Genomic DNA, 288,358 nt, shown 5'->3' with positions numbered 1-288,358 from the left:
CACGACCACAGGATGTCCCAAAGCGCTTAACAACCAATTAAGTACTTTTGGAGTGTAGTCACTGTTGTAATGTGGGGTACGAAATATTGGTCACCGAGGCATACGAAAGCATGGGCCTTACACTAAACATCTGTAAGACAAAGGTCTTCTACCAATCTGACCCCGCCACACAGCACTGCCCCCTCAGTCATCAAGATCCATGGCGCGACCCTGGACAATGTGGACCACTTTCCATACCTCGGGAGCCTATTATCAGCAAGGGCAGACATCAACGATGAGGTTCAACACTGCCTCCAGTACCCCAGCGCAGCCTTCGGTCGCCTGAGGAAGCGAGTGTTCGAAGATCAGGTCCTCAAATCTAGCACCAAGTTTATAGTCTACAGGGCTGTAGTGTTACCCGCCCTCCTGTATGGCTCAGAGATGTGGACCATATACAGTAGTCACCTCAAATCGCTGGAGAAATACCACCAGCACTGCCTCCGCAAGATCCTGCAAATCCCCTGAGAGGACAAACGCACCAACATCAGTGTTCTTGATCAGGCTAACATCCCAAGCATCGACATACTGACCACACTCGACCAGCTCCATTGGGCTGGCCACATTTTTCGCATGCCCGACACGAGACTCCCAAAGCAAGCACTCTACTCAGAACTCCTACATGGCAAGCGAGCCCCAGGTTGACAGAGGAAACGTTTCAAGGACACCCTCAAAGCCTCCTTGATAAAGTGCAACATGCCCACTGACACCTGGGAGTCCCTGGCCAAAGACCGCCCTAAGTGGAGGAAGAGCATCCGGGAGGGCGCTGAGCACCTCGAGTCTCATCGCTGAGAGCATGCAGAAACCAAGCGCAGACAGCGGAAGGAGCGCCCAGCAAACCAGATTCCCCATCCACTCTTTCCTCAAACGACTGTCTGTCCCATCTGCAACAGAGACTGTAATTCCTGTATTGGACTGTACAGTCACCTGAGAACTCACTTTTGGAGTGGAAGCAAGTCTTCCTCAATTTCGAGGGACTGCCTGTAGGAAACACGCAGCTAATTTGTGCACAAGCAAGCTCCCACAAACAACAATGTGATAATGACCAGATAATCTGTTTTTGTTATGTTGATTGAAAGATAAATATTGGCCAGGACACCGGGGAAAACACTCCTACTCTTCTTCAAAATAATGCCATGGGATCTTTTACATCCACTTGAGAGAGCAGACGGGGCCTCGGTTTAACATCTCATCCAAAAGACTGCACCTCCGACAGTGCAGCACTCCCTCAGCACTGCACGGGAGTAAATGCATGTAAACTAGTGTGCAAGGGCAGTAGTGCAAAGTGGGCGAGCAGTAACCTGTTTTACACCCGGCCTGATTTCCTTTCATTAGGCTGCCGATTCACTATCGCCCAGTTTTGAACTACTCTCCGAGACCAATTTCTACCTCCTGTGGCTTTTTAAAGAATGGGATGCATGTACATTCGGGGTTTTCACCACATTTAATCATCATTTTTGGTACATAGTTCAATGATGCAAGGCTGTCGTGTATTAACACATTTGTATTACATTACAGCAGGATGCAGGATAGCGAGCACCATCTCCCCAATCGGTGAATCCTTCATCAGTCATGAGCAGCTCCTTTTCCTGCACTAAGCGGGGGTGGGATGGGGGTGGGGAGAGGGCGGCGGGGGGGACAGAGAAAATGTGAGAGAGTGAGTTGCCCTCAGACACCTCGCAATCATCTTGGGCTGGAAAGTATCGAATGGTATTAACAGAGGCCTAGGGGCAGAACAGACCATGCCTAAGAGCAAGGGCCCTTTAAGACAAGAGTGCCGATTAGAATGAGGTCTCAGTTACTGCATCAGCCCTCCTTGTGTAAGTGACACTGTTGGTTTAAAGTCGGTCATGCTAAGCTATTTAAAGTTCCACATTGTATATTAAAAAAACGTCCTAATAATTCCCGGCAATACCTTGATTCGCTGCTTAGTCAAGGTCTTCTGAGGTGGGACTCTCTCTCATTAAGACAGGTTTCTTGTTACTGAAACATTTGTAATTTATTTCGCAAACAGAAGAGAGATCTGAGCTGTCGTGTGTTTAACGAGACTCGCCATTACTTCGATAGACTTTTTTATTTATGGGGAGGGCAGGGGATTTTGTGATCGTCAGAGGTGAGGGAAGTTTGTGTGCAGTGGAATGGAATACTTTCAATTTCATGCACCCAGTGTCAACACTGAGCCCTTCCATGTCATGTACAGCAGGAGTACGTCTGTAACAACATGCCTGAGACCCAACCTCACAAAGCACTGTCTTACTGTGGCATTTTCATTTTCCCACACCAACCATTCTGTGGCATTCTTGAGTGGTGTGGCCAATTTAATTCCAAATTTGAAATGTTGGATGCATGCGCACGAGCGACTGGATTGAGATGGCCCAAACTCATTGCACATTGGATCACAGAAGACCTTCATTGTATCAGCACGGGTTGGATATGAACGCACGTCTCAGAAGTTAAAGACTAATGTGTAGCACACTGCACCATCCAGTCTCCCATACATGCTGGTACCAATAATTGGTTTAATAAGCCAAACACACTGACTTCTGAGCAATATGTCACTGCGTGCCCCTCCCCACCCCCAAAACCAGCTATAGGCTTTAGACTGGACATCAGGAATCGCTAATTTGGGCATATTTCAATGGACCTGTAAAGGGTGACACTAAATAAATGCAAGATTGCTATCAATAAATCCAATAGGGAAATAAAGGGAAATTTCTTTACTCAGAGAGTGGTTAGAATGTGGAACTCGCTACCACAGGAAACAGTTGGGGCAAAAAGCTTAGATGCTGGCAAAAGGAAACTTGATCAGTACACGAGAGAGAAGGGAATAGAAAGATATGCTGAAAGGCTGAGATGAGGTAGATGGAATGGGAGGAGACTCGTGTGAAGTATAAACACCAGCAGACTAGTTGGGCTGAATGGCCTACTTCTGAGCTATATATTCAATGTAATTCTATGTAATTTGCATTTATATATAATGCCTTTCACGACTTCAGGACATCCCAAAGCACTTTACAGCCAGTGAAGTACTTTTGAAGTGTAAGAGCTGTTGTAATGCAGGCAAATATGGCAGCCAATTTCCACAAGGCAAACTTCCCATAAGCAGGAATGTGATAATGACCAGATCAACTTTTTAAGATCAATATTGACAAGGATACTGGAAAAAACGTCCCTGTTCTTCTTTGAATAGTACCATGGGATCTGTTGCATCCACCTGAGAGAGCAGACAGTTCTCGGTTTAACATCTCCCTTGTATGTCCAGATTCCCCCTATTAGCCATTTAGGTTTCACATCGCCACACTCCATTGTTTAATCTTTGACCATGTTTGCAGAATGGCAGGATTGCTCGGGGTTCTGGGTCACCTGGTTTGATGCATTCCCTTTTATGAATCATCCTCACACCAGTCCAGGGCCAAAACAAGGACAGGAATAAGCCAGCTCTCAAAGCCTGCAATTCCTAAGTGCGTGCTTATTTCTTAAGGACATTTTGGCTCCCTTGCAGGCCATTCTGTACTAGGCCTTGCCATCTGGTAACAAACTGAAGCTGTTAGCTCTCTGCTGTTTGGCAACCTCACGAGCTTAACTCTGAATAGACATTTTTTACTTTCTATGTGAGAACCCAGTGCAAACAATACCAGCTAATTACCACACCGATTCTACACGACCTCTGAGCCGAAGAAGGAATTTATTTTATCTTGGAGAAACTTAGATGAAGGGTTAAGGCTCAAAGTGCAGGACACCACGATGGTGTTAGTCGTGGCTCTTGGTTTTGATTCAAAAGGTCATGCCTTCACTTGAGCACATATTGAGGCTGTCACGTCAGTACAGTACTGAGGGACAATTTTCCCTTATTTTTTCCTGGGTATGTGGCCCATTCAAATTACCAAGCATACATGGTTTTTCCTGTTGAAACGCCAGTGAGTCACCTGTGCGGAAGGCCCAAAGAGCTGCGTGGCTGCACAGCCGAGCAGCTTAAAGAAAACATTGCCGAGGGAGTGCTGCACTGTCTGAGGTGCCATCTTTTGGACATGATGTTAAACTAAGGCCCTGACTACCGGCTCAGGTGGACATGAACTATTTTGATGAGTTATCCTGTTATCTGCCCAACATTTATCCCACAACAAACACCACTAACGACAAAAAACTAAAGATTGTCTGGTCATTGCTGATTGAGGGAGCTTGCTGTGTGCAGATTGCCACATTTCCTACATTACAATAGTGGCTACACTTCAAAAGCATTTAATTGTGGATTGAATGAAGATGATGAAACACTGCACAAGCCACATTGATATGGATGCATCCATGGCTGCTCCCTCTCCCTCTTGATTGCTGCACATTCCTGCTACACCCCAGATTATCATTGAGGAACACCATGCGAGATGTACTAACATCTGTAGCCTTGAAATGACTGTAATATTAGTATGTTTGGTTGGCATTTCTCTATTAGCTGCTTAAACTGGGACGTTGGCCTATTTATTCTAAATGAGTTGACGCCCCCTATTAAGTCATCATCATAGGCAGTCCCTCAAAGTGAGGATGACTTGCTTCCACGCCAAAAAAGGATGAGTTTACAGGTGTTTCAATGAAGGACCCAATATTCCAGATCCCGAACTACATCCAGAAGGGTGGAAGATGCCTGTGCGTGGATTTTTTTAACATGTGGTGGCCGTTGCACACCAGCCACCACACGGGCTTAACAGAGCTAGGTCTTGGTCCAGTGGCAAGGGTTATCCAAGACGACTGGAGATCAGCTCTGCTGCACGGACCTAGTGCGCACACATATCGCAGTGTGGGCTGGCCCGTGCTGCCCCTGGCCCCGAACTCACGCCTCTCCTGTGTCCCGATTACGTCCCTCTACATTCTCTCGCCGCTCCTTCACCCCGACCTTGCCGCTCCTGCTGTGTCTGCCCACGCTCCAATCACTGATCTGGACCTTGATGACGTCACTCTTCGCCACCGTTGCCCTCCTGCACCAGCTCGCACTGCTCCCTGAAGTAGTTTGCCTCCACGTTGCTCCTTTTATGGCTCTGACCTGCCGCTGGTGTTCTCACGCAGGTCGGGGCCTCCACGTCGCTATTAAGAATGGACAGAGGAACATCACAGAGAAGTGTTTGCCCATTAATACTGCACATCACTGACATTTATTTTGGGAACTTTCAGTACAGACAGTACAGACTGCAGAAAATGCTGGAAATCTCACCAGGTCAGACAAAGGGTCATCGGCCTGAAATGTTAACCCTGTTTCTCTCCACAGATGCTGCCTGACCCACTGAGATTTCCAGCATTCTCTGTTTTTATTTCAGATTCCCAGCATCCGCAGTATTTTGATTTAGTACAGACAGCATGCCATTTTAAGCACAAGGCAGCTCTGTAAGCTGGGACCGGCACCTGAAGTAGAGATATAGATGAAGAAGGTCATTTGTGATGTTATAACATTATGTGAAGCCTGCCCAAATTAAGAAGGACAAAGCTATCTCTAGTGGGCTCTCAACCCTAAGCACGTGCAACCGCTGGAAACATTCACTGAGGAAACAGTAACTATTAATATTAATGACAGCTTGGATATGGGCCTAAAGGAAGGTTATTTATGTCACCCTCGCCATTTCTGAAGAAATTGTCCTTTGTTAAATTATACATCGCAGTCACCTTTAGTTTTACGAGTCTAACATATTTTCACTTTGCTCTGTGCAATTTTTATGCCAATAGCTTTCACAAGGAACATTTCAGACTGTGGAGTCTTTTCAACTCTGCATTAATTATTAATATTAAAAATCATTGCACTCAAATGCAATTGATTTTGAATTGTCAATGATCTGGCATCTTTGAGGAGATTACTGACAGACTCAAGGGCGACATTTTCAACTTTATCGGATTCGGGAGTCAGCCTTCCCTCATCCCAGGTTAATCTAGGGAAAATGAATTAGTTCAGCGGCATCAATCAATTTCATCATGTTGTGGGGTTATTGAACGCTACAGCCCAGGAGGTCCCCAGTTTGATCTTTGGTTCTATGCTGGGCAGTGATGGGGCACTACATTAGGAGTCAGTGGTCCCAGGCTGGGGAGTGGGATAAAAAGGTCCACTGCAGTTCCTGTTTCTGCTCACTGTGTGCAAAATGCTTCCTGTGTGTGGAAAACAGGTGAAGAAAAGATCAAGCTATACTGGTTGACTACTCTGCTGAGATTCATTTTCTCAGCTCAGGCATGAGGAATAGCCACTTTGAAAAATCACGAAAGGGCTGTGGACGCCCATGGCTGCCCATCCCTAGTTGTCCCTGGGAAGATGGTGGTGAGCCGCCATCTTTCGGATGAGACGTTAAACCGAAGTCCCGTCTGCTTCTCAGGTGGACGTAAAAGATCCCATGGCATTATATTGAAGAAGAGCAGGGGACTTATCCCCGGTGTCCTGGCTAATATTTATCTCTCAATCAGCAAAACAAAAAAAAAAATTATCTGGTCATTATCACATTACTGTTTGTGGGAGCTTGCTGTGCACAAATTGGCTGCCGCGTTTCCCACATTACAACAGTGACTACACTCCAAAAAGTACTTCATTGGCTGTGAAGCGTGTCTGGTGGTCATGAAAGGTGCTATATAAATGCAAGTCTTTCTTTCTTCAACCGCTGCAGTCCATGTGGTGAAGGGAGTTCAAAGACTTTGAACCAGTGATGATGAAGGAATGACGTAATATGTCCAAGTCAGGATGGTGTGTGACTTGAGAGGGGAATATGGATCTGATGGTGTTCCCATGCACCTGTTACACTTGTCCTTCTATTTGGTGGAGGTCGCAGGAGTGGGTGGGATGTCAAAGCAGCTTCAGAGACATGGACCATATACAGTAGACACCTCAAAGTGCTGGAGAAATACCACCAGTGCTGCCTCCACAAGATCCTGAAAATCCACTGGGAGGATAGACGCACCAACGTCAGTGATCTTGATCAGGCCAACATCCCCATCATCGAAGCACTGACCACACTCAACCAACTCCGTTGGGCGGGCCACATCGTCCGCATGCCCGACATGAGAATCCCAAAGCAAGCGCTCTACTCGGAACTCCTACAGGCAAGCGAGCTCCAGGTGGGCAGAGGAAACAGTTCAAGGACACCCTCAAAGCCTCCTTGATAAAGTGCAATATCCCCACCCACACCTGGGAGTCCCTGGCCTAAGACCGCCCTAAGTGGAGGAAGAGCATCCGGGGAGGGCACTGAGCACCTTGAGTGTCGTTGGCAAGAGCATGCAGAAACCAAACGCAGACAGCGGAAAGAGCGTGCGGAAAACCAGTTCCCCCACCCACCCTTTCCTTCAACCACTGTCTGTCCCACTGTCTGTGACAGAGACTGTAATTCCCATATTGGACTGTACATTCACCTGAGAACTCACTATTAGAGCAAGTCTTTCTCGATTTCCAGGGACTGCCTATGATGATGATGCTGGTAGGGGTGTCAAAGAAGCCTTGGTAGATAGTACACACTACAGACACGGTGCGCCAGTGGTGGTGTGAGTTTAAGCTGTGGATGGAGCCGATCAAGCGGATTGCTTTGTCCTGCATAAGTCACTGCCTTGCAGAGAAGTACGGCAAGGAGAAGAAATTGAATTGAGGGAGAGAAGAATTAGTCAATAGATAGAAACTAGCCTTTAGATTTGAAGTTTTAATTCACTTCATAGAAATAGTTGTACGTTAGTGAGATTGGTGAAGTTGACTCAATATTATGAGTGAACACAGGTTCAGTGTGTCACCCGAGAGGACCAACTTTGATGAATGAGGTTACTCATTGTATCTGCATATCTGGCACAGGCTGCTTTTTTAGGCTCTCTTGAACCGACGTCATTCTCTTCCTTAGAACGATGATTGATGCTGTTAGCACTGATTCATGGACAGATAAAGACGGATCGCTTTTGAAAGTTTCAATCAATAATACAGTAACAAATTACTCCTGTTCAGAAGACAATTTCTATCAATCACTTCATGTTGTCTATTAAACTCAGTTACAGGAGGTACTGCGTCAAATATTTACGGATGTTTGGTTGTTGCCTAATTTTGTTATAGAAACAGGTCATTAGCTGTTGACAGACTGTAGGACGGACAGGAGAATCGAAGCTCACTTTTGTTTGTATGATAGCGAGTGGGGGAGCGGGGGGGAGCGGGTGAGGGGGGGGTGGCGGTGGGATTTGTTGGAACTTAAGTTTGTTAATGGTGCCAGCAGAATGGCCACAGATATAGTTAATGGAAGCAATAATCACCTCATTAGAACAAGACAGCTACATGTACATCTTGATGTGGGCACATAGGCCATTGACGTGATCTCATGAGCACTCCAACACACTAACGCGTTACTCCAACACACCCTCACTCCTGCCCACACACCTTTTCAAAGCAGCTTCCATTGTGAAGCAGCCAGCAACAGGGTAGATGTCAAGTTGCATTGAAAATGAAATTCAAGCACTGACAATGCAGAGCAGGCATGTGTAAGTAACAACAACAACAACTTGTATTTATATAGCGCCTTTAACATAGTGACACATCCCAAGGCGCTTCACTGGAGTATTATGCGATAGAAATTTGACACCGAGCTGAATAAGTAAAAATTATGGCAGGAAAGAGGTATGTTTTAAGGAGCGTCTTGAAGGAGGAAAGAATGGTAGAGAGGCGGAGAGGTTTAGGCAGGGAGTTCCAGAGCTTGGGGCCGAGGCAACAGAAGGCACGGCCACCAATTGTTGAGTGATTATAATCAGGGATGTTCAAGAGGGTAGAATTAGAGGAGCGCAGAGATCTTGGGGGGGATTGTGAGGCTGGAGGAGATTACAGAAATAGGGAGGGATGAGGCCATGGAGTGATTTGAAAATAAGGATGAGAATTTTGAAATCAAGTTGACGGGACTTGGTGCGAGTTAGAATACGGGCAGCCGAATTTTGGATCACCTCTAGCTTACGTACGGTAGCATAGTCATAGTAAGCTTTTAAAATATATATCCACGTGTTAATACTCATTCTGCAATGGCTATATGAGACTTCAAGTGCTACAGAGAACTGATGAGCTTGTGTGGAATGTCCGAAATGTAATAAACAATCAACAAATGTTACAAGCTAAACGAGCTTACGTGTCAACAGGATGTACACAGAATGTGATGCCATATGTGGAAATGTATTTTCATCTAAGCTGATACCATACGGTATTTGTGTGCCCTTTGCAATATATATATAACAAAATGGAGTCCTGGTCCTTCCAGAACTTTCTGCATTTTAGCAGTCAGCTTGCATAAACAGCTAAACCTGGTTTGAGATGGCTGATGGCCATCAGACAGCTAGGAGACAAGTCATGCTGAGACAAGTACCCCCCCCCCATGGTGCTCTCCTATTGTCTACATGACAAGAGTTCCATGTCACCCCACCCTTTTCTTCTAGACTCAAACCACCAGCCATTATCTCTTGTAGTGACCTCATCCATTTGATGCAAACAGATAAACTGACTAGGAAACTGAACAATCCTGACACAATGCAAGACAGGTAATAGCTCATTACCACACTCTCATGGAGTAATGGCCGGCTGGCCAACTAATAACCCTGACAAAAGGAAATATCTGGAAACCATGTCAGGACAAGGATGTAGTAATTAACTCTTTATCTGTATTCACTGACTGCGAGACAGAGCCAATACACAGGGAGAGGCCATAACTTGGGTTTTACTGTATAAATATCTCGTGAAAATGTACCATGGAGGTGTCCACTTAACCCTTGACTGAGTGTGACATGCCCCTTGCTAACAAGTAAATTAAAGAAACTTCTGCCGGAGCTGTAAGTGTCGGAGTCATTCTTTTCGGAGGTCGAGATTTCGACGTTACTTCTTGGAGGTTCCACCGAGATGCATACTCTGTCCTGTGAGTAAAACGGATACAGGCATAGTGCCTCTCCAGTGAAAGGCTTCAGTGGCCAAAACAAGGTGAGCCTTTTGCTCACAAAAAGGTTTCTTCACTGTTGAATCGCATATGTAATCTGTTGTCCACAGGGGAGGTACTGCAATCTACAAGACTCGACATTTAAAAGCTAAAGTTATTTTTTTTCAACCATTTCTTTCTCAGCTTGCAAGCAAAAGAGAACGGGTTCTGGAAAAATCTCGAAACAGCCCGGGGAAGGTTTCAGTAGGTAAGGTAGAAACAGCGCTAGTCGATCGAAAAAGGTTCCTGAAGGTTCTTATGTGATAAGATTAGGAAAAAAAAAGCGCGAATCGATCGAAGGTTCTTATGTGATAAGAGTTTTATTGTTTTTAATTAGGAAAGGTTGTTATGTGATAAGAGTAGGAAAAAAAAGAGAAGCGCAATCGATCAAAGGTTCTTATGTGATAAGAGTTAGGGTATGGAACCATAAGTTTTATCAGTTTTATAAGTTTTATTAGGATAAGTTAAGGACTCGGTCTGTACTGGCGTACAAAGCAGACTGACAATTGATTATTTGTTTAGATATAGTGTCAGGTTATGATTTGTGTACTCGCGTGAATATTGTTTGTCCTAGTTGTCCTTGTTATACTGTTGTGTGCAATACCTTTGTGCGACATTGCCATTAGAGAAACGGGAAGAGTCACTAGGGAAAATTGTGATCCGAAAAAAACCCACAAGGATTGATTAAGAAAAGAAACAGTAACTGATTGATCAACTACGGTTGGTTCGTGCCAACATATCTCACACACCCAGACTGAGCCCAAATTAAGAGCCTTTTCAGGCCACGTAACGGCCAGGAGAAGTGGGCGTAGAGAACTCGGTTGGCCGAAAGGATTGTGAGATCAGAAACTGTGGAAAATCTTAATCATCCAGAATGGGGGCTGGAGCAAGTAAACCACCACCAAAAGGGACCCCAGCCCATTTTATGCTCCAGAATTGTGGTCAGTCTTCAATTGACCACCTAAGAGAATGGGTAAAATGGACTAAGGGTGAAAACAGGCCATTTCCACCCGATGGTTCATTTAATTTAGAGAGAACAACATGTCTAGAGGAGTGTCTTATAAACAGAGATCCAGGTAGAAGAGGAAAAAAAAAAGGAAAGTAATAGAAAAGGTGTGGGTTCCGATTCATCAAGCCCATGTAAAATTAACAGAGGAAGTAAATCAAATGTAAAAAAAAAGAGAACCTGATAGTGACTTATGGATTAAAAAAAAATAAAGCTAGCCAAAAAAAAAAGCTTTATTGAATGGAGAGAGACTTTTCTGAATGTCTTGTCTTTGAATGAGAGTGCGTGAATGTCTTGTCTTTGAATGAGAGTGCTTCTGTGTTTTTTCTTGTGTCTGGAAACCTGTTTGGAAAGGTTGTGGAGCTGCCTGTTTGTTTTAGCTCCATCCACTTTTTCAAACAAAGTGAAGTTTTTTAACTCTTCATAGTGTTGTCCTGTATGTGGGAAGTTTAAGACATTTTAAGTTAGAAGCGCAGGTGTGGATTTATTCGGATGAGAAGTTACGGAGCTAGGAAATGCACAAAGGATAGGTTTGTTGAGACATGGTCCCGATGATTGAAAGTTGTAATGCCTTGGGAAGTTGTAGTGCCTTTTTTTTAAAAAAAAAGCCTTTGTGGGTCTCTCATGGTGCAGGCTGGGGGAGTACACTCTCATTGTCCTTGGTGTAAAATCTTGACGCGAAAGCATCTAGCTCAGTAAGAGGATTTGTTTTTTTTGATAAAGAGTGGCAGTACAATAGTTGAATTGGGATTTTGAGATATTTCAGGTGATCTCCTTGATCAACATTTTGGGTGTATTGGAAAAATCTTGGGTTTGGAAGCATTTTAATAAAATTATAAAACAAGTACTTTACATTCTGTGATCTGTGAATCACTATAAGCATAAATGAGAAGTCCGTGTAACACACCGATTCTTCCGGTTCAGAAGCCCAATAGTGACAAATGCAAGTTTGTCCAAGACCTACGAGCTGTGAATGAATCTACTATATTCTCACAATGCTTAAAGAAGGATTTGGAATGAAGTATCCTGGAATGCTTTCCAGAGTCTTAAACAGTCCCTCACTTCAGCACCCGCCTTGGGATTACCAGATTACACTAAGCTATTCAACTTATTTGTGCATCACAAGTCGGGTTTTGCACAATTTGTTTTGACTCAGTTACATGGGGACAGGCAGCGACCGGTAGCGTATTTCAGTACCCAACTAGACCCAGTGGCACGCGGACTACCAGGATGTCTTCCTTCGCTGGCAGCAGCTTATTATGCTATGCAACAGGCTCAGACAATAACTCTAAATCATCAGACCATTTTGTACATCCCACACTCTGTCGAGATTTTACTTACTAAATGTGCCACCCAACACCTAACCTCCACAAGAACCACTAAATATGAAGTTGAACTGTTTTCAAATCCGAACCTTATAATTGCTCAGACCCGCCACCTACTATTAATGACGTGCTGACTTTTCAGACACAGGCTAGTACAGAGGAGGTTGACCTGGACGAAGGATCAATGTTATAAAAATCCAGAAGGAATATGGGTTCACCACGACGGTCGCGTGGTGGCGCCCAAATCCTTACTTCCATGGATAGACCGATGTGTTCATACATTCACACGTGCAGGCAAAGGGGGATTGGCAGATTATATTTTGGCAACTTGGTATGCACCAGGTATTTCGTCAATTGCAAAACAAATCTGTGAAAATTGTGTTACCTGTCAGACAATGAATCCAGGTAAGACGGAAAAAGTAGAATCTGCCTCCCACCCAAATCCAGTCGGGCCTTTTGTACATTTACAAATGGATTTTATTGAATTATCTATGTGTATGGGATTCAAGTATATATTAGTTATTGTAGATGTGTTCTCTAGATGGATTGAAGCCTTTCCATGTAAAAAGGCCGATGCCACTACTGTTGCTAAATGTTTGTTAAAGGAAATCGTACCGCGCTTTGGAATCCCTGCTAAGCTTTCTAGTGATAACGGGTCACATTTCACGGGAACTGTTATAAGAGAAATGTGTAAAGCTTTGCAGATTAATCAACGTTTTCATTGCAGTTATCATCCACAATCAGCTGGACTTGTTGAAAGATATAATGGAATGCTTAAAAATAAGCTGGCAAAACTATGCAATGACACTGGACTGAAATGGACAGAACTGCTGCCCTTAGCTTTGATGGTAATGCGATCTGCAACCAACAGAACAACAGGCCTGTTACCGCATGAGATAGTTATGGGACATCCCCAACGACTACCTTTTACAGCACCATTTACTGCAAAACAAATGGATATCCACAAAATGGAGGAAAATATGTTGAATTATTGTATTGCACTAACCAAATGTATTTCCAGCTTTCATTCACAGGTAAAGGAAGCTTAAGTCAAACCAGCGGAAGGGAAGTGTCATAACCTGGAGCCAGGGGAATTCGTTTACGTCAAGATTTTTAAAAGAAAAAGCAGTCTACAGCCAAGATTTGAAGGACCATACCAGGTCTTGCTGGCGACCAATACTGCAATCAAGGTAAAGGAAAGACCAACATGGATCCATGCATCCCATTTCAAATGGGCACCCGACCAGGAGGAAGGGAAGAAGGAACCAGAGGAATAGAAAAAGGAAGACTGAATAAGGAACTATGGACTATGGGGACTGATGGTGCTGGGCTTGACAGGGTTTTACTTTGCATTATTGATTACACCAGGGGTACAGACCCACCACCGAAGGGAACTGCAAGTAAATGTATTTATGGCACTGAGTCATAAGTATGCTTAAGAAAGAAACTTGTCGAGTTGTTGGATATGTTCCCATGTACCTGTCCACTCCGAAGGGGGTATTCCCCTGAGATATGTCCCCTGTAACGAATCAGAAATGGTAGAATGGTTGACAGTGCAAAATAGGACAAACCTAACTAAGGGGCCAGAAACGAAGGAGCAAACAGAATGGAGGGCGGCAGGGTATAAACTTACAGCCTTCCAGGGATGGTACCAGCCCAATTATGATAATAACCATCAGCCTCCCTTCCTAAGCATTACTCCCAGAATAGAAAATCCTGAAGGTATAATATGCCTTGTGAGTAATGAGACTAAAGGACCAGAAATGGGACGCAGCAAGTGTTCCCAAATGACTAAATTACAAGCCACAACTAATCCCACTGATGGGAGAAAGATAGCAACCGTTGGCTGGACAATGGTCCATAACAAAGCCCCAGGTGAAGGGTGGGAAGATGAGACCACTCGAGTAGGGATGGCGCGAAAGGACCAGGAGCTGACGTCCTATAATTGCACCTACTTTATTTGTGGCCATGAAGCCTACCCAAGGTTACCAGCCAACTGGACAGGGTCGTGTTACTTAGGATATGTGGTACCCTTTATCAGATCAATAAAGACTCTAAGGGATGCCTATGGAAGTCATAGATTTAAACGGGTATGACATGGCTAAACGGAATATTCAAGGTAATGGTGCCACCCTATGGAATAGCATCAACTGAATGGCAGTTACGGGAACTGGCTAACTTAGTCAAATCAGTAGCCAACGCAACTTCCCAAGCCTTTGAAGGGGTAAATGATGAAATGGTAGTTATTCGAACAGTGGCTCTCCAAAATCGTATGGCCTTAGATTATCTCCTAGCCAAGGAGGGAGGGACATGCGCATTAATAGGTGAAGAATGCTGTACGTATATCCCAAATAAATCAGAAGAAATCGGCAGTCTAGCTGAATACATCAGGAAAAAGGTAATAGAGTATAAACAGACAGTTGGCCAGGATGGTATCACCTTGTGGGGTTGGGCATCGGGATGGTTGGGATCCCTAGGGAAATCTGTGGTACAGGGTTTGATCATATTCCTGCTGATAGTCTTCGCCCTGTATCTATTATTTGTCGTCGTTAAGTGTTGCTGTGCCAGGGTGGGAGAAACTATGTTACCTACCGAGACCACGGCTAGAGTTATGGTAGCAACAACTGCTGAAGGCTCTTGTGTGGAAATGGAAATGGAGAGACTGTACAAGATCAGAATGGATTGAGTTGTCCTTGTGAAGGACAAAATGGGGGAATGTGGAAATGTATTTTTATCTCAGCTGATACCATACGGTATTTGTGTGCCCTTTGCAATATATATATCAAAATGGAGTCCTGGTCCTTCCAGAACTTTCTGCATTTTAGCAGTCAGCTTGCATAAACAGCTAAACCTACATAAGAACATAAGAACATAAGAACATAACCTGGTTTGAGATGGCTGATAGGCATCAGACAGCTAGGAGACAAGTCATGCTGAGACAAGTACCCCCCCCCCCCCCATGGTGCTCTCCTATTGTCTACACGACAAGAGTTCCATGTCACCCCACCCTTTTCTTCTAGACTCAAACCACCAGCCATTATCTCTTGTAGAGACCTCATCCATTTGATGCAAACAGATAAACTGACTAGGAAACTGAACAATCCTGACACAATGCAAGACAGGTAATAGCTCATTACCACACTCTCATGGAGTAATGGCCGGCTGGCCAACTAATAACCCTGACAAAAGGAAATATCTGGAAACCATGTCAGGACAAGGATGTAGTAATTAACTCTTTATCTGTATTCACTGACTGCGAGACAGAGCCAATACACAGGGAGAGGCCATAACTTGGGTTTTACTGTATAAATATCTTGTGAAACTGTACCATTTTGGAGGTGTTCACTTAGCCCTTGACTGAGTGTGACCTGCCCATTGCTAGCAAGTAAATTAAGGAAACTTCTGCCGGAGCTGTAAGTGTCGGAGTCATTCTTTTCGGAGGTCGAGATTTCGACACATATGACACCCATATTTGTCCTACATAATTAAACCTATAAGAGATACAACACAATGGAGATCCTGAGGAACATCAGTCTAGTTTTGCTATTGCTACTGTAAGCAGTCAAGACGACACGCTCACGATGCCCTGATGAATCTTTTGCGCGTGAGTTACAATCGATACCGATCTCATGCACTGTGTATAAGGGTTTGTGTTTTATTGTATCATTATTAACCAGATGTTTCAGTGTTTCCTAGTCCTCAAACTTGTATTCGAGGTAAAGGATGTATAACAATATTCTATAATGTCTTCACATAAGAGCAATAGGATGTCTTACTACAGTTATACAGAGCCTTGGTGAGACCGCACCTGGAGTATTGTGTGCAGTTTTGGTCTCCTTACCTAAGAAAGGATAAAGTTGCCATAGAGGGAGTGCAGCGAAGGTTCACCAGACTGATTCCTGGGATGGCAGGACTGTCGTATGAGGAGAGATTGGGTTGACTAGGCCTGTATTCACTAGAGTTTTAGAAGAATGAGAGGGGATCTCATTGAAATGTATAACATTTTGACTGGGCTGGACAGACTGGATGCGGGAAGGATGTTTCCCCTGGCTGGGAAGTCTAGAACAAGGGATTACAGTTGCAGGATAGAGGGTAAGAAATTTAGGACTGAGATGAGAAGAAAGTTCTTCATTCAGAGGGTGGTGAACCTGTGGAATTCTCTACCACCGAAGGCTGTGAAGGCCAAGTCACTGAATATATTAAAGAAGGAGATAGATAGATTTCTAGATACAAAAGGCATCAGTGGGGTTTGGAGAGAAAGCGGGAATATGGTGTTGAGAAAGAGGATCAGCCATGATCATAGTGAATGGCGGTGCAGACTCGAAGGGCCAAATGGCCTACTACTGCTCCTATTTTCTATGGGCTCAATTTTGAGTTTTTTTTTGAGTAACCTGCTTTTTCTGGCGCAACTTAAAAATCCCCAGTTTACCCAATCAATTTGCACCAGCGTAACTCACTTAGTTACGTTTTTTTTAGGTTCGTTTTTTTTCTCAAAAGGGGGCATTACCAGCCAACTACGCCAGTTCTGGCCATTTAGGCAACTTTGGCCAGCTAATAGTTACTCCATTTCTACTTAGGCCAGCGTATGTGGCCACTTGAGAAAACCCTTGCAGAGATTTAAAGAAATCAGCGCAGATAAGTACACCGGAGGCCATTCGGCCTGGGATAGGGGCGGGAAGCGGAAAGGACCTGCACCTGAACCAACCAAGCCTTACCTGTAGCAATGTTTGCAAACAAAAAGTACTGATAATTCAATAAGAAATAAAAATTGAAGTCCTACCTTCATCTTTAAACTCGACCTGGGAAGGCAGCAGGAGTGCGGGAGGCCACTCGGCCTGGGCTAGGGGAAGGACAATGCACCGGGAGGCCACTCGGCCTGGGCTAGGGGAAGGACAATGCACCGGGAGGCCACTCGGCCTGGGCTAGGGGAAGGACAATGCACCGGGAGGCCACTCGGCCTGGGCTAGGGGAAGGACAATGCACCGGAGGTCACTCGGCCTGGGCTAGGGGAAGGACAATGCACCGGGAGGCCACTCGGCCTGGGCTAGGGACAGGACAACGCACCGGGAGGTCACTCGGCCTGGGCTAGGGGCGGGACAATGCACTGGGAGGCCACTCGGCCTGGGCTAGGGGCAGGACAATGCACCGGGAGGCCACTCGGCCTGGGCTAGGGGCGGGACAATGCACCGGGAGGCCACTCGGCCTGGGCTAGGGGCGGGACAATGCACTGGGAGGTCACTTGGCCTGGGCTAGGGACAGGACAATGCACCGGGAGGCCACTCGGCCTGGGCTAGGGACAGGACAATGCACCGGGAGGCCACTCGGCCTGGGCTAGGGGTGGGACAATGCACCGGGAGGTCACTCGGCCTGGGCTAGGAACAGGACAATGCACCGGGAGGTCACTCGGCCTGGGCTAGGGACGGGCAGGAGAACTGATAGTGCTCCTGCCTGCCAGTGATTTCTATCAGTTCTCCTGCCTGCCCCTAGCCCCTGTACTTTGCCTCTAATTAACATAAGTTCTGCAATCTCATTCAGCCAGCCTCGAATGATAGGCTACGTAAAAATAGAAACTCGACACTGCAAAAAACATTTGCTCAACCTGACGGTAGTAAGTGCAAACAGTTGCATAAAGGAAAAAGATATTCCATTCCTCAGCCTTTATCTTAATGCACAAACAAATTCACCAAGATACTCTGTCATAATACTATAGGGTAAACTCAGCAGTCCCAGACTCTCAGTGAGGAGCCATGCTCAAAGCATTTCCTTTGGGTTTTCTTTGAGTACAGCCTGGAGGCCACTCGGCCAGGGCTAGGGGCGGGCAGGAGGACTGACAGTGCTCCTGCCTGTCGGTGATTTCTATCAGTTCTCCTGCCCGACCCTAGCCCAACAAAGGAGGCAGAATAAATGCAGAGAATTTTACCTAAAGGAGCCCAGCAACACATGAAGGAAGTATATCGCCATGCTCTGAAACAGACAGAGAGACCTACATCAATTGGGACTGTTGTTGCAGACTCGCAGTGCTACTACTCATACGCGGACATCACCAGCGGACACCTCTGCGCATGTGCAGATGCCCCAGCACATTTTCCAGTGCAGGCTCTGTAAAGTCCTAACACAATACCACAAATCCACACGAGGCACATTCTATGGACAAGGTCACTCCATGACCTGAACTTTTATTCACAGGACCAAGAAGTGATGACCCTGCGTGGGACCTCCCTTTATATACCTGGATGACCAGGTGAGGAGTGTCTCCCACAAGTTGACCCCCTGTGGTCAAGGTGTGCATTTCTTACGTATATACAGTATTGCAGTGTTGTTACATAAAGGTTACATACATGACAGGCTCCACCCCCGAAGCGACTGGCCACGCTGCGCGACTGCAGTGAAGACGCTGGACAGCGGCCAAAGTTGCAACATTTTTTTTCGGCGCACCTCGGAATGTAGATAAGCACCACAACTCCGGTAAGTGCACCGAAAAAAGGGCTCGGCCAAAATTGAGGCCAATGTTTCTATGTGACAATATCCAAAATAAACTTAACAGTCAGTCAGCATCTGAAAGAGAAAAATAGGTTAACATATGTGGCAGGACCCTTCATTAACCAATGTTTTGTATCCGCTTTGCGAACCGACTTTGAGTCTGTAGGATGAAATCCAGATGAAAATTAACGGTACACTCAGACAGAGCAGAGATCAGTTCTGTTGGATTTTGTAACTGTAGTTCCCCTGAATCAGAATGGTTTTGTCCATACCAGCAGTTGGTTAGTAAGGGTTTGTGCAAGGTGAGTTTAGAAGGCGTCCAGCTTGGGCTCTTTAGGGTGACAGGTTAGATGCAGGAAGAATGTTCCCAATGTTGGGGAAGTCCAGAACCAGGGGTCACTGTCTAAGGATAAGGGGGAAGCCATTTAGGACCGAGATGAGGAGGAATTTCTTCACCCAGAGAGTGGTGAACCTGTGGAATTCTCTACCACAGAAAGTTGTTGAGGCCAATTCACTAAATATATTCAAAAAGGAGTTAGATGAAGTCCTTACTACTAGGGGAATCAAGGGGTATGGTGAGAAAGCAGGAATGGGGTACTGAAGTTGCATGTTCAGCCATGAACTCATTGAATGGCGGTGCAGGCTAGAAGGGCCGAATGGCCTACTCCTGCACCTATTTTCTATGTTTCTATGTTTCTATGACACTACAGGGGTGATTTTCCTGGCTTGTGCCTGAAGCAGGAGACTCCATCTGCTGCCTGCTCATATTGTAAAATCGAGGCCATGTTGCTCGAGATTTACCATCTTTTGATTCTAATGATTTCAAAGGTTCCCAATCTCCAACATTTACTTGGAGAAATGTCCCCATTGTGTATAATTGGCCCAAGTAGTTGTCCTGGTAATACTCTACCTGTTTACCAAAATCCTAATCGATTTTGCAAAGACTCATTGTACTTAGATTCACACAACTGAACATCAGTCTATTGCTTTTGCTAAATTCGTCCTCTCAACAAATACTTCCATTAGCAAGGAGTCCACTAACTGTTGAAGTACTGTAAATCTGTTACATAAGTACATAAGAAATAGGAGCAGGAGTAGGCCATTTGCCCTCTCGAGCCTGCTCTGCCATTCAATAAGTTCATGGCTGATCTGATCTTGGCCTCAGCTTCACCTCCCTGCCTGCTCCCCATAACCCTTGACTCCCTTATCGTTCAAAAAAGTTACTGAAGTGAGCAGGGTGGGGGCACATTTTGGGACTACAGTACTGCATTACTTCCTATAGCCAATATCATTGATTCTGGGAAGGGGTCAAAGAGCAAAAAACGCAGAAAAGACAGTGCGGTAGAAATTCATCTTGGGCGGTATTGCGTTAACAGTCCATAATATGTCCCTCAGTGGAACTAATATCAGGTAGGGCGTATAACAGACGCCCAATGCATTACAGCCTGTTTGGCAGCAATAACATGTATTTGTACCCCAGTACATCTCTCTCTCTCTCTCTCTCTCTCTCTCTCTCTCAGCGCTTCCCAAGCCAGGAAGGTGTTAAACTGCTCACCTAATTTTTCTGCTGAATTTTCTTATTCACGCCCCGCTGCTCTCCCAGCATTTTGGATCCATGTCTGAATCATTCTTTCGGCATATTTCTTTGCAAATCCATATTGGTCATCGTACAACAATTTCCAGCATTTTAAATGTCATTTTCAGGCTTTCAAATCAATTAAAAACAAAGAGAAGTGCCTCAGCACCTGTAAAGAACTGACAAAGCGTCTTTCGCCAAGAAAGAATGCAATAGGTTAACGTATGATGCAGGACTTTTCATTGACCAGTGTTTTGATTCTGCTTTGCTAAATGGCTTTGAATCTGTGAGATAAAATCCTGCACTTATCATATCATCATCATCATAGGCAGTCCCTTGAAATCGAGGAAGACTTGCTTCCACTCTAAAAGTGAGTTCTCAGATGACTGTACAGTCCAATACGGGAATTACAGTCTCTGTCACAGGTGGGACAGACAGTGGTTGAAGGAAAGGGTGGGTGGGGAGTCTGGTTTGCCGTGCCTGTGCTTGCTTTCTGCATGCTCTCAACGATGAGACTCGAGGTGCTCAGCGCCCTCCCGGATGCTCTTCCTCCACTTCGGCCTACCTTTGACCAGGGACTCCCAGGTGTCGGTGGGGAAGTTGCACTTTATCAAGGAAGCTGTGAGGATGTCCTTGAAATGTTCCCTCTGCCCACCTGGGGATCGCCTGCCGTGTCGGAGTTCCGAGTAGAGCGCTTGCTTTGGGAGTCTTGTGTCAGACATGCGGACAATGTGGCCCACCCAGTGGAGCTGGTCGACTGTGGTCAGTGCTTCGATGCTGGAGATGTTGGCCTGATTGAGAACACTGACAGTGCGTCTAGCCTCCCAGCGTATTTGCAGGATCTTGCGGAGACATCGTTGGTGGTGTTTCTCGATTTGAGGTGTATACTATATATGGTCCATGTCTCTGAGCCATGCAGGAGGGCGGGTATCACAACATTGCTGAAGACCATAAGCTTGGTGCCAGATTTGAGGGCCTGATCTTCGAACACTCTCTTCCTCAGGCGACCGAAGGCTGAGCTGGCGCACTGGAGGCAATGTTGGACCTTGTCATCGACGTCTGCCCTTGCTGATAATAGGCTCCAGAGGTATGGAAAGTTGTTCACGTTGTCCAAGGCCGAGCCATGGTTATTGATGACCGAGGGGCAGTGCTGTTTGGAAGGGTTCGGTTGGTGGAGGACCTTTGTCTTACGGATGTTTAGTGTAAGGCCCATGCTTTCATACGCCTCAGCAAAGATGTTAACGATGGCTTGGAATTCAGCCTCTGAATGTGCGTAGGCGCAAGTGTCGTCTGCGTACTGTACTTCAATGACAGAGGATGGGTCGGTCTTGGATCGAGCCTGGAGGTGACGAAGGTTGAACAGGTTCCCACTGGTTCTATAGTTTCGTTCCACTTCAGCGGGGAGCTTGTTGAGCATGAGGTAGAGCATTGCAGTGAGGAAGATTGAGAAGAGGGTTGGCGCAGTGACACAGCCCTGCTTGACCCCAATCCAGAAGTGGATTGGGTCTGTGGTGGATCTGTTGGTTAGGATCACGGCTTGCATGTCGTCATGGAGCAGGTGGAGGATGGTGACAAACTTCTGGAGGCAGCCAAAACGAAGGAGGATGCTCCATAGTCCCTTGCAGTTAACAGTGTCAAAGGCCTTTGTGAGTTCAAAGAAGGCCATCTACAAGGGTTGGTGCTGTTCCCTGCATTTCTTTTGCAGTTGTCGCACCGTAAAGATCATGTCAGTTGTACCTCGTAGTGGACAGAATCTGCACTGTGACTCCGGGGGGAGCTCCTCAGCCACAGGGAGAAGACGGTTGAGGAGGATTCTTGCAATGACTTTCCCAGTGGCCGACAACAGAGAGGTTCCTCTGTAGTTGTCTCAGTCGGACTTGTCTCCGTTTTAAAAGATGGTCACGATTACGGCATCTCTGAGCTCTCCAGGCATGCACTCCTCCTTCCAAATGAGAGAGATGAGGTCATGTATTTGTGTCAATAGTGCCTCTCCGCCATACTTTAGTGCCTCAGCGGGGACTCCATCTGCTCCTGATGGCTTGCTGTTCTTGAGCTGACGGATGGCCTTTTCTACCTTGTGTAGGGCTGGGGTTTTGCTGAGATGGTGGCGGGTAGTATGCTGCGTGATGGAGTTGAGGACACTCGTGTCAAAGGCAGAGTCTCGATTAAGGAGATCTTCGAAGTGCTCTTTCCAGTGGGTCCTGATTGCCTCGGTGTCCTTGATGAGTGTCTCCCCATTCTTGGCCAGCAGTAGGGTAGGGCCTTGCACTTATATAACACACATTACACCCTCAGGATGTCCCAAAGTACTTAACAGACAATAAATTGTTTTGAAAAGTGTGGTAAACGTTGTTTTGTAGGGAAACATGACAACCAATTTATGCACAGCAAGGTCCCTCAAGCAGTAATGAGATAAGTTACTAAATGATCTGTTTTCATAGTGTTGGTTGAGGGATAGATTTTGGCCAGGGCACATAGAGAACTCACATGCTCATCTTCGAAGGTAATTATTCCGCCATTCACACCCTATCTTGACTCATCTTTTTCTAACTTCTGCCATTACCAACTTAAGTTGGCCCATCACCCCTTGTGTCTCTCAAATATCGCCTGTCTTCCACCCTATCATAGACCTTCCCTTTTGCTCTTTCCTCCCCTCCCCCTTTCAGTGTTCCTTAAGAATCTGTTAATTTCGAACTTTCGCCAGTTCTGACGAAGGGTCATCGACCTGAAACGTTAACTCTGTCTATCTCCACAGATGCTGCCCGACCCGCTGAGATTTCCAGCATTTTCTAACATCATCATAGGCAGTCCCTCGGAATCAAGGAAGACTTGCTTCCACTCCTGAAGTGAGTTCTTTGGTGGCTGAACAGTCCAATACAAGAGCCACAGACTCTGTCACAGGTGGGACAGATAGTCATTGAGGGAAGGGATGGGTGGGACTGGTTTGCTGCACGCTCTTTCCACTGTCTGCGCTTTATTTCTGCATGCTCTCAGCGTTGAGACTCGAAGTGCTCAGCACCCTCCCGGATGCACTTCCTCCACTTAGGGCGATCTTTGGCCAGGGACTCCAAGGTGTCAGTGGGGATGTTGCACTTTATCAGGGAGGCTTTGAGGGTGTCCTTGTAGCGTTTCCGCTGCCCACCTTTAGCTCATTTGCCTTGAAGGAACTCTGAGTAGAGCACTTGCTTTGTGAGTTTCGTGTCCAAGATGCGGACTATGTGGCCTGCCCAACGGAGCTGATCGAGTGTGGTCAGTGCTTCAATGTTGGGGATGTTGGCCTGAATGAGGATGCTGATGTTGGTGCGGTTGTCCTCCCAGGGGATTTGTAGAATCTTGCAGAGACATCTGCTTCAGCACCATGCAATATGTCAGGGATAGCAAGCAGGCTCTTGCCTATACCGTTATACGCTCCCTACACTGTTGTTTTTTCATGTCACTGCTTTAAAAGTTGTTAGTTGTTGTTAATTATTTTTCACTTCCTCACTCCCCTTGTCTCTGATCTCATGATTTACTGTATTTGCTCAGGTGATGCATGCTCCAATATCCAACCCTGTTCTCTAAAAAAAAATTGTCTTCAGTGTACAAGTGGAAAACGCAGGTATTTATCAGCAGTAGATCCTCTACCCTTCCCCCTCCATGTCCTCTTCCCATCTTCCTTTCCCTCCCCCAACATCCTTGCTGGCTGCCATCATCAGCATTCAGAATCAGAGCAGCTTTTTTTTAATATATAAGCTTTTTTCCCTTCTTTGTTTTCACTCCTGATTCCTTTGGGTTTTATTAGATTATGGCCCAGCTGTGAGATTATTCACAACTGCTTGTACCTGGTACATTTGCAAACACAGTGTTGCAAGGGAATAGTTCCTGACTCGATGAAGCTATCATCAGCTGCTAAAGGTGGCAGAGATTGGCGTGAAATCAAAACGGTCTTAACAGGCCGGTATCTACATCAGACCAGTGCAGCTTACACCAGGATTCAGAAAGGTCTGACTGAAGAACTTTTCATGGAATGTTTTGAAATTGTTTTTGTTGGAAGCCTATTATCTCTTTTACACTGTACAACATGAAAGAGAAAGTGTGCCTTTGATGAGGCTGAAACCTCTTTTATCATGATCCAGCTTAAATTGCCTCAGAATTTTCCTCCGTTTCGGATAATATACTCTCCTTTTTTCCCGACTTATTCACACAAGATCCCCAACACAGCCCGTGTCCCTTGTTCAATTACCAAGATTACAAGTGAGTTAGCTTTATAGGTTTGAGAGCATATTATTATGTTTTGAGCATGGAGTATTGCAGTGATCGTAAAGTCGCAAAATACCGTCTTTGTGAACAGTTTAGGAGATGCGATTTAAGGTTTCCAGGGTGGCTGGCTTGGTAACTATATGACATGGTGTGGCACTGAGCTATACAGACTAGGTAAGTGTTAAGTTCAATCTCTGGTCTGTTCTGCAAACCCTGATTAAATCACCCTGAAGTCACCGCTTCTCTGAAGTGTAATGTCCCAGCTCTTTAAATCTCTCTTGATAACTGAGGCTGAGGGGTGACCTGATAGAGGTATTTAAGATAATGAAAGGGTTTGCTCGGGTAGACATGGAGAAAATGCTTCCAATTGAAGGGCAGACCAAAACTCGAGACCATAAATAGTCACTAATAAAGCCAATAGGGAATTCAGGAGAAACCTCTTTACCCAGGGAGCAGCAAGAATGTAGAGCACGCTATCACAAGGTGTAATTGAGGCAAATGGCATAGATGCATTTAAGAGGAAGCTAGATAAACGCATGAGGAAGAAAGGAATAAATGGGTATGTTGATAGGGTTTGATGAAGAGGGGTGGGAGGAGGCTCGTGTGGATCATAACCGCCAGCATAGACCAGTTGGGTTGAATGGCCTATTCCTGTGCTATAGACTCAGTGTAACTCGATGTAAGTTGCTTTAAACTGGGAATTAATCTACATTGTTCTATACTATAGTGTAAATACACCCTAGCAAATGGAATGTTACCATCGGCCTGATGTATAGATCTCTGAAGGTTCATGGCCAATGACATGAAGCAAAGGTTAGCGTGAATGGAGTGCTAGGGTGTAATTAAAGGACAATTCACCATTAAACAAAACATACTATTTACAAGACCTTAGTTAGGCCCCAGTTAGTACACTGAGTCCAGTTTTGATCTTGTCACTTAGTGGGCAATATTGAGGCTTTTTGAAAGAGGGCGCCAAGACTAATTCCCAGTTTAAAGCCTTAGTTACCCAGTTAGGCTCAAAGAGCTGTGACTCTGAACTTTAGAGGAGCTTAGATTTAGAGGGTGATTTGATCAGGGTTTATAAGATGATGAGGGGAGTAGGTTGTGTTTGTGTTGTTCCAATTAAATAGGTTAGGGAGGGCCAATGTTCCCTATAGATTTTTTAAGGGGGGCCGCACAGCCCGTTCAAAATACCGCACATGTCTGGTTTTTCTATTTAAAAGCTGGCTGGGCGGGACCTTCAGGGAACATTGAGGAGGTTGAGGGTCACAATCTCAAGTCCATCATTTTTCATACGCTCGTTATTCTTGGAATAGAAATGTGTATGTATGTTAGATGAGGAAGAGCACTGGGGTTGTTGTCCTGCAACACTTCCCCCCCCACCCCCACTCTCCCCCACCCCTCACCGCACTGTTAGCCCACCAACACATCACTGCCACATAAAAACGGATTGAGCTCTGTAAGTGGACAAGGGAGTGTGTCACAACATGAGCCAGGGGAGGAGGGAAGATTTAACTTGTTAAGCTGCCTCGTGTAGTAATTGGCTAAAATGAAGAAATATCAAATGGGTTCATTTTTTTATTCTTCGTGGTTAGATAACAAGCCAACAGTGAAAGCTGCCAAAGAATGTTCTGATTCCATTATTGTCACAAGGGAGCAACGTACAAATTTAATGTATTCTGTCATTAAGAATAAAAATGAAAAATAAAGTCCATTCTAGCCTCTGGTAAAATTCTAACTGAGTTTCATATACATTAGACTGAATGCTCATTGAACTAATGTTTATTAATTAGATTGGTAGCTTGACATTTTCAGCTTTTGTAAAAAAAGATTATGAGAGGGAGCTGTATTCAAATGAATCAGGACATAACAATAAATGATCTAAAGGGAGGGACCATGGGCCCAATTTTGGCCAACCCGTTTTTTTGGCGTACTTACCCTTTATGCGTCATTTTTGTGCGCTGGAAATGGTGCAGGAAAAATTGACCCCATCCTGGCCGTTCTATAGAGTCTGGAGTGCCCTGGCACGGTGCAGATTAAACAGTGGGGGGAGGGGGGGAGCTACGGCCCTGTACCAAAATCAGTGCCGGCAGTGTCGCGCATGCACAGTGGCGTCAGGTCCGGTGTTCGCGCATGAGCAGTAGCGCAGAAACTTGCAGCAGTGTCCTGCCTGTGTCGCTGTTTGTATGCAAATTAAGATGCCGCATTCGGTCGTTTCCCACCCCACCTCCCCCCCCACCTCCGTGATATGAAGGCCAGCCAGCAGCTCTTTCCCTCTCTCTCCCCCCACCCCCCCACCAATGCTGCGTTCAGTCGCCCCCCCCCCACCTCCGTGATATGAAGGTCAGCCAGCAGCTCTTTCCCTCTCTCTCCCCCCACCCCCCCACCAATGCTGCGTTCAGTCGCCCCCCCCCCCACCTCCGTGATATGAAGGCCAGCTAGCAGCTCTCTCCCCCTCTCTCCCTCCTCCCCCCCCCCCCCACCACGCCGCCCAACACCGAGTGTACAAAACAGACTTTATTTGTATAGTGTAGATGATCAATCCATACAATACAAAGGATAGCAATTTGGATTTCTCTCACCTCTGCTACCTGATTTAGCCTTGCAACATCACCATGTTTACCAGAGGTTGATCAAGACTATCATAATTCTGCCCATCTTCCATTAGATTCTTTGTTGACTTGCTCACCATATTATTTCTGTTCTAGTTAAATGCATATTTTCTGCAATTGTCGTGCGGTTTTCCTTTTGGGTAGCTAAGCTTGTCTTTTGGAAGTGAGAGCAGGGTGCCCCTGAAGAGTTAATACTTTCAATAGGTGTGCTACACAGAGAACCATTCCTGTGGACTTAAGTCTAAAAACAATAACTTGCATTTATATAGCACTTTTCTCAACCTCAGGATGTCCTAAAGTGCTTTACAGCCAATTAATTACTTTTGAAGAGTAGGCACTGTTGTAATGTTGGAAATGAGGGGTGGGTGGGGGGTGGGGTGTGTGTGGCAGGGGTGTGGAGGGGTTGGGGTGGGGTGAGGTGGGGGGAGAAGAGGGGGTGGGGGAACGAGGGGGGGAGAGTACTGTTGGGGGTGTGGGAGACAGTGGTGTGTTAGGGTGGGTTACACCACATTACTCTAACAGTCAGTTCCTGACAGGGGCACGTTAATGTCAAACAGTTAGTTCTTACAAATGAGAGATAATCTAGTCCGAGGTGAGTTATTCAAGTAATAGGTTGGGCTAATGGGGTATGATGTTTTCCGAAGGATCAACTTAGTCACAATTAGGTGTTGATGTGTCTGCCTCAGCCGGGAGCCTACACTTGCTTATTTATAAAAAGAGAAACAACTGTCCTCACTCAGCAGATATAAGGCAAAATATCATCGCAAGAGGTTTTAGGCCATTCTAAGTGATGTGTTTAATGCTTTAGTCCTTTGTGTTTAAAGCTTCCCACCCCCTGTCTCTGAGTGTGCCTGCACTGAACTTAACTCGAGGTAAGGTTTTTCAGAACTTACAAAAGTGGACACTTACTCCGTTCTAAGTTAGTTTGGAGTAACTTTTCGCAGTTCAAACTTGCAAAACAGGCCTAAGTGGCTGGAGAATCCCCTTTTGAAAAAAAAAACGGAACTAAAACAAAACTAAACTAACTCATTAGAACTGGAGCAAACTAAATGCCGAGAATTGCGATTTCTAAGATATTCTAAACTAAACTGGTTGCTCAAAAAAAATAGGAGCAACTCCTGCTGAAACTTGGTCCCAGGGGACAACCAATTCAAAACCACTCCCCCTTTGTAATATTATTGCAGTAGACCTGATATTGGGAAATAAAATTACAAAGAATTTTACAGCACGTACACAGGCTATATGGCCCAACAGGTCTATGTCAGTGTTTAGGATCCACATGGGCCTCCTCCCTACTTAATTCATTTCACCCTATCAACATATCCTTCTATTCCTTTCTCCCCCATGTACTTATCTCACTCTTCCTTAAATGCATCTATGCTATTCACCTCAACAACCCCATGTGGTAGCGAGTTCCACATTCTAACCATTCTTTGAGTAAAGAAGTTTCTCCTGAATACCTTATTTGATTAATGGGTGACCATCTTCTATTTATGGCCCCTAGTTTTGGTCTCCCCCACAAGTGAAAACATCTTCCCTCTGTCTATCCTAAGGAACCCCTTCATAATTTAAAAAACTTCTATCAAGTCACCTCTTTGTCTAAAAAAAAGAGCCCCAGCCTATTCAGGCTTTCCGAATAGTTGTACCCTCTCAGTTCTGGTATCATCCTTATAAATCCGTTTTGCACCTGCTCCAGTGCCTTTGTATCCTTTTTGTAATATATAGACCAGAACAGTGTACTCGAAGTATGGTCTAACCAAGGTTCTGTATAAGTTTAACATAGCTTCCCTGCTTTTCAATTTTATTCCTCTAGAAATGAATCCTAATGCTTTATTTGCACTTTTTATCGATGAGGGTATTTCTGAGCAAATGTCTGCTTGCAGGCTGCCTCATCTGAACAATTTAAAAGCATAAAATAGTTAAACGAAGAGGAGCGAAATGCACTGGGAAATATGCAGATTTATTTTGAGCAATGAGATTGTATAATAATTCGGATATATATGGTTCCCGTTTAATGAGTGAGTCACTCTGTGCTCCTTGAGAGGAGATTGATGTGGCTGCAGTGTGCTATCTGAAAAAAATCTGCCTTTGCAGCTCAAAGCAGAAAAGACTAATTCTGACAAATCAGACCTTTGGGCTTTATTAACCACATTCTCATTGACAAAACCTTCGGAAGGGATGGATCACAGAACAAACAGTTGTCTCTTTTGGTCCTGGTACAATGTTAGTATGTTAGAACTGATCAAGAAGGGATTGCAAGATGGCTATCAGTTTCCAGGAACACTTATCTTCAATGTATTCACTAATGAAATAAAACTTATGCTACTGGAGTCATGCTTTTAATTACAGGGTGAATACAAAGACAGTGTGATTGTTACACGTGGAATATTAGGCCCGAGTCTCTCAACAACAACTTACATTTATATAGCGCCTTTAACTTAGTAAAATATCTCGAGGCACTTCAACATCTTTCATATCAAATGATTCCAACACACCTTGGCTGTTTATCTGATGCCTGTAGTTTAAAACTAACTTTGACAGCTCTTTGTTGTGATTTACATTTACTCAATGAGAGACTTATTTTAGAAGGTTGCTCTCTGGTGTAGATTTGCCGGCTATGCTTGGACGAATTCATGGAGGATTCCTCACATAATCTCCAACCGCCCTGCCCCACACTCACACCATTGGTTGCCCCACACCGATAGGGATGAGTAACAAATGTTGGCCTCACCAGCGATGTCCAAATCCTGTGAATTAATAAATTAAATAAAACATATCCATCCTCGTTGTGCACCACCTTGCCACAGTGTCAGCTGTGGCTCAGTGGATAGCACACTCGCCTCTCGGTCAGAAGGTTGTGGGTTCAGGTCCCACTCCAGGGACTTGAGCACATAACTCTGTGCTGCATTGTCGGAGGTGCTGTCTTTTGGATAAGATGTTAAACTGAGGCCCCTTCTGCTCTCTGAGGTGGGCATAAAAGATCCCATGGCACTTTGAGAAAGAGTAGGGCCCGGTGTCCTGGCCAACATTTATCTTTCAATCAACATAACAAAAACCATCATCATCATAGGCAGTCCCTCGGAATCGAGGAAGACTTGCTTCCACTCTTAAAATGAGTCCTTAGGTGGCTGAACAGTCCAATACGAGAGCCACAGCCGCTGTCACAGGTGGGACAGATGGTAAGGGAGGGTGGGACTGGGTTGCCGCACGCTCTTTCCGCTTCTTGCGCTTGATTTCTGCACGCTCTCGGCGATGGGACTCGAGGTGCTCAGCGCTCTCCCAGATGCACTTCCTCCACTTAGGGTGGTCTTTTGCCAAAACAAAAACAGATGATGTGGTCATTATCACATTGCTGCTTGTGGGGGCTTGCAGTGTGCAATGTGGCTGCTGTGTTTTCCACATTACTACAGTGACTACATTCCAAAAGTATTTCATTGACTGTGAAGCGTTTTGAGACGTCAGTAGATATGGAAGGTGCTATACAAATGCAAATCTTTCTTTCATAGCACTTGGAAAATGAAAAAACAATTCATTACCAATTGGATGCCCTCGGCCAGCATTGGCCTGCAGTAACGTTGTGGAGCTAGAAGCAGAGTCGTTAGGCCACAGTAGACCTAAAAAAAGATAAAAAGGCATGTTCTGCCTAGTTTATGCTGAATTTGAGAGCGTGGTTCTTTTGTTAATTTTTGGTTACTAAAGAATATGCTTATTTTTATTTTTAATGGAATTTCTTGTAATCCTCCTCTGAGTTTTTTCCCCCCTTTTCTAAAGGTAGAGAATATTGCTGGTGTACAGTTCCACGGGAGCTTGGAACTCTCTGGTATCATGTCCATTCCTCATGTGTGAACCTAGACAGTGAAGGGGCTCAAGGGGCTGAATGGCCAACTCATCTTCCTTTTGTTACATAAGAACATAAGAACATAAGAATTAGGAACAGGAGTAGGCCATCTAGCCCCTCGAGCCTGCTCCGCCATTCAACAAGATCATGGCTGATCTGGTCGTGGACTCAGCTCCACTTACCCGCCCGCTCCCCGTAACCCTTAATTCCCTTATTGGTTAAAAATCTATCTATCTGTGACTTGAATACATTCAATGAGCTAGCCTCAACTGCTTCCTTGGCCAGAGAATTCCACATTCACAAACCTCTGGGAGAAGAAATTCCTTCTCAACTCGGTTTTAAATTGGTTCCCCCGTATTTTGAGGCTGTGCCACCTAGTTCTAGTTTCCCCCACCAGTGGAAACAACCTCTCTGCCTCTATCTTGTCTATCCCTTTCATTATTTTAAATGTTTTTATAAGATCACCCCTCATCCTTCTGAACTCCAACAAGTAAAGACCCAGTCTACTCAATCTATCCTCATAAGGTAACCCCCTCATCTCCGGAATCAGCCTAGTGAATCGTCTCTGTACCCCCTCCAAAGCTAGTATATCCTTCCTTAAGAGAGGTGACCAAAACTGCATGCAGTACTCCAGGTGCGGCCTCACCAATACCCTATACAATTGCAGCAGGACCTCCCTGCTTTTGTACTCCATCCCTCTCGCAATGAAGGCCAACATTCCATTCGCCTTCCTGATTACCTGCTGCACCTGCAAACGAACTTTTTGGGATTCATGCACAAGGACCCTCAGGTCCCTCTGCACCGCAGCATGTTGTAATTTCTCCCCATTCAAATAATATTCCCATTTACTGTTTTTTTTCCCAAGGTGGATGACCTCACATTTTCCGACATTGTATTCAATCTGCCAAACCTTAGCCCATTCGCTTAACCTATCTAAATCTCTTTGCAGCCTCTCTGTGTCCTCTATACAACCCACTTTCCCACTAATCTTTATGTCATCTGCAAATTTTGTTACACTACACTCTGTCCCCTCTTCCAAGTCATCTATGTATATTGTAAACAGTTGTGGTCCCAGCACCGATCCCTGTGGCACACCACTAACCACCGATTTCCAACCCGAAAAGGACCCATTTATCTCGACTCTCTGCTTTCTGTTAGCTAGCCAATTCTCTATCCGAATTGTTGCTATGCGAGTATTAGTGATCTGCTCTACCATATGTGGGGGTGGGGGAGGTTTCAGAGTCAAGCCCCATTCTGTTTTCAGCTGAATGCCACAACTACAATAATAAGCATCTATATAGTGCCTTTAATGTAGTAAATCATCCGAAGGCACTGTACAATCAGACAAAAATTGACACTGAGCCAAAGAAGGAGAAATTGGACAAGTGACCAAATGCTTGGTCAAAGAGATAGAGAGGCAAAAAGGTTTGGAGAGAGAATTCCAGAGCTTAGGACCGTGACTGCTGAAGACATGGCCGCCAATGGTGGATGAATGAAGTGGTGGTTGCACAAGAGGCCAGAGTTGGAGGAATGCAGAGTTCTTGGAGGGTTGTAGAGCTAGAAGAGGTGATAGAGATAAGGAGGAGTGAGGCCAAGGAGGGAATTGAACACGAGGATGAGAATTTTAAAATGGAGATTTTGGTAGATTGGGAACCAATGTAGATCAGCAAGCAGTGGCGTGATGGGTGAACGGGCCTTGGTGCCAGTTAGAACATGGGCAGCAGTGTTTTGGATGAGCTCAAGTTTACAGAGGGTGGAAGATGGGAGGCTGTTTAGGAAGATCAGCCTCAATTCTCGATTTTGCTTTCGCATTGACAGGAGTTGAAGGGTGGCGGGGCTGGTGGGAGAATCTCACTCATTGGCCGCGATTTTTCATACCGGGTCGGGAATGAGGCGGGCGACTTCGGGTGCGTGCTCAAACCTTGCTCCTGATTGCAGCCCGCTCTGTCCAAGTGATTTTACATGGCTGGGACTTGTTAAGCCTGCCCTGCGAGGTTCCCGGCCAATTGAAAGGAAGAGGGTCTGATGACACAATCTGATGACGCGTCATCAGCCGGTTTACTTAAAGGGATCACGCGCGCATTCATTTTGACAGTTGTGCTGTCAGTGTTCTGCAGCTTTGAGGTGCTGCCAACACTGTCAGGCACTGCACCCAGGCTCTCCCATCACACCCTCGATGCTAATGGAGGGAGTCACAGCACACAGAGAGGTTCTCTTCCCTTTCAATGGGTGGAAGAATCCTCCCCAGGACACCGCACAGCCTGGTTGCACATTGTACAGGAGGGCACAAGCAGGGATATGGTCAGGAGGAGCTGGCTGCAGTGACACAAACCTTTCAATGATCTCAGTAGATCATGATACGTTACTGGAAAGCCACACTCAACCTGATTCTGCTGTGCCTCTCATCACATCCCCATCACTCTGCCTTCCCTACTCTACCCCTATGCATCCTTACTCACACCAACTTACCTTGCACCTCCACCCATCCCTCTATCTACATTATCACATCCCCCTCACACTCACCCTTGTCCAATCATACCAAGTAACAACACACAAGGGTAGACACTTGGGTGTTATCGCCAATGCTGATGTAAAGTTTATGCTAATGTGTTGTCAAACATTGAAATATTTATTTTCAACACTTTGCCTTCTTGGACAGATGTGGGTGCACCTTTGGAAGTGGCTTAGTGAGTTGCAGTGAATGGTGAGACATAAAGGTACTCCCCACAATGGTGATGAGTGTGAATGCAATGGCTTGGGCATTGTAGGGATGATTTATGGTGTTGGTGTGGGGTGGTGCCAACCTGGCGCATCATGTGGCTTCCAAGGTGTACAACGTCAAGTGAAGTAAATCTGGCCATATTGAGGGCATTCCTGGCATCCCTGGCAGCAATGTGGTTCAGTGCTGATGCCCTGTCTCCTGTGCAGCATCAGGTGATTGCGGAGAAGGTTGGTGCTATTGTTGCTGATGCTGGTGTGTTTAGTGATGTAGGTGTTGGGGCTGATCATGATGAGATTCTGAGGATCAAGGTGAGAATTTTTCAAGGGCACCGATGCTGATGGAATCGATAGCAGCTGAAGTTGAGAAGACAGAAGCGATCTGTCAATGGTGAGCGAGGTTGCTCCAAGGAAGTGGCACTGGATAGAGAGTTAGCTTCAAACCTCCATAAAGCTGCAAAGTGTATTCCAAATCCTGAAGGCTTCAGTTTCTAAGATTGTAAAGTGAACAGCTGTGAAATGGTAGCTTTTATACCACTTCTGCAGCTGCCAACTAGTCAAACCAATGCAGAGTTTGAGAACCCGACACATTTACCTGACATGATCCCCGAGGGACGAGAACCTCATAAAAAACTTGGTAAAATGGTTAGGACCTGGTACGATGCTGCTTAAATAGCTTTAAGCAGTTTCTTAACTACAGTTGAGCGTCCCGAATTTGGCAACCTCAGAGCTGAGGCCGAGACGGTTTTCACGTTTTTACGGACTTCGGAACATGTTTCTGACGTCTGAAATCCGGAAGCACCCGGGCCCAGGTTTGGGTATTTCTGGATTTCTGAACGTCAGAAAGGGGGAGATTGCTTGACGAGGGGCTGTTCGGGTCGCCGGCCCCCTCCAGGAGGTCGTCGGGCGGGGCCCAGCTGCCGAGGAGTTGTTCGGGCGGGCCCCACTGAGGTCGTCGTCGGGCAGGGCCCAGCCGCCGAGGTCGTCGTCTGGCAGACCCCGCCAAGGAGGTGTTCGATTGAGCCAGCGAGGAGGCCCGGAGGTAAGGCAGCGGCGAGGCCACGAGGTCGGCAGGGTCGTTCGCTCCGGACTCTGGAACATTTTACAGATTCCAGACGACCCTGCCACGGATCGTCCCGGATTCCAGATTCCGGAACTCTGGAGTTTGGACGCTCAACCTGTATCTCAATTGCCTGACACGCCGCTTAGTGCCGGCAGACTACAGGCAGAACCGGCATTTGGGAAATTCACACGGAGACGGGTTCAGCGCGGACTGTCAATCACGGCCATTTTGATAGTGGGCCCGCCTCCAAACTTGCACTCGCGCGCCGGTAAGAATCTGGCCATTGTAGCCCTGAAGGCAGATCCCACGCAGTGTGATGGGTTTATTTCAGTCAACTGACGTGAGGCTTGAGAAATGTACACGTGAACAGATCCCACGCGTGTCATCAGCCCTGCCAAGTCTCACTGCCACTCGCTGATTTGTTGTATGAAACAGCGACTTCATTTTTCTCCATCTCTCACTGTCACAAATTACTCTTGGCTCCATCCATTTTAGTGACATTAGAATCTGTCTCAATGCATTTTTATAGAATATCACTGTCAGAGGTGGGCCGATATAGACAATTATGTGCATGAATATAATAGGAGATGACTTTACTTTCAGGTAAGGTACCTTCTCCACTTTGTACAGGAAAATGTATTTACAGTCTGACCTCTGCCGAAAATTTAGCTAATGGCCACTCCAGCTGAGAAGAGATCTGGATTGAATCTGAACCAGACAGATATATAGTGACGTAGAGTCTGTATTTGTTCATTGTTCTTATGATGTGGGCGACACTAGCATGCAGAATTTATTGCCTAAGCCTTGTTGCTCTAGGGCCATTAAGAATCAGCCATGCAGTGTGGGACTGGATTCACATGTAGGTCAGAGTGGGTGGGTTTCCTACCCTAAAGGACATGAGTGAACCAATTGGTATTTAAAAAGAAAATCCAGCTGCTTTCATGATAATTTTTCCTGATGCCACAAATTACCAATTTATTGAATTTGTTTTCTGAACTTGCCATGGAACTCATGACTTCTAGTTTTCTAGTCCAGTGCCACAACCATGAGACTACCATACCCAAGCTCGCATCCGATTTTTAACTTGCTCTGTAAACTTAAACTCATCCAAAACTCTGCTGCCCATATCCTAACTCGCACCAGGTTCCGTTTACCCATCTCCTCTCTGCTCCTTGACTTACATTAGCTCCCGGTCCGGCAATACTTGGCATTTTAAAATTCTCATCCTTGTTTTCAAATTCCTTCATGGCCTCACCCCTCCCTATCTCTATAACTTCCTCCAGCCCGCCGAGATCTCTGCGCTCTTCCAAATCTGCCTCTTGCGCACCCCTGATTTTAATCACTCCATCATTGGCGAACATGCCTTCAGCTACCAAGGCCCTAAGCTCTGGAATTCATTTCCTAAACCTCTCTGCCTTTCTACCTCACTTTCCTCCTTTAAGGCGCTTCTTAAAATCTACGCATTGGAGCAAGTTTTTGGTCTTCTGCCCTAATATTTCCTTATGTGGCTTGGTGTCAAATTTTGTTTGTTAATGCTCCTGTGATATACCTTTGAACATTTTGCTACTTTAAAGACGCAAGTTGTTGTTGTTGCACTGCTCTGGTCTTTATCCTCCCTGATCTCCAAAGGCCGTGAACCAAATGTGCCTGTCCAAGGAGTGGAGTTGAATGGACAACCAGATTTCTATTTCACTGCACACTGTTTTGAAAGGCAGCTTTGTTTCTAAGCAACATGAATATCACAGGAGATTGTTAATATCAAGTCTACATTTCCAGCATTAATCTTAACCCGGAGTATGGGCAATTCTGTGCTGCATGTGTTTGAACAGAATTGTGAGTGGACAAACAGAGTGAACACTGAACTCTTTCACCCCAACAGTCAAGCCTGGCTTCCAATTCAGTTCCAAGACACAATGGCCTGTAATTTGCTGTCAGTGACAATGCAATGGCGATCACCACTGACCTCAAGGAAAGCCGCCCACAGAGATTTCACACTCTCTGTGGCAAAAACTTTAGGTTTCTCGATGTGTAGTTGATTGTGGCACTGTCAATAGGAGATTCCGAGTGCGATGCAGCAGTGATGTCTAAGCTGCCAATCACAGTGAAGAAAAGTCACAGGGAGCAAACCAGGAAATAAAAAGCTGCCTTTATCATGGCTTTAAACATTTTTTACAGATAGCAAACTAAAGATTGGGACATATATATGGAGTTAAGGTAGAAGTTAAAATATCAAGAACAAACTTAAAAAGACATTTAAATAATATTTTTTATCTCAACAGAGAAATTTGAGACTCCACAAATATAAAAAGTAGTTTTTCAGGGCGAGAATGGTTGTTTAGCAGACAATACGATGTGAAACCCCCCAGTTACACCTATTTCAACAAAGCTTAACATTTAAAATGGTGTTTAACAGCAATATTAGTGTGAAAAAGCTTACTTTTTCATCGGTTCCACTGATTGCCGGTGATGGGGGCGGGGAGGGGGAGTGGGGAGGCACCAGAGTGCAGCCTGTTTCGGAGCAGAATGACTGACCGTAACTTCAGGATTTCTGCGTTTAGATGCTCAGGTGCTAAATCCTGAAGTTGCGGCCAGTTTCAGAGGGGAAATGATGGCGAACGCCGACAGTTCACCGTCATTAACCACCGCAAAATCCGGGCCAATGTTCTGACCCAACCTTCTAGGGGGTAAGCTGCATAAACAAGGCAGCTCCAGAAGCAAATCCAGAAGTAAGGTGAAGAGCTGTTTTAGAAAAGTTTGTGAATGCAGCAATTTAGAAGTAATGAAAATGTGAATGGAAATTCATGGTGATTGTATGCTTCTGATTGGCAGTTTAATATCCACAACAAGCACACATTTCAGAGAAACGTCGGCATATGGAGCTAATTTAATTTACATGTTACTGCCATTCCTTGATTCATGTGCTACATAGTAAAGACATTCGAATGATTGGTTTTCAATGAGAAGGGAACTGTCAGACCATCTCCTGTAATCTGACAGCAAGTATAAATTGTTTAATTTTTCCACTTATTCCTTGCCCTTCTTTGAAGTTCCTAAATATGTGGCATTAAATGCAGTGATGAGGCAAAAGTAAGCTTTAGTCAGAAAGACTGAATATGGACATATGTGCATTTAACCCTATCAGTACTGAATCTACTTGGGACCTATCATGCACATATGTTTAATCGGCTGTGCCTGAATTTGTTTTCCTTACAATAAAGAATGTGCATTTATATCCTGTCTTGGAAATATCCCATTATAATTGATGGAATACATTTGAAGTGGAAAACTGTTGTTCTGCAGGCAAACTGAGAAATCCTATCTCTGGAGTCAAAACTCTGCTTTCACCCTCTCAACATCTTCCTTTGGGTTGCTGGCACTGTTTTGTTTTGAAGTTTTAAGACAGGAGACAATATGAGGGTATCAGTATTCACAGGGAATCCCCTCCCACACTGAAAACGTTGAACAGCACTCATGTTGGCGTTCTCTCTCTCTCACCTATGACCTTTCAGCAAAGCTCACCCAATGGTGATCATAGAGACTTTTACATAACATTAGTGATGTTGACCCCTGACCCAGCATCAACAACTATAAATCTTCACTCCCCCTTCCCCCCTCACTCCACCCCCCCCCCCCACCCCCTGTTTTGGCCCAGAAACAGTGGAGCTGGTTGGCCAAAAAAGTTGCTGTCAAGATAACGGTGAGGTTAATGGCGTGTGCAGTTATTTATGCGTAAATGGTACAGGATTAGATGCACGGTTAGACGGGAATATCCAGGAGTTGCTGTCCATGTTGTACCGCTCCATCTTTAGTTTCACAAAAAGACAACTCACCACTGACATGCATTGAATGGTGCGGTGGCTGTATTTGTGCGGTAGATACGAAGTAAACTCACCACAGGAAGTTAAGTCTTGTCATTTCAATCTAGGTACACTTTTAATGATGTGATATGTGTTCATTACTGCCAATCAACCTCTCTAACACTGAAAATTAACAATTACAAGTCTGGAGTCTCATTCCTTGAGGTTTTAATTGTTGTTAGAGATTTTTATTTAAGTAAAATTTTAAATAATTAACCATCTTTTTATCTTTTTCTTTGTCTTGTTTTTTTCTCTCTCTCTTAATCCAATCTTTCTTTCCCTCTCTTTCTATACCTGATGTGACATTGAATTTACCCACTCTAATTTACACTTCCATCTCAATCCTCGTGCTGTTTATTTCTCAATCCTTCAATCCGATTGGTTAAAGGGGATACCCAGTTGCTTTTCCGACTCACTCAGGTCAGGGGCCCTGTTCCCCTCGCTGCACTGTGATCAGCCCGCACTTTCAGCAACTTGCCACATAAAAAATATAAAAACAGTAAAGTGTCAGCTGTGGCTCAGTGGGTAGCACACTCCCTGCTGCGTCAGAATGGTTGTGGGTTCAAGTCCCACTCCAGGGATTTGAGCATATAAATCTAGGCTGACACTACAGTGCTGAGGGAGTGTTGCACTGTTGGAGATACTGTCTTTCAGATGAGATGTTAAACCAAGGCCCTGACTGCTCTCTCAGGTGGATGTAAACGATCCCATAGCACTATTTTGAAGAGTTATTCCTCAATCAACATAACAAAAACAGATTGTCTGGTCATTATCATATTGCTGTTTGTGGGAGCTTGCTGTGCGCATATTGGCTGCCACGTTTCCCATAGTGACAATACTTCAAAAAGTACTTCATTGGCTGTAAAGCGCTTTGAGACATTTGGAAGTTGTGAAGGGCGCTATATAAATGTATGTCTTTCTTTCTTTAACACCTAAACGTGCAAGTCTAACTAATGCCATTAGTTGCACTGCTACAGCAATATCTAGCCCCAAGTTGTTACTGTTCTCCCGTGCTGCTACTGATATGGGGAACTCCATAGTGGGCCCAGCAAAGGTACTGAGCAATTCAGTGCAGCAGCATGCTGATACTATGATGCAACCTCTAGGGTTGCCACCTTTTGCCAAATCCAGCACGAAACAGGAGGTAGAATGGAGGTGTGTACAAGGAGTAGGACCACGGTCAGAGTTATGATGCGTGTTTTAATGATGAAAATCTATTGGAAACCTTAATAATTTTAATAAATGAATGGCACCATATCATAAGACACAAAAAGAAGTGGAAAATAAGATTCTGTTTAAAAACCAAGTCCTCTGAGTTTCAGTTTTCTGATTGAAAACACACACTGTGACACCCAGGACACACAGTGACACCCGGGAACCTCACACAGTGACACCTGGGAACCTCACACAGTGACACCCAGAAACTCACACAGTGACACCCAGAAACTCACACAGTGACACCCAGGACACACAGTGACACCCAGAAACTCACACAGTGGCACCCAGGACACACAGTGACACCCAGAAACTCACACAGTGACACCCAGGACACACAGTGACACCCAGAAACTCACACAGTGACACCCAGGACACACAGTGACACCCGGGAACCTCACACAGTGACACCTGGGAACCTCACACAGTGACACCCAGAAACTCACACAGTGACACCCAGGACACACAGTGACACCCAGAAACTCACACAGTGATACCCAGGACACACAGTGACACCCAGAAACTCACACAGTGACACCCAGGACACACAGTGACACCCAGAAACTCACACAGTGACACCCAGGACACACAGTGTCACCCAGAAACTCACACAGTGACACCCAGGACACAGAGTGACACCCAGAAACTCACACAGTGACACCCAGGACACACAGTGACACCCGGGAACCTCACACAGTGACTCCCAGGACACACAGTGACACCCGGGAACCTCACACAGTGACACCCAGGACACACAGTGACACCCAGGAACCTCACACAGTGACACCCAGGATACACAGTGACACCCAGGAACCTCACACAGTTACACCCAGGAACCTCACACAGTGATACCCGGGGCACACAGTGACACTCAGGACACACAGTGACACCCGGGAACCTCACACAGTGACACCCGGGGCACACAGTGACACCCGGAAACCTCACACAGTGACACCCAGGACACACAGTGACACCCAGGAACCTCACACAGTGACACCCGGGAACCTCACACAGTGACACCCGGGAAACTCACACAGTGACACCCAGGGCACACAGTGACACCCAGAAACTCACACAGTGACACCCAGGACACACAGTGACACCCAGAAACTCACACAGTGACACCCAGGACACACAGTGTCACCCAGAAACTCACACAGTGACACCCAGGACACAGAGTGACACCCAGAAACTCACACAGTGACACCCAGGACACACAGTGACACCCGGGAACCTCACACAGTGACTCCCAGGACACACAGTGACACCCGGGAACCTCACACAGTGACACCCAGGACACACAGTGACACCCAGGATACACAGTGACACCCAGGAACCTCACACAGTTACACCCAGGAACCTCACACAGTGACACCCGGGGCACACAGTGACACTCAGGACACACAGTGACACCCGGGAACCTCACACAGTGACACCCGGGGCACACAGTGACACCCGGAAACCTCACACAGTGACACCCGGGGCACACAGTGACACCCAGGAACCTCACACAGTGACACCCAGGACACACAGTGACACCCAGGAACCTCACACAGTGACACCCGGGAACCTCACACAGTGACACCCGGGAAACTCACACAGTGACACCCAGGGCACACAGTGACACCCATGGTACACAGTGACACCCGGGACACACAGTGACACCCGAGATACACAGTGACACCCGGGAACCCCACACAGTGACACCCAGGGCACACAGTGACACCCGGGACACACAGTGACACCCGAGATACACAGTGACACCCGGGACACACAGTGACACCCGGGAACCTCACACAGTGACACCCAGGACACACAGTGACACCCAGAGCACACAGTGACACCTGGGACACACAGTGACACCCGGGAACCTCACACAGTGACACCCAGGACACACAGTGACACCCAGGACACACAGTGACACCCGGGGCACACAGTGACACACGGGAACCTCACACAGTGACACCCAGGACACGCAGTGACACCCAGGAACCTCACACAGTGACACCCGAGATACACAGTGACACCAGGACACACAGTGACACCCGGGAACCTCACACAGTGACACACAGTGACACCCAGGACACACAGTGACACCCGGGAACCTCACACAGTGACACCCAGGAACCTCACAATGTGACACCCGGGAACCTCACACAGTGACACCCGGGACACACAGTGACACCCGTGAACCTCACACAGTGACACCCAGGAACCTCATGCAATGACCCGGGACACACAGTGACACCCAGGACACACAGTGACACCCGGGACACCACACACACGGGTACAGTAGCGCAGTGGTAATCTTACTGGATTAGTAATCCAGAGGCTTGGACTAATGATCCAGAGACATGAGTTCAAATTCCACCAAGGCAACGGGGGAATTAAATCTGGAATAAAAAGTAATGGTGACCATGAAACTATCGGATTGTCATAAAAACTCATCTGGTTCACTAATGTCCTGTAGGGAAGGAAATCTTCTATCCTTACCAGGCTGGCCTCTATATGACTCCAGACCCACAACAATATGGTTGACTCTTAACTCGCTCTTTACCTAGTAAGCCACTGAGTTGTAACAAAACCGCTACGAGAAACAATAGGAAGAATAAAACCAGACGGACCACCCGGCATTGACCTCGGCACCGGCACGGCACACCCAGCCCAGTCGACCCTGCAAAGTCCTCCTCCCCAACATCTGGGGACTTGTGCCAAAATTGGGAGAGCTGTCCCACAGACTAGTCAAGTAACAGCTTGACATAGTCGTACTCACATAGTTATACCTTTCAATCAATGTCCCAGACTACTCCATCATCATTCCTGGGTATGTCTGTCCCACTGGTGGTGGTGGTACAGTGGTATACAATCGGGAGGGAGTGGCCCTGGGAGTCCTCAACATTGACTCCAGACACCATGAAATCTCATGGCTTCAAGTCAAGCATGGAAACCTCCTGCTGATTACCACCTATCGCCCTCGCTCAACTGATGAATCAGTACTCCTTCATTTTGAACACCTCTGTCCTTCTTCCAAGTGTAGCAAAGGCACAGAATGTACTCTGGGTGGGGGACTTCAATGTCAATCACCAAGAGTGGCTCGGTAGCACCACTACTGACTGAGCTGGCCAAGTTCTGAAGGACACAGCTGCCAGACTGGGCCTGTGGCAGGTGGTGAGAGAACCAACGCGAGGGAAAAGCATACTTGACCTCATCCACACCAAATTAACTGTTGCAGACACATCTGTCCATTACAGCATTGGTAGCAGTGATCACTGCACAGTCATTGTGGAGACGAAATCCTGTCTTCACTCTCCATCATGTTGTGTGACACTACCACCTGCTAAATGAGATAGATTCAGAACAGATCTAGCAGCTCAAAACTAGGCATCTGTGAGGCACTGTGGGTCATCAGCACAATCTGTAACCTCAAGGCCTGACAAACCCCTCACTTGACCAGTACCCCAGCCCTGGTTCAATAAGGAGTGTAGAAGAGCATGCCAGGAGCAGCACCAGGCGTACTTAATAATGAGATGCCAACCCCTGCGGAGGCTGCAACACAGGACTACATGCATGCTAAAAAGCGGAGACAGCATGCTATAGACAGGGCTAAGCGATCCCACAATCAACGGATCAGATCAAAGCTCTGCAGTCCAGTCGTGAATGGTGGTGGACCATTAAACAACTAACAGAAGGAGGAGGCTCCATGAATATCCCCATCCACAATGATGATGGAGCCCAGTACATGAGTGCAAAAGTCAAGGCTGAAGCGCTTACAACCATCTTTAGCCAGAAGTGCCGAGTGGATGATCCATATTGGTCTCCTCCTGAGTTCCCCACCATCACAGGTCAGTCTTCAGCCAATTCGATTCACTCCACGTGATATCAAGAAATGCTGAGCGCACTGGATGCAGCAAAGGCTATGGGCCCCGACAACATTCTGGCTGTCGTGCTGAAGATTTGTGCTCCAGAACTAGCTGCATCTCTAGCCAAGCTGTTCCGATATAGCGGCATCTATCCAACAATGTCAAACTGTCAAGGTATGTCCTGTCCACAAAAAGCAAGACAGATCCAATCTGGCCAATTACCGCCCCATCAGTCTACTCTCACTCAGCAGCAAAGTGATGGAAGGTGTCATCAGCAGTGCTATCAAGCTGCATTTACTCACCAATAACCTGCTCACCAATGCCCAGTTTGGGTTCTGCCAGAACTACTTGGTTCCAGACCTCATTACTGCTTTGGTCCAGACATGGACAAAAGAGCTGAATTCCACAGGTGAGGTGAGAGTGACTGCCCTTGATATCAAGTCAGCATTTGACCGAGTGTGATATCAAGGAGCCCTAGTAAAACTGAAGTCAGTGGGAATCAGGGGTAAAACTTTCCACTGGCTGGAGTCATACCTAGCACAAGGAAGATGGTTGTGGTGGTTGGAGGTCAATCATCACAGTCTCAGGACATCGCTGCAGGAGTTCTTCAGGGCAATGTCCTAGACCCAACCATCTTCAGCTGGTTCATCAAAGACCTTCCCTCCATCATAAGGATGTTCGCTGATGATTGCATAGTGTTCAGTTCCATTCGCAATTCCTCAGAAAATGAAGCAAGCCATTCCCGCATGCAGCAAGACCTGGACAACATTTAGGCTTGGGCTGATAAATGGTAAGTAACATTTGCGCCACACAAGTGCCAGGCAATGACTATCTCCAATACGCGAGAGTCCAACTGCCACCCCTTGACATTCAACGGCAATACCATCGCCCAATCCCCCACCATCAACATCCTGGGGTCACCATTGATCAGAAACTTAACTGGACCAGCCACATAAATACTGTGGCAACAAGAGCAGGTCAGAGCTCAGAGGCTGGGTATTCTGCGGCGAGTGTCTCACCTCCTGTTTCCAGCATCTACAAGGCACATGTCAGGAGTGTGATGGAATACTCCCCACTTGCCTGGATGAATGTAGCTCCAACAACACTCAAGAAGCTCGACACCATCCAGGACAAAGCAGCCCACTTGATTGGCACCCCCCATCCACCACCTTCAACATTCACTCCCCCCATCACCAGCACACCATGGCTGCAGTGTGTACCATCTACAAGATGCACTGCAGCAACTCGCCATTGCTTCTTCGGCAGCACCTCCCAAACCCACGACGTCTACCACCTAGAAAGACAAGGGCAGCAGGGACGTGAGAACACCATCACCCCCATGTTCCCCTCCAAGTCACACACCATCCTGACTTGGAGGTATATCCTTCATTCATCGCCGTTCCTTCATCGTCGCTGGGTCAAAATCCTGGAACTCCTTCCCTAACCGCACTGTGGGCGCACCTTCACCACACAGACTGCAGCGGTTGAAGGTGTCGGCTCACCACCACCTTCTCAAGGGCAATTAGGGATGGGCAATAAATGTTGGCCTTGCCAGCGACACTCACATCAGGAACACACACAGTAGAACTTCCATATCCACTACATTGAAAGAGATCTCCATAAATGGAAATTGGTGGATAATTAAGAGTCCTGAAATTTTGGAATTACTCATGGGTAATTTACCAAGTCTGCACTACATTGAACAGTGCAATTTATAAATCCAGCTGGGCACGTCCCACAGTGTGCCAACCATTCATTTCAGTGGCCATAAAATAAGGGCCCATCCTGCCGGAATTTTGATATGCCCAGCCAGCAGCATGGGCTTGTAAAATGACCCTTTTATGGGATTGAAGGCAGGTACAGTGCAAATAACAAAGGAACATCAGTAGGCTGTTCAGTGGCACTGCACCTTGTGCAAGGCTTTGTTTGTGAAAATTCTGGGGAATAGCATTTACAAGGCTTCTGCCACATGAATGGGTCAGATGCCAATGAATAGGGAGGGAAAGTCAATCAAGCCCTGAAACATTAATGTACTAAGTAAATATCATCCTAGCTATTTAGTAAGATAAGCAAACGCAATATTGACATTTAATGCTTAGCCAGTCTAATTTTCTGAGGGCAGCAATCAGTAAATTAAATTTCTGCCCGACAAATACGAAGTGCTGTTTGTCGTCAATTAACCTCTGCTGCCAGCCCTCTAGAAAATCCTCTAGACCGATTACCAAGTTGATTCATGTCACAAAATGGTATCCATACAGGCACTATCAATTTTGATCGATGGAGTCCAAATTCAATCCTTTTAGTAGTGTTACGTTTATAATAACTCCACAAGACTGTACATCTTCAGCTCAAACTGTTGTGACCTTGGTCTCTTTATTGTAACTCCAGAGTGAGGAGGCAGCGTGGTAGTCCGCCTTTTAAACTTGCTTGCCCAGGGTGTGCAGGTGACCTTTGGGTCTCCCACAGGTGCGCCCCCTGATGGCAAGTCTTACACTTTGGTAGTGTTTACATACATAACAAGTAGTATAGTATAAAACATTACCTCTGAGTGCTTATCAGTTCTCTAGTTCGCTGAGCAGGCTCGAGGGGCCGAATGGCCTCCTCCTGCTCCTATTTCTTAAGTTCTTAAGTGGCATTGCTATAGGAAATGGAATATTTTATGACACTGCACAGCTGGTGCTCTGGCACTAGATTGTCGCTTAAAGGAGCTCTTAACTGCATCAATCTGGCATAAGAAAATCCAAGTGTAACAGAGGTGTCCAATTACCTGTAGATCATTCCTTCAGTGATTCCAAGTGATTGCCCGGGTAAAAGCCTGAGTGGATTCAGTACCTCACAGCATACATTAAAAATGTTTCTCGATATCCAATCATCATTGGGAAGGGAGAGAAACTTTGCAACATTTTAGACATGACCAGTATGAGTTCCAGCATTGGTGTATTACCAATTTATATTTTTATATTATATGTGAATGAGTTAGAAAGCTGACACTTTCAGCTGGAAGTTTTGGGTACTTTTGGGGGAGATGACTCATCAGGGGAAGGCAGCAGCAGCCAAGTTCATGGCACCATGGGTGGCTCTGCTGCACAGGAGGGCAGGAAAAAGAGTGGGAGAGCTATAGTGATAGGGGATTCTATTGTAAGGGGAATAGATAGGCATTTCTGCGGCCGCAAATGAGACTTCAGGATGGTATGTTGCCTCCCTGGTGCAAGGGTTAAGGATGTCTCGGAGCGACTGCAGCGCATTCTGGAGGGGGAGGGTGAACAGCCAGTTGTCGTGGTACATACAGGTACCAACAATATAGGAAAAAACGTGATGAGGTCCTACAAGCTGAGTTTAGGAAGCTAGGGGTTAAATTAAAAAGTAGGACCTCAAAGGTAGTAATCTCAGGATTGCTACCAGTGCCACGTGCAAGTCAGCGTATGAATGGCAGGATAGCTAAGATGAATACCTGGCTTGAGGAGTGGTGCAGGAGGGGGGGATTCAAATTCCTGGGACATTGGAACCGGTTCTGAGGGAGATGGGACCAGTACAAACCGGACAGTCTGCACCTGGGCAGGACCGGGAACCAATGTCCTAGGGGGAGTGTTTGCTAGTTTGTTGGGGAGGAGTTAAACTAATATGGCAGGGGGATGGGAACCTATGCAGGGAGACAGAGGGAAGTAAAAGGGGCAGAAGCAAAAGATAGACTGCAAAAGCTTCTATAGTTAAATGAAGAGAAAAAGATTAGTGAAGATAAACGCAGGTCCCTTGCAGTCAGAATCAGGTGAATTTATAATGGAGAACAAAGAAATGGCAGACCAATTGAACAAATACTTTGGTTCTGTCTTCATGAAGGAAGACACATATAACTTTCCGGAAATACTAGAGGACCGAGGGTCTAACGAGAAGGAGGAACTGAAAGAAATCCTTATTAGTTAGGAAATTGTGTTAGGCTAATTGATGGAATTGAAGACCGATAAATCCCCAGGGCCTGATAAGCTGCATCCCAGAGTATTTAAGGAAGTGGCCCTAGAAATAGTGGATGCATTGGTGATCATTTTCCAATAGTCTATCGACTCTGGATCAGTTCCTATGAACTGGAGGGTAGCTAATGTAACACCACTTTTTAAAAAAGGAGAGAGAGAGAAAATGGGGAATTATAGACCGGTTAGCCTGACATCAGTAGTGGGGAAAATGTTGGAATCAATTATTAAACATGAAATAGCAGAGCATTTGGAAAGCAGTGACAGGATCGGTCCAAGTCAGCATGGATTTATGAAAGGGAAATCATGCTTGACAAATCTTCTAGAATTTTTTGAGGATGTAACTAGTAGAGTGGACAAGGGAGAACCAGTGGATGTGGTGTATTTGGACTTTCAAAAGGTTTTTGACAAGGTCCCACACAAGAGATTGGTGTGCAAAATTAAAGCACATGGTATTGGGGTTAATGTATTGACATGGATAGAGAACTGGTTGGCAGACAGGAAGCAGAGAATCGGGCTAAACGGATCTTTCTCAGAATGGCAGGCAGTGACTAGTGGGGTGCCGCAGGGCTCAGTGCTGGGACCCCAGCTATTTACAATATACATCAATGATTTAGATGAAGGAATTGAGTGTAATATCTTCAAGTTTGGAGATGACGCTAAGCTGGGTGGCGGTGTGAGCTGTGAGGACAATGTTAAGAGGCTGCAGGATGACTTGGACAGGTTAGGTGAGTGGACAAATGCATGGCAGATGCATTATAATGTGGATTAGTGTGAGGTTATCCACTTTGGTGGCAAAAACATGAAGGCAGAATATTATCTGAATGGCGGCAGATTAGGAAAAGGGGAGGTGCAACGATACCTGGGTGTCATGGTACATCAGTCATTGAAAGTTAGCATGCAGGTACAGCAGGTGGTGAAGAAGGCAAATGGCATGTTGGCCTTCATAGCGAGGGGATTTGAGTATAGCAGCAGAGAGATCTTAATGCAGTTGTACAGGGCCTTCGTGAGGTCTCACCGGGAATATCGTGTTCAGTTTTGGTCTCCTAATCTGAGGAAGGACATTCTTGCTATTGAGCGAGTGCAGCGAAGGTTCACCAGACTGCTTCCCGGCATGGCAGGACTGACATATGAGGAGAGACAGGATCGATTGGGCCTGTATTCACTGAAGTTTAGAAGAATGAGGGGGATCTCATAGAAACATATAAAATTCTGACAGGACTGGACAGGTGAGATGCAGGAAGAATGTTCCCGATGTTGGGGAAGTCAAGAACCAGGGGTCACAGTATAAGCATAAGGGGTAAGCCAAGATGAGGAAAAACTTCTTCACTCAGAAGTTGATGCCAGTTCGTTAGATATATTCAAGAAGGAGTTAGATATGGCCCTGATGGCTAAAGGGATCAAGGGGTATAGAGAGAAAGCAGGAAAGGGGTTCTGAGGTGAATGATCAGCCATGATCTTATTGAATGGTGGTGCAGGCTCAAAGGGCCGAATGGCCTAGTCCTGCACCTATTTTCTATGTTTCTATGTTTCATCTCCTTTGATACTATAGTTTCTCAGTTATGATAGACAGTGTCTTTATAACACAGCAGAGTTTTCCGAACTGGCATCACAAACAACATAGTCATAACGAAAGGATATATCTATCGGCTCAATATCAAAGAAACTTAGAATCATAGAAATTTACAGCACGGAAGGAGGCCATTTCGGCCGATCGTGTCTGCGCCGGCCGACAGAGCCATCCAGCTTAATCCCACCTTCCAGCTCTTTGTCCATAGCCTTGTAGGTTACGTGCATATCCAAGTACTTTTTAAATGTGATGAGGGTTTCTATCTCAACCACCATTTCAGGCAGAGAGTTCCAGACCCACCACCTTCTGGGTGAAAACATTTCCCCTCAAATCCTCTCTAAATCGCTTATCAATTACTTTAAATCGATGCTCCCTGGTTATTGAACCCCCTGCTAAGGGGAATAGGTCCTTCCGATCTACTCTATCCAGGCCCCACATAATTTTATGGAGGGGTCTATTTGTATTGCCCTTGTCTTTGATTGGCTCTCCAATTTCATTGCACCTTTTGCTGATTGGTTCCCTTTAGAGGATAAGCCACACCCTGAATTTTCTGAGGAGTGTGTGCTTGGAACCGCCCAGACATTTTCTGACAGACTTCTCAAATTGTAATTCAATCCATTTTGACTTCAGAAGCCACAGAGGACAGATTGCCCCAAAAACCACCAATTGCCAGCTGAAGTCCATTACCCCAGCGCAAGTGCATTCCTCCTCCAGCCGAAGTCCCTTACACCAGAGCAAATTTGCATGAACTTACTCCCCCCTTACCCCTTACCCCACCCCCCGCCCCCCGCCATAGATGGGGCATTGTGTGCAGATTGCTAACAGGTTTATTGGATATGTAGTGAATAGTAACAGTGTTGTGACTTCGGAATTGGAAGAATCTCTCTTCCCTCCGACACACCCCCCCCCTCCCCCCGTGTCTCTCTTTCTTCTCCCCCCCTCCCCTGTCCCTCCCCCCCCCACCCTCCCCCGTCTCTCTCTACTCACCCCCCCCCCCCCCCGCCCGCCAAAGCTCTCTCTCTCTCCCCTCCAGGCTCTCTTCCCGCGCCCCCCCCCCCCAGGCTCTCTCTCTCCCCACCCCTCCCCCCGAGGCTCTCTCTCCCCCATCCTCTCCCAGGCTCTCTCTCTCTCCTCCCCGCCCCCCAGGCTCTCTCTCTCCCCCCTCCTCCCCCCAGGCTCTCTCTCTCTCTCCTCCCCTCCCCCCCAGGCTCTCTCCCCGCCCCCCTAGGTTCTCCCCCCACCCCAGGCTCTTTCCCCCCTCCCCCCCCGGCTCTCTCTCTCGCCCATCCCCCTCAGGCTTTCTCTCCCCCCACCCCCCGCGACGGTTCTCTCGCTCTCTCCTCTCCCCTCACCTCATGCTCTCTCTAAACCCCCCACCCCCCCCCGGCCTCAGGCTCTCTCTCCCCCTCCCCCTCCCCAGGCTCTCTCTCTCTCCCCCCCTCCCCTCAGGCTCTCTTCCCTCCCACCCCCGCCCCCGCCCTCAGGCTCTCTCTCTCTCTCTCTCTGTCTCTCCCCTCCCCACCTCCCCCTCAGGATCTCTCTCTCTCTCTCCCCCACCACCCCCACGCCCCCGCTCACCCCAGGCTCTCTTTCTCTCTCCCACCCCCTCGGGCTCTCTCTGTCTTCCCCTCCCCCCCCAGGCTCTCTCCCCCCGCCCCACAGGCTCTCTCTCTCTCTCCCCCCCCCCCCCCCACCCCGGTTGCTCAGGGGCCCGGGCTGGATCAGGAGGCCCGGTCAGCAGTTGCTCGGACACTCGCAGGACGTGGTCGGACTGATTGTAGGGCCCCACTTCCGTTTCCGGTTTTGGGCGGGAAGCAGCGGGAGCAGAGTCTCGAGGGGATCAAGGGGACACAGGCGCAGAAGAACCAAAAAAGGACAATACAAATAGTCACATCGTAATTTTACACACCTCAATAAGGTCTCCCCTCAGCCTCCTCTGTTGCAAAGAAAACAACCCCAGCCTATCCAATCTTTCCTCATAGCTAAAATTCTGCAGTCCAGACAACATCCTGATAAATCTCCTCTGTACCTCTCCCGTGCAACCACATATTTCCTGTAATGTGGTGACCAGAACTGCGCGCAGTACTCTAGTTGTGGTCTAACTAATGTTTTATTCAGTTCAAGCATAACCTCCCTGCTCTTGTATTCTATGCTTTGGCTAATAAAGGCAAGTATTCTGTATGCCTCCTTAACCACCTTATCTATCTGGCCTGCTACCTTCAGGGATCTGTGGACATGCACTCCAAGGTCCCTTTGTTCCTCTACACTTCTCAGTGTCTTGACATTTATTGTTATTCCCTTTCCTAGTTGGTCCTCCCCAAATGCATTACCTCACACTTCTCCAGATTGAATTCCATTGGCCACTGTTCTGCCACCTGACCAGTTCAAAGAAATCTGAAAACAGAATTTAGTCTTGTGGGTGTTTGGAGAATGCTCCTTGGTGATTAAGTAAACCCTAACTTTACCTGCATTTTCAGTTTTTCTTTCCAATTTCAGCAAAGGAGCATTATAACTTCAATTATTCTTGCTAGATAGTCATCATTTGTAATTATGTTCTTTGTCTCCCTACAAAACATGTTGCAATCTTTACTGAGCAGAAACTGCATTCTGCAGGATGTAAAGTTAACAACTTAGAGCATAATAAGAACAACCTACAACGGATTTGCAATTATATTCCTTTTATGTTAGTGGAGAGGCAAATGGTTTATTGCAAGTTGGTGGCACTTCTGAGGCAGAGATTATGGGTTCAAGTTCCATTACAGCCTTGAGCACATAATCTTGGCTGACTTTCCAGTGCAGTATAGAGGGAGTTACTGAATTATTGAAGGTACATCTTTCAGATAAATCATATCCATCTGCATGTTAGATGGATATACCACATTCCACTGCACTATTTGAAGAGGAAGGATTTGTCAGTGTCCTGGTTAACATTTCTTCCTCAAACAACACTACCAAAAACAGAATAACTGGTCTTTCAAACTCATTTGCAGTTTTATTGGACCTTTCTGTGTGCAGATTGGCTGATGTGTTTGCCCACATAACAGTGACTACACTTCAAAAGTAATTCATTGACTGTGAAGTACTGTCAGAACATCTTGAGGTCCTGAAAGGCAATATAAGCATGCAAGGTTATTTTGTCACTACAACAAATTTATCGGTGCTGGCACAAGATTGTCCAGTTCAATCAATCAAGACTAGGATTCTAGCTTGTCTCTCCTGGTTCGGAGTCCAATACCGCAGCCTTGCTGCTGTTCTTCATTGGAAAATTGATTGTCCAAGCGCATCAGTTTTTTTAAGCAGCTTAATCAGCTTCTATTTCTGCTGAATTCCAGGAACACAGAATGCCGCTTGCAATTATTCAATCTTATTGTGAGAGGAACTAGCTTGTTCTTAACAAAAAATATATTGGCTTGTAACTGATTATTACATGAGTTTTGCTGAGTGTAATGGTTGATTATGTTTTCAGTCCTCAGGAGACATGTCAGTTTGAGTAAGAATAGTTTTGGAACACTTCATCTCTTTTGCTTTGAAGTACAAGGCCAGAGTTGGCAACAGCCGAGAAGATCAGCATAGCAATGGGAACAACCAATATTTCCACTGAGACCAAATGTGAATTACATTACCACAATAAAAAAAAGGCCTGGCAGATTTTTCCCTCAATGGTGTTAGGTTATTGGAACAAATTCTGGAGTACTATATGGTTCCAATTAGTTCAAATGATCGTCATTCTGTTGCGCATTCATGAGCTAGAACTTATCTCTGTCCATGGTATAATTTCTGAAAAATGGGAAATGACCACTGTAAGAAGTATGCTGTTCATAGTAACGTATCTGAATTTGAAGTACCAGCATGCTTTGAGAAGCTAAGAAGCCGTGTTGCTGGGAAAACGCTGTAAAGATAGAACTGTCTGCGGTTTACCAATCTATGGTTGGGGACAATCTGCATGACCTCGAGAGTTCCGCAAAACAAACCTTTGAGTTGTTGTAAAATGATGGAACAATAGTCAATGTGGTCTGAGACAGAAGAGATACCAGTGATTGGGCAATAGTCAACGTGGTCTGAGGCAGAAGAGATACCAGTGATTGAACAATAGCCAATCTGGTCTGAGACACGTATGCATTGGGAGTTCGGCTAAGTTTTGTGTATAAAGGACACGTTTAGAAAAACGCTTGGGACTGCTGCAGTGAGTCGGGCAACTTGAACGGTCACACAGGAAGAAAGGCCGACTAGTCACCATCGAACTGGCCACTTGCTGGTGTTTGTACATATGTACGCTTGTATTTGCTTGTAATCATAGATTGATTTTAAGTAAAGAAAAGTTACTCTGAAGTCTTTTGTCTCGAATTATCTGTTCCACTACAGGTCCGAACTCTATATACTATATACTGTTAGATGGAGGGAAGGTAGACAGGTCTTACACCATCTTAAACCTGAGTGTGGTGGAGCTACGTTCTACAGGTATCAAAGTTTTAAGGGACCTCACAAGACCAGAATGGTGGATCCTGGCTTAGAAAGTAGCCATGGATAAACCCTAGCTTTTGTTACTCAATCCAACTGGAGGCAGAATAGATGAAGCCTTACACTGCGTCTAACATGTATAGTCCTTGATCTGGGAATGTTTGACACAAGTGCAATCCTAAAAGCAGAACATTATTCTAGTCCCAGGTGCCACACAGCAGAATTAGAAACATATTCATAAAATGTGTCAAATGTTACAGAATAAAATCTACTAGGACTGAATTGGTCAGTATTCAGCTATTTTGATTGTCCATTGCAAATCTACCCATTATTTAGTATTTGACTAGGTCTATTCAGTGTTGCTCAATAGGAGCAACAGTCACTCATTTTGTTTTAAAATGTGACCTATTTTGAAGGATGTTACTCTTAACAAACAAGTTCACATGTTTCACAAGATTTATGTCTATATCAGTCTCGCTGATAACTATCACTCCTAACATTCCCCTAATGTTGACAGCTCTGTTGGGTAGCACAGTAACCAGGCACGACAATAGGGTCTCAGTTTAACAGCTCATATGAAAGATGGCACCTCCAACAATGCAGCACTGCCTTGATACTGCACTGGAGGTGGTGTTCGATGAGGGACAAAAATTGATCAGGATATTTAGAGAATTCTCTGCTCTTCTTGGTATAGTGCCATGGAATCTTTTATATCCACCCAAACAGCCAAACAGCACCTCGCTTAACATTTGGTCTGAAAGACACATATAACACTTGAATCAGTAATCTTCTCTCATTGTCTTGTATCAGTATGTTACATTCCCAACAAGGAAGGTTGCAGTGCTTGATCTAACTCTGAGTTGAAAAGCAGGAAAATTAAGCAATTTGAAGACAGAACACTTGGAAAATAATGACCATAACTGAAGTAGGTCCAGACTGATATAGATAACCAATAGGAAGAGTCCATGATATAGGTATTGGACCTGAAATATTCTAATCAGTGGGATGAAAGGGGACTTAACCCAGGCTAATTCATTGAACAGAAACGCAGATCGAGCAGAGGCCCAGCAATCGGAGATGTTTAAATTTGGATAAGGTATGGGTTAAATACATTCGTCAAAGAGACATTTTTCGCACATGTCATTCGGACATGAAATGATTAATCGCAAGCAGCTACTGAGGCAGGGACCATACCATTAATAGAAAGAGAATCGGATAAGTATTTGAAACAGGAGACTTTAAGTGATATGGGGAAAGGAGAGGGAACGGCGACTATAGATAACTCCATTTGAAGAGTTCTGAGGAAAGGCCATCAACCTGAAACACTAACTCTGTTTCTCGCGCCACAACTGCTGCCTGACCTGCTGGGTATTTCCAGCATTTTCTGTTTTTAATTCCATTTGGAGAGTTGACGATGGATAGCATTCTGTGCTGTAATTTCTATAATTTGGGGACTCTTTAAACCTTGGCACCAGCCCGGTGGACCTGCAACCGTTCCTTCAGTCCTGTACGTTCTTCTGTTCCAATCACACCTTCCTGATTTAAATCACCTTGTCGCCTACCCTCTTTCATTTTCGTGATGACCTAAACAATGGCCGTGGCCCCTGCACCTATTTTTCTCAATTTAAAAATAGCTGGCCTTGGGAAAGGAATCTCGACAATGAACATGTCGCAATGCGTTGAGATTGCCTTATCGTGCACTTTCCCTATTTCTATGGTAAAGGGCCATTTTTTAACGTTATTGATTCCGAATACTTTTGCTTTAACATGTCCGATGTACTGGCCAACTCGAGGGATGGTGATAGGTTGACACTGAGGCAGCAATTACCCCTGCAGGTGATGTGCAGGCTGTTCAGCTGATCAAGCATGATTTGGGATTGTATAAGGCATTGTTCGCTTTGGGAGTCACCGAGCAGAGTTTAATAAGCTTCTGTCAGCAAAAAAAAAGGAAGAGAGTGAATGTTTTTAAAGAATAGCTCACATGGCAGTTATTATCTCTATCCAGCTCCAGGTGCTGACACACCATAAACTGCAGGTGCCTTTTACACTTGTGCTTCTGTCATGGCAGCAGATGTGATATTAAAAAAAGCCCTGAATGTGCTTTGAAATGATTTTTGTTTATCATTGTACGTGAATTAGGAATTAATATCTCATCCCAGCCAGCTATTCCTAACACTGCTTAACATCAGCATAATTGCAAGGTACGAGAGCAATTAACTTCTTAAATTTCCCATTAAGCTGTGTGAAGGAAAACTCTTTAATCGGCAAACCTGTCTTTCCTGTCGTTTGTAGCAGCACCCATTTTATTCTCTGTACACTCAGTGTTCTCTCCTCTTGTCCGGAAGGCATGGCTTTTTGTTGTGTTCATACTCTACTTATTTGTTACAGCTCACTGGACGGGGGGCATTAGTGTTATGTATGTAAACTTTACTAGTGTGTATGACTTGCCACCAGGGGGTGCACCTGTGGGAGACCCAAGGGTCACCTGCACACCCCGGGCAAGCAGGTATAAAAGGCAGTCCACCATGCTGCTTCCTCACTCTGGAGTTACATTAAAGAGACCAAGGTCACAACAGTTTGAGCTTACAGTATACAGTCTTGTGGCATTATTCTGAACACAACAATTGGCGATGAATAACAGATCACGAACTTTCACGTGGTCATGGCTGCCGTTGATATCTTTGAGAGATTTGTTGAGGGTGATGATTGGGAAGCCTTCGTTGAGCGCCTTGACCAGTACTTCGTGGCCAACGAGCTGGATACAGAAGAGACCGCGGTCAAGCGCAGGGCGATACTCCACACCGTTTGTGGGTCCACGATATATGGTATCATCAAAAATCTGCTAGCACCGACGAAACCAATGGAGAAGACATATGCAGAGTTGTGCATGCTGGTTCAGGAACACCTCAAGCCGAAGGAGAGCATCTTAATGGCCAGGTATCGCTTTTACACGCACCATCACTCTGAGAGCCAGAACATGGTGAGCTATGTCGCCGACCTAAGGCAGCTTGCTGGATTTTTGGGGGAAATATTGCAGGACATTTTCGTGCTTGGAATCGACCACGAGGCCATTCTTCGCAAACTGTTGTCTGCCGAATCCTTAGATCTGAGCAAGGCCATCACGATAGCCCAGGCTTTCATGTCCACAAACGATAACACTAAACAGATATCTTTGCAGCATCGAAGCTCACCGACAAGTACTGTGCATAAAATAACGCCTTCAGCAGGCAGAACTGTACATGGCAGGGCCTACATGCCTGTAGAGGCCAGACCTAGGATGACTCAGAGTCCGCTGTGGGGCGTGAATGCGAATCCATTAACACCATGTTGGCGCTATGGGAGTAATCATCGGGCCCATTCAAGCACTATGTGTGCAAAGGCTGCGGAACAATGGGGCACTTCCAGCAAATGTGCAAACATGCTGCGACTCACCACGTAGCAGAGCCGGCAGAAGATGACCGATCCGACGCGGATCACGCTGAATGAGTAAGAGAGACAACTCAACCCGAGGCTGAAGAGGAAGTGTATGGGGTACACACCTTCACCACCAAAAGCCCTCCGATAATGTTAAAAGTAAAATTAAACGACATTCCAGTTTCCATGGAATTGGACATGGGGGCGAGTCAGTCAATTATGAGCCAAAAGCCAGAAGGCTTTTGAGAAACTGTGGGGCAACAAGGCACAAAGGCTGAAACTAAGCCCGGTTCACAACAAGCTGCACACTTACACCAAGGAGCTCATACCAGACATTGGCAGTGCGGCAGTGAAGTTATCGTACAATAGAACCGTGCATGATTTATCACTGTGGATTGTACCAGGCGATGGCCCAACGCTGTTCGACAGAAGCTGGCTAGGAAAGATCCGATGGAACTGGGACGACATCAAAGCACTGTCTTCGGTGGATGACGCCTCGTGCGCCAAAGTGCTAAACAAATTCCGTCGTTATTCGAGCCAGGCATTGGCAACTTCACAGGTGCCAAAGTGCAGATCCATCTAGTCCCTGATGCGCGACCCGTTCATCACAAGGCCCGAGTGGTTCCATACATGATGCAAGAGAAAGTCGAGATTGAGTTGGACAGACTTCAATGAGTGCGGATCATATCGCCTGTCGAGTTCAACAAGTGGGCCAGTCCAATTGTTCCGGCATTGAAAAGCGATGGGATGGTCAGAATCTGCAGGGACTCAAGGTAACGATCAACTGAGTCTCGTTACAGGACCAGTACCCGCTACCCAAAGCGGATGATCTGTTCGCAACACTAGCAGGGGGGAAGTCGTTCACCAAGCTGGATCTACCCTTTGCTTACATGACACAGGAGCTGGCTGAACCTTTGAAAAAATTGACGTGCATCAACACACACAAAGGACCGTTCATATACCACCGATGGCCTTTTGGGATTCGCTCGGCCGCGGCCATCTTCCAGAGGAACATGGAGAGTCTGCTGAAATCGGTTCCGCGCACCTTGGTGTTTCAAGACGATATCTTGATCACTGGTCGCAACACCACCGAACACTTGCACAACCTGGAAGAGGTTTTCTAAAGCAACTGGACAGAGTGGGACTCAGGCTGAAATGCTCCAAGTGTGTTTTTCTGGCACCAGAGGTCAAATTTCTGAGGAGACAGATTGCAGCGGACGACATCAGAAGACAGAGGCCATCAAGAATACACCCAGACCACAGAATGTGATGGAGCTGCGTTCGTTCCTGGGACTCCTCAATTATTTTGGTAACTTTCTACCGGGTGAGTACTTTGCTGGAGCCCTTGCATTTATTGCTACGCAAGGGTGACAACTGGGTTTATGGTAAATCTCAAGAGACAGCCTTTAATAAGGCCAGAAATCTGCTATGTTCTAACAAGTTACTTGTATTGTATGACCCATGTAAACGTTTAGTACTAGCTTGTGATGCATCTTCATATGCGGTCGGTTATGTGTTACAGCAAGCCAATATGTCAGGCAAACTGTAACCAGTTGCATATGTGTCCAGAAGTTTACCTAAGGCTGAAAGAGCCAACAGTATTATTAACTCCTGTCCCCTCAGTACAGATTCACACGAGGCATGTAGTGAAGTCAAGGTCACTCTGGACCTGCACCTTTATTTCACAGCTCTGGAATGCTGCACTTGCCTGAAACCTGTCCTTATATACCTGTCTCTTGCAAGTGCACCCCTGGTGGTAAGGTATGCTGGTGGTTACAGGTCATATCTTATTACAGTCATGTATAGCATGTTAGGATACAGTTATATATAATAATGTAAGATACATGACATCACCCTCCCCCAAGGTCTTATTGTCTTCATAGGTTCAGTCTCTCAGGTGGTCTACGCTCTCGCGTGGAGCGTCTGAGTTGTGGTTCAGTTGTTTGCCTTGGTGTCTGTTTTTCTTTGGGTGTGGTTGCTGGTATCTCGCCTGGGCTGTCTGTTTCGATTGGTGTGATTGTTGTTGACTCGCCTGGGCTGTCTGTTGGGATTGCCCTTTCCTCAGGTTGTTCCCTCTGTCTGTCCACCAGGTGTGGTGCGAGTTCCACATTGTAGACTGCCTCTGGTTCAACAGTGTTGTTGGTAAATCTGCTTTTGACTTGGTCTACATACCTTCGTCAGGTTTTGCCATTATCCATTTGTACTACCAGTTGTTTCCTTCCTTGCCCGTTACTGACCCTGCAAGCCATTTGGGACCCCTGCCATAGTTTAGTACAAACACTTTGTCCCCTATCTCATTCCATCTCCCCCTCGAATTTCTGTCATGGTACTCAGTCAGCTTACGGCGCTTTGCCTCAACAATTTCGTGCATGTCTGGGAGGATTAATGAGAGCCTTGTTTTTAAAGTCCTTTTCATCAACAGTTGCACGGGGGGGATCCCAGTCAGTGTATGCCAGCAGCAGTCGTGACAGGCGACCCTGCAGCGTGGGACCTTGGATTTTAAGCATGCCTTGTTTAATGATTTGCACTGCTCTCTCTGCCTGGCCGTTAGAGGCCGGCTTGAACGGTGCCGTCTTGACGTGATTTATGCCGTGGTCAATTATAAAGTCTTGGAATTCTGCGCTGGTGAAGCACGGACCATTGTCACTGACCAATATGTCAGGGATTCCGTGTGTTGCAAACATGGTTGCGAGGCTCTCCACAGTGGTGGAGTTTGTGCGCGAGTTTAAAATGGTGCATTCAATCCACTTTGAAAATGCATCGACAACTACGAGGAACATTTTGCCCATGAATGGGCCCGCATAGTCTACGTGCACCCGGGACCACGGTTTGGTAGGCCAGGGCCAGGGGCTCAGTGGAGCCTCCCTGGGGGCATTGCTGAGTTAGGCACAAATGGTGCACCTTCGGATGCAGGGCTCCAAGTCCGCATCAATACCAGGCCACCAGACGTGGGATCTGGCTATGGCCTTCATGAGAACGCGGTGGAGTTCCCGGACAAATGCCTCTCTGTCTCACAGAGGCATGACTACTCGGCTGCCCCACATCAGGCAGTCTGCTTGTAGTGATAGCTCATGCATGCGCCTGTGAAAGGGTTTTAATTCCTCGGGGCAGGCATCGCGAGCCTCTGCCCAGTCACCGGTTTTTTACACACATCTTTTTACTAAGGATAACGTGGGGTCGCTAGCCGTCTAGGCTCTGATTTGGCGAGCCGTCATGGGCGAACCTGTGGACTCAAAGGCATTGATTGCCATGACTATCTCACAGTCCTGTTCGTCAGACCCTTCCGTGGTCGCCAGGGGTAGCCTGCTGAGCGCGTCGACACAGTTGTCTGTGCCTGGTCTGTGCCTTATTGTGTAGTCGTAGGACGCCAGCATGAGTGCCCACCGTTGAATTCGCGCCGAGGCGTTGGCGTTTATTGCCTTGCTCTCGGATAGGAGGGACTTGAGGGGCTTGTGGTCGGTTTCTAACGCGAACTTGGCCCCGAAAATGTATTGGTGCATCTTTTTGACACTGTACACGCACGCGAGCGTCTCCTTCTCTACCATTCCGTACCCACGCTCCGCCCACGAAATTGACCTGGAGACATAAGCTATGGGTTGTAATTTGCCCGCACTATTGACATGTTGCAAAACGCACCCGACCCCATACGCTGGCGCATCGCATGTGAGAACTAGCTTTTTACCTGGGTCAAAGAAAGTCAAAACACTGTTGGAACACAGAAGGTTGAAGGCACGTTCCTGGGTGTCCCCCCAAAACCAATCGCACCCCTTCCTGAGTAGCACATGGAGAGGCTCCAGCAGCGTGCTTAAGTTCCGCATAAAGTTCCCAAAGTAATTGAGTAGCCCGAGAAAGGCGCGCAGTTCTGAGACATTCCGGGGCCTGGGTGCCAGGTGAATTGCTTCTGTTTTGGACTCTGTTGGACGGATTCCATCAGCGGCAATCCTTCTGCCCAAAAATTCAACCTCGTGTGCGAGAAACAGGCACTTGGATTTCTTGACTCGTAGGCCTACTCGATCCAACCGCTTTAGTACTTCCTCCAAATTACGGAGATGGGAGTTGGTGTCCCTGCCCGTGATAAGTATGTCGTCTTGAAATATAACCATCCCCGGGATGGACTTGAGCAGACTCTCCATGTTGCGCTGGAATATGGCAGCTGTCAACCTGATGTCGAATGGGCATCGATTGTACATGAAAAGCCCTCGATGTATGTTGACGGTGGTGAGTAGCTTGGATTCCTCGGTCAATTCTTGCGTCATATACGCAGATGTGAGGTCTAATTTTGAGAAAAGTTTACCTCCAGCCAATGTGGCAAATAAGTCCTCCGCTCTGGGCAGTGGGTACTGGTCCTGTAGGGAGACTCTGTTTATGGTAGATTTGTAGTCCCCACAGATTCGTATGGATCCATCAGGCTTCATGACTGGGAAGATGGGACTTGCCCAGTCGCTAAATTCCACAGGTGATATAATGCCTTCCCGCAGAAGCCTGTCTAGTTCGTGTTCAATCTTTTCCCTCATCACATAGGGTACAGCTCTGGCCTTGTGATGGATCGGTCTAGCATCCTGTGTGATGTAGATTTTGACTTTGGCCCCTTTGAAAGTGCCCACACCTGGCTGAAAGAGATGTTCAAATCGCTTTGTAACTGTTGAGCAGGAGGTCCTTTTCGCTAATGACATGGCATGGACATCATCCCATTTCCAGTTTAGTTTTGCCAGCCAGCTTCTCCCCAGCAGTGCTGGGGGACTCCGGGGACAATCCACAGGGGAAGTCGGTTCACTGTCCCTTTGTGTGTGGCAGAGAGCATGGCGCTGCCGAGGACTGGTATGATTTCTTTGGTATAGGTCCTTAGTGTGGTGGCGACCCTTGTGAGTTTTGGTCTGTCTCTTTTATGCGGCCACAGTTGTTCAAATTGTTGAGCGCCCATGAGAGATTGACTCGCTCCTGTATGCAGCTCCATGTTGACAGATATCCCATTGAGTAGGACCCTCATCATTATAGGAGGCGTCCTGTTGTAGGAGCAGCGGCCATTGATCATGTTGACCTGCTGTACATCGGTGTCCCGGTACTGTACCCACCATCTTCTGGTCCGCTTTCCGACCCATCCGATTCGTATACCAGCCGAGCTGCCGTTTTTTTTGCACATTCGGGCCAAATGCCCTGTATGTTCACAATTTCTGCAAACAGCCTGTTGAAATCGACATCCCCTTGACAAGTGCCCACCCCCACACCTCCAGCACAGACCTGTTCTATTGTTTAAAGTGTTCCCAAAGAATGAGCTGCGACTGGCTGATCTCTCTTGAGCTTCTCTCAGTTTGTAATTGATTGCTCACATTGTGGGTTGATGATGTGTGAATGGCCGTTCCTGTGGCCCTTGATGGCTTCTGCCTGCTGTCGAGAGCCTGTTCTCCCGGTTTTGTCTGTATGTGGGGGTAGCAGCTTGTTTAGTGCTGTGAACTTCTTGTTCCGATATTTCGTTAGTTGTCGTACCTACATTATAAATCAACCTCGTTTCTTCTTCCCCTACCAAGAATGTCTGTGCAACCAGTGCTGCTGCCTCTAAGGTCAGGTTCTTGGTCTCTATGAGCTTTCGGAATATGCCTGCGTGGCCTATTCCTTCAATGAAAAAGTCTCTCAGCATTTCTCTCCTCAGTTCATCGGAGAACTCACATAAACTAGCCAACCTCCGAAGTTCCGCCATGAAGTCGGGTATGCTCTGGCCCACACAGCGTCTATAGTTGTAGAACCTGTGTCTGGCTATGTGTAGGCTGCTCGCTGGCTTCAGGTGGTCTCTTACCAGTGTGCTCAATTCTTCAAACGACTTGATTGCTAGTTTCTCGGGTGCCAACAGATCCTTCATGAAAGCGTATGTTTTCGAGCCACAGCTGGTCAAGAGATGGGCTCTTCTCTTGTCTGCCTTATCGTCGCCTAACCAGTCTTTGGTTACAAAGCTTTGCTGGAGCCTTTCTATAAAGTCCTCCCAATTGTCTCCAGCATTGTACTTTTCATCTGATCCGTTGTTCGCCATTCTGTGGATTCTGTAATTCCGTAACTCGTCGCCACGAGTAAAGTCCTGTCCCCTCAGTACAGATTCACACGAGGCATGTAGTGAAGTCAAGGTCACTCTGGACCTGCACCTTTATTTCACAGCTCTGCAATGCTGCACTTGCCTGAGACCTGTCCTTATATACCTGTCTCTTGCAAGTGCACCCTTGGTGGTAAGGTATGCTGGAGGCTACAGGTCATATCTTATTACAGTCATGTATAGCATGTTAGGGTACAGTTATATATAATAATGTAAGATACATGACAAGTATGGTTGAAAAAGAAGCATTAGCATGCGTATACGGGGTTCAGAAAATGCACCAATACCTATTTGGACTCAAGTTCGAGCTTGAAACCGACCACAAACCGCTCATTTCGCTGTTCTCAGAAAGCAAAGATATTAACACCAATGCTTCATCCTGCACACAAAGATGGGCACTAACAGTATCTGCGCATGGCTATGTAATCCGCCACAGACCCGGCACTGAGAACTGTGCTGATGCCCTCAGTCGGCTACCATTGCCCATCATCGGGGTGGAAATGTCGCAACCTGTAGACTTGCTTCTTGTAATGGATGCTTTTGAGAGCGAGGGGTCACACGTCACAGCTTGCCAGATCAGGACCTGGACTAGCCAGGACCCTGTACTATCACTAGTAAAAAGTTGCGGCCTTAATGGGAGCTGGTTGGCGGTTCCCGGGGAAATGCAAGTCGAAATTAAGCCATTTTACCGACGCAAGGATGAAATGTCCATCCATTCGGATTGTCTCCTCTGGGGGAATCGCATAGTTTTGCCAAAAAAAGGCAGGGAAATATTTATACACAACCTACACAGTATCCACCTAGGCATAATCATGATGAAGGCTATCGCCAGATCGCACGTTTGGTGGCCCGGCATTGAAGTCATGCATACACCAATGTAACACTTGCTCAGAATTGGGCAATGCACCAAGGGAGGCCCCACTGAGTCTGTGGTCATGGCCCTCCAAACTGTGGTCCAGGGTCCACGTAGATTTTGCTGGGCCCTTTCTAGGAAAGATGTTCCTAGTAGCAGTGGACGCTTACTCTAAATGGATTGAATGTATAATAATGTCATCATGTACGTCCACTCCCACCATTGAAAGCTTCCGGACCATGTTCGCCACCCATGGTTTGCCAGATGTCCTCATTCGTGACAATGGACCATGTTTCACCAGCTCGGAATTCAACGAGTTCATGACCCACAATGGCATCAAGCAAGGTCTGCCCAGTTTAAGCCTGCATCCAATGGTCAAGCGGAACTGGCAGTCCAAACTATCAAGCAGAGCTTGAAACACGTGATGGAGAGTTCCTTGCAGACCGGTTATCTCAGATTCTGCTCAGCTACCGGACGCGACCACACTCGCTTACTGGTGTTCCCCCTGCAGAATTGTTAATGAAGAGAGCACTCAAAACCAGGCTCTCCTTAGTCCATCCGGATCTCAATGATCATGTAGAAACCCGGTGTCACCGGCATAACATGTACCACGAACGCGCGGCTGTATCACGTGACATTGAGGTTAATGACCCTGTGTTATTTTTTAATTACGTTCATGGTCCCAAATGGGTTGCTGGAATTGTTTTAGCCAAGGAGGGGAATAGAGTGTTTGTTGTCAAACTTTTGAATGGACAAACATGCAGAAAGCACTTGGATCAGACCAAACTGCGATTCACTGACAACCAGGAACGGTTTGAAGAGGACATTACCATCATTGATCCACCAACACACACCCAACCAGCAATCGACCAGCAACCACCAATGAGGATGAACCCACCATGCCCGACAGTCCGATTAGACCAGCCGCGCGGCCGTGCAGCAAAGATCCAACCAACTCACCCATGCCAGGACTTCAACTCAGGCGATCAACCCGGGAACACAGAGCCCCGGATCGCCTCAACTTGTAAATAACTTGTATCTAAGACTTTGGGCGGGGAGGGGGTGGTGATGTTATGTATGTAAACTTTACTAGTGTGTAAAACTTGCCACCAGGGGGGCGCACCTGTGGGAGACCTGCACACCCCGGGCAAGCAGGTATAAAAGGCAATCCACCATGCTGCTTCCTCTCTCTGGAGTTACATTAAAGCACCTAGGTCACAACAGTTTGAGCTTACAGTATCCAGTCTTATGGAGTTATTCTAAACACAACAATTAGGACCCTGCAGGAGCTATTCACAGTTGCTGTACTCATGCTGGTTCATGCCAGTATGGGGACTTCATTTTGGGTTGTAAAAAGCACATGGTTTAAGTTACTTTTCTCCCGGCTCAGTGTGTCAGTTATTTATGCGTACACAACATAACTGTTGAAATGTGGTCCTGTCTGCCTTATAGAAACATAGAAAATAGGTGCAGGAGTAGGTCATTTGGCCCTTCGAGCCTGCACCACCATTCAATAAGATCATGGCTGATCATTCACCTCAGTACCATCTTCCTGCCTTCTCTTCATAGCCCTTGATCCCTTTAGCCGTAAGGGCCACATCTAACTCCCTCTTGAATATATCCAATGAACTGGCAACAACAACTCTCTGCGGTAGGGAATTCCACAGGTTAACAACTCTCTGAGTGAAGAAGTTTCTCCTCATCTCAGTCCTAAATGGCGCACCCTTATCCTTAGACTATGTCCATTGGTTCTGGACTTCCCTAACATCGGGAACATTCTTCCCGCATCTAACCTAGTCACTCCCGTCAGAATTTTATATGTTTCTATGAGATCCCCTCTCATCCTTCTAAGCTCCAGTGAATACAGGCCCAGTTGATCAGGTCTCTTCTCATATGTCAGTCCTGCCATCCTGGGAATCAATCTGGTGAATCTTCGCTGCACTCCCTCAATCGCAAGAACATCCTTCCTCAGATTAGGAGACCAAAACTGAACACAATATTCCAGGTGAGGCCTCACTAAGGCCCTGTACAACTGCAGTAAGACCTCCCTGCTCCTATACTCAAATCCCCTAGCTATGAAGGCCAACATACCATTTGCCTTTTTCACCGTCTGCTGTACCTGCATGCCAACTTTCAATGACTGATGTACCATGACACCCAGGTCTCGTTGCATCTCCCCTTTTCCTAATCTGCCGCCATTCAGATAATATTCTGTCTTTGTGTTTTTGCCACCAAAGTGGATTATACTGCATCTGCCATGCATTTGCCCACTCACCTAACCTGTCCAAGTCACCTTGCAGCCTCTTATTGCCCTCCTCACAGCTCACACCGCCACCCAGCTTAGTGTCATCTGCAAACTTGAAGATATTATACTCAATTCCTTCATCTAAATCATTGATGTATATTGTAAAGAGCTGAGGTCCCAGCACTGAGCCAAGCGGCACCCAACTAGTCACTGCCTGCCATTCTGAAAAGGACCCGTTTATCCCGACTCTCTGCTTCCTGTCTGCCAACCAGTTCTCTATCCACATCAGTATATTACCCCCAATACCATGTGCTTTAATTTTGCACACCAATCTCTTGTGTGGGACCTTGTCAAAATCCTTTTGAAAGTCCAAATACACCACATCCACTGGTTCTCCCTTGTCCACTCTACCAGTTGCATCCTCAAAAATTCTAGAAGATTTGTCAAGCATGATTTCCCTTTCATAAATCCATGCTGACTTGGACCAATCCTATCACTGCTTTCCAAATGCGCTGCTATTTCATGTTTAATAGTTGATTCCAAAATTTTCCCCACTACTAATGTCAGGCTAACCGGTCTATAATTATCTGTGTTCTCTCTTCCTCCTTTCTTAAAAAGTGGTGTTACGTTAGCTACCCTCCAGTCCATAGGAACTGATCCAGAGTCGATAGTCTGTTGGAAAATAATCACCAATGCATCCACTCTTTCTATGGCCACTTCCTTATGTACTCTGGGATGCAGACTACCAGGCCTCGGGGATTAATCGGCCTTCAATCCCATCAATTTCCCTAACATCATTTCCCGCCTAATAAGGATTTCCTTCAGTTCCTCCTTCTCACTAGACTCTTGGTCCCCTAGTATTTCCGGAAGGTTATTTGTGTCTTCCTTTGTGAAGACCCAACCAAAGTACTTGTTCAACTGGTCCGCCATTTCTTTGTTCCCTATTATAAATTCACCTGAATCTGACTGCAAGGGACCTACATTTGTTTTCACTAATCTTTTTATCTTCACATATCTATAGACGCTTTTGCAGTCTGTTTTTATGTTCCCAGCAAGCTTCCTCTCATACTCTATTTCCCCCCTCCTAATTAAGCCCTTTGTCCTCCTCTGCTGAATTATAAAATTCTCCCAGTCCTCAGGGTTGCTGCTTTTTCTGGTCAATTTATATGCCTCTTCCTTGGATTTAACATTATCCTTAATTTCCCTTGTTAGTCACGGTTGAGCCACCTTTCTCGTTTTATTTTTACTCCAGACAGGGTTGTACAATTGTTGAAGTTCATCCATGTGATCTTTAAATGTTTGCCATTGCCTATCCACCGTCAACCCTTTAAGTGTTATTCGTCAGTCTTTTCTAGCCAATTCACGTCTCATACCATCGAAGTTACCTTTCTTTAAGTTCAGGACCCTCGTCTCTGAATTAACTGTGTTTCTCCATCTTAATTAAGAATTCTACCATATTATAGTCACTCTTTCCCAAGGGGCCTCGCACAACAAGATTGCTAATTAGTCCTTTCTCATTACACAACACCCAGTCGAGGCCTGCCCTCTAGTTGGTTCCTCGACATATTGGTCGAGAAAATCATCCCTAATACACTCCAGGAAATCCTCCTCCACCGCATTGCTACCAGTTTGGATAGCCCAATCAATATGTAGATTAAAGTCGCCCATGATAACTGCTGTACCTTTATTGCATGCATTCCTAATTTCTTGTTTGATGCTGTCCCCAACCTCACACCAACTGTTTGGTGGTTTGTACACAACTCCCGCTAGCGTTTTGTGCCCTTTGATATTCCGTAGCTCCACCCATACCAATTCCACATCATCCAAGCAAATGCCCTTCCTTACTATTGCGTTAATTTCCTCTTTAACCAGCAACGCCACCCCACCTCCTTTACCTTTCTGTCTATCCTTTCTGAATGTTGAATACCCCTGGATGTTGAGTTCCCAGCCTTGGTCACCCTGGAGCCATGTCTCCATGATGTCAATTACATCATATCCATGAACAGCTATCGGTGCAGTTAATTCGTCCATCTTATTACGGATACTTCTCACATTGAAGCACAGAGCCTTCAGGGTTGTCTTTTTAACACATTTTGTCCCTTTAGAATTTTGCTGTACTGTGGCCCTTTTTGTTCTTTGCCTTGGGTTTCTCTGCGCTTCACTTTTACTTTTCTTCTTTCTATCTTTTGCTTCTGCCCGCATTCTACTTCCCTCTGTCTCCCTGCATAGGTTCCCATCCCCCTGCCATATTAGTTTAACCTCTCCCCAACAGCACTAGCAAATACTCCCCCTAGGAAATTGGTTCCGGTCCTGCTCAGGTTTGTATTGGTCCCACCTCCCCCAGAACCGGTTCCAATGTCCCAGGAATTTGAATCTCTCCCTTCTGCACCACTCCTCAAGCCATGTATTCATCTGAGCTATCCTGCGATTCCTACTCTGATTAGCATGTGGCACTGATAGCAATCCTGAGATTACTACCTTTAAGGTCCTACTTTTTAATTTAGCTCCTAGCTCCCTAAATTCATCTTGCAGGACCTCACCCGGTTTTTACCTATATCATTGTATTATTGTATTCCGCTCCCCCCCCTCACCCCGCACCGCCTAAGGGGTTGTGATTTATGTGTAAACCTTTGAGAGCGAGTGACAGCACACTATTTGAACATGTGACCACAGAATGTTAGCCATCACCAACTCTTCAAATGGAATAAAAACAGAAAATGCTGCAAACACTCACTTGTGGTTTCCAGCAGACATTGCTGGATGCTGATCAGGAGCAGAGACCTTGGCGTTTTTTCCCCCACCCTTCTTCCCTTGCCCTAGGTTGTTGAGGCCCGACGGTCTGGTCACTTAGCTCAGATGGTTGGAGAGTGGTTCCAATCAACGTCATGTTGTGGGTTCAATCCCTGTCCTGACGAGCTCTGCTGTTGGCCGCTGCTTTGCCTGAAGGGCTGTGAATGTTTTAAGTGTCAGCTGTGGCTCAGTGGGTAGCATACTCTACCTCTGAGTCATAAGGTTGTGGGTTCAAGTCCCACTCCAGGGACTTGAGCACATAAATCTAGGCTGACACTCCAGTGCAGTGCTGAGGGAGTGCTGCACTGTCGGAAGTGCAGTCTTTCGGATGAGACGTTAAACCGAGGCCCCGTCTGTCCTCTCAGGTGGAAGTAACAAATCCCATGGCAATATTTTGAAGAAGAGCAGGGGAGTTCTTCCCGGTGTCCTAGCCAATCAACATAACAAAAACAGATTATCTGGTCATGATCACATTGCTGTTTGTGGGAGTTTGCTGTGCACAAATTGGCTGCCATGTTTCCCACATTACAACAGTGACTACACTCCAAAAGTAACTAATTGGTTGTAAAGCACTATGAGACGTCCGGTGGTCCTGAAAGGTGCCAAATGCAAGTCCTATCTTTCAGATGTGCAACTCCAGATGCCCTGCTCAAATCATAAGAACATAAGAATTAGGAACAGGAGTAGGCCATCGAGCCCGTCGAGCCTGCTCCGCCATTCAACAAGATCATGGCTGATCTGGCCGTGGACTCAGCTCCACTTACCCGCCCACTCTCCATAATCCTTAATTCCCTTATTGGTTAAAAATCTATCTATCTGTGATTTGAATACATTCAATGAGCTAGCCTCAACTGCTTCCTTGGGCAGAGAATTCCACAGATTCACAACCCTCTGGGAGAAGAAATTCCTTCTCAACTCAGTTTTAAATTGGCTCCCACGTATTTTAGTCTAGTTCTAGTCTCCCCGACCAGTGGAAACAACCTCTCTGCCTCGATCTTGTCTATCCCTTTCATTATTTTAAATGTTTCTATAAGATCACCCCTCATCCTTCTGAACTCCAACGAGTAAAGACCCAGTCTGCTCAATCTATCATCATAAGGTAACCCTCTCATCTCCGGAATCAGCCTAGTGAATCGTCTCTGTACCCCTTCCAAAGCCTTCCTTAAGTAAGGTGACCAAAACTGCACACAGTACTCCAGGTGCGGCCTCACTAATACCCTATACAGTTGCAGCAGGACATCCCTGTTTTTGTACTCCATCCCTCTCGCAATGAAGGCCAACATTCCATTCCCCTTCCTGATTACCTGCTGCACCTGCAAACTAACTTTTTGGGGTTCATACACAAGGACCCCCAGGTCCCTCTGCACCGCAGCATGTTGTAATTTCTCCCCATTCAAATAATATTCCCTTTTACTGTTTTTTTTCCCAAGATGGATGACCTCTCATTTTCCGACATTGTATTCCACATGCCAAACCTTAGCCCATTCGCTTAACCTATCTAAATCTCTTTGCAGCCTCTCTGTGTCCTCTACACAACCTGCTTTCCCACTAATCTTTGTGTCATCTGCAAATTTTGTTACACTACACTCTGTCCCCTCTTCCAGGTCATCTATGTATATTGTAAACAGTTGTGGTCCCAGCACCGATCCCTGTGGCACACCACTAACCACCGATTTCCAACCCCAAATGGACCCATTTATCCCGACTCTCTGCTTTATGTTAGCCAGCCAATTCTCTATCCATGCTAATACATTTCCTCTGACTCCGTGTACATTTATCTTCTGCAGTAACCTTTTGTGTGGCACCTTATCAAATGCCTTTTGGAAATCTAAATACACCACATTCATCGGTACACCTCTATCCACCATGCTCATTATATGCTCAAAGAATTCCAGTAAATTAGTTAAACATGATTTCCCCTTCATGAATCCATGTTGCGTCTGCTTGATTGCACTATTCCTATCTAGATGTCCCGCTATTTCTTCCTTAATGATAGCTTCAAGCATTTTCCCCACTACAGATGTCAAACTAACCGGCCTATAGTTACCTGCCTTTTGTCTGCCCCCTTTTTTAAACAGAGGCGTTACATTAGCTGCTTTCTAATCCATTGGTACCTCCCCAGAGTCCAGAGAATTTTGGTAGATTATAACGAATGCATCTGCTATAACTTCCACCATCTCTTTTAATACCCTGGGATGCATTTCATCCGGACCAGAGGACTTGTCTACCTTGAGATCCATTAGCCTATCCAGCACTACCCCCCGAGTGATAGTGATTATCTCAAGGTCCTCCCTTCCCACATTCCCATGACCAGCAATTTTTGGCATGGTTTTTGTGTCTTCCACTGTGTGCAGCATAGAGCGATCACGCCTGGATCCATTCCTGCCCAGTTGGCTCCAGTAATCACACTGGGAGCAGCATCCATCACCCGAGCTATCAGGCCACTCCGATTGGCTTTTATTGTTTTGCTCACCAGTTTCGGAATGAAATTCTCTACTCGACAAGAAGCAATAACTTCTCCACAGAAAGCAACGATCTTTTGTCGACAAACAATGATATTGCAGCGCTGGCTAAAACACACTGGGAAGTTGCTGGTGATTTACAGTGATTGAAGGAACCATTCCAGGCACTGCTGAACGTGAGCTTGAGGCAGAAGTTAGACGTCACGACTGGTCGAGGGCCAATTGCTGGGGAGAGCAGACCTCAGCGAGCATAACCCGCATTATACTGCGGGCTGCGTGTTTTGAACACCTCTAACAAATTTCCTCTTAATCTCCTTCACACAAAGGCTAGTCAAAATCTGGAAGACCCCCCTGCCCCCCAATAAAGGGCGGTGGAGGCTGGGCATCAATTGAACATTTTGAAACAAAGGACGATAGATTTTTATTCGGTAAGAGTATTAAGGCATATGGAACTAATGTGGGTAAATGGAGTTGAGATATAGATCGGCCATGATCTAATTGAATGGTGCAACAGGCTCAAGGGGCTGCATGGCCTACTCCTATTCCTATGTTCTTATGATAAGACTGTCGTAGGTTTATAAATTGGCTAAAGTTTCAACAGACCACCTGAGCATTTTGGAAGGCAAAACTAATTATTCCAGGAAATAACCAATGGGTCTGTAGCTTCCTGGGATTTATCTGATTGCATGAGCGGAGTTAGACAGGAACTTTGGACAGAGGACCGCTGAATTGGCTACAGTCCTCTTTCAGTTGGCTCTCCCAGAAGATGAGGAAGTGGGGGTCGGGGGGGGGGGGGGGCAGTAGGGGAAGGAGTATTGGATCATGATAAAAATGGGGTGGTTGTGGATGGGCCTGAAGGCTTTTTCACATTGTAGGTACAGAACACAACATACACCTTGCTTCACACTTCAAAAGGAAAGACTTGCACTGATATAGTACCTTTCACGACCTCAGGACATCTCAAAGCACTTTACAGCCAATGAAATACTTTGGAAGTGTAGTCACTGTTGTAATGTAAGAAATGTAGCAGCCAATTTGCACACAGCAAGGTCCCACAGCAGCAATTTGATAATGACCAGGTAATCTGTTTTAGTGATAATTTAGTGAATTCCCTTGCTTTTCTTCAAAACAGTGACATGGGATCTTTTAGGTCCACCAGGGAAGGCCGATGGGGCCTTGGTTTGACGTCTCATTTGAGAGACGGTACATCCGACAGTGCAGCGCTCCCTCAGTGCTGCACTGGGAGAGTCAGCCTAGATTTTGTGCTCGCGTCTCTGGAGTAGGACTTTGAACCCACAGTGGCCGGACTCAAAGGCGAGAGTGCCACCCACTGAGCCATAGCTGACACTAGAGTTATACTGTACACAGTGCTAAGTTTAAGTTGTGAGATGGCTTCCCCGATGAAACTTCACACTGCTTGGTTCTAATAGAGATTGGAGTCAATCTGCTTTACATTGATGCAAATTCCAAACTGCTTCAAATTGATGCGAAAGTAGAACTACATAATTAACACTCGCAACTGCTGGATTTCCCTGTCGGTTCAACAAATGTAAAATGCAGTGGCAAGAAGCAACCAACAGCCATTGAAGCGGGCAAAGGTCACTGTTGTTAAAATAAATTGATTTGGTGCTCGGAAATAAATATATTAAGAGACATCTTTGTTATTAAATATAAATGGTTGACGGGTGTTTTTGTAATTGGAAGGCTGTTTCCAGTGGGGTTCCGCAGGGCTCAGTACTGGGTCCCTGGTTTTTGCCTCTCTCAGGAGATCACATGGCTCCAGTTGGGTGGAGTGTAGAATGTTTCAGTATAAGGGGTGAGGCAGACTCACACAACTGTATGAGGTGCTCTTTGCCTTTCCGTCATTGTGCATAGGTTCATATGTAACCTTCAGGACTGCTGAGCAAGGGCCGAGCGGCTCTTTGTCGGCCGGCATGGACACGATGGACAGAAATGGCCTCCTTCTGCGCTGTAAATTTCTAAGTGTGCGGTAATGCATTTGGAGAAGGCTAACAAGGCAAGGGAATACACAATAAATGTGTTATGTATTGATGCCTGGGGTCACCAGACACCAGAGGGCGCTACTGTCGGAGGTCATCGGGCTGTATGTGCGTGTACGCGGTCATGAGTGTATATAAGCGTGGGTACTATATCACAACAGAGGTTTGGGTGGTGTTGGAACTGGTCTTGAGGCGGCATAGGTTAAACAGCTTCCCACTAGTTCTGTCGTTTAGCTCCACTCCGGCATGCAGCTTGTTGACAGTGAAGTGGAGCATGGCAGCGAGGAAGATTGAGAAGAGGGTTGGAGCGATGACGCAGCCTTGTTTGACCCCGGTTCGGATGTGGAATGGGTCTGTAATGGATCCAGTGGTAAGGATCACAACCTGCATGTCGTCGTGAAGCAGGCGAAGGATGTTGACAAACTTTTGGGGGCACCCAAAACGGAGGAGGATGCTCCATAAGCCCTCACGGTCGGCAGTGTCAAAGGCCTTTATAAGATCGAAAAAGGCCATGTATAAGGACTGGTGCTGCTCCCTGCATTTTTCCTGCAGTTGTCATGCTGCAAAGATCATGTCCGTTGTTCCCCGTAGGGGACGAAATACGCACTGTGACTCCGGGAGGAGCTCCTCAGCCACAGGGAGAAGATGGTTGAGGAGGACTCTAGCAACAACCTTCCCAGTGGTTGATAGCAGGGCGATTCCCCTGTAGTTGCCACAGTCGGATTTGTTCCTTTTTTAAAAATGGAATTTGAATCTCTCCCTTCTGCACCACTCCTCAAGCCATGTATTCATCTGAGCTATCCTGCGATTCCTACTCTGATTAGCATGTGGCACTGATAGCAATCCTGAGATTACTACCTTTAAGGTCCTACTTTTTAATTTAGCTCCTAGCTCCCTAAATTCATCTTGCAGGACCTCACCCGGTTTTTACCTATATCATTGTATTATTGTATTCCGCTCCCCCCCCTCACCCCGCACCGCCTAAGGGGTTGTGATTTATGTGTAAACCTTTGAGAGCGAGTGACAGCACACTATTTGAACATGTGACCACAGAATGTTAGCCATCACCAACTCTTCAAATGGAATAAAAACAGAAAATGCTGCAAACACTCACTTGTGGTTTCCAGCAGACATTGCTGGATGCTGATCAGGAGCAGAGACCTTGGCGTTTTTTCCCCCACCCTTCTTCCCTTGCCCTAGGTTGTTGAGGCCCGACGGTCTGGTCACTTAGCTCAGATGGTTGGAGAGTGGTTCCAATCAACGTCATGTTGTGGGTTCAATCCCTGTCCTGACGAGCTCTGCTGTTGGCCGCTGCTTTGCCTGAAGGGCTGTGAATGTTTTAAGTGTCAGCTGTGGCTCAGTGGGTAGCATACTCTACCTCTGAGTCATAAGGTTGTGGGTTCAAGTCCCACTCCAGGGACTTGAGCACATAAATCTAGGCTGACACTCCAGTGCAGTGCTGAGGGAGTGCTGCACTGTCGGAAGTGCAGTCTTTCGGATGAGACGTTAAACCGAGGCCCCGTCTGTCCTCTCAGGTGGAAGTAACAAATCCCATGGCAATATTTTGAAGAAGAGCAGGGGAGTTCTTCCCGGTGTCCTAGCCAATCAACATAACAAAAACAGATTATCTGGTCATGATCACATTGCTGTTTGTGGGAGTTTGCTGTGCACAAATTGGCTGCCATGTTTCCCACATTACAACAGTGACTACACTCCAAAAGTAACTAATTGGTTGTAAAGCACTATGAGACGTCCGGTGGTCCTGAAAGGTGCCAAATGCAAGTCCTATCTTTCAGATGTGCAACTCCAGATGCCCTGCTCAAATCATAAGAACATAAGAATTAGGAACAGGAGTAGGCCATCGAGCCCGTCGAGCCTGCTCCGCCATTCAACAAGATCATGGCTGATCTGGCCGTGGACTCAGCTCCACTTACCCGCCCACTCTCCATAATCCTTAATTCCCTTATTGGTTAAAAATCTATCTATCTGTGATTTGAATACATTCAATGAGCTAGCCTCAACTGCTTCCTTGGGCAGAGAATTCCACAGATTCACAACCCTCTGGGAGAAGAAATTCCTTCTCAACTCAGTTTTAAATTGGCTCCCACGTATTTTAGTCTAGTTCTAGTCTCCCCGACCAGTGGAAACAACCTCTCTGCCTCGATCTTGTCTATCCCTTTCATTATTTTAAATGTTTCTATAAGATCACCCCTCATCCTTCTGAACTCCAACGAGTAAAGACCCAGTCTGCTCAATCTATCATCATAAGGTAACCCTCTCATCTCCGGAATCAGCCTAGTGAATCGTCTCTGTACCCCTTCCAAAGCCTTCCTTAAGTAAGGTGACCAAAACTGCACACAGTACTCCAGGTGCGGCCTCACTAATACCCTATACAGTTGCAGCAGGACATCCCTGTTTTTGTACTCCATCCCTCTCGCAATGAAGGCCAACATTCCATTCCCCTTCCTGATTACCTGCTGCACCTGCAAACTAACTTTTTGGGGTTCATACACAAGGACCCCCAGGTCCCTCTGCACCGCAGCATGTTGTAATTTCTCCCCATTCAAATAATATTCCCTTTTACTGTTTTTTTTCCCAAGATGGATGACCTCTCATTTTCCGACATTGTATTCCACATGCCAAACCTTAGCCCATTCGCTTAACCTATCTAAATCTCTTTGCAGCCTCTCTGTGTCCTCTACACAACCTGCTTTCCCACTAATCTTTGTGTCATCTGCAAATTTTGTTACACTACACTCTGTCCCCTCTTCCAGGTCATCTATGTATATTGTAAACAGTTGTGGTCCCAGCACCGATCCCTGTGGCACACCACTAACCACCGATTTCCAACCCCAAATGGACCCATTTATCCCGACTCTCTGCTTTATGTTAGCCAGCCAATTCTCTATCCATGCTAATACATTTCCTCTGACTCCGTGTACATTTATCTTCTGCAGTAACCTTTTGTGTGGCACCTTATCAAATGCCTTTTGGAAATCTAAATACACCACATTCATCGGTACACCTCTATCCACCATGCTCATTATATGCTCAAAGAATTCCAGTAAATTAGTTAAACATGATTTCCCCTTCATGAATCCATGTTGCGTCTGCTTGATTGCACTATTCCTATCTAGATGTCCCGCTATTTCTTCCTTAATGATAGCTTCAAGCATTTTCCCCACTACAGATGTCAAACTAACCGGCCTATAGTTACCTGCCTTTTGTCTGCCCCCTTTTTTAAACAGAGGCGTTACATTAGCTGCTTTCTAATCCATTGGTACCTCCCCAGAGTCCAGAGAATTTTGGTAGATTATAACGAATGCATCTGCTATAACTTCCACCATCTCTTTTAATACCCTGGGATGCATTTCATCCGGACCAGAGGACTTGTCTACCTTGAGATCCATTAGCCTATCCAGCACTACCCCCCGAGTGATAGTGATTATCTCAAGGTCCTCCCTTCCCACATTCCCATGACCAGCAATTTTTGGCATGGTTTTTGTGTCTTCCACTGTGTGCAGCATAGAGCGATCACGCCTGGATCCATTCCTGCCCAGTTGGCTCCAGTAATCACACTGGGAGCAGCATCCATCACCCGAGCTATCAGGCCACTCCGATTGGCTTTTATTGTTTTGCTCACCAGTTTCGGAATGAAATTCTCTACTCGACAAGAAGCAATAACTTCTCCACAGAAAGCAACGATCTTTTGTCGACAAACAATGATATTGCAGCGCTGGCTAAAACACACTGGGAAGTTGCTGGTGATTTACAGTGATTGAAGGAACCATTCCAGGCACTGCTGAACGTGAGCTTGAGGCAGAAGTTAGACGTCACGACTGGTCGAGGGCCAATTGCTGGGGAGAGCAGACCTCAGCGAGCATAACCCGCATTATACTGCGGGCTGCGTGTTTTGAACACCTCTAACAAATTTCCTCTTAATCTCCTTCACACAAAGGCTAGTCAAAATCTGGAAGACCCCCCTGCCCCCCAATAAAGGGCGGTGGAGGCTGGGCATCAATTGAACATTTTGAAACAAAGGACGATAGATTTTTATTCGGTAAGAGTATTAAGGCATATGGAACTAATGTGGGTAAATGGAGTTGAGATATAGATCGGCCATGATCTAATTGAATGGTGCAACAGGCTCAAGGGGCTGCATGGCCTACTCCTATTCCTATGTTCTTATGATAAGACTGTCGTAGGTTTATAAATTGGCTAAAGTTTCAACAGACCACCTGAGCATTTTGGAAGGCAAAACTAATTATTCCAGGAAATAACCAATGGGTCTGTAGCTTCCTGGGATTTATCTGATTGCATGAGCGGAGTTAGACAGGAACTTTGGACAGAGGACCGCTGAATTGGCTACAGTCCTCTTTCAGTTGGCTCTCCCAGAAGATGAGGAAGTGGGGGTCGGGGGGGGGGGGGGGCAGTAGGGGAAGGAGTATTGGATCATGATAAAAATGGGGTGGTTGTGGATGGGCCTGAAGGCTTTTTCACATTGTAGGTACAGAACACAACATACACCTTGCTTCACACTTCAAAAGGAAAGACTTGCACTGATATAGTACCTTTCACGACCTCAGGACATCTCAAAGCACTTTACAGCCAATGAAATACTTTGGAAGTGTAGTCACTGTTGTAATGTAAGAAATGTAGCAGCCAATTTGCACACAGCAAGGTCCCACAGCAGCAATTTGATAATGACCAGGTAATCTGTTTTAGTGATAATTTAGTGAATTCCCTTGCTTTTCTTCAAAACAGTGACATGGGATCTTTTAGGTCCACCAGGGAAGGCCGATGGGGCCTTGGTTTGACGTCTCATTTGAGAGACGGTACATCCGACAGTGCAGCGCTCCCTCAGTGCTGCACTGGGAGAGTCAGCCTAGATTTTGTGCTCGCGTCTCTGGAGTAGGACTTTGAACCCACAGTGGCCGGACTCAAAGGCGAGAGTGCCACCCACTGAGCCATAGCTGACACTAGAGTTATACTGTACACAGTGCTAAGTTTAAGTTGTGAGATGGCTTCCCCGATGAAACTTCACACTGCTTGGTTCTAATAGAGATTGGAGTCAATCTGCTTTACATTGATGCAAATTCCAAACTGCTTCAAATTGATGCGAAAGTAGAACTACATAATTAACACTCGCAACTGCTGGATTTCCCTGTCGGTTCAACAAATGTAAAATGCAGTGGCAAGAAGCAACCAACAGCCATTGAAGCGGGCAAAGGTCACTGTTGTTAAAATAAATTGATTTGGTGCTCGGAAATAAATATATTAAGAGACATCTTTGTTATTAAATATAAATGGTTGACGGGTGTTTTTGTAATTGGAAGGCTGTTTCCAGTGGGGTTCCGCAGGGCTCAGTACTGGGTCCCTGGTTTTTGCCTCTCTCAGGAGATCACATGGCTCCAGTTGGGTGGAGTGTAGAATGTTTCAGTATAAGGGGTGAGGCAGACTCACACAACTGTATGAGGTGCTCTTTGCCTTTCCGTCATTGTGCATAGGTTCATATGTAACCTTCAGGACTGCTGAGCAAGGGCCGAGCGGCTCTTTGTCGGCCGGCATGGACACGATGGACAGAAATGGCCTCCTTCTGCGCTGTAAATTTCTAAGTGTGCGGTAATGCATTTGGAGAAGGCTAACAAGGCAAGGGAATACACAATAAATGTGTTATGTATTGATGCCTGGGGTCACCAGACACCAGAGGGCGCTACTGTCGGAGGTCATCGGGCTGTATGTGCGTGTACGCGGTCATGAGTGTATATAAGCGTGGGTACTATATCACAACAGAGGTTTGGGTGGTGTTGGAACTGGTCTTGAGGCGGCATAGGTTAAACAGCTTCCCACTAGTTCTGTCGTTTAGCTCCACTCCGGCATGCAGCTTGTTGACAGTGAAGTGGAGCATGGCAGCGAGGAAGATTGAGAAGAGGGTTGGAGCGATGACGCAGCCTTGTTTGACCCCGGTTCGGATGTGGAATGGGTCTGTAATGGATCCAGTGGTAAGGATCACAACCTGCATGTCGTCGTGAAGCAGGCGAAGGATGTTGACAAACTTTTGGGGGCACCCAAAACGGAGGAGGATGCTCCATAAGCCCTCACGGTCGGCAGTGTCAAAGGCCTTTATAAGATCGAAAAAGGCCATGTATAAGGACTGGTGCTGCTCCCTGCATTTTTCCTGCAGTTGTCATGCTGCAAAGATCATGTCCGTTGTTCCCCGTAGGGGACGAAATACGCACTGTGACTCCGGGAGGAGCTCCTCAGCCACAGGGAGAAGATGGTTGAGGAGGACTCTAGCAACAACCTTCCCAGTGGTTGATAGCAGGGCGATTCCCCTGTAGTTGCCACAGTCGGATTTGTTCCTTTTTTAAAAATGGACACAATCACTACATCTCTGAGATCTCCCGGCATAATCTCCTCCCTCCAAATGAGAGAGATGAGGTCATGTATCCATGCCAACAGTGCCTCTCTGCCATATTTTAGCGCCTCAGCAGGAATTCCATCCGCATCCGTAGCCTTGTTATTCTTGAGTCTCCGAATGTGCATCTGCGCACATTCGAAGACTGAACTCCAGGATATAGTTGATGTATTCACCGAGGCATATGAAAACATGGGCCATACGCTTAACATCCGTAAGACAAAGGTCCTCCACCAGCCTGTCCTTGCCGCACAGCACTGCCCCCCAGTCATCAAGATTCACGGCACTGCTCTCGACAACGTGGGTCACTTCCCATACCTCGGGAGCCTCTTGTCAACAAAGGTAGGCAGACTGATTCCCGGGATGGCGGGACTGACCTATCAAGAAAGACTGGATCAACTGGGCTTGTATTCACTGGAGTTCAGAAGAATGAGAGGGGACCTCATAGAAACATTTAAAATTCTGACGGGGTTAGACAGGTTAGATGCAGGAAGAATGTTCCCAATGTTGGGGAAGACCAGAACCAGAGGTCACAGTCTAAGGATAAGGGGTAAGCCATTTAGGACCGAGATGCGGAGGAACTTCTTCACCCAGAGAGTGGTGAACCTGTGGAATTCTCTACCACAGAAAGTTGTTGAGGCCAATTCACTAAATATATTCAAAAAGGAGTTAGATGAGGTCCTTACTACTAGGGGGATCAAGGGGTATGGCGAGAAAGCAGGAATGGGGTACTGAAGTTGAATGTTCAGCCATGAACTCATTGAATGGCGGTGCAGGCTAGAAGGGCCGAATGGCCTACTCCTGCACCTATTTTCTATGTTTCTATGTTTCTATGCGGAGATTCAACGTTGCCTCCAGTGCAACAGTGTAGCATTCGGCTGCCTGAGGAAAAGAGTGTTCGAAGAGTGTTCAAACCTACCACCAAGCTCATGGTCTACAGGGCTGTAGTAATTCCTGCCCTCCTGTATGGATCAGAGGCATGGACGACTTACAGAAGGCACCTCAAGTCGCTGGAGATATATCACCAATGATGTCTTCGCAAGATCCTGCAAATCCCCTGGGAGGACAGGCGCACCAACATCAGTGTCCTCCACTAGGCTAACATCCCCAGTATTGAAGCACTGACCACACCCGATCAGCTTCGCTGGGCAGGCCACTTAGTTCGCATGCCAGACACGAGACTCCCGAAGCAACTGCTATATGCAGAGCTCCTTCATGGCAAACGAGCCAAAAGTGGGCAGCGGAAACATTACAAGGATACCCTCAAAGTCTCCCTGGTGAAGTGCAACATCACCACTGACACCTGGGAGAACCTGGCCGGAGACCGCCCGAGGTGGAGAAAGTGCATCCGGGAGGGCCTGCGCCTGACCTCTTCACGCTCTTCGAATCTCAACGCTGCGAGCGTGAAGAGGTCAGGCGCAGGCAGCGGAAGGAGCGTGTGGTAAATTAGTGCCACCTCCCCCCTTCCCCTGTCGAATATCTGTCCCACCTGTGACAGGATCTGTGGCTCTCGTGTTGGACTGTTCAGCCACCAAAGAACTGACTTTAGGAGTGGAAGCAAGTCTTCCTCGATTCCGAGGGACTGCCTATGATGATGACTATGTCACACGGCATGAATAAAGATGGATCAGGTTTACACCTGACGCAGTTTACAACAACAAGACTCTTGAGTCATTACATTTGGTGACGAGGTAAATTAAGAACCTTTGCATGTACAATGGGCACTATTGGAATTGTTCACGAATTCGTGGATGGCGAGGATTGGGTGGATTTCGTTGACCGCCTGGATGAATATTTTGTGGCCAACAAAATGGAGGGAGAGGTTGACGCAGTTCGGTGCAGGGCAGTTGTCCTCACCGTTTGTGGTCAGAAAGTTTACGGCCTCATGAAGAATGTTCTCTCGCCTTCACGTCCAATGGACAAAGAGTATGAGGGTTTGTGTGTTTTGGTGTGTGGCCATCTTAAGCCAAAAGAGGGGATCATCATCTCATGCTATCGCTTCTAGATGCATGTTCGTGCTGAGGGCCAGGATGTGTCTGGATTTGTCGCTGACCTATGACGTCTTGCTGAGCCATGTAAGTTCGGGAACATGTTGGAAGACATGTTGAGCGATTTCTTTGTAATAGGCATCAACCACGATGTGATTCTTCGGAAGTTATTAGCCAAAGAGAAACTGGATTTGAAAAAGGCCACCACGACTGCCCAGGCATGCATGACAACTGATGATAATTTGAGGCAGATATCATCGAGGAGTCGGAGCTCCACGGCAGGTACTGTAAACAAGATTGCTTATGGCAGGGCCTACTTGACTGTTTGTGTGAAACCTGTAGCTGCTCAGATCTGCCAACTGGTACGAATCTGATTTCACCCTGTTGGTGTTGTGGGGGCAATCATCAGCCTCATCAGTGTCGGTTTAAACAATACTCCTGTAATGGCTGTTCGAAAAAGGGGCATCTTCAGAAAATGTGCCCACAACTGAGCAAGCGTGCTGCTGCTCATCACATTGTTGATGATGACCAGTCCAGTGCTGACCCAGATACACAGCCCGAGGAGGAAGTGTATGGTCTGTATTCATTCTTGGCAAAGAGCCAGTCGATAATTGTTAATGTGAAGCTGAACGGCGTGCCTGTATCAATGCAGCTGGACACGGGTGCGAGTCAGTCGATAATGAGCCAAAGGACATTTGACAAGCTGTGGGACACTGAGGCTGTGAAGCCTAAGCTGAGTCCAGTCAATGCCACGTTGCGTACTTATACTAAGGAACTCATACCAGTGATTGGCAGTGCAGTAGTCAAGGTGTCATATGATGGTGTGATTCAAGATCTACCATTATGGATCGTTCCAGGCAATGGTCCAATGCTGTTCGGCAGGAATTGGCTTGAGAAAATCAAGCTGAACTGGAATGATGTCAAAGCATTTTCCTCGGTGGATGACACTTCATGTGCTCAAGTGCTGAAGAAGTTTGCTTCTTTGTTTGAACCAGGCATTGGTAAATTTACTGGAGCCAAGGTGTAGATTCACCTGGATTCTGATGCAAGGCCTGTCTATCATAAAGCTCGGTCTGTTCCTTACATGATGAGGGAGAAGATTGAAATTGAGCTTGACAGACTCCAACGTGAAGGGGTCATATCACCGATCAAATTTAACAAGTGGGCCAGTCCTATTATTCCTGTGGTGAAGAGTGATGGCCTGTTCGCCATGCTTGCTGGTGGAAAGTTGTTCATTAAGCTAAATTTGACGTCGGCCTATGTGACAAAGGAGCTTTTTGGCACTTCAAAGAAACTCACCTGCATCAACACCCATAAAGGACTGCTTGTCTATAACAGGTGTCCTTTTGGAATTCGTTCAGCTGCAGCCATATTTCAGAGGAATATGGAAAGTCTACTGAAGTCTGTTCCTAGAACTGTTGTGTTTCAAGATGACATTTTGGTCACAGGTCGTGACACTGCTGAACATCTGAACAATCTTGAAGAAGTCCTACATCGTCTGAACAAAGTGGGATTCAGGCTGAAATGTTTCATGGCACCTGAAGTTGAATTCCTGGGGTGTAAGATTTCTGCTGATGGCATCAGGCCTACTGATTCGAAAACCAAGGCCATCAAAAATGCACCAGGCCTCAGAATGTGACAGAACTGCATTTGTTCCTTGGGCTACTCAACTACTTTGGTAATTTATTACCAAGATTGAGCACTTTATTAGAGCCACTGCACATGTTACTCAGAAAAGGCGACAACTGGGTCTGGGGTGTGTCTCAAGATAGAGCCTTTGAGATAGCTAAGAATCTGCTCTGTTCAAACAAGTTGCTTGTTCATTATGATCCGTGCAAGCATCTTGTATTGGCCTGTGATGCTTATCATATTGGGTTGGCTGTGCACTCCAACAAGCAAATGAATCAGGTAAGCTACAACCTGTTGCGTATGCTTCAAGAAGTTTATCAAAAGTGGAAAGAGCTTGCAGCATGGTGTTATGGGGTAAAGAAGATGCATCAGTACCTGTTTGGTCTTCGTTTTGAAATGGATCACAAGCCACTCATTTCATTATTTTCTGAAAACAAAGGTATTAATACCAATGCATCGTCTCGTATTCAGAGGTGGGCATTAACATTGTCTGCCTATAAATATGTTATTCATTATAGATCCAGTACTGAGAACTGTGCCGATGCACTGAATCATCTGCCTTTGCCCACACCTGATATGAAGACACCTCAACCTGCAGATCTACTGTTAGTAATGGATGCTTTTGAGAGTGAAGGAACTCCTGTCACTGCTCAAAAGTTAGGATCTAGACCAGTCATGACCCTATCTTATCGGTTGTGAAATGCTGTGTCCTCAGTGGTGATTGGTCTGCAATACCTATGGAGATGTATGATGAGACCAAACCTTACAACCGTCACAAAGATGAGCTGTCCATTCAGTCAAATTGTTTACTGTGGGGTAATCGTGTCATCATGCCTAAGAAAGGTGGAAAAAAATTTGGACGTGAACTACATAGCACTCATCCCGGTCATGATGAAAGCCATTGCCAGGTCTTACGTATGGTGGCCTGGAATTGACTCTGATCTGGAATCTTGTGTGCATCAGTGCAACACTTGCATGCAGCTAAGTAAAGTACCAGCGGAATCTCTGCTGAGTCTTTGGTCGTGGCCATCTAAACTATGGTCGAGGATCCACATTGATTTTGTGGGTCCTTTCCTGTGAAAAATGTTTTTCGTTGCAGTGGATGCATATTCAAAGTGGATAGAGTGTATCATTATGTCATCCAATACATCCAAAGCCACTATTGCGAGCCTTCGTGTCATGTTTGCCACTCATGGCTTACTTGACATTGTTGTGAGCGACAACGGATCTTGTTTCACAAGTCTTGAGTTTCAGAGTTCATGAAGCTCAATGGGTATTAGACATGTGAGGTCAGCTCCATTCAAACCTGATTCTAATGGTCAAGCAGAGTGTGCTGTTCAAACGATCAAGCAAAGTATGAAACATGTAACTCAGGATTCACTGCAGACTCGTTTGTCATGTATATTGCTCAGTTACAGGACACGACTTCTTATGCTTACTGGGGTTTCCCCTGCTGAACTACTGATAAAGAGAAATCTCAAGAACAAGCTTTCTCTTGTTCATCCTGATTTGAATGATCGTGTTGAAAACAGACATTAAAGTCAGCAATGGTATCATGATCGTGCTGCTGTGTCACGTGATATTTCTGTTAATGATCCAGTTTATGTACTGAACTATAGTCAAGGTCCAAAATTGATCGCCAGTACTATTACAGCCAAGGAGGGTAACAGAGTGTTTATTGTCATGCTCAACAATGGGCAAACATGCAGGAAACATGTTGACCAGGTAAAACTGCGGCACACGAATGAACTGGAACCGTTTGAGGAAGATGCAGTCAGTGACCAATCAACCAATGATCATTCATCAGAGGACTCTGCTGTCATTCCTGAAACTGGACCTTCAGTCTCTGATGTGGTCATTACCATTCCCACCAGATCTGTTACTCAGCCTTCAGTCACAACTGACTCAGAACGCTCACCTAGAACTAAAGTTGAACTGAGACGATCAACTCGTGAGCGGAAAGTCTTAATTTGTAACAAGACTTATATTAAGATCTTGAAAGGGGGATGTTGTTATGTATTGATGCCTGGGGTCACCAGACACCAAAGGGGACTACTGTCGGAGGTCATTGGGTTGTATGTGTGTGTGCATGGTCACAGGTGTATATAAGCGTGGGTACTATGTCACGCGGATACATTGGGCGTGAATAAAGATGGATCAGGTTTACACCTGACGCAGTTTACAGTAACAAGACTCTTGAGTCATTACAAAATGGTAGGAGACTGAGAAGTGTAGAAGAACAAAGGGACCTTGGAGTGCATGTCCACAGATCCTTGAAGGTAGCAGGCCAGGTAAATAAAGTGGTTAAGAAGGCATACGGAATACTTGCCTTTGTTAGCTGAGGCATAGAATACAAGAGCAGGGAGGTTATGCTTGAACTGTATAAAACACTAGTCAGGCCACAACTGGAGTACTGCATGCAGTTCTGGTCACCACATTACAGGAAAGATGTAATTGCACTAGAGAGAGTACAGAGGAGATTTAGGAGGTTGATGCTTGGACTGGAGAATTTTAGCTAGGAGGAAAGATTGGACAGGCTAGGGTTGTTTTCTTTGGAACAGAGGCTGAGGGGAGACCTTATTGAGATGTATAAAATTATGAGGGGCCTAGATAGAGTGGATAGGAAGAACTTATTTTGCTGAGAAGAGGGGTCAACAACCAGGGGGCACAGATTTAAAGTAATTGGTAGGAGTTTTAGAGGGGATTTGAGGGGAAATGTTTTCACGCAGAGGGTAGTGGGGTCTGTAACTCACTGCCTGAAAGGGTGGTAGAGGCAGAAACCCTCGCCACATTTAAAATGTACTTGGATGTGTACTTGAAGTGCCGTAACCCGCAAGGGTATGGATCAAGAGCTGGAAAGTGAGATTAGGCTGGGTAGCTCTTTGTCGGCTGTAACAGACACGATGGGCCGAATGGCCGTGTTGCAAATTTCTATGATTCCATGATAAATTTTTTGAATGTTCCATTAAATTTCAAGTTGTATTTAATTAACTGATGTAAGGCTAGAAATTACTGTTGGTGATATTAATAAGAAATACTTAATGTGATCTTATGGCATTCCTCTGTGCTGGTGCAATGGAGGAGTTGTTAAGTATCGAATAACTCCACGAGGCTAAGTACGGTGAGCTAGTTCAGGCATGACCTTACTCCAATTTATTTATTCTCAAAGTGAGGATTCAACATGGCTTCCAACACGGCTTGCACATTTCTGCCAGTGACCATTAGGACTCTGACAGTCGCACCCTCCGGTGGCAGGTAAAACACAGTTAACATACATAACATCATTCTCCCCAAAGACCTTGGTACAGGTTATATTTACAAGTTGAGACAGTCCGGAGCCTTGCGCTCCCTGGTTGATCTTCTCAGTTCGAACCCAAGCTTGGGTGAGTTAGTAGGACCATTGCTGCATTGCGGAGCAGTCGATCTGACAGGACTGTCGGGGATGGTAGGTTCGTCTTCGTGAATAACACAAGGGTCAACTGATGGTTGGATGAGTGTTGGTTGGTCAATGATAATGTCATCTTCAATTTGTTCTGGGTTGTCTGTGAATCACAGTTTGGTTTGCTCGATGTGCCTCTTGCATGTTTGGCCATTTAACACTTTGACTACACCTGTCCTTGGCCAAAACTGTGCCAGCAACCCACTTTGGACCATGACCATAATTCAGGACAAACACAGGGTCATGAACAGCAATGTCATGTGATATGATCGTGGTACCATTGCTGTCATTGCCTTCTGGTTTTGACATGATCATTGAGATCCGGGTGTACAGGGACAGCTGGGTTTTGAGGCTTCTCTTCATTAACAGCTCGGCAGGAGGGACCCCGATGAGCGAATGGGGTCTCGTCCGGTAACTGAGCAGAATGTGGGACAAGCGGGTCTGTAGGGAGCTGTGAGTCACGTGTTTTAGGCTCTGCTTAATGGTTTGGACAGCCCGCTCTGCTTGACCGTTAGACGCGGGTTTGAAAGGAGCAGACCTGACATGCTTGATGCCATTACGGGTCAAAAACTCATGGAACTCCGAACTGGTAAAACACTGTCCATTATCACTGACAAGGATGTCGGGCAGGTCATGGGTGGTGAACATGGCCCGGAGGCTTTCAATAGTGGCTGTGGACGTGCTGGATGACATGATTATGCATTCAATCCATTTGGAGTAAGCGTCCACTACCACTAAAAACATTTTGCCGAGAAAGGGCCGGCAAAGTCGATGTGGATCCTTGACCACGGTTTGGATGGCCATTGGAGGCTCAGCGGAGCCTCACAGGTGCATTACTCAGTTGTATGCAAGTGTTGCACTGATGCACGCATGACTCCAAGTCCGAGTCAATGCCGGGCCACCAAATGTGAGACCTGGCAATGGCCTTCATCATGACAATGCCTGGGTGGGGACTCTGTGAATCTCGCACAAAAGTTTCCCTGCCTTTTTTTGGCATAACAACATGATTACCCCATAACAGACAATCAGACTGAATAGACAATTCATCTTTGAGGCAGCTATAAGGCTTAATTTCATCCTGCATTTCCCTGGGAATGGCAGATCAATTTCCATTTAGGACACACCTTTTTACCCTTGACAGTACAGGATCTTGGCTGGCCCAGGTCCTAATTTGGCGAGCCGTGACGAGTGACCCCTCGCTCTCGAAGGCATCCATGACCAGCAGCAAGTCTGCGGGATGCGGCATTTCCACCCCGGTTGTGGGCAATGGTAGCCGGCTAAACGCATCAGCACAGTTTTCAGTGCCTGGTCTGTGGCAGATGACATAATCATAAGCGGATAATGTCAGTGCCCATCTTTGGATGTGGGATGAGGCATTGGTGTTTATACCTTTGCTCTCAGAAAACAATGAAATGAGCGGCTTGTGGTCTGTTTCAAGCTCAAACCGGAGCCCAAACATGTATTGGTGTACTTTCCCTAACCCTATATACGCATGCTAAAGCCTCTTTCTCCACCATACTATAGGCTCTTTCAGCCTTAGACAGACTTCTGGATGCGTATGTTACTGGTTGGAGTTTGCCTGATACATTGGCTTGCTGGAGCACACAACCGACCCCATATGATGAGGCGTCGCAGGCCAGCACTAACCGCTTACATGGGTCATAGTGTACCAGTAATTTATTGGAACATAGCAGGTTCCTGGCCTTCTCAAAGGCTCTGTCTTGAGTTTTGCTCCAAACTAGGGCTCTAGCAATGTGCTCAAACTAGGGAGAAAGTTACCGAAACAGTTGAGAAGACCCAGGAATGAACACAGCTCCATCACACTCTGGGATCTGAGTGCATTCTTGATGGCCTCTGTCTTCGAGTCGGTAGGCTTGATGCCGTCTGCTGCAGTCTTTCTCCCCAGGAATTCGACTTCTGGTGCCATAAAAATGCACTTGGAGTGTTTTAGCCTGAGTCTCACTCTGTCCAGAAGTGTAGAACCTCTTCCAGGTTGTGCAGGTGTTCGGTGGCATCGCGACCGGTGATCAGGATGTCATCTTGGAACATGACAGTTCTCGGGATGGACTTCAGCAAACTCTCCATGTTTTTCTGAAATATGGCTGCCACCGAGCGAATTCTGAAAGGGCACCTGTGGTATATAAACAGCCCTTTGTGCGTGTTGATGCACGTCAGTTTGTTCGAAGATTCGACCAGCTCCTGTGTCATGTAAGCAGAGGTCAGGTCCAATTTGGTGAATGACTTTCCCTCCCCCCACTAGCATTGCAAACAGGTCGTCAGCCTTGGATAACAGGTACTGATCCTGTATCAAGACTCGGTTGATCGTTACCTTGTAGTCACCGCAGATCCTGACCGTGCCATCACTTTTCAACACCGGGACAATTGGACTGGCCCATTCGTTGAACTCAACTGGTGATATGATTCCTTCCCATTGAAGTCTGTCCAGTTCGATCTCGACCTTCTCCCTCATCATGTACGGAACCACTCAAGACTTGTGATGGACGGGTCTTGCATCCGAGCCGAGGTGGATCTGCACCTTAGCTAATGTGAAGTTGCCGATGCCTGGTTCGAACAACGCGGGAAACTTGCTCAGCACTTGAGCACACGAAGTGTCATCCACTGATGATAAGGATTTAATATCGTTCCAGTTCCATTTAATTTTCTCAAGCCAACTACTGCCGAACAGCGTTGGGCCATTGCCTGGAATGATCCACAACGATACATCATGCACAGCTCCATCGTACGATACCTTTACTGCCACGCTGCCAATGACTGGTATGAGCTCTTTGGGTACGCAGCTTTGCATTGATTGGGCTCAGTTTGGGTCTTTTTTCCTGAGTGTCCTACAGCTTTTCGAAAGCCCTCTGGCTCATTATTGACTGACTCGCACCCGTATCCAAATCCATGGATGCTGCAACCCCATTTAATTTAACTTCCAGCATTATCGGAGGACTTTTGGTAAAAGAATGTACCCCACACACTTCTTCATCCTGTACCTCGGGTTGAGTTGCCTGTGCCGCTTGATCCACGCTGGATCGAACATCCTCAATCATGTGGTGTGTCACAGCACGCTTGCTCGGTTGCGGACACATTCGCTGAAGGTGCCCTATTGTTGCACAGCCTTTGCACACGTATTGCTTGAATTGGCAATGATGGGACCGATGATAGCCCCCACAACGCCAACAAGGCGAGATTTGATTCACCCCCGATGGCGGACTTTGAGCAGTTACAGGTCATACGAACGCGGACGAGTAGGCCCTGCCATGTGCAGCTCTGCCTGCCGACGATATTATTTTACGCACAGGACTTACTGGTGAGTTTCGATGCTGGGAAGATATCTGTTTCGAGTTTTCATCCGTGGACATGCGTGCCTGGGCGATCGTGATGGCCCTGTTCAGGTCGAGAAATTCAGCAGCCAGCAGTTTTCGAAGGATGACCTCGTAGCCAATGCCAAGCACAAAAAAGTCCTGCAGCATTTCCTCCAACGCAGCTCCAAAGTTGCATGGCCCAGCGAGATGTCTCAGGTTGGCGACAAATCCGCCACGTCCTGGCCCTCGAAGCGATTGTGTGTATAGAAACGATATCTCGCCGTGATGATGCTTTCTTTCGGTTTAAAGTGGTTCTGAACCAGCGTACGCAATTCATCGTAAGTCTTATCCATTGGTCGAGTCGGTGAGAATAGATTCTTGATAAGGCCATAAATGTTTGACTCATAAACGGTGAGGAGAACCGCTCTGCGCTTAATTGCGTTATCGGTTCTTTCCAATCCGTTGGCTACGAAGTAGTAGTCGAGGTGATCAGTGAAATCCTCCCAGTCTTCCCCTTCCATGAATCGCTCCAAAATTCCTACAGACATGGTTGCGTGAAAGTTCATATTTTTAACTCGTCGCCAATTGTTAAGTATCGAATAACTCCATGAGGCTAAGTACGGTGAGCTAGTTCAGGCATGACCTTACTCCAGTTTATTTGTTCTCAAAGTGAGGATTCAACATGGCTGCCAACATTATATACACGGCTTGCACATGTCTGCCAGTGACCATTAGTACTCCGACAGTCGCGCCCCCCGGTGGCAGGTAAAACCCAGTTAACATACATAACAGGAGTTAATGTGATCATTTTAAATAGGTTGATGACAGAGGTGACATATTCTTTGTCACTAATAGGATCAACTCTCATTTCCATGTTATGGTGATAAAGATAAAATTGCATGAAATGCAAATAACGATTCATCTTAAAGATAATTAAAATAAATTTGCATATGTATATAAGAACATAAGAACATAAGAAATCGGAGCAGGAGTAGGCCATAAGGCCCCTCGAGCCTGCTGCGCCATTCAATAAGATCATGGGTGATCTGATCATGGACTCAGCTCTACTTTCCCGGCCACGCCCCATAACCCCTCAGCCCCCCATCGCTCAAGAAACTGTCTATTTCGGTCTTAAATTTATTTAATGTCCCAGCTTCCACAGCTCTGTGAGGCAGTGAATTCCACAGATTCACAACCCTCTGAGAGAAGAAATTTCTCCTCATCTCTGTTTTAAATGGGCGGCCCCTTATTCTAAGATCAGGCCCTCTAGTTCTAGTCTCCCCCACCAGTAGAAACATCCTCTCTGCATCCACCTTGTCAAGCCCCCTCATAATCTTATACATTTCTATAAGATAACCTCTCATTCTTCTGAATTCCAATGAGTAGAGGCCCAACCTACTCAACTTTTCCTCATAAGTCAACCCTCTCATCCCCGGGATCAACCTAGTGAACATTCTCTGAACTGCCTCCAAAGCAAGTATATCCTTTCGTAAATATGGAAACCAAAACTGCACGCAGTATTCCAGGTGTGGCCTCACCAATACCTTATATAGCTGCAGCAAGACTTTCCTGCTTTTATACTCCATCCCCTTTGCAATAAAGGCCAAGATGCCATTGGCCTTCCTGATCACTTGCTGTACTTGCATACTATCCTTTTGTGTTTCATGCACAAGTACCCCAGGTCCCGCTGTACTGCAGCACTTTGCAATCTTTCTCCATTTAAATAATAACTTGCTCTTTGATTTTTTTCTGCCAACGTGCATGACCTCGCACTTTCCAATATTATACTCCATGTGCCAAATTCTTGCCCACTCACTTAGCCTGTCTATGTCCTCCTGCAGCCTCTTTATGTCCTCCTCATACATTGCCCTTCCTCCCATCTTTGTACCATCAGCAAACTTGGCTGCGTTACACTCGGTCCCCTCTTCCAAGTCATTAATATAGATTGTAAATAGTTGCGGTCCCAGCACTGATCCCTGCGGCACCCCACTCATTACTGATTGCCAACCAGAGAATGAACCATTTATCCCGCCTCTGTTCTCTGTTTGTCAGCCAATCTTCTATCCATGCTAATATATTACCCCCAACCCCATGAACTTTTATCTTGTGCAGTAACCTTTTATGTGGCACCTTGTCAAATGCCTTCTGGAAGTCCAAATACACCACATCCACTGGTTCCTCTTTATCCACCCTGTTCGTTACATTCTCAAAGAATTCCAGCAAATTTGTCAAACTTGACTTCTCCTTCATAAATCCATGCTGACTTTGCCTGACCGAATTTTGCTTTTCCAAATGTCCTGTTACTGCTTCTTTAATAATGGACTCCAACATTTTCCCAACCACGGATGTTAGGCTAACTGGTTTATAGTTTCCTGCTTTTTGTCTGCCTCCTTTTTTGAAAGGGGCGTTACATTTGCAGTTTTCCAATCTGCTGGGACCTCCCCAGAATCCAGGTAATTTTGGTAAATTACAACCAATGCATCCACAATCCCTGCTGCTACTTCTCTTAAGACCCTAGGATGCAAGTCATCAAGTCCAGGGATTTATCTGTCTACACTTCCATTATCTAACTGAGCACCGCCTCCTTATTGGTTGTGATTGTGTTAGGTTCCTCCCCCCTATAGCCCCTTAACTATCCATTGTTGGAATATTGTTAGTGTCCTCTACCGTAAAAACTGATACAAAATACTTGTTTAGAGTTTCTGCCATCTCCATGTTCCCCATTACTAATTCCCTGGTCTCGTCCTCTAAGGGACCAACATTTACTTTAGCAACTCTTTTTATTTTTATATACCTATAGAAACTCTTGCTATCCGTTTTTATAGTTTGTGCTAGTTTACTTTCATAGTCTATCTTTCCTTTCTTAATCATTTTTTAGTCATTCCTTGCTGGCTTTTAAAAGCTTCCCAGTCTTCTGTCCTCCCACTAGTTTTGGACACTTTGTATGCCCTTGTTTTTAAATCGGATACAGTCCTTTATTTCTTTATTTAGCCACGGATGGCTTTCTTTTCTCTTGCACCCTTTCCTCCTCACTGGAATATATTTTTCTTGAGAGTTGTGAATTATCTTTTTAAAGGTACACCACTGTTCATCAACCGTCCCACACTTCAATCTGTTTTCCCAGTCCACTTTAGCCAACTCTGCCCTCATACCTTCATAGTCTCCTTTATTTAAGCTTAGTACGCTGGTTAGAGATCCAACTTTCTCACCCTCCATCTGAATTTGAAATTCAATCATGTTATGATCACTCATTCCAAGGGGGATCCTTTCTTTACTAGGAGATTGTTTATTAATCCTGTCTCATTACACAGCGCCAGATCTAGGATAGCCTGTCCCCTGGTTGGTTCCATTACATACTGCTCAAGGAACCCGTCCCTTATATACTCTATGAACTCCTCCTCAAGGCTACCCTGACCTCATGGGCTCAGACCGTCTCAACAACATCCCAAAACTGGCCCTAAATTGGCAATCTCATTCGAAGAGGTCACAGGATGGTTGATGTTGTAAATTAAAACATGCTCCAGTAAAGTAGTAAGAGGAGCAGAGCAGAGGGAGATTTACAAAGCAACGAACCATTCGATACCTGAGCTGAATCTGCTTGAACCTGACACTGGAAGACTAAAATGTGGAAAGTGTTTCCATTTCCCAACACTAACATCATTTAATTCCAAAAAGTACACAATGAACTTAAAAAATTATATTAGTCCATAAGTGTAAATACTTGCATTGTATATTCCTGCTTCGTTGCTGCTCACTTTATAATTTGGATTCTACTTTAGTTGGGAGTCCAATAGTTAAGGGCTTCTGCTGAAATTAATACTGTTCCTTCGTTGGCTCCTAGGAAGCCAGGAAACTTGGGTTTGTATTCTTTCCCTTCCCTGGAAACAGGACATCCTGACACCACAAGCGTCTACACTGTTGTCCAGTGGGAACCCCGGTTCAACCTTCGCTGTCTCCAGGCCAGGTCCAAGACCACCCCAACCTCTGTCGTCGAGCTACAGTACACGGACTGTGTACATACAGAGGCTGAATTCCAGGATATAGTTGACGTATTTATTGAGGCGTACAAAAGCATGGGCCTTACACTAAACATCCGTAAGACAAAGGTCCTCCACCAGCCTGTCCTTGCCGCACAGCACTGCCCCCCAGTCATCAAGATCCAAAGTGTAGCCCTGGACAACATGGACTATTTCCCATACCTCGGGAGCCTCTTATCAACAAGAGCAGGCATTGACGACGAGATCCAACACTGCCTCCAGTGCACCAGTGCAGCCTTCGGCCGCCTGAGGAAAAGAGTGTTTGAAGACCAGACTCTCAAAACTGCCACCAAGCTCATGGTCTACAGGGCTGTAGTAATGCCCGCCCTCCTGTATGGCTCAGAGACATGGACCATGTACAGCAGACACCTCAAATCGCTGGAGAGATACCACCAATGATGCCTCCGCAAGATCCTACAAATCCCCTGGGAGGACAGACGCACCAACATCAGTGTCCTCGGCCAGGCCAACATTGCCAGCATTGAAGTACTGACCACAATTGATCAGTTCCGCTGGGCAAGCCACTTTGTTCGCATGCTTGACACAAAACTCCCAAAGCAAGCGCTGTACTCGGAATCCTTCACGGCAAACGAGCCAAAGGTGGGCAGAGGAAACGTTACAAGGACACCCTCAAAGCTTCCCTGATAAAGTGCAACATCCCCTGGGAGTCCCTGGCCAAAGACCGCCCTAAGTGGAGGAAGTGCATCCGGGAGGGTGCTGAGCACCTCAAGTCTCATCACCAAGAGCATGCAGAAATCAAGCACAGGCAGCGGAAAGAGCGTGCGGCAAACCAATTCAACTCACCCCTCCCCTCAACGATTATCTGCCCCGCCTGTGACAGAGTCTGTGGTTCTTGTATTGGACTGTACAGCCACTTAAGAACTCACTTTAAGAGTGATGATGATGAGATAGAAAGACTAAATCTACACAACTGATGTGAGAGATTCAAGTAGAGAGATCTAGTTGAGAAGCTGACACTTTCTCTGCTGTAATTTATACTTGGAGTACAGTGCACAGTTCTGGTCTCCATAGTATAAAAATGATATAGAGGCACTGGAGAAAGTGCAAAATAGATTTACAAAGACGATACCAGAATTTTGAGGATATAACTATTAGGAAAGTTTGAACAAGCTGGGACACTTCTCTGTAGAAATGAGAAGACTGAGGGGGTGACCTGATAGAGGTCTTTAAAATGATGAAGTAGTGTGATCGGGTAGATAGAAAGAAAGTCTTGGATTTATATAGCGCTTTTTACGACCATCAGACGTCTCAAACTACTTTACAGCCAATGAAGTGTAGTCACTGTTGTAATGTGGGAACGATGCAGAGAAGTTGTTTCTACTTGTGCGGGAGATCAAAACTAAAGGCCATAAATATAAAATTGTCATTAATTAATCCAATAGGTAATTCAGGAGCAACTTCTTTACCCAGAGAGTGGTTAGAATGCAAAACTTGCTACCTCAGGAGTAGTTGAGACGAATAGCATTGATGCTAAGGGGAAGCTACATAAACACACGAAGGAGACAGGAATAGTATGATATAGTGATAGAGGTAGATAAAGTAGAGTGGGAAGAGTCTCGTGTGGAACATAAACACCGGCATGGTCCAGTTGGGCTGAATGGTTTGTTTCTGTGCTGTACATTCTATGTAATTCCACATGAGTATATGATTCTATTATTCTAAATTGGATTTGATCAACACATATCTGTGACTCCTCAGTCAAGCTTTACTGAAGTTAGTGATATCTGTTCTCTTTCTTCAGAGCTCTTGGTCGACCATGACTAGCCCTTGCTGCATTCATATTGGATCTTATTATCCTAACCATACCCAAAAGGCAAATAAAGGCAGCACATTTTACATTACGATACGCTCAGTAACAACCAATTTGGAGGGAAGAATTTCTCAGCACAGTGACACTGCACTGTCTCTGGGAATAGATTTAATGTAAACATGTTTGTCATTTATTTCCCTTCTAGTTGGAAAAATAATCATAGGCATAAACAATTGTGTATCAGCTCACCAAGCTCCTGCAGTGTTGAATCTCCCAGTCAGAAAAGAGCTGTTGTTCCAAGTTGCCAATTGCCTCAGTAATGTTACTCAGGTTACCATCTCTCCTGGATGGTAACCTGAGTCTCCAGGAATTAAAGGTTCATCTCTCGGGCACTGCTGCAAGGGAATCAGCACTGTGCTGGCCTCTCAGCTACAATCAGTGCAGTTAGAGCTATCGGGCCTGGAGTTGCTTTGCGGGGCAGTTTGGGGGCGAGTGGTCACGTGATGAAAACTCCCCGGAATATGCCCAATCAGACTTGGTGTAGGAGCGCTCTGAGATGGGCTTTCAGGACTGGGAAGTCTGTGCCTCCCCGAACAAATGCTCGGTGACTGAGCCCCTCCCCCAGTATTTGACAGGAAAGAAAAACATTATTAAATCGGTGGGGGGGAATATTTTAAACCTAAATCACTCAACCACTGATTTAGTGCCCTTAAAATAATTAAAATTGTGGGTTGTGTATATTGTGATTGTGGCTGGTGTTAGTCTTGGCTCAGTTGGTAGCACTCTTGCCTTTGAGTCTGGACATTACGGCGGGGGGGGGTGAAATTCCGTTGCGCCCCATTTGGGGGCGGTAACATCCGGGAGGCGGGACATTTTGCAACAGGCAAAATAATGCGCTCCACTTCCTTTCTGGGGCGGTGGTGTGGTGGACGGGTCGGGAGCGGGGTGCAGCGTTACACACAGGGCCACATAGTGCTGCCGCGTAGGAGGGACTCTTCCCGTCATTAAAGGGAAGGGCCCAAGCTGAAAACTCTGCAGGGATGCAATGGGCCTCCCTGGACCAGTGGGGAGCGGGGGTGCCGTGCCAACAGCCTGGCACTCGAGCAGAACGCCGGGCCGACCGATCTTGCCTGTCGCTGTTCTAGGCGTGGCGTATGCGTCGGGAGGGAGCCGAAACTCGGACAGTAACGCAATCCGTGTTGTTACACATCCGGCACAGCGCTCCCCGGCGGTACGTCCCATCGCCGCCACAAATAGGTAACCAAGGATCGCGCCCGGTCTTTGCGACTGGGTTTTCGCCATGGAGGGTCAAAACGCGGCGAAAATCCGGTTGCAAACCCCTAGAAAATCCAGCCCTATATAAGGTCCAAAGTCATCTTTTTCCTCCCAAGCATGGTACAGTTACTACATGTCGTGTCTCAAATGACTGTATCCCAAAATATTATTTCTGAAAGAAATCTATGTAATTTGCATTTGAATGAATCAATACTATTTGCTTCCACTGTCTCACTATGGAGCCTGTTTGATAGATTGACCACTCGCTCACTGAAATGTAGGGCCTGAAATTGCGGTCGGAGGCTTCCCGCGAGCAGATGCCTCTAATCTGCAAAGAATCTACGTACTTACCTGATGGTCCTAGAGGTTCGGACACTTGTGCCCCTGGGCCTCTCCGGGTAAGCACAGGTAGAATCCCACGTACCCCAGAGGCGCATGCAGTTCACAAGCACCCTTGGGATCATGTGACCAGCCTAAACAATGAAAGAAGACAGATCCCCTTTCATACTTATGGGGATTCCATATGTAGTAATCACCATAATGGGCATACCCCCAAAATACACGTACACTTAAAATAATATATTTTAAAAAATTATATATTTAAAATTAATCAGAATGGCATTTAATTAAATATTCAAAATACAAATGTAACTTCTTTGAAAAATAAATTTACACATTTTACAGGGTCTAAAAATAAACTTATCTTATTTCACAGGTTTTTAAATGTATAAATTATTGAAAAAAAAAAAGTATTTTTCTGTCCTTTAAAAGGCTTACGCTGGCCTTATGCTTTTACCAGGCATAAGAATTTCATGACCATTCGCTGGACAGAAGTTGGGCAAATAGCTCAACTCTCCACCCATGGAGGATCCTTTCCCGGGAATGCATGCGATCTGTCAAGAAGATTCCTGACAGATCACAAGTTCGAGGTTTAAGCGCATGCGCAGCACATATTATGGCCCATTGTTTCCGCAGATTCGGTTTCAATTCCCCCCCCTGCCCCCCCTTCAAATGCAGGCTGCGCCCTCTGGTTCTGTTGTTCTGAATGAGGTGAAATAGCTTGTTATCTAGTCCCTTTAAAATCTTAAAAAAACCACCTCTCAACCTTCTCTGTTCCAGTGAGAATATGCCTTGAAGCTCCCTTGATGGGGGCAGGTTGCTCTGTGTGAAATTGTAAATGCATAGAGGAAATCTCAATGCCACATCAGGTGGTGTATTTATCCACTACGTGCTTGCAAAATCTACAATAGTACCTTTCAGAAAAATCAAAGTAACATTATGTTATATTCTGAAGCTCTCTGAGTGCATGCCTCTTGCTTTTTGACCTAGTTGATACACCAATAGACCGGGTGGGATGATTTATCAGTCTGGGTTTATGAAGCGCTGGAGTGGCCACATAAGGTTATATTAGTTAAATAAGTAGTTAATCTGTGCAGTCCTCGTTTACTTAAATGCCTGACATTTCCTGGACATTACTTGTTCCTCATTTCATAGTTTAGATCAATCGAATTTCATTACATCCATCGATTGCTTTGAAGGTCTTGCTGACAACGGGTTTGGAGGTAATAAGAGACTGAATTGCAGGAGCAATATACATAATCTGCACACACAAAGATCACACATGCCACACATAGAAGAATCCCGATATCTGTAGCCTCATCCAGCCCTACAAATCTCTAAGAACTCTGCGTCCTCCAATTCTAGCCTCTTGTGCATCCCTGATTTCCTTCGCCCCCACCATTAGCGGCTGTGCCTTCAGCCGGCTAGGCCCTAAGCTCTGGAGTTCCCACCCTAAACCTCTCCGCCTCTCTATCTCTCCATCACTCCTGCTTTAAGATGCTCCTTAAAACTTACCTCTTTGACCAAGTTTTTGCTCCTTAATTTCTCCTTAACCAACTTGGGGGCCAAAATTCAACTTCGCCAGAAACGGATGCACCTACTGTTTTTCCTGTGTTTTCACCGCCGTGGTGGATGAGGTGGCATCTTGCGTGAAATTCAGCTCTTTGTTATTTTTTGAACGGGTCAGAAGATCGGTCATAATGGGGGCGGAAGTGGAGGTGGGCGGAGTATCTGGCGCTGTCAGTTATCAGCGTAGCGCTGATGACATCATCACGCTGTCGCGTCACCACGTCTTTCTCTCCTTCACTTAAAGGGGAGGGCTGCTGCGAGCTCTGCGATTATTTTAGTTCGGTCCACTGGGCCACCACGGAGGGTTTCGGCCGGGCCAGTGGCCTGGCACCCAAGCGGGGGTACCAGGCTGCCGTGACATAATTGTCAGGCCGCCCTGGCAGTCGGCTGAAAAAATAAATAAAATGGCGGCGCGGCAGTGCACCCTCCCCTTTAATGGCGGCCGCACCACCATTTTACACACACTGCAAACACAGTGCACTGACAGAAAAAACTGTCGGGGGCACCGCCCGGCGGCCGCTAGATTGTTTTTGGTGAATTTTGCTTGCGGGGCAGGAGATCGGCGGTGCGTGCTTTGATGACGCACCAAGGAGGGTTTGGCAACAGCGGGGCAGAAGTGGGGACCACCGGAAAAACCACCGAGGAGAATTTCGCGAGCGGCGACCATTCGACAAAAAATTAGCGATCATTTGACACCGCCGCTTTCCAGTGGCAACTGGCCCTATTTTGGCCCCTCAGTGTAAAATTTTGGCCTCTTCTGCACCCCTGATTTCCTTCGCCCCATCATTGGTGGCCGTGCCATCTGCTGCCTAGGCCCGAAGCTCTGGAATTCTCTCCCTAAACTGCTCCGCCTCTCTACCTCACTCTCGTACTTTAAGACGCTACTTAAAATTTACATATTTTACCAAGCTTTTGGTCACCTGTCCAAATACCCGTTAAGTGGCTCGGTGTCAAACTTTGTTGATAATGTTCCTGTGAAGTGCCTTGGGACGTTTTACTACATTAAAGGCACTATATAAATGCAAGCTGTTGTTAAAAAAAATAAAATCATTACTTTTGTTCAGACATATTTCAAAAATCATGCCTTAACTCATGCTGAATCCGTTGAAGTTATCTTTTTAGCTCAGTTGTGCCGAGTCTGTAGATTGGTTGACTCTCCTTGCACTGTCAGCTCTGTGTAAATAGCTTATCCCTCATTCAAGAATGAGGAACTGAAAAAAATTAGTATTAGTAAAAAGTAGCACTGAAGAAATTAATGGGAGTGAAAGCCGATAAATCCCCTGGACGTTATGGCCTACATTTGTCGAAATCTCGACCTCCGAAAAGAATGACTCCGACACTTACAGCTCCGGCAGAAGTTTCTTTAATTTACTTGCTAGCAAGGGGCAGGTCACACTCAGTCAAGGGCTAAGTGAACACCTCCAAAATGGTACAGTTTCACAAGATATTTATACAGTAAAACCCAAGTTATGGCCTCTCCCTGTGTATTGGCTCTGTCTCGCAGTCAGTGAATACAGATAGAGTTAATTACTACATCCTTGACCTGACATGGTTTCCAGATATTTCCTTTTGTCAGGGTTATTAGTTGGCTAGCCGGCCATTACTCCATGAGAGTGTGGTAATGAGCTATTACCTGTCTTGCATTGTGTCAGGATTGTTCAGTTTCCTAGTCAGTTTATCTGTTTGCATCAAATGAATGAGATCTCTACAAGAGATAATGGCTGGTGGTTTGAGTCTAGAAGAAAAGGCATGGAACTCTTGTCGTGTAGACAATAGGAGAGCACCATGGGGGGTACTTGTCTCAGCATGACTTGTCTCCTAGCTGTCTGATGACCATCAGCCATCTCAAACCAGGTTTAGCTGTTTATGCAAGCTGACTGATTTTATGCAGAAAGTTCTGGAAGGACCAGGACTCCATTTTGATATATATATATTACAAAGGGCACACAAATACCGTATGATATCAGCTTAGATAAAAATACATTTCCACATTCCTCCATTTTGTCCTTCACAAGGACAACTTAATCCATTCTGATCTTGTACAGTCTCTCCATTTCCATTTCCACACAAGAGCCTTCAGCAGTTGTCGCTCTCCATAACTCTAGCCGTGGTCTCGGTAGGTAACATAGTTTCTCCCACCCTTCACCTGGGGCTTTGTTATGGACCATTGTCCAGCCAACGGTTGCTATCTTTCTCCCATCAGTGGGATTAGTTGTGGCTTGCCATTTAGTCATTTGGGAACACTTGCTGCGTCCCATTTCTGGTCCTTTAGTCTCATTACTCACTAGGCATATTATACCTTTAGGATTTCCTATTCTGGGAGTAATGCTTAGGAAGGGAGGCTGATGGTTATTATCATAATTGGGCTGGTACCATCCCTGGAAGGCTGTAAGTTTATACCCTGCCGACCTCCCTTCTGTTTGTTCCTTCGTTTCTGGCCCCTTAGTTAGGTTTGTCCTATTTTGCACTGTCAACCATTCTACCATTTCTGATTCGTTAAAGGGGACAGATCTCAGGGGAATACCCCCTTCAGAGTGGACAGGTACATGGGAACATATCCAACAACGCGACAAGTTTCTTTCTTCAGCATACCTATGACTCAGTGCCATAAATACGTTTACTTGCAATTCCCTTCGGTGGCGGGTCTGTACCCCTGGTGTAATCAATAATGCAAAGTAAAACCCTGTCAAGCCCAGCACCATCAGTCCCCATAGTCCATACAGTTCCTTATTCAATCTTCCTTTTTCTGTTCCTCTGGTTCCTTCTTCCCTTCCTCCTAGTCGGGTGCCCGTTTGCAATGGGATGCATGGATCCATGTTGGTCTTTCCTTTACCTTGATTGCAGTATTGGTCGCCAGCAAGATGGTCCTTCGAATCTTGGCTGTAGACTGCTTTTTCTTTTAAAAATCTTGATGTAAACGAATTCCCCTGGCTCCAGGTTATGACACTTCCCTTCCGCTGGCTTGACTTGAGCTTCCTTTACCTGTGAATGAAAGCTGGAAATACATTTGGTTAGTGCAATACAATAGTTCAACATATTTTCCTTCATTTTGTGGATGTCCATTTGTTTTGCAGTAAATGGTGCTGTAAAAGGTAGTCGTTGGGGATGTCCCATAACTATCTCATGCGGTGACAGGCTGTTGTTCTGTTGGTTGCAGATCGCATTACCATCAAAGCTAAGGGCAGCAGTTCTGTCCATTTCAGTCCAGTGTCATTGCATAGTTTTGCCAGCTTATTTTTAAGCATTCCATTATATCTTTCAACAAGTCCAGCTGATTGTGGATGATAACTGCAATGAAAACGTTGATTAATCTGCAAAGCTCTTCTCTTATAACAGTTCCCGTGAAATGTGACCCGTTATCACTAGAAAGCTTAGCAGGGATTCCAAAGCGCGGTACGATTTCCTTTAACAAACATATAGCAACAGTAGTGGCATCGGCTTTTTTACCTGGAAAGGCTTCAATCCATCTGGAGAACACATCTACAATAACTAATACATACTTGAATCCCATACACATAGGTAATTCAATAAAATCCATTTGTAAATGTACAAAAGGCCCGACTGGATTTGGGTGGGAGGCAGATTCTACTTTTTCCGTCTTACCCGGATTCATTGTCTGACAGGTAACACAATTTTCACAGATTTTTTTTTGCAATTGCCGAAATACCTGGTGCATACCAAGTTGCCAAAATATAATCTGCCAATCCCCCTTTGCCTGTATGTGTGAATGTATGAACACATCGGGCTATTCATGGAAGTAAGGATCTAGGGGCCACCACGCGGCCGTCATGGTGAACCCATATTCCTTCTGGATTTTTATAACATTGATCCTTCGTCCAGGTCACCACCACCTCCGTACTGGCCTGTGTCTGAAAAGTCAGCACGTCATTAATAGTAGGTGGCGGGTCTGAGCAATTATAAGGTTCGGATTTGATAACAGTTCAACTTCATATTTAGTGGTTCTTGCGGAGGTTAGGTGTTGGGTGGCACATTTAGTAAGTAAAATCTCGACAGAGTGTGGGATGTACAAAATGGTCTGATGATTTAGAGTTATTGTCTGAGCCTGTTGCATAGCATAATAAGCTGCTGCCAGCGAAGGAAGACATCCTGGTAGTCCGCGTGCCACTGGGTCTAGTTGGGTACTGAAATACGCTACCGGTCGCTGCCTGTCCCCATGTAACTGAGTCAAAACAAATTGTGCAAAACCCGATTTTGTGATGCACAAATAAGTTGAATAGCTTAGTGTAATCTGGTAATCCCAAGGCTGGTGCTGAAATGAGGGGCTGCTTAAGACTCTGGAAAGCATTCTGGGATACTTCATTCCAAATCCTTCTTTAAGCATTGTGAGAATATAGTAGATTCATTCACAGCTCGTAGGTCTTGGACAAACCTCCATTTGTGTGGGCTTCTGAACTGGAAGAATCGGTGTGTTACACGGACTTCTCATTTATGCTTATAGTGATTCACAGATCACAGAATGTAAAGTACTTGTTTTCTAATCTTATTAAAAGGCTTCCAAACCCAAGATTTTTCCAATACACCCAAAATGTTGATCAAGGAGATCACCTGAAATATCTCAAAATCCCAATTCAACTATTGTACTGCCACTCTTTATCAAAAAAAAATCAAATCCTCTTACTGAGCTAGAAGCTTTTGTACGAAGATTTTACACCAAGGACAATGAGAGTGTACTCCCCAAGCCTGCACCTCGAGAGACCCACAAAGGCTTTTAAAAAAAAAAGGCATTACAACTTCCCAAGGCATTACAACTTTTAACCACCGGGACCATGTCTCAACAAACCTATCCTTTGTGCATTTCCTAGCTCCGTAACTTCTCATCCGAATAAATCCACACCTGCGCTTCTAACTTAACATGTCTTAAACTTCCCACATACAGGAGAACACTATGAAGGGTTAAAAAACTTCACTTTGTTTGAAAAAGTGGGTGGAGCTAAAACAAACAGGCAGCTCCACAACCTTTCCAAACAGGTTTCCAGACACAAGAGAAAAAACACAGAAGCACTCTCATTCAAAGACAAGACATTCACGCACTCTCATTCAAAGACAAGACATTCACAAAAGTCTCTCTCCATTCAATAAAGCTTCTCCTTTTTTTTTGAATCCATAAGTCACTATCAGGTTCTCTTATGGCATTTAATGAAACGACGGGTAGCTGTTTGTTCGCAGCACTCGGTTCTGGGGTCATCGATCATTATACGGGCAATTTGGTTGTTGGTCGAATTGCTTTTGATTCTTGAAATGGATCTTGAACAGAGAAATTAGTCTGAGGTCTAGCATGTACCTGGACTTGGGTCACATACGGGTTGGGTCCTGGAGTGGGAGGGGGTGCTCTATTACCTGCCTGTTGAGTCCAATCATAATTTGGTTGTTGCTGTTTTGCCCGGCAATTTCAAGCCCAGTGTCCAATCTGACCACAATTGTAACAGGTATCATATTGTTCCCGCCCTGCACCTTCTCTCCCTCGTCCCCTGAAATTTCCTCCTCTGCCTCGCCCTCTTCCTCTACCCTGGGGGGGGCCGTAGGACGGTGTCACCATGGTGGGTGTTGTTGGAGCTGCTTGTTCCACAAACACGGTGACCGTGCTTTTAGATTCTCTATTTCGCTCTTGTATGTTCTTTAACATAGATACAACCTTGGATAGCGATTCCTGTCGCCATCCGAGACAAACTAGTTTAAAGGGATCTCTGAGTTCGGGTCGTAGCCCGTTTAGCACGGCGCTGATCATAGGAGCTTCTACCTCCTCTATTTTCATGCCTGAACATTGGTTCATGATCTCTCGCACTCTTTCTATATAATCCTCAACATCCTCCTCCTTTCTTTGTGTAGTTTCCATAATTTTGGACCAATTCGTTTTCCTTGGGAACACCGAATGCAAGGCTTCCCAACATCTTTCCCAGAACCCCTCTCCTGGCTTCGTGCTGGGATCTGCATCCGGAGCCTCTCGATGGGTTTTAAAATCTTTGAATTTTATCTCAAGTTCGACAAATTTCGTGTCCTTTAACCTTGTTTTCAGTAAGATTTGACCATCTAATATACTGGGTTCGTGGCACAAGATGATCACTTTTAACTGGTCTATGGCCTTTTCAATATTGGTTTTAGGGTCTGCCAATCCTTCCACAATTATTCTTAACTCACTTGGTGACCATGGTCGATAAATAGGGACCGGAGCCCCCTCAGAGAGTGGACTGGGAAAAAGTCTTACTGGGTATGCAGATGATGATGGCTCCAGGGCACCAGGCCCTTGTCCACGGGTAAGACTTCGCGTGCCACCTGCATGGCCGTCATGGTATTGATTCCCTTGTGACTGATCTATTTTTCCTGCAGCCGCACCTGCATTGTTGGGAGCGGGTGTTACCCCATTTCCCTGTGCTCCGGCCCGAGGATCGTCTCCTCCTTGTTGGCTTGGAGCACCCCCCGGGGGTGGAACATACGGCGGTGGTCGATGGCTGTAGGGAGTCCAATCATCGTCCCATTCCTCATCCTCATCTTTTTCCCAACCCTTAGGGGCACTTGATGAGTGTGCCTTTGTCTCTTTAGCAACCATAACAGATGGATGTTTGCTATGTCGAGGGTGATTCACCTGCTCTACCCGTTCATCCCCCTTCTTTCTCCCTCTAGTACACTGCTTGCTAACTCTTAGGCTCTTCTCGTGTCGCTCCTCAGCTTCCCTTTTCCAATCTCCAAACGCTGACCAATTCACTTTTTTTTTTCCCTCTTCTACCTGGGTCTCTGTCTATAAGGCATTCTTCTAGACAGGTTATTCTCTCTAAATTAAATGAACCATCGGGTGGAAATGGCCTGTTTTCACCCTTAGTCCATTTTACCCATTCTCTTAGGTGGTCAATTGAAGACTGACCACAATTCTGGAGCATAAAATGGGCTGGGGTCCCTTTTGGTGGTGGTTTACTTGCTCCAGCCCCCATTCTGGATGATTAAGATTTTCCACAGTTTCTGATCTCACAATCCTTTCGGCCAACCGAGTTCTCTACGCCCACTTCTCCTGGCCATTATGTGGCCTGAAAAGGCTCTTAATTTGGGCTCAGTCTGGGTGTGTGAGATATGTTGGCACGAACCAACCGTAGTTGATCAATCAGTTACTGCTTCTTTTCTTAATCAATCCTTGTTTTTTTTTTCCCGAATCACAATTTTCCCTAGTGACTCTTCCCGTTTCTCTAATGGCAATGTCGCACAAAGGTATTGCACACAACAGTATAACAAGGACAACTAGGACAAAAAATATTCACGCGAGTACACAAATCATAACCTGACACTCTATCTAAACAAATAATCAATTCTCAGTCTGCATTGTACGCCACTACAGACCGAGTCCTTAACTTATCCTAATAAAACTTATAAAACTGATAAAACTTATGGTTCCATACCCTAACTCTTATCACATAAGAACCTTTGATCGATTGCGCTTCTCTTTTTTTTTTTCCTACTCTTATCACATTAGAACCTTTTCCTAATTAAAAACAATAAAACTCTTATCACATAAGAACCTTCAGGAACCTTTTTCGATCAACTAGCGCAGTTTCTACCTTACCTACTGAAACCTTCCCCGGGCTGTTTCGAGATTTTTTTCAGAACCCATTCTCTTCTGCTTGCGAGCTGAGAAAGAAGTGGTTATAAAAAATAACTTTAGCTTTTAAATGTCGAGTCTTGTAGATTGCAGTACCTCCCCTGTGGACAACAGATTATATATGCGATTCAACAGTGAAGAAACCTCTTGTGAGCAAAAGCTCACCTTGTTTTGGCCACTGAAGCCTTTCACTGGAGAGGCACTATGCCTGTATCCATTTTACTCACAAGACAGAGAGTATGCAATCTCGGTGGAACCTCCAAGAAGTAACTGTCAAAATCTCGATCTCCGAAAAGAATGACTCCGACACTTACAGCTCCGGCAGAAGTTTCTTTAATTTACTTGCTAGCAAGGGGCAGGTCACACTCAGTCAAGGGCTAAGTGAACACCTCCAAAATGGTACAGTTTCACAAGATATTTATACAGTAAAACCCAAGTTATGGCCTCTCCCTGTGTATTGGCTCTGTCTCGCAGTCAGTGAATACAGATAAAGAGTTAATTACTACATCCTTGTCCTGATATGGTTTCCAGATATTTCCTTTTGTCAGGGTTATTAGTTGGCCAGCCGGCCATTACTCCATGAGAGTGTGGTAATGAGCTATTACCTGTCTTGCATTGTGTCAGGATTGTTCAGTTTTCTAGTCAGTTTATCTGTTTGCATCAAATAGATGAGGTCTCTACAAGAGATAATGGCTGGTGGTTTGAGTACAAAGAAAAGGGTGGGGTGACATGGAACTCTTGTCGTGTAGACAATAGGAGAGCACCATGGGGTGGGGGGGGGGTACTTGTCTCAGCATGACTTGTCTCCTAGCTGTCTGATGGCCATCAGCCATCTCAAACCAGGTTTAGCTGTTTATGCAAGCTGACTGATTTTATGCAGAAAGTTCTGGAAGGACCAGGACTCCATTTTGATATATATATATTGCAAAGGGCACACAAATACCGTATGGTATCAGCTTAGATAAAAATACATTTCCACAGATCCTAGGGTTTTGAAAGAGGTGGCTATAACGATAGTGGATGCATTGGTTGTCATCTTCCAAAATTCCAGATTCTACAAAAATTCCTGCGGGTTGGAAGGTAGAAAATGTAACCCAGCTATTTAAGAAAGTAGGGAGAGAGAAAATGAGGAACTAGAGACCAGTTAGCCTGATATCAGTAGTAGAGAAAATTCTAGAATCTATTATTAAGGACATGGTAACAGGGCACTTAGAAAACAATAATAGGATTGGGCACAGTCCACACGGATTTATGAAAAATAAATCATGTTTGACAAATCTGTTAGAGTTTTTTGAAGTTGCAACTAACCGAATAGATAAGGGGGGAACCAGTGAATGTGGTGTATTTGTATTTTCAGAAGGCATTCGATAAGGTGCCATACAAGAGGTTATTGAACAAAATTAGGGCTCATGGGATTGGGGGGAATATACTAGCATGGATTTGAGGATTGGTTAATGGACAGAAAACAGAGAGTAGGATTAAATGGGTCATTTTTGGGTTGGCAGACTGTCACTAGTGGGGTGCTGCAAGGATCAATGTTTGCACCCCAGCTATTCACAATCTATATCAATGATTTGGATGAGGGGATGTAATATATCCAAGTTTGCTGATGATACAAAGTTCGGTGGGAATGTAAGTTGTGAGGAGGATGCAAAGAGACTTCAAGGGGATATAGACAGGCTAAGTGAGTGGGCAAGAATGTGGCAAATGGAATATAATGTGGAGAAATGTGAAGTTATCCACTTTGGTAGGAAAAATAGAAATACAGAGGGGTAGAAATTGCCCCCCGCCTGAAACAAAGTGTTCCCACCCCTTTTCGATGGTTTTTACCACAGCTGCGGTTCAGGTCGCCTCTTGAGCGACATTTGGCTCTTTGTTTCTTTTTGTTTTGATCCAGAAGTGGGTCTTAATGGGGGCGGTGACTACACCGGAGGCACAGATACGTGGCAGTGACAGCAACTGAGCGGGGGAGGGGTAGCGAGGAGTGACCACCGCGATGATGTCATCACAGCACAGCGGCACCACGGCTCTCCCCGTCACTTAAAGGGGAGAGTTTTTGCGATTTTAAAACTTCGGCCCACTGGGCCACCAGGGAGGACCTCGTCGGGCCAGCAGCCTGATACCCAAGAGGGGGTGCCAGGCTGGCTGTTGGCGGCCCGGCCGAACCCGGGGGCATATTTATCGGGCCGACATGACAATGTGCCCTCCCCTTTAAGGGAAGCCATACCGCCGCTGCAGAAGGCCACAGGCTCACTGGACCACGGGGAAAAAGCTTGTTATAGCACTGCCGGGTGGGCCGAAGATTTTCAGAGGGGAATGTCACTGTTGGGGGAGGGGGGTTAGATTGGGGGTGCACACGGTGATGACGCGCTTACCGCGGATCGGAAGCAGCAGAGCAATGGGGGGGATCGGGGCACCGCCGGGAAAACTCAGGAGGGCAATTGGGCTAGCAGCGGCCATTCAACCAATTAAGGGTTACGGGGAGAGGGCGGGTAAGTGGAGCTGAGTCCACGGCCAGATCAGCCATGATCTTGTTGAATGGCGGAGCAGGCTCGAGGGGCTAGATGGCCTACTCCTGTTCCTAATTCTTATGTTCTTATGTTAAAAGTCAGCGGCCATTCCACTCCGCAGCATGGCCGCTGATTTGCGGTGGTAACAGGCCTAAAGGAAAGGGGCAATTTTGACCTCAGAGTATTTTTTTAAAAGGTAAGAGATTGGGAAATGTTGGTGGTCATAGGGACCCCGGAGTGTCCTTGTACACAAATCATTGAACGTTAACATGCAGGTACGGCAAGCAATTAAGAAAGCAAATGGGAATATGGTGTTGTGATAGAGGATCAGCCATGATCATATTGAATGGTGGTGCAGACTCGAAGGGCCAAATGGCCTAGTACTGCTCCTATTTTCTATGTTTCTATGGTATGTTGGCCTTTATTACAAGAGGATTTGAGTATAACAGTAAAGATTTCTTACTGCAATTATACAGGGCCCTGGTGAGATCACACCTGGAATATTGTGTACAGCTTACCTAAGGAAGGGTAGATATACTTACCATAGAGGGATTGCAATGAAGGTTCACCAGACTGATTCCTGCGATGGGGGGATTGTCCTATAAGGAGAGATTGAGTAGACTAAGCCTTTATTCCCTGGAGTACAGAAGAATGAGAGATGATCTCATTGAAACATATAAAATTCTTACAGGGTTTGACAGAGTAGATTCAGGGAGGATGTTTTCCTCTGGCTGGGGGGTCTAGAACCAGAGGTCGCAGTCTCAAAATAAGAGGTCGGCCATTTAGGACTGAGATGAAGAGAAATTTCTTCACTCAGAGGGTTGTGAATCTTTGGAATTCTCTACCTGAGGGGGCTATGGATGCTCAGTCGTTTAGTACTTTCAAGACAGAGATCGATAGATTTTTCAGTATTAAGGGAATCAAGGAATATAGGGCTAGTGCAGGAAAGTGGAATTGAGGTAGATCAGCCATTGGAGGAGGCTCGAGGGGCCAAATGGCCTACTCCTGCTCCTAATTCTTATGTTCTTGAATTGTAGAGCTGCAGGGTATCACAGAGTGCATGAACAGACTGTAATTTTCTCAAAGTGATTATTGTTTGATGAGCGATCAGTAAGAATATTTTCAGCCCTCATTAATGAGAAGGAATTTTAAAATGTCAGCTCAATAGAAGAGGTTATCCACAGTTGTAAGTAGTGTGAATTACTGATTGTACTATGTAGTGTCCTGCCTAGGTTTTTGCTTCTGTGAAATGTTATTTGTAAATAAATCTGGATAGCATTTAGCCTGTATAAAGTTATTTAACAATGTTAATATTTTCTAGTTGACGAGAGAGGTAGTGGGCATCCTACACATTCTCCAATGATCGGGTTTTATTGTTAGACCCTGAGTAAAATATACTAAGACCCTTAGTAAGAAATCAGGTCTGTTTGTGGAAACTATCATCAAGCAGAGATCTTTATTTAAAAGAAAATGAGTGGCAAATGGCTCCTGAAATTCTATCCTGGAAACTGCATAGGATAGATTAGGCAAAACACATTTGGTTAGGATTGAAAATTGGACCGAGCTTGGTGGGCTCAAATGATCAGATTCACTCCTTTCGTGACAAATGTTCCCTTTAAGCTGCCCGGCCGTATGGTCACGCAGTGGTCTGGAGGTTCCAAGCAGGCAGCTCACCGGCTTTTCAATGTAAATCACCGCGCATTTGTGGAAAATTGCATGGGCTGGGCAGCACCCCCCACAACAAGAATGACAGGGAACAGTGTTTGTGACAGAACAACAGGAGAAAGCATGGACTGAGGGGATTTAAGGCAAAGGGGCATTGAAGCAGTCAGGAGTAGAGTCTTTATGATGAATAGGTTCAAGGGGCTGAACGGACTTCTCCTCTTCCCATGTTCCTAACAGTCCATAACCTTTCATCCTCTAGCATCATTCTAAAGCCCCATGATGAGGTGAATAGGAAGCGTGTTGTCATTTGATGTGAATTTGGAGCGCTAACCAACGTCTTGACCATTTTAAACCTTAGGCTGAGGGGCCTGCTTTTCTGAAAATGTGACTTGGTAGGAAATAGACAAGGTATATGTGCTCAATACAGGTTGAGATTATGTTCCACAGCAATATTTAGATAACACTTTCATTTTTAATACATTTAAATGATTCCATAAAATATATACTTAAATACCCTTTATAACATGCAGCATTTAAATGTCAATTTACAACAATATTTCTAGACCACTCAGTCCTCTGCTTTTATTGCTTTCGTTTGACAATAATATAACCACACAGAAAAGAACCTCTTTTTTACTATATATATATATTCTAGTATGTCTTTTTGTTCTGAAGTGACGATTGTGAAATGAAGATATTTTTCGTTTCTTCCTTCCTGCTGACCTTTCATCGCCACAGGTTCTCTTCCTGGAGGGCTGGGCAGTCTTGACTCTGGGGTGTCTCTACACTCACCATCGATGCTTCTCTGTGACATAATTAGATACAGGAACAGTGACAGTCAGAGCAATCCTCGAATGCAGCAGTTAGAGAATTGCATGCTGGCACAGATCTGCAGTGTGGGTTCTTACCTGGTTACGATGCAGTCTTGCCATTAATTTGCCCAGGGCCTTGCTTTTGCTATCACCAATAACCTTTTGTACCAATTCTCAAAGCACTTTTATCTTCCCAGGTGAATCAGGGGCCTAGCTATCACTTTGATGTTTGCACAGACTCCTCCCACCCCCACTTTCTTTCCCCTTGACTGTGCACTCCTGCAACTCAGGTACAGACGCCAATCCTCTAGACACTGCTGTAGCCTCTAGGCAGCCATCCAAATGCAGTAATGTTTCAAATCCTGTTTCAATCGTTGTTGCTAATTGCAGTTTTGCACTCACAGACATTGCACATCTTCCTACTCCACCTCCTCCTCGCCCCGCATTTGATCAATGCTTTAAAAACTGTATTAGCATTATCCAATATTCAAAGGGATAGATAGAGAGCATCCGAAAATAAGCTCTCAGGGCTAATAGAGAAGATTGTTACAGAAAACAGCAAGACACCAGAAGTAACGATTTTCTAACAAGCACAATATTCAAATGGCAACAGGCAAATTAATTTTACTGGCAACACTGCGATGGGGACAATTAAATTTAACTCCACTGATGTACAAATGGGAGAGAGATAAGATTCTGGGTAATGTTTCACTATGTCCAACATAAGCAGTTTCATTGAGGTGTAAAAGTTAGCTCAGGAATAGAGCTTTTAAGGTAACTCGAGAATTGCCAATCCGACTTTTACAAGACGCACATGTGAGGCCATATAATATGGCTGTGGCTTTGAAATGATCAGAATCTGCTTCAACTGCTTAAGAATCCAATTTTTTTACAACACTTTGAGGTTTATAGCTACAGTCATTAGACAGGCATAGACCTCAAGCTCTAGAATTCCCTCCTTAAACCCATTCCCCTCTTCACTTCCCTCTTCTCTTTTAAAGACTTTCTTTACAATCCATGACTTTGACCAATCTTTTGGTCACCCCTTCTAACGTTTCCTTCTTTGGCTTGGTGCCCATGTTCTTGCCCCCCACACCTCTGTGAAGGGATTTGGGACATTGTTCTACATTAAAGGTGCTATATTACTACAAGCTGTTATGTCAGCTCACAATTCTAGACAATTTGAATACCACTTTATGCAATTGTTCTTCTGATCCTTTGTGATTGAAATGAAATTGTGCAATATTAATAATGAACATGATTACATAGCCCTATGAAATTCTTCTGATCGCAATTGTAACGAGTTTTAACCCGGTTATTTTGATGCCCTTATTAGAATAATAGACAGAATATGTTTATATGAATACATTAGAGCTTTCACAGATAATATCCCTGAGAACAATTTCAACCCTTTTCTTCTATCTATAAATGAAGTTTAGAACACATTAATCTAATATTTGAAAACTCCCAGGTATCCAAGTTATAATTCCTACAATTTCACGATCGTCCATTTCCTAGGCAACAAACCACATGAGAACATACCCTGTATTAGGAATACTGTATTAATCACTATGAAGCAGGGATGTTTTATGTGATGAAGTTCAGTGACGCCAATTTAGCTAGATTAGATGCTTATGACATTATGGTTAAATTTTCAACAAACACTTTTTTTGGGGGGAGGGGGGAAGCGAGGTGTGAAGTCAGTCATTTCGCTTTGCAGTTGTACATTATTCCCAAAACACTGATTCACGTCAGCACAATCTATCCACAACACATTTGGATATTACACATTACAATTTTTTGTTCGTTGTCAAGCTTATAGGATCATCAGATTGTAATCATTTTTTTTCACAACGACTACACAGGGAGCGGTGCAAGATTTCTTTTGTAAATGTAAAGGTACAATATGAGCTATATGGGAGTCTTTGGCAGAAGAAAGTCAGATGAAAACTGATCTCAGGGCTTGACCTTCACTGCCAACTATAAGCTCTGCGCTAAATAAACTGTGTTACTGGTGCAGAGAAGCTTAAAAGTACTAATTTTCATTCAGCCAGAAAATTTAAAATGGTAATTCGGGAAAGCCAATAATATTTACAACCTTCAGTTCTAAGTTATTGAAATTGCTTTCAAATGTGTGATGAAATTTACTTCATTTATATTGCGTTAAGTGCCTGAAGTCTGGAACTTATTGCAAGCAGTGCTATTATATTGATGCATAATGGGCCTGTATCAAATTCCCCTCTTCCATATTTCAACTAAAGTTTCATTTGTCATGGGTTAATGCCTCTGTTAATGTAGCAGAGTGGCGAGTGTTCACAGTGAGGTCCAGGCTTGAAACATCTACAGACTATAACGTCGCTCAAGTCAATAAGCATCAATTTGGATGGTATCTGTAATAAAAATAAAGGGAGTTTATGGCCTTTAAGATTTGCCTGCGGGATTCAGGAGGAAAGTTTCCATTTTGAGAACCAAGACTAGCTTGGCCCAAGATTTTGCATTACGTTAAATGATTAGGCATGTCAAGGGGACAGACAACAAATGACCATGTCAGCTAGAAGACTGTTCTTTCACAGCGGGGACTCGGATTAGAATGTACTCAAGGGCATAAATGAAATGAGTATGCGAAATCTCCATCCAGCTGCTCATAGATTTAGCGTTAATTGCCCCGACCCTGACAATCTTGCTCGGAGAGGCCATAATCACACTGGAAAAATAAACTATACAGTGGTGCAACACTGAATTCTCTTCTAAAGTTAGAACAGAGATTTGAAGAATGAAGTACGAGTCCTATGTTGTGTTTCAACACATCACAGTTAAAACTGTGAAAAGTAAAGACTATTAGATAGCTATGAACATACTGACCTTGGTTTCCAGCAGCACCACAAGAGCATTGTGTCCAGATTACTCAAAGCAGCTACCCAATACTTGAATTTACTGTCCACATTCTTCCAACTTTGTTACTTTTCAGCAGCCAAATTGATGCCAATTAGCTCAAAGACAATGGACTCCATTGAATGAGAACAGGACTGAGTTGCCAGAACTCATTTCACTTTGGAACTCTTAGCTAACAGAGAGATGAAAGCTTCCTTCCAGATGGCTGGGTTGAAGCTGGAGACAGTGCCTGATCACAGGGTTAATTTTAACCCTACATGTCTGGGGGGAAATCGGGCGGGTGGGCAGTTTAAAAAAAACAAACAGGTTACTCATCCACTCAGATCCGACCAGTTACAATTTTAACCTGCAGGACTTTGTAGACGGATGAGGCGCCCACCTAAAACAGGTGGGAGCCTCGTAAAATTAGGCAAATCGGGGATCCCATCATGTCAACAAGACGCTGATGCAATTTTAACTGGATCTAAGCGGGGAGGCTACAAGGGCTATTGCGCTCAGCAGAAGATGGTAGTAGCCCTGAGGTTAGGTCACAGCAACCACTTCTCCCCACTTTCCATGCTGGAAGACCCTCCAGTAACCCCTTCCTTGCCACTTACCTGTAAGCTCTTCACGTCTGTTCTGCGTAGCAAGTGCACCAACGGGATTTAAATTCCACCCAGGAGTTAAAATACCCAGGGCCTGAAATTTAGGATAGCATGTTTCATAAATGAGCTCCCCGCCCCCAACCACACACCTGAAACCCACTCTGGGTTAAAATCAATCCCCAATGTTCGAATACACAGTGGGGGTCATTTTAAACTTTGTGCGAAAGTGTAAAATAGGTGACAGTGTAAAGCGAGCTGCCGATTTGCTATCACACATTTTACACTATTGCACAAAGTCAAAATGAGCAAGTTTTTAGAAAACCAAAAGAAAGCTCCAAAAAATCGACTCACTGTCAACTAGATATTTGTCGTCATGTGTCAGAAGAAATGACTCCAATTTGGTACAGCTCCCAAAGTGTATTAACAATAAACAGTGGACAAATAGCAAATAGCCTTAAGGACTATATTGGTGCTTTTTTCTTTAAATGTACAGTGTTTCAAAGAAGGGCCGAGTGGATAACACAGTGAGAGCTGGTGCAAAATGTCTCCTGACCATCGCTTAACCGTAATCCAAGGAGAGTGTTCGGCTGTTATGCTGCGAGTTTGGGAATGTGATGACAGAGTGGATAGTGTGCATTACAACTCCACATAGACAGGGCCACCATTCTGGGCCCATCAATCTCCAACATTCCGTTGTGGTGCAGCAGTGAAGAGACAGCGTGGGACACGGATGCTATAAATGAGCTAAATGTTCAGTATATAACCTTCTGCATATTTTCTGTTTTGAAGAGAAATTTTTAAAAGTCAAATTTCTTCCAGAATGTCCGCTGGCACGACTCCTCTCTTCTTCCCACTGCAAACCTTGACAAAGCCGTTTGTTTCTTCCCCTCGTCCGACACAAATCTGAAAATGGGAAAACACAGTGGCATTTACACAGCACCGTTAGCGTAGCGAAATGACCCAAACATGCTCAGGAATTGGGCTCAAAATCCAAGAAGCTGCAGGAGGTTTATGAGAGGCGTAACTGGAGGTGAGCTAACTTCAATAAGTTGTAAAGGGATCTGGCCCACGTGGATTGGTATTAAAAACCGATTGGCAAAACAGTAATTGAACAATAGGAGGCCTACAAATAGGAGATGCTTCGGGTAACGGGGGGGGGGGAGGGGCATCCAAAGCTAGAGCTTCCTGAGTGACTAAAAATAGAGAGATTAAAATGAAACAGAAAAAGGAGGCTTCTGACAATTGTAAAGTTCATAATTTCATAATCAAGAATTTCTTCTCTCAGAGGGCCGTGAACCTTTGGAATTCTCTACCCCAGAGAGCTGTGGAGGCTGGGTCATTGAATATATTTGAGGTGGAGATACAGATTTTTGAGCGATAGGGGAGTCAGGGGTTATGGAGAGCGGGCAGGAGTTGAGGCCATAATCTTATTGAATGGCGGAGCAGGCTCGAGGGGCCACTCCTGCTCCTACTTCTTATGTATAGAGAACCAAGCTGAATACAGAAAGTAAAAGAGTTCCGAGAAAGGGAATAAGAGGGGCAAAGACAGAATATGAGAATAGATTAACGGCCAACATAAAAGGGAAACCAAAAGTCTTTTATAATGATAGAAATAGTGAAAGGAAGGGTGGGGCCAATTAAGGACAAAAAGGAGACCTTGTTGTGATAGAGGGCATGACTGAGGTACTAAATGAGCACTTTGTATCTATCTTCACTGGAGAAGAGGATGCTGCCAATTTAGCAGTAAAGGATGAGATAGTAGTGATATTGGTTGGATAAAAATAAAGATCAGTTAAGATAAAGATTGCCAGAACTCAAGTAGAAAAGTCACCCGATCGGGATGGGATGCATCCTAGGTAACTGAGGGAAGTTAAGGTGGAAATTGCAGAGAGGCTGGCCATCATCTTGCAATCCTCCTGAGATATGGGGGTGGTGCAAGAGGACCGGAGGATTGAAAATTTAACAACCCTGTTTAAAAAAGGGGAGAGGGATAAACCTGGTAATTATAGGCCAGTCGGCCGATAGGGGAGTCAAGGGTTATGGTGGGGAACTTTGAGACAAAAATCCCGCACAAATTAACTGCACTTGGAAAAGAATGGGCTAATAAATGAAAGTCAGCACCGATTTGTAAAATGCAAATAGTGTTTGACTAACTTGATTGCGTGATGAAGAGAGGGTTGATGAGGGTAGCGTGGTTGATGTTGTGCATATGGCCTTTAAAAAGGCGTTTGATAAAGTACCACATAATAGGCTTGTTAGCAAAATTAAAACCCATGGGATTAAAGGACAGTGGCAGCATGGATAAGAAAGCAGAGAGTAGTGGTGAACTGTTGTTTTTTTCAGATTGGAGGGAAATGTGCAGTGGTGTCCCCCAAGGGTTGATATTAGGACCACTGCTCTTTTTGATATATAGCAATGACCTGGACTTGGGTATACAGGGTATTATTTCAAGTTTGCAAATGACTCAAAACTCAGAAATATAGTAATGTGGAGAGTAGTAACAGGCTTCAGGACATAGACAGACTGGTGAAATAGACAGACAATTAAATGCAGAGAAGTGTGAAGTGATACATTTTGGTAAAAAGAATGAGGAGAGGCAATATGAAGTAAATGGTACAATGTTAAAGGGGATACTGGAACAGAGAAGTGTATGTGTACAATTCTTTGAACATTAGAATGTAAGAAATAGGAGGAGTAGGCCATAAGGCCCCTCGAGCCTGCTACGCCATTCAATAAGAACATGGCTGATCTGATCATGGACTCAGCTCCACTTCCCTGCCCGCTCCCCATAACCCCTTTGTTTACCAACTGTCTATTTCTGTCTTAAATTTATTCAATGTCCTAGCTTCCACAGCTCTCTGAGGCAGCGAATTCCACAGAGTCACAGCCCTCAGAGAAGAAATTTCTCCTCATTTCAGTTCTAAACGGTTGGTCCCTTATCCTAAGATCATGCCCTCTAGTTAGAGTCTCCCCCATCAGTGGAAACATCTTCTCTGCATCCACCTTGTCGAGCCCCCTCATAATCTTATACGTTTCGATAAGATCACACCTCATTCTTCTTAATTCCAATGAGTAGAGGCCCAACCTACTCAACCTTTCCTCATAAGTCAACCCCCTCATCTCTGGAATCAACCTGGTGAACCTTCTCTGAACGGCCTCCACAGCAAGTATAAGGTGGCAGGATAAGTTGAGGCGGCAATTATAAAAGCATATGGAATCCTTAGCTTTATTAACAGTACAAAAACAAGGAAGTTAAGATGAACCTTTATAAAATACTGGTTCGGTATCAGCTAGCGTATTGTGTTAAATTCTGGGCATCACCCTTTAGGAAGGATGTCAAGATCTTAGAGAGGATGCAGAAGAGATTAACTAGACGTGGATAGAGAACGGTTGGCAGACAGGAAGCAGAGAGTCGGGATAAACGGGTCCTTTTTAGAATGGCAGGTAGTGACTAGTGGGGTGCCGCAGGGCTCAGTGCTGGGACCCCAGCTATTTACAATATACATCAATGATTTAGATGAAGGAATTGAGTGTAATATCTCCAAATTTGCAGATGACACTAAACTGGGTCTCGGTGTGAGCTGTGAGGAGGATGCTAAGAGGCTGCAGGGTGACTTGGACAGGTTTGGTGAGTGGGCAAATGCATGGCAGATGCAGTATAATGTGGATAAATATGAGGTTATCCACTTTAGGGGCAAAAACACGAAGGCAGAATATTATCTAAATGGCGGCAGATTAGGAAAAGGGGAGGTGCAACGAGACCTGGGTGTCATGGTACATCAGTCATTGAAGGTTGGCATGCAGGTGCAGCAGGCGGTGAAGAAGGCAAATGGCATGTTGGCTTTCATAGCCAGGGGATTTGCATATAAGAGCGGGGGAGGTCTTGCTGCAGCTGTACAGGGCCTTAGTGAGGCCTCACCTGGAATATTGTGTTCAGTTTTGGTCTCCTAATCTGAGGAAGGATGTTCTTGCCATTGAGGGAGTGCAGCGAAGGTTCACCAGACTGATTCCCGGGATGGCAGGACTGACATATGAGGAGAGATTGGATCGACTGGGTCTGTATTCACTGGAGTTTAGAAGAATGAGAGGGGATCTCATAGAATCATAAAATTCTGACGGGATTGGACAGGTTAGATGCAGGAAGAATGTTCCCGATGTTGGTGGAGTTCCAGAACCAGGGGTCACAGTCTAAGGATAAGGGGTAGATGAGAAGAAACTTCTTCACTCAGAGAGTTGTTAACCTGTGGAATTCTCTTCCGCAGAGAGTTGTTGATGCCAGTTTATTAGACATATTCAAGAGGGAGTTGGATATGGCCCTTATGGCTAAAGGAATCAAGGAGTCTGGAGAGAAAGCAGGAAAGGGGTACTGAAGTGAATGATCAGCCATGATCTTTTTGAATGGTGGTGCAAGCTCGAAGGGCCGAATGGCCTACTCCTGCATCTATTTTCTATGTTTCACTTCAGTACCCCTTTCCTGCTTTCTCTCCAGACTCCTTGATTCCTTTAGCCATAAGGGCCATATCCAACTCCCTCTTGAATATGTTTCTATGTGGAGAGACTGGGGAAGCTGGGGATGGTCTCCTTAGAGCAGAGAAGATTGAGAGGAGATTTGAGAGAGGTGTTCAAAATCATGAATAGTTTTGATAGCGTAAATACGGAGAAACTGTTTCCGGTGGCAGAAGAGTCGGTAACCAGAGGACAAAGCTTTAAGGTGATTGGCAAAAGAACCAGAGGCGACATGAGGGGAAAATATGTGCACAGTGAGTGGTTGTGATCTGGAATGCACTGCCAGAAAGGATGGTGGAAGCTGATTCAAAAGTAACTTTTAAAATGGAATTGGATAAATACTTGGAAGAGAAAAAAATTACAGGGGAAAGAGCAGTGCAGTGGGCTTATTTGAAGAGGTCTACCAAAGAGCCAGCAACAGGTACGATGGGGCTTAATGGCCTCTTCTGTGCTGTATCATTGATTCTATGACTGAAAACATAGTCAAAAGGACACTAGTAACAAAAAATTTATGCCGAAGAAAATATTAGAACAAGGAATAAGCAAGGAATGGTGGTGCAGGCTTGAAGTGCTGAATGGCCTACTCCTGCACCTATTTTCTGTGTTTCCATGTTTCTATGCAAGAGGCACCAACAAGTGCAGAGATGCACGTCGTAATATTTTAGATTGTAGAATCATACAGCACAAAGAGGCCTTTCGGCCCATCTATGCCAACTCTTTGAAAGGTCTATTTAACTAGTCGTGCAGATATTTATCCTTTGCGTATTTATCCAATTCCCTTTTGAAGGTTACTATTAAATTTGCATCCATCATACTTTCTGGCAGTGCATTCCAGATCATAAACACACACTGTGTAAAAACAAAAAATTCTCCTCTTCTCCCCTCTGGTTCTTTATGCAATTATCTGAGATCTGTGTGTCCCCTGGTGACCGACCCCATTGCCAGTGGAAACAGGTTCTCCCTATTTACTCAATCATAATCTTGAGCACCTTCATAAATCACACCTCTGTTTCTGTAAGGTGAGCAATCCCTGCTTCTATAGTCTCCCTACATAACGGAAGTCCTTTATGTGGCAGTCCTTTCTTAACTTTAATATACAGATGAGGAGAAGCTCTGCACTCAAACTACGAATATGAAAAATGTGAGCAGGGGAAATCAAAATCAAGTTAAGCCAAATTGTTCCAATCACTTGACAAACTGTGTGAAGTGTGGCTACTGAGAGTGAGCCAGCTCCATAAGAACATAATAAATAGGAGCAGGAGTAGGCCATTTGGCCCCTCGAGCCTGCTCCGAGATTCAATAAGATCATGGCTGATCTGATCCTGGCCTCAACGCTATTACCCTGCCCGCTCCCCATAACCATTGACTCCCTTATCATTCAAAAATCTGTCTATCTCCACCTTAAATATATTCAATGACCCGGCCTCCACAGCTTGCTGCAGTAGAGAATTCCAAAGATTCACGACCCTTTGAGAGAAGAAATTCCTCCTCATTTTTGCTTTAAATGGGCGACCCCTTATTCTGAAACTATGCCCTATGGTTCCAGATTCTTCCACATCTGATGTTTCTTTCAAAATCCAAACAGAAATGCATCATTACCGGGAACGTGGACTTTCCAACCTTTAACGGTTCTATAAATAGGGTTAATGGCGTAAATTAGCATTTGTGCACAAAATCTGAAATGCAAGCACTTATCCTGTGGTTTTACATCTGCTTTGCTGCTCTGGATTTTGCACAAACAAGTCAAGCAGATACTGCTGAAATTATAGGTTAGATCCCTCCGGGGAAATCATACCATGTTTTACACCAATTGATTTCTTCCATAACCAGCAAAGCCATACCAACGCGTCACGTGTTACTTGTCACACCAAGGATATGCATCATTTCAAACATATAAAGATGTGGAGTACTGAGATCGGTATGAAGACTGGAGATGTGGATAGAGGTGTTACCTCTGGTTGGACGTATTCCTGGAGGTTTCACCACTGATGCCCCTCCTCCAACCACCCCACCTCCACACTCCCACCATTGGTTGGTTGGTTGATGGCCCAACACATCCATCCCATCCTTCACCGCCTACCCCCGCCAGTTGGAAAATGAACAGACTCTTCATTAACCGACTGGATGGTTCTTGACTTGTCATGTGTAGAAGATCAGGACACAAAATGCATCTTCTGCTCTCAGCCTCCCCTCCCGCCCCCGCTCCCCCCCATCGCCAATAACTAATAAACAAAAGTGTTAAAAAAATTAAATAAACAATTTTTTTTAATGCGCCCTCTGATATTACTCCTGGGTTTCTTGCAGCATTGTCCAGGAGATTAATCTTTAATTCCCAGAGACTCCAGGGAAATCCTGGATAAGGACTACCCATGTAGAAAAGGTTAGCATTTAATGACTGCTGGTAGGTGGGAAGCTCAATCTAAAGTAGGCTTGCAGGCATAAAACCAAAGTGTATATCAGTCCTGACACAGTATTCTTTTCATTTAACATTCTATGGGGTTACTTTATAGCCTTTAATACCAGCGGAGTTCAGCGGTATTTCTGCTGCAATTCCTTTGGGATTGAAAGCTGAGAGCAGAAGATACATTTGGTGCCCTGATCTTCCACACATAACCAGTTATGTTTGCAGAGAGACCTAGGGTCAGTATCAGTGTTCAACTCGGATATCACCATGTAGCTGAAATTGGCAGCGAACCAGCATCATTTGCATAAAAACAGCAATGGACCATCTGTGTCGGGTTAAACACAGCTTCTTGTCCAAAGTCAGTGTTGAGACATACAAATACAATGTAATCCCTGTGTTGCAGTAATGACCTGACAATTAGGCTCAACCCCAGTCCGTTTATTAATAGATTATAGATTGCAACGATCCCCTCCTTCTGACCACAGTTACTTCATTTCAAATTACAAAATGAATTCAGTGAGTACTTATTCCTGTATATGCTTGAAGAAAATGGCAATGAGAACACCAATCACTCTCTTCTACTTGGCCATGAAGGTATGATTGACCTTTACACTAGAGTTATTCTCTTGCCAGTAACTCAGATTTTTTTTAATATTGATGTTATTGGAGACAAAGAATAACAAAAATTCTTTAAAGCAAATCTTTAGTTTCAGGAAAACTGTTGAACCCTAGCTACCTATTGTCGAAAATCAAATGGAAATTTATTTAGTCTTTAAAGATAAAGGGGCAAAATTGCCCAAAGATTGCCCCTTTTTTAAGAGTCGTTACCGCCTCAAAGCCCTCCTTTATTTTTGTGGCAGTGCACACTACCTCCCTGCCCGTGTTTCCACCCCGTTGGGCACGCGGCGACCCTTTACCGACCGGCAGTGACCCCCTTTCTGCCCTGCGTTGGAAATTGCCCCACGGGAAATTGCCTCGTGGGAAATTGCCGTGCGGGAGTGGATCAGTCGGCACCCGGTGCCCCCGACAGCTTTCCCCGGCAGGAAGCTGCGAGAGGCTGGGCGGCACAGCCGCCCTTAAAGGGGAGGGCACACTGCCGTGGCCATTTTATTTTAATAGCTGGCCGACTCCGAAGTCGGCCCGACAATGACGGCCACGGGTTCGGCCGGGCCGCCAACTGGCAGCCTGGCACCCCCTCTTGGGTGCCAGGCTGCTGGCCCGGCCGAAACTCTCCCTGGTGGCCCAGTGGGCAGAACTATACTTTGTGCAGAGCTCACGGTGGCCTTCCCCTTTAACTGAAGGGAAGAGATGTTGTGACACGTCAGCATGATGCGGACATGCCACGTCGCGCTGACATCATAAAAAAAAACTTTTAAGACCTCAATTTCGCTCGATTCCCAGCCCCATGGATTGGGGCGGAGAAAACTTATTTATTTCGGTATTTAGGTGTGCTCCATTTCAGTCGGGGGGAAAATTGGGCCCCAAATTTTGAGAGTTATAAATTGTACTTTATGCAATGATTGGGACCATCCCCTCCACTGATTTGGTTGTCTTTAGGGTGCCAGAGGATACTTTTGTCTTTGTTTTAACTGCCTCTAATCATGACAGAAAGGTGGATCAGGAAGTACAACAATAAAACAAGGGCATGTCTGATCTCAGAAACTAAGCAGTCAGGCCTGGTTAGTTCTCCAGTGCAGAATCAATGGGCCCAATGACCTCCTTCTGTGATCTATGATTCTATGAATAATAACTTGCATTTATATAGCACCCTTAATATAATAAAACATCCCAAGTGCCCACGATACAATAAGAGTAAAATGTAAGAAACAAAGATTGGATGAGACAATGGGGCTCACTTTAACCTAACCCGCCCAGTGCTAAGCTGATGGAAACAGATCAGCTGTCCGTTTTACGACTCACCCAACACCCACTTCATTAATCCAGGTAGGTTAGGTTAAAATTGCCCCGTGTGTTGGGAAAAACGCCTCACATTTAAGGATTTGAGTGCTAAATCCAGCCCAGATAAAATCCATTTGTAATCTGAGGTGAATCTGAGACGATGTACCCATAAATGAGCACAATGGGATCACTTCACTCAGAGCAATCATCCTGGAAGTGTGGGAACTCCTGATTATACTGGGATTAAGGAAAATTGGAGGAGGTAGTTTAGAAAGAGGGAAATGTTCTATCCGAGCGCCATCATCATTCTTCTCAATAAGCAAAAGGGAAGAGCAAGAGAAAGAAATTCTAAAGAAGCAGCCGCCAGTCCATTTTGCCCCATTTGTGAACTACATTTGGTAGAATGAGAATAACAACCATTTGAAGATTACAGTCCCTGTGCCAAAAATATTGGCTTCTTCCCATCTTTGATTTTAAGTATTAGGATAAATATTTATTGAAAAAATGCCATTAGCGAGCTGTGTCTCTAGACAACCTGTACGTGATTTCATAAAAACATAAGAAATAGGAGCAGGAGTAGGCCATACGTTCCCTCGAGCCTGCTCCGCCATTTAAAACAATCATGGCTGATTCAATCATGGATTCAGGTCCACTTCCCTGCCCGCTCTCCATAACCCCTTATTTCCTTATCGTTTAAGAAACTATCTATCTCTGTCTTGAATTTATTCAATGTCCCAACTTCCACAGCTCTCTGAGGGAGCAAATTCCACAGACCCACAACCCTCAGAGAAGAAATTTCTCCTCATCTCAGAATAAGGGGCCGCCCATTTAAAACTAAGATTATGCCCTCTAATTCTAGTCTCTATTAGCGGAAACATCCTCTCTGCATCCACCTTGGCAAGCCCCCTCATAATCTTATACATTCCGATAAGATCACCTCTCATTCATCTGAACTCCAATGAGTCTCTGCCTCTTCCCAACCTACACAACCTTTCCTCATAGGGAATCAACCTTGTGAACCTTCTCTGAACTGCCTCCAAAGCAAGTATATCCTTTCGTAAATATGGAAACCAAAACTGTATGCAGTATTCCAGGTATGGCCTCACCAATACCCTGTATAGCTGTAGCAAGACTTCCCTGCTTTTATACTCCATCCCCTTTACAATAAAGGCCAAGATACCATTCGCCTTTCTGATCACTTGCTGTACCTGCATACTAACCTTTTGTGTTTCATGCACAAGTACCCCCAGGTCCCGCTGTACTGCAGCACTTTGCAATCTTTCTCCATTTAAATAATAACTTGCTCTCCGATTTTTTTCTGCCAAAGTGCATGACCTCACACTTTCCAACATTATACTCCATCTGCCAAATATTTGCCCACTCACTTAGCCGGTCTATGTCCTTTTGCAGATTTTTTGTGTTCTCCTCACAATTTGCTTTTTCTCCCATCTTTGTATTGTTGGCAAACTTGGCTACGTTACACTCGGTCCCTTCCTTCAAGTCATTAACATAGATTGTAAATAATTGGAGTCCCAGCACTGATCCCTGCGGCACCCCACTGGTTACTGATTGCCAACCCAAGAATGAACCATTTATCCTGACTCTCTGTTTTCTGTTAGTGAGCCAATCCTCTATCCATGCTAATATATTACTCCCAACCCCATAAACTTTTATCTTGTGCAGTAACCTTTTATGTGGCACCTTGTCAAATACCTTCTGGAAGTCCAAATATACCACATCCATTGGTTCCCCTTTATCCACCCTGTTCATTACATCCTCAAAGAATTCTAGCAAATTTGTCAAACATGACTTCCCCTTCATAAATCCATGCTGACTCTGTCTGACTGAATTATGCTTTTCCAAATGTCCTGCTACTGCTTATTTAATCATGAACTCCAGCATTTTCCCAACCACAGATGTTAGGCTAACTGGTCTATAGTTTCCTGCTTTTTGTCTTTCTCCTTTTTTAAATAGGAGCGTTATATTTGCAGTTTCCCAATCTGCATGGGACCTCCCCAGAATCCAGGGAATTTTGGTAAATTACAACCAATGCATCCTTGGTTCCGTTACTCTGTGGATAGCCAATAAAATTGTTTGGTGCAGGCAACTAGCCCTCATCAACTTAGTCAATGTAGATGTCCATTCTAAATGTGTTTCTTTTGTTTGTACCCACGCCTGCCTGACCAAACCATGGCCTGTTGTTTTTTTCCATGGGATCATCCACAAGGATTACTTAATGTGAATTCACATTAGTGATAACATGCTAAAAAATGTCCTTTCCACCTAGAGAGGCGGGAGTCCAGAGAGGCAGCGGCCTATAAAAGGCTCAGCAATTCGGGGAGCGTCGAGAGAGGCGGGAGTCCAGAGAGGCAGCGGCCTATAAAAGGCTCAGCAGTCCGGGGAGCGTCAAGAGAGGCGGGAGTCGAGAGAGACAGCGGCCTATAAAAGGCTCAGCAGTCCGGGGAGCGTCGAGAGAGGTGGGAGTCGAGAGAGGCAGCGGCCTATAAAAGGCTCAGCAGTCCGGGGAGCGTCGAGAGAGGCGGGAGTCCAGAGAGGCAGCGGCCTATAAAAGGCTCAGCAGTCCGGGGAGCGTCGAGAGAGGCGTACTTGTGCAGCTCCAGCTGAGAGAAGTCAAAAAAGAAGTAGAAAGAAATCAAAAGGTGACGTCACAGCCAACGTGGTAAGTGATTGGCTGCTGATTGGTGAGTAGTTTTTCTTTTTCTTTATTAGTCAGTAACTTTTAACATTGTTGTCGGCAATTTAAGTGTATCTAAGGGTTAAGTCATGGCAGGACAGCTCGGTCATGTGATATGCTCCTCCTGTACCATGTGGGAACACGGGGACAATACCAGTGTCCCTGACGATTACATGTGCGGGAAGTGTGTCCACCTCCGGCTACTGACGGTCCGCGTTGCGGAGTTGGAGCTGAAGGTGGATTCACTCTGGAGCATCCACGATGCTGAGAATGACGTGAGTATCACGTGTAGCGAGTTGGTCTTACCGCAGGAGAAGGGTCCACAGCCAGCGATGGAATGGAAGACCAGCAGGAAAAGTAGTGCAAGGAAGGTAGTGCAGGGGTCCCCTGTGGTCATCCCACTGCAAAACAGATACACTTGCTTTGAGTGCTGTTGAGGGGGATGACTCATCAGGAGCGGGCAGCAGCAGCCAAGTTCATGGCACCGTGGCTGGCTCTGTTGCACAGGAGGGCAGGAAAAAGAGTGGGCGAGCGATAGTGATAGGGGATTCAATTGTAAGGGGAATAGATAGGCGTTTCTGCGGCCGCAACCGAGACTCCAGGATGGTATGTTGCCTCCCTGGTGCAAGGGTCAAGGATGTCTCGGAGCGGGTGCAGGACATTCTAAAAAGGGAGGGAGAACAGCCAGTTGTCGTGGTGCACGTTGGTACCAATGACATAGGTAAAAAAAGGGATGAGTTCCTACGAAATGAATTTAAGGAGCTAGGAGCTAAATTAAAAAGTAGGACCTCAAAAGTAGTAATCTCGGGATTGCTACCAGTGCCACGTGCTAGTCAGAGTAGAAATCGCAGGATAGCTCAGATGAATACGTGGCTTGAGCAATGGTGCAGCAGGGAGGGATTCAAATTCCTGGGGCATTGGAACCGGTTCTGGGGGAGGTGGGACCAGTACAATCCGGACGGTCTGCACCTGGGCAGAATCGGAACCAATGTCCTCGGGGGAGTGTTTGCTAGTGCTGTTGGGGAGGAGTTAAACTAATATGGCAGGGGGATGGGAACCAATGCAGGGAGATAGAGGGAAACAAAAAGGAGGCAAAAACAAAAGACAGAAAGGAGATGAGGAAAAGTGGAGGGCAGAGAAACCCAAGGCAAAGAACAAAAAGGGCCATTGTACAGCAAAATTCTAAAAGGACAGAGGGTGTTAAAAAAACAAGCCTGAAGGCTTTGTGTCTTAATGCAAGGAGTATCCGCAATAAAGTGGATGAATTAACTGTGCAAATAGATGTTAACAAATATGATGTGATTGGGATTACGGAGACGTGGCTCCAGGATGATCAGGGCTGGGAACTCAACATCCAGGGGTATTCAACATTCAGGAAGGATAGAATAAAAGGAAAAGGAGGTGGGGTAGCATTGCTGGTTAAGGAGGAGATTAAGGCAATAGTTAGGAAGGACATTAGCTTGGATGATGTGGAATCTATATGGGTAGAGCTGCAGAACACCAAAGGGCAAAAAACGTTAGTGGGAGTTGTGTACAGACCTCCAAACAGTAGTAGTGATGTTGGGGAGGGCATCAAACATGAAATTAGGGGTGCGTGCAATAAAGGTGCAGCAGTTATAATGGGTGACTTTAATATGTACATAGATTGGGCTAACCAAACTGGAAGCAATACGGTGGAGGAGGATTTTCTGGAGTGCATAAGGGATGGTTTTTTAGACCAATATGTCGAGGAACCAACTAGGGGGGAGGCCATCTTAGACTGGGTGTTATGTAATGAGAGAGGATTAATTAACAATCTCGTTGTGCGAGGCCCCTTGGGGAAGAGTGACCATAATATGGTGGAATTCTGCATTGGGATGGAGAATGAAACAGTTAATTCAGAGACCATGGTCCAGAACTTAAAGAAGGCTAACTTTGAAGGTATGAGGCATGAATTGGCTGGGATGGATTGGCAAATGATACTTAAGGGGTTGACTGTGGATGGGCAATGGCAGACATTTAGAGACCGCATGGATGAACTACAACAATTGTACATTCCTGTCTGGCATAAAAATAAAAAAGGGAAGGTGGCTCAACCGTGGCTATCAAGGGAAATCAGGGATAGTATTAAAGCCAAGGAAGTGGCATACAAATTGGCCAGAAATAGCAGCGAACCTGGGGACTGGGAGAAATTTAGAACTCAGCAGAGGAGGACAAAGGGTTTGATTAGGGCAGGGAAAATGGAGTATGAGAAGAAGCTTGCAGGAAACATTAAGACGGATTGCAAAAGTTTCTATAGATATGTAAAGAGAAAAAGGTTAGTAAAGACAAACGTAGGTCCCCTGCAGTCAGAATCAGGGGAAGTCATAACGGGGAACAAAGAAATGGCGGACCAATTGAACAAGTACTTTGGTTCGGTATTCACGAAGGAGGACACGAACAACCTTCCGGTTATAAAAGGGGTCGGGGGGTCTAGTAAGGAGGAGGAACTGAGGGAAATCCTTATTAGTCGGGAAATTGTGTTGGGGAAATTGATGGGATTGAAGGCCGATAAATCCCCAGGGCCTGATGGACTGCATCCCAGAGTACTTAAGGAAGTGGCCTTGGAAATAGTGGATGCGTTGACATCATTTTGCAACATTCCATTGACTCTGGATCAGTTCCTATGGAGTGGAGGGTAGCCAATGTAACCCCACTTTTTAAAAAAGGAGGGAGAGAGAAAACAGGGAATTATAGACCGGTCAGCCTGACATCGGTAGTGGGTAAAATGATGGAATCAATTATTAAGGATGTCATAGCAGTGCATTTGGAAAGAGGTGACATGATAGGTCCAAGTCAGCATGGATTTGTGAAAGGGAAATCATGCTTGACAAATCTTCTGGAATTTTTTGAGGATGTTTCCAGTAGAGTGGATAAGGGAGAACCAGTTGATGTGGTATATTTGGACTTTCAGAAGGCGTTCGACAAGGTCCCACACAAGAGATTGATGTGCAAAGTTAGAGCACATGGGATTGGGGGTAGTGTACTGACATGGATTGAGAACTGGTTGTCATACAGGAAGCAAAGAGTAGGAGTAAATGGGTACTTTTCAGAATGGCAGGCAGTGACTAGTGGGGTACCGCAAGGTTCTGTGCTGGGGCCCCAGCTGTTTACACTGTACATTAATGATTTAGATGAGGGGATTAAATGTAGTATCTCCAAATTTGCGGATGACACTAAGTTGGGTGGCAGTGTGAGCTGCGAGGAGGATGCTGTGAGGCTGCAGAGCGACTTGGATAGGTTAGGTGAGTGGGCAAATGCATGGCAGATGAAGTATAATGTGGATAAATGTGAGGTTATCCACTTTGGTGGTAAAAACAGAGAGACAGACTATTATCTGAATGGTGACAGATTAGGAAAAGGGAAGGTGCAAAGAGACCTGGGTGTCATGGTACATCAGTCATTGAAGGTTGGAATGCAGGTGCAGCAGGCGGTTAAGAAAGCAAATGGCATGTTGGCCTTCATAGCAAGGGGATTTGAGTACAGGGGCAGGGAGGTGTTGCTACAGTTGTACAGGGCATTGGTGAGGCCACACCTGGAGTATTGTGTACAGTTTTGGTCTCCTAACCTGAGGAAGGACATTCTTGCTATTGAGGGAGTGCAGCGAAGGTTCACCAGACTGATTCCCGGGATGGCGGGACTGACCTATCAAGAAAGACTGGATCAACTGGGCTTGTATTCACTGGAGTTCAGAAGAATGAGAGGGGACCTCATAGAAACGTTTAAAATTCTGACGGGGTTAGACAGGTTAGATGCAGGAAGAATGTTCCCAATGTTGGGGAAGTCCAGAACCAGAGGTCACAGTCTAAGGATAAGGGGTAAGCCATTTAGGACCGAGATGCGGAGGAACTTCTTCACCCAGAGAGTGGTGAACCTGTGGAATTCTCTACCACAGAAAGTTGTTGAGGCCAATTCACTAAATATATTCAAAAAGGAGTTAGATGAGGTCCTTACTACTAGGGGGATCAAGGGGTATGGCGAGAAAGCAGGAATGGGGTACTGAAGTTGAATGTTCAGCCATGAACTCATTGAATGGCGGTGCAGGCTAGAAGGGCCGAATGGCCTACTCCTGCACCTATTTTCTATGTTTCTATGTTTCTATTGCAAAGATGTGACTACCATTGAGAAAAGATATATTGTTTAGTGTGATGTTAGTCTTCTCAAGTATCTTGTTTCTTCTCCATTGCATAAATGTCAGACCTTGCAGCTACTCTTCAATGTCCCTCTGCTTGGGGAAGGAATGGATAGGGCTCCATAAGCAGAGAGAATCTTACATGCTATAATGCACTCTGACTTCATCAGTTTTGAGGGAAATTATAAGGAAGACTCCATTTTAAAAAAGTCAAACCAGTTTGTACATGCTTATCAATTAAATTATATTGTATAATATCTTCACAGAATCATAGAATGGTTACAGCACAGAAGGAGGCCATTCGGCCCGTCGAGCCCATGTCGGCTCCCTGCAAGAGCACTTCAGCTAGTTCACCCCCTCCACCCCCACGCCACCTTTCCACGTAGCTCTGCAATTTTGTTTCCTTCAGGTACTTATTCAATTCCTTTTTGAAAGCCACGATTGAGTCTGCCTCCACCGCCCTTTCAGGCCATGCATGCCAGATCCTAACCACTCGCTGCGTAAAGAAGTTTTTCCTCATGTCGCCTTTGATTCTTCCGCTAATCACCTTAAATCTGTGTCCTCTGGTTCTCGACCCTTCTGCAAATGGGAACAAGTTCTCTCTATCTACTCTGTCTGCATCCCTCATGATTTTGAGCACTTCTATCAAATCTCCTCTCAATCTTCTCTGCGCCAAGGAGAACAACCTCAGCTTCTCCAATCCTGGAATCATTTTCGTAAATCTTTTCTGCACCCTCTCCAAGGCCTTTACATCCTTCCTAAAGTGCGGTGCCCAGAATTAGACACAATACTCTAGTTGAGTGCCTATATTTTTTTTATCCACTATTATGACTTACTTTTAATTGTCAATAAATCTGGATTGTGGTTTTAGCCTGTAAGCACTAATCTAATAGTATTTTATTTTAGCTATTTACATAAGTTGGGGGAAAAAACATGAATTGTAATCGTTCCCTTTATGCTATTCTTCAGAGGCTAGCTTCTATTGTGAATAGCAACTGCATTAATAACATCATTTGATCTCTCTGGGATTGGGAATTGCAGCTAAAATTGGTGCCGATTGAAGTCCTCAGTAGTGAATGTGTGGATGTGATTAAATTGCTCTTTCTTTCAAGTTTTCTTCTGAATACAGGGACGAAGGCTGAAGGGCGCTCCACGGGTGCTGGAGTGGATGGTTCATGGGTGCTGGAGGAAGGTCACTCCATGGGTGCTGGGGTGGGGGGGGGGGGGGCACTCCATGTGTGCTAGGGTGGGGGGGGCCACTCGGCTGCTGGGGGTGGGGCACTCCATGTGTGCTGGGGTTGGGGGGGCCACTCGGGTGCTGGGGGTGGGGCACTCCATGGGTGCTGGGAGTGGGGGGCGCTCCACGAGTACTAGAGGAAGGTCATCCCACTGGAGTTTTGGCTGGGGGGGGGGGTGGGTGCATATCTGCTCTGGGGGGATGGGGGTGGAGCACAGATACTGAGGGGTCTGGCAACCCTCAAGAACCATGATCATGTGTCCCATTACAAGCCTATAAAATGAGTGCCACTGGGGTTGGTCATCATAGCTGAGCCCCCTCCTGTAGTCACATAATATCCACATAGGCACAGTTGGCAGCAGGAGTCAATAGACATTAACCAGGAGCAGGAAGTCTCGCTGTTTGCCCTCCTCTCACCTCCCCTTCACTAGCCTACTGAGGCCAACTGTAGTACATCACCATTTCAGCTGAGATCAACTAACCCAGGGCAGACCAGGAGTTAAATAGTGACACTGCTGGTCTGTTATAGCTCAGTAACACACCATCTCCCCTGCTGTGCCAGTTCAGGAGTTCGAGTTCCATAGTCAGTTGAAGGTTTTTAAACTGACCTGTAATTCTTTCAGGGGCAACTGGCCCTGCTCTTTGCTGCCCTGAAATGTTCTGTTGCATTGCCAAACTCTTTCTCCGGGTCGGATGCGCTGAACAAAATTGGCAGGAAAGAATCCTACTCGGTCCCCGATTTTACCCTAGAACAAATCAAAAGAGAGCTGAGTAAGAACTCAGAGATTCGTTGACAAAGACATATTAAGCAGTTCACAAACTACGGTAATTACATTTTTCAAACCAGACCTTGGGATACCGGATAAAAATGAAACATTAAACAGCAAGCAGCATATTATAGACAGGGTGCTACATGCGTTTTCTCCATTGGTGTCCAACAGAACATCAGAGTACGAGATGGTCCAATTAGAAAGCTCCCAAATGACATGATCACTGCATCATCTAAACTGTACGCAATTATATGCCACTGTGAAACATCCCTTTGCAATAATGAGTGTCCAAAGCCTTCTGCCATTAACTTTATATTATAAAACGGTTTGAAGTAGGAGCAGCTCTTTAGTATCTCGAGTTCCTTATGCCATGGAATTCAGTCCAGTTATTCTGCGGGGCAGCTTCCGCAGAACCCACAGGAACAAAAGAATATCTGCACTGGCTTTGTAATTTTGTAGATCAGCCTTGGCTCAGTGAGTAGCATGCTCATCTGTGAGTCAGAAGGTCGTGGGTTCAGGCCCCACTCCAGAAACATGAGCATATTATCCAGACTGAGGGAGCGTTCACTGTCGGAGGTGCCACCTTTCAAATGAGGCGTTAAACAGAGCTGCCCACGCAGATGGACATAAAGGATCCCATGGCACTATTTTGAAGAGCTGGGGAATTCTCCACGGTGTCTTGGTCAGTATTTATTCCTCAACCAACATCACTAAAACAGATTATCTGGTCATTATCATATTGCTGCTGTGCACAGTTTGGCTGCCACGTTTCCTATGCAGCAGTAGCAGAGTGGTTGCATTATTGGACTAATGATCTGGAGATGTGAGTTCAAATCCCACCACGATAGCTGGAGAATTTAAATTAAATAAATCTCAATTAAAAAGCTCGCATCAGTAATGGTGACCATGAAACTATCGGATTGTCATAAAAACCCATCTGGTTTACTAATGTTATTTAGGGACGATATCTACCGTTCTTACCTGGTCTGGCCTATATGTGACTCCAGACCCACAGCAATGAGATTCACATTTAACTGCCCTCTGAAATGGCCCAGCAAGCCACTCAGTTGTAACAAACCGCTACAAAAAGCAATAATAATAAAACCGGACGGACCACCAGGCACCGACCTTGGCACCGGCTTTGGACACCACAATGGCACACCCAGCCCAGTCGAACCTGCAAAGTCAGGGGACATCTGGGGACATGTGCCAAAATTGGGAGAGCTGTCCCACCGACTAATTAGAAAACACAAATGTAATGTCCCTATTTAAAAAAGAAGGCAGACAAAAACCAGGAAACTATAGACCAGTTAGCCTAACATCTGTGGTTGGGAAGAAGTAGTAGCAGGACATTTGGAAAAGCAAAATTCAGTCAGGCAGAGTCAGCATGGATTTATGAAGGGGAAGTCATGTTTGACAAACTTGCTAGAATTCTTTGAGGATGTAACAAACAGGGTGGATAAAGGGGAACCAGTGGATGTGGTGTATTTGGACTTCCAGAAGGCGTTTGACAAGGTGCCACATAAAAGGTTACTGCACCAGATAAAATTTCATGGGGTTGGGGGTAATATATTAGTATGGATAGAGGATTGGCTAACTAACAGAAAACAGAGAGTAGGGATTCATTCCCGGGTTGGCAATCAGTAACCAGTGGGGTGCGGCACGGATCAGTGCTGGGACCCCAACTATCTACAATCTATATTAACGACTTGGAGGAAGGGACCGAGTGTAATGTAGCCAAGTTTGCCAATAATATAAAGATGGGAGGAAAAGCAATGTGTGAGGAGAGCACAAAAAATCTGCAAAAGGACATAAACAGGCTAAGTGGGTGGGCAAAAATTTGGCAGATGGAGTATAATGTTGGAAAGTGTGAGCACTTTGGCAGAAAAAAATCAAAGAGCAAGTTATTATTTAAATGGAGAAAGATTGCGAAGTGCTGCAGTACAGCGGGACCTGGGGGTACTTTGCATGAAACACAAAGGTTAGTATGCAGGTAGAGCAAGTAATCAGGAAGGCCAATGGAATCTTGGCCTTTACTGCAAAGGGGATGGAGTATAAAAGCACGGAAGTCTTGCTATAGTTGTACAGGTTATTGGTGAGGCCACACTTGGAATACTGCGTGCAGTTTTGGTTTCCATATTTACGAAAGGATATACTTGCTTTGGAGGCAGTTCAGAGAAGGTTCACAAGGTTGATTCCAGAGCTGAGGGGGTTGACTTATGAGGAAAGGTTGAGTAGGTTGAGCCTCTACTCATTGGAATTCAGAAGAATGAGAGGTGATCTTATTGAAACGTATAAGATTATGAGGGGGCTTGCCAAGGTGGATACAGACAGGATGTTTCCACTGATAGGGGAGACTAAAACTAGAGGGCAGAATCTTAGAATAAGGGCTGCCCATTTAAAAACTGAGGTGAGGAGAAATTTCTTCTCTCAGAGGGTTGTGGATCTGTGGAATTCGCTGCCTCAGAGAGCTGTGGAAGCTGGGACATTGAATAAATTTGAGACAGAAATGGACAATTTCCTAAACGATAAAGGAATAAGGGGTTATAGAGAACAGGCAGGGAAGTGGACCTGAGGCCATGATCGGATCAGCCATGATCGTATTATATAGCGGAGCAGGCTCGAGGGGCCGTATGGCCTACTACTGCTCCTATTTCTTATGTTCTTATGTTCTTAACAGTCTGACATAGTCATACTCATGGAATCATACCTTTCAGCCAATGTCCCAGACTCCTCCATCACCATCCCTGGGTATGTTCTGTCCCACCGGCAGGACAGACCCACCAGAAGTGGTGGCACAGTGGTGTACAGTTGGAAAGGAGTGGCCCTGGGAGTCCTGAACATTGACTCCGGATCCCATGAAGTCTCATAGCTTCAGGTCAAGCATGGGCCCACAGCGCCTCATGGATGCCCAATTTTGAGCTGCTAGATCTGTTCTGAATCTATTTCATTTAGGATGGTGGTAGTGCCACACAACACGATGGAGGGTGTCCTCAGTGTGAAGACAGGTCTTCGTCACCTCAAGGACTGTGCGGTGGTCACTGCTACCAATGCTGTCATGGACAGATGCATCTGTGACAGGTAGATTGGTGAGGATGAGGTCAAGTATGTTTTTCCCCTCATGTTGGTTCTCACCACCTGCCGCAGGCCCAGTCTGGCAGCTGTGTCCACCTACCGCCCTCCCTCAGCTGATGAATCAGTACTCCTCCATGTTGAACACCACTTGAGAGTAGAAAGGGTACAGAATGTACTCTGGGTGGGGGTCTTTAATGTCCATCACCAAGAGTGGCTCGGTAGCATCACTACTGACCGAGCTGGCCGAGCCCTAAAGGACACAGCTGCCAGACTGAGCCTGTGGCAGGTGGTGAGAGAACCAACATGAGGGAAAAACATACTTGACCTCATCCTCACCAATCTACCTGTCACAGATGCATCTGTCCATGACAGCATTGGTAGCAGTGACCACCGCACAGTCCTTGCAGTGACGAAGACCTGTCTTCACACTGAGGACACCCTCCATCGTGTTGTGTGGCACTACCACCGTGCTAAACGGGATCAATTTAGAACAGATCTAGCAGCTCAAAATTGGGCATCCATGAAGCGCTGTGAGCCATCAGCAGCAGCAGAATTGTATTCCACCACAATCTGTAACTCATGTCCCAGCATAGCTCTCATTCCACCTTTACCATCAAGCCAGGGGACCAACCCTGGTTCAATGAGGACTGCAGAAGAGCATGCCAGGAGCAGCACTAGGCGTACCTAAAAATGAGGTTGCAACCTGGGGAAGCTGCAACACAGGACTACATGCATGCTAAACTGCAAAAGCAGCATCCTACAGACAGGGCTAAGTGATCCCACAACCAACAGATCAGATCAAAGCTCTGCAGTCCTGACACATTCAGTCGTGAATGGTGGTGAACAATTAAACAACTAACGAGAGGAGGAGGCTCCATGAACATCCTTATCTTCAATGATGGCGGAGCCCAGCACGCAAGTGCAAAAGACAAGACTGAAGCGTTGGCAACCATCTTCAGCCAGAAGTGCCGAGTGGATGATCCATATCGGCCTCCTCCTGAGGTTCCCACCATCACAGAAGCCAGTCTTCAGACAATTCAATTCACTCCATGTGATATCAAGACACGGCTGAGCGCACTGGATACAGCAAAAGGCTATGGGCCCCAACAACATCCCGGCTTTTGTACTGAAGACGTATGCTCCAGAACTAGCCACATCTCTAGCCATGCTATTCAAGTACAGCTACAACACTGGCATCTACCCAACAATGTGAAAAATTGCCCGGGTATGTCCTGTCCACAAAAAGCAGGACAAATCCAATCCGGACAATACCACCACATCGGTCTACTCTCAATCATCAGCAAAGTGATGGAAAGTGTTGTCGACAGTGCTATCAAGCAGCACTTACTCATCAATAGCCTTCTCATCGATTCTCAGTTTGGGTTCCGCCAGGTCCATTCGATTCTAGATCTCATTACAGCCTTGGTCCAAACATGGACAAAAGAGGTGAATTCCAGAGGTGAGGCGAGAGTGACTGCCCTTGACATTGAGGGAAAGCTCTCCATTGGGTTAGGTCATATCTAGCACAAAGGAAGATGATTGTAGTTGTTGGAGGTCAATTATCTCAGCCCCAGGACATTGCTGCAAGAGTTCCTCAGAGCAGTATCCTAGGCCCAACCATCTTCAGCTGCTTCATCAATGACTTTCCCTCCATCATAAGGTCAGATGTGGGGATGTTCGCTGATGATTGGACAGTGTTCAGTTCCATTCGCAACTCCTCAGATAATGAAGCAGTCTATGCCCGGATGTAGCAAGACCTGGATGACATTCAGGCTTGGGCTCATAAGTGGCAAGTAATATTCACCTCACAGAACAAATGAGAGCCCCTTGACATTCAACAGCATTACCATCACTGAATCCCCAACCATCAACATCAAGACGTCAGAAGCTGGGTATTCTGTGGCGAGTGTCTCACCTCCTGACTCCTTAAAGCCTTTCCACCATCGACAAGGCACAAATCAGGAGTGTGATGGAATACTCTCCACTTGCCTGGATGAGTGCAGCTCCAACAACACTCAAGAAGCTCAATACAAAGCAGCCCGCTTGATTGGCCCCCCCATCCACCACCTTAAACATTCACTCCCTCCACCACTGGCGTTCTGTGGCTGCAGTGTGCACCATCTACAAGATGCAGCAACTCACCAAGGCTTCTTTGGCAGCAACTCCCAATCCCATGACCTCTACCACCTAGAAGGACAATGGCAGCAGGCACATGGGAAAACCATCACCTGCAAGTTCCCCTCCAAGTTACACACCATCCTGACTTGGAAATATATCGCTGTTTCTTCATCGTCGCTGGGTCAAAATCTCAGAACTCCTTCCCTAACAACAAGTGGACTGCAGCGGCTCAAGAAGGCGCCTCACCACCACCTTCTCAAGGGAAACTCGGGATGAGCAATAAATGCCGGCCTTGCCAGTGACAGCCACAGCCTAAATACGACTAAAAAAAAACGACAACACTTCAAAAGTACTTCATTTGGGACGTCGAGGTCATGAAAGGTGCTTTTTAAATGCAAGTCTTTCTTTTAATTCTTTCCTAGTATCCAAAAAAACACAGCAATATGCCACTGTACAGGTGGCTGGGAGAGAGGAGGCTTAGCCATTCCTTGCGGGGCCTGGAAGAGCATTCCTGGTCCTCCTAATGTCCAACGGGAATGCTCCCAAAGAATAAAAAATATTCTTTCTTGCAAAAGCAGCCGATGGATGTAATGAAATATCAGTTCCAAGTATTTATAGAGATGGTCCCTTAACCCCAGTCACTCTTTGACTGAAATAATTGGTTAGATTGACACCGGAGCAGTGAGATAGTCTGGCAGGATGACATTTGCGTGAACCAGGAGTGAGCTTGCTGTGTGCAGAATTGCTTAGAATAGTGATTAACGGCCCAGGACCGCCCGAGGTGGAGAAAATCCATCCGGGAGGGCGTTGAGTTCTTCGAGTCTCAACGCAAAGAACGTGAAGAGGCCAATCGCAGGCAGCGGAAGGAGCGTGCAGCAAACCAGCCCCACCGACCCCTTCCCTCGACGAATGTCTGTCCCACCTGTAACAGGGTCTGTGGCTCTCGTATTGGACTGTTCAGCCATCAAAGAACTCACTTTTGGAGTGGAAGCAAGTCTTCCTCGATTCCGAGGGACTGCTTATGATGATGATTAATCCAGCGATGCTAGGTTGTTCGGAATCCTAAAAGCAATATAATAAATTGTATTGTATGCACTTCTGAGGATGCTCACAGGTTGGTGGAGCTATTGAATTGGGAGTGGCTTAGCCAGTCACGTGATGTTCACAAGACTCAATAAAACCCCAGCCAGTTGGGTTTGGGGGAATCAATGACAAGGCAGGTGGTTGTGAGCCTGGTGGATGAACTGGTAATATGTAGTGTGATTGTTAAACCTTTTGCGAAAAAAAACAATTAGTTCTTAGTGACAATGTGTTGCTATCATTTCTTAAGCAAAGGACCCTTGAAGCAAATATAAGACAGTTCTGAACAGCAAAGGGCAAGAGAGAAAAGAAATCCTGTCTGCTTCATATTGTCTTCTGAATTAATGGGCTCTGTGTAAATCAGAGCAGTACTTATTCATGCTAGTGATGCATGCCTCGACCTGTCTGCACATCTCCCTCTGCGAATAATTTGGAATAAATGTCAGGCCATCTTCACACAGGATCACGACTCCTTGAAGATTAATTATGCATCCAGCTCAAATAATCAGTCACGTGGTACTCTGTTATGGTCCCGACTAATAGCTCCCTGGAATATTAAAAAGTAACACGACTAATATGTTTGATTTTAAAGCGGGGGAGGGGATGTGGGGGGTGGGGGGTGGGGGGGATTGTGTTGCCAACTCTGGTTGGACGTGTTCCTGGAGATTTCATCACATGACCTTGTGCCTCCAACAATCTGCCCCCTCACTTCCACCATTGAGTGTCTATCCTTTCCCCACCAGTTGGAAAACAAACAGACCCTTCATTACCCAATTGGATGATTCTTGACTATGTCAAACAGCCTTTTCCCCTCATCTCCTTTATTTTTATAACTAATAAATGAAAATGTTCAGAGAAAACAAAAGAACAAACACTTTCTTTTAACGCTCCTAGGATTTTACTCCCGGGGTGGTTGCTGGCAGCAGTCTCCTGGAGATGAATCTTTAATTCCTGGAGACTCCAGGTCAATCCTGGAGAGTTGGCAAGCCTCGGGAGGGGGAGGGGGAGGGGAGGAGGGTGCAATGTATAGAAACATAGAAAGATAGAAAATAGTTTCAGGAGCAGGCCATTCGGCCCTTCGAGCCTGCACCACCATTCAATATGATCATGGCTGATCATACAACCTCGGTAACCCACCCCAGCCTTCTCTCCATACGCCCTGATCCCTTTAGCCGTAAGGGCCACATCTAACTCCCTTTTGAATATGGCCAACGAACTGGACTCAACAACTTTCTGTGGTAGAGAATTCCACAGGTTCACAATTCTCTGGGTGAAAAAGTTTCCCCTCATCTCGGTCCTATATGGCTTACCTCTTATCCTTAGACTGTATCCTGTGGTTCTGGACTTCCCCAACATCGGGAACATTCTTCCTGCATCTAACCTGTCCAGTCCTGTCAGAATTTTATATGTTTCTATGAGATACCCTCTCATTCTTCTAAATCCCAGTGAATATAAGCCTAGCCGATCCAGTCTTTCCTCATATGTCAGTCCTGCCATCCCGGGAATCAGTCTGATGAATCTTTGTTGCACTCCCTCAATAGCAAGCACGTCCTGCCTCAGATTAGGAGACCAAAACTGTACACAATACTCAAGGTGTGGTCTCATCAAGGCCCTGTACAACTGCAGTAAGACCTCCCTGCTCCTATACTCAAATCCCCTCGCTATGAAGGCCAGCATGCCATTTGCTTTCTTTACTGCCTGCTGTACCTGCATGCCTACATTCAGTGACTGATGTACCATGACACCCAGGTTTCGTTGCACCTCCCCTTTTACTAATCTGTCACCATTCAGATAATAATCTGCCTTCCTGTTTTTGCCACCAAAGTGGATGACCTTACATTTATCCACATTATACTGCATCTGCCATGCATTTGCCCATTCACCTAACCTGTCCAAGTCACCCTGCAGCCTCTTAGCATCCTCCTCACAGCTCGCACTGCCACCCAGTTTAGTGTCATCTGCAAACTTGGAGATATTACATTCAATTCTTTCGTCTAAATCATTAATGTATATTGTAAATAGCTGGGTTCCCAGCACTGAACCCTGTGGCACCCCACTAGGCACTGCCTGCCATTCTGAAAAGGACCCATTTATTCCCACTGTTGGCTTCCTGTCTGTCAACCATTTCTCTATCCATGTCAATACATTACCCCCAATATCATGTGCTTTAATTTTGCACACTAATCTTTTGTGTGAGACCTTGTCAAAAGCCTTTTGAAAGTCCAAATACACTACATCTACTGGTTCTCCCTTATCCACTCTACTAGTTACATCCTCAAAAAACTCTAGATTTGTCAAGCATGATTTCCCTTCCATAAATCCATGCTGACTTGGACCGATCCTGTCACTGTTTTCCAAATGCGCTGCTATTGCATCTTTAATAATTAACTCCAGCATTTTCCCCAGCACCGATGTCAGGCTAACCAGTCTATAATTCCCCGTTTTCTCTCTCCCTCCTTTTTTAAAAAGTGGGGTTACATTAGCTACCCTCCAATCCATAGGAACTGATCCAGAGTCCATGGAATGTTGGAAAATGACCACCAATGCATCTACTATTTCTAGGGCCACTGCCTTAAGTACTCTGGGATGCAGACAATCAGGCCCTGGGGATTTATCGGCCTACAGTCCCTTCAATTTCCCTAACACCATTTCCTGATTATTTAGGATTTCCCTCAGTTCCCCCTTCTTGCTAGACCCTTGGTCCCCTAGTATTTTCGGGAGGTTATTCGTGTCTTCCTTAGTGAAGACGGAACCAAAGTATTTGTTCAATTGGTCTGCCATTTCTTTGTTCCCCATTATGAATTCACCTGATTCTGACTGCAAGGGACCTACATTAGTCTTCACTAATCTTTTTCTCTTCAGATATCTGTAGAAGCTTTTGCAGTCAGTTTTTATGTTCCCTGCAAGCTTACTCTCATACTCTATTTTCCCCCTCCTAATTAAACCTTTAGTCCTCCTCTGCTGAATTCTAAATTTCTCCCAGTCCTCAGGTTTGCTGCTTTTTCTCTGCAATTTATATGCCTCTTCCTTGGATTTAACACTTTCCCTAATTTCCCTTGTTAGCCATGGTTGAGCCACCTTCCCTTTTTTACGCCACACAGGATGTACAATTGTTGTAGTTCATCCATGTGATCTTTAAATGTCTGCCATTGCCTTTCCACCATCAACTCTTTAAGTATCATTTGCCAGTCTATCCTTGCCAATTCACGTATCATACCATCGAAGTTTCCTTTCTTTAAGTTCAGGACCCTAGTCTCTGAATTAACTGTGTCACTCTCCATCTTAAATGAAGAATTCTACGATATTATGGTCACTCTTCCCCAAGGGGCCTCGCACGACCAGATTGCTAATTAATCCTCTCTCATTACACAAGACCCAGTCTAGGATGACCTGCTCTCTAGTTGGTTCCTTGACATATTTGTCCTGAAAACCATCCCTAATACACTCCAGGAACTCCTCCTCCACAATATTGCTGCCAGTTTGGTTAGCCCAATCTATATGTAGATTAAAGTCACCCATGATAACTGTTGTCCCCTTATTGCACGCGTTCCTAATTTCCTGTTTGATGCCATCCCCAACCTCACTACTACTGTTTAGTGGTCTGTACACAACCCCCCTAACGTTTTCTGCCCTTTAGTGTTTCGCAGCTCTACCCATATAGATTACATATCATCCAAGCTAATGTCCTTCCTTACTATTGCACCCGTGAGTATGCTCACAGGTTGGTGGAACAGTTGAGTTGGGAATGGTTTAGCCAGTCACGTGATGTTCACAAGACTCAATAAAACCCCAGCCAGTTGGGTTCGGGGGATCCATGATGAGGCAGGTGGTTGTGATTCTGGTGGATGAACTGGTAATGTGTTGCTATGAATTCTTAAGTAAAGAACCCATGAAGCAAATACATTAGAGGGGGTATGCTGTTTGCAAGCCACAGAACAGGTGACTCACCCGGGGAGCACAGGGATATGGTAGCAGATCTTAACGGGGTGCCAGTCACTCAGATCCTCAACTTAAATAGCACATCGGGTCCCAGTTTAAAGCAGGACTGCGCTGCAATTAAGATCGTAACATGGCGGAAAGGCAGCCGGGTCAGAGGGTGGAAGTGACTGTTTCTGCCAGGCTGGGGAAGTTAAAATTGGGGTCCGAGTGGCCAATGCTTTTCATTCTTCCCTTGCAGAGGTGCCATGAACACATATGTCAATATGTTCCCTTGCTGAGGTGCGTTGTACTAGTGTCAGGTAGCCTTCAGATATATGGCCATTCTTCATCATGGAGCCTAGTGGGTCTGGGCAGGACAGGTGACTACACTTTAACCTGATCACATCCTTGACCAATCTCCATCTGTAGTGGCCAAAGGCGGGAACTCTGGATGATTTTTTTCTTCTCCTTAATTCAGATGGCACTGAGGTGAATTGCAGCCCGTATTAGCTCCTCCCAGCTGAGCCTGGCTAATTCAGCACAGACCGAGGTTCAAACGTTCATGGCCTGTACTATGCAGCTATCCACTGCCCTAATCAGGGGAGCCCCTTTAGGTATATTACTGAAAATGGGCTCGTAGGGTTATCGATACAGTACTTGTTAAAGAAAGAACTTACATTTCTATACAGCGATTCACGTCTTTAAGACTTCTGAAAGTGCAACAGCCAATAAATTACTTTTGAAATGTAGTTCCTGTTGTTTAGTGGGCAAATGCGAGAGCCAAATTTCACAAAGCAAGGCCCCACAAAAAGCAATCAGATAAATGACCAGGTCAGGTGTTTTTGGTTGTGAGGTGAATGTTGGCCAGGAAACTGGAAAACCTCCTGCTCTTCTTCATGTAGTGGCATGAGATATTTAATACGCACTTAAACAAGAAAACTGGACCTCAATACAATATCTCATCCAAAAGGCAACCAGTATAGTAGCGTAGCAGCGATGTTCGTGAGCTAGAGGCCTGAACTAAGAATCCAGAGAACATGAGTTGAAAACCCATCATGGCAGTTTGAGAATTTGAATTCAGTTAAAGAAAATCTGGAAATGAAATGTCTGGTATCAATCAGAGAGTGACCAGGATGCCAAGGGATTTTTGCAAAAACCCAACTGGTTCACCAATGTCCTTCAGGGAAGAAAGCCTGCCGTCCCTGACCCGGTCTGGCCCATACTTGACTCCAGTCCCACACCAACATGCTCGACTCTTAAGTGCCCTCTGAAGTGGCCTGGGAAGCCAGTGTCCCACTTTCACCTTCTCAGGGCAAATAGGGACGAGTAACATAGAAAATAGGTGCAGGAGTAGGCCATTCGACCCTTCGAGCCTGCACCACTATTTTGATCTTTCACCTCAGTATCCCTTTCCTGCTTTCTCTCCATACCCCTTGATCCCTTGAGCCGTAAGGGCCATATCTAACTCCCTCTTGAATATATCCAACGAACTGGCATCAACAACTCTCTGCGGTAGAGAATTCCACAGGTTCACAACTCTCTGAGTGACAAATTATGGCCTTGACAGTGATGCCCACATCTCAAGAGTGAAGAAAATAAAAGTAAGAATTTCTTCAGTTTTCTCTTTATCCTATGATGTATAGGTTTAAAACTTAATCACTACTTCTTGATCTGCATCAGCTCTGTTGCTCTCTTTGATGGTGTCCTGCACTATATAGCCTTTGGCCTACCCTCTAGGCTTCTCGCTAAAGAAGCTGGTGTTTTATATATATATATATATATAGGTGGAATTTAAAAGCTAGTGGCAGCACGAGCATTTTGATTCTGAGATTGTCAGCGATATTTCTCTGAATTGGATTGTTCATTTATTTTTTTTTTTTGCTCTGATTTCCAACTGTAAATAAGCTGCTAAAAATAAGGTGAGAGACCCTGGTGGGACTGTCTGTCGAGAGGAGGCTTGGCAAAACTGCTTCAGGAAGGTGAAGGAGATTGACAAGGTTGGATACAGAGAGGTGTCAATGTGGTGAATATAGAGAGATGTTGTTCCAGATGCTCACTCCAAGCACAGAGCCTCACCCGTCGGGAGGGTGCTCCATAAAGAACAGAAAAATCGTGGTGAGTGCACCCATAATGTTTGGAAATCCACTCCAGGCAGGGGATGCTCTGTGTTGGGAAAAATCAGTGGGTGTCTGCTGCACTATTTGTGTTTTATATCCCTAGGAGCTGTAAAATCCTTTGCATTAATAGTTCAAGAAAGACTTCCAATTATAGAGCACCTTTCACGGCCACCGGATGTCTCACTGCGCTTTACAACCAATGAAGTACTTTTGGAGTGGGGTCACTGTTGTAATAGAAACATAGAAAATAGGTGCAGGAGTAGGCCATTCGGCCCTTCTAGCCTGCACCGCCATTCAATGAGTTCATGGCTGAACATTCAACTTCAGTACCCCATTCCTGCTTTCTCGCCATACCCCTTGATCCCCCTAGTAGTAAGGACTTCATCTAACTCCTTTTTGAATATATTTAGTGAATTGGCCTCAACAACTTTCTGTGGTAGAGAATTCCACAGGTTCACCACTCTCTGGGTGAAGAAGTTTCTCCTCATCTCGGTCCTAAATGGCTTAGACTGTGACCCCTGGTTCTGGACTTCCCCAACATTGGGAACATTCTTCCTGCATCTAACCTGTCTAAACCCATCAGAATTTTAAACGTTTCTATGAGGTCCCATCTCATTCTTCTGAACTCCAGTGAATACAAGCCCAGTTGATCCAGTCTTTCTTGATAGGTCAGTCCCGCCATCCCGCGCATCAGTCTGGTGAACCTTCGCTGCACTCCCTCAATAGCAAGAATGTCCTTCCTCAGGTTAGGAGACCAAAACTGTACACAATACTCCAGGTGTGGCCTCACCAAGGCCCTGTACAACTGTAGCAACACCTCCCTGCCCCTGTACCCAAATCCCCTCGCTATGAAGGCCAACATGCCATTTGCTTTCTTAACCGCCTGCTGTACTTGCATGCCAACCTTCAATGACTGATGTACCATGACACCTAGGTCTCGTTGCACCTCCCCTTTTCCTAATCTGTCACCATTCAGATAATAGTCTGTCTCTCTGTTTTTACCACCAAAGTGGATAACCTCACATTTATCCACATTATACTTCATCTGCCATGCATTTGCCCACTCACCTAACCTATCCAAGTCGCTCTGCAGCCTCATAGCATCCTCCTCGCAGCTCACACTGCCACCCAACTTAGTGTCATCCGCAAATTTGGAGATACTACATTTAATCCCCTCGTCTAAATCATTAATGTACAGTGTAAACAGCTGGGGCCTCAGCACAGAACCTTGCGGTACCCCACTAGTCACTGCCTGCCATTCTGAAAAGTACCCATTTACTCCTACTCTTTGCTTCCTGTCTGACAACCAGTTCTCTATCCATGTCAGCACACTACCCCCAATCCCATGTGCTTTAACTTTGCACATTAATCTCTTGTGTGGGACCTTGTCGAAAGCCTTCTGAAAGTCCAAATATACCACATCAATTAGTTCTCCCTTGTCCACTCTACTGGAAACATCCTCAAAAAATTCCAAAAGATTTGTCAAGCATGATTTCCCTTTCACAAATCCATGCTGACTTGGACCTATCATGTCACCTCTTTCCAAATGTGCTGCTATGATATCCTTAATAATTGATTCCATCATTTTACCCACTACCGATGTCAGGCTGACCGGTCTATAATTCCCTGTTTTCTCCCTCCCTCCTTTTTTAAAGAGTGAAGTTACATTGGCTACCCTCCACTCGATAGGAACTGATCCAGAGTCAATGGAATGTTGGAACATGACTGTCAATGCATCCGCTATTTCCAAGGCCACCTCCTTAAGTACTCTGGGATGCAGTCCATCAGGCCCTGGAGATTTATCGGCCTTCAATCCCATCAATTTCCCCAACACAATTTCCCGACTAATAAGGATTTCCTTCAGTTCCTCCTCCTTACTAGACCCTCTGACCCCTTTTATATCCGGAAGGTTGTTTGTGTCCTCCTTAGTGAATACCGAACCAAAGTACTTGTTCAATTGGTCCGCCATTTCTTTGTTCCCCGTTATGACTTCCCCTGATTCTGACTGCAGGGGACCCATGTTTGTCTTTGCTAACCTTTTTCTCTTTACATATCTATAGAAACTTTTGCAATCCGTCTTAATGTTCCCTGCAAGCTTCTTCTCGTACTCCATTTTCCCTGCCCTAATCAAACCCTTTGACCTCTTCTGCTGAGTTCTAAATTTCTCCCAGTCCCCGGGTTCGTTGCTATTTCTGGCCAATTTGTATGCCACTTCCTTGGCTTTAATACTATCCCTGATTTCCCTTGATAGCCACGGTTGAGCCACCTTCCCTTTTTTATTTTTACGCCAGACAGGAATGTACAATTGTTGTCGTTCATCCATGCGGTCTCTAAATGTCTGCCATTGCCCATCCACAGTCAACACCTTCAGTATCATTCACCAATCTATCCTAGCCAATTCACGCCTCATACCTTCAAAGTTACCCTTCTTTAAGTTCTGGACCATGGTCTCTGAATTAACTGTTTCATTCTCCATCCTAATGCAGAATTCCACCATATTATGGTCACTCTTCCCCAAGGGGCCTCGCACAACGAGATTGTTAATTAATCCTCTCTCATTACACAACACCCAGTCTAAGATGGCCTCCCCCCTAGTTGGTTCCTCAACATATTGGTCTAGAAAACCATCCCTTATGCACTCCAGGAAATCCTCCTCCACCATATTGCTTCCAGTTTTGTTAGCCCAATCTATGTGCATATTAAAGTCACCCATTATAATTGCTGCACCCTTATTGCATGCACCCCTAATTTCCTGTTTGATGCCCTCCCCAACATCACTACTACTGTTTGGAGGTCTGTACACAACTCCCACTAACGTTTTTTGCTCTTTGGTGTTCTGCAGCTCTACCCATATAGATTCCACATCATCCAAGCTAATGTCCTTCCTAACTATTGCATTAATCTCCTCTTTAACCAGCAATGCTACCCCACCTCCTTTTCCTTTTATTCTATCCTTCCTGAGTGTTGAATACCCCTGGATGTTGAGTTCCCAGCCCTGATCATCCTGGAGCCACGTCTCTGTAATCCCAATCACATCATATTTGTTAACATCTATTTGCACAGTTAATTCATCCACCTTATTACGGATACTCCTTGCATTAAGACACAAAGCCTTCAGGCTTGTTTTTTTAACACTCTTTGTCCTTTTAGAATTTTGCTGTACAGTAGGAAACGAGGCAGCCAATTTGTGCACAGCAAGCTCCCACAAACAGCAATGTGATAAAGGCCAGATAATCTGTTTTTGTGATTTGATTGAGGGATAAATATTGGCCAGGACACCGGGGCTAACTCCCCTGCTCTTCTTTGAAATAGTGCCATGGGATCTTTTACATCAGCCTGAGAGGGCAGAGGGGGCCTCGGTTTAACGTCTCGTCCGAAAGACGACACCTCTGACAGTACAGCATTCCCTCAGCACTGCACAGGAGTGTCAGCCAAGATTTATGTTGTGGGACTTGAACCCACAACCTTCTGACTCAGAGGTGAGAGTGCGACCCACTGAGCCACAGCTGACACTAGTTGTCATAAGTTAAGTAAACTGTAATGACCATAGAAACTTGCAGCACAGGAGGAGGCTATTCAGCCCGTCGTGCCTGTGCTGGCCCTTTGACACAGCAGTCATGCTTAGTTCCACCCCGCACTTTTTCTCCGTAATCCTGTTAGTTCCTCGTCCTCAAGTACCTGAAGTAGAAGTTTGAAACTCTCTCCCACAAGCAGCAATTGATGTTCGGTCAGTTGTTAGTTTTAAACCAGAGGTTGATATATTTTTGTTAATCCAAGGTATTAAGGGGTATGGGCCAAAGGCGGGTATATGGAGTTAGGTCACAGATCAGCCATGGTCTTGTTCAATGGTGGAGTAGGCTTGTGCGGCTGAATGGCCAACTGCTGTTCCTGTGTTTCTACCTGTTCAACTCCCTTCTAAAATTATTTATGGAGCTGGATGAAATTTTTGTACTGTTTAAATTTTTAAAAATCTAGTCACGCAATTATAGACAGATCCCCTGATTAACAGTCTCGTGAAAAAAAAATGGATGGAAATTTGATCGTTAAACAGAGCTAAAAGTATTGCAGTGCCATGGAGCAAAAATAGAATTTGACTCCGTCACTATAAACCGACAATCCTGATCGAAAGCAAATGGGATCGCAGACATGATACTTGAATCATTGATTCTAGAATCCCACATAATAATAGAGAGAGTTTGATTTTTGCAGTCACTACACATAAATGGCCCGATTACAGGATTTGGTCTTCTAAACTTGGTTGTGTTTGGAGCCAGCAACTTGAACTTGAGTAACACTGGGACAAATGGTTACAGATCTGTCACTGGTTGGTTTAGCACTGGGAGCAATTTGAGGTGATGAATTTAGAGCGCAGCCTAAGAAAGGGTGGTGGAAGCATATTCAATATTAACTTTCAAAAGGAAATTGGACCCAGTATGCTGGCACAGATGATGGGCCGAATGGCCTCCTTCTGCGTCGTAGATTTCAATGATTCTATATGCTTAAAAAGAAAAAAAATTGCAGTGTTATGGGTAAAGCGCAGGGGAACGCGACCAAGTGGCAGCTCTTTGAGAGCTAGCACTGGTACGATGGGCCGAATGGCCTCTTTCTGTGCTGTACGATTCTATTCTATGATTTAAACCTATTCTGTGTATTTCTATTATTCTTCTGGTACAGGAGTCCATTTTGCTGCGCTTGAAAACGTGCAGAGAGCTTCAACAGACTAAGGGTTAACTGGAGCCTTTCTCTCTTTAATCACCATGACTTAAATTCTGCATCAAGGAAGTGAGTACTTGCAATAAAGCGGCTCAGTATCAGGCTCACAATCAATGAAGTCGATACCGTACTCCTTATTCTCCAATTGATCTAATTTGCAAGCTTGTTTCTGTACCAGCTTCTGACTGTTTAACGATACGATTGACAGTCTGAACCAGAGTAAGCCATCCCATAGTTACCTTCCACCAATCTTCATTGGAGTCGTCTGTGACCACGATTCTGTCTCCTTGCCTAATAAAATAATAATGAGATTATTAAAAGACGCCTCACGCTGTGCAACTTTACTTTCTTCTCAACGCATCTTGGGAAATGATTCACACTGCAGGCCTGTTAAAATAATTGGGCAAGGCATCTGGGTCTAAATTTGTAGTTCGGTGTTAACACGTCAGTGACTTCGAAAGCAGACATCTTTATGAGGCGATGGAAAATATTTTAAGGAGGCCAATTCACACAAGAAATTAAAGTCGGACAACAATGGTCTGTGACAGGCATGGTGCATTCACCTAAACTGACAGCTCATTAGTGGAGAAGGACCTATTGTTCAGTCCGTTCTCACTGGTTCGCTCGATTTGCAGTTGAAACCACATTTCGAAGGTTTTTTTTGGAACAGATCTGCTACTTCTCATTTAATGAGCCACAGTTCCCAGGGTAAAAATGCCGGAGGCTGCGGAACTACAAATTCTACCAGTTACCCTACAATTACCTTTCAAACCAGATCTTGGGTTACGGTGACCACCCATCTGGTTTCAAACCAGGAAGTCTGGTTAGTGAATTGACCAGCGGAGATCAGGAACTTACTGTGTGGTGGGCCACGCATGGAGCCATGAGCCACGACCCCATCACTCCATGCCATAGTATTTTGAGTCTGCAACAAGCCATTTGGGCACGAGGCAATTGTAAAACTCAGTAAACCTCTTGCCAAAAAAGTGATGAGCTGAAGACCATCTGCTGAGAGGGTTACCTACAATGTCATAAGACGTGACTGCACTCTCTGTTCATCTAACAGAAAATTCTCCTCATCCCTTACCCCCTCCATTCCACCATCAGCAGATGCACATTCCACCATTGTGCTCCTGCAATCCGAAATTCTACAGCCAGTTCTTTTTGCCGTGTCACCTCCCTTCCTACTTTCAAAGTTCTACTCAAAGCTCTCCTCTTTGACCATGTTTTTGGTTTCCAAACCTAGTCTCTCCATTTCGTCCTCCTTCCTTCCCCATTGCTTGGTTTCAATTCTATCCCTTCCCTTCGTATTCTCTTCCTGCATGTGGGAGGTGCTACATAAATCCAAGTTTGTTGTTGTTTAGGCCTGAGAACATCCAATAGCGGGGTTAAAACCGCTTATAACCTACATCGACACAACTGTTCTGCAACCTCCCCACTCCCACCCTCAATTCTTTATAGGTATTGTAGATCCAAGTGTTCCTGAGTTATTAAAATGACAATTCTCCTGATGTTGAGTAAAATACTCAGGTAGAATTTCCAACCCGCAGGATGGTGAAATCTCTTCTCTCAAACAGGAAATTCATTTTATGCTCATGTTGACTTTTTCCATGTCTAGTGTCTCCAGTGCCTGATTTTAAGTTAGTTAAAAGTGGTGTTGAGCATTGGAATATAATATACAGAGACTCAGTGGTTTGATGTACCAGTACAATGTTCCTTGTCTCAGCTATGCTGCTGCAGAGAAGCATAACTGGAAATCACTCAAATCCTCACACAGGAAGGGAAAAGCTTGATCAGCCACCCATCCACCACCTTAAATATCTATTCCTTCCATCAACGGCATACCATGGGTCCAGTGTGTACTGCCTACAGGATGCACTGCAGCAACTCGCCAAGGCTTCTTCAACAGTATCTCCACCACCGAGAATGACAAGGAAAGCAGGTGCATGGGAACACCACCACCTCCAAGTTCCCCATCAAGGGAACTTTTACCATGTTGACTTGTACATATATCGCCATTCCTTCATCGTCGCTGGATCAAAATGCAGAAACTCCCAATCTCAGCACTGTGAGAGTACCTGCACCACACGGACTGCAGCGGTTCAAGAAGGCCCACCACCGCCATCTCAAGTCCAACTAATAAATGTCATTAGTTGCAATAAATGTTGGCCTTGCCAGTGATGGCCATAATCCCAAAATGAATTAAAAAATCAGTCTCGACTTGAGCACTCCATGTCTCCACATCCCAAGACACTTCACACGAGTGTATTCAGACAAAAAGCCACATAAGGAGATATTAGGACAGGTGACCAAAAGCTTGGTCTAAGAGTTAGGTTTTAAGGAACATCTTAAAGGAGGAGAGAGAGGTAGAGAGTGTAATGTATGCACCTGTGACTATGCTCACTGGTACGTACATTGCAGAGAGTTTTAGGTAGAGAATTCCAGAGCTTAGGGCTAAAGCGGCTGAAGGCATAGCCACCAATGATGAAAATCGGGGCTGCGCAAGAGGTCAGAATTGGAGGAGCGCAAAGATACGAGGAATACGCCAGGACAAGAGTCTCGATGATGTGGCTGGATTAGAATACATGCGTCAGCGTAGTTTCTGCCGCACTTACAGTGCGGATATGACAGCAAAGTGGGAGGAACTCCGAGGAAATCCCAGGCCATTATCATCGCTAACTAATTATTTCAGCGCATGGTGGTGTCTGATTGGCTTTACGTGCCCCTGTGTCACACTCCAGCTGTTGCATTGCAAAGTGACATCCTTTGCTACCGACAACCATTGAAAAGAAAGACAGATAGGTGAGATATCATCATCACCATCATATGATAGGCAAGTCAGCATCATCATCATATGATAGGAGAGGCCTAGGAGAGACATGTAATACATTGAGAGCTATGATAGGTATTAATATATAATGATAATATATGCATTAAAATCTAATAGTGAAACAAGTATAGAATTAGTGTTGAACACAGTCAGTGCCCGAGTCATGTCTTGGTAGCTGTGAATTGAATTGAATCAGGACTCTGACAGGCTGAGTAAGCTCTGTGGGAGGGTGGGTGTTGCGAATCAATCCAGAGGACTGATGTCACATCCAGGAACAAAGTGGAAATGACAGCTCGATTTTGGGAAGCCACTGCCCCTGGAAACTTTCTGGAAAAGCTTCGACCCACATAAAACGCATAAAGCAATATTTTACATTCCTGCTGCAGATAAAAAGCGTTTTAGAAGTGAAATTGCAGCTGAGTAATCATCATCATAGGCAGTCCCTCGGAATCGAGGAAGACTTGCTTCCACTCTTAAAATGAGTCCTTAGGTGGCTGGACAGTCCAATACGAGAACCACAGTTCCTGTCACAGGTGGGACAGATAGTCGTTGAGGGAAGGGGTGGGTGGGACTGGTTTGCCGCAGGCTTTTTCCGCTGCCTGCGCTTGATTTCTGCATGCTCTCGGCGACGAGACTCGAGGTGCTCAGCGCCCTCCCAGATGCACTTCTTCCACTTAGGGCGGTCTTTGGCCTTGGACTCCCAGGTGTCAATGGGGATGTCTCACTTTATCAGGGAGGCTTTAAGGGTATCCTTGTAACATTTCCTCTGCCCACCTTTGGCTCATTTGCCGTGAAGAAGTTCCGAGTAGAGCGCTTGCTTTGGGAGTCTCGTAAGCTGAGCTGAGTAAAGGCACTGCCTGAACCATGCAGACTGGAAGCTCCCCGGTTCCACCAATGATTCAGCAGGCTAGTGCTCTTTTCTCTGGGAAAGAGAAAACTAAGAGGAGACCTGATTGAGGTCTCGAACATTATGAAGGGGTCTGCTAAAGTGGACGTGGAGAAATGGTTTGCACTTGTGGGCGAGGTCAGAACAAGGGGGGAATAAATACAAAATAGTCACCAACAGATCAAACTGGAGCGGGACTAACTGGATTGCTCTTTGAAAGAGCCGGCGCAGACTCAATGGGCCGAATGGCCTGCTCCTGTGCTGTACTATTGTGTGATTCTATGAACTGGGCAACAGTAGGTGACCTCTGTGCCCCCCAGATAGATACAGAGAGGTAATATCAGCCAGGGTCCTGCCCCCTATTTCTAACCACTGACCACTGCTGGCAAGTGTGCATGTTGGGATAATGGGCGAGCTCTGGAATTCCCTCCCTGAACATCCCTGCCGCTCTACCTCTCTCTTCCTTAAGACGCACCTTAAAACTTGCCTCATTGACTAAACTTTTGGTCACCTGTCCTAATATCTCCTTGTGTGGCTATCCGTGCCAAATCTAGTTTGATAATCGCTCTTGTGAACGTGTTACTATGTTAGCATAATAAAAATGCAAGTTGTTGAGTACAGGATTGAGCACACTGGAAAGCCGCGTCAACGCTGTCTAGGCTCAGGAATGGAGAGTAGTCACTCGAATGAAGTGCTGCAGTTGCCTGTAAAACAGTACTGCAGAAATAAGTCAGTGTCTTCCAGTGCCTGGGGAGGTGCGCAAATTGGATGGGTAGCGTTACAAGTCACTAGTTTTTCCTGCTGTGAGGAAACAGTAATTTTTGATGCCTTATTGAGCGGGACGGTGCGCGATACAGCTAAAGGTACTTACTGCAGCCCCAAGTCATTGTGCTCCTGTGGTATAAACTTGTAGAGTGCCACGTACGTGTGCATCTGGAGCATGTCCTTGCGTACCGAGGGCTTTCTGACCTGCAGGACAGACAGGGTTTCAGAACGTGAGCTTTAAGCTGGACCAGAAAGACTAAAATGTCCAACTCCCTGTAGTTTCAACAAAGAATAAAAGGATACAATAGCAAAATACTATGGATGCTGGAGATCTGAAATAAAAACAGAAAATGCTGAAAACACTCGGCAGGTCAGGCAGCGTCTGTGAAGAGAGAAACCGAGTTAATGTTTCACGTCTGTGACCCTTTGATGGAAAGCAGCAAAGCAATAATTTGTCAATCACTTTTTATAAAAGGTACTGGCCCTATTACTTTGATTGGATGCAAGTTGTCCCTCGGATAGACCATAACAAACCTCCATGTTTGCAGTGGGAAGCTCTACTTGGCCGCAAGATGAATAGATAGCTGCTGACGAAGGGTCACAGACCTGAAACATTAACTCGGTTTCTCTCTCCACAGATGCTGCCTGACCTGCTGAGTGTTTCCAGCATTTTCTGTTTTTATTAAACAAAAGGATATTTCTCCATAGACACGGAGGGGTAGAAATTGGACTAGGGTGGGTGTGCAAAATGGGCAGGACCACATCGTCCACCTGTTTATACACCCCACCCGATATTCAGCTCCATTGAATCATAGAAGTTTACAGCATGGAAGGAGGCCACTTCGGCCCATTGTGTCCGCGCCGGCCAACAAAGAGCTATCCAGCCTAATCCCACTTTCCAGCTCTTGGTCCGTAGCCCTTTGGTTACGGCACTTCACGTGCACATCCAAGTACTTCAATGGAGATTTTGCTGCTCTACTTAGTTCTCAATTATATGCTGAGCTATAACTCTACTATCCTGTCTTCAGATAAATAGCTGCATTGTGAATTAATAAAAATACAACTTTTTTGATCAGACTGCAAATGTAGCTCATGAAATTACATGGCTGAGGTGGTTAAGCTCTTGTCTATGTCAGTTGATTAGTTACGTACCATGGAGCCTCAGGGACCACATAAAGTTTAAATTCACACTCCCATCAATTAGCTTAGATCTCAAGGTGCTGATACTAACAGGTCTTGATTTTCCGACTTAAGATTTATCCATTAATGAGGTTACAGTTTCAACGAGAAGCTTTTTCCAAACCTACAGGCCTACAACTGTCAAACAAGACAAACCAAGAAATAAATGAAACTAATTGGAGTTTAGTGGAAACAGAGAGCCTGCACTGCCATTCAATGAGTTCATGGCTGAACATGCAACTTCAGTACCCCATTCCTGCTTTCTTGCCATACCCCTTGATCCCCCTAGTAGTAAGGATTACATCTAACTCCTTTTTGAATATATTTAGTGAATTGGCCTCAACAACTTTCTGTGGTAGAGAATTCCACAGGTTCACCACTCTCTGGGTGAAGAAGTTTCTCCTCATCTCGGTCCTAAATGGCTTACCCCTTATCCTTAGACTGTGACCCCTGGTTCTGGACTTCCCCAACATTGGGAACATTCTTCCTGCATCTAACCTGTCTAAACCCATCAGAATTTTAAACATTTCTATGAGATCCCCTCTCATTCTTCTGAACTCCAGTGAATATAAGCCCAGTTGATCCAGTCTTTCTTAATAGGTCAGTCCCGCCATCCCGGGAATCAGTCTGGTGAACCTTCGCTGCACTCCCTCAATAGCAAGAATGTCCTTCCTCAAGTTAGGAGACCGAAACTGTACACAATACTCCAGGTGTGGCCTCACCAAGGCCCTGTACAACTGTAGTAACACTTCCCTGTCCCTGTACTCAAATCCCCTCGCTATTAAGGCCAACATGACATTTGCTTTCATAACCGCCTGCAGTACCTGCATGCCAACCTTCAATGACTGATATACCATGACACCCAAATCTCGTTGCACCTCACCTTTTCGTAATCTGTCACCATTCAGATAATAGTCAGTCTCTCTGTTTTTAACCACCAAAGTGGATAACCTCACATTTATCCACATTATACTTCATCTGCCATGCATTTGCCCACTCACGCAACCTATCCAAGTCACTCTGCAGCCTCATAGCATCCTCCTCGCAGCTCACACTGCCACCCAACTTAGTGTCATTCGCAAATTTGGAGATGCTACATTTAATCCCCTCGTCTAAATCATTAATGTACAATGTAAACAGCTGGGGCCCCAGCACAGAACCTTGCGGTACCCCACTAGTCACTGCCTGCCATTCTGAAAAGTACCCATTTACATCTACTCTTTGCTTCCTGTCTGCCAACCAGTTCTCAATGAGAGGTGATCTCAATGAAACAAAAAATGACAACAGGGTAAATGCTGGGAGGATATTTTCGCTGGCTGGAGAGTCTAGAACTAGGGGTCACAGTCTCACAATAAGGGGTCGACCATTTAAGACCAAGATGAGGAGAAATTCTTCCCTCATAGGGTTGTGAATCTTTGGAATTCTCTACCTCAGAGGGCTGTGGATGCTCAGTCGTTGAGTATATTCAAGGCTGAGAGCGATAAATATTTGGATACTAAGGAAATCAAGGGATATGGAGATCGGGTGGGAAAGTGGAGTTGAGGTAGAAGATCAGCCATGATCTTATTGAATGGTGGAACAGCCACGAAGGACCAAGTGGCCTACTCCTGTTCTTATTTTCTGATGTCGCACACACAAAACTGAGATAAGTGGACTCCGATTGCCAGATCAACATGTATGGCCCTAGAGCATTAGGTTGGATTTCCTTGAATACAACATCTGAAGCTCTTCCTTATCCCTCTATACAGCTTTCAATAATAATCAGTCATTCTGCTCCAAGTTCAAATAATCTAAACTTTAATTAGTGACTTGGATCGCTGCCATTTTGCCAAGTCCAAAACTTTTCAATATTCTGTTGTGTTTGAATCCGTGGACCAGAGGAATTCCTAGGATGCATCTTAATAGCATTCTCCGCACTGGAGCTAATGGGAATGTATGTAGAGGGTTGCTCCATTTGACACCCCTTTCATTACTAAAAAGGAATATTGTAATCTTGCGGGACCTGGGGAGTGGCACTCGCTAAGGTGCTCTTGCAGAGAGCCGGCATGGGCAAGATAGGCCGAATGGCCGCCTTCTGTGCTGTAAGCAGTCTATGATTCTATTCGATGACATACTGGCTTGTTTCATTTCATAAAGCATCATGAAGATTTCACTCAAAGACCAGTATATCGATCACCCATATTCCAATCGCTGTTTCCTTGGTAACGCCCTTGTTGGAGCAACTGATTGTGGAATTAGTTCTACTACGACGGAGGAGGTGGGGTGGGCCTTTTGGCCCATTAAGCCTACACTGGCATTTTATTAGCCGTAGCAGCTGTTTATCTTTAGAATCCCAATTCGCTGCTCTTTCTCCTTATATCCTCTTACTTTTCAAATAAGTACCGATAAGGATGTGGCTGAGTGAGGTTGCATTACTGCAGATAAACTGTTGCACAAGAAGCATACAGTTTTCTGTTTAATCACATTATTTTTCATTAAAAATGCTTTAATAAAAAAGTACCCATTACATCCAGATGTTGCACATGTCCAGCTCTCTAGGAACAGCTTTGACACATACACAAAATATAGTCAACCAATATAATACTTTTTTTTTTGGGGGGGGGGGGGGGGGGGAGGGGAGAAGGGGGAAGTCATTTTGCTATTTTCATCTTTTTTCTGTTTCGCCCCGAGAAGATTAATTGGAGAATTGGCGGATGTCCCGCCCTCTGTAATTGGCATCGCCTACCAGTAGGAGGCGCGCTGAAGTGGGGTCCACCAATGATTCTGTACTTCACTGGTTTGATAAGTGAGAAAGTGCCGTTGAGGCTGTCGATGTCCCCCTGTAGCTGACTAAAGAGAGGCCACCCAGGCATAACACTCCCACCTGGTTTCCCCCTTCCTGCCTGCCTGCCATAGTCCCTGCTCCACCGGAGGAGATTGCTTGCACCTTGCTCCTCCAATCCAGCCGGGGTCAGGACCACATGGAACCTCCTCACCGGAGCACAGAGCATCACCACAACTCTCCACATTCCACTGTTATACACCTCGCTCAACATTCTTGCACTAAATGGATGTCATGAGAAGTCAGCACACATTCTTCGGAATCACTTGCCCTTGCACGATGCTCATTCACTGCAAAGGATGTGATGGTGCACTTTGATAACATTTACGTTCTAATACCCAGAATTTGCTGGGGAAATAATGATGAGTTTAACACGCACGCTGTTGTTAGCGTCATTTTTTTCTCACTTTTCCGCTCAGTTTTTTCTCTCTCTTGTAATCCGATCTTTCTTTCCCTCCCAATTTCTTTTTCTGTGTCCAATTTGACCCTAATTCTGCCATTTCCTTCTCCTTCATTCCTCATTTTCTTTCTCTATCCTTAAAATCACCTTGGTTGAGGAGCAAGGGGTAGAAAATGGGTCACTTAGCGCCCCTGGAAAGGGTGGGAACAGGGCCGCTAAAGGGGTTCGGAGCCACGAGCGCCGGCATTTGCGCTGTTCGGCACATTCAGTGAGCCGCTGCCGCCGGCACTGACCAGTACCGCCCGGGAGCGTCGCGCCGGTGTGCAGCGTCCCCGGTTTCGACAGCTTTCCAAAATTAGGTTCTATTGGCAACCGTAGCGCCCCCTGGTGACACAGCACCTTCGAAAGCTGGTCTGCAGAGCTGTCCCGGGGCTCTACGGCAAGGAATGATTTGGAAAAGGTAAGTTAAATTGATATTTCACTGATTTATTTTTGCGATTCACCTGCATTTGGGGGGAATAATTTATTGGGAATGTTTGTGTTTATTGGCTGGATTTTCTTTTTCTAGGGCGCTCCAAGGCCGGCTCTTTATCTCGGGATTTCCAGTTCCTCACCCTGCCTAGCACCCTGAGAGGGGTATGGAACGCCTCCCTTCTCACTCCGCCCCAAACTTGGGGCGCAGCAACCAAAGTTTTTGGCTGCCATCGCAAACCATTTACCGGCGCAATATTTACGGTCCCATTAGCGCCCTAAGTCGCCTCCAACCGAATTTCCACCCCATAGACTGCTGGTCCTGTTGTTCCCCAAGGTCCCAGGTGCCCTGTTGTCCTCACAATTATTAGCCCGGATTTCCAGTGCAAACATTTTGAAAGCTGAATGATAAGGGGAAAAAATTCACCTCATGGGGCCATACTCTAGCAAATTCTGGGCCAAGGTTATGAGTTTGGAAAGAAGCAAAAGAAGAATTTGTCGATCACTTTTTATAAAAGGTACTGGCCCTATAATTTTGATTGTAAGCAAATTGCTCCTTGTATCATCATCATCATCATTGGCAGCCCCTCGAAATCGAGGAAGACTTGCTTCCACTCCTGAAGTGAGTTCTTTGGTGGCTGAACAGTCCAATATGAGAGCCACAGACTCTGTCACATGTGGAACAGATAGTCGTTGAGGGAAGGGATGGGTGGGACTGGTTTGCCGCACACTCTTTCTGCTGTCTGCGCTTGTTTTCTGCATGCTCTCAGCGTTGAGACTTGAGGTGCTCAGCACCCTCTTGGATGCACTTCCTCAACTTAGGGCAGTCTTGGGCCAGGGACTCCCAGGCGTCAGTGGGGATGTTGCACTTTATCAGGGAGGCTTTGAGGGTGTCCTTGTAGCGTTTCCGCTGCCCACCTTTGGCTCGTTTGCCTTGAAGGAGCTCCGAGTAGAGCACTTGCTTTGGGAATCTCGTGTCTGGCATGTGGACTATGTGGTCTGCCCAGCGAAGCTGATCGAGTGTGGTCAGTGCTTCAATGCTGGGGATGTTAGCCTGAATGAGGACGCTGATGTTGGTGCACCTGTCCTCCCAGGGGATTTGTAGGATCTTGCGGAGACATCTTCCTGTGGCCGAGGAGCTCCTCCAGGAGTCACAGTGAGGATTTTGTCCCCTGCAGGGCACAACGGAAATGATTTTTGCAGCGCGACAGCTACAGGAAAAATGCAGGGAACAGTGCCAGCCCTTATACATGGCCTTCTTTGACCTTACAAAGGCTTTTGACACTGGTCAATGGAGTGTCCTCCCCTGTTTCAGATGCCCCCAAAAGTTCATCACCATCCTCCTTGTATAGACCATAACAAATCTCATGTTTGCAGTGGGAAGCTCTAATTAGTAACAAGACGAATAGATATCGGCTAACACAGAGGTTTGACAAGCTCAGCAACATCCAGCTAATGAGCTCATTTGTGCTTTTACAGTTAGCAAGAAACTTGCTGGAAAAGAGCCCTCAGTGTGAAGGATGGCCCCATTGCATAAGTTTGGTCATGATTTCCCCATTCATCACAGTCTGATGAGGCCATGTGCCCTGACATTACAATTATTCACACCGGGAAGCCATGGGAGCAGAACTGATCACCCCCATGATACCCTGGCTGTATCTAGAGTTTAGAAGAATGAGAGGTGACCTCATTTGTTGTGAATGCAATAACTGTTAGACTGAGTACTGTTTAACTCCAAGAGGTATGACCTTGGCTCTGCTTTATTAAGGCCCAAAGTGATTAATATACAAAATGGCTGGCCTTTTATACTTTGTTGTGTATACAATGGCCTCCAACAGTGACGCCATCTAGTGGCTAGTGATCCCAAAAGCACATACACGACATAATTGAAACGTACAAAATTCTTACAGGGCTTGACAGGGTAGATGCAGGGAGGTTGTTTCCTCTGGCTGAGGAATCTAGAACCAGGAGTCACAGTCTCAGAATAAGGGATTGGCCATTTAGGACTGAGATGAGGAGAAACGTCTTCACTCAGAGGGTGGTGAATCTCTGGAATTCTCTACCACAGGGGGCTGTGGAGACCCAGTCTTTGAGTATATTCAAGAAAGCGATTGATAGATTTTTGGATATTAAGGAAACCAAGGGATGTGAGGATAGTGCAGGAAAGTGCAGTTGAGGTAGAAGATCTCATTGAATGGCGGAGCAGGCTCGAGGGGCTGAATGGCCTACTCCTGCTCCTAATTTTTATGTTCTTATGTATCCTTGGTTCCTCGCCTCTCTGCTGCGGTTAGGGTTGCTGGGTGATGCTACCTGCCCTTCCTCTGCCGATCTGCCTGATCTCGTTTCCACACTAGCATCGACATATTAATAGCTCCTTCGAATTTTAAGTCAATTAGATTTACCTGAATGGGCACAGGGCTCTCTCTCTTTTCCTCAGTCTCAACTGTTCCGTTCTCCAAAGGCACTTTAGGAAAAAATACATGCATTAAATCGGCGATGGGTACTGGAATGAACTACAAGAGAAGCTTTAATCAAGGTGATTTGTTCTCGGCAGCTTACACTTTTTAAATCTTTCTTACCTTCAGTAGGTAAATGCACCACCGGGTGTAGTTTGGGGATATTTAATACTCCCACACCATTGGTGTCAGCTATGCCTTAGTGGCTAGCACTCTCTCGCCTCTGGCTCATGATTGTGGGTTCAAATCCCACTCCAGAGACTTGAACACAAAATCTCGACCTACAATCCAATGCAGTACTGAAGGAATGCTGCACTGGTGGAGGGGCCGTTAAACCGAGGCCCAATTTGCCCTCTCGGGTGGACACAAAAGATTCCTGGACACTATTTTGAAAAAGAGCTGGGGAATTCTCCCCGGTATCCTGGCCAATATTTATCCCTCAACCAACATCAATAGCGGCAGATTACCTAGCCATTATCTCTTTGCAGATATTGGAGCTTGCTGTGCGCGTATTGGTTGCCATGTTTCCTGCATTACAACAGTGACTACCCTTCGAAAGTACTTCACTGCTCGCTAACTCACCAGTGTCTTTCTGGATCGCGCTGTCCTCCGAACAGCTTGTGCTCAGATCTGGCTCCTCAGGAATGTCTCCATTTTCACCCTGTATCGAACCAGAGGAAGCAACAGTCACTGACCTGACACAGTGCCACACACTAACTCTTTGCCACTGTCGGGAGCGCTGCACTGAGGAGCAATGGAACACAGGTCTGTGTGCAACTCCATTTGCGCTCTCCACGAGGAGATCCTGCCTCAGTATTTTCAGGGCCAGCCCCTTTTCAGGAACCAGGAGCAAAATAACAACCTGTACAAAGTGACCAAGAAAGTGCTGGAGAGCAGTGACTAACAGAGATGGAAATTTGTCATTTATCATGAGATTCATGAGGGACCCCTTCTGTAGGTGACCCATATAGTAGTCAGTTTGAAGGATTCTTCTCTATCTTACTATAACGACATTTTTGTAACTGTGGGCAGTTATCCCATGCAGTCCAAACATTTGCAGTATGAGGGTTGCTCGTTCCTGACATTTTAAAGCAGGTGCAGGGGACTCTCACCCCTCACACACTTTACATGGATTCCAGGAAAGATTTACTTTGAGTACAAGGAGAGAAATGCTCCTGATCTACTTTTTGTGTTTTGTTCCTGACACAGTGTCACATTTCAAGACTTTAGACTATTTACTCTAGCATATTGGGCTAATGAGAGTGGTTCCGAATTTGCAGATAATACTAAAATAGTAAATAATTCTGTCGACCAAAGGAAGCTGCAAGGGCAACAGCAAAGAATGACTAAAAAAGCAATAAAGAAAGGGAAGATAGATTACGAAGGTAAACTTGCGCAAAACATAAAAACAGATAGTAAAAGCTTTTACAGATATATAAAACGGAAAAGAGTGACTAAAGTAAATGTTGGTCCCTTAGAAGATGAAAAGGGGGATTTAATAATGGGAAATGTGGAAATGGCTGAGAACTTAAACAATTATTTTGCTTCCGTCTTCACAGTGGAAGACAACAAAAACAATGCCAAAATTTGCAGGCCACACGAAGGTGGGAAGGGAGGACCTTGAGACAATCACTATCACTAGGGGGGTAGTGCTGGACAGGCTAATGGGACTGAAGGTAGACAAGTCCCCTGGTCCTGATGAAATGCATCCCAGGGCGGAAGTTATAGCAGATGCATTAGTTATAATCTACCAAAATTCTCTGGACTCTGGGGAGGTATCAGCGGATTGGAAAGCAGCTAATGTAACGCCTCTGTCTAAAAAAGGGGGCAGGCAAAAGGCAGGTAACTATAGGCTGGTTAGTTTAACATCTGTAGTGGGGAAAATGCTTGAAGCTATCATTAAGGAAGAAATAGCGGGACATCTAGATAGGAATAGTGCAATCTAGCAGACGCAGCATGGATTCATGAAAGGGAAATCATGTTTAACTAACTTACTGGAACTCTTTGAGGATATAACAAGCATGGTGGATAGAGGTGTACCGATGGATGTGGTGAATTTAGATTTCCAAAAGGCATTCGATAAGGTGCCACACAAAAGGTTACTGCAGAAGATAAAGGTACGCGGAGTCAGTGGAAATGTATTAGCATGGATAGAGAATTGGCTGGCGAACAGAAAGCAGAGAGTCGGGATAAATGGGTCCTTTTCCGGTTGGAAATCAGTGGTTAGTGGTGTGCCACAGGGATCAGTGCTGGGACCACAACTGTTTACAATATACATAGATGACCTAGAAGAGGGGACAGAGTGTAGTGCAACAAAATTTGCAGATGACACTAAGATTAGTGGGAAAGCGGGTTGTGTAGAGGAAACAGAGAGGCTGCAAGGAGATTTGGATAGGTTAAGCGAATAGGCTAAGATTTGGCAGATGGAATACAATGTCGGAAAGTGTGAGGTCATCCACCTTGGGAAAAAAAACAGTAAAAGGGAATATTATTTGAATGGGGAGAAATTACAACATGCTGTGGTGCAGAGGGACCTGGGGGTCCTTGTGCATGAATCCCAAAAGGTTAGTTTGCAGGTGCAGCAGGTAATCAGGAAGGCGAATGGAATGTTGGCCTTCATTGTGAGAGGGATGGAGTACAAAAGCAGGGAGGTCTTGCTGCAACTGTATAAGGTATTGGTAAGGCCGCACCTGGAGTACTGCGTGCAGTTTTGGTCACCTTACTTAAGGAAGGATATACTAGCTTTGGAAGGGGTACAGAGAAGATTCACTAGGCTGATTCCAGAAATGAAGGGGTTACCTTATGATGATAGATTGAGTAGACTGGGTCTTTATTCGTTGGAGTTCAGAAGGATGAGGGGTGATCTTACAGAAACATTTAAAATCATGAAAGGGATAGACAAGATAGAGGCAGAGAGGTTGTTTCCATTGGTAGGGGAGACTAGAACTAGGGGACACAGCCTCAAAATACGGAGGAGCCAATTTAAAACCGAGTTGAGAAGGAATTTCTTCTCCCAGAGGGTTGTGAATCTGTGGAATTCTCTGCCCAGGGAAGCAGTTGAGGCTAGCTCATTGAATGTTTTCAAGTCAAAGATAGATAGATTTTTAACCAATAAGGGAATTAAAGGTTACGGGGAGAGGGCGGGTAAGTGGAGCTGAGTTCACGACCAGATCAGCCATGATCTTATTGAATGGCGGAGCAGGCTCGAGGGGCTAGATGGCCTACTCCTGTTCCTAATTCTTATGTTCTTATGTTCTTATATTGATAAGATGGGGAATGCAGAACGCCAGGGTAATGTGGAAGAGCAGAGAGGTTTGCAAGATTAGGTTCACAAGACATTAAAAGCCGCATCTGAAGTTCATTGGGCTACTAAAAAAAAATGAATGGAATACTGGATTTGATGGCAAGAGGTATGGGGGGAAATTGCCCCTTTTTTTGGCACTCCATTAGGACCTCCGGGTCAGTTTTCACTCGGGGGAGGGGGCGCTACAGCCTCCTGGAAATTGCCCTGGTGGTTTGGAGGGTGTTGTCCTGGCAATGCCGTGCCCCGCAATTGGCGTCCAGGCCTGCACGCAACCAGCGATTACATCATCACCATGCGCGTTGACACCTCACCGCCTGGTGTCGACCCCTTAACGCCCCATGGGGGAAATTGCCCCACAGGCTGAGAGGCTGACGCTGGCGGGTGTCAACACTAGCTTCACGGGTCGCAAACATCCGCTTCCCAGGGCGTTGTTCAAAGGGGAGGTTTTAGCATCCCAGGCTGCCATCTTTATTTGTCGGCCCGACTCTTAGGTCGGCCCGACCATGGTGGCCCTAGCGTGAACGGGCCACCATCGTACAGCCCGGCACTCTGTATTGGGTGCCGGGTCGCTGGCCGGGTCTCACGCTGCCCTGGTGGCCACCAAAGGGCCGTGCAGAGTGCGCAGCGGCCCTTCCCTTTAATACAAGGGGAGGAGCGTTGTAGCGCCTCCGTAGCATTGGAGTCAGCGCCTCACTACCGCCCCTCAAAGGAAGTGGAGCACCGGAGACAGCGCTCCGCATCCCTTGAAGGACGCACGGCCCAAATACGGAAGGTTACCGTCCCCAATCGGGGCGAGGGACAATTTCGCCCTCATAGAATATATGAGTGGAGATGGAATGGTGAATCGATCCAAAACCTTAGTAAGATTTTAGCTGGAGAACTGTATCCATTCAAGGATCCGCACTATCGGAAGGATTTTGGGGCAATAGAGAGGGGCACAGTGCAGACTCACATCTGATTTGATAAAGGTGTTTAGATTTATGATGGGATGGGATGGGACAGAATAGATAGAAGCAGACTGTTACTAGTGATTGAAGGGTCGAGAACCAAAGGGACATAGATACAAGGGGCCGAACGCCTGTTTTTGGTAGCTGCCAGGATTCCTAAAAGTTGGAAAAAAGGCAGAGCGCTCTCAAGATTAATGTTGACTGGTTTCAAGGAATGCCCTATAGTGATTTCAGTAGATTACAAAGGTTAGAGTGCTGCACTTTAAATTTCCATGTTATGAAATATATGAAATAAAATGAATTTCACTGAAAACTCTATTCTGTTCTGTCCTTCATTTTGGGCAATATAACAATGTCCGAGTGTCACTAGAGTGTTTTTCACTCCTCGCTCCAGAAGATAGGGGATAGGAGAAGCACATGTGAGATTAGGGCCTCATTGTTACAGCCCCCAGGTCAAGCTCAGTTACGACTATATATTTGGTCATAAGAGCAAACTCCAGATCGTCGGGGGCACAGAGTCGGCTTATGGTGATAATAAACCGAAGAGAAAGTCTAGTGCAGATCCAAAATATGTAATACACAGTATACATGGGGGACAGAGGGAGAATCATTCTTGACACACTTTACCATTCTAACCTCATTTCACTAAGGGCTCTTACAGCCACCAAAGGGAGGAGACCTTCAACCCATACATCGAGGAAGGAATTTGAACCCAGAGGTCGGAGGTGAGCAGATCATTTGCAAACTCAGTGCACTGCCTCGTCCTCCACTTTTAAAATCCAATTGTGTAGCCTGGGAGCAAGGATCTCTGCTCAGTTTTGCCACCGCTCAACAGCTGGCACCATTGGGTCAAGCAACCTGGCACAGCACGCTAACTGATGGGATACAGGTACAACGTCCGAAATCCAGAATCCTCGGGACTGATGTTCCTATTTTGGGGGGGGTTCCGGATTTCAGACAAGAAAATCGATCGTATGAAATCCGGAATCTTCGACCAAATCCGTGCCGGGTTTTGAGTGGCGAGGTCCGAAATCTGGCAAAACGCAAAATCTGGCATGGATTCGGTCAAGGATTCCAGGCTTGATTTTCTTGTCTGAAATCCGGAATCTGACTGAATCCGTGCCGGAATTTAGGTTTTGCCTCAAAAATGTCCGGCTTTCTGGACCACTCCATCAGCTATGTACAAAATGTCCGTTTTTTTTGTGGCCAATTCTGGTTTTCGGAGTTCCGGATTCGGGATGTTGCACCTGTGGAGAGCAATCCTCGGTCTGGTACAGTATTGCCTCAGAGGTTCCAGTGATTAGCAGTGTGCGGGAGTTCCCAGGCGGGTGAACGTTTTGGAGCTCCGTCCTTCGCGGTGATTCTGGATCACAGCCGATGCAGCTCTACGAGGTTTCATAGTTACCAAATGCTTTGTCGGGGACTCGGAGAAACTGCCGAAACTCGACCGGCTCATCTGGGCGAGCGATGTCCCGAATCGGAGCGCTTCGTACACCGGGTCCACTTTACTGCTCGTGGCTTCAACACAGAGGGGGAAGACAACGGAAATTAGAATGCACGGGAGACACGGGGCAATCTCTGCACTTTTTCTTACACGGTTGACGTGTACCAATCACCAAGCCGTCAGTCACTCTTTTATTCAGACCTTCATTAGAACTATACAGCGCAGAAGGGAGGCATTCGGCCCATTGTGCCAGCTCTTCCAATCAGTTCCACTCCCCTGCTCGTAAGCCCCAGCCCTGCAATTTGTTGCCTTTTCAGGTATTAATCCAGTTCCCTTTGAAAGTTACTATTGGACCTGCTGCCACCACCCTTTCAGGTCACAACAATTTACTGTGTAATAAAAAAAATCTCATCGCCCCTCGGGTTCTTCTGCCAATTATCTTGAATCTGTGTGCCATTTGGTTACTGACCTTCCTGTCGCTGGAAAACCCTATCTACTCTGCCTTCTGAAACTACTGAATGTTTTTTAGTCCCTCAATGACAAGGACGATCCGACAGACCACAAAAGGACACATAGAAATAAAGCCGCCACTATTCGCCCTTTTAACCGTGCTTTTTCCCCAGAAGTTATCGAGATCCTGCCTTCTGATATTGCATTTGATGTCACTCTTGTTAAAGCTTTTCTGCAGCCGGGGAGCTGAAGTGCCTTTCTATTTTAGAAGCTGTCAGTCTGCTAAGTCGTCGCTGTTCAATCCCAGCAGCGCCAACGGCCTCCCTCCCCCGACCCCTATCGTTTCTGCAGCTGCCTTGTTCACTACGGAGAGACCAGCCTCCGTCTCAGTACTTGTACAGGAGAATAGGGCGGCTGACTGCAGGCACCTGCTTCTCCTCTGATGTCTGCTCTTAAGGGTAGAAAATGACCCGCTGACCTAAACCTGCAAATTTACCATTGGATTGCGAGGCCCCCGTATTAGGAAGTTAAGTGCTTGGAGCTGGTCCCTCACAATGTCCTCGAGTCGAGTCTCCATATTTCGCGGTGGAGGCGACTGAAGCTGCAACTGAACGACAAATATAACTGGGGGCGAGTGACACGTGAAGGTCACGCTTCAGAAACTGGAAAGTGGTCTGGTGAAAGCGCAGTGTAAAACCTGTTATTCCCCCCTGTTTATATAATAATCTCCTCACCAACGCACCTACTCCTCGTCTTGTTAGAATCATAGAAATTTACAGCACAGAAGGGGGCCATTTCGGCCCATCGTGTCCGTGCCAGCCAACAAGAGGCTATCCAGCCTAATCCCGCTTTCCAGCTCTAGGTCCGTAGCCCTGCAGATTACCGGCACTTCAGGTGCACATCCAAGTACTTTTTAAAATGTGTTGAGGGTTTCTGTCTACCACCCTTTCAGGCAGTGAGTTCCAGACCCCTACCACCCTCTGGGTGAAGACATTTCCCCTCAAATCCCCTCTAAACCTTCTACAAATTACTTTAAATTTATGCCCCCTGGTTGTTGACCCCTCTGCTAAGGGAAATAGACCGTTTCTATCTACTATATCTAGGCCCCTCATAATTTTATACACCTGCTGCGTTAACATCCCACCCTGTGTTACAGTTTAAAAAAAATATTCTAACCTTCTTGACTGTTACGATGCTATTGTATTAAAAGTGCTTGCGATATCAGCGATTGAGAGGGTTAAAGACTGACCTTTCATCCCTAGAGTCAGAGCCGAGTCCAGCTGAGACTCCTAAAGACATTCGCTAGGGTAGGTGCAGAGAAACCGCCAGCTGTTTGGATCCTCAGTGCATTGACTTTGGAGCAGTCCCAATGCCAATCCCACAGGATAGCAACCCCCACACAAAGCTGCCCATGGTTATGCATTACCATACAATCTGATGCATAAGTTACATTTGAAGAAAAGTTTATACAAGTGAATGTGGGGGTGTGATTTATGCAGCGATGTGCCATCTCTAGCTGCTCATCCACCCAGGGGATGATTTCCTCTCTTTGCTACATGTATCAATAATTTTGCTGCAAATAACAGAAGAAAACCCCGTCTTAATGTACACAAAGTAATGAGTGTGACTATTATACCAACTTTCTGCAGATTTGACACTAAACACAAAGGCAAACTAAGAGCATGTTAGGGAAACATGGCTCAACAACTCAAGCAGTTGGTAATACTCTTCTGATATCTTAGACATGTGCGTCATTGGAATTGACTCAAAGAAGCTTTGTTCGACATCTAAACCATGCTGTAACTAACCTGGGAGCACTTAATGCTGGCAATGAGTGACAGAAATGTCCTCTATTCCCCAGCACTGACATTTCTCACCTTGGTGAACAGAAAAAGGCCTTTTTTTTAAAAAAAAAGCAGTTTCATTATCAATACCAGTGTCGAAAAACACATGTGTGCGTCTGGACACCAGTTGTGGACAGGATGGGGCTTGGCTTATGATATTCCCCCACAGCTGGCCAACACTCACCATCTCGGCTCACACATGAAGGATGGCCAAACAAGCGAAGCACTGGAGGGTCATGGTGATCATGGAATTGCATTCCAGCAAAGAGTTAGGGCTGGATTTTTAGGTTTCCCACCCCTGACCTCCCACCCCCCTCAGGTGTCTCTTGGAGCATTCCCAGCCAGGCTCTTTAGCTCGGAGATTTCCCATCCTAGTGACCAAGAGAGGGAGGGGTGCCATGCCTCCCTTAGCGCTGCGCCCCCTGACGCAGGGCCCAGCTGCCTAAACTTAATTACTGAGGCGCTAACTTTCCCGTCCCATTATTGCCCCAAAAACATCAAAGCCGAAAATCCAGCCCTTCATGCCTTAGAGGGAAAATGATATTAGGGGTCACTTTGACTTTGGGAGATTGTGTGAAATGGGCAATGAAGCGGGCGATATCGTATCAGCCGCCCATTCTACATCTCGCCCCATTTTCATTCCCATTGAACTCAACATTACATATTTTACACAAAAGCCAAAAGTCAAATTTCTCCCCACTGGCTCTGCACCCCTCCCTGTATAAAGCCTTGGGCTTGGTTGGTTACAGACTAGGATTAGCAAAGACAAGTCCGTTGCAAACCTTGTTGCCAGAAAAGGATAGTTTGCCTGGGGAGAGATGTAAAAAGTGAGAAAAAAAGGAGGAAAATAAGCAGAAATTACATAATAAAAGGAGTAGCAATATTGACATTGGTGACAGTTTCAGGTTGGTGAAAAAAAATCAGAAAGAGGGGGGAAAATGGGAAATATGAAGTTCTCACAACATTGGTTGCAGAATATTCCTTTCAGAATATCAACCATCTTCTTAAACAGATAAATGCTGCAAGGAGAAGATCCCATGATGGGCTGCAAAAGATCATGTGAAATAATTGAATGCGTGTAATAAGTGGTATTTACTCACCAATAGGCATGGCTTCCTTAACAAATCCATATTGTTCATGGATGAGAAGTGGAGAGCTGAAATTCCGACGGAATCCCATTGGCTTTCCATCGTGACATGAAATAAGGAAGGAAGAGCATGGTGGTTAAGGTGAACAGTGATTATGGGCATCTTAGGATGTTGAAGCTAACTGATCAGCAATGTGAAGCATGTACAATCAAAGAGTCAGACAATGAAGAGATCCTGCATTAAAACTATCAAGTTCATCAATCTTGCCTTGTATCATCACATTTATGTGTCTTCCATGATCTCTCTGAACTGATGATTTCGTAAGTTGATTATCGGCCAATCTCTCCTCGTTATGGTGGTAAAGTTCAACTTTGGTGGGGGGGGGCAAAATGGAAAATAGCGGTTCATTATACACCCTACCCGATTATCAGTTCCATCGACTTTGATGGAAGGAAAATTGAGAGGGATGTAAATTGCGAAGGGTGTACAAGGGACGGTGGATCCAATACCACACATTTTGCGCTGAATATGATGCAGGGGGCGCTAACAGGGTGTAAAACAGTTTTCACCCAGGGTGTGGGGAGCACGCTACCGGCTCCCGCGAAATTGGGCGGGAGTTTTGGAGGCTCTGCCACGGTAGTGCCGTGCCGGTAGCGCCCCGGGCCGCTGCACAACCGCCGCTGATGTCAAGAAGTCCCGCCCGAGTCGGTTACCGCTCCCACTCGGGGTGCTGGGGAATTTCGCTCCTCCCTGGAGTTTTTAATGCAGTACCTGTGCACATGTGTTTCCAGTGACTACATGTCAAAAAGTACTTCATTGACTGTAAAGCGCTTTGTGGAGTCCGGTGGTTGTGAAAGGTGCTATATAAATGCAAGTCTTTCTATTTTATAACCGCGAGCTGCTGGTGTAGAGCTTTGTCCACCGGGAACCTATATTGGGTGTGGGAATTTAATGGGTAACAAAAAAAAATCTTGCTGACCTCCATGCTCAAATTCCCAATATATTCTCCTGGTGAGCAAACCTCTAACAGGAGTACAAATTTGTATAAATTACCCATATAATACCTGCACATACATAGTACACACACTTAAAATACATACTGTCCAGAAATACAGCTGCCTACAATATACAGGAGTGTTGCCTGTCCCTACACATTAAGGATAGTAGATTTTAAACTTTGTGCGATAGTGTAAAAGGGCCATTTGCAAATCGGTAGTCCATTTTACACCTCTCCCCACTTTTTTCAATTTAAATCAACGTTTTACACGATTGCACAAAGTCAAGATCTACGCCACATTGTCTACACAGACAATGGATACACAAGTACATACTACCTATATATACACACACACACACCAAATATATATCTATGATTTGTACATAAATATAGCCTATACATATATCTATTTACACATATGTGCATTCCTGCTGCTTACAGATACATTTGCACGTAGCTGGTTGGAACTGACCCAAATTGTTGGCAACGGACTGGTCCTTTCAGGCCCACATTGCATGATGCATGGCGTTTGGATTTCCCATCTACTTGGCTGGAAGCACTGCCAGTGGGCACGTTTGTGTTGGTGCAATAAACAAGGTTGACCCAGCTCAGTTTGTAAGAGTTTTCACTCATCTTTCACACCAGTCAAGTAAATCCCTTCTGCATTGCTGAGGAAATGAACAGGACCTACCAAAGGTCAAAACTAATGTTCGTGCCGCTTTAAGTAGGAAAAAAAAAGACCGTAATAAAGGGCTTACATAATGATTAGATGTGGCATTATTTATAAATGTCCCTGGGTCGTATAATGATTATGACAGCATGGGGAGAAGCTACAAGCGCGTACGTTAAATGAGATAGCAACAGGCAACAACTGGTCTTGGCACAGACAGAGTCAGCTGACTGTAATCGCTTTTTTCATTGGATCGGTGCTAATCTATTGTAACTGTATTTACCTACACGCGAGAAGATTTGTTGAGCTAAATTTGATGTCTTGCACTTGGCCGACAATTGGGTGACACATTTCTGCTATTAGTCATGCAGTAGATTTGTGACAGCTGTAATTAATACCCTGATTTACAAGGTTCCTTGTTCATATTTCATACTTAGAATGGCAGAATGTGATTAAAGTGGTTGGTTAAGTATATTAATATTTACTGTAGGTAGTGACAGCAATATCTCATGAACACATACATTAAACTCAGTAACGATTCCTTTACCATTCATATCACTTCACTCAAATACTTCCCAATTTTGGCAACACATAATTACAACCTAATAGAAGCCGATTTTACTCGTTGTTAACAGAATGTTAATCTGGCTCCTTAAGGAAAGGAAAGGTAGCGCGGAGAGTAAAACACATTCTTGTTTTTAAGGTTTTGAGCACCCAGCCCTCCTAGGTCAGTTGCAGAGTTAAACTCTGAACCAAAATTCACTAAAAAACCCCAGATCTGGTCATTATCACATTACTGTTTGTGGGAGCTTGCTGTGCGCAAATTGGCTGCTGCATTTCCTATATTCATCATCATAGGTGGTACCTCGAACGAGGATGACTTGCTTCCACACGAGTTCATAGATGTTTCAATGAAGGACCCGATATTCCAGTCCTGAACTCCAGGGGTGAAAGATGCCTGTGCGTGGATTTTTTTAACGTGTGGTGACTGTTGCACACGGGCTCGACAGAGCTAGGCCTTTATCCAGTGGCGAGGGTTAACCAGGACGACTGGAGACCTGCTCTGTTGCATGGACCTAGTGCGCGCGCATATCGCACAGTGTGGGCTGGCCCGTGCTGTCTCTGGGCCCTCGGCTCTTCTGGGCCCCGTACCTTCATTTGTCACACCTTAATGTCTTGAGTGCCTTAATGTCCTGAGCTCGTGAAAGGCACGATATAAATACAAGTTCGTTCATCCTCTCTGGTGGAATAAAATGCTGAAGGGGTACATTCCCCTCCCCAAGATAAATATAAATTCTCTATAGGTATGACAACAAGAGGCAGCATGCAAATCTTTTTAAAAGACGGACATTTTTTCCTGTGCGAGGTCCTGAAGATTTAAAGCACCAGATTTGCAACAACTGCCCCTTGGCTTAGTCAGATGATGCAGCAGTAACTTAAATGAGCCCTTGAACACGACTCACCAGTTTTCCGATACACTGCTGCTGAGACGCATCCTCTCCGCACTGCGGGTGAGCATTGATCTTACAGAGTTTGCATCGCCATCCTCGTTTAGAATACCCTGAAAACACAAAACAGCAAAATTACCAATACTGTTGGCCGCCCCTTGCATTGTCTCCCTCCACATTCTAACCCTGCAACCGCCTGGCTGCCTTACACCTCGACTCTCACCCTCCACTCTTCAAGCTCTGGTTTATGTTCAACAACAACTTGTATTTATATAGCACCTTTAACGTTGTGAACCATCCCAAGGCGCTTCACAGGAGTATTATGAGAGGAAAGTCTGATATCGAGCTGCATAAGTAGAAATTAGCGCAGGTGACCAAAAGCTTGGTCAAAGAGGTATATTTTAAGGAGCGCTTGAAGGAGAAAAGAGAGCTAGAGAGGTGGAGATGTTTAGGCAGGGTGTTCCAGAGCTTGGGGCCTAAGCAAAAGAAGGCACGGCCACCAATGGTTGAGCGATTATAATCAGAGATGCTCAAGAGGGCAGAATTAGAGGAGCGCAGACATCTCGGGGGATTGTGGGACTGGAGGAGATTACAGAGATAGGGAGGGGCAAGGCCATGGAGGTATTTGAAATTAAGGATGAGAGTTTTGAAATCAAGGCGTTGCTTAACCGGGAGCCAATGTAGGTCAGCGAGCACAGGGGTGATGGGCGAGCGGGACTTGGTGCGAGTTAGGACACGGGCAGCCGAGTTTTGGATCACCTCTAGTTTACGTCGGGTAGAATGCGGAAGGCCAGCCAGGATTGCATTGGAATAGTCAAGTCTAGAGGTAACAAAGGCATGGATTTCCATCCCTCCTATTCCTCACACCCCATCTATCTCTGTTACCAGTTGTAGATCCTTCAGCCTTAACCTCCCCTGCACTTGTAAATTCTCTTGCCTAAACTTTCTGCTTCCTGCAGCTCTCCTCAGTGTCAAAAGTCTCCTTTAAATCTACATCTTTAGCCATGGAACTGAACTCACCACCCCTCACCCCACTTTGTGAATCATTTTGGCACATTTTATGTTGCTATATCAGGGAAAGTTGGTGCTGTTGAAAGGCTACTGTAGTTCTGCCCCATTGACGTGGGGAATTTAAATTTAAATTCAAAATTATATAAATTCCGCTTATTATTTAGCTCATGAAAGCCTTTTGCAAGCTTGGTCCAATGACTGCAAAACTCATTAAAACCCAGCCTTGCATCCCCTACATGTGATAATAATACTGAGGTTATTACTTTTTGTCAAATTCAAACTGAATAGGGCCAGAGCAAGGGGAGAAGCTATAGATCGAATTCTGACTTGTTCACAAGATCAGTTGGGGTTAAAAAATAAAGTCCTTCAGGATTATTTGATCTCATCCTTCTAAAATACCAGAACTACTCCTCTTCCCATTAAAACTTCTAACTGTTTTGAAAACAAACCCAGTGTCCTGCCTTGCTTCACTGGTACATCAGAGAACATTGTCCCCAGTACGTCTCAGTAATCTCTCCTTTTTTCAAGGCTGAAGCTCATCAAGGCATTCCGGACGGCCCAGCATCAAGGATCAGTTGCTCTCCTCTGCACCGCCTTTAGGGTCCATGTGATGACCAAAGCAGCGTGCAGTACTCCAGGTACAGGCTGATCAGAGCATTGTGTGGCTTCAGCAGGAGCTCAGAGGATGGAGCTGAGTATCCTATATGCTTATATACAGTGGACCATATACAGTAGACACCTCAAATCGTTGGAGAAATACCACCAACGATGTCTCCGCAAGATCCTGCAAATCCCCTGGGAGGACAGATGCACCAACATTAGCGTCCTCGATCAGGCCAACATCCCCAACATCAAAGCACTGACCACACTCGACCAGCTCCATTGGGTGGGCCACATTGCTCACATGCCTGACACGCCTGACACAAGACTCCCAAAGCAAGCGCTCTACTCGGAACTCCTACACAGCAGGCGAGCCCCAGGTGGGCAGAGGAAACATTTCAAGGATATTCTCAAAGCCTCCTTGATAAAATGCAACATCCCCACCAACATCTGGGAGTCCCTGGCCAAAGACCGCCCTAAGTGGAGGAAGAGCATCTGGGAGGGCATTGAGCACCTCGAGTCTCGTCGCCGAGAGCATGCAAAAACAAGCGCAGGCAGCGGAAGGAGCGTGCGGCAAACCAGACTCCCCATCCACCCTTTCCTTCAACGACTGTCTGCCCCACCTGTGACTGTTCAGTCAACCAAGAACTCACTTTTGGAGTGGAAGCAAGTCTTCCTCGATTTCGAGGGACTGCCTATGATGATGCTTTGTTTATTGTGGCTTCTCATTGTCTGGATACAGTGAACGGATTCACTGACACCAGAGGGAGAAACTGTATCTCTACCCGATCGGCGGGAAGGATGCGAGGGAGCAGTTAAATCAGAGCGGCTCCATTTTCCCTCCCGTTCCTTCTGGTTCGCCCATTTTAACGCTGCTGATTTTGACAGCGGATGAAACTACCGCATAACGCCCGGAGGTTAAAATCTGCCGTGCCTCCGATGGCCTCGCATGGATCGCACGGGGTTGCCATCCGCTCAAGCTGGCTTCCCTCCAAGAATTACAATCAGCCCGTGGGTCTCTTTCAATTTCCCCCCTTGCTAAGTCCCATTACAGTGCATCTGTCTCCTATACTGCAATACCCTGCATTGTATGGATTGAAGGTCACTCGTTATTGATTAGCTCGTATTAAATCCTGCTTGAGTGTTGCAAGATCTTGGCTGCCTTGCTAGAGTCCACAGTATGCACTACCTTGGTGCCATCTATGAATTTAATTGCCTGGCATTTAGGCTGTTTATCCGGATCATTTACAGGAAAGGAGAAGGCTGGCAGGATAGAGGATTTTAAGATTATGAAAAGGTTCGTTGGGGTAGACAGAGAGAGGTTATTTCCACTTGCGGGTAAGACTAGGGGCTATAAATACAAGATAGTCTCTAATAAATGAAATCAGGAGAAACTTCTTTACCCAGGGTGCTTACAATTTTTGGAAGTCTAGACACAATATGAGCTCACCTCCTCAAAAAGATTGATGAATCTGGGAGTGAAACATCCACCACTTCTGACCTGCTGATTGTCATTTACCAACTTGTTTTCAGACAGATGCTTTTCCATTTTGTTTGATTACATTAGTTCCCTGATTATTGAGGTAATGCCAATATGTGCGTAGCGGGCAGATATGGTTCATGACAAAGAGTCTATGACCTGAAATGTTAACTCTGTTTCTTTATGCACAGATGCTGCCTGACCCGCTAAGATTTCCAGCATTTTCTCTTTTTGTGATGGTTCTATTACCCTTGCTGTACATGCAAAGTACTTTGGGTTGTCTTCTTTACTGCTGATTAAATTTCAGTGACTTGTGGCATCCAGATAACATGTCAGAGATTTCCAGACATCCCACTTGATACTGAACTGTCTAGTCCAAAACCAGATCAGCAAGCGACCTTAAATGGTGAACAACTCGTCTCGATCTTTCTTTGCCCAAACAAACAAAACAAAATTTTTTTTAAATGAAGATAATTTTCTTTTATGACTGAATTTAATTGCAACAACATTTATTGGCATTTTTCAAGCAGTATAGGCCCAGCACAGATTTCACTATAGATTCCTTGGCCGTGGTTATCGATCGAATCGTTGTTGTTCATATCTGTAGGTCTGTCGTGTGTGCAAGGTAATGCCTCAGCTTTCCAATTAATCCGACAGGACAGCAGTGCTGACGAGCAATGGCAGATGTGGGAGAGGCAACCAATAGGAACGATCGAGGCAGTTACCAAGGGAAACTTCAGGTTGCCATTCTGACCCCCACCCGCCACCGCAAGAACCTAAGAGCAACTGAGATTTTAGACAGGAACAACATTTAATTTGAAGGAATTTTGGAATCAAAGAACTATTGTTCAGAACAGTGGGATGTTAAAGTAAAATTTCTGCTGCAATTCTATTGATTAGTAGGCCGAATTACAGAGAGCTGGGCCTGCAGCAGCGTGGGACTCCATTTATCACAAACCCCCGATAGGAAGATGGAACGGGCATGGCTTTTAGAGCAAAGATTTATTTATGCATTTACTTCACTGAGTGTCTGTGCTTCTGCATCCCCCACACCAAGTCCTACCGCATTCATGCTGTGATTTTCAGCCCTTGTGCAATGCAATGGGTAATTGTAAAATTCTGAAAGTTATAAAGTCATGGATACCCAGATTAAAGCAAGTTCTGCCATGTACTTTTGGTGATGGGTGAGACTCCCCCTTTATTGAGGAATTTTCTCCCTTTCTATTCTTCGACGCTGCTGACGAAGGACCTTCTCTGGTCAGGCGGCGAGTGCTGACATTCTCTCAGGCTCCCATCAATACGGGTTGAAACCCGAGGTGGGCAAGAGTCTCTCCCTGACCTTTCCTAGCCTTGACCTGTTGCATCCTTGCAGGAATGCAAGGGGGTCAATTGGTCGGCCCACCATTTCGGTGACAAAAGACCCCTCCCCACCCGCGATCATTTAAATTATTCAGACAAGCTGCGCGGCACGAGTGAATGCTCCTCCCATCTCCACACTCAGGCTTTTTGGTGATAGCTGCTAGAGCTCCCTTTAAGGACCAGAGGTTAGGCCGCAGGTAGGCATGGTTATTCTGGAGGCAGCTTGCTCGGCACCAGATACGTTCATGTCAGCACAATTTCAGGCAGGGGGCCTCAAACAGGCATCAGGCCCCTTATTTTTATATACAAAGTGCTAATGCTTCTTTCAGGATGTCTATATTGGAGCCTTTACCAAGAAGGTTGGGTAGCACACTTCCGCCGTGGAATGCGTGCGTGCACACTGCCCACCACATTGGCTGCGGAGGTGTCCATTATTCACCTATAAAAAGGGGCACGGTATCAATTAATTTCTAGAGCTGCTGAACAGATAGCACCTGTTTTACACTCTTGTCCGCAGTCAAAATTATTCCCAGTGACTTCTGGAAAGGAGGAGAGAAAGGTTGGTGTATTGTTGCTGCCGTGACACTCGATGTATCTAGGCCATGTAGTGAATACTAGAGAGAAAACTTGTGGACAGCCTTGCTCCATGGGAATGCAGGTTGAAGAATTGGGTGCACGGATCAGCACGGCTGATTCACAGTGCTCCTGATCTTTGTGCCCAGTTCTCCCATCTGTACTCGTATCAAGCCAGGCTCTGCTCACTGCATGCTTCCTCACTCATCGTACCCTTGGGCCACAGCGTATTTAGAAAACATAACTAAGCATCTTGGGGAAGGACATCTTTCTTTTGATCGGAGTGTTAGAACAAACTGCTCCAACATCGGACACGGAAGCCCAACAGGAATTGCAGACCTCATCAGTTATCCTGAATGAGAAGGTGGCCAACAGTGGAACAAATACTTTGATTCTGTCCTCACTAAGGAAGACACAAATAACCTCTCGAAAATAATAGGGACCGAGGGTCTAGCAAGAAGGAGGAACTAAAGGAAATCCTTATTAGTCAGGAAATTGTTTAGGGAAATTGATGGGATTGAAGGCTGATAAATCCCCAGGGCCTGATAGTCTGCATCCCAGAGTACTTAAGGAAGTGGCCCGAGAAATAGTGGATGCATTGGTGTTCATTTTCCAACATTCTATAGACTCGGATCAGTTCCTATGAATTGGAGGGTAGCTAATGTAACCCCACTTTTTAATAAACTAGGGAGAGAGAAAATGGGTAATTATAGACTGGTTAGCCTGACATAAGTAGTGGGGAAAATGTTGGAATCAATTATTAAAGATGTAATAGCAGTGCATTTGGAAAGCAGTGACAGGATCGGTCCAAGTCGGCATGGATTTATTAAAGGGAAATCATGCTTGACAAATCTTCTAGAATTTTTTGAGGATGTAACTAATAGAGTGGACAAGGGAGAACCAGTGGATGTGGAGTATTTGGACATTCAAAAGGCTTTTGACAAGGTCCCACACCAGAGATTAGTATGCAAAATTAAAGCACATGGTATTGGGGGTAATGTATTGACGTGGATAGAGAACTGGTTGGCAGACAGGAAGCAAAGAGTAGGAATAAACAGGTCCTTTTCAGAATGGCAGGCAGTGACTAGTGGGATACTGCAAGGTTCAGTGCTGGGACCCCAGCTATTTACAATATTCATTATGATTTAGGTGAAGGAATTGAATGTAATATCTCCAAGTTTGCACATGACACTAAGCTGGGTGGCAGTGTGAGCTGTGAGGAGGATGCTAAGAGACTGCAGAGTGACTTGGACAGGTTAGGTGAGTGGGCAAATGCATGGCAGATGCAGTATAATGTAGATAAATGTGACTTTATCCACTTTGATGGCAAAAACAGGAAGCAGAATATTATCTGAATGGTAAAAGATTCGGAAAAGGAGAGGTGCAACGAGACTTGGGTGTCATGGTACATCAGTCATTGAAAGTTGACATGCAGGTACAGAGGGGGTGAAGGCGGCAAATGGCATGTTGGCCTTCATAGCGAGAGGATTTGAGTTTAGGAGCAGGGAGTTCTTACTGCAGTTGTACAGGGCCTTGGTGAGGCCACACCTTGAATATTGTGTACAGTTTTGGTCTCCTAATCTGAGGAAGGACATTCATGCTATTGAGGGAGTGCAGCGAAGGTTCACCAGACTGATTCCCAGGATGGCAGGACTGACATATGAAGAAAGATTGGATCAACTAGGCTTATATTCATTGGAATTTAGAAGAATGGGAGGGGATCTCATAGAAACATATAAAATTCTGATGGAATTGGACAGGTTAGATGCAGGAAGAATGTTCCTGATGTTGGGGAAGTCCAGAACTAGGGGTCACAGTCTAACGATAAAAGGTAAGCCATTTAGGACTGAGATGAGGAGAAACTTCTTCATTCAGAGAATTGTGAACCTGTGGAATTCTCTACCACAGAAAGTTGTTGAGGCCAGTTCGTTAGATATATTCAAAAGGGAGTTAGATGTGACCCTTATGGCTAAAGGGACCAAGGGGTATGCAGAGAAAGCAGAAATGGGGTACTAAAGTTGCATGATCAGCCATGATCATATTGAAAGGTGGTGCAGGCTTGAAGGGCCGAATGGCCTACTCCTGCACCTATTTTCTATGTTTCTACAACAACAAATTGCATTTATATAGCGCCTTTAATGTAGTAAAACATTCCCAAGGTGTTTCACAGGAGCAATCTTTAGGCATAATCTGACACCAAGCCACACAAGGAGATATTCGGTCAGGTGACCAAAAGCTTGGTCAAAGAGCTAGGTTTGAAGGAAAGTCTTTAAGGAGGAGGGAGGTGCAGAGAAGCGGAGAGGTTTAGGGAAGGAATTCCTAAGGCTGACAACACACATCTTCTTGAATAGGGCCTTTCAACTGTGGAAAGTCAGAACACGTGTGGTCGTCTGAAAATATTGATGAGCTAGCAAAGCAAACTTGTCCTTAAGGGAGGTCCTTGTCGTGTTGACATTGTTCCATTTTTATCCATTTTTCCAGCTGTCGCACTATGTTAGCTGTGGTCAGCATCTAATGCCTTAAATGCTTGCAGTGCTATAAACAATTGTTTGACTCAGGAAAACTTATTCTGCAATATTAATATAATTTACTCTATCCAGTATCCTCACATTGAGTGCAAGCAAGTCTTCCTCGATTTTGAGGGACTGCCTATGGTGATTATATATCCTTTGTGAAAAGGGAAGGGTTTTTTTAGACTCCTCCTTTCCTTAGAAGGTTAATGAAGAGCATTCCTTAAATATCCAGTAATTGGAGCAATTTGGATTTATTTGGACGATAATCTGACCCTTGGCCAGACTCAGACGTTTTGGATTTGAATGCACCTTTTAAGAATCCGCTCTGTCTGCATCACATTGGGCAGTTCATAATTCTCCACTGTTTATCTCAGAGCATCACCATTTTAGAAGTGTTAGCAGCTGCAAGGGAGTTAACATTAGAGAGTGATGTCTTTGCAGAATGTCTGGAATCAAGCTTGCTGGAAGAAAAGTACTGTGCACAATCCTGGTCGCTACATTGCAAAGAGGATAGAGAGGCATCGGAGAATGTGCAAAAAAGATTTACAAGCTTGAAACCAGAACTGAGAGGTTCCAACTATCTGGAAAGACTCAACAGGCTGGGGCTCTTTGCCAGAAAAGAGAAGGCGGGGGGGGGGGGGGTGGGGGGTGACCTAATAGAGGTCTTTAAATTATGAAGGGGTTTGATAGAGTAGATGTGGTGAAGATGCTTTCATTTATGGGGGAATTCAAAACCAAGGCTCATAAATGTAAGATGTCACTAATAAATGCAATAAAGAATTCACGAGAGGCTTCTTTACCCAGAGAGTAGTTAGAATCTGGAACTTGCTACCACAAGAAGTGGTTGAGGTGAATAGCACAAATGCATTGAAGGAAAAGTTAATCACATGAGGGAAAAAGGAATAGGTTTAGATGAAGGCGGCTTGTGTGGAGCATAAACAATGGCATAGAACAGTTGGAACGAATCGACCGTTTCTGTGCTGTAATTTCTATGTAAATACAATTAATAAGTCTCCAGTGACAACTGTGCCTCAGTTGGCAGCACACTCTCCTGAGTCAGAAGATTGTGGGTTCAAGTCTCACTCCAGAGACGTAAAAGATCCCACGGCACTATTTCGAAGAAGAGCAGGGGAGTTATCCCCAGTGTCCTGTCAACTATTTATCCCTCAATCAATATGACAAAACAGATTATCTGGTCATTATCATGCTGCCATTTGTGGGAGCTTGCTGTGTGCAAATTGGCTGCCGCGTTTCCTACATTACAACAGTGACTGCATTCCAAAATATTTCATTGACTGTAAAGCGCTTTGAGACGTCCAGTGGTCATGAAGGGTGCTATATAAATGCAAGTCTTTCTTTTCTTATAAATGTCCAGGGGCATGGGAAATCTGAAGGAAAAAGTAGCATTCATGTACCGGGGCATGCCAAAGATAAATACAACCGTTTCGCTGATGAATGCACTGTGCAAATTTCTAAAAAAAAATTTTAAAAAGAGCACAACATCACATCATTGCTAGAGAGACTCATCCTCCAAGTGAAGCTGGAATAGTAAAGCCAAAGTGGACCTGAAGTCAAGTGCTGGTCTTGAATTATAAAGGGAGGGCGAGTCCAACTCTCTCGTACTGAAGCTAACGAGCAACTACTGCATAAGTATTAATGTTAAAGATGAATTGTAGATGCAATGATGGCTAATTGGTGGTCCAGAAATGTTGCATGGAATCTCAAAAGCCCAGCTATCAGTTAGTGAGCACCATTGAGGTGATGCATGTCCCAACTAGCATGAAACATACCTACAATCATGTGATGGCAGATGTCACAAAATGTAGGCTTTTTGAAGACAAATTCTTGAAAGTTGTGCGTCCTTACTGGTTTGAGGGGTAACGAGACTTGGTGAGATTTCCTCGCTGGGGGTTCATTGGTGGGCGGAGCCTCTAACAGGAACGCAGTGGGTGGAGTTGGTGGTGGAGTGGGTGGAGGAGGCAGTATCTCTGCTGGGAATTTCACCTCGCTGTTCGACCGCTGAAAGAAATTCTCAACGCTTTTGCTCCTGAGGATCGTCTTGAAGGACAGAGATCTCTTGAACCGCTGAAGCTACAGAATGAAAACAGAAAACGGGCATTTGTTTTTTTTTTAAACTAAATAGACCTATAATAATAACTTAAAATGGCAATCAACATAACCACTCAACACAAGGGTTATCAACTGGGCTATACAGACAAGGTCAAATCTCCTCAGCAATACAACATGCAGGATCAAGAAATATCTTTCTTCCCCAGTTGGGAGAAGGCCTATTATATAGACAGTTATTTTCCCTCTCCAGCTCAAAAAGATTTACAGTGAGTAGAATCATAACACTCGTACATCACAGAAGGAAGCTATTCAGCCCATCGTACCTACGCCTGCTCTTTGAAAGACCTATCCAATTAGTACCACTCCCAGGCTCTATCCCCTTAACCTTGCACATTTTTGCCCTTTTGATAGTTACAATTCAATCTGCTTCCACCGCCCCTTCAGGCAGTGCATTCCAGATCATAACTCGCTGCATAAAACAATTCTCTTAATCTCTCCACTGGTTCTTTTGCCAATTACCTTAAATCTGTGCCCTTTGGTTACCGACCCTCCTGCTAGAGGCAACAGTTTCTCCCTATTTGCTCCATCAAAACTCCTCATTATTTTGAATACCTTCAGTACTTTGAAGTAGCAGCAGCCATACAGATAAAAAGGTCCCAGATCCAATATCTGGTCTGTGCCAAGTAACCTGATCTTAGCTGGCTGATGAGGATCGGGGCGCCAATATAATTGGCCTCAGTTCCCCTGGGAGGAGGGAGAAAAAGATTGGGAAAGAAAAAAAAGAGAAACTTATGACAGATACTGAGAACTCAATCCTGCAGAAACTCGAGAGGAGTGTAAAACATGCAGGGGTGCAATTAAAAAAGCTATCAGGAAAGCAAAGAGAGAGCATGAAAGCATATTGGCAAGTAAAATCAGGGGAAACTCAAAGATGTTTTATAAATACATTAAGAGTAAGAAGATAACTAAAGAAAGAGTAGGGCCTATTAGAGACCATAAAGGTAATCTGTGTGTGGAGGCAGAAGATGTGGGTATGATTCTTAAAAGAGAAGGGGGATGCAGACTTTGCAATGAGGGAGGAGGAGTGTAAAATATTAGACGAGATAAATATAGTGAGACAGGAATTATTAAGGGGCTTAGCAGCTTGGAGAGTGGATAAATCCCCAGGCCTGGATGAAATGTATCCCAGGCTGTTAAGAGAAGCAAAAGAGGAAATAGCACAGGCTCTGACCATCATTTTCCAATCCTCTCTGGCTACAGTTGTGCTGCCAGGAGACTGGAAGACTGTATCGAGTGGAGTTCCGCATGGCTCAGTGCTGGTTCCCTTGCTTTTTGTGGTATATATCAATGACTTGGACTTGAATGTTGGGGGTATGATTAAGAAGTTTGCAGATGACACTAAAATAGGCAATGTGGTTGGTAATGAAGAAGAAAGCTGCGAACTACAGGAAGATATCAATGTACTGGTCAAGTGGGCAGAACGGTGGCAAATGGAATTCAATCTGCATAAATGTGAGGTAATGCATTTGGGGAGGCCTAACAAGGCAAGGGAATACACATTAAATGGTACAACACTGAAAAGTGTGGAGGAATAAAGGGACCTTGGAGTGCAGGTCCACAGATCCCTGAAGGTAGCAGGCCAGGTAGATAATGTGGTTAAGGAGGCATATGGAATACTTGCCTTTATTAGTCGAGGCATGGAATACAAGAGCAAGGACATTGTGCTTGGACTGTATAAAACACTGGTTAGGCCGCAGCTGGAGTACTGTGTGCAGTTCTGGTCACCACATTACAGGAAGATGTGATTGCACTGGAAAGAGTGCAGAGGAGATTTACAAGAATGTTGCCTGGACTGGAGAATTGTGGCTATGAGGAAAGATTGGAGATGCTGGGTCTGTTTTCTTTGGAACAGAGGAGGCTAAAGGGAGACCTAATTGAGGTGTATAAAATTATGAGGGGCCTGGATAGAGTGGATAGGAAGGACCCGTTTCCCTTGGCAGAGGGGTCAACAACCAGGGGCCATAGATTTAAAGTAATTGGGGGGAGGTTTAGAGGAGATATGTGGGGAAATGTCTTCACCCAGAGGGTGATGGGGGTCTGGAGCTCTCTGCCTGAAAGGGTGGTAGAGGCAGAAAGCCTCACCACAATTAAAAAATACTCGGATGTGCACATGAAGTGCCGTAACCTACAGGTCCACGGACCAAGAGCTGGAAAGTGGGATTAGGCTGGATAGCTCTTGGTCGGCCGGCGCGGACATGATGGGCCGAAATGGCCTTTTTCCGTGCTGTAAATTTCTATCATTCTAAGATTACCCCTGAGCAGGTGTGGACATCGGTCAAGGATGGGAGGGATAAGGCTTGGCTGTGATGCCACTGCCATTGAATAGCCTGCTGATTCTTGTAAAGTCCTTACACAATACCACAAATCCACACAAGGCACATTCTATGGACAAGGTCACTCTGTGACCTGCACCTTTATTCACAGGACCAAGAAGTGATGACCCTGCGTGGGACCTCCCTTTATATACCTGGATGACCAGGTGAGGAGTGTCTCCCACAAGTTCATCCCCTGTGGTCAATGTGTGCATTTCTCAAGTATATACAGTATTGCACTGTTGTGACATGAAGGTTACATACATGACATCACCTCCCCCCCAACGTCTTATTGGGATCACAGGTTAAGTCTTTCGGGTGGTCTACACTCCCTCGTGGAGCGCCGCAGTTGGGGCTCTGGCTGTTGAGCCTTGGCCTGCGTGTCTGTCCCCTGTGGTGATTGCGGCCTGTCTGGGCTGACCGCAGGGACTGTGTATGCTGCTGAATGTTCTTGTTGCTCGTTCACTGGCAGTGGTGTGAATACCATGTCATGATCTTCCTCAGGTTCCTCAGAGTCCATGCTGAACCTTTTTATTACTTGGTCCAGATGCTTGCGGCATATCTGCCCATTGTTAAGTTTAACCACGATGATCCTATTCCCCTCTTTGTCTATTACAGTACCTTCAAGCGTGATTGAGAACAAATACGGGGTCAGCAATTTCTACACATCTCCCCCTTGAATTACGGTCATGGTACTCATTTTGGGACTGGCGCTTGCCTTCAACAATGTCGGACAAGACAGGATGAATGAGGGACAGCCGAGTTTTGAGTGTACGTTTCATAAGGAGCTCCACGGGCGGGGCCCCCGTTAGTGAGTGCGGTCGGGACCTATAGGCCAGCAGGAGGCCGATAGGCAGCATTGAAGAGAGGGACCTTGAATCCTGGGTATGCCTTGTTTTATGATTTGGACCGCACGTTCCGCCTGGCCATTGGAGGCTGGCTTGAACGGTGCTGTCCTGACATGGTTAATGCCATTACCCGACATGAACTCTCGGAATTCGTAGCTAGTGAAACATGGGCCATTATCGCTACCAAGGATGTCCGGCAAACCGTGGGTCGCAAAGACTGCACGTAGACTCTCCACAGTGGTGGATGTCGTGCACGAATTCAAAATGATGCACTCGATCCATTTCGAGTACGCATCAACCACGATGAGAAACATTTTCCCCATGAACGGACCCGCGTAATCTACGTGAATGCGTGACCATGGCCTGGTGGGCCAGGGCCATGGGCTGAGCCGGGACTCTCTGGGGGCATTTCCCAGCTGAGCACACGTCGTGCACTGCGAACACAGTGTTCCAGGTCTGAATCAATTCCCGGCCACCAAACGTGTGACCGGGCAATGGCCTTCATCAGCACGATGCCTGGGTGCTCGCTGTGGAGTTCCCTGATGAAAGCTTCCCTGCCCCTCTGGGGCATGACTACCCGGCTGCCCCATAGTAGGCAGTCGGCTTAGATGGAGAGCTCATCCATCTGTCTGTGAAACGGTCTGACCTCCTCAGGGCATGCTTCGTGTGCGGGCGCCCAATTCCCAGTCAGGACACATTTCTGAATCAAAGATAAGAGGGGATCTCTGTTAGTCCAGATTTTGATCTGGCAGGCTGTGATGGGGAAGCCTGCACTGTCAAAGGCATCAACGGCCATGACCATTTCAGCGCTTTGCTCTGCTGCCCCCTCAGTGGTGGCCAGTGGAAGCCTGCTGAGCGCGTCAGCGCAATTTTCAGTGCCCGGCCGGTGCCGGATGGTGTAGTCATACACAGCCAGCGTGGGAGCCCATCGCTGTATGTGAGCTGACGCATTGGCATTGACAGCCTTGCTGTCTGACAACAGGGATGTTAACGGCTTGTGGTCCATTTCTAATTCGAACCTCCTGCCAAAAAGGTACTGGTGCATCTTTTTCACCCCATAGACACATGCGAGTGCTTCCTTCTCAACCATCCCATATCCATATTCTGCTTGAGAGCGCGACCTGGAGGCATAAGCCACAGGTTGGAGTTGCCCCTCAGCATTGTACTGCTGCAACACGCACGCAACCCCATAGGACGATGCATCACATGTCAGAACCAATTTCTTACAGGGGTTGTACAGGGTCAAAAACTTATTTGAACAGAGTCGGTTACGCGCCCGATTGAAAGCCCGTTCTTGACAGTCCCCCCAAAACCAATCACAACCCTTACGCAGGAGCACGTGTAGCGGCTCCAACAATGTGCTTAAGTTCAGCAGAAAGTTCCCGAAATAGTTCAAGAGTCCCAGAAATGAACGCAACTCCGATGTGTTGCAGGCCCTGGGCGCTCACCGAATCGCCTCGGTTTTGGATTCAGTAGGCCAAATCCCGTCTGCAGCAACCCTCCTGCCCAGAAACTCGACTTCGGGAGCCAAAAACACACACTTAGGTTTCTTGAGTCGCAGGCCTACCCGGTCCATTCAACGTAGCACCTCTTCCAGGTTGTGTAGGTGTTCCTCGGTGTCCTGACCCGTGATGAGGATATCGTCCTGGAATACAATCATTCCAGGAATGAATTTGAGCAGGCTTTCCATGTTTCTTTGAAAGATCGAGGCTGCTGATCGAATGCCAAACGGGCACCTGTTGTAAACAAACAGTCCCTTGTGCGTGGTGATTGTGGTCAGTAGTTTAGATTTGTCGGCCAGTTCTTGGGTCATGTAGGCTGAAGTGAGGTCCAACTTGGTGAACAGCTTGCCACCTGCCAGCGTGGCAAAAAGATCCTCCACTCTCGGAAGCGGGTATTGGTCTTGTAGGGACACCCGATTGATAGTGGCCTTGTAGTCGCCACAGATCATGACCGAGCCATCCGCTTTTAGGACGAGAACAATGGGGCTCACCCAGTCGCTGAATTCAATGGGCGAGATGATGCCCTCTCTCAGTAAACGGTCCAATTCGTATTCAATTTTCTCCTGCATCACATACGGCACAGTGGTACACTGGTCTGGCGTCCGGGGTGATGCGAATCGCTACTTTGGTACCTTTGAACGTCCCGACGCCAGGTTGGAATAATGACTCAAATTGCTGTAGGAACTGTGGGCATGAACTTCGCTCCACAGATGACACTGCGTGCACATCCCCCCCATTTCCAGTTCATCTCAGCTAACCAGCTCTTCCCCAACAGTGCAGGACCATTGCCCGGGACAATCCAGAGCGGCAGCTAATGTTGCACTGCCTAGCACTGGAATGATTTCTTTGGTGCACGGCCATAATGGAGTCTCAATGCGTTCTGGTTTGGGTCTGCTGGCTTTGACTGGCCATAGCTTTTCGAATTGTTGAACGCTCATGAGTGATTGGCTGGCCCCCGTGTCCAGCTCCATGTGTACCAGGATGCCATTTAATAGGACCTTCATCATCATAGGTGGCATTTTGGTATATGAGCTGTGAATGTTTGCCATATGAATCCGCTGAACTTCAGCGTCCATTGATTTGCCCCACGCATCATCCTGCCTCGCAGACCCCTCTTCTGGCCTCGTAAATTAACCTGGTTGCAGGCTTCCTGCACATTTTGGCTAAATGGCCAGTGAGGTTATAATTTCTGCAGGCGAACTGTTGAAACCTGCAAGTCCTAGCAGCATGTCTGCCCCCACACCTCCAGCATGAACTGAGATTCCCATTGATGTGAACAAAAGAGCTGTTCCCAGGCATTCCTCGCTGATTGCCCCTTTGACTGCTCTTGAGCACCCTGTTAGTGGGTGTCAATGGCCCCATCCCAGAACGCATTGTCCACTGGGATGGCGTAAATATCCATTCAGCCTGCCATTGTCTATGTTGAAAATCTGTTCTGGGGTCTATTGCTGCCTGAGGTGTGTCGAACTGCCCTTGGCTGCCTGCTGGGCTCTGAGTCGCCACGTTGGAGTCAGAGTTGCGCGCGTATATTATCTTGGTTTCCTCCTCCCCCGCCATAGAAATCTGAGCCAGCAACGCCGCCACTTTCAAGGTCAAGTCCTTGGTCTCGATTAACTTTCTGAAAATCCCGGCATGACCGATGCCCACAATAAAGAAATCCCTTAGCATCTCCCCCCTGCAGGCATCTGTGAACTTAGAGACTGGCCTTCACAACGTTGGTGGGTATAAAATCTGTGTCGGGCCATGTGTATGCTGCTTGCCGGTTTGAGGTGCTCACTGATTAGCTTGCTGAGCTCTTAAAAGGTTTTGTCCACCGGCTTCTCGGGTGCTAGCAGGTCTTTCATGAGCGCGTAAATCTTAGATCCATAGCTGGTCAGTAGATGAGCCCTTCACTTGTCGGATGGTGCATCACCCAGCCAGTCCTTCGTGACAAAGCTCTGCTGAAGCCTCTCAATGAAATTGTCCCAGTCCTCACCAACACAGTACCGTTCCTCTGTGCTACCGGTGGCCATTCTCGTGGGTCGTTGATTCTCGTTTCTCGTTGCCACTGTAAAGTCCTTACACAATACCACAAATCCACACAAGGCACGTTCTATGGACAAGGTCACTCTGTGACCTGCACCTTTATTCACAGGACCAAGAAGTGATGACCCTGCGTGGGACCTCCCTTTATATACCTGGGTGACCAGGTGAGGAATGTCTCCCACAAGTTCATCCCCTGTGGTCAAAGTGTGCATTTCTCAAGTATATACAGTATTGCAGTGTTATTACATGAAGGTTACAAACATGGCAATACTCACCGCCAGGTCACATGGAAAAATAAACGGGGTGAAGTACTGCATGGTGCAGCAACCTTGAGCAGAGGGAAGGGAAATAGGGAGAACAATAGTTCACCAATAGTTATCACAAGGCACTAACTTGAATTGAGGAATTCGAATGGATTATGAATAGAATAATAAAGACCCCAGAGGAACTGCAATAATCTCAACAGGAGCTTCAGATGGTTTGTATATAGAGCAATAGATAAATAGAAGGAACTACAAGTCAGTATCTTTTCCCTCTGGCATTCCACACAACACATACTGGAGGAGAATGGAAGTAAAGCATAAAAAACACATGCATTTATATTGTGCTTTATTATATTGAATGTCTCAAAATGAAGTACTGCGAATGTCGAGTGCAGTAGAATAGACGAACCATTGTTAAGCCTTATTCTAAACCACTAAATCCCAGAGGTCGAGCCTGGAGGCCAGATATGCTTTTTTTTAATGAGTTTGCAGAAATTGATCATAACATTGTGTTCTTACAGAGAGACAGTCTACTATTTCTCTAGATTGCAATATAGAAGTGAATGCTATAATTTGTACAGGTCAGGTACAGCAGAAATACGGCTCCGACCTTCACCTCACCAGCCTGGTGGGAATGGGACGGGTTTGGGTGGAGAACCCGTTTTACACTCTGCCCAAGTTTAGACGGGGTGTAAATCGGGCGTCAGACCCGCATCCGGTCTATTTCCACCGGGCGGGGTGGGGAGCGGCTAAGTATCTTTTCGGTACAGCCGTCCAGACACATGTAGTAATAAAAAGAGAGTGGTGCCCTGAGACGTGGCACAGATAACCAGCTGCCTGGCCCGTGAGCACTCAAGTGCGGACGGCAGGTCCTCAGTGTTTAGTGTAATGTCAGAGTCACAGCAGAAAATTGACAAGCAGCGACGGTCGTGGAGTCGGAGCTGGTCACCATAACATTAAATGTTGAGAGAAAAAGGCACAGGCGCCGCTTGTAAAATTGTTGCTGAGCAGTAGGCTGTCAGAGTCCTGGACACCATCCAAAACGGTGTTTTTTTTTGGCTTTTCCTTAGTGTGCAATTAGACCAGACACCTCACTGCATCGATGCAGAGGGCAGTGCGAAGTGCTGTTGCAAGCTATTTGTACTTTGCCTCGTCGCTCGTTGACCTTGGGCCTGTGTAATTAAGCCAAGATACAATAATGTTACTTCGGGCACAGTAGCCCAATGACATGTCCATCACCATGATCACTAAAGGACGGACGTAAAAGGTGCCGATTGGTGAAAGCGGGCTTGAAGCCTGCAGGGGAGGGGAGGGAGTTGTTTCGTCATGATTCTCCAGCCATCATGGTGTGTGGGGCTAGTCTTTTCCTGCCCATCAATTTCAAATATTCGTAAGGGCGAGTTGTTGTACCTGCTCACGACTGGTATAAAGACAGCTTAAAAAACAGGCCAGAACTCCAAGCCAATAAGCCTTTACGAAAAGCAGATGTGCTGCTTGCACTAATAGACCTGTAGGGACTTCACCACCTGTGATACGGAGCAGATCTGCTCCTGGGCTTACTTGCACAGCAAGGTCCCACAAACAGCAACGTGATAAAGACCAGATAATCGGTATTTTTAGCAATGTTTATGGAGGGATACATATTGGCCAGGGCTCCAGGGATAACGCCCCTGCTTTTCTTCGAATAGTGCCATGGGATCTTTGACATTCTCTCTATTTCCTTCCACCCCCGCCCCCTCCCTGGAGAGGGCAGACGGGGCCTCGGATTAATTAGTTACCCGAAAGTCTCCCTCAGTACTGCACTGGAGTGTCAGCTGAGATCTTGCGCTCAAGTCACTGGATGTGTGTGGCATGTTGGCGAACGTCAGGATGGAGAGGCAGATGCAGCATGGTGCGTAGCTGGTTCCTCCCGTGCGCAAGTGTACGATACGAATAGGTGCGACTGGCAAATGAACACGAGTTGTACTGACCCTCAAATCCCAAACCAAAAGCAGTTGCTTACAACAGCACTAATTGTCCGAGCAAATCAGCAGGAGCATAGATTTATTATTGAGCCTTGGTTTGTGATTTATGGTACTGCCTGCTCCAAGTGTTCACATTTTTTCCAAGTCTGATGAAAGTGGAGCTGAGTGAACCACTAGATAAGAAGGAAAGCTACTGAGAAAGGAGGAAATTAGCTAATTAATTGGCTACATAATAGGAAACAAAGGGTAATGATCCATGCTAATAGGTTTAATTGGACAACTATGAATTGTGGAATACCACTAGTCAGTCTGGGGTCCCTGTTATTCACCTCACCGACCTTGTGGGAATGTGAGGGCTCCAGGGTGACCCCAACTCTTTTGGGGGGGAACAAAATAAACGTTAGATCAAGTGCCCCCCGATCTGGGGGACACTCCAGACACTTAACTGCCCCTTTTTTAAGGTGACCCAACAACTCTTTTGGGGGGGGGGAACAAAATAAACATTAGATCAAGTGCCCCCCCGATCTGGGGGACACTCCAGACACTTTTAACTGCCCTCTTTTTTTATATTTTTTGTTTTTTTTTAAAAAAATTTTGGGGGGCATTAAAATCATATATTTTACAAGTGCCCCCTCCAACAGCTCCACAACTCTTTTTTGGGGGGGGACAAAATAAACATTAGATCAAGTGCCCCCCGATCTGGGGGACACTCCAGACACTTAACTGCCACTTTTTTAAGGTGACCCAACAACTCTTTTAGGGAGTACAAAACAAATATTAGATCAAGTGTCCCCCGATCTGGTGGACACTCCAGACACTTTTAACTGCCCTCTTTTTAATATTTTTTTGTTGTTGTTTTTTTTGTGTTTTTTAAAAAAAATTTGGGGGGGGGCATTAAAATTATATATTTTACAAGTGCCCCCTCCAACAGCTCCACAACTCTTTTTTGGGGGGGAACAAAATAAACATTAGATCAAGTGCCCCCCCCCCCCCCCGATCTGGGGGACACTCCAGACACTTAACTGTCACCTTTTTTAAGGTGACCCAACATCCTGGTGTAACAGTTGGCCAGGTGGTAAAATAGAATGAAACAGGATTTGCAGTGTTGGACATGAATGTGGAAAGTCCCCAGAGTTGAATGGAAACCCTCAGCGGGTCAGGTAGCATCTGTGGAGAGAGAAACAGAGTTAACGTTTCAGGTCGATGACCTTTCATCAGAACCGGCGTCCTTAACTCAGTTTCTTTCCCCTGCTGCCTGACCGACTGAGTTTTTCTACCATTTTCTGTTTTTATTTCAGATTTCCAGTATTTTGCCTTTTCCTCCAGTTGAACGTTGCTTCCTTCCCCCACCCTAAAAGTGGCTCTCTGGCTTACGAGTGATCACGTCCACAGTGACGAATGCCATTCAGTCGGCATCGCTTCAAATGTCACACTGAAAATAGTTGCTGTGTAGCAGGGCCACAATCACTGTCTTGTCACTCAGACAATGGGAAATTGCTTCTTTTTTTTTGCTAAATCCCCTTCAATTATTTTTCCTTTCCTTTCCAAGTGTGTGAGATTCCAACTGGCTAATGGTGCTTTCCCAAATGGCTGTTCTTAACCCATCATCATGTGAATGCCGACTGGTTGTTTGATCTTTTGGTGAAGAGTCGGGGGAGGTGCGGGGAGCTAAGTTAGAACTGAACCCAAAATCCTCTCCTCACCTGTGGAGATGATTTTTGACTTCTCACCTATTCTGCTCACCTGTCGGTAGGACTTCCTGTCCTCACCTGTCCGCTCTTCACCCGTGGGGAGAATTTCCTCTCCCCGCCTGTAGGGATAATTACTCGCTCACATGTTTTCAACTCCTCACTTGTTCTCCAAAACATGTGGGAATAATATCCTCTCCGCGCCTGTGGGACTGTTGTCTCTGAATGTTATTTCTAATGCAATGCTAGCCCAAGGATATCATCTCACAGTTGTTTACAACGTAACTACATATAGAAATCAAATCAGCCCAGTAATGCATGTCCATTATTGTTTCAAACACACATGGTGGAGTTAGAAAGAAAAAAAAGCTTGCATTTATATAGTGTTTTTCCATCACCTCACGACCAATGTTCCCTCTAATTTTTTTCCCCCCAGACATGGCCCCTTTAAATTGAGATGCATCTTTACGAACAGCCGGAGAGCAGCCTGCATGGGACCTCCGGATTGGTGATGGCCACGCACCTTAGACGGAACATTGCTCGCGACGTCCCACAGCGCTTTTCAAACCCTTTTGAAGTGTAAGGCACCACTGTAATGATGCAAATGCGCCAGAAGATTTGTGCACAACAAGTTCCCACAAACAGCAATGCAGTAATGACCAGATAATTGGCTTTATTGAGGTTTGTTCAGGGATAGATAGTGGCCAGGACACCAAGCGGCACTCCCCTGCTCTTCTTCGAAATCGTGCAATGGGATCTTTTACGTCAATCCCAGAAGTTTAAATAGCTCATCCAAAAGACGGCACCTCCGACAGGGCTGCGCTCCTTCAGCACTGCACTTAGGAGTGTCAGCCTGGATTATGGGCTCAAGCATCTGGAGTTGGACTTGAACCCACGACCTTCCGATTTACCCACTGAGCTACAGCTGACACCTCAATTAGTGAGAAGAGTTTTACATCATTTTCTTGCCGTTTCCTGCTATTGGAAGCCAGGATGGACACTGGTGGCAAGCACATTCCATGCAGTTTAATGCTTGATGGCTTCACTGAAGGATTAATGATCGTCATATACTCACTACAAGTTTGATCTTCCAGGGTTGATTCATTAGTCCAATATGTAACCATTTGATACTAGAACAGATCAGGACCCAACTTAACGGATTGCATCTGAAGCAGCCTTAGGAGTTGCTGCTGGCATTGAGCCACTGATGTACTTGCCTACTCCAATATATGTGCAGCTCGGACAAACCACACTCCCTTCCTCTACTTGTTAATCTTCCTTCTTGTACGCTCATAACAGAATAAATACTGTAAAATTTAGAGCTCCAGCTCTCGATTGATCTTTTACTGAAATGTTCCTGTGTAGCTTTAAATATCTTCCTGCGTACTGTCAAAAAGCTAATAAAAAAAGAAATGGGAGCATTGAGACTGGCGTCATTCTGCTAAATTATAAATAGATGCATCATAGCTGGTTATTATTCACGGTTAATTTATGTTAAAAATTACTTCTCTTTCCCGACTGCATGCAGCTCATTGCTTGAGTTGCAATTCTCACCTCTGCTGAGAGAGGACCAACCCAGTCTGGTGCGAGTAACAGCAGCCCTTATGCACAACAAAGATTAAACACTTTCCACAGGAATTTCAGTGTGGTCTATTTGCATAGTGCCTTTCACAATGTCCCCAAAATGCTTTCGAGCCAGCGTGGTCCTTTTGAAGTGCAGTTGCTGTTGTAACATAGGGAAACGCAGCAGCCAATTTGAGCACAGCAAGGTACCACAAGCAGCAATGACATATGTGATGTTGTTCGAGGGATAAATGTTAGCCAGGACATGGGTTGCCGCCAATTATAGAAAAATACTTGCGCTGTGCGAATGTGTCCAAAAGTGCTCGAGTGACATTCCAGAGTCTGCAATTATAATGAAGGCATTAGCCTATTTGCATGCCCGCTAGTTCAGATAGTTAGTTTCATTCTCCGACAGGGTCCAACTGGAAACTGATCTGAAGATCAAGAAAGAGGGGAGACGAGCACTACAGAATGACCTTCAGAGGGAGAGGGACCATCTCAGATCTGAAAGCACAAACACAGCAACTCAGCACCCTGAAGAAGGTATTGGAAACACGAGAATAACTGTCATTTCTCTTTATCCAAGTCAGCAAAAGTGTTTGACATTTCTCTTGCCATCGATAGAGTTCTCTGGGTGAGTGAGATTGAGAAAAGGTCCTGCACAGTGAAAGCATCACCTGTCCTTGAATGTTGACACACCAATGACAGCCCAGGGGCAACACGGTCCAGCCCACACTGCGATATGTGTGCGCATTAGGTCTGTGCAGCAGAGCTGGTCTTCAGTCGTCTTGGTTAATCCTTGCCACTGGACCAAAACCTAGCTCTGTCAAGCTCGTGTGGTGGCTGGTGTGCAACGGCCACCACAAGTTAAAAAAATCCACACACAGGCATCTGCCACCCTTCAAGATGTAGTTCGGGATCTGGAATAGTAGGTCCTTCATTGAAACACCTGTGAACATCACTTTTTGGCATGGAAGCAAGTCATCCTCGTTTCGAGGGACCACCTATGATGATGATAATGATGAGTTCAGATAATGGGCAATAGTGATAGCCTGTTTTACATCTTCCACGATTTTTTTCCCATTGATTTCAATTATGTAAAACAGCTTGCTGACTAACCCGTTCATCACACAAAGTCAAAATGTCGACGAGGTCTCCATCTCTGGGCTGTAAAACTAGACAAGTCTCAGGTTACACTGCTCGTCTCAGCCATGTTGGCTGACCTCAGCCAAGACCATGACAGCAGCGCTACAATAGGCTGCAGCGACCCTGGATATTGACGGAGAGAGTCAGGAGATTCATCCAGAGTCTCTGTTCTACAGCCAGCTCGACTGGAAATGGGCAGGTGCGGAGGTCGCGAGAGGTCAGCATTGGGCTCAGCTGCAATGTCCCAAATGGCTGAGCAACCAATAGTCACAGGTTCGCATATGAAGATGACCAATTGGGCAAAAGATTGAAGGGCCACTGGCGCCCATGGACCCTCCCCAGTGAGGGAGTCAATGCACTTGAGAGGAGGGAAGAAAAGCTGGAGAAAGAAAACAACAACTTTATATAGCACCTTTAACATAGTGAAACGTCCCAAGGCGCTTCACAGGAGTGTTATGAGTTAAAAAATTTGACACCGAGCCGCATAAGTAGAAATTAGTGCAGGTGACCAAAAGCTTGGTCAAAGAGATATGTTTTAAGGAGCGTCTTGAAGGAGGAAACAGAGGTTTAGGCAGGGAGTTACGGAGTTTGGGGCCTAGGCAACAGAAGGCATGGCCACCAATGGTTGAGCGATTATAATCAGGGATGCTCAAGAGGGCAGAATTGGAGGAACGCAGACATCTCGGGCGGGGCGGAGGCAGGGTTATGGGGCTGGAGATTACAGAGATAGGGAGGGCCGAGCCCTTGGAGGGATTTGAAAATAAGGTTAGAATTTTGAAATCGAGGTGTTGCTTAATCGGAAGCCAATGTCGGTCAGCGAGCGCAGGGGTGATGGGTGAGCGGGACTTTGTGTGAGTTAGGACATGGGCAGCCGAGTTTTGGATCACCTCTAGTTTATGTAGGAATGAAACAAAGAAACCATAGAATCATACAGCACAGTGGGAGACCATTCAGCCCATTGGGCTGAGCCAGCTCTTGGAAAGAGCAATCCAATCAGTCCCACTCCCCTGCCCTTTCCCCAGAGCTCTGCAATGTTTTTCCCCTTCAAGTATTTTGCGATTCCCTTCTGAAAGTTACTATATAGAGTCTGATTGCATCACTCTCAGCCAATGCATTCCAGATCATAACAAAACTCTGCGTAAAAAAAATTCTCATCTCCCTCTCTTGTTCTTTTGCCAATTATCTTCAATCTGTATCCTGTGGTTACCGATCCTTCTGCTACTGGAAATAAGTTCTCCCTATTTACACTATCAAAACCCAAAATCATTCATAATTTAACACCTTCATGAAATTTCTCCTTAACCTTCCAGTTAATATACTTGTTCCCAAAGTCTCAGTGCAATTTTGACATTATCGAAGAAAAAGTCCAAGCATTGGCAGTCTTGCACTACATTCGAAGTGTGTTCTTATGGTCAAAATAAAAGGATAACACAAGGGTAAAGTTTCAGCTTTCACTTGTCATAGGGCCTCACCCTGCAGGAGTGCCTATTGGAAAATCCCACACATGCATCTCACCTCCATCCATTGAGTTTGATTACAAAATGCTGTGGTACAGAAGGATCTATAGGTCCTTGTACATGAAACACAAGAAGTTATCATGCAGAGACAGCAAGTAATTGGGAAGGTAAATGGAATGTTGACCTTTATTGCAAAGGGGATGGAGTATAAAAGTAGGGAAGTCCTGCTACAACTGTACAGGGTATTGGTGAGGCCACACCTAGAGTACTGCATACAGTTTTGGTCTCCTTATAAAGGGCCCAATTTTGGCCATGACTTGCATCAATTTTTTTTGGAGTAAGTTGTTTTTTCTGACGTAAGTTAAAAAGTGCCATTTTCCCTCCAAAATTTGCTCCAGAGTAAGTCAGTTAGGTACGATTTTTTTAGTTCAGTTTTTTTTTCCCCAAAAGGGGACGTTCCCAGACACTTACGCCAGTTTTGGCCATTTATGCCACTTTGGCCAGCTAAAACTTACTCCAAATCCACTTAGGTCAGCGTATGTGGCCAGCTCTGAAAAACCTTGTGGGCAGTTAAGAAATCGGCGCAGGTTAGTACAATTAAAGCACCAAGACTTACAAAGCACTAAACTTTCAGATGTGGTGAAAGCTTTACTGTGTAAATATTTTAAATACAGGAAATATTTATGTATTATGTAAATAAAATAAGCACAAAAATAAGCATTCAATAACAAATAAAAAATACAAGGAAGCTGAGGACCTGCACCAAGACTTACAAAGCACTAAACAAACCACAAAAAGTAATAAGCAATCAATCAATAACAAATAAAAAAATAGAAGTCCTACCTTTATGCCAGAATCAAGTTTTTTTTTAAAAAGTTCGCCCCCTCCACCATCAAACATTCTCCCCACCCCCCCTCCCACCCTGCAAAACTCTCCTCCTCCTCCCCCCCGCAATCAAAACCCTCAAGCACAAACATCAATGAATAAAAAATAAAACTGAAGTCCTACCTTGCCTGGGAACTCAGCGGGCTGGCTGGCCGGTGCGGGAGGCCATTCGGCCGGGGACAGGGTGCGGCGAGATCGGGGCATCCCGTCGGCCTGGGATAGGAGCTGCGAGCATTGGGTCGTGTTCACAGCCCGCAGGACACGCGGGGAGAGCAGGAGCATGCGTGCAGACTTCACTGCGCATGCGCCGTGGCCGGCACTGTTTTCGGCACTGACCTGTTGTTCCGCCCCCCCACTTCACAATGCACACCTCGCTGGGACTCCAGGGACTCGGAAGAGCGGCCAGGATGGGGCGACTTTTTTCCAGCACCATTTCTAGCGCGCAAAGTCGGCGCACTTAAGATAAGTGTGCCGAAAAAAGGGGTTGGACAAAATTGAGCCCTTAAGGAGGGATATATTTGCATTGGAGGCAGTTCAGAGAAAGTACACTAGGTTGATTCTGGAGAAGAGGAGGTTGACTTATGAAGATAGGTTGAGCAGGTTGGGCCTATACTAATTGGAGTTTAGAAGAATTAGAGGTGATCTTATTGAAATGTATAAGATTCTGAGGGGGCTTGATAGGGTAGGTGCAGAGAGGATGTTTCCCCTCGTGGGAGAATCTAGAACTAGGGGGCATAATTTCAGAATATGGAGTCGCCCATTTAAAATGGAAATGAGGAGGAATTTCTTCTCTCAGAAAGTCATGAATCTTTGGAATTCTCTATCCCAGTGAACTGTGGATGCTGGATCATTGAATATATTTATGGCGGAGATAGACAGATTTTTGAATGATAAGGGAGTCGAGGGTTATTGGGAGCAGGCAGGGAAGTGGAGTTGAGGCCAAGATCAGATCAGCCATGATCTTATTGAATGGCAGAGCAGGTTCGAGGGGACAAATGTCCTACTCCTGCTCTTATTTCTTTTGTTCTTATGAGTGGGTTCCCAATACATGCCTCAAAGGTGTTCAAGGTTTTCAAAATTATGAAGGGCTTTGACAGAGTAAATAGGAAGAACCAGTTTCCGGTGGCAGAACGGTCAGGAATCAGAGGACACAGCAGCGTGCAAAGAGAAAACTTACTCTGGCAAAATGTGTTAAATGTCTGCTCCTAGACTTTAAACCTCTTATGGTGCCTCTGCAGCACCAGACAGCAGGTTATTCCCTGAACATGGTGCAATTTTCCTTATTTTCTTACTCCCCCCACCATGATTCATTCCTGGGATATGGGCATCGCTGGCAAGGCCGGCATTTATTGCCTATCCCTAGTTGCCCCGAGAAGATTCTGATTGAACCGTTGGCAATGGTTTCATACAAATAATTAGCTTGCTGGGCCACATCAGAGGGCAATTATGAGTCGACCATCTCGGCGTGGGACTGGAATCACATATTAGGCCAGACCGGGTAAGGACGGCAGATTTCCTTCCCTAAAAAGGGTTTTACGACAATCCGACAGCATTGTTTTCTTTTACTGATATCAGCTTTTTATTTACAGAAATTATTAAACCAAATTCAAATGCTCAAACTGCCATGGTGGGATTTGTGCATTCTCTGGATTATTAGTCCAGTAATGTAGCCACTACATTACCATATCTGGTACAGATTACTGCAGCTTTTACCAAAAATAGTCATGGTGCATTGGAACAAGAGTCTATGTGCAAGAGTGACATTCAATCCAAATATTTAAAACAAAACAAACTTCACAGCAACCAGAACCATGTGTTATCAAGAGGACTGTTTGTAGAGAAAAAGAAACAACTTTAATTTATACAGCACCTTTAACATAGTAAAACATCCTAAGTTGCTTCACAGGAGCGATTGTCAAAACAAAATTTGACACCGAGCCATATAAAGAGATATTAGGACCGGTGACCAAAAACTTGGTCAAAGAGGTAGGTTTTAAAGGGGCATCTTAAAAGGAGGACAGAGGTAGAGAAGTGGCGAGGTTTAGGGAAGGAATTGCAGCCCTTAGGGCCTAGGCAGCTGAAGGCACGGCTGCCAATGGTGGAGAGACAAAAATCAGGGACGGGAGAGAGGCCAGAATTTAAGGAGCCCAGAGATCAAAGGGTTGTAGGGCTGGAGGAGGTTACAGAGACAGGGAGGGGAGAGGCTATGGAAGGATTTGAAAACAAGCTTGAGAATTTGTTTTTAAAAACATGAGGCTTTGCCAGACCAGGAGCCAATGAAGGTCAGCAAGCATAGGGTGATGGATGGGGTGAGGATAAGGACAGCAGAATTCTGGTTGGACTCAAGTTTACGGAGAATGCAAGGTGGGAGGCCAGCCAGCAGAGCATTGGAATCGTCAAGTCTAGAGGTCACAAAGGCTTGGGTGAGGGTTTCAGCAGCAGATCAGCTGGGACGGGGTGGAAACAGGTGGAGGTGGAAGCAGGCAGTCTTGCCGATGGAGGATATGGGGCTAGAATTTCCATTTCATTTTTGGCGCTTTTCTCAGCGGTACTGCCCATTTTTGGTGGAGAACCACTTGACGAAAATTTCCACTTCAATTTTTTTTTTTTAAAAAAGAGTTCCGTCGGCATTTTCAAAATATCACAGGGGAGTGCACCGCCGAAAAAACCGCTGCCGCCCAAGTTTGGGCTCAGTGGTGACCCATAGGTAAGGTAGAAAAAACCGCCGCCGACGAGCAGCCGGAGCTGGGCGGTCGGTAAGTACCTCGACAAAAAAAGGTAAATTAAAGGGTCTTTTATCAGCGAATAAGTTAAAAAGGGTCTTGAGAATGTTTTCTGATTTTTTTTATTTTTTTGCTTCTTGGAAAAATTTTTCCAAGATTCTAGGCCCAACCGCAACCTCGGTCTAAATTTGAGAATTTGCCCATTTTGGTTAAGAACCACCCAATTTGCCCAGAATCGTGTTTAACCGCCGAGAATCTACGTGTAAGATCCATTTTCTTGCCGGGTGGTATTTTTTCCAATTTTTTATGCAATTTTTCGCCAACGTTATTTGAAGAATCTTAGCGATCTTTTTGGGTGGCAATCCGGCGATGGTGGGTTTTCGGGAAATTCTAGTCCATGGAGTTGGAAGCCCAGCCGGGGGTCAAAGAGGACACCAAAGTTGCAAATAGTCTGGTTTCGGCTCAAACAGTGGTCAGGGAGAGGGAGAGGGTTGGTGGCTAGGGAACAGAGTTTGTGGACAGAACAGAAGACCATGAGCAGAGATTTCCTCCAATTAAATATTGGGAGGACAACTGGAGGAAACTTTTGCTCATCCAATACTGGATGTCGGGCAAGCAGCGTGACAAACCAGGAGGTACTGGGAGGAATCAAGAGGGTGGTGGTGAACAGGAGACTCAACAGCCTGATCGCTCCTCCGATAGCTCAGTGTGTTAATCCAGTTAGTAATTGAGCCATACAGATCAGTAGGATGCTCATAAAATCCTTAGGCAAAGAGTTAGAGTAGATGTTAGGAAGAATTTCTTCTCAGAGAGTTACTGCACTCTGGAGCAGATTGCCAAAGGATGTGATGAGAATGGATTCGCTGCTGCCCTTCTACAGCAAGTTAGGCAAATTCTTGGGAGAGGTTGCTTCAGCTTGGAGGCTAAGTTGTAGTTAGCTGGGATGAAAAGGTCTGTGTTAACTGTGACATTCTGAGCCTTTACTAGACTGCCTTAGAGAGTGGAGAGAGGAATTTCCCAGAGTTTTTTTCTGAATCGTCCTCAATTATGTTGCCTCTCTTAGGAAATTGCATGATTGAGTGGTGGGGGCGAGGAGTTTCAAATAAATGTCGACAGGCTGCACCATGCCTGGATGGGGCAAGTTTGATGGACTGGATGATTTTTTTCCTGTCCTTTTCGTATCTTCGAACAGATCCTCCGTCTGAACAGGCGAATCTTCCATGCACTCCCACTGCCTAACCCTTGCTGGGAATGCAGTTGTGCAGATGCAGGACGGCATTAGGCTTGGCAACGATCCCTTTCACTTTAGAATAGACTGCAGACACTCATGGTCAAAGGTCACACATGAGGGAGGGCCCTTGGGATGAGGCACAGTTGGGTGCAGGGTAGACCTGGAAGGAGTCGGTATCAGAGACGGTTAGTGCAAATTCAGCTAGTTCCAAAGAACCAAAAAAAACAAGGAGTGACATCACAGGACAGCAGGTAGGTAATTGGTAGATGAGTATTAGCACTTCTTTCTCTCTAACTTAACTAAACTAATTAATTAATAAATAACAAAGAATAATTATTTGAATAAAGACTTCAACCAAGAACGAGAGAAACGGCCAGAGATAAAAAGGTAGGCCCGACTTTTAAGACTTAGTCAGCGGAGAGCAGCAGCAGCCAAGTTCATGGCACCGTGGGTGGCTCTGCTGCACAGGAGGGGAGGAAAAAGAGTGGGAGAGCTATAGTGATAGGGGATTCAATTGTAAGGGGAATAGATAGACGTTTCTGCGGCCGCAATCGAGACTCCAGGATGGTATGTTGCCTTCCTGGTGCAAGGGTCAAGGATGTCTCGGAGCAGGTGCAGGACATTTTGAAAAGGGACGATGAACAGCCAGTTGTCGTGGTGCATATCGGTACCAACGGTATAGGTAAAAAACGGGATGAGGTCCTACAAGCTGAATTTAGGGAGCTAGGAGTTAAATTTAAAAGTAGGACTTCAAAGGTAGTAATGTCAGGATTGCTACCAGTGCCACATGCTAGTCAGAGTAGGAATCGCAGGATAGCTCAGATGAATATGTGGCTTGAGGAGTGATGCAGAAGGGAGGGATTCAAATTCCCGGGACATTGGAACCGGTTCTGGGGAAGGTTGGACCAGTACAAACTGGACGATCTGCACCTGGGCAGGACCGGAACTAATGTCCTAGGAGAGTGCTAGTGGGGAGGAGTTAAACTAATATGGCAAGGGGATGGGACAGAAGGAAATAGAATGTGGGCAGAATCAAAAGATAGAAAGAAGAAAAGTAAAAGTAAAAAAGAGAAACCTAAAGCAAAAATCAAAAAGGGGCACATTGCAGCAAAATTCTAAAAGGACAAAGTGTGTTAAAAAGACAAGCCTGAAGGCTCTGTGCCTCAATGCGAGGAGTATTCGTAATAAGGTGGACAAATTAACTGCACAGGCAGCAATTAATGAATGTGAAATCATTGGCATCACGGAGACATGGCTCCAGGGTGACCAAGGCTGGGAACTCAACATCCAGGGGTATTCAACATTCAGGAAGGATAGACAGAAAGGAAAAGGAGGTGGGATAGCGTTGCTGGTTAAAGAGGAAATTAACACAATAGTAAGAAAGGACATTAGCCTGGATGATGTGGAATCTGTATGGATGGAGCTACGGAATACCAAAGGGCAGAAAACGCTAGTGGGAGTTGTGTACAGACCACCAAACAGTAGTAGTGAGGTTGGGGACAGCATCAAACAAGAAATTAGGGATGCATGCAATAAAGGTACGGCAGTTATCATGGGCGACTTTAATCTACATATAGATTGGGCTAACCAAACTGGTAGCAATACGATGGAGGAGGATTTCCTTGAGTGTATTAGGGATGGTTTTCTGGATCAATATGTTGAGGAACCAACTCGAGGGCTGGCCATCCTAGACTGGGTGATGTGCAATGTGATAGGACTAATTAGCAATCTTGTTGTGCGAGGCCCCTTAGGGAAGAGTGACCATAATATGGTAGAATTCCTTATTAAGGAGAGTGACACAGTTAATTCAGAGACTAGGGTCCTGAACTTAAGGAAAGATATCTTCAATGGTATGAGATGTGAATTGGCTAGAATAGACTGGCAAATGATGCTTAAAGGGTTGACGATGGATAGGCAATGGCAAACATTTAAAGATCACATGGATGAACTTCAACAATTGTACATCCCTGTCTGGAGTAAAAATAAAACGCGGAAGGTGGTTCAATCGTGGCGAACAAGGAAAATTAAGGATAGTGTTAAATCCAAGGAAGAGGCATATAAATTGGCCAGAAAAAGCAGCAAACCTGAGGACTGGGAGAAATTTAGAATTCAGCAGAGGAGAACAAAGGGTTTAATTAGGAGGGGGAAAATAGAGTATGAGAGGAAACTTACCGGGAACATAAAAACTGACTGCAAAAGCCTCTATAGATATATGAAGAGAAAAAGATTAGTAAAGACAAACTTAGGTCCCTTGCAGTCAGATTCAGCTGAATTTATAATAGGGAACAAAGAAATGGCAGACCAGTTGAACAAATACTTTGGTTCTGTCTTCACGAAGGAAGACACAAATAACCTTCCGGAAGTACTAGGATCTAGTGAGAAGAAGAAACTGAAGGATATCCTTATTAGGTGGGAAATTGTGTTGGGCAATTGATGGGATTGAAGGCCGATAAATCCCCGAGGCCTGATAGTCTGCATCACAGAGTACTTAAGGAAGTGGTCCTAGAAATAGTGGATGCATTGGTGATCATTATCCAACCGTCTATCGACTCTGGGTCAGTTCCTATGGACTGGAGGGTAGCTAATGTAACACCACTTTTTAAAAAAGGAGGGAGAGAAAACGAGTAATTATAGACCGGTTAGCCTGACATCAGTAGTGGGGAAAATGTTGGAATCAATTATTAAAGATGAAATAACAGCGCATTTGGAAAGCAGTGACAGGATCGGTCCAAGTCAACATGGATTTATGAAAGGGAAATCATGCTTAACAAATCTTCTGGAATTTTTTGAGGATGTAACTAGTAGAGTGGACAAGGAAGAACCAGTGGATGTGGTGTATTTGGACTTTCAAAAGGCTTTTGACAAGGTCCCACACAAGAGACTGGTGTGCAAAATTAAAGCACATAATATTGGAGGTAATGTACTGACGTGGATGGAGAACTGGTTGGCAGACAGGAAGCAGAGAGTCAGGATAAATGGGTCCTTTTCAGAATGGCAGGCAGTGACTAGTGGAGTGCCGCAGGGCTCAGTGCTGGGACCCCAGCTATTTACAATGATTTAGATTAAGGAATTGAGTGTAATATCTCCAAGTTTGCAGATGACACTAAACTGGGTGGTGATGTGAGCTGCGAGGAGGACGCTAAGAGGCTGCAGGGTGAACTAGACAGGTTAGCTAAATGGGCAAATGCATGGCAGATGCAGTATAATGTGGATAAATGTGAGGTTATCCACTTTGGGGGCAAAAACACAAAGGCAGATTATCTGAATGGCGGCAGATTAGGAAAAGAGGAGGTGCAACGAGACCTGGGTGTCATGGTACATTAGTCATTGAAAGTTGGCATGCAGGCACAGTAGGTGGTGAAGAAGGCAAATGGTATGTTGGCCTTCATAGCTAGGGGTTTTGATTATAGGAGCAGGGAGGTCTTACTGCAGTTGTACAGGGCCTTGGCGAGGCCTCACCTGGAACATTGTATTCAGTTTTGGTCTCCTAATCGGAGGAAAGACATTCTTGCTATTGAAGGAGTGCAGTGAAGGTTCACCAGACTGATTCCAGGGATGGCTGGTCTGACATATGAGGAGAGATTGGATCGACTGGGCCTATATTCACTGGAGTTTAGAAGGATGAGAGGGGATCCCGAAGAAACATGTAAAATTCTGACGGGATTGGACAGGTTAGATGCAGGAAGAATGTTCCCGATATTGGGGAAGTCCAGAACAAGGGGACACAGTCTAAGGATAAGGTGTAAGCCATTTAGGACTGAGATGAGGAGAAACTTCTTCACTCAGAGTTGTTAACCTGTGGAATTCCCTACCGCAGAGAATTGTTGATGCCAGTTCGTTGGATATATTCAAGAGGGAGTTAGATGTGGCCCTTATGGCTAAAGGGATCAAGGGTATGGAGAGAAAACAGGAAAGGGGTACGGAAGTGAAAGATCAGCCATGATCTTATTGAATGGTGGTGCAGGCTCGAAGGGCCTACGCCTGCACCTAGTTTCTATGTTTCGATGTCTGTTTATTTCTGTAAGTTTGTTAAATAAATAGAGGCATGGCAGGACACCTCAGTCCTGTGGAATGTCATGTGGGAACTCCAGGACTCTTCCAGTGTTCTGGACAACCACATGTGCAGGAAGTATCGTCGGCTTGAGGAGCTTGGGCTCTGGGATTCAGAGCTTGAACAGCAGCTGCTGTCACTACGGTATACAGCTGTGTGGACAGCATGTTTCAGAAGGTGGTCACCCCGCAGCGCACGAGTGTGCAGGCAGACAGGGAATGAGTGACCACCAGACAAACAAGGAGGACCAGGCAGGCAGTGCAGGCGTTCCCTGAGTGCATCTCACTCTCTCATCATCATAGGCAGTCCCGCGAAATCGAGGAAGACTTGCTTCCACTCTAAAAGTGAGTTCACAGGTGGCTGTACAGTCCTATACGGGAATTACAGTCTCTGTCCCAAGTACAGACAGTGGTTGGCGGAAAGGGTGGGTGGGGAGCCTGGTTTGTGGCGCGCTCCTTCCACTGCCTGCACTTGGTTTCTGCATGCTCTCGGCGACGAGACTCGAGACGCTCAGCGCCCTCCCGAATGCACTTCCTCCACTTTGGGCAGTCTTGGGCCAGTGTTCATTATATGGAATACTGGTGAGGGCAATGGTTCCTCTGGGGAATACCACCAGAGCCAAATTCACGGCACCATGGTGGCTCAGCTGTACGGGTGGGTGGGGGTAGGGGAGAGAAGGAAGATGATCAGGAAAGCAGTAATGGTAGAGGATTCGATAGTTAGGGAAACAGATAGGGGAGGGTGAACTGCCAGAGGTCGTGGTCCATATCGGTATCACCGACATTGGTATAAAGAGGGATGAGGTCCTGCAGGCAGATTTTAGGGAGCTAGGAAAGAGATCAAAAAGCAGGAGCTCAAAAGGTAGGAATCTCCAGATTATCCCAGTGCCACGAGTTAGTTAGTGATTATGGGAGGATAGAACAGATGAATGGGTAGCTGGAGAGATGTGCAGTAGGGAGGGCTTTAGATTTCTGGGACATTGGGACTGGTTCTGAGGGAGGTGGGGCCTTTACAGACCGGACAGGTTGCACCTCAAGAGAACCAGGACCAATATCATCTCGAGGGGCTTTGCTAGGGCTGTTGAGGAGGGTTTGAACTAATTTGGCAGGGGGATGGACACCAGAATGTAGGGAGAAACAAAGAATTGGGAGAGACAGATAGCACTAGAATAAGAGATACCTTGGTGGGGTCAGACCAAGAGAGAATACAAGAAGCTCCAAGATAGGTTTACAGTGAATGTCTCTAAATGCACAAAGCTTTGGTGAGCTGCAGGTGCAAACAGCCACATGGGAATATGATGTCATGGCGATAACGGAGACCTGGCTCAAAAAAAGGGCAGGATTGGTTATTAAATATTCCTGGATACAAGGTGTTTGGGAAAGATAGGGAATTAAAGAAAGGAGATGGAATGGCAATATTGATTAAGGAGAATATTACAGTACTGGAGAGATAGGGGATGACCTGGAGGGGTCAAGGACAGAATCTATTTGGTTAGAGTTAAGAAATAATAGTCGTGCATTCTACAGGCCGCCAACTAGTGGGGAGGATATAGAGGAGCAAATTTGCAGCGAAATTACAGAGAGCTGCCAGAACTAGAGTAGTGATAATGGGGTACTTCAACTATCCAACTACAGACTGGGAAAGTAATAATGTAAAGGGCAAAGAGGGCGAAGAATTTCTGAAGTGTGTTCAGGAGAACTTTCTTGATCAGTACACCTCCGGCCCAACAAGGAAGGAGGCATTGCTGGATCTGGTTCTGCGGAATGAGGTGGAGCAAGTGTCAGTAGGGGCAAATTTAGGGAACAGTGATCATAGGGGCTGAAATTGCCCCACGCCCCGAACGCACCTTCCGTTTTTTAATTTTTTTCTCCTCCCCATGAGTTGATATCCAGCAATTTGAATTTTTTTTTCCGTCAGGGCGGATGCTGTCGCGTGGATGCATCACAACATCGCTCCCGTTCTGTTAAAAGGGAGGGCCACTACGAGCTCTACAGCCACTTTAGTGGTGCCCACTGGGCCAACAGGGAGGGTTTCGGCTGGACCAGCAGCTTGGCACCCAAGAGGTGCCAAGAGGGGCAGCCCAACCGAATCTGGGGGCATAATTGTCTGCCACAACCTGGCAGTCGGGTTGGCCCATTCATTTGCCCCGGGTCGGTAAGACCTCTCCGCTCCATTTCCGCCTCTTAGAGGCAGTAATGGAGCTTTTATGAAGGGGGGAAATTTCGGCCCCCGTAGTATCACAGGGCCCGAATTTCCAACGCTGCTGAAAACGGCTCACCTCCGTGATTTAAGTAACCTGCCTGGGAAAAAAAGTGCGCTGAAATCTTACCGGGGAATTCTCCGGTTGTTCTGGAGTGTGGAATGTGGCGTGGCGCAGCGGAGTCCTCCTGGGGCGGAGCAAGCCGATCGCAGCCTGCAGGGGGGTGGGGCTCGGGATCAGCGTTCTTGTGAGTGCCGGCAGCGTTGCCTGCGCAATGGCTCAGCAGGACGTTTTTCCCCTAGTCTGTGTTTGAATGGTGTGGGTATCGGGGAGGGATGGAGGAGCGTGGGAAGGGAGCACTGGGGAGGTGATCGTGGGGGAGAGGCATGGCAAGGGATGGAGGGAGAAGCAAGGCAAGGGATGGAGGGGGAGTGTGGGTTGGGGGGCACTCGAAATGATCGAAGGGCCGGAGGAGAGAGCAGGGGTGCCTCCGTCCAGCCTACCCCACTCCCCCCACCCCGGCGATCAGCCCCTTACCCCGTTCAGCCCTCCCCCCCACCAACATCCCCCCTGCGTTCAGCCCCCACCCCCCCCCCGCACACACACCCCCACCACCCCTACACACACACACACCCCCACACACACCAGACACACGCACACCCCCACACCACCCCTACACACCCACACACACACACCCCCCCCACACACACCACACACACACACCCCCCCCACACACACACCGCACACCCCACACACACACCCCCACACACCACACACACGCACACCCCATACACACCCCCCACCACCCTTACACACCCACACACACACCCCCCCCCACACATACCACACACACCCCACACACACACCCCCACACACGCACCGCACACCCCACACACACACCCCCACCACTCCTACACACACACACCCCCCACACACACCATACACACACACCCCCCCACACACACGCACACCCCATACACACACCCCCCCACCACCCTTACACACCCACACACACCCCCCCCCCCACACATACCACACACACCCCACACCCCACACACACACCCCCACCCCACCACCCCTACACACACACACCCCCCCACACACGCACCACACACACACACACCACACACCCCGCACACACACCCCACCACCCCTACACACACCCCCCACACACACACACACACCACACACACACCCCCCCACACACCCCCCCCACACACACCCCCCCCCACACACACACACACACACAAACACCCGCCCTCCCCCCCCACCCCTCACTGTCAGATACAGAGAGAGAGAGACACTGACAGAGACACCTTCCCTTCACATAAAGGTAGGACTTCTATTTTTTATTGATTGGTTGCTTATTACTTTGGTCTTGGTGCCTTAGGTGCAGGGTTCCTTCTATTTTTTATTAATTAATTGCTTATTACTTTTTGTGCTTTGTTTAGTACTTAGTGCTTTAAATATACTTTGCTTCTTTAATGTTGTTGTGATGGTGTTTATGAAAAATCCAGTAACTTCCCTTCCCTTCCCCCCGTTGTGATGTTGATGTGTCCTTTGTGTTTAATGCTTCCCACCCGCCATCTCTGGCTGTGCCTGCACTAAACATAACTCTCGGTAAGGTTTTTTAGAACTTATAAAAGTGGACACTTACTCCATTCTAAGTTAGTTTGGAGTAAGTTTTTGCTGCCAAAACTTGCAAAACAGGCCTACGTGGCTGGACACACCCACTTTTGAAAAAAAATACCTGAACTAAAATGAACCTAAACTAACTCACTAGAACTGGAGCAAACTAAGTGCCGAGAATTGCGATTTCTAAGATACTCCAAACTAAACTAGTTGCTCCAAGAAAATTGGAGCAACTCCACCCGAAACTTGGGCCCGGTAGGTTTAGATTAGCTATGGAAAAGGACAGGGAGCAATCTAGATTAAAAATACTTAAATTGAAGGAAGGCCTATTTTAGTGGGTTGAGAATGGATCCGGCCCCGGTAAATTAGAATCGAAGATTGGCAGGCAAAACTAATTGAACAATGGGCTGCCTTTAAAGAGATGGTTCGGGTACAGTCGAGGTACATTCCCACGAGGGGGAAATGTAGGGCAAGCAAAGTCAGAGCTCCCTGGGTGATAAAAGAAAGAGAGAGTAAGATGAAGCAGAAAAAGAGTATCTATGACGGATGTCAGATTGAGAATACAAGTGAGAATCAGGCTGAATATATAAAGTTCAATGGGGAAGTGAAAAAGGAAATAAGAGGGGCAAAGGGAGAATGGGAATAGATTGGCAGCTAACATAAAAGTGAATTTGAAATTCTTCTCTCGGCATATAAATAGTAAATGGGTAGTAAGAGGAGGGGTGGGGCCGTTTAGGTACAAAAAAAGGAGACCTACGCATGAGGCAGAGGGCATGGCTGAGGCACTAAATGAGTACGTTGCATTTGTCTTCATCAATGGGTCCTTTTCGGGTTGGAAATCAGTGGTTAGTGGTGTGCCACAGGGATCGGTGCTGGGACCACAACTGTGAACAATATACATAGATGACCTGGAAGAGGGGACAGAGTGTAGTATAACAAAATTTGCAGATCACACAAAGATTAGTGGGAAAGCGGGTTGTGTAGAGGACACAGAGAGGCTGCAAAAAGATTTAGATCGGTTAAGCGAATGGGCTAAGGTTTGGCAGATGGAATACAATGTCGGAAAATGTGAGGTCATCCACCTTGGGAAAAAAAAAAGCAGTAAAAGGGAATATTATTTGAATGTGGAGAAATTACAACATGCTGCGTTGCAGAGGGACCTGGGGGTTCTTGTGCATGAATCCCAAAAAGTTAGTTTGCAGGTGCAGCAGGTAATCAGGAAGGCGGTGGAATGTTGGCCTTCATTGCGAGAGGGATGGAGTACAAAAGCAGGGAGGTCCTGCTGCAACTGTACAGGGTATTGGTGAGGCCACACCTGGAGTACTGCATGCAGTTTTGGTCACCTTACTTAAGGAAGGATATACTGGCTTTGGAGGAGGTACAGAGACGATTCACTAGGCTGATTCCGGAGATGAGGGGGTTACCTTATGATGATAGATTGAGTAGACTGGGTCTTTACTCGTTGGAGTTCAGAAGGATGAGGGGTGATCTTATAGAAACATTTAAAATAATGAAAGGGATAGACAAGATAGAGGCAGAGAGGTTGTTTCCATTGGTCGGGGAGACTAGAACTAGGGGACACAGCCTCAAAATACAGGGGAGCCAATTTAAAACTGAGTTGAGAAGGAATTTCTTCTCCCAGAGGGTTGTGAATCTGTGGAATTCTCTGCCCAGGGAAGCAGTTGAGGCTAGCTCATTGAATGTATTCAAATCACAGATAGATAGATTTTTAACCAATAAGGAAATTAAGGGTTATGGGGAGCGGGCGGGTAAGTGGAGCTGAGTCCACGGCCAGATCAGCCATGATCTTGTTGAGTGGCGGAGCAAGCTCGAGGGGCTAGATGGCCTACTCCTGTTCCTAATTTTTATGTTCTTATGTTCTAAGGAAGATGCTGCCAAAATCATAGTGAAAGAGGAGGCAGTGGAGATAATGGATGGGATAAACATTGATAAAGAGGAGGTACTAGAAAGGCTGGCTGTACTTAAAGTAGTCACCAGGACCGGATGGGATGCATCCTAGGACGCTGAGGGAAGTAAAGGTGGAAATTACAGAGGTACTGGCCATAATCTTCCAATCCTCCTCAGATACCAGAGTGGTGCCAGAGGACTGGAGAGTGGCAAATGTTACACACTTGTTCAAAAAAAGGATAAAAGGATAAACCCAGTAACTACAGGCAAGTCAGTTTAACCTCGGTCGTGGAGACGCTTTTAGAAACAATATTAACAGTCACTTGGACAAGTGTGGATTAATTAAGGAAAGCCAGCATGGATTTGTTAAAGGCAAATCATGTTTAACTAACTTGATTATAATTTTTGATGAGTCAACAGAGAGCATTGATGATGGAAATGCAGTTGATGTAGTGTATATGGACTTCCAAAAGGTGTTTGATAAAGTGCCACATAATAGGCATGCTAGTAAAGTCGAATCCGATGGAATAAAAGGGACAGTGGCAGCATGGATATGAAATTGACTAAATGACAGGAAACAGAGAGTAGTGGTGAACGGTTGCTTTTCGGACTTAAGGAAGATACACAAAGCAAAGAAGTTCTGATAGAACTTTATAAAACACTGGTTCTGTCATGTATTCAACTATCATTGTAACCCATGTATAAGCTGACCTAAGTTGTATACCTTGAGAACATTGACCACAAGGGGGTGAACTCGTGGGAGACACTCCCATCCTGGACTTTCAGGTATAAAAGGGGAAGCTCCACCCACCTTCATCACTTGAGGTCTCGGTAATAAAGCTAACTGGTAACAGAGTGACCTTCTCTCAAGTATGGGCCTCGTGTGCATTTATACTGTATAGTAAGGACATATCATTGGCGACGAGAAACTGGGATTTAAATCACGCGAGCATGGCCACTAGCAGCACAGAATAAAGGTACTGTGTTGGTGATGATTGGGGCGACTTTATTGAGAGACTACAGCAAAGTTTTGTCACTAAGGAATGGTTGGGACAGGATTCGGCCGACAAACGCAGGGCTCATCTCCTGACGGTTTGTGGATCCAGAACGTACTCCCTGATGAAGGACCTTCTAGCGCCAGAGAAGCCGGCGGACAAGATGTTCGAAGAGTTCAGTAAGTTGATCGGGGAACACCTTAAACCGGCAAGCAGCATGCACATGGCGAGACACCGGTTTTACACACACCGGCGGTGAGAAGGGCAAAGTGTTCCTGACTTCGTGGCAGATCTCCGGCGACTGGCAAGCCTATGTAAGTTCACAGATGCATGCAGAGCGGAGATGCTGTGAGACTTTTTTATTGAGGGCATCAGGCACGCTGGGGTTTTCAGGAAACTGATTGAGACCAAAGACTTGACCTTGGAAGTGGCGGCTCTGATAGCCTAGACATTTATCTCAGGGGAGGAAGAGACCAGAATGATGTATGACAAAAATCTTGGCTCAAATGCGGCGAACGACCAGGGAGTCAACATTGTTGACGTGGCACAAAGTTCTCTAGGCAGACAAGGGCAATCAGACATGCCCCAGCATGTAGTCGAACCCAAAGGGGGAATTCAACAGAGACAATGGTTAGCTAAATGGCGATTCATGCCATTGCAATGGACAATGTGGCCAGTAATGGGGCCATCAACACCTGTTAATGGTGCGCTTAAGGACAGTTACAGAGAGACAGTCAGAGGCAATCGACTGGTAATGGACTTTTGTTTCCAACAACAGGGCCTCCAGCTCATGCAGGAGGTGTGGAGGCAAACACCCAACCAGAGCTTGCAGGTATCGGCAATATATCTGCAGAAACTGCAACGTCAGCGGTCACTTGGCGCGTATGTGCAGGAAGCCTGCAGCCAGGTTGATGTACGAGGAGGACGGGCCCGATGTAAGCCCTACGAGGCCAAATGAATACTGGGGGAAATCGCTGGAAGCTGAAGTTCAGCGAGTTCATGTGGAGCACATATACAGTTCAGATACCAGAACGCCACCGATAATGATGAAAGTGCTCCTCAATGGCATCCCAGTATTAATGGAGCTAGATACGGAGGCCAGCCAGTCCCTGATGAGTATCAAACAGTTTGAAAGATTGTGGGTGTCCAAGGCCAGGAGGCCAAAGTTATTGCCGATTGACACACAGCTACGGACATATACAAAGGAGATCATTCCGGTGCTAGGTAGCGCCACGGTAGTTGTGACCCACAAAGATTCGGAGAACAGGTTGCCACTCTGGATTGTCCCGGGGGACGGTCCCGCACTACTGGGGAGGAGTTGGCTTGCTGTCATGAACTGGAAATGGGGCGATGTCAATGAAATTTCTTCTGTGGAGCGAGTATCACGCTCACAGGTCCTGGACAAATTTGACTCATTATTTCAACCTGGCATCGGCACTTCCATGGGGGCCAAGGTAGTGATTCACATAAACCCGGATGCCAGGCCAGTACACCACAAGGCCAGAGCGGTGCCGTACGTGATGTGGGAAAAGATAGAATGCGAATTGGACTGCCTACTAAGGGAAGGCATCATCTCGCCAGTCGAATTCAGTGACTGGGCGAGCCCGATTGTGCCGGTGCTCAAGGCGGATGGGTTGGTCAGGATATGTGGTGATTACAAGGCCACCATCAATCGGGTGTCACTCCAAGACCAGTACCCGCTACCGAGAGCGGAGGACCACTTTGCGACGCTATCCGGTGGCAAACCTTTTTCAAAATTGGACCTGACCTCAGCTTACATGACCCAGGAGCTGGCAAGTGAGTCGAAGAAGCTGACCACCATCACGACACACAAGGGGTTTTGAGTATAACAGATGTCCGTTCGGGATTCGTTTGGCCGCCGCGATCTTTCAGCGAAATATGGAAAGCCTCCTCAAGTCGATTCCAAGGACGGTGGTTTTTCGAGACGACATCCTCATCACGGGTCACGATACTGAAGAACACCTCCACAACCTGGAGGAGGTGCTACGCAGACTGGACCGGGTAGGGCTGCGACTGAAAAAGGCGAAGTGCGTCTTCTTAGCTCCAGAGGTAGAATTCCTGGGGAGGAGGGTAGCAGCAGATGGGATCAGACCCACTACGTCCAAAACGGAAGCGATCCAGAGAGCACCCAGACCCCGGAGCTACATTCGTTCCTGGGGCTCCTGAACTATTTTGGTAACTTTCTTCCCAAATTGAGCACGCTGTTAGAGCCGCTACACGTGCTCCTACGCAAAGGTTGCGATTGGGTCTGGGGGGACAGCCAGGAAAGGGCTTTTGATAGAGCACGCAACTTCTTATGCTCCAATAAACTGTTAACGTTATATGACCCGTGTAAGAAACTTGTTCTAACGTGCGATGCGTTGTCCTATGGGGTCGGCTGTGTGTTGCAGCATGTGAATGCCAATGGTCAGTTACAGCCGGTAGCTTATGCCTCCAGAAGGGGCTACGGCATGGTAGAAAAGGAAGCGCTAGCATGTGCATATGCAGTAAAAAAAAATGCAGCAGTACCTGTTTGGCAGGAAATTTGAGCTGGAGACAGATCACAAACCCCTAACGTCCCTTTTGGCCGACAACAAGGCCATAAATGTGAATGCATCGGCCCGCATACAGAGGTGGGCACTTACGTTAGCCACCTATGACTACACAATTCGGCACAGACCGGGCACTGAAAACTGCGCGATGCACTCAGCAGGCTCCTACTAGCTACCACTGAGGGGACAACTGAGCATGATGCTGAGATGGTCATGGCTGTTGAAGCTTTCGAAAGCAAAGACTCACCCGTGACAGCCCGTCAGATTAAAGTCTGGACAAATAAAGACCTGCTACTGTCTTTAGTTAAGAAATGTGTCCTGAATGGGTACTGGGCAGCCACGTACGGGGCATGCCCTGAGAAATTTAAACCGTTTCATAGGCACAAGGATGAACTCTCGATTCAGGCCGATGGCCTACTGTGGGGAAACTGAGTAGTCATGCCCCAGATGGGCAGAGAGGTGTTTATCAGAGAACTTCACAATGAGCACCCAGGCATTGTCACGATGAAGGCAATTGCCAGGTCACACGTTTGGTGGCCAGGAATAGATGCAGACCTGGAACTTTATGTTCGCAGGTGCAACACGTGTGCCCAGCTGGGCAACGCACCCAGGGAAGCCCCCTTTAGCCCCTGGTCCTGGCCCGCCAAGCCATGGTCACGCATCCATGTGAACTACGCAGGTCCTTTCATGGAAAAATGTTTTTGGTTGTAGTCGACGCCTACTCCAAATGGATTGAGTGTGTCATTTTAAATTCAAGCACATCCTCTGCCACGGTAGAAAGTCTACGGGCAATGTTCGCCGCCCATGGTCTACCGTATGTCTTGGTCAGCGACAATGACCCATGCTTCACAAGCACTGAATTCCAGGACTTCATGGCAGGCAATGGAATCAACCATGTCAGAATGGCACCGTTCAAGCCGGCTTCAAACGGCCAGGCGGAACAAGCAGTGCAGATAATCAAACAGGGGATGCTCAGAATCCAAGGGGGTTCCCTACAAAGCCGCTTATCACTCCTCCTGTTGGCCAATAGATCCCGACCACACTCGCTCACAGGGGTTCCACCTGCAGAGCTGCTAATGAAAAGGACGCTCAAAACCAGGTTATCCCTTATACACCCTACTATGAAAGAAATTGTTGAGAGCAGGCGTCAGTGGAGGAGAGCCCAGTCACTGTGAGCAATCCAGACAGGCCTGAGGCACTGCAAACAGCAGACACTCAGGCCAGCACCCAACAACCAGAACCCCAACTCAGGTGCTCTACAAGGGAGCATAAACCACCAGAGAGACTTAACCTGTGATCCCAATAAGACTTTGGGGGGTGGGGGGGAGGTGATGTCATGTATTCAACTATCATTGTAACCCATGTATAAGCTGACCTAAGTTGTACACCTTGAGAACATTGACCGCAAGGTGGTGAACTTGTTGGAGACACTCCTAACCTGAACTTTCAGGTATAAAAGGGGAAGCTCCACCCACCTTCATCACTTGAGGTCTTGGTAATAATGGTAACTGGTCACAGAGTGACCTTCTCTCAAGTATGGGCCTCGTGTGCATTTATACTGTATAGTAAGGACATATCAGGTTCAGCCTCAACTGGGGTACGGTGTTCAATTCTGGGCACCACACTTTAGGAAGGATGTGAAGGCCTTAGAAAGGATGCAGAAAAGATTTACGAGAATTGATAGACCAACAAAGTTGCAGTCGTTCCCCTTGGAGCAGAGAAGGTTTAGAGGAAATTTGATAGCAGTGTTGAGAATGATGATGGTCTAGACAAAGTAGAGAGAGAGAAACTGTTCCCATTGGCGGAAGGGTCGAGAATTAGAGGACACAGATTTAAAGGTGATTGGCAGAAGAACCAAAGGCGAGAGAAGGAAACATTTTTTTACGTAGCGAGTGGTTATAATGTGGAATGCACTGTCTGAAAGGGTGGTGGAGGCAGACCCCGGCGTGGCTTTAGATAGGTACCTGAAGAAAAAAAAGTCAGGGCAACGGGGAAATGTTGGGAGAGTGGGACTAGCTGAAGTGCTCTTGCAGGGAGCCGGCATGGGCTCGACGGGCCGAATGGCCCCCTGTGTGCTGCAACCATTCTATGATTCTATGGTTCTATGGGGCCTGAACCCAGTGTTCCAGTGGATGGGAGAAGACAAGGATGAAGCACTAGCCTGGTAGAGATTTTCTATTCATTGTGCTCCTGGAGACTTTGAGTAAATAAATATGAGGGATGAAATTTATGCACTTGAGGGATACATGAAGTTCCCAGAGTATCTAAATTTAATAGGAATGCACTCTCAAAATAACTGAATCATTATTAAGATTGCATGCTGCACAGCCTGATTTATATCTGTGTGGAGGGTAGCAGAAAGCACAATCTATTTCACTATCTTATCATATCAATTCAAAAACTCTTTGTGCAACATTATGCTGACTGAAGGGCAGTTCTAATAAGTTTAAAAGTACTAGTACACAAAAGTAGTCTACTGCCTTCATCCATCTAGCTGCACGTCAGGGCAGGCTCAGGGTTATACGATCTGGGCAACTTGCAGCCAGTGGTGTCCAGAGGGGCTCCAAGTGGAACCAAGCCAGCTCCTCTGTCTAATGCCATGGCTCATTTGGTAGTTCACTCTCACCTCAGAGTCAGAAGGTAGTGGGTTCAAGCCCCCACTCCAAAGACTTGAACACAAAAATCTAGGCTGACACTCTATTGCAGTGCGTCCTCGACCAAGCCAACATCCCCAGAATTGAAGCACTGACCACACTTGATCAGCTCCGCTCGGCAGGCCACATCGTCCACATGCTAGACACGAGACTCCCAAGGCAAGCACTCCTTAACGAGCCAAATGTGGGCAGAGGAAACGTTACAAGGACACCCCCAAAGACTTCCTGATAAAGTGCAACATCCCCACTGACACCTGGGAGTCCCTGGCCAAAGACCGCCCTAAGTGGAGGAAGTGCATCTGGGAGGGCGCTGAGCACCTTGAGTCTCATCGCCGAGAGCATGCAGAAAACAAGTGCAGGCAGCGGAAAGAGTGTGCAGCAAACCTGTCCCACCCACCCTTTCACCAACAACTATCTGTCCCACCTGTGATGGGGACTGTGGTTCTCGTATTGGACCGTTCAGCCACCTAAGGACTTATTTTAAGAGTGGTAGCAAGTCTTCTTCGATTCCAAGAGACTGTTATTGATGATGAATGTTGAGAAAGCGCTGCACTGTGGAGGTGCAATCTTTCAGATAAGACGGTGAACTGAGGTCCCGTCTGCCCTCTCAAGCAGGTAAAAGATCCCATGGCACTATTGTGAAGAAGAGCAGAAGAGATATTCCTAGCATTCCAGCCAATATTTATCTCTCAATCAACATTAAAACAGATTATCTGATCATTATCATATTGATCTTTTTGGGAGCACAAATTTTCAGCTGCATTTTCTACATTGTAAAAGTGACTATGCTGCAAAAGTACTTCATTGGCTGTAAAGCGCTTTGGGACACACCGAGGTCGTGAAAGGCGCTATATAAATGCAAGTCTTTTTCCTTCTTTTTATGAACAACCATCCTTTATGTGCACTCCCCTCCCTATCGACCAGTTTCGGAGTGATGCTGGCAAGAGCATATTTTAGCCACCCTTCATCAGCAGGCGTGACACAAGAAATTTTACACAGGGTCAAGAATGGTTGAAAATCGCACGCAAAAGGAAATACATCTCAGATCTCAAGGGCCTGGCAAAAATCGACAAGGCAGCAATTCAGTCGAGCAGTTCTGATTAATCACAAAGTTCAGGCACTTTTTGACAGAATTGAATTTACTGCCTTGAAGCAACTGTCAGAACCTGCTTGTTGTCATTCTCCGACCATTTCCAGTTGAGTTTAATAGAAGCAAAGGTGAATAATGATATTGGCGGGTGAGGTTCTTTTATTCTGTCTGGTGAAAGTGTAGGAGATGAGATACCAGAAAAGGTATTCAGCATCACAGCATATCACATAATACCCGTTTTACCAGCAGTTGATTAACACAAAAGCACATTATAACAATATATAGTAGAAAAATCTAAAAATGAAATTATTTGAATTTATACAGCACGTTTCCAATGCACAAAATGGTTGCTGCGCTCACTTACGCAATCGAGGCTGCGCTTCAAAATTAAGTTATTGTAAGTCAAACTTTTAGGTTACTTCTGAAACACTGACTGTTTCTAGACGCAGAGATGTCCCAAACCGTCTCACTTGCAATAAATCCAAACTCTTATGTAAGGGAGCGCAGCACCCAATTTGTGCATTGCATAGATCCCACAAACAGCAGTGAGAAAAAAGACCAGTTAATCTGTTTTTTTGGTGGTGTTGGTTAAAGGAAGAATGTCAGCAAAGACACTGGGAGATCTTTCTGCCCTTCTTTGAACAGCACTGTTGGCTCTTTAATGTCCACCTGAGCAATGCCACCTCCAACAACAATTCCGTGTATTGACTTGTCAACCGAAATTATGCACTTAAATATCTACTATATACATTTCGGAAGGATAGACAGAAAGGAAAAGGAGGTGGGGTGGCGTTGCTGCTTAAAGAGGAAAGTAATGCAACAGTAAGGAAGGACATTAGCTTGGATGATGTGGAATCTGTATGGGTGGAGTTACGGAATACCAAAGGGCAGAAAACGCTAGTGGGAATTGTGTACAGACCACCAAACAGTAGTAATGAGGATGGGGCAGCATCAAACAAGAAATTAGGAAATGTTACTATATCACAGCGTATAATATACACTATATGCAATATTATATAGTATATATTATGTTATGTTTATTTACCTTAATTTTCTCCTATCCTTTCCTGATGTGCCAATTCTTGCTTGGATACAATTCCACAGGTGCCCACAGATTCCTCATCCAAGTGCCTATCTTCTGGGGTTCTGGGGGAGGTAGTACCAGTACAAACCGGACAGTCTGCACCTGGGCAGAACCAGAACCAATGTCCTAAGGGGAGTGTTTGCTAGTGCTGTTGGGGAGGGGTTAAACTAATATGGCAGGGGGATGGGAACCTATGCAGGGAGACAGAGGGAAGTACAATGGAGGCAGAAGCAAAAGATAGAAAGAAAGAAAAGTAAAATTGGAGGGCAGAGAACCCAAGGCAAAAAGCAAAAAGGGCCACATTACTGCAAATTCCTAAAGGGGCAAAGGGTGTTAAAAAGACAAGCCTGAAGGCTCTGTGCCTCAATGCAAGGAGGATTCGGAATAAGTTGGACGAATTAACTGCGCAGATAGCAGTTAACGGATATGATGTAATTGGCATCATGGAGAAATGGCTCCCGCGGGACCAAGGCTGGGAACTCAACATCCAGGGGTATTCAACATTTAGGAAGGATAGACAGAAAGGAAAAGGAGGTGGCATGGCATTGCTGGTTAAAGAGGAAATTAATGCATTGTAAGGAAGGATATTAGCTTGGATGATGTGGAATCTGTATGGGTGGAGCTACGGAATACCAAAGGGCAGAAAACGCTAGTGGGAGTTGTGTACAGACCAGTAAACAGTAGTAATGAGGATGGGGACAGCATCAAACAAGAAATTAGGGATGCAATAAAGGTACAGCAGTTATCATGGGCAACTTTAATCTACATATTGACTGGGCTAACCAAACTGGTAGCAATGCAGTGGAGGATGATTTCCTGGAGTGTATTAGGGATGGTTTTCTAGACCAACATGTCAAGGAACCAACTAGAGGGCTGGCCATCCTAGACCGGGTGATGTGTAATGAGAAAGGACTAATTAACAACCCTGTTGTGTGAGGCCCCTTGGGGAAGAGTGACCATAATATGGTAGAATTCTTCAATAAGATGGAGAGTGACACAGTTAATTCAGAGACTAAGGTCCTGAACTTGGGGAAAGGTAACTTCGATGGTATGAGACGTGACTTTGCTAGAATAGACTAGCAAATGATACTTAAAGGGTTGACAGTGGATAGGCAATGTCAAACATTTAAAGAGCACATGGATGAACTTCAGCAATTGTAATCCCTGTCTGGAGTAAAAATAAAATGGGGAAGGTGGTTCAACCGTGGCTAACAAAGGAAATTAAGGATGGTGTTAAATCCAAGGAAGAAGCATATAAATTGGCCAGAAAAAGCAGCAAACCTGAGGACTGGGAGAATTTTGTAATATAGCAGAGGAGGACAAAGGGTTTAAATAGGAGGGGGGAAATAGAGTATGAGAGGAAGCTTGCTGGGAACATAAAAACTGACTGCAAAAGCTTCTATAGATATGTGAAGAGAAAAAGATTAGTGAAAACAAACGTAGGTCCCTTGCAATCAGATTCAGGTGAATTTATAATGGGGAACAAAGAAATGGCGGACCGGTTAAACAAATACTTTGGTTCTGTTTTCACGAAGGAAGACACAAATAACCTTCCGGAAACACTAGGGGACCGAGGGTCTAGTGAGAAGGAGGAACTGAAGGATATCCTTATAAAGCAGGAAATTGTGTTAGGGAAATTGATGGGATTGAAGGCCGATAAATCCCCGGGGTCTGATAGTCTGCATCCCAGAGTACTTAAGAAAGTGGCCCTAGAAATAATGGATGCATTGGTGATCATTTTCCAACAGTCTATCGACTGTGGATCAGTTCCTATGGACTGGAGGGTAGCTAATGTAACACCACTGTATAAAAAAGGAGGGAGAGAGAAAACGGTTAGCCTGACATCAATAGTGGGGAAAATGTTGGAATCAATTATTAAAGAGGAAATAGCAGCGCATTTGGAAAGCAGTGACAGGATTGGTCCAAGTCAGCTTGGCTTCATGAAAGGGAAATCATGCTTGACAAATCTTCTGGAATTTTTTGAGGATGTAACTAGTAGAGTGGACAAGGGAGAAGCAGTGGATGTGGTGGACTTTCAAAAGGCTTTTGACAAGGTCCTACACAAGAGATTGGTGTGCAAAATCAAAGCACATGGTATTGGGGGTAATGTACTGACGTGGATAGAGATCTGGTTGGCAGACAGGAAGCAGAGAGTCGGGATAAACGAGTCCTTTTCAGAATGGCAGGCAATGACTAGTGGAGTGCCGCAGGGCTCAGTGCTGGGACCCCAGCTCTTTACGATATACATTAATGATTTAGATGAAGGAATTGATTGTAATATCTCCAAGTTTGCAGATGACACTAAACTGGGTGGCGGTGTGAGCTGTGGCGAGGGCGCTAAAAGGCTGCAGGGTGACTTGGACAGGTTAGGTGAGTGGGAAAATGCATGACAGATGCAGTATAATGTGGATAAATGTGAGGTTATCCACTTTGGGGGCAAAAACACAAAGGCAGAATATTATCTAAATGACGGCAGATTAGGAAAGGGGGAGGTGCAACGAGACCTGGGTGTCATGGTTCATCAGTCATTGAAAGTTGGTATGCAGATACAGCAGGCGGTGAAGAAGGCAAATGGTATGTTGGCCATCATAGGTAGGAGATTTGAGTATAGGAGCAGGGAGGTCTTACTGCAGTTGTACAGGGCCTTGGTGAGGCCTCACCTGGAATATTGTGTTCAGTTTTGGTCTCCTAATCTGAGGAAGGACGTTCTTGCTATTGAGGGAGTGCAGCGAAGGTTCACCAGACTGATTCCCGGGATGGCGGGACTGACATATGAGGAGAGACTGGATCAATTGGGCCTTTATACACTGGAGTTTAGAAGGATGAGAGGAGATCTCATAGAAACTTACAAGATTCTGACGGGACGGGACGGTTAGATGCGGGAAGAATGTTCCAGATGATGGGGAAGTCCAGAACCAGGGGACACAGTCTTAGGATAAGGGGTAGACCATTTAGGACTGAGATGAGGAGAAACTTTTTCACTCAGAGTTGTTAACCTGTGGAATTCCCTGCTGCAGAGAGTTGTTGATGCCAGTTCATTCGATATATTCAAGAGGGAGTTAGATATGGTCCTTACGGTTAAAGGGATCAAGGGGTATGGAGAGAAAGCAGGAAAGGGGTGCTGAGGGAATGATCAGCCATGATCTTATTGAATGGTGGTGCAGGCTCGAAGGGCTGAATGGCCTACTCCTGCACATATTTTTTATGTTTCTATGTTTCAATGTGAACCAAGAAATATCAACAGGTCGAGTAAATTGAGCCCAATCATGGTATTAACAGCACAGAAACAGGCCATTTGACCCAAAGGCTCCATGAACATAAGAATCTAGAACATAAGAAATAGGAGTAGGCCATACAGCCCCTCAAGCCTGCTCCGCCATTTAATACGATCATGGCCTCAGGTCCACTTCCCTGCCCGCTCTCCATAACCTCTTATTCCCTTATCGGTTAAGAAACTGTCTATCTCTGTCTTAAATTTATGCTGGTGTTGATGATCCACATAAGACTCCTCCCTTACTTCTTCTTCATCTAACCCCATCAACATACCCTTCTATAACTTTCTCCCTCATGTGATTATCCAGCTTCCCTTTAAATGCATCTATGCTGGTCACTTCAACTAGGGAACCTGAAAATAGATTCAGTAGGGAGGGGGGAAAGCTAAAATTAAAGCAAAAATAAAGAAAGTGAGTTTGACGGAGAGAGGAAATAAGTTGGAAAAAAGGGTAACAAAACAAATTTAAAGGCTCTTTGTCTAAATGCACGTAGCATTCGTAACAAAACAGATGAGTTGATGTCACACACAGATACAAATGTGTATGATCTGATAGCCATTACAGAGATGTGGTTGCAAGGTGACCAGGACTGGGAACGAAATATTTGACAATCCAGAAGGACAGACAGAAAGGAAAAGGAGATGGGGTAGCTCTGTTGATAAAGGATAGAATCACTGCAATACTGTGAAACGATATTGGCTCAAATGATCAGGATGTTGAAAAAGTTTGGGTGAAGATAAGGAATAATAAAGGGAAACAGTCACTGATGGGCATAGTCTATAGGCCCCCAACAGTAGCAACTCTGTTGGCCAGAGTATAAACCAGGAAATAGTAGGGGCTTGTAAAAACGGAACAGCAATAATCATGGGTGATTTTAATTTTCATATTGATTGGACAAATCAAATTGGTCAGGGTAGCCTTGAGGAAGAGTTCATAGAGTGCATAAGGGTCTGGTTCCTTGAGCAGTATGTAACGGAACCAACCAGGGGGCAGGCTATCTTAGATCTGGTCCTGTGTAATGAGACAGGATTAATAAACAATCTCCTAGTAAAGTATCCCCTTGGAATGAGTGATCATCGTATGGTTGAATTTCAAATTCAGATGGAGGGTGAGAGAGTTGGATCTCAAACCAGCTTACTAAGCTTAAATAAACGAGACTACAAAGATATGAGGGCAGAGTTGGCTAAAATGGACTGCGAAAGTAGATTAAAGTGTAGGACGGTTGATGAACAGTGGCGTACATTTAAGGAGATATTTCACAGCTCTCAAGAAAAATATATTCCACTGAGGAGGAAATGGTGTAAAAGAAAAGATAGCGATCCGTGGCTAACTAAAGAAATAAAGGACGGTATCCAATTAAAAACAAGGGCATACAATGTGGCCAAAAATAGTGGGATGAAAGAAGATTGGGAAGCTTTTAAAAGCCAGCAAAGAATGACTAAAAAAATGATTAAGAAAGGGAAGATAGACTATGAAAGTAAACTAGCACAAAATATAAAAACGAATAGCAAGAGTTTGTATAGGTATATAAAAAGGAAAAGAGTGGCTAAAGTAAATGTTGGTCCCTTAGAGGACGAGACCGGGGAATTAGTAATGGGGAACATGGAGATGGCAGAAACTCTGAACAAATATTTTGTATCAGTCTTTATGGTAGAGGACACTAACAATATCCCAACAGTGGATAGTCAAGGGGCTATGGGGGGGAGGACCTTAACACAATCACAATTACTAAGGAGGTGGTATACATAAGAACATAAGAATTAGGAAGAGGAGTAGGCCATCTAGCCCCTCGAGCCTGCTCCGCTATTCAAAAAGATCATGGTTGATCTGGCCGTGGACTCAGCTCCACTTACCCGCCCGCTCCCCGTAACCCTTAATTCCCTTATTGGTTAAAAATCTATCTATCTGTGATTTGAATACATTCAATGTGCTAGCCTCAACTGCTTCCTTGGGCAGAGAATTCCACAGATTCACAACCCTCTGGGAGAAGAAATTCCTTCTCAACTCGGTTTTAAATTGGCTCCCCCATATTTTGAGGCTGTGCCCCCTAGTTCTAGTCTCCCCGACCAGTGGAAACAACCTCTCTGCCTCTATCTTGTCTATCCCTTTCATTACTTTAAATGTTTCTATAAGATCACCCCTCATCCTTCTGAACTCCAACGAGTAAAGACACAGTCTACTCAATCTATCATCATAAGGTAACACCTCATCTCCGGAATCAGCCTAGTGAATCGTCTCTGTACCCCCTCCAAGGCTAGTATATCCTTCCTTAAGTAAGGTGACCAAAACTGCACGCAGTACTCCAGGTGCGGCCTCACCAATACCCTGTACAGTTGCAGCAGGACCTCCCTGTTTTTGTACTCCATTCCTCTGACAATGAAGGCCAACATTCCATTCGCCTTCCTGATTACCTGCTGCACCTGCAAACTAACTTTTTTGGGATTCATGCACAGGTACTCAGTAAGATAATGGGACTAAAGGCATATAACTCCCCTGACCTGATGGCTTGCATCCTAGGGTCCTAAGAGAAGTAGTGGCAGGGATTGTGAATGCATTGGTTGTAATTTATCAAAATTCCCTAGAGGTCCCAGTAGATAGGAAAATTGCAAATGTAACGCCCCTATTTAACAAAGGAGGCAGACAAAAAGCAGGAAACTATAGGCCAGTTCGCCTAACATCTGGGAAAATGTTGGAGTCCATTATTAAAGAAGCAGTAGCAGGACATTTGGGAAAACAAAATTCAGTCAGGCAGAGTCAGCATGAATTTATGAAAGGGAAGTCATGTTTGACAAATTTGGTGGAATTCTTTGAGGATGTAACGAACAGGGTGGATAAAGGGAAACCAGTGGATGTGGTATATTTGGACTTCCAGAAGGCATTTGACATGGTGCCACATAAAAGGTTACTGCACAAGGTAAAAGTTCACGGGGTTGGGGGTAATATATTAGCATGGTTAGAGTATTGGCTAATTAACAGAAAACAGAGTCAGGATAAATGGTTCATTCTCGGGTTGGCAATCAGTAAATAGTGAGGTGCCACAAGGATCAGTGCTGGGACCCCAACTATGTACAATCTATATTAATGACTTGGAAGAAGGGACCGAGTGTAACGTAGCCAAGTTTGCTGGTCATACAAAGATTGGAGGAAAAGCAATGTGTGAGGAGGACAGAAAAAATCTGCAAAAGGACATAGACAGGCTAAGTGAGTGGGCAAAAATTTGGCAGATGGAGTATAATGTTAGAAAGTGTGAGGTTATGCACTTCGGCAGGAAAAAAATCAAAGAGCAAGTTATTATTTAAATGGAGAAAAATTGCAAAGTGCTGCAAAGTGGGACCTGGAGGTCCTCGTGTATGAAAAACAAAAGATTAGTATACAGGAACAGCAAGTGATCAGGAAGGTTAATGGAATCTTGGCCTTTATTGTAAAGGGGATGGATTATAAAGGCAGGGAAGTCTTGCTACAGTTATACAGGGTATTAGTGAGCCCACACCTGGAATACTGCGTGCAATTTTGGTTTCCATATTTACGAAAGGATATATTTGCTTTGGAGGCAGTTCAGAGAAGGTTCACTAGGTTGATTCCAGGGATGAGGGGGTTGAATTATGAGGAAAGGTTGAGTAGGTTGGGCCTCGAAACGTATAAGATTATGAGGGGACTTGACAAGGTGGAGGCAGAGAGGATGTTTCCACTGATGGGGAGACTGGAACTAAGGGACATAATCTTAGAATAAGGGGCCGCCCATTTAAAACTGAGATGAGGAGAAATTTCTTCTCTGAGGGTGGTAAATCTATGGAATTCGCTGCCTCAGAGCTGTGGAAGCTGGGTCATTGAATAAATTTAAGACAGAGATAGACAGTTTCTTAAATGATAAGGGAATAAGGGGTTATGGGGAGCAAGCAGGGAAGTGGACCCGAGTCCATGATCGGATCAGCCATGATCGCGTTGAGTGGCGGAGCAAGCTCGAGGGGCCGTATGGCCTACTCCTGCTCCTATTTCTTATATCCTTACTACCCCTTGTGGTAGCCAGTTCCACACTCTAACCACTCTCTGGGGAAAGAGGATTCTCCTGAATTCCCTGTTAGATTTATTAGTGACTATCTTATATTTATGGCCCCTAGTTTTGGACTCCCCCTCAAGTGAAAATATCTTCTCCATATCTACCCTGTCAAACCCTTGCATAATCTTAAAGACCTCGGTCATCTTTTTACCAATATATTTGTGGAATACTTCATTATTCCTTTATCACTTTCTTACTCTTTCCCCTTATTTTCTTGCATTCTCACTTATCTATAGCCCCCGTGTGCCGTCTTCTTCAATTTCAGTTTATTTCTAACCTCTTTATATGTCTATGCCATTCTACAACTTGGAAGTCAATTTTTTTTAAATGTTGCATATTTGTTCTGCAACATTGCAATCTCCTTTGTAAACAAAATCCTGGTGTTGATCTACTGTCCTGTGGGCCAACCTCACCTCAGCTCGTTCACTCCGTGTCTTTCTAAAATACGCCCTATTCCAATCTGTTGCCTTGTTATTTGTATTAACATTTCCCCTTTGTGGACGTTAAAGCTCATCATATTACGGTCACTACTCCAGAGATCCTCGCCCACATTTACCCGATCTCTTTCATTACTCATAACTGGATCGAACAATGTCGCTCCCATTTGAAGACACACAGATGTATTGTTTGAGGAAGGGGTCTACACACATTTACACCCTTTATTCCCAGAGTCTTTTTACTCACTTGTTTCCCGTAATCTGTGACCAACATAAATAAGCTATACAGTACGAAATATAGAATATCACAAAGCAACTGAAGTTCGACATAAAGAATCACACCAGTCCCTTAAACTAGAGTAGACCAGGATTAACAATGACAGCCCAACGGATTTGAATTGTCAGACTGGATTTAATCTGATCACGCAAGTGGAAAAAAAAAATCGGAAAGAAACTAACTAAGCAATCAGAGGACATGTTAACATCGGGATTGCTTGCAGCAGCTGTCTTCTCCATTAACCTTTCAATTACGAATTCAATGGTGTGGTGTGCTGTCCAGTGGCTTGCACTACATTACAGCTCGAGACCGTGACCCATTTCGTAGCAACCAACTGGAACAGTCATCGGAAGGGAATAATCCTGCTGTTTTAGTATTCCAGCAAGGCACAAACTGTGTGCACATAGAGGATTAATTACTGTAAATTCTAATATGTAGATTGCAGCTTCACACTGGCTTTAGTGTCATTTCTAGATGTATGAATCTCCAAATCCTTTTTAAAAATCTCTTGAAACTGAACTTTGTCATATATTAAAATAGAAATTCTTGACACTTCCTGTTCGTCACACTTGTGACATTGCTAGCACCAGAAGTAACGCATGCGTCTATTATGAAAGAAAGAACTTGCAATCTCAGGATGTTCCAAAGTACTTTACAGCCACATGAATTATTTTTGAAGTATAGTTACTGTTGCAATATAGGAAATTGGCAGCCAATTTGCACACAGCAAACTCCAAAACAGCAATGTGGTAATGACCATATCATCTGTTTAAGTGATGTTGGTTGAGTGCTAAATGTTGGCCAAGACATAGGGAAGGTAACGCTTTAAAACCTGCTATTCAGTCCTTCCATCACTGGTGTTGCAAGTCACCTAGATCTGCCCACCATTTTGGCTATCACCACAAACACAGCTAAAAGACATACCATTTCCTCATTAACCACAAGCAAGGGCTAGGCGATTCCCCCGATACGGTAGCAGAGTGGTTATGTTACTGGACTAGTAATCCAGAGGCCTGGACTATGGATCCAGAGACACGAGTTCAAATCCCATCACAGCAGCTGGGGAATTTAAATTCACTTAATTAAATAAATCTGGAATAAAAAGCTAGCATCAATAATAATGACCCTGAAGCTATCAGGTTGGCGTTAAAAACCCACCTGGTTCACCAATGTCCTTCCTGGAAGGAAAGCTGCCTCCCTTACCCGGTCTGGCCTACATGTGACTCCAGAGCAACAGCAACGTGGTTGACTTTTAACAGCCCTGTGAAATGGCCCAGCAAGCCACTCAGATGTCTCGAGGGCAATTAGGGACGGGCAATAAATGCTGGCCTTGCCAGCTACCCCCACATCCCGTCAACAAACAAAAAAAAAATCACCACTAGAAACTCATCACCTGGTATAATTCAACAAAACACAGAACACCGTCAGTGCAAAGTTTTCAATTACAGATTAAAGTGCCTTTCTTTGAAAACCCAGTGAATGTCTTTATCCTGTTAATGGCAGTGGGAGGGCAAAGTGACTGGTCATGCGAGGTTAGAGTGCCTGTTAATGCATTTGTCTTGTGCATCCCCATTTTCTTCGCCATTGGTGACCATGTCTTCAGGCTGCCTGGGCCACAAGCTCTGAAACTCCTTCCCTAAACTTTTCCGCCTCTCTATCTCTCCCTCATCTTTTAAGATGCACCTTAAAATCATCCTCTGATCAAGAACATAAGACCATAAGAAATAGGAGCAGGAGTAGGCCATACGTCCCCTCGAGCCTGTTCCACCATTTAATACGATCATGGCTGATCCGATCATGGACTCGGGTCCACTTCCCCACCCGCTCCCCATAACCCCTTATTCCCTTATCGGTTAAGAAACACTCTATCTCTGTCTTAAATTTATTCAATGACCCAGCTTCCACAGCTCTCTGAAGCAGCAAATTCCACAGATTTACAACCCTCTGAAAGAAGAAATTCTTCCTCATCTCAGTTTTAAATGGGCGACCCCTTAGTCTAAGATTATGCCCCCTAGTTCTAGTCTCCCCTATCAGTGGAAACATCCTCTCTGCATCCACCTTGTCAAGCCCCCTCACAATCTTATACGTTTCGATAAGATCACCTCTCATTCTTCTGAATTCCAATGAGTAGAGGCGCAACCTACTCAACCTTTCCTCATAAGTCAACCCCTCATCTCCAGAATCAACCTAGTGAACCTTCTCTGAACTGCTTCCAAAGCAAGTATATCCTTTCGTAAATATGGAAACCAAAACTGCACGCAGTATTCCAGGTGTGGCCTCACCAATACCCTGGACAATTGTAGCAAGATTTCCCTGCTTTTATACGCCATCCCCTTTGCAATAAAGACCAAGATTCCATTGGCCTTCCTGATCACTTGCTGTACCTGCATACTAATCTTTTGTGTTTCATGCACAAGTACCCCCAGGTCCCGCTCTACTGCGGCACTTTGCAATCTTTCTCCATTAAATAATAATTTGCTCTTTGATTTTTTTTCTGCCAAAGTGCATGACTTCACACTTTCCAACATTATACTCCATCTGCCAAACTTTCACCCACTCACTTAGCCGTCTATGTCCTTTGGCAGGTCTTTTGTGCCCTCCTCACACATTGCTTTTCCTCCCATCTTTGTATCGTCAGCAAACTTGGCTACGTTACACTCAATCCCTTCATCCAAGTCGTTAATATAGATTGTAACTAGTTGGGCTCCCAGCACTGATCCTTGCGGCACCCCACTAGTTACTGTTTGCCAACCCGGGAATGAACCATTTATCCCGACTCTGTTTTCTGTTAGTGAGCCAACCCTCTATCCATGCTAATAAATTACCCCCAATCCTGTGAACTTTTATCTTGTGCAGTATCCTTTTACGTGGCACCTTGCCAAATGCCTTCTGGAAGTCCAAATACACCCCATCCACTGGTTCCCCTTTATTCATCCTGTTCGTTACATCCTCAAAGAATTCCAACAAATTTATTAAACAGACTTCCTCGTCAGAAATCTATGCTGACTCTGCTTGACTGAATTATGCTTTTCCAAATGTCCTGCTACTGCTTCTTTAATAATGGACTCCAACATTTTCCCAACCATAAATGTTAGGCTAACTGGTCTATAGTTTCCTGCTTTTTGTCTGCCTCCTTTTTTAAAAATAGGGGCGTTACATTTGCAGTTTTCCAATCTGCTGGGACCTTCCCAGAATCCAGGGAATTTTGGTAAATTACAATCAAGCCTTTGGTCACTTGTTCTAATATCTCATGTGGTTGGGTGTCAAATTTTGTTTGATAACGCTCCTGTGAAATGCTTTGGAGCATTTTACAATGTTAAAGGTGCTATATAAATGCAAGTTGTTTTTGATGGTGGTAAGAGGTTCAAAATGGGTAACATGGATGTGTTTTATTATTTTCTTCTTTTTAAAGAAAACCCTCATGCTCTTTATACTCAGTTATTCTTACTTAATAGTGGAGCATTTAAATTTCTGTTAAGAACCCTTGGAGTTATTGTTATTCATCAATCCAAATGAATTTAAATCTGATCTGTCTAGCTTGAGAAATCAATATTTAATGATAATTACTAGTAAAAGCTAATTGCATGATTGCATTGTACAAGAGGAGTGCAGCAAACTTTAAACCAAATTGCATGAATTTGTTCCATTTGTTTCATTCACATACTGAGGCTGCAAACATTAGTATTTACATTTTCTGTGCAGCCTTCCTTCATTCATCAGATGACAAACAATGGATCCAAAATAAAACAATAGCAGAATCAATCCTTGTGATACGAGAGTAGTTCGCAGATCTGAACTCGCGGCCTGACCTCCTCTCCCCTACACTGTCCTGCCAGGCACTCAAACCAATCCAGTTCTGGTGAAGGGTCCCGCCCAAACTTTAACTTCTCTTCCAGACAAGGATTGAGCAGCACTATATTTTCTACAGCGTTGCTTAATTAACTATTGATATAACCAGATTAACGAGTCATTTATCGCACTGTTGTTTGCGGGATCTTGCTGTGCACCAGTTGGCTATTGACAAATTAACAATGACTACTGTTGGAAAAATGTTGGTCACGAAGTGCTCTGGGATTCTGCAGGATGTGAAAAGTGCTTTATAATTTGAAGTTTGTCCTTCCTTTCAGCTGGTTTCATTATCCACCCCTTTTTAAAAACAAACAAATCCGAGTTTAATTTTTGTGAATCAATAGACAAATGGGCTGACTTCGGATCTGGCACAAGACACACTTCACTGCACTATGCAACTGCAACTAAAACAAGGGCACAACATTAAGCTGCACCATTTGAATATTTATGAATGAATATTTAGGCTTGGTTCTAATATTTGCAAAGAATTAGTGGCATGCTAATTCTAATGCAAAAGAATTTACATTTTAGATCCCTGATAATCAAACAGTGAATTTGAAAAGAGAGCCTTAATATTAGCCGTTAGAAAGATTATCTTGCAAGTATTAGCATCCTTTGAAATTCTGGTGTTTAAAATTTCGGAGGGTAATTATATATTTACGATTCAGATTTCTAATTAGACTACTCATTGCTCGTCAACAAATTCATTCATTCTCACACTCACATTATACATAAATCATCTGGCTCTATGGGTTATTGCAATGGTATGGTAATGGGCTGCAGAGTTTTGCCGAGTTACTTGATCCTTTCTACCTCTGAAGACGCGAGCAGGCATTAGAAACAATACCATTGGGGGCATCGATCGTGTCGGGAAATAATGGTAGCTGGTACCTTTGGCGTGGCACAGCTGCCTCCAGAAAGGCCAGCGAAGACATAGAAACATAGAAAATAGGTGCAGGAGTAGGCCATTTGGCCCTTCGAGCCTGCACCACCATTCAATAAGATCATGGCTGATCATTCCCTCAGTACCCCTTTCCTGCTTTCTCTCCATACCCCTTGATCCCCTTAGCCGTAAGGGTCATATCTAACTCCCTCTTGAATATATCCAATGAACTGGCATCAACAACTCTCTGCGGTAGGGAATTCCACAGGTTAACAACTATGAGTGAAGAAGTTTCTCCTAATCTCAGTCCTAAATGGCTTACCCCTTATCCTAAGACTGTGTCCCCTGGTTCTGGACTTCCCCAACATCGGGAACATTCTACCCGCATCTAACCTGTCCCGTCCCGTCAGAATCTTATATGTTTCTATGAGATTCCCTCTCATCCTTCTAAACTCCAATGTATAAAGGCCCAGTTGATCCAATCTCTCCTCGTATGTCACTCCAGCCATCCCAGGAATCAATCTGGTGAACCTTCACTGCACTCCCTCAATAGCAAGAACGTCTTTCCTCAGATTAGGAGACCAAAACTGAACACAATATTCCAGGTGAGGCCTCACCAGGCCCAGTACAACTGCAGTAAGACCTCCCTGCTCCTATACTCAAATCCCCTAGCTATGAAGGCCAACATACCATTTGCCGCCTTCACCGCCTGCTGTACCTGTATGCCAACTTTCAATGACTGATGAACCATGACACCCAGGTCTCATCCATCTCTTCAACTAGGTCTCAGTAACTACAGGAGCCATCAGCAGCATCTCATTTACCTTATGCCACTGTCACAGCTAAACAAAATTAGGGCTCAGAGGATTGGGGGTAATATACTAGCATGGATTGAGGATTGGTCTATATCAATGATTTGGATGGGGGACCAAATGTAATATATCCAAGTTTGCTGATGATACAAAGCTAGGTGGGAATGTAAGTTCTGAGGAGGATGCAAAGAGGCTTCAAGGGGATATAGACAGGCTAAGTGAGTGGGCAAGAACGTGGCAAATGGAATATAATGTGGAGAAATGTGAAGTTATTCACTTTGGTAGGAGAAATAGAAAAACAGATTTTTTTTTTAAATGGTGAGATAGAGAAATGTTGGTGTTCAGAGGGACCTGGGTGTCCTTGTACACGAATCACTAAAAGTTAACATGCAGGTACAGCAAACAATTAAGAATGAAAATGGTATGTTGGCCTTTATTACAAGAGGATTTGAGTATAAGAGTAAAGATGTCTTACTGAAATTATATTAGGGCCCTGGTGAGACCACACCTGGAGTATTGTGCACAGTTATGGTCCCCTTACCCAAGGCAGGATATACTTGCCATAGAGAGAGTGCAATGAAGGTTCAGCAGACTGATTCCTGTGATAGGGGTTGTCCTACAAGGAGCGATTGAGTATATTAGGTCTATATCTGTGTCTGCTGTGGCTCAGTGGGTAGCACTCTCGCCTCGGAGTCAAAAAGTTGTGGGTTGAAGTCCCACTCCAGGGACTTGAGCACAAAAACCTAGGCTGATACTCCACTCCAGTGCTGAGGGAGTGCTGCACTGTCGGAGGTGGCGTCTTTTGGAAGAGACATTAAACCAAGGCCCCGCCTGCTCTCTCAAGTGGATGTAAAAGATCGCAAGGCACTATTTCGAAGAAGAGCAGGGGAGTTATCTCTGGTGTCCTGGCCAATATTTATCCTTCAATCAACATAACAAATCTGGTCATTACAACATTGCTATTTGTGGGAGCTTGCTTGTGTGCAAATTGGCTGCCACATTGTCTACATTGCAACAGTGACTACACTCCAAAAGTACTTAATTGACTGTAACGCGCTTTGAGACGTCCGGTGGTCATGAAAGGCAGTATATAAATTCAAGTCTTTCTTTTTTCTTTACATTCGCTAGAGTTTAGAAGAATGAGAGGTGATCTCATTGAAACAATACAAAATTCTTACAGGGCTTTACAGGGTAGATGCAGGGAGGATGTTTCCCCTGGTTGGGCAGTCTAGAACCAGGGGTCACAGTCTCAGAATAAGGGGTCGGCCATTTAGGACTGAGATGAGGCGAAATGTCTTCACTCAGAGGGTTTTGAATCTTTGGAATTCTCTACCCTAGAGGGCTGTGGTTGCTCAGTCGTTGAGTATATTCAAGACAGAGATCGATAGATTTTTGGATATTAAGGGAATCAAGGGATATGGGGATAGTGCAGGAAGTGGAATTAAGGTAGAAATTCAGCCATGATCTTATTGAATGGTGGAGCAGGCTTGGTGGGTCAAATGGCCTACTCCAGCTCCTATTTCTTAATGTTCATATGAAGTTAAGACTGCAGTCAGCAGTAGCACTATGATGCAAAGTGACCATGATGTGTCAGCTGAGACTCAGTTGATGACACTCTCGCCCCCGAGTCAGAAGGCTGTGGGTTCAAGTCCCACTCTAGAGACGTACACATAATCTAGGCTGACACTCCACTGCAGTACTGAAAGAGTGCTGCACTGTTGGAGGTGCCATCTTTCGGATAAGATGCTAAGCCGAGGCCTCACCTGCCCCTTCAGTTGGACGTAAAAGATCCCATGGCGCTATTTCTTAGAAGAGCAGGGGAATTCTCCCCGGTGTTCTGGCCAATCATAGGCAATCCCTTGAAACGAGAATGACTTGCTTCCACGCCAAAAAAGGATGTGTTCACAGGTCAATATTTATCCCTCAACCAACGTCAGTAAAAAGAGATCATCTGGTCATTATCTCATTGCTGTTTGTGGGACCTTGCTGTATCCAAATTGGCTGCCATGTTTCCTACGTTGCAGCAGCAAGTACGCTTCAAAAGTACTTCATTGCCTGTAAAGCACTTTGGGACGTCCTAAGGTTGTGAAAGGTGCTATACAAATGCAAGTTTGTTCTTTCTTTCTGAAGTGCATGGGTTGATCAAGAAGAGCAAACTGACTGCTTTCCCTTGCCTTCAGTGAAAGAAACTCAGTACATCAGCAGGATGTCGAAGTGAAGGGTAAAGGGGGTCAGGGAGAGGAGGGAAAGGGGGGAGAATGATGGGGGTGTAAATTGGGTCAGGGAGAGAGAGAGAGAGAGAGAGGGGGGGTAAAGGGGAGTGTTCCAGGGTAAGGGGAGGAGAGGGGGGGTCAATGGGGGAGAGGGGGGAGTAATGGGGGTTCAATGGGAGGGGGGGGGGAGGAAAGAGAGAGGAAGGTACTGAAGTTGCATGATCAGCCATGATCATATTGAATGGTGGCACAGGCTCGAAGGACCGAATGGCCTACTCCTGCACCTATTTTCTATGTTTCTATGAACCTTTGAGGCCTCGGCTGATTCAAAGAAGCAAAGCATGAGGTACTGGCACAGTGACATGGTCAACATGCAGGATGGTCTCGGCAGGGCATGCAATACTTGCCTTGCTCAACAGACTTGTAATGATGTATTGCTTGGCAGGAGTCCAGTTGACAGTGCAGGTGAGTGCATCTGACACGAATGCAGTAATGCAGCCTGCTAGTTAATGCATTAGTATTAGTCTTAGGCAGTCCCTCGTATCAAGGGACCAGAGACCAAGCTCTGCCGGTTATTACAGCTGAGTATATTCAGAGTAGCTTTGCTGATGGGCTATAATTATGTAATGAAGAGAGGGACTGTTTTCACACTCTTGCTGTTGGTCTCAGCTGTTTTGGTCATTGACACACAATCTACATTGCGTATTGATTGTGCTGATATCTAAAACAAAAATCATTCAGCTCGGAGTGCTGGTTTGGCAGAGTTTAAGATAGTTCACAGTATGCGATACACATCCGATTAACATAGATTTGGAACTCAACACTGATTGCACTCCAGGTAACTGCACTGCTAAATCCTGCAGAGTTTGATTTGAAACCAGTCAAGTGAGTAGAGAGCCTCTTTTTTCAATTTTATTCCCAATGGCCTCGACGTCAATCCATGCATTTCTTAAAGTGAGGAGCCAGTGAGCCTTCAAGTGAAAAGGGTAGAAGGCCCAAGTGCCCTTGAGCCAGAGGCAAGAGTTGATAGCTCTCTCCCTTTTATCAGCACAGTTTATGTTCTCTCAGTGTGGAGTTGAGTAATCTTTCTCTTTTCTAGCTGTGTCTTCCAGTAATACAAGCGTCACAAAAGTGCACACACAGCAAAGGACCTCATTGGCTCATCACACACTAAAGCCTTTATGAAATAAACACAGCTACAGTAAATATCAGTATGAGGCTGACGTTAAATTGTGTATATGTCCACCACAATAAAGTAAACAGGGACAACAGAACGGAATTAAAATTTATCTCATAGTAGAATTCTCAATGGGTTAATGACGGAACACTTTCTAGTTTTGGACTCGGGTGTGAGGCTTGCCACAGTTGAGGAGCATATTGACAATTCAGTTCCAAAATCACACATGAATAATGACCACTGAGGGGGCGGAGAAAATTGAAGTGGGGGGGGCAGGGAAAGAGAGTGGAAAAACCTCCTCAGCTGCCAGAGGTATCTATTTCTTCGAGGCAGAATACTTTTGCCCACGCCAGCGCTAAAGTAATTATTATATTATCCTTTGTAATGTGAAGAATTCACAATATAAAACACAAGCTTGAAGGAAGCTTAACCCAGCCCACAGGACAAAAAGGCAATAGCTGCTGACATTATTTTTTTTAGATTTCATAGAAAACTACATTTTTATTGTGAGCACCAGACCTGTCATAACAGACTCCCACACAAACAGATGTAAAATAGTGTAACCCCCTCACTATAATACAGGGTTAGCAAACAAACATCTCATGGCTTACTGCATTTTAAAAAGGGATTGTTGGCCTTGTATAAAATGATGCCACACACCGTATCATCAGAAGCTTGGAAACAACAAGTCACAATGACAATAGGGGCCATTTTGACTTTGGGTGATACTATAATGTAAAACAGGAGAAATCTGATTGGCCACTCTCCCGGAGTCAATGGGAATGAAAAAAAAATTGGGAGAGATGTAGAGCGAGCTGCTGATCAGATATTTCCCATTTTACAATATCACCGAAAATCAAAATTACTCCCCCATGTGGAATGCAAAACGGCTTCGAGACAGCAATTATGCTGATTTAAAAAAAATCTTAACTTGTATTTCTATAGCGCCTTTAACGTAATAAAACATCCCAAGGCACTTCACAGCAGTGTTATAAAACAAAACAAATAAATTTGCTCCGAGCCACATAAGAAATTACAGCAGATGACCAAAAGTTTGGTCAAAGAGGTAGATTTTAAGGAGTGTCTTAAAGGAGGGAAGTAACTATATTAAGAATCATATGCCTGCATGTACTTCCTGACTACAAAACTTGAATTCCTGTTGTGATATGTTTTCATTGTGTAAATTCTGATGTCCACATTTATATTGGAAACTGATTATGTAAACATTGTAATTACACCCGTCTGCTAGTGATGATGCTGTAGTACCTTGCTCTCCTCCTTAAGTTGCTGCTTAAAACATACTTCTTTGATCAAGCTTCAACACCAACAACATCCAAAGACATCATCCAAAGACATGGGGTCAGCTTCCACATGTATGCCAACAACACCCAGCCTACCTCCCCACCGCTTCTCTCGACCCCTGGCTCTGACGTCAGAGTACTTGTCCAAGATCCACTCTTAAATCAGCCACAATTCCTTGCAGTTAAACACTGGGAAGACCAAAGCCATCGTCTTTGGCCCCCGCCACAAACTCCACATCCTTTCCTATGTGCCAGCTTTAAGGCTTTGAACTGGAATGTAATTGGAGAGACAAGATATAAAATAGGGAATTCAGAAGAAAAGTTTTTACCAGAGAGTGGAGAGAATGTGGAACTCACTACCACAGGGATTGGTTAAAGCAAATAGTATAGATGCATTAATGGGGCAGTTAGATAAGCATATGAGGGAGAAGGGAATAGTCATCATAGGCAGTCCCTCGAAACGAGGATGACTTGCTTGCAGTGTGGCGGCCCCGACCTGCGAGAGACCATCAGCGGCAGGTCGGGGCCATAAAAGGAGTGGCGAGCGGCAGCCATGGGCAGCGTGGCGGCGTAGCACTGTAAGGTACAGCGCGAGTTGGTGCAGGAGGGCGATGGCAGCGAAGAGGGACGTCATCAAGGTCCAGGTCGCTGATTGGAGCGTGAGCAGGTACAGCAGGAGCGGCGAGGTCGGAGCGAAGGAGCGGCGAGAGATTGTAGAGGGACGTGATCGGGGCCCAGGGGAGGCGCCAGTTCGGGGCTAGAAGAGGCGAGGGCCCAGGGGCAGCACGGGCCAGCCCACACTGCAATAGAAGGGAATAGAGGGTTACGCTGAGAGCGTTAGATGTGGAAAGATGGGAGGAGGCTCGAGTGATGCATAAGCGTCAGCATGGAACTGACTGGTTGTGCCAAATGGCCTGTTTCTGTGCCGTATATCTTATGTAATCCTGTGTAGTCTCAAATCAGGTTTGGGTACACAGCAAAAACCTCAAAACTGGCAATTGAAAGATGTGGGAAGTCTAGTGTAAGGCATGGAAACTTCACACTGCTGCAGGAGATGGTGAGCTTGAGGGTAATATTATTGGAAATGAGCAGAGGGAACTTTAGTGAATCTACAACAAAAAATTGCAGTTATATAATGCCTTTGATGTAGTAAAACGTCCAAAGGTGCTTCGAGGAGTATTATCAAACAAAATTTGACACTGAGCTACACAAGAACACCAAAAGTTCAGGCAAAGAGGTGGGTTTTAAAAGTGAGTCTTAAAGGAGGAAAGAGAGGTCAAGAGGCTATGAGGTTTATGGATGGAATTCCATAGCTGAGGGCCCAGGCAACAGAAGGCACAGCTGCCAATGGTGGATGAGCAAGACGACAGAATTGGAGGTGCAGAGATCTCGGAGGGGAAGTTGGGCTGGAGATGGATATAGATATAGGGAGGGGTGAGGCCATGGAAGGATTTGAAAATAGAGGTGTTGCCAATGTGAGCACAGGGGTGGCGAGTCAGGATACAGGCAGCAGAGTTTTGGATGAGCTCAAGTTTACGGAGGGTGCAAGGTGAGGGGCTGGCCAGGAGAGCGTTGGAATAGTCGAGTCAGGGGGTAACAAAAGGTATAAGTGAGGGTTCCAGCAGCAGATGAGCTGAGGCGAGGCGGAGACGGACAATGTTCTGGAGGTGAAGGCGGAATCTATTCTTACTATACCTGACTTGTAGCGCTTGAAGCTAACACATGGTGTGAAAAGTGGAACTGTTCCATTTCTCCGCACCAAGATCTTGATAAGCACCCAAAAACAGGAGAGATAAAACATTGACGCAAGCAGCACCAGCATTGTTGTGAATCTCTTTGATCTTCAGTCCCTCCAGGAATGTGACTATAAAGTGCAGCTCCAGCATTAATGAAGCCTTTACTTGTCAGAATAATAAGTTGAATATGCTTCCATGAATTTTAAAAAGCCAGTGAGAATGAATAATATTGAGGCAAATAATTTCTTTTTTTTTTGAATTTGAAAGCACGTCACAACGTTATTTTTAGGACAAAAAAATCACTAACACAGCTCTCAAAGGGCACGCTACTGTTTTTCAGAGCGCTGAAAAAGGTTTGTGTGTGTGTTTTTCCAACTTAGCCTTGCGTGCTTCAGCATGGGCCGCCGCCAATGCCAACCTGCCGCAAAAGGTTCACCTCGGATAACTAACATCTGCCGGCAAGCAAGCTCCAGTGCCTGTGGCATGGTAGATTAATGCTACCTACAGCAGCGGGTGAGCAAAGTTATCTTTACAACACGTAAAGAGGTATTGGATTAGCATCAATGTCAAACATTCAGCTTTTTTTGCAGCGAATTTGAGAAGCTGGCTGCAATCTGGAACGACACATTTGGTATGTGATTAACCAATTAGATACAGAGATTTAAATACACTCACGATCTTCAAAGTATTCAACGTTCCTTGAGCCTGGTTTCAGTTATACAAATTTTCAAAGTGGAACGGGCCAGTGTGCCATTTCTGCATGAATTACTTGTTAACTCTGAATGTTATAGACCAGAATTACAGAATTGTATCCAAAAGCAAGATACTACGGATGCTGGAAATCTGAAATAAAAAATGCTGGAAACCCTCAGTGGGTCAAGCAGCATCTGCGGAGAGAGAAACAGAGTTAACGTTTCACGTTGATGACCTTTCGTCTGAATCATATCCCTTCAGTGCAACATAATAAGATACTGCAGCAGGTCCCTCAGCATTCAAAAACTGGGTTTTGGGTTCAATGATTCTGATGAAGGGTCACACCCATAAACAACAACTTGCGTTTGTATAGCACCTTTAACGTAGTCAAACGTTCCCAGGTGCTTCTTGGAACATCATATTAAATTTGACATCAAGCCACAGGAAGAGATATTAAGACATTGGTCAAAGAGGTAGGTTTTAAGGAACATCTTAAAAGGAGGAGAGAGAGGTAGAGAGGTTTAGGGAGGGAATTCCAAAGCTTATGGCCAAGGCAGCTGAAGGCATGGCCAGCAATGTTGGAGCGAAGAAAATCAGGAGTGCGCAAGAGGCCAGAACTGGAAAAGCGCAGATATCTTGGGGGGTTGAGGGCTGGAGGAAGTCAGAGATAGGGGTTAAATATTCCCCCATCCTTCCATTGTTCACATGCTGTCTGACAAGCTGTGCTTTTTTGGCATTTTCTGTTTTTATTGCAGCAGTGATTTAAAAAAATCTTTTACAGCACCAGACATTCCCAGAGCACGGTCTGGTGCTCTGGATACACACAGTCCCAGCAATGCTGTTCATGCCAGTCTCAGAAAACAACCCACTGTTGGGCCAGTGTGCCATTTCTGTTTCTCTTGCCAGCCATCTTTCTCCGAGTTTACAAGCCAATTTAATATGAACTTCTACTGAACTATGAAGAAATTTTCCACTCTAGATTCATGCAATAAGCTAATAAGGTAGAATGGGCACTGCCAGCAGAGAGACAAGGCTTTCATCCCATCACTCTGGTCTGTGCTCAAATCCGAGAGATGAAAGGTGAATCTGCTAATCCTCTACAATCTACTCGCCTTTGTTGAGATGAACCTTTTTAACTACAGTGCCCTTTAACTTTCCCCATTTTAAGTGCATACAAATCTCAGTGTTTCAGTTTTATAGAATCCTAGACACTTATGTCACAGAAGGAGGCGATTCGGCCCATCGCATCTGTGCCAGCCGCAAAAGAGCTATCCAGCCTAATCCTACTTTCCAGCTCTCGGTCCGTAACCCTGTAGGTTACGGCACTTCAAGTGCACATCCAAGTACTTTTTAAATGTGATGAGGGTTTCTGCCTCTACCACCCTTTCAGGCAGTGAGTTCCAGACCCCCACCACCCTCCAAGTGAAAAATGTTCTCCTCAACTCCTCTCCATTCCTTCCACCAATGACTTTAGATCTATGCCCCCTGGTTATTGACCTCTCCGCAAAAGGAAATAGGTCCTTCCCATCTACTCTATTTAGCGCATCATAAATTTATACACCTCAATTAAGTCTCCCCTCAGTCTCCTCTGTTCCAAAGAAAAGTACTCCAGCCTATCCAATCTTTCCTCAGCTAAAATTCTCCAGTTTCAGCACAGTACCTTTGAATATAAAAACTGCAAGAATATAACAAACAAATAAGCCATTATTTCTCCATTAATGTGGATTTCTGATACTTTCTGATCTCTGCTTGGACCCTTAGGATTACTACATAAAGCACAACCATGGTTCATAGTATGATACAGTACAGAAGGAGGCCATGGAGCCCATGGTGCTTATGCCGGCTTTTTGGCAGAGCTATCCAATTACTCCCACTCTCCTGCTCTTTCCCCGTAGCCTTGTAAATGTTTTCCTCTTTAAATAAATAATTATCAAATTCCCTTTTGAAAGTTACTATTGAATCTGCTTCCACTGCCCTTTCAGGCAGCGCGTTCCCGATCACAGAAACTCACTGTGTAAAAGAATGTTTCCTCATATCGCCTCTGGTTCTTTTGCCAATCACCTAAAATCTGGTTATAGACCCTTCTGCTATTGGAAACAGTTTCTCCTTATTTACTGTCAAAAGTGTTCATGATTTTGAACACTTATATTAAATCTCGTCTTAGCCCTGCTCTAAGGGGAACACTACCCCACCTATCAATCAGCATACTGCCTGGCCAATTAAATCAGCTCCTGCCTGCTATAGCCATTCCCATCGATTGGATTGTCAACTGAACTGGGATCAATGCAAAATAAATGTAAATATTTTTCGGATTTATAATATAGTTTCTTTCCAGTAAAGGGCTACTAGAGGTTTCTCAATTTTATCAACTGGTTCAAGAAAAAAGATTCACCACCACCTTCAAGGGCAACTAGTGATGGGCAATACATGCCAACCTTGCCAGCGATGCCCACATTCCGAGAATGAATAAAAAAATATATACTTGTTCTGTGGTAAGTAGGCGTTTGTTATGAGCAAAAAGCCACTCAGTGGGTGCACTCGCCATGAGTTTCTAACTTCTGTTCAACTGCCTGTGATTTTCTGCTCATTAAAGTGAATGGCCAGAAGATCTTGTGCTGATGAGTGCATTAGCAGAAAACCACAGCCATTATATCTTAGAACATAAGAACATAAGAATTAGGAACAGGAGTAGGCCATCTAGCCCCTCGAGCCTGCTCCGCCATTCAACAAGATCATGGCTGATCTGGCTGTGGACTCAGCTCCACTTACCCGCCCGCTCCCCGTAACCCTTAATTACCTTATTGGTTAAAAATCTATCTATCTGTGACTTGAATACATTCAATGAGCTAGCCTCAACTGTTTCCTTGGCCAGAGAATTCCACAGATTCACAACCCTCTGGGAGAAGAAATTCCTTCTCAACTCGGTTTTAAATTGGCTCCCCCGTATTTTGAGGCTGTGCCCCCTAGTTCTAGTCTCCCCGACCAGTGGAAACAACCTCTCTGCCTCTATCTTGTCTATCCCTTTCATTATTTTAAATGTTTCTATAAGATCACCCCTCATCCTTCTGAACTCCAACGAGTAAAGACCCAGTCTACTCAATCTATCATCATAAGGTAACCCCCTCATCTCCGGAATCAGCCAAGTGAATCGTCTCTGTACCCCCTCCAAAGCCAGTATATCCTTCCTTAAGTAAGGTGACCAAAACTGCACGCAGTACTCCAGGTGCGGCCTCACCAATACACTATACAGTTGCAGCAGGATCTCCCTGTTTTTGTACTCCATCCCTCTCGCAGTGAAGGCCAACATTCCATTTGCCTTCCTGATTACCTGCTGCATCTGCAAACTAACTTTTGGGGATTCATGCACAAGGACCCCCAGGTCCCTCTGCATCGCAGCATGTTGTAATTTCTCCCCATTCAAATAATATTCCCTTTTACTGTTTTTTTTCCCAAGGTGGATGACCTCACACTTTCCGACATTGTATTCCATCTGCCAAACCTTAGCCCATTCGCTTAACCTATCTAAATCTCTTTGCAGCCTCTCTGTGTCCTCTACGCTTTCCCACTAATCTTTGTGTCATCTGCAAATTTTGTTACACTCCATTCCATCCCCTCTTCCAGGTCATCTATGTATATTGTAAACAGTTGTGGTCCCAGCACCAATCCCTGTGGCACACCACTAACCACCGATTTCCAACCCGAAAAGGACCCATTTACCCAGACTCTCTGCTTTCTGTTAGCCAGCCAATTCTCTATCCATGTTAATACATTTCCTCTGACTCCACGTACCTTTATCTTCTGCAGTAGCCTTTTGTGTGGCATCTTATCGAATGCCTTTTGGAAATCTAAATACACCACATCCATCAGTACACCTCTATCACAGCAGAAAGGAGCGTGCAACCCACAGACTGTCGAAATGTCAATGTTAAGAGGTAGAGCACTTGGCACTACAATTTCTCACTTAGAGTCGACCATTTCCATCTAAACTTGCAGAAAACAAGCCAGGCAGGTTACAGAAGGGTCTCAACACAGCATAAACATCTAGAAATAGGAAAAGACCATTTTGCCCTCTGTGCTCAGCCCCATCATAGAAACATAGAAAATAGGAGTAGTATTAGGCCATTCAGCCCTTTGAGTCTGCACCACCATTCAATATGGTCATGGCTGATCCTCTATCTCAACACCATATTCCCACTTTTTCTTCATACCCCTTGATGCCTTTTGTTTCTAGAAATTTATCTATCTCCCTCTTAAATATATTCAGTGAATTGGCCTCCACAGCCTTCTGAGGTAGAGAATCCCACAGGTTCACCACCCTGAGTGAAAAAAATTCTCCTCATTCACATTAATACTCAGGACCCACTCAAACTATTCTATCTCCTTGCTGCTTGGGGTCTGACCCCATTCTCTACCCAGGCTCCAAGAACCTCAGTTGTCTCTGTCATGCCCAAAACTTTTTTTCCCCACAGAACAATTCTTAACTCTTTAAAGCTTTAATCTATTTAAGATTTGAATATTGTTCCCGCCCCAAGATAGGACGACTTGCATTTTTAGAATGCATTTCACGACATCCCGAAATGTTTTACAGCCACTGAAGAACTATTTCATCACCATTGTAGGAAACATGGCAGCCAATTTGCGCAGAACAAGGTCCCACAAACAGCAATGTGATAATGACCAGATAATCTGTTTTAGTGATGCTGGTTGAGAGTAAATATCTGCCAGGACACCAGAGATAACTCCCCTGCTCGTCTTCAAAATAGCATCTTGAGATCCTTTACAAGAGAGCAGACGGGGCCTCGGTGTTAAGGCCCCATCTGAAAGACGGCACCTCCGACAGTGCAGTGCTCCCTCTGTATTGCACTTGGAGAGTCAGTCTAGATTATGTGCTCAAGTCTCTGGAGTGGGACTTGAACCCACTGACTCAAGAGTTGAGAATGCTATCAACTAAGCCATAGCCAACTCTGGTATCAGTTCATGCTGGGGTACAGTTCGGTAGGGGCCTCCAGTACCTTGCCCAAGTGCTAATTCTTCATGTGCATGCCGAGAGTCAGTTGGCTATTTGTCTATAGAGGACATCAGAGTTGAGCCCAATGCAATCCTCAGCCAATGTCCACACACATGAAATTCCAGCAGATGACACTGGGAGTGTTGCTAAGCAGAGACATTGGTTGGTTGATTTTTTTTTGCCCCTTTCTGAGATAGAGAGGCTGAAGCCAATACTTCTGACTCATCACAAGCAGGCTTTCAACCTTCCCGCTCTTTACAGTTCAATGTTACTTTGGGCAGTGCATTGAATCACCGAGGGATCTGGGGGACTACTTACAAAGTTTGACTGGCAGTAACAAAGCTGCAGTGTACATTGAGACAAACTCATGTTGATACAGAGAGTTGGAAAGAAAACCAAAAAATGATTTAAGTCACTAAAAACAGCAAATCAATTGGTTGGCTTTCAAGAAGTTGTACGATACCTATTTTTACACATTCTGACGGAGAGTTTTATGAAATGTAGCACTGTCACTCAACACCCCCAGTTAGAAGTTAAAACCTCCAGCTAATCCTCTATTGGCCCTGTCTAGGCTCAGGCAAACAGCTCAAGACTTCCTGCAATCCTGAACAGCTTTCACGTTCAATTCCTCCCAGCAAACTTATATTCAGACAGCAACAAGACCATTAAACATACGCATGTGCCTCACTTCAAAAAAGAAAGTCTTGCTTGACCAACCTTATTGAACTTTTTGAAGAGGTAACAGAAAGAGTAGACACCGGCAAAGCAGTAGATGTAATGTATCTAGATTTTCCAAAAGGCCTTCGATAAGGTACCCTATAATAGACTGATGAACAAGGTCAGAGAATGCAGAGTCAGGGGACAAGTAGCAGAATGGATTGCGAGCTGGCTTCAAGACAGAAGCAGAGAGCAGAGTAGGGATAGAAACATAGACATAGAAACATAGAAAATAGGTGCAGGAGCAGGCCATTCAGCCCTTCTAGCCTGCACCGCCATTCAATGAGTTCATGGCTGAACATGAAACTTCAGTACCCCCTTCCTGCTTTCTCGCCATAACCCTTGATCCCCCGAGTAGTAAGGAATTCATCTAACTCCCTTTTGAATATATTTAGTGAATTGGCCTCAACTACTTTCTGTGGTAGAGAATTCCACAGGTTCACCATTCTCTGGGTGAAGAAGTTTCTCCTCATCTCGGTCCTAAATGGCTTACCCCTTATCCTCAGACTGTGACCCCTGGTTCTGGACTTCCCCAACATTGGGAACATTCTTTCTGCATCTAACCTGTCTAAACCCGTCAGAATTTTAAACGTTTCTATGAGGTCCCCTCTCATTCTTCTGAACTCCAGTGAATACAAGCCCAGTTGATCCAATCTTTCTTGATAGGTCAGTCCCGCCATCCCGGGAATCAGTCTGGTGAACCTTTGCTGCACTCCCTCAATAGCAAGAATGTCCTTCCTCAAGTTAGGAGACCAAAACTGTACACAATACTCCAGGTGTGGCCTCACCAAGGCCCTGTACAACTGTAGCAACACCTCCCTGCCCCTGTACTCAAATCCCCTTGCTATGAAGGCCAACATGCCATTTGCTTTCTTAACCGCCTGCTGTACCTGCATGCTAACCTTCAATGACTGATGTACCATGACACCCAGGTCTCGTTGCACCTTCCCTTTTCCTAATCTGTCACCATTCAGATAATAGTCTGTCTCTCTGTTTTTACCACCAAAGTGGATAACCTCACATTTATCCACATTATACTTCATCTGCCATGCAGTTGCCCACTCACCTAACCTATCCAAGTCACTCTGCAGCCTAATAGCATCCTCCTCGCAGCTCACACTGCCACCCAACTTAGTATCATCCGCAAATTTGGAGATACTGCATTTAATCCCCTCGTCTAAATCATTAATGTACAATGTAAACAGCTGGGGCCCCAGCACAGAACCTTGCGGCACTCCACTAGTCACTGCCTGCCATTCTGAAAAGTACCCGTTTATTCCTACTCTTTGCTTCCTGTCTGACAACCAGTTCTCAATCCACGTCAGCACACTACCCCCAATCCCATGTGCTTTAACTTTTCACATTAATCTCTTGTGTGGGACCTTGTCGAAAGCCTTCTGAAAGTCCAAATATACCACATCAACTGGTTCTCCTTTGTCCACTTTACTGGAAACATCCTCAAAAAATTCCAGAAGATTTGTCAAGCATGATTTCCCTTTCACAAATCCATGCTGACTTGAACCTATCATGTCACCATTTTCCAGATGCACTGCTATGACATCCTTAATAATTGATTCCATCATTTTACCCACTACTGAGGTCAGGCTGACCGGTCTATAATTCCCTGTTTTCTCTCTCCTTCCTTTTTTAAAAAGTGGGGTTACATTGGCTACCCTCCACTCCATAGGAACTGATCCAGAGTCAATGGAATGTTGGAAAATGACTGTCAATGCATCCGCTATTTCCAAGGCCACCTCCTTAAGTACTCTAGGATGCAGTCCATCAGGCCCTGGGGATTTATCGGCCTTCAATCCCATCAATTTCCCCAACACAATTTCCCGACTAATAAAGATTTCCCTCAGTTCCCCCTCCTTACTAGACCCTCTGACCCCTTTTATATCCGGAAGGTTGTTTGTATCTTCCTTAGTGAATACCGAACCAAAGTACTTGTTCAATTGGTCTGCCATTTCTTTGTTCCCCGTTATGACTTCCCCTGATTCTGACTGCAGGGGACCTACGTTTGTCTTCACCAACCTTTTTCTCTTTACATACCTATAGAAACTTTTGCAATCCGCCTTAATGTTCCCTGCAAGCTTCTTCTCGTACTCCATTTTCCCTGCCCTAATCAAACCCTTTGTCCTCCTCTGCTGAGTTCTAAATTTCTCCCAGTCCCCAGGTTCGCTGCTATTTCTGGCCAATTTGTATGCCACTTCCTTGGCTTTAATACTATCCCTGATTTCCCTAGATAGCCACGGTTGAGCCACCTTCCCTTTTTTATTTTTACGCCAGACAGGAATGTACAATTGTTGTAATTCATCCATGCGGTCTCTAAATGTCTGCCATTGCCCATCCACAGTCAACCCCCTAAGTATCATTCGCCAATCTATCCTAGCCAATTCACGCCTCATACCTTCAAAGTTACCCTTCTTTAAGTTCTGGACCATGGTCTCTGAAATTACTGTTTCATTCTCCATCCTAATGCAGAATTCCACCATATTATGGTCACTCTTCCCCAAAGGGCCTCGCACAATGAGATTGCTAATTAATCCTCTCTCATTACACAACACCCAGTCTAAGATGGCCTCCCCCCAGTTGGTTCCTCAACATATTGGTCTAGAAAACCATCCCTTATGCACTCCAGGAAATCCTCCTCCACCGTATTGCTTCCACCCATTATAACTGCTACACCTTTATTGCATGCACCCCTAATTTCCTGTTTGATGCCCTCCCCAACATCCCTGTTACTGTTTGGAGGTCTGTACACAACTCCTACTAACGTTTTTTGCCCTTTGGTGTTCTGCAGCTCTACCCATATAGATTCCACATCATCCAAGCTAATGTCTTTCCTAACTATTGCATTAATCTCCTCTTTAACCAGCAATGCTACCCCACCTCCTTTTCCTTTTATTCTATCCTTCCTGAATGTTGAATACCCCTGAATGTTGAGTTCCCAGCCCTGATCATCCTGGAGCCACATCTCCGTAATCCCAATCACATCATATTTGTTAACATCTATTTGCACAATTAATTAATCCACCTTATTGCGGATACTCCTTGCATTAAGACACAAAGCCTTCAGGCTTGTTTTATTAACACCCTTTGTCATTTTAGAATTTTGCTGTACAGTGGCCCTTTTTGTTCTTTGCCTTGGGTTTCTCTGCCCTCCACTTTTCCTCATCTCCTTTCTGTCTTTTGCTTTTGTCTCCTTTTTGTTTCCCTCTGTCTCCCTGCATTGGTTCCCATCCCCCTGCCATATTAGTTTAAATCCTCCCTAACAGCACTAGCAAACACTCCCCCTAGGACATTGGTTCCGGTCCTGCCCAGGTGCAGACCGTCCGGTTTGTACTGGTCCCACCTCCCCCAGAACCGGTCCCAATGCCCCAGGAATTTGAATCCCTCCCTGCTGCACCACTGCTCAAGCCACGTATTCATCTGCGCTATCCTGCGATTCCTACTCTGACTATCACGTGGCACTGGTAGCAATCCCGAGATTACTACTTTTGAGGTCCTACTTTTTAATTTAGCTCCTAGCTCCTTAAATTCGTTTCGTAGGACCTCATCCCTCTTTTTACCTATGTCGTTGGTACCAATGTGCACCACGACAACTGGCTGTTCTCCCTCCCATTTCAGAATGTCCTGCACCCGCTCCGAGACATCCTTGACCGTTGTACCAGGGAGGCAACATACCATCCTGGAGTCTCGGTTGCGGCCGCAGAAACGCCTATCTATTCCCCTCACAATTGAATCCCCTATCACTATCGCTCTCCCACTCTTTTTCTTGCCCTCCTGTGCAGCAGAGCCAGCCACGGTGCCATGAACTTGGCTGCTGCTGCCCTCCCCTGATGAGTCATTCCCCTCAACAGTACCCAAAGCGGTGTATCTGTTTTGCAGGAGGATGACCACAGGGGACCCCTGCACTACCTTCCTTGCACTACTCTTCCTGCTGGTCTTCCATTCCCTATCTGGCTGTGGACCCTTTCCCTGCGGTAAGACCAACTCACTACACGTGATACTCACGTCATTCTCAGCATCGTGGATGCTCCAGAGTAAATCCACCCTCAGCTCCAATTCCGCAACGCGGACCGTCAGGAGCCGGAGGTGGACACACTTCCCGCACACGTAGTCGTCAGGGACACCGGAAGTGTCCCTGAGTTCCCACATGGTACAGGAGGAGCATAACACCCGACCGAGCTCTCCTGCCATGACTTAACCCTTAGATACACTTAAACTGGTAATAACAATGTTAAAAGTTACTGACTAATATAAGAAGAAAAAGAAAAACTACTCACCAATCACCAGCCAATCACTTACCCCCTAGGCTGTGACGTCACCTTTGTATCTTTGCCTTCTCCCTGTAGCTGCACCGGCACGCCTCTCGCCGACCCTGGACTCGCGCTGCTCCGAGCTCCCGCCTCCTCGACTGGCTGCTCGAACTGCTCGACTCCCGCTGGCCTTTATAGGCCTCTCGCCGACCCCGGACTCGCGCTGCTCCGAGCTCCCGCCTCCTCGACTGGCTGCTCGAACTGCTCGACTCCCGCTGGCCTTTATAGGCCTCTCGCCGACCCCGGACTCGCGCTGCTCCGAGCTCCCGCCTCCTCGACTGACTGCTCGAACTGCTCGACTCCCGCTGGCCTTTATAGGCCTCTCGCCGACCCCGGACTCGCGCTGCTCCGAGCTCCCGCCTCCTCGACTGACTGCTCGACTCCCGCTGGCCTTTATAGGCCTCTCGCCGACCCCGGACTCGCGCTGCTCCGAGCTCCCGCCTCCTCGACTGGTGAATAGTGGTGTTCCACAAAGATCAGTGGTGGAAACACTGTTGTTCACAATTTATATTAATGATTTAGACTTTGGAATCAAAAACACAATTTCTAAATTTGCGGATGGCACCAAATTGGCGGGGGGTGGGTGAAGAGTCAATACTGAGAAGGACTGCAACAAATTACATGGGGACATTAATAAACTTGCAGAATGGGCATATAATTGGCAAATGAACACAGATAAATGAGAAGTATTACATTATGGTAGGAAGAATAGGGAGGTCACTTATTGCTTGGAGGGTGCAAGTCTGGGTGGGGTTGAGGAACAAAGGGATCTCGGAGTACAAATACACAAATCATTAAAAGTTACTACTCAGGTTAGCAAGGCATTAAAAACGCAGTAAATTCCATGTGTGAGAAATGAGCATGGAGGGTGGGCGAGAAATTATCTGGGCAAATTGTTGACTGTAGTAAATGCTTCAAATGTCAGGGACACATGTTAAAAATTAGTGAGTAAGACCATGAAGAGAAGCTATTTGGAACTTTTACCAAGGAAAGTCACTGAAGCAGACCATATAAACGAATGCAAGAAACAATTAGACGTGTTTTGAAGTCAACATTCTTTTTCCTTCCTGCCTTTTGTAATTTTAGCCCAGCAATCAGAACAGTGGGACTGCACAAAAGATGTGAAAAAGCTGTCTCGGCTAACAAGCCTGTTGATGGATCAGTAAAAGCGAAAAAACGTCCCTGTGCAACCATTGAGTGCACCAATCTCAGGTCTGATTCCTTGCTCGAAATATTTCTTGAAGTACCAGATGGCAATACAACAATCCAGTCCGAGAGTTGAAAGCAGCAGTCTGCTTCTTTGACAGAATTAACAGCAGTGTAATGTCAGAATCTATCAGGTTTTCTCAGAAAATATACCTTTCATTTTTAAACATTCACATTTAATTGCAGTTGGAAGAATTAATAAGCCAGGCAGGTTATTGAAGGATTGAATTTAAAATACAACATTAACATCTAGAAATAGGAAAAGGCCATTTGGCCCACTTTGCTCAGCCCCGTCATTCAGATGAATGCTCAAGACCCACTCAAACCATTCTATCTCCTTGCTGCTTGGGTGCTTACCCCATTCACCGCCCAGGCTCCAAGACCCACAGTTTTCTGTGTCGTGCCAAACACTGCTTTTCCACAGAACAATTCTTAACTCTTCAAAGCTTTAATCCATTTCAGATTTGAATATTGTTTCCACCCCAAGAAAGGACGACTTGCATTTTTATAACGCCTTTCACAATGTCAGGATGCCCCACAACGCTTTACATCCAAAGAAGAACTATTTTAGTCACTGTTGCAATGCAAAAAACACGACAGACAATTTGCACACAGCAAGGTCCCACAAACAGCAATGTGACAATGACCAGATGTTTAAGTGATGTTGGTTGAGGGTAAATATCGGCTATGACACCAGGGAGAACTCGCCAACTCTTTCAATCTTTTACACCCACCTGAGAGGAGAGCACATGGGGCCTTGATTTAATATCTTATCTGAAATACGGCACCTCCGACAATGCAGCACTCCATCACTACTGTACTGGAGTGTCAGTCGCGGTTTCGTGTTCAATACTCTGGAGTGGGACATGAACCCATGATCTTCTGACTCAGAGGTGAGAGCGGAGCTAAGGGAGATACCTTTGGCCAAGATATACATTTTTAAAAGTCTGATAGGCAAACCTTCTCTCACCCCCAACCATCCCACCACTCTGCTCTTTCTCAGTTTTAATCGTTGCTACAATAGGCAATGATCTAAGTTTCAATTGTATTCTTCCTCCTCGCAACATCCGCGTTGAAATAAGACTGTTTACAATGGAAAGGGTTTGGTATTTAAAATTCAGCTCAAGGTCAAACAGGATGTGGAGGTTTGCACCATGGTTCAACATCAACAAAGTAAAAAGGACTGAGATGGAATCAGGGCTATGGTGGGAAACAAACAGGATGGCTTTGGTCTGGTCAGTGTTTCTCAATTTAAACAAATGGCGTACCAGGAATTCCTCCCATCTCTTTACAATTGGTCCAACTTAATTCACCGTGATTGATTCAACAACAACAACAACAACATCAACTTGCATTTATATAGTGTCTTTGTCGCAGTGAAACATCCCAAGATGCTTCACATGAATATTATGAGATAAAAAATTTGACACCGAGCCGCATAAGTAAAAATTAGCACAGGAAAGCTTGGTCAAAGAACCATGTTGTAAGGAGCGTCTTGAAGGAGGAAAGAGAGGTAGAGAGCTAGAGAGGTTTAGGCAGGGAGTTCCAACACTTGTAATTAACTTCACTTAGTTCACTTCTCCCAGTTCAGCACAATGCACTTGGCCACAGAAACAGACACACAAAATAGCATCACGTTTTTGCCCTGGTTTGATTTTTTTTTTAAAACATGTGTTTTGATGGAGTCATCTACTCTTTAAAGAAACATCCGTGACTGAATCTAAAGCTTTCTGCAAAATGAGCTGAGGAAGTAGTAAATGTCATGCATAGTTGTTTAAACATCACAAGTACAATTTGACCAGTCCATTGAAACTTCCCGGATGGTGGGGAAGAATTGAACACGGGGAAGAATATGAAAATTGCTGTGCTGGCCTATAATCTCTGCTCACCTTGTAGCTAGAATTGATTGTGACCAGTGTCCCTCATAGGCAGCAGTTTCTGTTTGTTGCCATGGCAACACTGGCTCTGGAGAAACCTGGGGATCGAAAACTCCCATGGTTCACTTGTAGAAAGTTCACCTCGAGTCCAAAGGTTGTAGGGTCAAGTCCTACCCCAGAGATTTGAGTGGAAATCTAGGCTGACACTGAGAGTACTACAATGTCAGAAGCGCCGTCTTCTTTCCCTTAAGGTGTTAAACAGAGGCCACGTCTGACCGCTGAGGTGGACATCAAAGATCCTATGGCACTATTTCGAAGAAGAACAGAGGACTTCTCCCTGGTGTCTTGGTCAAAGCTGTTGAGGCTAGGACAATTAAACATTTCAAAATGGAGATTGATATTTGTTAGGCAAGAGTATTGAGGATTATGGAATCAAGAAAGGTGCAAGATACAGATTATCCATGATCTAATTGAATGATGGAACATGCTCGAGGGGCTGAATGGCCTACTCCTATTCCTATGTTCCAATATATATCCTTCAATTAACATCACTAAAAACAGATTATCTGTTCAGTGTTACATCGCAATTTGTGGGAGCTTGCTGTGCACAAATCTGGCTGCCGCCTTTCCTACATTACAACAGTGACTACATTTTTCTTTTTGGTGTGAAACATTTTGAGGCATCCTGAGATTGTTAAAGGTGCTATATAAATGCAAATGTTTCTTTCTATCTCTTGAGGGGAGTCTCCTCTCATCTGGAGCCAACAGTATCATCTCCGCCAATTTTTGGGGTGACGTTAGCATCATTGCTGTTAACTAATGGGGGAGATTTATGCTGTCTGGTTTGCACCGTCAAAGTGTGAGCTGCGGCTCAGTGGGTGGCACATTCGCTTCCGAATCAGAAGGTTGTGGGTTCAAATCCTACTCCAGGAACTTGAGTATACAAATCTAGGCTCACACTCCAGTGCAGTGCTGAGGGAGTGCTGCATTGTCGGAGGTGCTGTCTTTCGGATGAGGCGTTAAACTAGGGTGCCGTCTGCCCTCTCAAGTGAACGTAAAAGATCCCATGGCAATATTTTGAAGAAGACCAGGGGAGTTATCCCCAGTGTCCCGGCCAATATATACCCCTCAATCAACATAACAGAAACAGATTATCTGGTCATTATCACATTGCTGTTTGTGGAAGTATGCTTGTGTGCAAATTGGTTGCTGCATTTCCCACATTACAACAATGACTACACTTCCAAAAGTACTTCATTGGCTGTAAAGTGCTATGAGGTGTCCGGTGGTCGTGAAAGGAGTTACATAAATGCAAGTCTTTCTTTCTTTCATTACTTAAACATGTTTAGGCCCAGAGAAAATGGCCTCACAGGACATTTGAAGCCTTCAGAAATCCTTCGGCTAGGTTGGATTGTGTTTTGCTTGCACTGCTAATGTTGGATCTTGTTACTAAGACAGCGTAGCTATAGTTAGAAAACAATAAGTTGTTTCTGAGGAAAGCTACAGCCTTGTCAATATTATTCAGCATATTTCCCAAAGCTAATGAGTAGAATCAATTGTAACACATATTAACTGTTTATAAAATGGGAAGCCTTCTTAGTTAATAGAGAGCAGTAATTGTGCAGAGAAATGTGTTTAAATGCCAATTAGTGTTAATTATGAGGGAAGTCCTGCACTGATGTCCACTGGGATCAGGATTGACTGCCCACATTTTTTTTTTGAAAACAGAACCTTTAAATTGTATCAGGGATACAGCTCCAACAACTGCAAATAACTGGATATCAAAGTACACATTTCCACTTGGATCCAGAGAATAATTAGGTGACTTTTTGGTTGTCTGGATTGATTACATTCAGCGACTGTAAACATTAAATTAGTGTATCTAAACAGATCAAATAAATGAGTGTATCCATCAAACAAAAAAAGTATATAGAAGTCGATCTCCCATTGTGTTGCTCAAAGTGATTCAGATGCTATAATGCTGTCATAAACAGTGGATCAAGTATTGCACAATATTTTGCTCCTAAAACAGGTGCATTATGTTTAACCAGACCTGTCGCTTTAAAGACCAAAAACTATAATTACTGTAAAAAGGATATTTGTTTCCTCACTCCTAAGATTATTCACAAGCTTGGCCCCGAGTTGAGCTTTCAGGCCCAGATCTTCTCCATCACAAAGATTGCCTATTTGCACCTCGATATCATTCACCTCAGCCCCTGCATCAGCCCATCAGCTGCTGAAACCCTGATCCTTGCCTTTGTCACCGCCAGACTTAGCTATTTTATTCCAAGCTCTCCCAACCAGCCTCCCATCTTCCATAAACTTCAGCTCATCCGACACTCTGTGCTCACATCATATCCCACAGCATGTCCCGCTCACCCATCACCTCCGTTCTTGCTGACCTATATTGACTTCTGATCCCTGAATGCCTCCAATTTAAATTTCTCATCCTCGGTTCAAAATAATTTCATGGCCTTGCCCCTTTCTATCTGTGTGATCTTTTCCAACCCTAAAATGCCCATCTTCCCACAACTCTCCGTTCCTCCAACTCTGGTGTCTTGTGCATCCCCCTTCCCTTCCCTTCACCCCACCATTGGCAGCCATGTCTTCAGCTGTATAGAATTCCCTCCCTAAAACTCTCCATCTTCTTCTCCTTTAAAATCCTCTTTAAAACCCAGCAGTTTGCCAAACCTTTGATCATGTCCACCAAACACGTCCTTCTTTGACTTAGTGTCCACTTTCATCCACGCCTTTACAAAGCATCTTGGGACAAGTGGTTATGCCAGGTAAAGCAATGGACTATTCTGACCCGAGGTGAAGCCGAGTCCCTCGAAGCCACAAAGTCAAATTATCGCTAATTAAACACAAGCTCAGGTCAATCATAATTTAATTGTTGGTTGTTCAGGGAACTTTGCAGGTAGAAATGTGTGCGTGCACGAGATGTACCATTCTTAATATTACTAGCAGATCTCCTGTGCTGTTGCTTATAGACAATCTTTTTATACACTATTTTATAATGACAGGAGCATTGTACTCTAATACACAATTAACTATTCTGCTGCTAAGGTAGCAGACTCTCACTAAGGCCACAAAGTCTAAACACTACACTCAGGGTGCATAGGAAATTTGCAGACTGGAATACACTCATCAGTTTCAGGCTGAAATTCAGGGCAATCTAGTATTTTAAGATCGTGTTATATCTGTAATAGAGTACAAGGGCTCCAATGCTGGATATATCATTTTTAATATGCTACTAGTGAATATACTGCATTGTTTATGGTAATCTGGATGATAGGACCATTATACCACGTAGCACAATGCCATGTAAAGCATGATCATTTAATGCACGATTCTGCTGCGAAGGAACAGCTTTACTTAAGGTGGCTTGTCTCGTTAAGACAATAAAGTCTAATTGCTGGAAGTATGCACCACCCTCGGTCAAACAAAGTGTAATTATTTGGTGTGAGAACTATAAGGAGCGGGGTAATCACAGTTTAATTGCTTTTCAGGCTGAAATCAGAAACTAGGATGAAACTATTGGCTAACCAAATTTTAATTTGATTTTACGTTTTAAAGTTTAATTTGTTTTAATTGCCGGTGCTTTTAGTGTCCCCTTCCCTTTTATAGGGGGCACCGGAGAAATTGTGATTTTAGTGCCCAAAAAAAACAAAAAACAAAACAAAAAAAAAAACACAAAAAAAAAACCAAAAAAAGGAAAAAAAGGGCTTTGTAAATGTCTGGTGTGTCACCCAGGTCGGGTGGCACAGTTTAATGTTTATGTTTTGCAGGTAGACTCTAAAAGATATGAAACTATTGGCTTACCTGCTTCTCTTCCGCAGTTACATCCGAGCCAGAGTGTTCCTGGAGATGGAGCACGCGGTGTTCACCGGTATGCTCGTGGCCTTCCGCGAGAGGTGGGCGGTGGAGGAACTGGAGTGCATCATCACCCCGGCAACCAAATTTTGATTTGATTTGTAAGGTTTTCTTAAACATTTTTGGCTAGTTTGCAGTTTCTAGTTGTTGTGTCCCTTTAACACTTGGCACTTGGTTTAACTGTATAACTTAAAAGAATTGAAACTATTGGCTTCTTTTCTTTTCGGAATGTGATGATTAAAAATTATTTTATGTCAAGGGCTATAGATATTCTGACTCCTGTGTCAATAAGGTATTTTCTGTTGTTTGAGAGGTGGCAGAGGGGTGGGGGGTGGGGGGGGTGGGGGGGGTTCTGCACAGTCCAGATAACGAGCTTTTTCTTTAAATAGTAGAAATGTGCACAGCAATCCGTTGCAAGAAATTTGCCTATAATTAAAAGCGTCAAAAAAATGTGCCATGACAACAGGAAACACAAGCAAATGTATCTATTTTTATATTATACATATATAATTGCCCCCTGGTTAGGTTTTATCCCTAATTCGTGTTCTGTGATGTTGGAAAGTTCTTGTTGTTGGTTTATCTCACGTCATGTCATTGTGGCTCAGTTTTGGATGTTCGGTGCTAGGAGCTGCGCTTGGTATAACTAAATTGCAAACCCATTTTTTAATAACTTGGTTTAGGATTGTGTTCTACATGGTGCAGAGAGGAAATCTTCCCCCATCATAGCTTCAAGTATAGGGGTTCGGTTTCGACGCAAACATCAATCATACTCAGTGATTAAGTAACCAGACTGCGAATTCATGCAGCTTCTATGTAGAAGACGTGGGAGTGGGGCAGGACCTTTCCCACAGAGCGTGCTGCTTGTTTACTCATCATTGAGCTGCAAGAATCAGACAAATATTGGGAACAAAACTCAGTGACTATAATTAAAAGGGACTCCTGTCAAGCTGTTGGGAAAACTGCTACAATTATGTAATCACATTGATGATCTACAATATTATCTAGTGACAAGAAAGATGTTATTCGGGCACTCCCATAATATATATGATTATTTTTTTTTTGTTAAAGTCATAATCAGGGCCATTTATTTCAGGGCGAGTCAGTCAAATTCTATTTTTACTACAGGTTTCTGATATTGTTACTTTTGTTTTGGGGCTCGCACTTCACGATTCCACCCATTGTGGCCCGACATCCTAAAACCAGCCACCTTGGTCATAGTTTAGAAAGCTATTGGAAATAAAAATGGAAAATGCTTAGTGTAAGTATCGCATCAGTAAATTAAGTTGAAGCTCCCCCAGCAGCTTAGTCAGTGATTGTACGGCATGGTCTTCTACTAATCCATACTGAGCAGGAGGTCCCAAGCTTAGCAGTGGTCCCCACCATGTAGCAATAGCCCAACAACAAGTGACTAGGCTTGAGCATTGAAGAATGGCCACTTGGGTAAGGGACGGCTGGTGTCCAAGGAACTGTACCCCAGCAAGAGGCAAGAAGCGGAGGGGAGACAACTCAAAGAAAGATAGTAAGTTTAGTATTAATTGAAGCATAGAGTTCTTTCATTGTTTTTTAATTCATTCTGCGGATGTGGGCATCGATAGCAAGGTCAGCTCTTATTGCCCAACCCTAGTTGCGCAGAGGTGGTGGTGTTGCACCTTCTTCTTAGCAGTTTGATACAACTGAGTGGCTTGCTAGGCCACTTCAGAGTGTAGTTAAGAGTCAACCACTTCGGTATGGGGCTAGCTACATATAGGCCTGACCAGGTAAGGACAACAGGCTTCTTTACCCTAAAAATAGAAAGAAGTTAATGAATCAATTGGGTTTTTACGACAATCCGACTGATGCAAGCTTTTTATTTCCATTTTTTAAAAACGGAATTAAAATTCTCAAACTGCCATGGTGGGATTTTGAACTCATTCTCAAGCTTATTAGTCCAGTAACCCAGTAACACACCCAAACATTTACCTGAAAACAGGTAAATTATCTGGGGATCTACATTTGAATTATTAAGCCTGTAAATCTTGCAACTGGAATCCCAACAATAAACACATTTGAAATCCTGAACAAATGTCTTTATACGGGGAAGAATTGATTTTCAACTATAGGAGTTTCCTCCACGCCCGACTACTTCTGTCTCATCCATGTCATGAAGTAGCTTGCAATTTAACACTTGCATTCAATTCATAGTTTGCCATTATTCATTGCTTCTTTATTCCAGTTCTCACTCTAGTATGTCAGCTGTGGCTCAGTGGGCAACACTCTCGCCTCGGAGTCAGAAGGTTATAGATTCAAGTCCCATTCCAGAGACTTGAGCACAAAAATCTGTGCTGACATTTCAGTGCGGTACTGAGGGAGTGCTATACTGTCGGATGAGATGTTAAACCTCTGCTTTCTCAGGTAGACGTAAAAGATCCCATGGTACTATTTTGAAGAAGAGCATGGGAGTTTTGTCCTGGCCAATACTTATCCCTCAATCAACATCACACAAAAAAAATTATCTGGTCATTATCACATTGCTGTTTGTGGGAAATGCTGTGCGCAAATTGGCTGCCGCATTTTCTACGTTACGACAGTGACTACACCTCAAAAGTACATCATTGGCTGCAATACACTTTGGGACGTCCTGAGGTCATGGAAGACGCTATATAAATGCAAGTCTTTTTTTTAACCAAATGCTTCTAAGATGTCTTGACAAATACACAGAAAGTGAATAATTTTTATACACTTCAGTCAATATTTTAACAGAAGTGTTTCCTCTGGGATCCGATTGATGCAGTATTTCACAATGTCAAGCATTAAAAATTAAAGGGTTGTTTTAGGCATTTGGCCAGATTGCAAGTAGGCGATCACACTTTTAATGCAACATTCCCCAATGGAATACAGGCCTTTATGTTTAAAGGACTAGAATACAAAGAAAGAAAAGACTTGCATTTATATTGCTCCTTTCACAGTCACTGGACATCGGAAAGTACTTTACAGCCAACTAATTACTTTTGGAGTGTAGTCACTGTTGTAATGTGGAAAACAAGGGGGTAGGAGTTATGCTGCAGCTGTACAAAACCCTGGTTAAATCACACCTGGAGCACTGTGAGCAGTTCTGGGCACTGTGCCTTAGGAAGGATATATTGGCCTTGGAGGGAGTGCAGCGTAGGTTTACCAGAATGATACCTGGATCCAAGGATTAAAATTATGAGGAGGGATTACACAAATTAGGGTTGTATTCCCTAGAATTTAGAAAGTTAAGGGGTGATCTGATCGAAGTTTAAAGATATTAAGGGGAACAGATAGGATAGATAGATAGAGAGAAACGATTTCCACTAGTTGGGGAGCCTAGAACTTGGGGGGGGGGGGGGGGGTGCATGATCTAAAAGTTAGAGCCAGACATGTCAGGAGCGAAATTATGAAATACACACAAATGGTGGTGGAAGTTTGGAACTCTCTTCCACAAATGGCAATTGATGCTAGATCAATTGTTAATTTTAAATGTGAGATTGATAGATATTTGTTGACTAAAGTTGTTAAGGATATGGAGTAAGGTCACAGATCAGCCATGATCTCACTGAGTGGTGGAATAGACTTGAGGGGTTGAATGGCCTACTCCTGTTCCTATGTTTCCAACCTTCTAATTTCCTGATGCAAACACCAGAGCTCTAATCTTCTTGCTTGGGTATTCAGAAGCATCGGAAATTAAACAATGTCACACAGAATGTCACTATCTCCTTATCCCTACTCAATCCAAAAGCCTGTACTACGCATTATAATTTGGTTCTCAGTTTTATCTTTCTAATCAGTCCAACTGCAAATAAGAGCGCTAAATGGACATTGGCTCTTCTTGTTTTTCCAATGGAACGAAATATTGGTTTTACACTATCCTGCAAACTTTGGTCAGATATGGTATGGGTTAGATGAGGTGTAAAGCCTGCTCAACATATGCCAGTAATTTAGTGTGACTTCAATTTCAGAAGAACATCACTCACGGTATCAGTTGGACATATCTACTTCCCTGCAACAGACAGGCTTAGGGCTTCTCTGGGTCAGATTATCCAATTGTGAGAATGTGTGCTGTCCTGACTTGGTCACTAGCAAATTCAGTTGGACTTGGAGCCAAGAGCCCAAAATTCCTCTGACAAAATGCCTATTTTTCTCCATAATTAATGTCTTGCTGATGACATTGTAGAAGTGTGCAGCTTTGAAACATGCAATATCCATGAATTCAGTTTTTTTTGGCTGTCGCTTAATTACAGTACACAGAACATACATGCTCCCATTTTGCACCAAAGAAGGAATTTTACTTCAAATGTCTTAGAACTCAAAGGACAGTATTCTAACCTGGCTTATGCAAATTACACATGCTGTTGTAGCTTCCATGAGCTTTTTTATTTGTTAAATTACATTTTCAAACTCCTCACTCTGATTTGTAAAGCTGACCAGGGTAAATTTACCAATGGTGTGTGATATTGCTCGTTGTCTCAGGTCCATTATTGTACCATCAGGATTTGGTCAACTATACATAAGCATAGACATAGATAAACACAACGTAGTAATCTCGCAAAATACAAATTAAGATATCAGCTTCACATCACCACCTGTGACAGAGACTGTAATTCCTGTATTGGACGGTTCAGTTACCTAAGAACTCACTTTTAGAGTGGAAGCAAGTCTTCCTCGATTTTGAGGGACTGCCTATGATGATAAGGGGTGCTTTTCTGAGATGGGTTGAAGTACAGTGGTGGGGCTGAGAGGAGGGAGCAATGCTCTGCATCTAGTCATGCTATACATGACCCGAAAGCATTTGGTGCCAACGCTGGGTCCCGATCACCCGCTTACTTTAATGAGCGCAAAAAAAACTCTTTAGAAAATAATAAAATCCTAATGTTCATCACATGTAAAGTCCAGCTTTAATTTTTCAGTTTTAAAACACAAGTTTCAACCTATTAATATCTATGGAAATCTGATCAATTAAAGACTGTGTGGTCATCCGAGAGTCTCACAAGATACTGTGTCACAACAGACATCACATTTGACAATGCTACGATCAACACGCCAATCTCGCCTGTCACAGCAAATGCACTCATTAAAAACATGAAAATATGACTTGCACCAGATATATTGTTTGCTGCAATAACTTGTCAAACACAAACTGCAGTGGAGCTTTGGGACGAATTGCTCCAGAAACCCAGGTGCCTGCTTGAAAAATACCTATAATGGCAACACTAATATTGCAAAATCTCTCCTTTAAGCCTCGCAGTATTTATTTTTGACCATAGACAAAAATCACATACAATTATAAAAGTCAGTTAGTGATTTTAAAACTGCCTTGGCCCATACATGTAAATTCCCTAATTTTGCACTATGCATGATGATGTCATTTTCACTTTTTTTTCAGATTTGATTATTGTGGTATCATCGTGGTCAAAATCAAAAATCTGCATTTCTCATTATAGAATCATAAAAATTTAAGCACAGGAGGAATGAATGCAGCTCATCATACTCCCATCAATGCTGGCTCCACACTGGAGCTATCTACACTAATCTTATTTTCTTGCTCTTGATATTTTTCGTTTTGAAGTGTTTTTCTAATTCCCTTTGAATTTCTGTAGAACATGTGCCAAACACTGAAGGCAATTCTGTGTTACCAGTAACCATGACCAAATCTTCAGATCTTCCTGTAAATGTTGCACCCCTCCCCCCTCCTGTATTTTAACAAGACAAGAAAACATGAAACAAAGAAGCTGATTCAACTGACCAAGCCTGTTGTTTCCACTAATCATCTACCCAAATGTCAAATTTATCTGTTTGTCTGTAACACTGTTGCAAAGTGCCTTGGGACATTTTACGACATTAAAGGCGCTATATAAATTTAAATGATTATTACCCAACCCATATAAAATAAGAACGAGGGAACATCATAAAATTAAGGATGGCCATTTAGGAGTGAAATCAGAAAGCAATTTTTCCACACACTGAAGTTATCTTCTCCAAAATATGTGGATGCTGGGAGATTTGGAGCTTTCAAGATGGAGAGCGATAGAATTCTTTGGTAAGGGTATTAAGGGATATTTTTGCCAGACCGCCCTAAATGGGCAGCGGAAACGTTACAAGGACACCCTCCCTGAAAAAATGCGACATCACCACTGACACCTGGGAGTCCCTGGCCAAAGACCGCGCTAAGTGGAGGAAGTGCATCCGGGAGGACGTTGAGCACTTGAGTCTCAACGCCGAGAGCATGCTGTAATCAAGCGCAGGCACCGGAAAGAGCATGCAGCAAACCAGTCCCACCCACCCCTTCCCTCAACGACTATTTGTCCCATTTGTGACAGAGTCTGTGGCTCTCGTATTGGACTGTTCAGCCACCAAAGAACTCACTTCAGGAGTGGAAGCAAGTGTTCCTCGATTCCGAGGGACTGCCTATGATGATGATGAAGGGATATTAGATTTGAGGTACAGATCAGCCAATTGAATGACGGAACAGGCTCAAGAAGCTGAATGGCCTCCTCCGATTCCTATGTTCTTAAATCTCCGGAGGAAAGATCCTGGATAGTTTCTCTTACCCCCATTCCCCCGAAGAAAAGATACATCAAGAACTCCAGAATACTTTTCTAACTGTACAGCTTTCATTCTGTATCCTAAGTGTAGTGTCCCTGCACCTTACTACAAACTCATATGAGGCATAGATATATCAGACACGGTCACTCTGTGACCTTCACCTTTATTGCCAGGACCAAGGCGTGCTGACCCTGGGTGGACCTCCCCTTTTATACCTGGAAACCCGCAAGTTCACCCCCTGTGGTCAGGCTGTGCATTTCTAGGGTACAGGTATAGTGTGCATGAGTTACAGTTACATGACGGTGTCATTGCAAGATGGTTAAATACATGACATCACCTCCCCCCTTAAGTCTTTTTGTTTCAGAGGTTAAGTCTGTCAGGTGGTCGACGCTCTCTCGTGGAGCGCCGCAGTTGTGGCTCTGGTGGCTGAGCCTCGGCATGCATCTCTGTCACTTGACGTGATTCCGGCCGCAGGAACTGTGCATGCTGAGGACTGTCTTTGTTGCTCGTCCGTTGGCAGTGGTGTGGGTGCCATCTCATGCTCTTCTTCAGGTTCCTCCGTGTCGATGCTGAACCTTTTCTTTACTTGGTCTAAGTGTTTGCGGCATATCTGCCCATTGTTTAGTCAGACCACCATGACTCTATTTCCTTCTTTGCCAATTACAGTGCCCTCAAGCCACTTGGGTTCCAAAGCATGGTTAAGAACAAATACCGGGTCATCAATTCCAAACACGTCCCCCTTGAGTTTCGATCATGGAGCTCAGTTTGGAACTGGCATTTGTCCTCAACAATGTCTGCCAGGGCTGGGTGAATGAGGGACAGCCGTGTCTTGAGTGTACGTTTCATGAGGAGTTCCGTTTGCGGTACTCCCGTGAGCGAGTGTGGCCGGAACTTATAGGCCAACAGGAGGCACAAGAGGCGGTACTGAAGGGAGGGTCCTTGGATGGATAGCATGCCCAGTTTTATGACTTGGACCACCCGTTCCGTCTAGCCAATGGAAGCCGGCTTGAACGGCGCTGTCCGGACGTGCTTGATACCATTGCCCGACATAAACTCCTGGAATTCATGGCTGGTGAAACATGGGCCACTGGCGCTGGCCAGGATGTCCGGCAAGCCATGGGTCGCGAAAACCGTACGCAGACGCTCCATGTCGTGCACGAGTTCAATATGATGCACTCGATCCACTTTGAGTATGCATCAACAACGATGAGGAACATTTTCCCCATGAACGGGCCCGCATAGTCTACGTGAATACATGACCATGGTCTGGTGGACCAGGGCCACGGGCTGAGTGGGGCCTCCCTGGGAGCATTGCCCAGCTGGGCACACATCGTGCACCTGCGAACACAGTGTTCCAGGTCTGAGTCAATCCCCGGCCACCATACATGTGACCGGGCAATGGCTTTCATTAACACGATGCCAGGGTGAATTCCCTGATGAATGTTTCCCTTCCTTTCTGGGGCATGACTACCCAGCTGCCCCATAGCAGGCAGTCTGCTTGGATGGAGAGCTCATCCATCCGTCTCTGAAACGGTCTGACTTCCTCGGGGCACGCCCTGTGTGCGGGCGCCCAATCCCCAGTCAGGTCACATTTCTTTATCATGTATAGGAGGGGGTCCCTGTTGGTCCAGAGTTTGATCTGGCGGGCTGTAATGGGGGAGCCCGCAGTGTCAAAAGCCTTAACGGCCATGACCATCTCGGCGCTCTGCTTGGTGGTGGCCAGTGGGAGCCTGCTGAGCGCGTCAGCGCAATTTTCGGTGCCTGGCCGGTGCCGTATGGTGTAGTCATACGCAGCCAGTGTGAGGGCCCAGCGCTGTATGTGAGCTGACGCATTGGCATTGACAGCCTTGCTGTTGGACAACAAGGATGTTAACGGCTTGTGGTCCGTCTCTAGCTCGAACTGTCTACCGAAGAGGTACTGGTGTATCTTTTTCACACCGTAAACACACGCGAGTGCTTCCTTCTCGACCATGCCGTATTCACGCTCTGCCTGGGAGAGCGACCTGGAGGCGTAAGCCATCGGTTGGAGTTGGCCGTCATCGTTACCCTACTGCAAAAGAAACCCATCCCTGTAGGATGAGGCATCGCATGTTAAGACCAGTTTGTTTACAGGGGTCATACAAAGTCAATAGTTTGTTGGAACACAGCAGGTTCCTCGCCTTATTGAAAGCCCGTTCTTGACAGTCCCCCCAAAACCATTCACAACCTTTATGCAGGAGCATGTGTAATGGCTCCAACAATGTGCTTAAGTTCAGCAGAAAGTTCCCAAAATAGTTCAAACGTCCCAGGAATGATCGCAACTCCAACGTGTTGCCGGGCCTAGGCGCCCGGCGGATCGCCTCCGTTTTTGATTCAGTGGGCCGGATCCCATCTGCGGCAACCCTCCTGCCCAGGAACTCGACCTCTGGGGCCAAAAACACACACTTGGCCTTTTTCAGCCGCAAGCCTACCCAATCCAATCGGCGTAACACTTCCTCCAGGTTGTGGAGGTGTTCTTCGGTGTCTCGACCCGTTATGAGAATGTCGTCTTGGAATACGATCGTTCCAGGAGTGGATTTGAGCAAGCTGTCCAGGTTTCTCTGAAAGACGGCTGCTGCCGAACGAATGCCAAACGCACACCTGTTGTAGACAAATAATCCCTTGTGTGTCGTGATGGTGGTCAGAAGCTTGGATTCTTCAGCCAGTTCCTGAGTCACGTAGGCCGAAGTGAGGTCCAACTTCGTGAACAGCTTGCCACCTGCCAGCGTGGCAAAAAGGTCCTCCGCTCTCGGAAGCGGGTATTGGTCTTGCAGAGATACTCGGTTGATGGTGGCTTTGTAGTCGCCACAAATCCTAACCGAGCCATCTGCTTTGAGGATGGGAATGATGGGACTTGCCCAGTCGCTGGATTCAACAGCCGAAATTATGCACTCTCTGAGCAGCCTGTCCAGTTCACATTCAATTTTTTCACGCATCACATACGGCACCGCTCTGGCTTTGTGGTGCACTGGTCTGGTGTCCGGAGTGAAGCGTATCACTACTTTAGTGCCTTTGAACGTTCCGACACCAGGCTGAAACAGTGACCCGATTTTTGCAGGACCTGTGAGCATGAACTTCGCTCCACGGATGAAATGGCATGCACATCCCCCCATTTCCAATTCATCTCAGCTAGCCAACTCCTCCCCAAAAGCGTAGGGCCATTTCCCGGAACGATCCAGAGTGGCAGCCGGTTCTGTAATCCATTGTGTGTTACCACCAAGTTTGCACTGCCCAGCACTGGGATGATCTCTTTGGTGTATGTCCGTAGCTGCCTCTCAATGCGTTCCAGTTTGAGCCTGCTAGCTCTGTGTGGCCATAGTCTCTCAAATGGTTGGGCGCTCATGAGTGACTGGCTAGCTCCCATATCCAGCTCCATGTGCACTGGGATGCCATTCAGTAAGACTTTCATCATCATGGGTGGCGTTTTAGTGTATCAGCTGTGGACGTCAGCCACATGAACCTGCTGAACTTCAGCATCTATGGCTTTACCCCAGGCCTCACGCTGCATTGCAGACCCCTCGTCTGGTTCCTCTGTCTCGCAGATTAGCCTCGCTACTGCCTTTTTGCACATCCTGGCCAAGTGTCCACTGACATTACAAATCCTACAGGTTTATTGCTGGAACCTGCAGCTTTTCGCATGTGTCTACCCCCACACCTCCAGCATGAGCTGAGATTGAGATTGCTGTTACCAAAAGGACTATTACCAGGCATTCTTATCTGATTGCCCATTTGATTGTTTCTAAGCACTCTGATGGTGAGTGTTAATGGTCCCATCGCGGGATGCATTGTTCCTCGAGATGGCGTGAATTGCCGATCCCCTTTCTATTGTCCTTGTTGTGGGCCCACACTAGAGTCTGTTGCTGCCTGGGCGGTTTTGAAATGCCCTTGCCTGCCTGCAGGGTCTCGAGCTGCGTTCACCATGTTAACTCCTTGGTCCATCGCCATGTTTGGACCAGGGCTGCATGCGTAAATTAGCTTGGTCTCCTCTTCCCCTGCCATAAAGGTCTGAGCTATCAACGCCGCCCCTTCTAAAGTCAAGTCCTTAGTCTTTATGAGCTTCCTGAAAATGCCAGCATGATTAATGCCCTTGATGAAAAAGTCCCTTAACATCTCTCCCCTGCAGGCATCGGAGAATTTACAGAGACTGGCCAAGTGCCGCAGTTCCGCCACGAAGTCCGAGACGTTTTGGCCCTCCCGGCGCCGGTGAGAGTAGAACTGGTGCCGGGCCATGTGTACGCTACTCGCCGGCTTGAGATGCTCACTGATCAGCTGAGCTGAACTCTTCAAAGGACTTGTCCACCGGCTTTTCGGGTGCGAGCAGGTCTTTCTTCAGTGCATCTGTCTGTGGTCCGCAGCTGGTCAGTAGATGCGCCCTCCGCTTGTCAGCCGCTGTCTCTTCCAGCCAGTCCTTTGTGACAAAGCTCTGCTGGAGTCTTTCCACGATGTCGTCCCAGTCCTCACCCACACAGTAACGTTCCTCTGTGCCACCGGTGGCCATTCTCGTGATTCGGTGATTCCCGTTTCTCGTCGCCAAATGTAGTGTCCCTGCACCTTACTACAAACTCACACGAGGCATAGATATTTCAGACACGGTCACTCTGTGACCTTCACCTTTATTGCCAGGACCAAGGAGTGCTGACCCTGGGTGGGACCTCCCCTTTTTTACCTGGAAACCCAGGTGAGGAGTGTCTCCCGCAAGTTCACCCCCTGTGGCCAGGGTGTGCATTTCTAGGGTACAGGTACAGTGTACATGAGTTACAGTTACATGACGGTATCATTGCAAGATGGTTAAATACATGACACTAAGGAAGTTACCTTCCTTGGAATGACAATTTCACAATGCAGCACCTCAGGAACCATTATGTTCCATCACACGATAGATCATCTCTATCTATAATGGTTTCTCTGTATTGTTTTCCAGGTGTGAAAAGCATCAGGAAAACTATTGTATAACAGTGCAATTATTCTAGTATTTTGCTAAAGGAACGTGGCTGCTCCATCTGATGGAGACTGTGTACCTCATTTACTCACCAGTATCTCTTCTACAATGGGCCCATGTATTGAAAATCACAAGTTTGCATCCCTTAGTGGATGCGCAGATCCTGAACGTTTGAATTTGTGCAACCTCATACTGTTCTGGGTGGGAGGAAGCAAATTAAAACATGAATTAAAAAGTTAGGTAGAGAAGACAGGCGTGTCAACATGAAAGAAATATGGAGGGGTGGGTGGTGTTTACAGTACTCTCAGTAACTTTCTGTTCTCCATCGACATCCATACATCTACAAAAGTTTCCCGTCAGAATCATTGGATAGAGATCAAGAGCAGCAATGCTGACTAATTTTTCTCTTTCCTTGCCCAGGAACATGGAAGCCATTTGTAGCACAATAGCGACTGCCCCTGGCGAGATGGTCTAACATAGCTCAGACTAGGAATCGTAGGTGGGATTGAAAACTCATTGAAACACATGTTTATGTGCTTATTTTAAAAATGACAAATGTAGCTCCCTTGAGAGTGGGTAAAGCTATGATATAATGTAGCACAAAACCACTTGGACTCCAGGTCACATTCCTATTTGAAGCTGAATTAGCTCATCTTAGTTAAGATTCTACAATTGGCCTCCTGGGTTAGGAATGAAAAAAAAAGTTCACACTTCTGACCTCCTACCAGTCATTACAAGTGGAAATTGTGCATGTATGAACATCAGATTAGAATAGGATCAAGCTCAGCTGTAGTGCCCTCCACAGCTGAATAGTCTACTGACCCTCACTGTCTAGGCCCACATGTGAAGAATGGTCACTGTACCAAGGTCCTGGAGGGCTGTCAGTGCTGTTGAAGGTGATCTGACAAGAGTCAGTCCCTTTAGAAGAGATGGGGAGAAACTTGCCATACATACATACATACAAACAGGTGACATATACATAGACACACACACATACATGTAAAAATATTCTATTTGAAATGATAATGAACATTTATCATCCCTAATAAGTAACACTTGGTAAGTTTGTAATTACTCCATCTTCCTCATTGGCCTCAGAGTTCCACCAAAATATTGAAATGTTTGTGTGGAGCGACCTTCCCTTGCACCATGAACCTCTTCAACATTTAAAGTGTAGAGTACGCTGAATAGGGTTATCAACTTTGGTTGGCCGTTCTCCTGGAGGTTTCATCACAAGACCTCCCGCCGTGAACACCATTCCCAGTCAAACACCCTTTCTTTCCCCCCTCCCCCCACCCCATGTCCAATATGTTAGAATCAAAAAATGAGTGCATTCAAAGAAAATGTTTGATTGTCCCTGTGCTTTTTCTCCTGGGTTGCTCATAGCCGTGTCCTGAAGATTAATCTGCAATTCCTGGAGACTCCAGGCCAATCCAGGTGGGTTGGCAACCCCAACGCTGCTGTACTTTTTGAGCGCAAGAATGAATACATCTTTGATACGAATCTCTTAAATAAAAGTGCATCATCCCTTTCATTTAGTTAAAATCTGCAAGCATTTTAATACATAATTCTCAGTAACAAGTGTCGTGAACTGTTCAATACTCGCACTCTGTTAATGAAAATAAGAAATATACTGACAGGATCTTTAAAAAGCCAATTATTTATGTTTTCAAGGTTTCAGCAGAGACTATGTGAGGCAAGGCCATACATAAAAGTCACTTGGAAAAGCAGATTCGAAAGTTCAATGCAGATGTCCAAAATGGGCAAATGGTTTGTTGCACGTGACAATGAGCTAATGAAATTGATGTCACATGATCAACTGAGGTGTCCTACCTAAACATCACATCATCTTTAAATAACATAATTTCTGGTATAACTTGCTCGCCAGCCTCTGTGAGTAAATCTAATTCAATCGCAGCATTGTAAATGTGTGTCTGCATCAGCACTGACAGGACGAACGGCAAGTCTAAATAAGTGGTCCTCTTGAAACATCCCAAAAGCATAGCTGTAGACAGAAGGCAGTATTTTAATGATATCACACAACGGTGTATTTTGCTGCCAACTCCTGAGAAGTATGCACTCCCAATGAGTGTGTAAGCAATTCAAATACACTTGCAACTCGCCGCAGTGACTGAACACAGCTACTGGAGAAAGATCTGGTGCCAAGTACATCGTACACCGCGCAAGGACAACGGAGCTGACCGATTGGGTAGGGATCTGTTTTAAATATATAAAACAATACAGGGTCTACGGGGTCCAGTATGCACTTTGCTTACAAGGTGGGCTGAGTGGCATTACAGCCCGTCCTAACTCACTCATACATCAGCACGATAAACTGCAGTGTCCATGTAAATAAACCCTTCAGCAATCGTCGTCATTCTCCGCTTGCGAAATACGTACATTAGTTTCTCGCACATCTCTGGTGCGAGTGCGAATTTCTGCAGCCTGGCTCGATGTAAGATATTGCAAACTAAGTGAGAGGAGGGAAATAGACGCGCAGATCTTCCCCTCAAATCTACATTCCTTTGACTAAAGCAGCTCTCCTTTTTAAATTGCAATATTCAGAGAGGATAACGACACCTTATTTGGACCCTCTACCTAACCTCACAGCGATCACCAACATTGCAAAATAAGTCAATGGGACAGTGACCCTTTATTACTGGATAATTGGTCACTTAAAACAACAAGATCTCCCATCCACTAGCTCTGTTTTTGCTGTTGCATTGAATTCAAAATCGTTGCAAAAAAAGACATACGATACAATTTCAAGTTCAAAAATTAAAAGCTCTTAATTATAGGTAGGACGCTGCATTTATCCAGTGTGACAACCACTTTAAACAAAAGTCCAGTATTGAGATTAGAAATCAGACTGCACAGAAGGTGAGCCGTTCGGCCCGTCGTGCGCGGATCAGCTCTTTGAGAGCTGTCCAATTTCGTCCCAGACCCCAGCCTTTTCTCCCCACAATTGTCTCACCTTCGTCTCTTGCTGGCTGCACACAGAGCCAGGTGATCTCTGGAGTTCTGTATTCTGGGGGTCGTTCTCCGTCTCGGTGTTTTCCGTCATGGTCAGGTGAATGCGGGCTTTAAATCCCCTAGTTGCTGTCGGCAGTGTGCGTGTTGTGTTTGTACAGGCGGCCGGCACCTTGTATTTTCGCTCTGATCAACTCGCGCGCCCCACTCTACAACTTTGATACATTTCCACTGTAACAAACCATCCTCCGGCCGCGCCCCCTCGGCCGCTGATTGGGTCCCCGCCGCCTGTTTAGCATATGCCTCTGCGCCCGCGACGTCCGGAGGGACGTCCGTGATTGGCTGCAGCAGAGCAAAGCCTCATGTCTGTGGGCGGGGGCCATGGGGGCAGGTGGCCTGGTCCCGTTATCTGGGTTGTATTCTGTGGTCTGGGGTGGATTCTCTTTGTTGGGCAGGCAGCAACAGTTGGGCTACTACAACTTCAGTGCCCCTGAGCTACCATATGATGGGGATGAGGGTGGAATTGGACATGGGGTCCTGTATTCCACCACTGTCCAGTGACCTCTGCTGGAAGGTCCCCTGTGTGATCATTCCACTGAATCAGACTGGCTGTGATGGGTCCATTAACTAGATTAGAAAACGTCACTATTTTGTCTCAACTATACTACAGCTATGGAACTGTAGTCCAGCATGATTCAGCATCTTCAAGTGAGGCCATATCATTAAAATTAAACAGCAGTGGACCACACAAGACCTGTGACACAAGACCAGGCTTAATGAGTCTGCCCATTTCCGGTTGATCTCAATTTCACCCACACCTTCATTCTTAATGCTCCTTTATCTCTATAAACACATCTAATTGTTTATTAAACTACTGATAAACCTATTTAATTTATTTGTTCGGCCAAGAAATCCCACCACATTATACCCGCTATACAGATGTAAAAAAAAGGCATCTAAGGGTCCAATATGGTGTCCCATGTCAGAAGTATTGCATCGGGCTGTTCAGTAGGCACCTACAGCACATGCCATAAGTATTAAAAAGCTACTTATAATAAAATAAGAATCCTAAGAGAAGTAGTGACGTGTGGTGCAGTGATTTTAGGAGAGTGAGGAAAGCAGGGGAGAGGAGTACTGTGAGGAGTAATGGTACAGGTGTGTGGAGAGAGTAATTGAGGTGAGAGATAAAATTCTTACATTGACAACTCTGGTGAGGTCATTAAATGTTTTTCTGGCATTGAAGCCATGTCATAGAAACATAGAAAATAGGAACAGTAGTAGGCCATTTGGCCCTTCGAGTCTGCACTGCCATTCAATATGAACATGGCTGATCCTCTATCTCAACATCATATTCCCGCTTTTTCCCCATACCCCTTGATGTCTTTTGTTTCTAGAAATCTATCTATCTCCCTCTTAAATATATTCAGTGACTTAGCCTCCACAGCCTTCTGTGGTAGAGAATTCCACAGGTTCATCACTGAGTGAAAAAATTTCTCCTCATCGCGGCCCTAAATTTCCTACCCCATATCCTGAGACTGTGACCCTTTGTTCCAGACTTCCCAACCCGGGGAAACATCCTCCCCGCATCCAGTCTATTCAACCCAGTCAGAATTTTATACGTTTCAATGAGATCCCTGAGATGTCTTGAGTGCTACGCTCCTAGAATTGATCTCCTTAGTGACCTCTTCCTACTGTCTTCTGAGGTGTTGCCTGGAGGGCCTTCTGTGCCCCATCTCCCTGGGAAGAACACAAGAACTCCCACCTCCTGTCCACCTCTTGGTCCAGAGATTCCAACGCTGCATTGGAGTACCTGGGTGCCCTCATAGACCTTGCAGCCAACTACCTGGTTATCTCTTTCTCTCATCCCTAGTGCTGGCTGTTGGTGAGGTGCAAGTTCCACAGGTGCCAGCTTAACATTTCGGGGCCATCCTCGGTCTGAATAGTTTTAATTGGATCACTGTGATCTGCCTTTCTGACCTAACGGAACAAAATCAGGGGTCCTGCTCCTGATCCCTCCTGGCAGGGGGTGGGGGTGGGGGGGGAGGAGTTTGTGTGTGGGCGTCGGTTAAAGAAAGGATCAATTGGCTCCACATGAATCCAGGCTGCCGACACTTACGGTCTAGGCTGGTCCCTAAAGAATGAAGACTTGGGCGAGGTACAGGCGGGGAGCTGGAACCCGTGAAACGACACCTCATCAAGAGTCAGCGTCTTCAGTGGGAGATGGAAGAAAGATAAAAGCAGATGTTAATCAAAGCAGATGTTGATCAATACAAAAAAAACAAGGCATGAAACACAGAGCAAGGCTCCCAGCATCTGAAAAGAGGGAAGGACAGGTTAACATTATGGCTATACTGAATTATGATGTAGGGTCTAGACTTAAAAGATGTGCTTGTATTTTCTCTTTATCAACTACTGGTGGACATGCTGAGTAAATTTCACAATTTTCTTTTATTTCAGATTTTCCTTTTTTTTCCATTTTTCAGTACTAACTGATACTTCAAATGTAATCAGTAGCCTCCCCAGTACTTGCTAAAAATATCAGAAGTTACAGTAAAATATAGTGAGGTAAAATTCAATATCAAAATGAAGCGACCTTTCGAGAATGACATATTTATATTTCTGTCAATGTTGATATATCTGACCATCCATTTCTATATTAATCCAAAAATGTGGCGATCTCCCTACAGAGACTTGAAGATTTTGCAAATGTAGTAGGAATGTACATTGATACACTAACCTTATTGTAGCACATCATTTATTTCCCCATCTTTACTTCCAGTGTGTTTGCATAGTCCAAATATTAACATTTCATTTTTTCTAAGATTGTACATTATAATCTAACTTTTTTTTCACACAACGATTAACAACACACAACAATGATATAACATTCTATAAAGAATAACAAATATGGGGAGTGAATACAGGTCAGTAATCTCATCAGGTAGCTCAAATGGGTTCATTTATCATTATCCAAACTGGATTATTGACTTGTGAAGCCATAGAACACAAGTTTACACCTGTTATTCTTCATATTCTGACTATAGAACTGAGGGAGAGATAGAAGGTAGAGTTTCCCACAGGGAGGGAGGGAAAATCAGAGGTGAGAGTAATCTTGGACTGCACGAGTCAGCTCTTGGTAGTCAATTTCAGCTTTAGCCAAAGGCTGAGAGTAGGCTATCTTCCTCTAAACTATGGGTGATCATGACACAAGGAGGATTTTTGTTTTCAATTGATTGATGTAACTGGTAGCACTCTCGCTTCTGACTCAGAAGGTTGTGGGTTAAAGTCCCACTTCATGGGCTCAATTGTCCCCAATGCTGTTTTTTGGCATGTTGCCAGAGTTACACTTGTTTTTTTTTGCCCCCCCCCCCCCACTACTCAAGAAAAATAAGTAGCAAGTTTCCCCGTTCTATTTTTTGAAATTGGCACCGCACAGCCTGTCCTTTAGCTTCGGGGGTTGGAGCCTTATGTCTGTGCCGAAAAAACGATGCGCCTCCCTTCGGCACATGTGTGGGGAAAAAAAAGGAAGTTTTTGACGTGACTGCTAGGGCGTGCATGCCCAGTACAGCTCCCGGTCTGCATTCAGCCATTTTTAAAGAGCCAGCTGTGTGTGAGAACTTTGATTCCTATTAGAAAAATCGGAGCTGCAATACAAGATGCAACGTGGCTCAAGGACCAAAAATTTCTTACGGGGTGAAGTGGAGGCACTGGTTACTGTGATTGAGGCCAGATGGCACAAGCTGGACACCAGCAGAGATCACATAAAAGTTTCACCAAAAGAAATGAAGAAACGCTGGAACCAACTTGCAGAAGATTTCTGTGCAATGGTGACTACCCCGAGGTCTGGAGGCCAGTGCAAAAAGAAGTGGCAGGACCTTGGTCAAGTAGTTAGTGTAAGTAATATTTGCATTTATTCATTGGAATTGCAATTGTAAATGTGACCATCTGTATGTCCCACCCAGTAGAAAGACACCCTCTCTAAAAAGTTATATTTTCATCTTTGCAGAAGAAGGTGGCACACAACAAAAGAGAGCAACTCGAACAGGAGGAGGTCCGGCAAATCTGCACCCACTGGCACCCTTGGAAGACAAGGGTCGCTGTTTTGGTGGGTCCAGCCTGGAGAAAAGCAACCATCACCGCACAAGCTGGGCCCACACTCGAGGGAGAGGATAAGTCCTGCAAATTCCACAGTCTGGCTTTGCTAAAAGTTAAGCACTGCGCGGGCTAGCCACACTTCGGTTCATGGGGATGTTTCCGATAGCTACACTTCAGTTGATGCAATGGGCTATCATTCATCATGGTCCTTCAAATCAGCCTGCTGCCTGTGTTATGTGAGTCTACTCATGCCACCCTGTCCCCTCCACTGCTGCAAACCATTTGTCTGTTCTGTTATATTTGGCAGAACTTGAGGCCAACCCTGACGATACAGAAGAAGATTCAGATGCGGATGAGCCTGAAGAGGAGAACATTTTCCAATCCCACCTTCCAGACCAAGAGCATGGGGATGAGGGGGAGGGGGAGGTAGAGGTGATGGATGAAGCCCCCACTGTTGTACTCATTCTGGAGGATGTTCACATGACACCCATTGAGCTGCCAGCCCCTTTCCTGAGTGGTATGAGTGTTGCTGGGACATTCCATGATTTCCCACAGTCCGAGGCTGGGGATTCCAGTGGAATGCAGCGATGCACACCCAGGGCTCCACTGTCCGAGGCTGCGGGTCCCAGTGGGATGCAAGAAGGCGCACCCAGGGTGAGGAGGGGAAGGAGAGCTTGACAGCGCTCTCCTGAGGTACAGGATCTAAAGGATGTGGTTCAGATGATGGTAATGAGTCTGGAGAGCATTGACCTTACGTGATCACTCCTGGACACCATCAGTGGAGTGGGTGATGAGGTACTGGGACTATCGGAAGAAGTAACAACACTCTCACGAGAAATGGGAATACTGTCCATGAACATGAGGGAGGGAATGTCTCAGGCAGTGGATAAAATGTCAGTGTACATGAGGGAGGGTATATTGCAGGTAACTGATGCGCTGCCAGTGAACATGAGGGAGGGAATGTTGCAGGTAGTTGACACATTGTTGCTCAACATGAGGGAGGGCATGTCACTGGTAGCTGAAACACTGTCAGGGCACATGAGGGAGGGAATGTCAGAGTTATCTGCCGCAATAAGGGAACACGCCCAGACCCCACGCCCATTAACAGAATCAACTGCCACTCCCACTCCAATCCCCAGACCAGCCCCTCAAGAGGCCCAAGCCCGGGGCCTTCCACAGTACCACGTGCACACCACTGCCCCGCCCGCCCCCCCCATCAAGAAGTGCGCATTACCTGAGATATTCGAAAGAATAAGCTTGGTACCAATCCGAGAAACGCTGCACCACCGCCTGGAGTCAACAAGACCAAGCGCAGCGGGCGGTCTTAGAATAAGGTGGAGGAGATATGGGTGCAGCCTTTCTTTGCTGCAGTTGTTGTTGTTATTATTGTTGTTACTGTTGTAAGTGTTCTCAAATTAAAAGTTTTTTGTAAGTTATGTAACTTTACAAGTTTAAAAGTTTGCAAGTGATCTTAAAGTTTTTAAGTGATCTTAGAGTTTATAAGTGATCTTAAAGTTTGTAAATGATCTTAACTGAAAACTTCAAAGTTTGATACAAGAATATTTTTATTAAAATTAAATTAAGTACAAATAAGTGTTAAACTTTTGAATAGAATATATTTTAAATTATAACTGAATCATTTCCATTATTTTTTCCATTATTAACACAACTTTTTGAAATAAAGAAGAATCATTTCCATTATTTGTTCTATTAACACAACACAACATTATGGAACAGGTCCAAACAGTAAACATGGTCCATTTGGAATAGTTGCCGCTGAGCCTTCAGGCAGCAAAGTGTTCAGGGATGAGCTGCTGGCAAAGTCTCAAGCAATTATTAAAGGGGCACAACGGCCCGCCCTCCTCTGCCGTTGTGCTCCGGGTTCAGGTAGTTGCATGGCTTCCTCATCCTCGTCCTTCTCCTTGTCATCTGCATCTTCCTCCTCATCATCAGCCACTCTCACCTCAGGTGGGTCTTCTACTACCAGCTGCTGCTGCCTCATGATGGCTAAGTTATGCAGCATGCAGCACACAACAGTGAACTGACCAACAATCTCAGGGGAGTATTGCAAGTAGCCTCCGGAATTATCCAGGCATCAGAAATGCTGTTTCAAGATGTTAATGGTTCTCTCTATTATGCTGCGCAACGCAATGTGCAACATGTTGTATTCCCGGTCAGCTTCTGTCTGGTTTATGCGTAGGGGCGTCATGAGCCAGGTGGTGAGGCCGTACCCTGTGTCTCACAGTAGCCAGCTCTGCCCTTCTGGCTGCTGCTGAAACATGACAGATGTAGCGATCTCGCCTAGAGTGAATGCATCAAGGATATCTTGCATCAACTGACATGATGCGACGCATGTCATCACACACGAGCTGCACATTAATGGAGTGGAAGCCTTTTCTGTTCCTGTACATCTCGGAATCTTCCAAAGGTGCTTGCAAGGCGATGTGTGTACAATCAATGTAGCTCTCTACCTTTGGGAAGCCAGTAATCCTGGAGAAGCCCAGAACCCTTTCACGCATTGCCTGGGCAGTCATGGGGAACTTTATTTAATCATTCCTCTAGGCATATAGTGCAGCAGTCACCTACCAAATGCAGATATGTGTTGCATGTTGAGAAATGGTGCACACATCCCTAGTTGTGGCCTGGAACGATCCAGATGTATAGAATGAAAGTGCAGCTGTAACCTTTACTTCAACTGACAAAGCAGTCCTCCTGACATTTCTAGGTTACAGGTTTGCTTTTATTAACTCACAGACCTCGGTTACAACTTCTTACACAGTCTGCATCACTCAGGTGCAGGTATGAACGCCTGTCTCGATATACCCGACGTGGGTAAGGCCTCCTGCCCATCATCCTACGTGCACTGAGGTTCCTCATGTGATGATGTCGAATCAATTGTCTCCTCCGCGGCACCATCATGCAGAAGGCTTTCACGAGGTGTGGCATTGTCAGTATTGCCCCCATGATTAAAATGTATCTTTGCAAGAAGCTCAAAACGGCATGCAGGACAAGTTTCTTTGTTGTTTCTCTCCCCAAGGTCAATGCCCTAGTATGGACCACACCCAGGTCTGAGCATGAGCAATAGGCTTGCTTAGATCGGGAAATGTCCCGCCCCCGCTGGGCTTCATTTGATGCGCCTTGCTGTATAGTGTAAGGCTTGTCATGCCTTCAGTTTGGCTTCCACACCCCACCCCCAACCCCACCGGGCTTCTTCTGAAGCCTTGAGCCCCGAGCCCCAGTGTCTGTGCGAGGGATTGATTCTGCCGGCCGACGCTCTGACCCTCGGGCCCGGTTTGGAGATGTTCGGTGGTGGTATGGTATTTTTTTTTCAATCCAAAATTAAAGAATTGCATGAAACTTCCATTTTTTGCATTTTCAGTTAGGAAAAAACAAGCTTGATGATGCATATTTATGTGTTCCTGACTCCCTTCAAAAATTCGCATAAAAACAATGGCGTCTTTCTGCACCGATTTTTTGATGTGCGCTGGTTTTTCTTAAGTGGCCAGAAGGTATTTTGGGAGTGGTCACATACGCCTTCCTAGGAAAAATGTAAGTTGGCCAAACTTGCATAAATGTGAAAAATTAGCCCCCCATGAAGCAAAAAAAAAAGAACCTAAAAAAATTGTAACTAACTGAGTTATGCTGGCGCACAATCTTTGGGAAAACTTGGATTTTAAAATTTTGGTCAAAAAAAATAGCCTGCGCCAAAAAAGCGGCGCAAATCACTGGGGAAAATTGAGCCCCATGACTTGAGCACATAATGCAGACAGCCCCAGAGCATTATTGAGGGAGTGCTGCACTGTCGGAGGTGCTGTCTTCTAGGTGAGGTGTTAAATCGAGGCCCCGTCTGCCTTCTCAGGTAGATGTAAAAGACACCACAACACTATTTGAACAAGAGCAGGGGAGTTCTCCCGGTGTCCTGGCCAGGCAGAGTCAGCATGGATTTATGAAGGGGAAGTCATGTTTGACAAATTTGCTGGAGTTCTTTGAGGATGTAATGAACAGGGTGGATAAAGGGGAACCAGTGGATGTGTGTATTTGGACTTCCAGAGGGCATTTGACAAGGTGCCATATAAAAGGTTATTGCACAAGATAAAAGTTCACGGGTTCGGGTTAATATATTAACATGAATAGAGAATTGGCTAACAAACGGAAAACAGAGAGTCAAGATAAATGGTTAATTCACTGGTTGGCAACCAGTAACTAGTGGGGTGCCGCAGGAATCATTGCTGGGACCCCAACAATTTACAATCTATATTAACGACTTGGAATAAGGGACTGAGTGTAACGTAGCCAAGTTTGCTGATGATACAAAGATGGGAGAAAAAGCAATGTATGAGGAGGACACATAAAATCTACAAAAGGACTTAGACTGGTCGATAGTTTCCTGCTTTTCGTCTGCCTTCTTTTTTAAATAGGAGCGTTACATTTGCAGTTTTCCAATCTGCTGATACCTCCCCAGAATCCAGGGAATTTTGGTAAATTACAACCAATGCATCCACAATCCCTGCCACTACTTCTCTTAGGACCCTAGGATGCAAGCCATCAGGTCCAGGGGATTTATTTGCCTTTAGTCCCATTATCTTACTGAGTACCATCTTCTTAGCGATTGTGATTGTGTTAAGTTCCTCCCCACCTATAGCTCCTTGACTATCACTGTTGGGATATTGTTAGTGTCCTCTACCATAAAGACTTATAGAAAATATTTGTTCAGAGTTTTTGCCATCTCCATGTTCCCCATTATGAATTCCCCGGTCTCGTCCTCTAATGGACCAACATTTACTTTAGCCACTCTTTTCCTTTTTATATACCTATACAAACTCTTGCTATCTGTTTTTATATTTCGTGCTAGTTTACTTTCGTAGTTCATCTTCCCTTTCTTAATCATTTTTTGAGTCATTCTTTGCTGGCTTTTAAAAGCTTCCCAATCTTCTGTCCTCCCACTAGTTTTGGCCGCTTTACATGCCCTTGTTTTTAATTGGATACCGTCCGTTATTTCTTTAGTTAGCCACGGATGGCTATCTTTTCTCTTACATCCTTTGCTCCTCACTGGAATATATTTTTCTTGAGAGTTGTGAAATATCTCCTTAAATGTACACCACTGTTCATCAACCATCCTACACTTTAATCTATTTTCCCAGTCCACTTTACCCAACTCTGCCCTCATACCTTCATAGTCTCCTTTATTTAAGCTTAGTACGCTGGTTAGAGATCCAACTTTCTCACCCTTCATCTGAATTTGAAATTCAATCATGCTATGATCACTCATTTCAAGGGGATCCTTTACTAGGAGATTGTTTATTAATCCTGACTCATTACACAGGACCAGATCTAGGACAGCCTGCCCCCTGGTTGGTTCCGTTACATACTACTCAAGGATCCCATCCTTATGCACTCTATGAACTCCTCCTCAAGGCTACCCAGACCAATTTGATTTGTCTAATCAATATTGAGGTTAAAATCACCCATGATTATTGTTGTTCCCTTTTTATAAGTCTACACTATTTCCTGTGTTATGCTCCGACCAACAGAGTTGCCACTGTTAGGGGGCCAATAGACTACGCCCATCAATGACTTTTTCCCCTTATTATTCCTTACCTCCACCCAAACTGTTTCAACATCCTGATCATTTGAGCCAATATCGTTTCTCACTATTGCAGTGATTCCATCCTTTTATCAATAGAGCTACCCCACCTCCTTTTCCTTCCTGTCTGTCCTTCCGGATTGTCAAATATCCCTGAATATTTAATTCCCAGTCCTGGTCACCTTGCAACCACGTCTCTGTAATGGCTATCAGATCATACCCATTTGTCTCAATTTGTGCCGTCAACTCATCTATTTTGTTACAAATGCTATGAGCATTTAGACAATGTGCCTTTAAAATTGTTTATTTACGCTTTTTTCCTGCTTGTTTCCTCTCTCCTTCAAACTCACTTTCTTTATTTTTGCTTTCTAATTCCAGCTTTACTCCCCTCCCTACTGAATCTATTTTCAGGTTCTCATCCCCCTGCCAAGCTAGTTTAAACCCTCCCCAATAGCACTAGCAAACCCCACCGCGAGGATATTGGTCCCGGCTCTGTTGAGGTGCAACCCGTCCGGCTTGTACAGGTCCCACCTCCCCCAGAAACAATCCCAATGCCTCAGGAAACTAAAGCCTTCCCGCCTGCCACATATTCACCTGCTCTATCCTCCTATTTCTGTACTCACTAGCTTGTGGCACTGGGAGTAATCCGGAGATTACTACCTTTGAGGTCCTGCTTTTTAAGCTCTCTCCTAGCTCCCTAAACTCTACCTGAAAGACCCCATCCCTCTTCCTACCTGTGTCATTGGTACCGATGTGGACCACGACCTCTGGCTGTTCACCCTCTCCCCCCAGAATGCCCTGCAGCTGCTCAGTGACATCTTTGACCCTGGCATCAGGGAAGCAACATACCATCCTGGAGTCACATCTGCGGCCGCAGAAACACCTGTCTTCTCTCCTGACTATCGAATCCCCTACCACTATAGCTCTTCCATTGTTTTTCCTCCTCTCCTGTGCAGCTGAGCCACCCGTGGTGCCATGGACTTGGCTCTGGCTGCAATCCCCGGAGCCACCATCGCCCCCACCGGTACTCAGAACAGAGTACCGGTTGGAGAGCGCGATGGACTCACAGGACTCCTGCACTACCTGCCTAGTCCTCCTCTTCTGTCTGGTAGTCACCCACTCCCTCTCTGCCTGCACACTCTTAAGCCGTGGGGTGACCGCCTCTAGAAACGTGCTATCCACGTTGCTCTCAATCTCGCGGATGCACCGCAGTGACCCCAGTTGCCGCTCAAGCTCCAAAACACGGAGCTCGAGTTGGTGCAGCTGGAGACACCTCCTGCACACATGGTCGTCCAGGCTGCGCGAAGTATCCAGGATTTCCCACATGCCACAGGATGTGCAATCCATGGGACTGAGCTGCACTGCCATCCCTCTAGTTACACTCGCAACTATCGAGTAGAACTAAACTCTACACCTTAGCACAATACACCCAGCAAACAGCTGATTTAGTTATCTGGTTCTCCTTAGATAATAAAGATCGCATATATTTGATTGTAGTTCCTAACTTACAACAATGCCCAAGGTTTCTTAAAGAAAACAAAAATACTCACCAATCCACCAGCCAATCACTTACCTGCTTGGCTATGACGTCACACTTCGATTTTTGATATTTTTTAACTTTTTCTTTTACCCTGCTGCAGCTGATTGCACTCTGTGGTGCACTCTGTGGTGAAACATGAACTAAACTGTTCATTTTGAATTGGGAACATTCACCGTTGCTGCTTTCCAAGTGATAACTCAGAAAGATTGCCCAAAGAAGTGATTATAGTGCTTTCAGTGATGCTCAAATGTCATCTCTTTTGGTCCAAATGAGCCATACATATTCATTAGCAGGAATCCATCTGTGTAAGCTGGGCAGTTTAACATTTATATAGTCCCCTTTATGGTGTAAAGAAAAATAGGAAGTTTATTACTACATCAGTAAATTCAGGGGATTAATAAGGTGCGAAGAGCTGATTGAACGGTCTGAAATAGTCAACACGCTTAATACGTTATAAGTGACGTCTTTGTAATTGACCCCTACAGTAATGGTGAATGGTTAGCGCAATTTGCCTATGAGAAGCCTGGATGGTATAAGTGGTGGGGACTGTGCTGTGCAACTCATCACACTGGATTTATTTCTTGTTAGGTATTTATTTCTGCAGGAGCCAGTGCAGTGGGAGTTCCTAAGGGCCCAAGTTTCCACAAGAAAAAAAACGGGGGCCCCTCCGAGCTGGGCGCCCGTTTTTCGCGCCTAAAACGGCGCCTAAAAAAATCCTCGGTATTCTCCACCTACTTACAGGTCCTCTGGCCCTCGGCGCAGCCAGCACGAGCTGTGGGGGAGGTGGAGCCAGGTCCCTGCGCTGAAAACAGTGCCGGGACCTCTGCACATGCGCGCTACAGTCGGCACGCAAGTGCAGTAGCTCCAGGCGCCGAACTGTGTGGGAGGGGCCTGAAGCACGCAGCCCCTAGCCCTGGCCCAATGGCCTCACTGGGGCTGCGTGAATAAGGCTCCTCCCAAGGCCAGCTCCTGCTCCCCCCCCCAACCAGACCCGACACTCGCCCCCCCACCCGCCGACCTGACCCGACACCCGCCCCCCCCCCCCCCCGCCGATCAGACCCGACCCGACACCCGCTTAACCCCCCCCCCACCGCCGACCAGACCCGACCCGACACCCGCTCCCCCCCCCAACCAGACCCGACACCCGCTCCCCCCCCCCCACCGCCGACCAGACCCGACCCGACACCCGCTTAACCCCCCCCCCACCGCCGACCAGACCCGACCCGACACCCGCTCCCCCCCCCCCACCGCCGACCCGACACCCGCTCCCCCCCCCCCACCGCCGACCAGACCCGACCCGACACCCGCTACCCCCCCCCCACCGCCGACCCGACACCCGCTCCCCCCCCCCCACCGCCGACCAGACCCGACCCGACACCCGCGCCCCCCCCCCCCGCCGACCAGACACCCGCTCCCCCCCCCCGCCCCTGCCGACCAGACCCGACCCGACTCCCGCCCCCCCCCCCCCACCGCTGACCAGACCCGACCCGACACCCGCTCCCCCCCCAACCAGACCCGACACTCGCGCTCCCCCCTCCCCCCGCCGACCAGACCCGACCCGACACCCGCTCCCCCCCCAACCAGACCCGACACTCGCGCTCCCCCCCCTCCCCCCCCAACCAGACCCGACACTCGCGCTCCCCCCCCTCCCCCCGCCGACCAGACCCGACACTCGCGCTCCCCCCCCCCCCCCCCGCCGACCAGACCCGACCCGACTCCCGCCCCCCCCCCACCGCCGACCAGACACGACCAGACAAACGTTCCCCCCCCGCCGACCAGACCCGACCCGACACCCGCTCCCCCCACCCTCCCCCCGCCGACCAGACCCGACCCGACACCCGCACCCCCCCCCCCCCACCGCCGACCAGACCCGACCCGACACCCGCTCCCCCCCCAACCAGACCCGACACTCGCGCTCCCCCCCCTCCCCCTGCCGACCAGACCCGACCCGACACCCGCTCCCCACACCCTCCCCCCGCCGACCAGACCCGACCCGACACCCGCTCCCCACACCCTCCCCCCACCGACCAGACCCGACCCGACTCCCGCTCCCCCCCCGCCGACCAGACACCCGCTCACCCCCCTCGCCCCCGCCGACCAGACCCGACCCGACACCCGCTCCCCCCCCCGCCGACCAGACACCCGCTCCCCCCCTCCCCCCGCCGACCAGACCCGACCCGACACCCGCTCCCCCCCCCCCCACCGCCGACCAGACCCGACCCGACACCCGCTCCCCCCCCCCCCACCGCCGACCAGACCCGACCCGACACCCGCTCCCCCCCCCCCCCACCGCCGACCAGACCCGACCCGACACCCGCTCCCCCCCCCCCCACCGCCGACCAGACCCGACCCGACACCCGCTCCCCCCACCCTCCCCCCGCCGACCAGACCCGACCCGACTCCCGCTCCCCCCCCGCCGACCAGACACCCGCTCACCCCCCTCGCCCCCGCCGACCAGACCCGACCCGACACCCGCTCCCCCCCCCGCCGACCAGACACCCGCTCCCCCCCCCGCCGACCAGACACCCGCTCCCCCCACCGCCGACCAGACACCCGCTTCCCCCCCCCGCCCCCGCCGACCAGACCCGACCCGACACCCGCTCCCCCCCCCGCCGACCAGACACCCGCTCCCCCCCCCGCCGACCAGACACCCGCTCCCCCCCCGCCCCACCCGACACCCGCTACCCCCCTCCGCCCCGACCCGAGACCCGACACCCGCTCCCCCCCGCCCCGCCCCGACCCGACACCCGCTTCCCCCCCCCGCCCCGACCCGAGACCCGACACCCGCTCCCCCCCCCGACTGACCCGACCCGACCCGCGCTCCTGTTACCCGACCCGCCCCCCCCCCTCTCTCCCCCCCTCTCTCTCCACCCCCGCTCTCTCTCCTCCCCCGCTCTCTCTCCCCCCCGCTCTCTCTCCCCCCCCGCTCTCTCTTCCCCCCCCCGCCCCGCTCTCTCTCCCCCCCGCACTCTCTCCCCTCCCCCGCTCTCTCTACCCCCCGTCCCCCACTCTCTCTCCCCCCCCCGCTCTCTCTCCTCCCTCCCTCCCTCTCTCTCTCTCCCTCCCTCCCTCCCTCTCTCTCTCTCTCCCTCCCTCTCTCTCCCTCTCTCCCTCTCCCTCCCTCCCTCTCCCTCCCGCCCTCTCTCCCTCCCTCCTTCCCTCTCTTTCCCTCCCTCCTTCCCTCTCCCTCCCTCCCTCTCTCTCTCTCTCCCTCCCTCCCTCCCTCCCTCTCTCTCCCTCCCTCCCTCTCTCTCTCTCTCTCTCCCTCCCCTCTCTCTCTCTCCCTCCCTCCACCCCCTCTCTCTCCCTCCCTCCCTCCCCCCTCTCTCTCTCTCCCTCCATCTCTCACTCTCTCTCTCTCCCCCTCCCGCTCAGCGGCACGAACGGCTGCAGAATTCTCCCTGGCTGAAGC

General features: G+C 45.7%; 1 protein-coding gene across 1 annotated transcript; it reads right to left on the bottom strand.

Moving 5' to 3' along the window:
• Nucleotides 1–115,921: 115,921 nt before the first annotated feature.
• On the bottom strand, nucleotides 115,922–273,908 carry LOC139233659 (SH3 and cysteine-rich domain-containing protein 2-like). The gene is made up of 11 exons (XM_070864066.1): nucleotides 273,732–273,908; nucleotides 183,438–183,738; nucleotides 174,127–174,224; nucleotides 171,009–171,090; nucleotides 167,576–167,688; nucleotides 162,502–162,580; nucleotides 161,866–161,927; nucleotides 154,699–154,796; nucleotides 150,351–150,402; nucleotides 132,929–133,066; nucleotides 115,922–116,332 (listed from the first exon to the last, which is right to left on the bottom strand). The coding sequence occupies exons 1-11, from the start codon at nucleotides 273,819–273,821 to the stop codon at nucleotides 116,234–116,236; spliced, it is 1,212 nt and encodes a 403-aa protein (XP_070720167.1). The 5' UTR covers nucleotides 273,822–273,908; the 3' UTR covers nucleotides 115,922–116,233.
• Between the last annotated feature and the right edge of the window lie 14,450 nt (nucleotides 273,909–288,358).

The sequence above is a fragment of the Pristiophorus japonicus genome, chromosome 21, assembly GCF_044704955.1.
Source record: "Pristiophorus japonicus isolate sPriJap1 chromosome 21, sPriJap1.hap1, whole genome shotgun sequence".
Taxonomy (NCBI): domain Eukaryota; kingdom Metazoa; phylum Chordata; class Chondrichthyes; family Pristiophoridae; genus Pristiophorus; species Pristiophorus japonicus.
Note: the sequence above shows the minus strand (reverse complement) of the source record. Positions and strands in the feature narration are given on the sequence as shown.

What these genes read in the sequence shown, in the direction of transcription:
- LOC139233659 (XM_070864066.1), bottom strand. Translation starts at nt 273,821, where the DNA reads ATGACGGAAAACACCGAGACGGAGAACGACCCCCAGAATACAGAACTC. An exon ending in AGCAGTGTATCGGAAAACTG is followed by an intron (nt 171,091 to 174,126) that starts GTGAGTCGTGTT and finishes CACGATGGAAAG; the next exon opens with CCAATGGGATTCCGTCGGAA. An exon ending in AGAGCCCTGTGCCCATTCAG is followed by an intron (nt 154,797 to 161,865) that starts GTAAATCTAATT and finishes TCTGTCCTGCAG; the next exon opens with GTCAGAAAGCCCTCGGTACG.